This window comes from Aquila chrysaetos, chromosome 9, assembly GCF_900496995.4.
Source record: "Aquila chrysaetos chrysaetos chromosome 9, bAquChr1.4, whole genome shotgun sequence".
NCBI lineage: Eukaryota > Metazoa > Chordata > Aves > Accipitriformes > Accipitridae > Aquila > Aquila chrysaetos.
Genome location: NC_044012.1, coordinates 29,775,456 through 30,034,310, shown reverse-complemented (window position 1 = coordinate 30,034,310; position 258,855 = coordinate 29,775,456). Strand labels below are relative to the sequence as shown.

The 258,855-nt window shown below is 51.0% G+C and overlaps 10 protein-coding genes across 32 annotated transcripts; 5 read left to right on the top strand and 5 right to left on the bottom strand.

Annotated features, from left to right (window-relative positions):
- Positions 1–39,436: 39,436 nt before the first annotated feature.
- FAM222A (family with sequence similarity 222 member A) lies at positions 39,437–71,474 on the top strand. Of its 3 annotated transcripts, XM_030025104.1 has the most exons (4): positions 39,441–39,531; positions 39,878–40,697; positions 56,770–56,900; positions 68,924–71,474. In XM_030025104.1, exons 2-4 carry the CDS (start codon positions 40,498–40,500, stop codon positions 70,138–70,140), a joined length of 1,548 nt encoding a protein of 515 aa, XP_029880964.1. In that variant the 5' UTR covers positions 39,441–39,531; positions 39,878–40,497; the 3' UTR covers positions 70,141–71,474. The 3 variants fall into 3 exon arrangements, with proteins under 3 accessions (XP_029880965.1, XP_029880964.1, XP_040982004.1); XM_030025105.1 differs by lacking the exon at positions 39,878–40,697 and having other exon boundaries at positions 39,437–39,531; XM_041126070.1 differs by lacking the exons at positions 39,441–39,531; positions 39,878–40,697 and adding an exon at positions 40,725–42,186.
- A 4,669-nt stretch (positions 71,475–76,143) lies between these two features.
- Positions 76,144–85,705, bottom strand: TRPV4 (transient receptor potential cation channel subfamily V member 4). 4 transcript variants are annotated; one of them, XM_030025078.1, is made up of 16 exons: positions 85,634–85,705; positions 82,398–82,854; positions 81,156–81,328; positions 80,774–80,926; positions 80,378–80,518; positions 79,978–80,276; positions 79,312–79,491; positions 79,074–79,232; positions 78,855–78,947; positions 78,586–78,659; positions 78,310–78,475; positions 78,021–78,087; positions 77,458–77,774; positions 77,189–77,316; positions 76,839–76,960; positions 76,144–76,672 (listed from the first exon to the last, which is right to left on the bottom strand). In XM_030025078.1, exons 2-16 carry the CDS (start codon positions 82,772–82,774, stop codon positions 76,530–76,532), a joined length of 2,592 nt encoding a protein of 863 aa, XP_029880938.1. In that variant the 5' UTR covers positions 82,775–82,854; positions 85,634–85,705; the 3' UTR covers positions 76,144–76,529. The 4 variants fall into 4 exon arrangements, with proteins under 4 accessions (XP_029880938.1, XP_029880941.1, XP_029880939.1 ...); XM_030025081.1 differs by lacking the exon at positions 85,634–85,705 and adding an exon at positions 85,202–85,411; XM_030025079.1 differs by lacking the exon at positions 85,634–85,705 and adding an exon at positions 83,049–83,281.
- A 780-nt stretch (positions 85,706–86,485) lies between these two features.
- Positions 86,486–89,723, bottom strand: LOC115345768 (glycolipid transfer protein). The gene is made up of 5 exons (XM_030025131.2): positions 89,504–89,723; positions 88,596–88,657; positions 88,135–88,268; positions 87,666–87,816; positions 86,486–87,359 (listed from the first exon to the last, which is right to left on the bottom strand). Exons 1-5 carry the CDS (start codon positions 89,604–89,606, stop codon positions 87,177–87,179), a joined length of 633 nt encoding a protein of 210 aa, XP_029880991.1. The 5' UTR covers positions 89,607–89,723; the 3' UTR covers positions 86,486–87,176.
- Positions 89,724–90,979: 1,256 nt separating this feature from the next.
- Positions 90,980–97,935, top strand: LOC115345761 (trichoplein keratin filament binding). 3 transcript variants are annotated; one of them, XM_030025107.2, is made up of 12 exons: positions 90,980–91,206; positions 91,286–91,490; positions 91,808–91,864; positions 92,420–92,488; positions 93,328–93,501; positions 94,001–94,113; positions 94,438–94,504; positions 94,794–94,966; positions 95,921–96,002; positions 96,237–96,404; positions 96,475–96,624; positions 97,271–97,935. In XM_030025107.2, the coding sequence occupies exons 1-12, from the start codon at positions 91,022–91,024 to the stop codon at positions 97,301–97,303; spliced, it is 1,476 nt and encodes a 491-aa protein (XP_029880967.1). In that variant the 5' UTR covers positions 90,980–91,021; the 3' UTR covers positions 97,304–97,935. The 3 variants fall into 3 exon arrangements, with proteins under 3 accessions (XP_029880967.1, XP_029880969.1, XP_029880968.1); XM_030025108.2 differs by having other exon boundaries at positions 90,981–91,206; positions 96,237–96,398; positions 96,481–96,624; XM_030025109.2 differs by lacking the exon at positions 91,808–91,864.
- A 279-nt stretch (positions 97,936–98,214) lies between these two features.
- Positions 98,215–133,190, bottom strand: GIT2 (GIT ArfGAP 2). Of its 9 annotated transcripts, none has more exons than XM_030025084.2 (21): positions 133,029–133,190; positions 128,322–128,455; positions 127,657–127,769; positions 126,804–126,909; positions 126,351–126,437; positions 126,075–126,205; positions 124,839–124,933; positions 123,966–124,011; positions 123,459–123,464; positions 122,351–122,402; positions 120,226–120,298; positions 119,796–119,893; positions 119,380–119,491; positions 118,208–118,350; positions 117,264–117,413; positions 113,787–114,035; positions 112,291–112,380; positions 107,407–107,489; positions 107,084–107,266; positions 101,921–101,984; positions 98,215–101,046 (listed from the first exon to the last, which is right to left on the bottom strand). In XM_030025084.2, the coding sequence occupies exons 1-21, from the start codon at positions 133,078–133,080 to the stop codon at positions 100,834–100,836; spliced, it is 2,280 nt and encodes a 759-aa protein (XP_029880944.1). In that variant the 5' UTR covers positions 133,081–133,190; the 3' UTR covers positions 98,215–100,833. The 9 variants fall into 9 exon arrangements, with proteins under 9 accessions (XP_029880944.1, XP_029880945.1, XP_029880953.1 ...); XM_030025085.2 differs by having other exon boundaries at positions 122,351–122,399; XM_030025093.2 differs by lacking the exon at positions 123,459–123,464 and adding an exon at positions 105,229–105,354.
- Positions 133,191–133,326: 136 nt separating this feature from the next.
- ANKRD13A (ankyrin repeat domain 13A) lies at positions 133,327–148,774 on the top strand. Of its 5 annotated transcripts, none has more exons than XM_041126068.1 (16): positions 133,327–133,445; positions 134,366–134,473; positions 136,812–136,944; positions 137,079–137,203; positions 137,645–137,690; positions 138,377–138,520; positions 138,952–139,147; positions 140,240–140,306; positions 141,751–141,832; positions 142,579–142,637; positions 143,561–143,697; positions 144,074–144,231; positions 144,716–144,829; positions 145,578–145,729; positions 145,966–146,030; positions 146,843–148,774. In XM_041126068.1, exons 2-16 carry the CDS (start codon positions 134,375–134,377, stop codon positions 147,039–147,041), a joined length of 1,776 nt encoding a protein of 591 aa, XP_040982002.1. In that variant the 5' UTR covers positions 133,327–133,445; positions 134,366–134,374; the 3' UTR covers positions 147,042–148,774. The 5 variants fall into 5 exon arrangements, with proteins under 5 accessions (XP_040982002.1, XP_040982003.1, XP_029880960.1 ...); XM_041126069.1 differs by lacking the exon at positions 133,327–133,445 and adding an exon at positions 133,469–133,871; XM_030025102.2 differs by lacking the exon at positions 133,327–133,445 and adding an exon at positions 135,736–135,799 and having other exon boundaries at positions 133,939–134,473.
- A 1,354-nt stretch (positions 148,775–150,128) lies between these two features.
- Positions 150,129–152,235, bottom strand: C9H12orf76 (chromosome 9 C12orf76 homolog). The gene is made up of 2 exons (XM_041126074.1): positions 152,047–152,235; positions 150,129–151,894 (listed from the first exon to the last, which is right to left on the bottom strand). Exons 1-2 carry the CDS (start codon positions 152,153–152,155, stop codon positions 151,809–151,811), a joined length of 195 nt encoding a protein of 64 aa, XP_040982008.1. The 5' UTR covers positions 152,156–152,235; the 3' UTR covers positions 150,129–151,808.
- Positions 152,236–152,956: 721 nt separating this feature from the next.
- On the bottom strand, positions 152,957–161,212 carry LOC115345757 (sodium-dependent serotonin transporter-like). The gene is made up of 12 exons (XM_030025099.1): positions 161,125–161,212; positions 159,331–159,465; positions 158,957–159,176; positions 158,537–158,675; positions 158,092–158,226; positions 157,315–157,418; positions 156,492–157,053; positions 156,017–156,148; positions 155,769–155,868; positions 155,450–155,550; positions 154,165–154,332; positions 152,957–153,667 (listed from the first exon to the last, which is right to left on the bottom strand). The coding sequence occupies exons 1-12, from the start codon at positions 161,210–161,212 to the stop codon at positions 153,587–153,589; spliced, it is 1,965 nt and encodes a 654-aa protein (XP_029880959.1). The 3' UTR covers positions 152,957–153,586.
- Positions 161,213–169,206: 7,994 nt separating this feature from the next.
- Positions 169,207–218,883, top strand: SGSM1 (small G protein signaling modulator 1). Of its 4 annotated transcripts, XM_030025074.1 has the most exons (26): positions 169,207–169,311; positions 169,399–169,442; positions 182,778–182,853; positions 191,497–191,659; positions 192,493–192,645; positions 193,208–193,275; positions 193,801–193,946; positions 194,416–194,547; positions 195,117–195,241; positions 197,249–197,316; positions 197,764–197,927; positions 198,456–198,585; positions 200,243–200,422; positions 201,530–201,668; positions 202,048–202,112; positions 202,513–202,658; positions 203,304–203,432; positions 203,920–204,102; positions 206,522–206,593; positions 207,408–207,992; positions 208,196–208,320; positions 209,669–209,751; positions 210,117–210,226; positions 210,518–210,614; positions 211,035–211,202; positions 211,725–218,883. In XM_030025074.1, the coding sequence occupies exons 1-26, from the start codon at positions 169,293–169,295 to the stop codon at positions 211,811–211,813; spliced, it is 3,459 nt and encodes a 1,152-aa protein (XP_029880934.1). In that variant the 5' UTR covers positions 169,207–169,292; the 3' UTR covers positions 211,814–218,883. The 4 variants fall into 4 exon arrangements, 3 of the variants coding, with proteins under 3 accessions (XP_029880934.1, XP_029880932.1, XP_029880931.1); XM_030025072.1 differs by lacking the exon at positions 200,243–200,422 and having other exon boundaries at positions 197,767–197,927; XM_030025071.1 differs by lacking the exon at positions 200,243–200,422.
- A 9,740-nt stretch (positions 218,884–228,623) lies between these two features.
- On the top strand, positions 228,624–257,397 carry LOC115345749 (uncharacterized protein KIAA1671-like). Its single transcript, XM_030025075.2, has 5 exons — positions 228,624–228,971; positions 250,556–250,691; positions 251,178–252,837; positions 254,039–254,132; positions 255,966–257,397. The coding sequence occupies exons 3-5, from the start codon at positions 251,231–251,233 to the stop codon at positions 257,391–257,393; spliced, it is 3,129 nt and encodes a 1,042-aa protein (XP_029880935.1). The 5' UTR covers positions 228,624–228,971; positions 250,556–250,691; positions 251,178–251,230; the 3' UTR covers positions 257,394–257,397.
- The last annotated feature ends 1,458 nt before the right edge of the window (positions 257,398–258,855 follow it).

Below are 258,855 nucleotides of genomic sequence, written 5' to 3'. Positions count from 1 at the left end.
CTGGCCACATCACAAACACACAAGTGCTTTCCCGTCTGCGCTGCCCTGTCTCCTCTCTCCGGTCTCGTTTTACGGATGTGCAGCGGAGCAGCGATTGCTGCTGAAGGATTAGCCTGGTAATTTGGCTAATTTTTCTTGAGCTTCATTTTTCACATTATGAGCTTTGCAGAAAGACTAACGATCTTGGGTTTGCCTCTAATAGCCAGCACAGGAATGGGGAGGGGAAGCTGTGCTTCATCCTTTTGCAAAAAAAAAAAAAAGGATGCATCGGGGAGCGTGCCAGCTGCCTGGCCAGGGTGGCATGGGCGAGCATGGGGCTGCAGGCCGGCAGCGCCGGGGATGACGGGGGGCTTTCCTCTGCAGTGGGACTCGGCAATAGCTGGGGGACACTGGTGTTTCTTGCCAGCAAGAAGAAAAACACTTCGTATTAAAAAAACCTTTCAAAACCCTTCCTTTTCCTTCACTGCCTGTGGATGCTATCAGTGCACGGGGCAGCATCACCGCTGCGGTGTCTGCAGAGAGTGGGCAGCACTGGGGTGTCTCAGACCACGCCGTTCGGTGCCTGTCAGGGCCCAGTGGGTGCTGCCCATCCCCTGCCAGGCACAGATGGTTTTTTGTTTGTTTTTTTTTTTTTTCTTTTTTTCCAAATCCATGTCAGCAGTGGCTTCTTTCTGCTCCGGTGAATAGATGCTGAAGAGGCAGTGACATTATCTGAGGTAATGGAGAGAACAGAAAAAGGGTCAGTGAGAGAGAGGAAATGTCAGTGCGCAGCCACAGGGAAGGGGGCTGCTCGGGACCCTCGGGGCTCCCTGCCGCTCCCGGGGTCCCTCCTGGGGCCAGGGTGGGGATTGGGGCCACGGACCCCCCCCACACAGCTGGCAGGGCTCAACGCTGTGCGTTGCGTGCTTGGCTCTGCACAGGGAGCCTGGAGGACTCGGGGCATCTGGGGGTTCCCCCTGGGGCTGGGGGTGCCCCAGCTGGGTGCTGCCCCATGCCCTCAGCAGCTACCGGACGAGCTCGGACCTCCCCGGCACCATTTCAAGGGTGATTTGCAGATCTTGCATCTGCCCCTGCAGAAGGGCTCCCCTTGCCCTCTGCCACCCCAGCACCGGGGATTTGGGGGCTCCCTCCTTCCCAGGGTCTGTCCGGGGCTCGGCACCGAGCATGCGGGGCGTCCAGCTGGGCCCCGGCGAGGCAAGCGCCCGCGGGGAGCCCGTCCCCCCCGTCTCTCCCTTCTCTCTCCCCACCCGGCACGCTGAAGGTTTTGAAAGTTAAGTATTACCGTCTGCTTTGTTGTTGCCTAACTACGACAGACAAATTGAGAACTAGTTGTCAAAATGTCAGTGCACAACAAATCAACATTCAAAATGAGTCTCAGCGCTATGTGGTGTATAATTAAAAAAAAATCCTTTTTAGAAATTTCAGCAAGCGTTGGCTCCGCTTTATATTTGTCTGTGTGATTAATAAAGGCAGCTAATTTTCAGACTTTAAAAACAGCTAGAAAATAGCTCCTAATTACATATTAGGTTCCAAGCGGCCCCCGCTGAGCGAGGCTGGTATTGGTGGGCCAGAGAATTTGGCAGGGGCTTAATTACATTCTGAGCATCATCTAATTTTAGTTAAATGTAATGTAATCAGCAGCAGATGTCTGAAATAAAATATGAATTATGAATATGATGAAATTTCATTCTTGAATAAAAAAGTAATTTGCTATTTAGTTCATTAAAGTCGCAGAGGTTTATTAGGGAGCAGGTATACGGTGCGGCTGGGTTGTGTGTTAAAATGATATTTCAGAGAGAGTAGGAAATTGCATTAAAGGTGCTAAAATATTCCGCCAGGACGATGTGCCGGTTGGGAATTAACATTTACAAAAATAACAGAGCCCCTGGGCTGCCGCCAGCCCCCGCTGCCGACAATTGGCTCCAGAGCTTCTCATTTACGCAAGGTGACATCCTGCGTCCCAGGATGGTCCCTGGGACCCGCTCCTGCTGTCCTGCCCCAGGTATCCTGGGGCGCATTCAGGCTTGCTGCCCTGATGAGCTCAGCCGTTTTCCCCTTTGTTTGGGGGAGGAGGCTCTGGTGGGGATGAGAGCCCCTGGTGTGTCCCCAGTGCAGGCATCCCCCTGCCACGCTGGTGCGGGGCCATCGAGTCAGGCTCCGCACGCCTTTTTCCAGCTTGGCCAGGAGAGCGAAGCATCAATTTGCCCGTTGGCTCCGGGGCCGCCGCGGCAGATCCCCGTGGGACGCCGTCGCCTGGACGTCTCTCCCCGCAGCATCCTCTGCAGTTTCAGCTCTGAAGTTTAAATTGCTTTTCTCTATTCCTTGGTGGCCCGGACTGACAGATAAGCATCTTCTGGAGACGGAGAAAGATGGTGTGTTCATTATTTCCTTGTATTACAGATGCTGTCATTTTAATCCCTCCTGGATGCCGGGAGAAAGGCTGCGGCTGGGCACCGGCTTAGAGTCCTGCCCGCTTCCCACATGTGGTCTCCAAAGAAAACCCCACGGCCAATTCCTCCTGCATGCAGCAGTCAAGCACGGAGGAAAGCCCTGCTCACCGCAGCACGCCGACAGCAGCAGGCAGCATCCCTGACTGCCGGGTCCTGGCGGTCCCGGCGTGCTCGCCACAGGCGATGCTCGGTGGTGAGCACCGGTCCTGGTGCCGGCGCGGGCGCTTGCGGCACAGCCGGGCTGCCACACTCACTCGCGTGGGTTAGCAGTCCTCCCTCTTCTATTCATCAAGGGCATGACAGCTAAAATTCATTTGAAGATGAAGAAAGTGCCGGCTAATCCTTTCTGTGAGACAGTGATAGACTAGCGGCTCGGGAAGAATTGCACAGCAGTAATGAAATTAGGCTAAAACTGCTGGCGGATAGCAGATAATTGCCCTTGTCTGTCACGAGGAATAACATCTCCCAAATCCAACACAATGATTGTTAAAGTTGCAGGAATTTATTTTATTTTATTTATTTTATCTGTTTGGGTTTGGCTTTCCAAAGGCCTTTCCCGGAAGAAAAAAACCCATGAGCGGGAGCTGCGTGCTTGCCTCCCACCTTCCTTGGGCACGTCTGCCACCTCCACCGCTGCAACTTGTTAGCCTTGATGAAGCAGGCGCACACGCACCATCGCCGTGACGCCGAGGACGCCCCAACACAGGACCCTGCTGGGGGGCTGTTCCCGGGGAGCAGGAGATGAACCATCCGGCACGCTGTGTTGCCGCTCGGCGCCGGCGCCGGCACCGTGGCTTTGCAGGCACGGGGAGTCGGTGGCGGTGCTGCTGCCGGTCCATCCCCAGCTCCGGCTGGCCTTGCCGGCAGGACCCAATGCTTTCCAGGGGGGATCCGTCCCCCAATGCCAGGGTCCTACCTGGCCCTGCCTGGCCCAGCAGGACCCGGCTGCACGGTGCCAGCCCTGGTGCTGGGGTGGGTGCCGGTGCCGGTGTGGCCATGCAAGACCCAGCACCACATGAGGGCTGACCACCAGCCATTTATTTTGTAATTTATGGGGGGCGGAAGGCAGCACAGCGCGGGTGAGTGAGTGCACTGGCCGGCGACTGCGATGTTTTATACGCGAGGGCTGGCACGGGTAATTTACTGCGGACGGCAATAACATATTTCACTTTCCGTCTCCCAGATGAAGATTACTTGTGTTTGAAAGTGCCTGAACACACACTCAATTCTGCTTAAACGCTCGCAGCCAGCCGAGCGCGGATCATCCCCAGCGGCATGGCCGGCTCAGCCCTGCGATGGGGTGGCACAGGGATGAGGACAGGGACAGAGATGGGGACAGGCTGGACCGTAGTCCGTGCACCCATTTGAGATGCCTGTGGCACTGGGGAAACCCACCTGCAAGCACCCAGCGCGGCGGCTAGGTATATTCAATGCGCCTTCCCTGACATTTAATCCGGCTGGGCGAGGAGCTCTGTGGCATTTCCAAGAGGGGCTCGGGAAAGGTCAGGAGGTGGAAAAGCTTGACAGGGTCGGTGCTCTCACCTCGCCCCGCAGCTCCTCCTGATCCCCCCGGGCAGCTGCGGCACAGACATCACATCAGCTGAATATCGGCTGCCAATGACCGGCACGCTGGGAAGTGACGCGTGCTGTCCCGGGGATGCCTAAGCCACCTGAGGAATGGGTCAGCACGTACAGAGGGGGGGTTCACGTCTGCGCCTCTGAAAACATCCCTGCGAGAGGTGGGGTGCAGAGGGCAGGAGCTCGGGCTGCGGCTGGAGGTGGGAGCAGGGAGCTCCTGTGCCTGGTGCCACGGGAGCAGAGCCGGCTGGCAGCTTGGCAAGTGCTCGGTGGAGGTGTAAAGTGCTCTGTCCCTGATGCTGCAATTAGGCAGGAACAGCTATAATGCTCGTTCTCCGTCTGTTTTTTTTTTTAATTAGCAGGACTAACATCCAGCCGGGTGCAGAGGATGAGGGGCTCAGAGCAACTGGGGGGACCTGTGGCAGGGCCACGCTGCTGGGGCCGTGGGACTGTGCAGATCCCGGCTGCCCCCAGCCCACCGCCATGGCTCAGCTTTGCTCGGTGGCAGCCTGGTTTGGGCACAATGCTGCCGGCACGGGGCTGGGACCGGTGCTGCTAGGGAGCAAAGGGAGCCAGCACGGCTGCTCGGACGCGGCTGTGGGCATCCTCCCATGTGGGGGATGCTCCAATGAAGACTAAAAGAGTAACGCTTGCTCCATGGGCTTTTTAAACCCTGCTTCTCTCTCTCCTCCTGATGTTGACCCTGTTCATCGCCTCCTCCCTTCATGGTGTGCACATCTGCCAGCAAAACATCTGGCAGCTCCCCGGGTGAGGAGAGGTGTGCTGTGCCCCAAAATAACGAGGAGCAGATGATGCTCGCTTCAGCCTCCAAAAGCAAAACGTAGGTTGTGGTGCCGATGCTGAGGTGTGAGCAGAGGGGATGGGGAGCCTGCGCGGGGCCAGACCCCATCCAGCTCCCGCTGCCCTTGCCAACGGCCCCAGGCAGGCTCCGGCTGTGAGCAGAGCTGAGGTGTTGGTGCTGGGACCCCCAAGGCTGCGCCAGCCTTGCTGAGCCCCCCCCAGCACCCCCGGACCCCACAGAGAGGGATGCCGGGACCAGGGCTGCGGTGCTCTGCACACTGGCCTGGGAGCTGCCGCTGCTCCTGCCAGCGCCGGCGCGTCTCTCCAGCGCTCCCCGGCACCATGCTTCCGTTAATGGATGCTAATGTGTCACGCAGCCCATTTGTCTTCATTTGGTGCCAGCCAGCGACACGCGGGGATGCAGCCAGGGCTGGGCACGCAGCCCTGCCGCCCGCCCCACACCACTCCCGGCACGGCTCAGCCCGTCCCGGCACCAACACCAGGATGCTGGTGCTGGTGTGACTGGTGCAACCAAAACTGGCCGACGATGCCTGGCCCATTCCCATGTGTGCATCCCAGGGAGCATTCCCCAGTCACTTTGCAGGCGTGGGGCTGCCAGCCTGAGACCCTGGCAGGGCTGGGGGGACCTGCGGGTGAACCCCATCATCTGCCGCACAGCCTGCACCTCTCTGTGCCACAGTGCCTGCCGAGCCGCTGTCCCGGTGTCCCCATGCCAGCACCGGTGGGATTTCGGTCTGGGTCTAAGACGGGGAGTGGGGAACATCGAGCTCTTGTGGTTCTGGGCTCGTGGGATTAAATGGGAGCTGGGCATGGATTTTTGGGGCACGGCAAGGCTGGGATGGGATGAGGTGGCCCAGAGACTCCCGTCAGCTCCCTGCAGTCACCTGTGGTCACCCATGGCCAGCCTGTGCCTGAGGGGGACCACGATGCTGCCGCCGCATCCTGCCAGATTCCAGGATGGAGCCTCTCCACTGGAGCTGCTGGTGGGTAATTTCTGATTAAGGATTACTGTACCATCGGCTTCAGTTTGATTGCAGATGTTTTTAATTATATCGTATAAGATCGTATTATGTAATTGCATTTATCTGATTGAAGCCTTAATTGTAGGATTTCATAATGGTATGACTGGGTAAATATACCATTGCGTCTGTTGTCCCCCAATGAAAATTAGGTGCTTCATGTCTTTATTGCATTATCCTGGAGAGGAGTTTAAATTGGGAAGAAAGAAATTAGGAGAGAGAGAAGAAAGGAAAGATGAGTTTGTCCTCCCAGTCCCGGCGAGCGTGGTCCCCTTCCCGGCATGGGGACACACGGGATGTGCCACGCCACCCGGGATCTGCTCTCTGCCAGCTGGAGCTGCCCGCGGCTGCCGGAGCACCGGCTCCTGGCCAAGCATCGCCTCTGGCCGGGCATCCCTGCCCAGGGGCAGCTGGGGCGGGCAGAGCAGGAACCGCTGAACTGCCCTTCACCTCCGTGCTGAGGTGCAGCCGCCTGGGTTTCCTGCGGTGATTTTTTGCAAGATCGATGTTGCAATTATCATTTGGTTAACGGCGGCTAGTACAATACATTAAGGGCGATTACAATTAAAGAGCAGGAGGCTGGGGAGGCACTGGGCCATCGCCTCGCAAGGTGGAAGCTGCAATTACACCTGATGGAAGAACCCTGACACGTTCCCCGTTAGCAGGAGCATCCTCGGAGCACAGCCAGCCCTGGGGTCCATCGGCCTTTAATAAGCAGGTGAGGGAAGGCAGCCCAGTGCTGCCGAGGGGTGCCGGGGCCGGAGGGCAGCGGGTGCCGTTGTAACCGGGAGCACCGTCGCAGTCCCTGTGCACCTGCCCACTGCAGCCCTGCTTCCAGCTGTTTTTAAAAGAATCTTTTTTTTAAGGAGTGGAAAGATGCACTTATGCAAAATTAATATTTCCATTAATAACAGTGTGCAGCAAAATAATTGGAAAGCCCTCCACCTTAATTGCAGGCCACACGGTTCCCGAGGAAAGTGCTAACAAAGTGCTTGCGAGGGGCTCATTAGTGTGTGTGTGGGGGGGAAGTTGAAGGCTCTGAGCCCCGGCGCACTTGGTGCACCTCCCACCATCGGGGGGGTCCCGTGTCTTTGCGCCTCCCTGCAGCAATTAAAGGGAGGTTCAGGTTTTTGTCGGAGCCTTTTTTCCGGCCGTAATCCGCAACATGTGGTTTGCACGGAGCCTCCTGGCTAATGGGTTTAGGATTACGGGAATATGCACAAATCCAGCGTCTCGCTGTCACTCTGCTCGGCGCAGTAAGGTGATTTCATTAGGATTTAGGTTTAGAGAAAAGTCTCTCTCTCTCTCTCTCTCTCTCTCTCTTAATATTATTTTTATTCAATTACATCAGCAATTCATGAAACTTCAAAGACGTTTCATCAGCACAACCCAAATGCTGCCGGATTGCGCGCTTGAAAGAGGGGAAGAGAAAGAAAACATAAGCTGCTGCTTTAATGGAATTACTGAAAGGGGCTTTTTAATTAAAAACAAAGGTTGGGGATGAGGTCTATCCATAATTTAGTGCTGCTGGATGTAATATCTGCTGGTGGTTTAATTTTAATAAATGTATGTATTATTAACGGTGCGATCTATATTTTCCAAGCCAGAGGAAGGCCCAGCTGTCCCCGCAGGTACGGCCGTCAATATTTGTGCCAAGGGGCTGGGCGAGGGGATGCTCGGTGGCCGTGGGGCAGGGGACAGGGACAGGGATGCTCCCGGTGACCCCCTGCTGCCGCACCATGCGCTGGAGCCATCGCAACCCTAACGACTTAATTACCGGCTAGCACCGGCATGGATTATTTAGCGTGACTCCATCCCCTCTTTTTGATGATTTCCTCTTAATTAGCGTTTATTAATGAGATGTGACCTCGTCCGGCGTGCTGGTTCCTTGCCACCATCTGCCAGGAGGATGCCCATCCCGCCCCAGCGTGGGACAGGGATGTCCCTAAGGCCAAGGGCAGCCGGGCGGTGGCTGGGGAGGGGACGATGGCCGCAGCAGTCCAGCTCGCTGCCCGGATGCCGCTCTCACAGGGACGGCCATGGGTGGGGTCCTCATCCCTGCACCGCTGCGGTGGGGTAGCACCCGCCCCCCCCGCCATTCCCTCTGCCAGCCGACGCGTGCTAATAAAAACAAATTAACTTGTATAAGCATTAATTTTCCAGCATCCATCCATCCCGGCCTCATTACAATGGCGATCCCAGGAGCCGGGGGTTTGGGCATATTGTAATGAGGCGCATGCGGTAGTAAAAGTCCTTCTAATAGGATTTATTTACTGTAATTGTGATTCGAGGCACAGTGCCATCGCCCGGCGAGCCGGCGGGGCCAGGGAGGAAGGGGCATCGCCACCGCTCCGCAGTGATGCTGGCAAACTGCCGTAGCTGAGGCAGGGGGAAGGCTCCCAGGGAGATCTGGGGGGGACCGGGGGTCCCACCGGCCCTGGAGCATGGGGCAGGGGCTGTCCCTGCAGAGCCACCACCCCCTGTCCCTCATTCCAGCTGAGATTTCCCAGAGGACGAACACCGGCGCAGTGATGCCAAACTGAACAAGAGCCCAAATCGGTTGTTTTTTCCTCCCAGAAGCCGGGAGGGTGCTGCAAGGAGGGATGTGGGATGGAGGAAGAGCGGTGCTAACGAGGTGCTGATTGACTTCCCTGCAAGACGAAATATTGGGGCGCGGCAGCCGCTGCCTGAGCCCCGTTAAACCTCCCCAGCCCCATGGAGGGTATTTACATGAAGCTGCAGCCCCCCCCCCCCCGCCTTGTCCCCCCCACCCCCACTGCCACAGATTCATCCTGTCGGAGGGCGGCTCACCTGTGATTTCATTAAGGGAGAGGTGAAAGGGGAGAAATACAATTCGAATGAGATAATTAAAAACTCAGATTAGCAATTACAGGCGGCGCGGTGGGCTGCCGGCGGGCACCGCCAGGGGCTGCGGAGGGGAGCGCCTGTCCCACCGCCCCCGCCTGTCCCGCGCCTGCCGCCATCCTCACTGGGACCCGCCCCGGCACTCGCCATCGCAGCCGCTTGTCCCGTGCTGGTGGCCGGCGGCAGGGACTGCTCAGAGCCCCCCAAGGCCAGAGGGATGCTCCTCCACGCGCCCCTTCCCCAAGCACCCGGCCGGGAGCTGCCGGGCGGGTTGTGCCACCGTGCGTCGCTGGGGCAGGGGGTCACCCGTCGCATTTCAGGGTTTCCCGCCGGAGCCGGGCTGCAAGAGCCACTTTTGTGGCACGCGGCTCCCCCCCGGTGCCGTGCACGGCACCTCTCCGTCCTCCCGAGCAGAGGCAGCTCGGAGATTTGGGAGGCGAGAGCTGCTGCGTGGCCAGAGGGATGCTCGGGCGGTGCCGAGGCCACCGCTTTTGCGTGTGGTTTGGCTGCCCGGCACACGCGGCGCCGGCACATGCCGAGGAGCAAAGCCCAGACCTCACCGGGCCCGATCCCACCGCCGGGGCCCGCAGCGGCGTCTCCGCTCCCGCACCAGCATCTCCGTTCCCGCACCTGCACTCAGCCCGGGCACTTGTAATGCACTTCGGCTATCGGAGGTACCCAAACCTGCTCAGGAGTCCCCGGAGGAGGGAGAGGAGCCGGGAGAGCTTTTCTTTCGCTCGCACTTCGTTATTGTTGCTAAGGAAACCTCTTCCCGGGATCTCGCCTGGAACATGTCTGCCTCGGCGGGGCCACACATCCATCTCACCGAAACTGCCCTGAAAGCCGGAGCCGGCAGAGACAAAGGCCGGGATGGAGGCGGGAGGCTGCACGGGGGCCACCGCCGCGGCGGCAGCACCGTGGCCCTGCTTTGAACCACGGCCGGGCCCCGGCGGGGGCCCAGCTGCCACGGCCGGCTGGGCAGGGATGCACCATAGAGAAAAGTTGACAGGGATCGTTATAGAGGAAAAATAAATAAAAATAAAAATAAAAACATAAAAATAAAAATAAAAATCCCCTAACCACCCCCAGCTTCGGCTAGCAGCAGGACGAGGAGATTGCAGCCGTGTCCTCAGGCACATGGCTCCAAAGGCTGGCACGGCAGCAAGGGTGAGCGTGGCCACCGTGCTGGCCGTGGCAGCTCGTCCCCCTCTCGTTTCACCCCGTCACTAATTTCGGTCCCCGGCTTATGGAGGGGGCTGATGCTTACAGCTGTGGGGCGAGCACGGGGGCACAGCCCTGCCCCTGTGTCCCCCCTGCCCCCAGCTAATGCTTCCCACTGTAGCGAGACGAGTTCCCATCGTTAGGAATGGGCGACTCGTGCATTGATTTGTAGCTTCCTTTTGATGCAGCAAGAATTTATTCCTCGGGAAAGTGCTTTCTATAGCCTTCAAAGGATTATTGATGGTGTTGAACTTGCTCGCTGCCCTCTGAATTGCAATCGGCCCCCCAGTGTGGTACAGTACCCGTGGGGGGGAACCGGGGCACCCCGCTTTCGGCATAGCGATGCAGCCGGGCTCACCTGATGTAACGACTGCTGGGAACTGGCTGCTGGGCTTTGGGAAAACTATTAACGGGACCGGCATGACTGTTGTGCAAACCATCAGCAACGTGGTGGACCTGGCACCCATCAAACCCAGTGCCGCACCGGCACCAATATGAGCTTGCGGCACGCATGCCTCCGTCCCTTGTCATGCAGCTGGTTGCAGTCGTTCGTGCCACGGGCTCATCACACATCCCACACGTCTCTGCAAGACCCCCGTGGGCCGGGAGCAGCGTTCAAGCACAATTTCCAGGTGGGAGCTGCCGGGAACCACTGGTGCCCTGTGTGCCGCTGGCCCCCTGCCCCCTTCTCTGGGGATGCTCCCAGAGCCCTGGGGGTGCCTGGCCTCGGCAGGGTCCCATCTCCCCTCCTGCCCTCTGGCCGCAGGACTGGGTGGCCCCGGTAGAGCGAAGGCACCCATGGCAGTGCGAACCCCGAGCCCGGCGGATCGGGGCCACGGCAGCGCCCAGCGGCAGCACCCTGTCCTCCAAAGCCCTGCGCTGCGGAGGGGCCTTTTGTCTCACCCGTGCCAAGCCGCTATCTCCTCTTCTCCTCCTCTCTATTTTTTTCCCTGCATTCCTCATTAAAGAAGACTACAGATTTCCCAGCCTGTCTCCTGGTTTTATATTGAAAAGGCTAAATGATATGCTGACACCTTAATTATACCCCATTGTCACAATGTAGCATGGAAGTGGTGTGAGTGATATGAGAAGAAAGGGCTGCAGCGTGCGTGGCAGCTCCTTTGATTTGCAGTGGCAGGTTGGGAACGACACGAACGGGGGCTCGCGCCAGCATCACCCCCACGCGCGGCATCTGCAGCCCAACCGTCCCGCCGGCCGCCGGCATGCCCAGCCCCACCGCCAGTGATCTGGCATCACGTGTGCCTGAGGACAGGCGGATCTGGGAGATGGGGAGGGTGAGGGGTGGTGACACCGGCATGGGGACCCTTCCAAGGCTAAGTGATGTGACCAAGGCCAGGTAGCATGGGTGGCCCCAGCCCTCCTGGCCACCCTGCCCGTCCCCACTCCGTCCCCTGCCCCAGGCTGCTCTGCCGGCCAAGGGCACAGGAGGTTTCAGGCCGCAGCTGCCAGGAGAGGCGAGGCTCCCTCTTTGGCAGAGACTCCAGCCAGGCAGAAATGTGCCAATTAAGCAATTGCTCCTGATTAGCAGGGGCTGGGGGAATTCATCGTGCCGGGAGAGCATCACCCTTTGCTACGCACCGTGTTTTTACAATCAGCATCGTCCGAGCTGCGGCAGTGTGGGCACCCGGCCATCCCCACAGCCGGCGGCTCCGTGCCTGGTGCTGGCTTCCACCAACACCAAGGGACTGGCAGGTGGTGGTGGTGGCACACCGTGCCTGGCTAAAAATAACCCTCGCGCTCCCACCCTTCTCCTGGAAGTTGGGAGATGTTTAAATATCTCCAGTGCCTATCGTCACCACTGTCATGGGCTCAGTGGCTCTCCGGCTCATCCTGGGCTTGCCTTTGCCTTCTCAGCAGCCGCGTGCATCGCCTCGGGGGTCTTGGGGTCCTCGAGGCTGGGCCGGGGTGCAGACAGGGTCAGGCCATGCCTCAGCAGGTGCCAACATGTGCGGGACCCTCCAGCTCTGCGGGACCCCCAGAGGAGCAGCCTCCTGCCCCGGGGTGCCCTGGCCATACCCTGGGGGTTGTACTTACCCGGTGGGAGGGTGCAGGTGACACCCCTGTCCCCTGCGAGCTCTCGCTGCCCCCCTTCCCCACCACAACTGTGGGGATGGGCATGGCTTGCCACATCTCCCATGGTTTGGGCCACGCTTCCCCCTCCTCCTCCTCTTCCTCCTCCTTGCGCTGCTGCTCATCAGAAATCCATGCTCCCATTCACTGGGTTACACATTTAAAAAACCTCCACTCACCGGCCCCCATTGCTTTCCTGCCAGGTAGGGCGAGGGGACGGACAGCGTTCCCCAAGCGGCACGGTGCAGGGGTCCTGTGCTCTGCAGGGACAGCGGTGTCACCGGCACCCCCCCCCACTCCGGCCACCCCAAATACCCACTTTGCCACCCGGCAAAGCCAGCGGGCGCGGGCGCACGGGGCCAGGACAGCCTGCCGTCATGGTGAGAGCACCTGGCAGGGACGACGATGGTGGCAGCAGTGCCACGTGGGCAGCCCCGGTGGCATGCGGCCGGTCCCCTGTCCCGTCCCACATGCGCCGAGGCTGGGAAAGAGGAGAGGGAACAGCCACGAAATGTTTTCCATTAACAAAATGTTACCTTTTAAAATGACATGATGTGGGAACGAGACATCAAACAGCCAGACGGATTGCCCGACTGAGAGGCACTTTTCCATATGCATTCAGCAAATGCATTTGTTTTTGAAAATGAAGTCCCGGGGGAGCGCAGGCGCGGAGTGGGGAACTTGTTCAAACAATTGTAAATGCCTTTGTACGATAAACAGCGGAGTCAGCGTCGCAGAGCTGCTCACACTCTGACAGGGTAGCGTTGCAGAGCCGACGGGCGACGACACACAGCAGCGGCACGCTGGATCCCGGGCACCGCGAGGCTGGCGGCTTCCCCGGCGTGCCCCATGTCCCTGCCCCAAGTCCCAGCTCCCTGTCCTGCCCTGTATCCTAGCTCTGTGTCCTTGCCCCATGTCCCTGCCCCGTGTCCCAGCCCAGCAGACGTTAGTGGCTCAAGCCGGTCACTGCAGAGCAAAGGGGGAATATGGATCCCATCTCTATGTGCCACACTTGACCATGCCTTGCCATGCCACGCTGTGCCATGCTGTGCCATGTTGCTGGCACCCATGCCTTCCAGGGCAGTGGGTGCAAACTGGGGGAGCTTCAGGTGGGGACAGACCAGAGCCGCAGCTCCGAAGGAGCCAGGAGCCAATTTACATGCAAATGTCCTTATTAATCAAGGACAAGAGGAGGAATGAGCAGAAAATACCAAATGCAAGGGCAGAGAGTTTTTTTACACCGGATGCTTTTCAAAGTTGCTAATGAGGCATCAGCAGCTCTTTTCATAGCCAGATTATTTGCTGTCTGGATTCTCCAGCGATCCCGCCTCCTCCCGGGGCTGGGGCTGGGGCTGGGGCTCCCTCTGCTTCCCAGCATCACCCAGCCCAGCCGGGTGCCTCATCCCAGCATGTCCCCAGCCACAGCCTGGCTGAAACACCAGCGGTGGGAGGAAAACCAGAGCAGGGACACAACAGCACTGGTTGCAACGAGAATGATAAAAGCATCCAGTCGGTAGCGCCTGGGCCAAGACCGCAGCCCTTTGCCATGGCGTGTGGGGACGTCATCCCACTTGCTCTGTCCTGCCCTGGGGTCGCTGTCCCCAGCTGCCCTCCCCGAGGCTCAGCCACAACAAGCCGGCACAGAGGGATGTGCCCCTGTCTCCATCATTCTTACAAGATCGCTTCATCTTCTTCCACTGGCAAGAGGGCCCAGAAACCCTCCAGAAATGGCTTAGCCACTCAGAAAGACGCTGTCTTCATCTTCCATGTGTTTATCCTTGTGTCCCCATGCTGCCCAGCACAGGACGGGGACCCTGAGGGGGGATGTAGGGCTGAGCCACCTCTGCTCCTGCTGCGGCCACCCCACTCCAGGGGCTCTTCCCACTTGCCAGCAGCCTTGACCCGCTCCCACCGTGTTTATTCCAGCATGGGGCTTTGTCTGCTGCCCTTAATCTGATTTTGTGCAGTTCAGCGCAGGAACGCTGCCCTGCAAAGGGGAGCCTTGGGAGAGGAGGGGGAGAGCGAGCCGGGGGGGTGGTTTGAGGGGGGTCTTAGAGGCCCTGTTGCAGCGCCCGCCGGGGGGAAACATCAGTGGGTGCTTTGAGAAGGACCCCCGGGGCCATTTTCCCAATCTGGTTGACTTTCTTGGTTTCCACCCTGTGATAGAAGGATTGAGAAACTGGGAAGCAAAGCGGGATTACGGGGCAGCCATGCTCCCTGAGCCATCCCTGTGGTCCCCACAGCCCACTCATGTCCCACTGAGGAACCCCGACCAGCACGTCCCTGGTGGGTGACTATGAGCCTGGCCCTGCTCCCAGCCCCGGAGGGGGATCTGCCACCTGCGAAGGCAAGAAGGATGCTGGCACCCGGCACAGGGGCTGAAATGAGTCCCTCGATCTCCCTGACCCAGGGCTGCCACCAGCTCCCTGGGCAGTGGGACGCTCTGGGATGCCCAGAGCAGCAGGATGCTCAGGGACATTGAGGGCACCTGAGGCCAGAGCACCCACCTGGCAACTGCAGGACAGGAGGGATGGCACCGCATGCAGAGGCTGGTGTGGGTATGGGCAGCATGCCGGCAGGCTCTGCCTACGCTGGCGGTCCCATCCTTGCCATGCTAGGCCAGTCCCATGCTCAGGTGCCTGAGCAAACCCAGGAGCCGGGATTTCATAGCTAAAAAGCTGGCCCTGCTTCATGTCTATCAGCGGCTGCTTTTCCTGCCCAGCCCTGCTGCAAAGCAGAGCCAGAATTAAAAAATACTAATAAAACACAAAAGTAGTCAAAATAAAATAGACTTGTTACAATGAACCCAACCTGAACAAACAAACACTGCCATGATTCAATTAATGAAGCAGTTAAGCATATAATATTGTTAAGCAAAGCAAAACAGCCTTTTGATATGTTAATCATACTTGTGCCTGGCAAAAATCACTGAAAGCAAAGAAATCTGGGCCCCCACTTTGCGGGGGAGGTGGTGACACAGGGGCAGCAGCCGGCAGGCACGGGGAGCAGGGTTGGGCTCCCCGGAACACCAGCATTGCCCTGCAGCTGGGTGGCAGGATGGGGAAGGAGTGGGGTGGGAGGGGGCTGGCGGGGACCTGTGTGCCGCTGATCACCTTGGCATGTCAAACACGTTCCTGGTTTTATTTCAATTTCATTTAACCAAGGCAATTTCTAAGTAGCCCTGGGACTGTGGCTGGCAGCACCGGCTGCAGCCATTTCTCTTGAATTTTATACAAAATGTTCTCCCAGTGGGAAACAACCAATATCGGAGATCTTGGGCAAAACCTGCCCCTGGCTTCAGCCACAAAAATAAAATAAAACGGGAGGCATGCAGAGCAGTGGCAGGTGAGGTCCCCGAGATCGGCTGTGGGCTGGAGCATCAAGGGGCCATTTCAGCCTCTATGGGTCCTTTGGGTGAGCGCTGGAGCTGGCATCTCCCTGGGGCATTCCCACCTGTTCCTTCTCAGTCCCATCGGGAATCTCCGTCCGGAGAGTGGAAGAGAAGGCTGGTGAGACCGAGGGGCTGCATAGAGGGCAGGGACTGTCCCTCTCCCCAGGGAAAGCTGCTGCGGGCTCAGCCCTGTAGCAGACACCAGAGAAGCCACTGCCTGATCTCTGTGGGCGCAGTGACAAGGAGGGATGATCCCCCCTATTTAGCTCCTCCAGAAATGTGATTTATTTACACCCCCCTCAGAGGGATCTCGGCCCCAGCACCCACCACCCCATGGGAAGAGCTGGCAGCGTCCCCGGTCCCAGCAGCACCCGTGGGGACAGCGCCAGTGCCCCCCGGACCCAACCCCGGGGACAAGCGGTGCCCGGCGGGGTCCTGGGGATGGTGGCATCCCCCGGCCGCCCCGCGGCACAGTGTGACGGTTGGCCCCCAGCGTACACTGCGGCCCGCCGCAGATAGTGCCATAAATCACGGTGACACCTCCTCGGGGCAGGACGGGGGCGATGACAGGGACCATCCATCTGCGTGTCACCCGCGCTGAACTGCCGGGGCAGAAACGGGGGCGGGAGGGGGCGGCGGTGGCATCCACGGCAGCCCCTTGGCTGGCAGCACCGCAGGGTCGAGACCCTTGGGATGACGGAGGTGGGAGTGGGGGGTTTTCCCCCTGGAAGCAATGGGGAAGCTCCGCAGGCAGCAGCACGCCCAGGAGCCCAGGAGTGCTGGAGCCAGATCCTGGCCCAGGAGGCCCCGGGCATCGCTTGCTCCTGCTGTCGGAGCAGCAAAACAAAAAGGCTGCCAGGCGCCAGGCTGGAAAAATTGCCATCAGAGTTAACAGAAAGTTTATTCAAATCATTCTCACCGCAAATTGTCTCCGGAAATGAACTTGAAAGCTGTTCTGGAGTAATTCACTGGTTTAGCAGAAGCCAAAAGCATGGGTTAACGGGGCTCAAACGGATCCCATGGGAATCGTGAATCCCTCCGAGGGGGGCTGGTGGGTGCTGCTCAGCCATCACGACGCCTTCCCTTCACCCTCCCAGAGGCAGAAATTGAATAATTGATGTAATTTGAATAACGCTAGGATTCGTAACGATATTGAAATGTAAAGATAAAAAGGAATGTAATCAAAAGCTGATGGCAAACAGTTGTTACTATGCACTTGGGGCAGGCACGCCGCAAGGAGCATGCCAGTGACGGGCACGCCGAGAGCGGCGTTAATGAGCAGGAGAGGGGAGGCAGCACCGGAGTCAGGAATAAGATGCAACGTTTCCACCCGACTCAGCAGAGCCAGCACTGAAAGGGGGGAATTATTTAAATGCAAAATCATTATCATCCCAAATCGTATCCAGAGGAATTGATTGCTTTGCTCGGGCACTTGGCGGAGCGAGGGAGAGAGGCTCGACGCTGCGTTGGTCGCCCACCCCGTTCCTTGCCAACTGCCCCGGCCCTGCCACAGCCGCACTTATCCTGCCGTGGGGCGCCTCGGCAGAGCTGCACCTGTGGAGGGGTCCCTCGGCCGGCGGCAACCTGCTCCAGCCCTGGTGCGGGGCTCCACCGTGCCCCACAGCCACCCTGCCAGAGCCCGCAGCTGTGCCGCCGGCAGCCCCTCTTGCAGGTGCACTGCTCCTCTGCGGGGGTTGTCTTGTTCTGCAGATTTGGGGGGTTTGGGGCGGGGTTTTTTATGTTTTTTCTTTTTTTTTGATAAAACCCAGCAGCACACCTTGCTGACACCAAGGAGGAGAGGAACCTACCATGGCACCCATCACACCGCCGCAGCACCCACCACACTGCCACGGCTCCCATCACACTGCCGCAGCTCCCATCACACCACCACAGCTTCCACCACACCACCACAGCACCCATCACATCACCACAGCACCCATCACACCACCATGGCACCCATCACACCGCCATGGCACCAGTCACACTGCTACCTCCCAACACCCAGCTGACGCTGCCAGGGGCTGTTTTTTGAGAAGAAAACCGATTTTCCCTCTGTAGCACCGTGGCAGTGGCAGCCGAGCTCCTGCCCTGCATCGAACAAAGTTTGCTGAATAATTTCCCCTGTGAATTGCGCTGAGTTTCACAATAAATTCTTCCCAGGGTGTCTGCAAAGCTGATGCCCCCTGCTCCTGCTGCATCCCCAGGCCCCCCCGAAGATGCTCTCATGGAGCAGGTGGCAAAGGAGCAGCATCCCCTTGGAAAAAAAGCCAAGGCAGGATTTTCTCCCAGCTATAAGTATTTGCCCTCACATCCCTCTGTGCCCTTCTGCCCTGGCTGGGCTGAAGCTCCGGTGCCTCATGACAGCGGCGTGGGGCTGGAGCACACCCGGCTCAGTGGTGACAATGACAGTGTTGCTCCTGCTTACGGCTGCATTTAATCCCCCCGCGATAAATAACAGCACAAAAGACTTTCTGAAGTTCTCAAAGCCGCGTTTGCCGAGCAGCCTCCAGGCACTGTTTGTGAAGAGAGGTTATTAAATTGATTTTTTTTTTTTCCCCTTTACATGCCCAATGAACATTAAAATTAAAGTTCTGCTTAGTCTCCCCCTGGGGCAAGGAGGGGCCGTGGTTCAGCGGAGGTGTGCCCACGTGCCGGCACCACGCGTGGAAACCGGAGCAGCTCTGCCATGCTGGAAGGCTGATCCCAGCATCATCGTGGTGTGTGGGATGGAGATCGGTGTGGCTGGAGAGGGGGTACCTCGGTCCCGCATGCTGGGGGGGCTCCTGGGACCAGTGAGTGCCCAGGAGAGGGGACCGGGAGCATCACAGGCCGGGGCGGGGGGGGGGGGCGATGGATGCCAGGAGGAGGCACAGGTCCCAGTCTGGGATCAACCACCCCCAGTGCGTCCGGTGGCCTGAGCTGGTGCCAGGCTGGGCATCCCCACACACATCTGGCACTGGGACACGTTTGGGTGCTGCTCAGGGCAGGTTTTACAGCACCACGACTGTCGGCAAACCGGCTGGCTGTGCAGGGTAGTGAGGGGTATGGCAAGGAGGTGACAGCCCCCTCGTCCTGCCGGGGACAGGGTCCTGGGGCTTGGGCTCAGGGGGGTCAGGAAGAGGCTCCCCATGGCCCTCCCTTCCTCCGCCTCCTCAGCCCCATCACTTCTCCTCCCGCTCCAGCCCCAAGGACTGGAATCATTGCCTAATTTAGAAAAATGACGGGGAGACAGTTTTCCACTGACACAGTCACTACTGAAAATTTACTTCAAGGTTCATTGTTGGCAATGTCAAAAGTGATGAAAACCAATAAAAAGAACCAGCACAGCATGAATGTCTGGGTGACAGCGCACGGGGGGGGGGGCCGCCCCAGCCCCCTCGCCGCAGCCTGAGCCTGTACAGATAAAAGGTAATTGAAATGTTAGTTCCATTAATATTTCAGCGTGCCCCATATCTGACAGCCGCGCTCCTCACGCTCTCCCAAGCCCTGTCTCTTTAGCTCCCTGGCTGCTGGGGGAGGAGGTTTCCCACAGTCCCAGCCCAGCATGGGTGTCGGTGAGGCTGGGTGACACAGGGGGTGTCCCCAAGCGGCACTGGAGCGGGGTCCCCGGCACCGGCACGTGATGCTCATCGCCTCCCACAGTGCAGCTGGGCTCAGCCCTGGTCCTGCAAGAGCTTGGGGTCACCCCGGCATCGGCCCCGGTGTCGGCTTGGAAATGGGCAGTGTCACCCACCTTGTGTTGCACACCGGCATGTCACACACCGCACACGGTACACCGGCACCTTGCACACCGTGCAGTGGCACATCTCACACCGCACACTGGCACATCACACACCAGCACATCGCACATCGCACACCGTGCACCGGCACATTGCACACCGTGCCGACACCCCCCGCATCCGGCGGAGCTTTTCATCTCTCTCCGCGCCTGCCTCGCCGCATCCTCATCTATATCAAAGCATCAGGCAAATTAAATTGTTTGCAAAGTACTGTCTGCGCGTCTGTTTTATTCCTGCTTTGGGAAAACACGATGCTGCCGAGCCGCCACGGCTGTGCCATTTTGTTGAGTTTTCCCTGTAATGCCTGTTCAAAGCGTCGCCGCCGGCCCGACGCTCCCGCCTGCCTCCTGCCATCAGGCTAAGTGCTGCCGCGCCGCTGCCTGCCGCGAGCATCAAAGGCAATGTCTGATCCCCCCGTCCCCCCCAGCACACCCCTGACAGGGAACACGGGGAGGGCCTGGCTCAGGGACCCTGCTGGGGAATGGAGTTGGGGGTTTACGTGGTTCCCCTTCTGTTTGAAGGCCGGAGATGGGGAGGACGGGGGGGAGTGTGCGAGCGAGGCGTCCGCTCTGGGAGACAGAGCCGAGGGTCCCTCCTGGGTCCCAGGGGAGAGGGAGGAGGATGCTGTTTTGGGAGCCACAGGGTGTCGGTCAGCCCTGGTTTGGACACCCATAGGTGACACTGGCTGGTGTCACCCTGGCTGAGCCAGAGCAACTTGGAGATCCCGAAAGGGCCCCTCGGGATGCTGGTGGTCGTGCCCTCCCCAGACCCAGCTGCCATCACAGCCCAGGGTCTCACACCATCCTGGCCGCAAAAGCAAACAAACAAAATAAACTCTCTCCACCAGATTGCTTCCCATAAATCCTCCGCTCCCCGCCGTGCTCTGGAAAAAGCCCTTTTTCTTCTCCATTGACTGGCGGTGGCTGGAAACTGCTGCGTCCCAGAGCCCAGGCATGCAGCCACTCGCCCCAGCAGGGATGTTTGTCACTGTCCCGTGGAGCTGGGGCAGCAGCGGCAGGGAAAGGGCGGACGGCAAGTCACCTTTTATTGAATTTGAGCTCTTCCCCTGCTGTTTTTTCTCCCTTTCTCACTTTTATGGCAAAGAATTGGATTTAACTTGATTTTTTTTATCTGGCGGTGAAGCCAGCCTGCCTGCAGCGCTGCCATCCCAGCCCAGCAGCACCCAGGGTGGCCGCAGGGTGATGGGCAATGCCTGCATCCAGCCCTCGCCACGGCTCTTGCTGCGGGTACCTCCCCGCTGGGGGCTGGGGAGATTATTTGTGTTAGCAAAAAAGCAGATTAAAAGCCGAGAGAGCAATTCGTTGCTGCTGAATTGCTAACGCGCTGTGTGCAGCGGGATCTGCTGCAGTTGTCTTGGTCCTGAGCCACGGTAATTGTATTCTATGAAATATTTATTCATTTTCATTTCGATTTCATTTCCAACATGTATTTCCTATAAAATGATGGGGGGGGGAGGAATCGCCCTGGATGCATTTATCATCATCACAGGTTCCTTCCCAAACCTTCCCTGAAGTGGCACCGCTGGGCAGGACCACACAAGCTGCCAGATCGGGTTTTTCTAAAAACTTTAAATGCCATTTTTCATTCTGCCGGCAGCCCGTGGGGACCCGAGTGGTGCGGGACCCACTGGAGCTGGACTCCCAGCCCTCCTCCCCGGTCCCCGGGAATCGCATGGCACCAAGTGAAGTACCCCTGTGCACAGTAAAATACCCCTACGCATGATAAAATACCCCGATGTAGAGTAAAATATCCCCATGCACAGTAAAACATCCCTAGGCAGACTAAAATACCCCTATGCACAGTAAAATACACCTAAACCCGCTGCAGACCCTGGGCTCGCTGCCAGGGCACAGTGCCCGCGGGCATTTCGGACCCTGCGCCTGCACAGCATCACGGGGAGGCTGGCACCCGCCGGCCGCCACACGTGTCCACCCGCCCTCACGACTGTAAATTTAAGGTGATGACTGTATAATCTCTGTCACAATCTATGTAAAACTCTTACCCCAGTTATTATTTCCAGGCTGATCGTATACGCCATCTGATAAACAGTTGATTACTTCTCCTCCCAGCCCCGTGCCCAATTTGCATACAATAAATATCGCCCTCGGAAGCGTGCAGGGGAGAGCTGAACCTCGGCTCATGCTTTATTTATGAGAAATAAACACGAGATCAAGTTTGCATAATCAACACATATTTAATTTGTGAGCTCTTCCACTCGGGTCTCTGGCTGTAATCAGGCTCCGTGTGTGCGTCTGACAATCAGGTTGAAAATATCTTCATTAAGTGGCTGTCAGGTTTCAGAGCCAACGTTCAATTGCCGATGGCAAAACGCGTGGTGCCCAGCCGGGCTGCGAGTCCCGAAATGCTGCAGTGGGATGGGGCATGGCAAGGGAGCGCCACTCCCTCTCTTCTCACCAGTTTCACACATGGTTCCCGAGAAGTTCCCTTTACTGCCTGTAAAACGGATTTTTACTTTACTATAATTTGTCGATCTTAGCTTCCTTGTGCATGCTAATATATGCAAAAAAAACACTGGGGCTCCTATTAAAATGCCATGAAAATCTAATGAAATTAATGTTGGCAACAAATATTACCTAATGGAAGAGCCTCCGGGAAAAAAAAAAAGAGTGCAAATATATATTTGCACATATTTAAAGGACTCTGTCAAGTAGTTTAGCTTCACAGTTTAGATTTTATTAAAAAGGAGGGGGAGGAAGCACAGAGCATTTACCAAGCCCAACACGAGCGGAAAGGCTTTCATGAATTATACTTTTAATTTCAATGAAAACTGTTGCTAATATAATTGAGACCCTCTCAGCTGTGCTGGATGCTCAGGTAGAGGTGGGAGCTGAGCCGTGGAGGAGAGGTGAGCCGGGCACGCCGCATCACATCCAGCCAGCATCGTGTCCACCAAGCATCGCACCTGGCGAGCATCGAGCCCGGAGAACATCCTGGCCAGCGAGCATCAAGTCCAGCAAACAGCCTGTCCAGTGAGCATTGCATCCAGCAAGCATCCCATCTGCCATGCATTGCATCTGGGGAATGTCGCATCCAGTGACCATCCTGTCCGGAGAGCATCCCATCAAGCAAGCATCCTGTCCGGTGAGCATTGCGTCCGGCGAGCATCCCATCTGGTGAGCATCCCATCCGTCAGGCCTTGCATCTGGGCAGCACCCCATCCATCAAGTATCACATCCAGGGACAATTGCATCCAGGGAGCATCCCGCCTGGAGCAGCATGTCCGGCGAGCACCGCATCCAGTGAGCACCAGATCCTGTGCTGGGGGTGCAGGACAGGGCAGGAGCCAGGCCAGAGCTGGCAGCGACTGCTGACCTGTCACCGCGGCCATGTACCGCTCGTGGGGGATTTCAGCCTTGGCTTGGTCCCACGGCACAGCTGACGCTCTCCTCAGCCTCCTGTTCCGGGGGTTAACAGCCCGCAGTGAGGTGGCGTCCACCCAAAGCCCAGCCGAAGCAAGCTGGCCACTGCCCACCGCCGAGCCGGCCAGCGCGCACCGCTTTCAAACACTATCAATAATTCACTCTTGCTTCTAACCTTCGTGGCAGCACAGCCCGGCGCGGCAGCCGGCTTTGTGCTCAATTAGGTGGCAGAGCAGGGAAATTTGGCGCATCTGCCTTTTAGCATCCTCTTAGCCGAAGGGGCACCTTGCACAGCCTGAGCTGCATGTTAATTAATGGGCTCGGCTGGGTGCAGGGTGCTGGGTGCTGGGTGCCGGGTACCATGCTGCTCCCCCAGCCGCCGGCTGCTGCCAGCCACCCCAACATGGCTGCTCCGCCGCTCACCACAGGGACCAGCAGCACTGAAGCCTCCCTGGGGAGGGGACACCCAATTATATGTGTTTATTAACTTACGTGTTAATACTCTAAAGCCACCCGGCAATGACAGCTTATTATAAGCTTATCTCTCACAGAAGGCTACTCCTCGTCGGCAATTACAACAGCTGCTATTAATTCCTCTTTAAAGGAGCCCTGGCAGGTAATATCTGCCCCTAAATTTAAGATTTGCAAAAAACCCTAAGACCTTAGTGCAAATATTCCCATTAATTATTTTACATTTGGGTTTTGGTTTTTTTTTTTTCAATTTGCTGTAGACACAGTGCATTTCTCCTTCAGGCTCACCACCAGCTTTCAGACGGCTTTGAAAGTCTCCATGAAGACGTGTCCTTGCCAAAAACTCGGGGACGAACCCCATCCTGCCCCATGGAGGGGTGAGAGCTGCCCCCTCCTGGCACCCAGTGGGGTCCTGGGCAGGGGCTGTGCCTCGGAGGGGTGATGGGGACCCATCACTGATGGCCGAAAAACACCAGCTTGGCTGATGGATGTGAGTTTGGGGGGCCTGGATGATGCCCCCTCCTTGTCCCCATCACCGCGGCTCAACCCGCGGGACTCCGGGCATCTCCTCTGCCAGTGGGACAGGGCAGGAGGGGACAGTCCCTGTGGCACCCGTGCCCCACCGCATCGCCAATTGCTGCTCCACTGACTGCGGCGAGCGGTAATAATAGATTTTATGATCCATAAAAGCCATCTTTAATGCTTAAGAGCTTGTATCTGTGGTGTAATGGCATTAAAACGCTACTGGCGGGCAGCCATCCCGCCTGCCAAGGCGAGGGCCTGCCTGCCTGCCGGATTTTTCCCGCCGTGTTGCTATCTCACCCACAAAAACAGACCGAACACGACAAGAGGAAAATCTGTCGTGACGCCTCCGGTGTGGCATGGCCACTTGGCTGGTGGGATTGCGGCGGCTGAGCCCTGGCACACCCAAGACACATGTGCCGGGGACATGGTGCCACACCACCCTGGCACGGGGACAGCCAGCTACCAAGCCATGTCCCCAGGAAGGCACGCCGAGGGCTTCGATGCTGTCCTCGGTTCCGCACGGCAGTGCCACAGGGATGGAGATGGGACGAGGACGCCAGCACGGCCAGCCGACGGCTCGTGGCATGGCAGGGCATTGGGGTGCACAAGGGGCAGGGCTCCATCCCCCAGATTGTGCCTTGGGGGTCGGATAAACCCTGGGTTTGGGGTGGGAAAGAAATGCCACGTGAAATAAGGTTAAACTGGGCAAATGCACTTGGGCCACCCTGTCCCAGTCCCTGTGCCTGTCCCCATCCCCGTCCCCGCTGCTCCCTGGAAATTTGGAGGCTGATCCCTGCTCTCACCCCTCCTGCCCATCCATGATTAGCTTTCTCTTTAATCTCCCTAATCTCCATGACTTTTACCGCACTGATGCCCAGGCACAGCCCCGGCACCGGATGGCACAGCCACAGGAGCCCCGGTGAGCGGCTGGGGGCAGAAAAATATCAAATTTCCCAAACTGGATTTGCAGTCCTGGCTTCACATCCAGGAGGGAGCCAGGCATGCCCCGTTAAGCCGGAGACGCAAAAGCCATCTGGCAGCACCGACAGGCCAGTGCCTGCCCCTGCCCGGTGCTCGTGGCCATGCCGTGGCCACCACCATGGCCACGGCCATGGCCATGCGTACTGAGCTGGCCCGGGGCATGCTGCCCTGCAGAGAAAGCAAGCAAGCGGGGTGGCATTTAAGTGCCCAAAAGAAAACCGCGTGGGAGGGGGCCACTTCGACACCAGGGGCACGTGGACATTTGTACTGGAAAATAATCCAGAAAAAAAATTGTTTCAGGTCAAATGAACTCATCGTGTTTGCTCTGAAATGCGAATATTTGGGATTTCCTTTTTTTTTTTCCAAGTTAAGCCTTTGCAAAAGCCTTCCCATAGATGTGCATGTGTGTGTGTATATATATATATATATATAAAAATATGAAACTCTATTTTTATACTTATATAAAAAGGAAGTTTATTTTCAACCATCGGCATGTCCAGAAAAAAAAAGCAGCAGAATTTTACCTGGGAAGCATCCGGACGAAAAGCTTTGAGCCCCAGGAGCCATCCTCCCCCAGAGCCCAGCCCAGAGCCCCTTTGCCTCCCCCAGTCTCCCCTGGGCGGGGGTTCACTGTTCATTTTAAAAACCACTATCCCCCCTTTGCCCATCTCTCTTCCCAAGTCCAAAATAGCTCCAGCGATATCCGCTCGGCTTTTCCAGAAAGGATTGTTCAATATTTCTCTGCGAGCTGTGGGATGTCTGATGTTAGTGAGCACATTAAACAGGGGTATAAATTTGTAATGAGAGCCCTGAAATGAATGGTGCTTATCATTTATGGATGGAATAATTAAAGATACTGTACTTGGAGGTTTTACATGGTCCTGTAAATCGTCATCCATGGAAATAGGGGAATAAGTGGAATTGAAACAGCTTCAATCTGGGCAGTTGAGGCAGCCCCTCAGTGCGCCCAGGGCTGTGGGACCCTGGAGGATGCCACCACCAGCGGTGGCTGCGGGGACATCCCGTTCCCACCCATAGTCCCCCTTCTTGGCTCCCAGAGAGAGTGAGCCCAGGCTGTCAGGAATTTGGAGATTTAAGCTTTTTCAATGACTTTCCTGCCCTTAGAAATCACCCACTGGCACCAGCCCCAGAGCTCCCACCTGCTGCTTGGCCCCGGTGCGGGACTGTGCCATGCCAGGTATGGCATGGCAAGGCACAGCCCAGGGTGCTGCCGGCTGGCGGGTGCTGCTCTGCTCTGGGCATCCCAGGGCTTTTGGGGGGTTTCCTTGCAGGTGCCCCCCCAAGGTCCATGCACAGCCCAGCCACAGGCCATTCCCAGGCGCATGGGGCTGCAGGGGGGTCTGGACATGGGGCACCCTGTGCCATGGGGCAGTGGGTGAATGGGGGCACCCAGCCTACCCAAGCACCCCCATGACACCCCAGTGCACCCCAGAGGGCAGAGCCACCTCTCCCAACACTGCATCCACCGTCCTATTTTAACTCCGATCATCTAAAATACTGTAACTATGGCAACCGCTGCAGGTGAGACTCATTACAGTTAATCCTCTAATTACTAACTACCTCTTCAATCAGTTGTAATTACTTTGGGGACACAGTTAACCTCTCATTAGAAACGCATGGCCACGTTTTACCAAAAGCACAAACAGTGACATGCCTGGTAATTTAGCACCGCAGCACTCAAGGCCACTCTCCGTCTTTTATGCCGGCACAATCTCATCCCTGTCATTAACCAGGAATGGTTGTCATGACAATTAATCATTCAATCCCTCATCAGCAACTTTTGCCAAATGTCACCCTGCTCTTGATCAAATGAGAAGGGAAAATTAAATGAATCAATTCAGCACCCTGGCATTTGTGCCTATTTTTTGGGGGGAGGTGCTGGTGGGTAAGTTGGAGATCACCCAGCAGCCGGGCTGTCCCACTCTGCCCACATGCTGGAGGCCTGGGGCGCCTGTCCCGGGGCTGGGGGGCAGCCGGTGCCCTCCAAGGAGCCCCCCCCCAAGTCTGGGGATCACCCTGCACCCCTCAGGACTCCCTGACCTGACAGTTCAGCCCCTGGGGCCATCGGGCCATCGGCAGCCCCGGGCCATCACCAGCTCCTGCCATGGCCACCCAGATGTGCCATCCCCAGATGTGGTGTCCCCAGGTGTGCAGCAGTGGTGGCTCAGCCAGCCAGGTTAAGGCTGGTGACCTCCAGAGCAGAGCAGAGCGCCCGCTCCTCCGCCGTGCCCCAATTTTGCAAACAATCCTCTCTCCGATCATTTTCCTTTTAAACCTGTAATTAGCTGGAGTCATTTGCTGCATGCAAATCCCAGCCCTTAATTGCTGGCGCTAACCTTGAACAGCGCTGGGGCTCCCGGTGGCACAGCCCCAGCCCCAGCCCCAACCCCATAGCTGTGCCAGACCCCCCCTGTAGCCCCCAGCCCGGGCCTGGGGCTTGCATGGGGTCAGGGGGCTGCCGGGGCTCTTGGTCCCACAAAAAAGGTGTTGGGGGTCTCAGTGCTGGTGACGGGCTCAGCACCATCCTGCTGGCCCCTGGGAGAGGTCATGGAGCCCTGTGGTGAGGCACGAGCCCCCAAAAATATCCTGCCGTGATGTGGCACCACTCTGCTCGGGGCTTCATTTATAATTCCTGGGGGTTGATCCAGACCAGCCTGCTATAGGAAAAGCAGCGGGGTGCTTGCTCGGCTGCATGGACTCCAGGGAGATGGAGTTGGGTGTCGTGCATTGGGGTGGCCGGGCACCCGTGCGGCTATGCATTGGCGCAGCTGTGCACGGGCATGGCCAAATTTCAGGGCAAATCCAGATCAGTCCTGGGGGCTGTGTGCTGGCAGAGGGTGGCTGCTGGCACCCCAGGGCACCCCAAGGCCACGGCTCATCCCAGAGGGGTGTTGACCACCGTGGAGAGCGCGGCATAGTCTTTGGAGAGGGATGCACCCATGATCCGCAGAGCCCTGCGATGGGAGGGGAGGCTGCGGCAGGCTGGGCAGGGCTGAATCCATCCCCCAGCCATTGCCAGGGAAGGGAGAAGTTTCGCTGCGACTCAATTATAGCAGATTGTAAAATCACATTAGGAAAGTTGGCATTTAAAGCTTGATGCGTTTGGACAGTGTGTCTCTCCCCGGCTCGGGGAAATCGATTATCCGTCAGAGGGCCGAGCGGACTGGGGCATGCTGCTCGCACCACGCACACCGTGCACAACGCGTGCCTTCCACCAGCAACCGGGGCCAGGCAGACGGGGACCCCCGGCTGGGGCAGGAGCTGAGGCCAGGGCTGGGGGGTCCCCCGGGGCACCCGGCTCCAGCATCCCCCGGGGCAGGGCAGGGGAGGGGTGCCCGTCCCAGGGCAGGTGGATGCCCGTGTCCCCGTGCTGGAGAGCAGGGGGCCGGGGGGATCCCACGGGGCTGCTCCCATCCCCTCGCGGCGGTGAGCAGCACGGCTCAGCGCTTTTTTATTTAATAGCCTTGATTGTGAATTCCCGTCCTGTTTGCTCACACGTGCATGGCTCGGCTCACGCTCCCGCCCGGGAAAGCCCATCTGCTGCCAAAAACCCCCAGCACTGACACCGGCACCCACCTCCCTCGGTGCTGCCAGGTCCATGCCGGGGCCAGGACCATGCTCGCTCCCCAAACTGGGTGCGGGGTGGGTGACACCATTTAGCATCACCTCCTTGGGATGACATGGGAAGTGTCACTTTTTGCCTTAGACTCACTTCTTTCTGCTCCACGTCCCACCACTCTCCTGGCACCTCGATGCAGCCAGGATCCAGCCCTGGTGTGGTGCAGGTGGGGACACGTGGCTCCAGGGGACTTGCTGTTATATTGGGGTGTCCTCTGAGGGCCCCTCCAATGGGCCAAATTCCCCCTGGGCACAGGAAGAGTACTGGCCGCCTCCGGCACAGCTCCAGGCACAGTCGGCAATGCCAGGCTGTGCTGGGTTCCAGCGTCGCCCATCCCGCCCTGGCTGTCCCGGCTACCCAGTGAGCCCCTGATTAATTCCCTGAAACCTGCAGTGCGCAAATGAGTAATAATACCAGCAAACGCTAATTGGTGAGCTGCGTCCTGACAAATTGATTTGCTGGCACGATTGTGTGGCAGGGCTGTGTTAACATCACACACCCGGCCGGCCCTGTGCCCATCATGCAGGGGGGTCACGCTGGCCTGCCGGGCACAGATCTGGGAGCTGCAGGGTCCGACGGCTCCTTCCTTGCCCACTCCTGCCTGCACTGGGGTGGCCAGAGACTGTGGGTGAAGCCAGAGCAGCACCCAAAGCCCTGTGACTTTGCCCCGCTTGGGCTCAGGGGCTGCTGGTCTCCGGAGAGCACAAGTCTCCAACCATGGGAGCACCAGGCACGGGGGGAAGGAGCCTGGCTCCACGGATGCTCCAAGGGCTGCCGGTAACCAGCACCACCACGACGCTCCTGTGCCATTGGCTCACACCAGAAGAGACCCAGAGGGAGCCAGGATGGTGCAGCCAGGCTCAGTCTCAGCGCCTGAGGGGGGGATGAGTGGGGACAGTCCCTGCAGGGATGGGGACGGTCAGAGAGGGCATTGGGACAGGCAGTGGCTAAGATCCAACACCTCTCCTGAGCCCTGGATGACATTCCCTGGGATGGCAGCAAACCTCTCCAAATCTGCCCTTGCCCTCCAAGCTCCACACAGCAGGCAGAAGGAGCCTGGGGAGAAGCTCCAACACCCAGGCAATGGTGGGGCAGAACCAGCTCCTGCCTCCCTGCAGCTCTGCCTGAGCCCCTCCATCACGGGGCCGGGGTCCCTGCCCTCCTGGCAATGTCAGGAGAGGGACCACACTGGCCCCAGGTGGTTTTGGGGGGAGAGGGGCTGCCTGGAGCAGGGAGCCAGGGGGTTAGAGCAGGGATGGGACCCAATGGGAGCCACAGGACTGCATGGGGGGCACAGGCAGCCCCCAGCCCCCTGACCTCAGCAGGATCCAGGGAGGGGGCTCAAGTGGGATCGGCAAGGATGGAAACCTGGGAAGGAGCATCGGTCCCCACCACCCTAGCTTGCCCCGGCTCCGGCACCCATGCGGCTCGGCCAACCTCACCAGTGACTTGTTGCTGCCGAGCTCGGCAGGCAGGAGCTGGGTAGGAGCCCAGGGCTGTGCCGCTGCCGCTCGCTCTTGTCAATTCTTTATGGCGCTGCATCTTTAATAGCTTTACAGAGCCCATTTAATGTGCTCCGAGACATGAAGTGCTGTCTAATCAGCACATTTAGGAGAATTGCCCACATCCTGGTCTCGCTGCCATAAAACAGTGCCCACAGAAGCATCTGTAATTAATGCTTTTTTTCGCTCGCTCCCTCTCTCTCCCACTGAATCAATTTATAAAGCGCGGACTTCCTCTGCTCTGGAGCTTTTAGGCTGTTTTACTCCGGCATCCGAGGTGACTAGGCAGCGCTCGTCAATTAAGCAGCTGTGTATAATGGATGCTTCAGAGTAAAAAACACAGTCTGATTCCCAGAAATGATCAATGCGCATTTTTCTCACAAAAAACACAGGCTCACACGTACCCACTGGGCTCTGCTCACCCTCCTGGGGCTGAGCGAGGCCACCAAAAAGGAAAGGCGGCAGGGTTGGAAAAGAGCTCTTTTCTCCTGCCTTTGGAAGGGAAAAGATAAAATAGGCTGAGAATTAGGGACAGAGCTAATTACTGTCACCTGCCTGGGCAAGGACCTGCCTGGGCAAGGACCTGCCTGCTGTCACTTGGAGCGGGTGTGAGGTCCCTAGGGAAGGCACCAACCCCAAATTGGGGGTCCTGTGCTGGGGGGAGTGTGTCAATGTGGCCATGGAGGGTGGGTGGGAACGTGCCGGGACCCCCGGGGCATCCTATGTGGTATGGCCCCCAGCATCCTGGCTGGGGCTCTCCAGGAAAGTTTACAGGTTTTATTGCATGAGCCGGAGGTGGCTGCTAATTGGGAACAAGGAAATAAAAAGGGAGAGAAAGTGGGGCTGGGGGGGGGCTGGGCCAGCAGGGAAGGGCTAGCGGCCCCCACTGTGTCCCCCACTCCATTTTGGGAGACTTCAAAGCCTCCTGGCGCACAAAGGCAGCTGCCTTTACTCTTTGGCCATGCAGATCAAAGCCCCATGGCGGGGAGGACACCCACCAGTGCTCAGAAAGCTCAGCGATATGCGATGCCGCATGGCCCCCAGCCCCTCAAGCTCCCAGTGATGCCCAGCACCAGCCGCCATTGCCTCTTCCTCCCTATTCCCACCGCCATGGGATGCAACAGAAGCTGAGCCCTCCTGCACCCCATCCTGGCCATCAGCCTGCTGCAGGTGTCCCCATGTACCCCCAGCATCCTCCCTGCATCCCAGTGCCCGGCACCGGCTCTGGCTCCCTTCATGCCATGAGACCTGCTGCCCCAGGGATGGGGACAGAGGCAGCCCAAAGCAGGGCACTGAGCACCATCATATCCATGATGGCCGGTGCCACCATGGGGGCTCAGGAGTGGGAAGTCACCCCAGGGTGGCGGTACGGGGTCAGGAGCAGTTTCCCCCAAGCAAGGGCAGCCATGGGCTCCAGCAGTGCCACCGGCACCCAGCCCCGAGCCGCCCTGCCTGGTCCCCTCGGGTGGCGGTGGCTGATGGTAACCTGCTCCAAAATGGAAAACTTATAATGGTGTTTAAATTGTTTTTAAGCAAAGCCTAATTGGGACCATACACCTGGGCATCGTGCTAGTTTCCGAGCAATAATTGGCCTCTTAAAGTGGAGGGGGTGGTGTGGTCAGGCTGCAGCGAGCAGGATGCTGGGAGTGGGGTGCCGCCAGAGGTGGTGTGGTCAAGCCAATCCACTGGGCTCAGGAGCCCCCGGCTGGGAGCCCCGCCAGGCTCTCGGCTCCAGCAAGCTCGTATCAAGTTATCCTGGAACAAGAAGGCTCTTGCCTATGAGGGCTGTGGCTTTTCCATGAGGGATTTCAGGGCCAGTTCCACGTGGAGCCCTGCTCGGGGTCATGCAACACCTGATTTGCACAGTCTCGGCAGCACACAAAGGCGGAGCAGCGCCGGTGGTGACGGATGCGCTGGCTCGGTCACCGAGGCTTGGTTTCCTCCTCGCCAGCCTCATGTGGTGAGGATGGTCCCATGGCGGCAATCGCAGCCCGAGCTGGGCTGGGGATGTCTGATGCTGCTGGTTGGGGTCTCAGAGAAAAACAAGGTGCTGCAGAGAAGATGACTTTTGAAAAAAAACAGGAGAAAAATCCTGGTTTAAATCAGTTATCTGCCTTAGAGGCAATAGGCTTGGGAACGCCCTGCTGAGGACGTGGGCAGGTTTCGGTGCCAGGTAGCAGGGACAGCAAAGGAAGTGGAGCCCGAGGCTGGGACGGCACAGATGGATGGCAGAGCCACAGCACTGCTGGCCGAGACATCTGATTTCTCTTTCTCCTTGCAATGTTCCGGCCGATGGCCGTGATGAATCTTTTTATTTCTCTCCTGCAAAAATATCGATTTCAATCATTATCACTGTGCCTCCCCGGGGCTCTCGCAGGCTCGTGCCTGCGTCGTCCCGCCGAGACCCCGAGCGGGGCCAGGCAGCGTCCCACAGGGACAGGACAAGTGTTTTGGTACTGTGGCTCAGCGGTGCCCTCGGCATCCATGTCACATTATCCCTGGCACCCAGCGAGCCTGTGCCAAAGCAGGGACAGAACACCAATGGTCCAAACTGGAGCATCTTTGGGCAAGCATCTCTCCTGTGGGTGGGAGACAGGGTGCTGGGGAGGGGGCTGTGGGGTTGGGGACACCCCCCCAGCATGGCCATAGCTCCCCCATCCCTCCCACTAAGCGCTCCCAGCCAACAGAGATGGTTTCCCACTCCTTTCACTTTGTTTCCAACTTCACCCTAATAAATCCTCCTGGGAGCCGAAGACCCCTCACAAACATCATTGGGAAAATCCAGGGAGACAGCGAGGCCACGGATCAATCCTGGTCCTGCACTGCTCCTGCACCTGCCCCCGCTGACCTCTGCCGCAGCGGGGCCACTGGTGTCTCTGCCTCCCTCTGTCCTCGGCTCTGTGGCTGAACCGCTATAACCGTATTTACGGCCACGGGCTGGAATATATCATGCAGGGATGGAGCCGCTCGTACGCTCTATACATCTCCATTAATCTTCCCCGGGCACTGCGGGTCATTGGGTCCCACTCCTTGGGAAGGGACGCCCTGACGCCGGGGGGAGAAGGGGTCGCAACCCTGCCAGGGAGGAGATGCGGCAGGACGAGCAGAACCCGGTGCCGTGGCGGCTACGGTGCCAGGGCCAGGCTGGCCCGGGGTGACAGGCTGAGGGGTGGGCAGGGGGCTCCTGCCCATCACTTTGCCAGCATGGTTCTCGCCCGGCTGTGGCACGATGCTGCCTTGCCAGAGGTCACGGCTCAGCTGTAATACCTCCCAAAGCCTGAATGTGTTTGCCTGCGGCAGTCTGCCGAAAATTAATATGCAGAGTGGGGGGATCCTTCCCCCCGGTGCAGGTGCCACAGCAGGAGCCGTTTGAGTGAGGGGAACATAAACCTGAGCTGAGCGCGCCTGCCATGGGAGCGGTGCAGGAGACGATGCTCTTATCAGAGCAGCGACACCGACAACCGGGCTTTATACATTTTTAATAAATCATTTTAAATTCTTGACTGTCAGGAGGATTGAATCAGGTGCTTCCCTGGCTGAAAGGCTGAGGGGCTGTACCAGCTCTCCCAGCAGCCCAGCACTGCTGCCGATGGGGTGCACAGGGCCTCCCGTACCACCACGTGGCATCGCTTGGGGCCACCGGGCATTGCTCAGTGCTGTCGGCACCGGGCCATCCTGCCGCGGTGGGCTCGGGAATTGTTCACCTTCCTCTTCCCCCCCGGTCGGTGCCCTCCGCCATGCCGGGGCCACCAACAGCCCGGCAGAGCCATGCCGAGCCAGGAGCGGCACGGGGGAGAGGGGGAACTTGCTGAAACAAGCAAATTGCAATGATTCCCCTTTTCCAAATGTCAGCAGATTTGGAGGGGAAAGAAGCAAATAAGTTAAAGGTGAAGATCTCCCAGGAATCTCCAGCTCACTCCAATTTTGCTCCCAGAGCCCAGCTTCCAGTCCAGCTGCCCACAGACACGCACTCCCCCCGGGCTGCCCCCGTCGGCAGAGACCCCCCTGTAATCCAGGCTGACAGCACACGCCAGCACCGCTCCACAAATGCAATTAAGCATCGTAATCGAGTCGTTTGGGGGAGAAGGAAACTAGTTACAGAGCAACGGAAAGGAAATAATAAATCTGTGCAGGAGGGAGGTATGTAACACCGCACGCAAGGGATGGGGCAGAAGCAAACCCAGAAGCAGCATCACACCTGGCCCTGATCATCTCCTGTTTCCAGGATCCTGTCATTCACAAGGCCAAAAGGTTTTGGCCAAGGAGTCGGTGAATTCCCCTATGATGGAGCTCTGACCCTCTGCCAAAGGAGGAGGCACCCCGGGCTCCGTGGGTCTGTGCGGGCTCAAAGGTGCCCTGGGGACCATCAGGGAGGAGGTGAAGCCCACTGGAGAGGGGGACAGTACCCAGCTGGAGGTGGCCATGGCTGCCAACCCCTCTCTGGGAGCGATGCCTTTGCTGTTCTGCAATGGCCGGGGTGCTGCCCACCGTGGGTCCCCTCTGCAGCCGAAGCCTCGGGGACCCCCCGGACCCCCTGTCGGCTGTGCCCTCCCCCCAGCCCGGCAATGCTGCTGAGCACTCCTGCACAAAGAGGCTGCAAAACGGCCCCATGCCGGATATTAAATGTTCCCAGGTGAGATAAAACCAAATCACCTGTCAGTCAGCCCTGTATCTCTCGTGGCATCAGAGGCTCGTGACTAATAGGGCTAGAAAACGCACCGCAGGCTGGAATCTGCTCTTCCTTGTGCTCCCATCCCCGCTCACAAGGGCTTTCGCCCAAGCTTTTGAGTAAGGTTGAATTTTTCACAAAATACAAATGGGGAGGAAAGAAAAAGGCGTGGGATCTGCTCTGTCACTGGCAGGAGAGCAAGTGCGGGGACAACAGAGAGTGAGGACACTGTGACCCCAGGATGCTCCCTGGCCGCTGCTGGGATGCAGAGCTGGTGCGGGGTCATGTCGGGGCACCCTTGGGGCAGCTGCTTTGTCATGCCCTGGCCCCAGGAGTGCATGGGTGTTTCTTACACCTCCGTAGCATGAGTGCTGTGATGTCCCCTCGGTGCTTTTACAGGGTGGGAAGGGTGTGGGGGGCTCTCACAGGAAGCCTGACTCTGCTACTTGTCTCGGAGCTGGGAAGACCCTGGGGGAAGTCGCAGGAGCGATGATCCATCATGTGCCAGTGACCCGGACGGGGATATTTTTAAGCAGGGAATAAAAATAGACTCTGGCTGACAGTGAGCACTTGCTCACGGCATCGCTGCCAACGGGGCTGGGGGCTGTGCTGGGGGGGGGCAGGGTGCACCCCGGCCCCTCACACCCCAGCTGGCCCACCATGAGCTCTGCACAGTTATCCCGCTGCCATGGACAGTTGGTCCCAACTTGCTCTTAGGGTGGCCCTAGTGTCACCATCCGCACCCGGGGGACCATCGCCATGCCCAGGCAACCCCCCCCCCGCAAAACGCCGGGTTGTTTGTGCTGGGCTGCTGATGCCCCCATAGAAAACGCGCTGCCTAATGTATGGCTGCCTGTGAGATAATGCAGGCTGCCGCTGGCCCCAGGACCTGACTGAAACAGAGATTTGTTTCAGCTGAATAACTTGCTGAATCTATAAATAAACTGGGGGCTGGGGGAGGCAACCACAGAGCACAGGAGCTTCTGCCTTCCTGACCCCTGCAGCACCCAAGGCAGCTGGTCCCGAATATTGCCCAGCTCCACGCCTCCACCACCACCCATGGCAGTGTCACCCATGGCAGTGTCACCCACGGGGACAGCGAGGAGGATGCTCCTGCGACACTGCTACTTGCCCAAACGGGAGCTTTTTGTGGCCGGACCAGCCGCCTGCCCTCCGAGCCCTCCAGCTCTGGCTCTCCCAGGCTGGCCTTGGCACTAGGGGCACTTCTGGCCCCAGGGACCCTGGCAAGGGCCGTATGGGACCAGTTTCTCACCTCGGGCTTCCCAGTGGGCAAACTCTGCTTTCACAGTGGTGAGATTTGGGATCTAGGAGTGAACCCATGCACTGGTATAGGGCGAGGGGCAGCAGCTCCTCCACGCCGCTGCAGCAGCTCAGAGACCCCCACTCCTGCCTGCCCTCCTCCTCCTCCTCCCGCTTCACGCCTGGCTGCCCGTGGCTGTCTCACTCCACTCCCTGCTCTCTCCATTTGCTTTCCCAACAGATGTTGGTGTCTCTCCTCTAACGAGCATTTTAACGCCGGAATCTCTCTCGCCCCCTTGACTGGGAAGCAAAAAGCTTGACATCTCCCATCAGCATCAAAGTCACTCGCCCAAACACCCCGCACCCCACCACGGCTGCCGGCGCCGCGCTTCTTCCGCGCCCACAGCTTGGTGTTGCCGGAGTCACCGTGGCACGGTGCCGGCACCACCGCGAAGGTGCTCGCCGTGTTGATGTCCCCCATGTGCCCTGTCCTTGCCTGCATGGAGCCGCCTCTCCAGACCCCCCCATCCCAGCGGTGTCTCTTGGGGAGCCACATTTGGAAACAGCTGGGAGCTGGGGAAAACCTCCCGGGATTTGCCGTGGAATGGGGACCGGGGTTGTTAGCCGAAAACCAGCCACAGGAAGCACCCAGCTGCATGCCGACACCTTTGTTAGCACCAATAAACCCTCAGCCCAGCGGATGGGCATCCCCTCTGTCCCTCACCGTGCTGGGCTGTGCCGGGCTGTGCCCTGGTGATACTAATTATGGGCAGGAGCTGGCGGGGGGGCGAAGGCACCATCTCCCCGCCGTGTCCTTCAGCATCTCTTTGTGTCCCCGTTGCCAACACAGGAGGGCTGCGAGCAGGGCAGGAGGCAGCGATCCCAAATATTGATGCCGGCCCCGATCAATGCTATCTCCTTTTTCCATGCCTATGAGCTCATTGATTTTTTTTTGTTGTTACCTCTCTGTTTATGTAATGTCTGAACTTTGCACAACTGAACCGTTTAATGTGCAGAAAAGAGCCCTGTTGCCATGAAAACGGACCTGCAAATGACAGCACGAATGCGGAGATATCCCTGTTTTATTGGGCCATACTGAATGTATTTTAACCTTGATAAGTCAATAACTTTTCGTACAAAAGGAACGAAAGCAGCTACGGCTTTCAGAGCCTTGAATGCATTTAAAGCGGAGAGTAATGGCCCGGTTTTAATCCCCTGGAAATCTTTCTCATTCTGAGGGCCAGTCATTTCTAGAGCAGACTGACATTTTGGTCAAAGAATTACAGCGTGCATTTGTCAGGATGAGAGATGAAAACGCTCAGCACTCCGGATTGCTAGCGCCGGTCAAAAATAATGATATTAAATTAAAGGGACACCATCATCTTAAAGATCAGTGGTTACAGTCCCGTGTATCTCCGCTTTGCAAGGGCAATGGTGATCAGCCAGCATGGAAAACTTTGGGTGGGCTCCCCGGTGCCGCAAGGGAAGGACTTCCTCGCCGCCACCCCGGATCCAGCCGATGCATTATTTATTTGTGCTAAAGCAGATCGACTTTTAAAAATCTCTCTCCTCCAGCAGCGAAGGCTGCCCGCTTCCTTTTTGCAATTCAATCCCTCTGGATGTGGAAGCGGAGCCGGTCTCACTTTGCAGAGCTCATTCATTAGCAGATTAAGGCTCTCCTTGTGTTCCCAACATCGCTGGGTGAAATTTATGTTCCGGCAAAGTATTCACGGGTTCCCTGAATCACAAAAGTGCTTCTCCTCTGTAAAGTCTTAAAAAAAAAAAAAAAAAAAAAAAAAAAAGATGTAAATAGGGAGGCCAGAACTGCTTAATAGTATCTTCTTGAAGGCAGTGCAGAAACACCTATCTTTTGAAATTTGCTATTTCAAGATGGATCTCTTCCCCAGCAAAAATGCCATCACCCTTTCAAGTCCTTGTGAGTGACTTCAGGTGGTTAAAACATTTTCTGAGAAGAATGAGGGCTCCGTTTTTTTGTGCCAAATAAAAAGCAATCTTTCTTCCTGACTTACTAATAGCTTTGATTAAATTATCTTTGAAAAATCTAAGTGCTGTTCACAAATCTATAATGGTTTTATTCTTATCGCTGGCCTATATTGCAACACAGAAAGCAGATAAATAAGCTGCAGAGAACGTACAAAGCTGCACAAGAACCTGCCAGATATATGAGCTAAAAATGTTTGAACTGAAACAAATGAATAGTATGAATAGCCCTGCTCAAAGAGGGAATTTATTCAATATAATGTATTTTCATAGGGAGGATAATACGTATTATAATTACACAGAGGAATCGCTCTCCTGAAAGCATATCTAGCTATTATTTTAATTTCTCAACCTTCAGCGTTTGCTGGATCAGAAGTTGTGACTGGAGCACCTTCACATGTTTGGAGATACCGAGTCTCCTGAAACGGCTCCTGGGGTGCAGCTCTCCTCCCGCACACCCAAGGCCGCGGATGCCTGGGGAGCTGCCGGGGCTTCCCTGGACGAGGGAGATGGAAAGGCCCCGAGCAGAAGCCAAACCACCCCAAAACTCCTCAAAGCTCAGTGTGGCAAGGCAGGAGCCAGGGAGGGGGGAGACAGGCAGCCGGTGAGCCCCGGGGGCACACGCTGGGCTGCTTGGGGGCGCTAGGCAGTAGGGAGCTGCATGGGCTCCTCAGTGTCATTATGGGCAAGAGTGAATGGGCTGCTTCTCAGAGCCCTCTCTGTCCGCAGATGCTCACACTCTCACAGCCTATGGCAGGGGTACGCTGGATTTGGGGAAGGAGTAAAGGACTCCAGGAGCGGTGCTAATGAGGGCAGGCTCAGGCACGACCGCGCCCGCTCCGACTGTGCGATCCATGGGGGCTCAGCGGTGGCTATAGCCATCGCCATGCCGGTCACCAGCTCTCCGGGGAGTGCCAGCTGTCCGGTGGTGAGCTCCAGCCAAGGTTTCATCCCCTGTTTGCCGGAGCTGTGGCACCCCGGGGTGGGGGTGGGGCGGGGGGCGCCGCGGAGGAGCCATCCCCGTGCCCTCGAGGGCCCCCGGGGGAATCCGCGGCCCCGCCGAGCCCACCCCGCCGGGGGAAACCCTCCTCCGGCGCCGGGACTACAACTCCCATCAGGCCCCGCGGCGCCGAGCTCTGGGCACGGCGCGGCGGCCACGCGCGGTGCACGCCGGGAAACGCAGTCCCTCGTCTTACGCCTGCCTGAGCCTCCTGCCGGCGGCCGGTTCGAATTTTCCCGCGAAAGGGGCGCGTGTTGCCGGGGAGGCCCCGCCCCCTCCCCGCAGGACGCGCGGCGGCGTCCCCTTGGTAACGCGCCGGGGGCGGGGCCGAGCCGCGTGCGGCCGCCGGGCCCCGCGCGGGGCGCTCAGTGTCGCCGCAGCCGCGCACCGGGCGGGAGGCAGCACCGAGGGGCCGCGCCCCGCCGCCGCCGCCATGGAGCGCTGAGCCGCGGCCGCCCCCTGCCTGCCAACCCCCCCTTACCCCCCCCATCCCATCCCACCCCCCCGGCCGGCCGCCGCTGCTGCGCCACGGGCCGGCGGGCACCGATCGCCGCCGCACAAAGGAACCGGAGGAGCCGCGGTGTGATGCTCCCGGGGATCCCCGCGCCGCCTGAGCCCGTCTGCGCCGGGTTTATTTTATTTTAATTTTTTTTTTTTCCCCCGGATATTTTTCTCTTCTTCCCGCCCCGGGGGGGGGCAGAGCGCCGGGAGCCGCCGCACGCTGGCCGCGTACGGGGCGGGGCGGGCCGCCGGCGGGGCGCGGGGCCGGGCGGGCGCCGCCGCTGCTGCTGTGCGGCCCGGGGGGGGGCGGCCCGGCGCGCCCCGCACCGCAGCGGCCGGAGCCGGCCCGGATCCAGCTCTGACGGTAACGGGGGGCCGGCGGCGGCGGGCACCGGGGAGGGGGTTACCGGCGCGGGGAGGGGGGGGGGGGGTACGGGGAGGGAGAAAGGGGACACACACACCGGGGGGGCTCCGGTTCCCGGGGCGCATCAGGAGGAGGCGGCGCCGCCGCCGCAGCGCGGTGCCCGGCGGTGCCCGGCTCGCCCCGGCCGCGCAGCCGCGGGGAAGGCACGGTGGGCTCGGAGTCGCCGCCGCCGCCGGTTGGGGAACCGGCTCGGCCGTCGCTACCGGAGAGGAACGGGAACAACTTTTTTTTATATATATTTTATTTATTTATTTTTATGGCTTTTTGGGTCGCCTGACTCGTTAAGTGGAAATAAAATATCCACGGGTGCCTCCACGAGGAAAGCTGAGACACTTCCAGCGTGAGCCGTCCCTGAGCTGCTGTTGCTTTTTCTGCCGACCCCGGCTGCCCCTTTTCGCCTGGAAAAACACACACAAAAAAAAAAAAACAAAAAAGGTTTTTTCTCCTCCACCCGGAGCCGGCTGGGGAAGGGAGGCGGCGGGGAAGCGCCCGACCCCGCAGGGACACCAGAGCGGGTGGTGGCAGAGCCAGGACACCCGCAATGGACCCCGCGCTGGTGTGGATACTGCCGGTCACAAAGGCGAGGAGAGGAAAAAGGAACCACCCTGCGATGGTTTTATTTCAAAGCCCATCTCCCTGGCTGCCTCCCGCGGTGTCAGGTAGCTCTGCTGGAGGAGAACCGTCTGCGGGCAAAACGCATCTCCCGAAACGAGCTCCACTGCGGAGGGAGCATCCCTGTGGCATCTTCTGGACCGTCGGCCCTGGGAATACGATTCGCCGGGGACGAGGCGTCATGGTCCCTGAGAGCTCATGGGCAGCACGGCTGAGCATCCGCCCAGGCTGCAACCGGCTCCGACCGGGGACGAGCGGGCTGTGCCGCTTCTCCAGCTCGGTCCCCAATAGAAAATGAGGTGTTCCCGGTGCCAGCGGTGGTGGCTCAGCCCCAGCATCCAAATCCAGCTCCGGGGAGAGCCGTCACATCATGGGAGTTTAATGGCTGGAGAGGCAGGGCCTGGACGCAGAGAGCCAGCGGCGGCAGCTCGGCACGGCTCGCTGCAGGGCACCGCTGCACTGGGTGAAACCATGGCACGGCTCCGGCCCTGCAGGTTTATTTCCAAGGAGAGGCAGCAGCAAAGTTTTACAGCCGCGCTCGGTGTTTTCCGAGGGATGAATTTGCTTGGTATCGGGCAGCGGTGGTTTGTCTGTTTCTGGTTGTTGGGGCGCAGATGTCTCTGTAGGGAGTTTTTTTGATATATATATGTGTGTGTGTGTGTATATATGTGTGTGTGTATATATATATATATATATGTGCATCCTCCTGCTAGGGACGCTGTCGTTCAGAGGCTGCAGGCAGCTTGCCTGGGTGGGCGACGTGCTTTCGTGGAGGGCAGAGGGCTAAGGGTGCGTGGCTATGGGGGCAGAGCCACGTGGCCCCTCTCTCAATAAGGAGTGTCCCGCATCTCACTGAGGCTGATTTTGTGGCATTTGGCAGTTTTACGCCTTCCCGTGCCCCTGCTGTGGGGTTTTAGTGTCTGGCATGCCGGGAAGGTGCCGCTGCTCGCTGGTCCGGGTGCTTGCGCACGCCTGTGCCACTCAGCAGGATCCCGGCTGGCAAAGCCTTCGCACGTGGGCTCCAGTGCCAGGGGGTGAGGTGGGAAACATCCCTGCCAGAGAGCACCCGGCATCCCAGGCCCATGGGAGGGACTTTTCTTATTAAGAATCCTTAAAACTTTCAGGAGTGGATTTTCAGGTGCCGACAGCTGTGCTGGGGCAAGCCGTGGTGTGAGCCGTGTGGCGTTGGGTCAGGCTGCCTCGAAGCCGTAGCGGAAGGAGAGGGAAGCTCTCACTGCGGTGCCTTCCTCTGACCTTGTATGTAGAGCAGGGGAAGAGAAAGCCGTTCCCCGGCTGCAGGAGCCTGGCTTGTTTTCCTGGCTTTAGGAATGGTTTTCCTGCCGGCTGAGTGGGTCGGTACCGGTGGGGCACATTCTCTGTGCTGGAGCTGCGCCGGCTGTGAGATGGGCCTCGTTTCGGCTGACCAGATCATTAAAAATTGAAACATCTGGGTGTGAATATTTATCCCCAGGCTGGAGCAGAGAAGCCCAGGGAGGGAGGAGGTGGGGTGGCTGCTCCGGGCCATGCCCTAGGGGACAGAGCCCCTCCAGGGAGGCCACGTCACCTCATTTTTTAAGCCCCTCTGGTTATCTGGCTTATTTGAGCCTGAAACACGCATCCATCCCTGAGCAGGCAGCTGAGGAGCCTGTTCCCTCCTGGTGCTGTTTTTTAATTGCAGGTTGCTGCCTTGCTTGGGGAAGGACTCCGGCTCCCAGGGCCAAGGGTCTCCCGGGTCCCACGACCCCGCAGCGGTGGTCTGCACTGAGTAGGGTGCTCCGCGCCCACTGCCATCCGTGCGGGATTAGTGCTGGGCATTTGCACCCCTGCCAGGCAGCAGAGTTAATTTTTGCCCGAAGCGGGTTTCCTGCGTGGCCTGAACTTGCACAGGGAAAATCTACGGTGAAGCTGGGCAGCCCCGCTCCCCTCTCTGGCCTGATCCTGGCCCACCTGCGGCACAGGGAGCCACGGCCTCGTAAATATTCGGTGAGAGCCAGCCCACCCTGCCATCCTCCTGCTGTCGGGGTACCGAGGGCAGGGATGCGGGTCCCACCCCTGAGCGTGATGGGTGCCGGGGCGATGGGCTTGGTGCTGGGAGCCTCGTGGCCCCGTGGCTCCTTTTGGGGACAGAGCAGGTCGTCTTTTCCTGGCGGGATAAGGTTCCTTTGCTGGTGGTGTCTGATGCTCGGACGGGGGTGAGGCCGTGCGCGGTGACCCCGCCAAGGGTGGCTGGTGCTGCCCGCAGGGATGCTGCAGCTGGCGGGGTGGGCCGGGGGGGGGGGGCTGCACCTGCCGGGACCCCGCTCCCAGCCCCGCCGGCATCTGTGCCGCCGCATGTCCGTCTGCAGCGGGTGCATGCATGCAAAAATAAGACATTTCTTCTTTCTCTTCTGCCTGTGCATTCCTCAAAAAGCTAATATTCATGAAAGGTAATTCAATCAAACCGCGATGCCTATCAGCTAATGCAGCAAAGCTGGCGCAGGGGTGAGAATGGGAGCCAGGAACACAAAAGCCCTGTTTTATTACCTCCTGCTTGCCTGAGAATTGCTTTTCTCCCTCGAGTGAGCCGGCTAAAGCTGGCTTTATTATGTTAACCTATTTGCGTGTCAAGAGCTATTGTGCCTCTCTTTATCTGTGTTTGTATTTGCTCGATGCAGGGAATAAAAGGACGAGGCGAAAATGGATGGCTGGTCAGTGCTTTGCACTCTGGGGGCACTGATTGGTTGCTAAGTGATTTGCATCCCCGGTAATCGCTTTTATCTCGGAAGGATGTCGTGTATAATTATAAGCCTACTGACATCTTTTGAAATCTGCCTAATGGGTGTTTTTAATTTACATGGGAAGCAGGGGCTATTTGTGTTGCTCTGATTACAGGTTGTGCGAGTATATGGTTTAAAATATAGATATTTCCATAGACGTGGGGGACCGTGAGTGATAAGGCTGTGATTTTTGGCGAGTCCCTGCTCTCCCAGGGACAGGTGGAAGAGCAGAAGTCACCGTGCCTGAGTTTGGGGTTTAATCTCTTAGCCCACCGCGCAGCCTGGGCTGCTGCTGGACTGCGTGCTTGGCCCGTGCATCGGCTGTTCCTATAGCCAGCCCGTGAAATAAAACAAGAGGTGGGCGCCTGGCTGCTGCGAGCCAGACCCGACTGCGCTGGCTGTGGCTGTTTACCCCTAGGAGCTCCCCTCCGCAGCCTGGGACCAGGCATGGGGGGGCCCATGCCACTGAGCCCCCGCTCCGGGCATCCGCGCAAGCATGGGACTGATGGTGCTGATCCGGGCGGCACGGGGAGCTGGCTGTGCCAGCTTGGGGGAGCCTGGGCTCTGCGGTTCCCCACGCGGCCCTCCATGCAGAGGGTGCTTCGCTGGGCCGAGGGGTAAATATTTAACTGGTGCCCGGTGCTCCAGCTGAGCTCCGCCAAGTCGCGGTTCTCAGGAGCTGTGCAATCCTGCGTCTTTATTAGAGCTGCAGCTGGTGGGTTTGCACGGCCGCGGCGGAGCTGCTGTGTTCACATACGGCAAATAAAGCTCCTGATCACCTGCGGTCCCGCTGCCAGCCCTGGGCACGTGCACCTGGTGGGCTCCTGACTGCGAGGCGCACCGGAGCCTGCTGAGGTGTTAATGGGGTTTGGAGCGTGCTCCTGGTGTTGGGGGCATCGGCAGTGCCACGGGCACATCTCTCGGGCAGGCAGCGGGATGTGGGTGCTCCGAGACCGTCCCGGGGGTGGTTGGGCACGGAGGAGCCCTGGTACGCAAAGCAGTCTGGCAGGAGCATGGTGCCGTGGCAGCAGTGCGTTCGGCTTTCCTGCTTTCCACCTCCATGCTGGTAAATCATGGCAGTGCCTTAGGGGCTGCTGGGGAAGGGCAGAGGTCTGAGGTGGAGGTTGCAGTGAGACGAGGGGTGTTGGGGTCCCTCCTGGGACTGGGACATCTCTCAAACGCGCAGAGATCCTGACGTGAGGTTGGTCCTCATGATGGGCGCAGGGGCTGGGCTGGGTTGAGGGTGCAGGGCAGGTCCCAGGGGCAGGTTACCTGCATGGGCAGCTCAGGCCAGATGCCTTCCTCCTCCTCCTCCTCCTCCTCCTCCTCCTCTTTCAGGAAAGACAAAACTTGAGCTGCAAGCACACCCAAGCACGGGCCCCAGCTCCCTCTGGCCGCGTGCAAGGTGACCCCATCGATTTGCAGGGCTGCAGAGGTGGTTTCATGGCAAATGGCACCATGGGCAGCGCTGTGCTGTGCCATGCCGGCTGGGACGCTGGGCCAGTGGGAAACGCGAGGCCCGGGAAAAGTCAATACAGCGGGGCCAAGTACCGGACCCTGTGCCTCAGAGTGCTGCGCGCTCCTGCGTGGGCAGCCCCATCCCGTCCACCTCGTCCCGGCTGGCGGGCAGCACGGATGCCGCTATTTATGGCTGGCTGTAAACAAACTCCCAATGAAAGAAAGTTAATGACCTGAGACTGACGGGAGCCTGCTGGGAATTTTTATAGCCCCTGGGACTTCTTTCGCTAAAGAGAGAATACATCAGCGTTCTAACCCAAAACGGCAAGCCGTGCGGTGCAGGGGCCGGGGGACAGCCCCAGTGTGGGGAGGCATTTTGGAGAGCCTGGCCCTGGGCAAGGAGGGGGGTTTTGGTGGGGGGACCTAGCTCTCCACCCTGTCCCCATCGCCCTGCGTGGGACCGGGGTCCGCAGCCCCCTCCTTGCCCCGGCAAGGGGAGGCACGTCCCAGGGTCAGGGGCTCTCCAAGGCTTTGGCCATCTGCCTCTTGTAGGTCATCTCTGCCGTGCTCCAGGCTACAGCGAGGGCTGGCTTAGCGTCGCTGGTAACTGCACACTAATAAAGCCTTAATACCCTGCAGTGGGGAGATTTTGCTGTCAGAGATAAATATTCATATTGCTTTCGAATTCAGCCTTGGTAGCACAACAAGGGTGCTGGGGGGTATATGGGAACGGTGCAGTGTGGGGTGCTCTGCAGTCCCACTGGTGTTCCCTGCCCACTCCTGCCTGCCTGCCCGGCTGTCGTTTTTAATATTGCATCCTGGCTAATTGCAGTTTATGAATATTGGTGCTCTTGGGGGCCGGGATGGTGAGCATGGTGCAGGGTGCCCCGCTCGCTCCGCTCACCGCCTGCTCTCTTCGCCACTGTCTCGCACGCGCAGCCTCTGTCTGCACGCGACGCTTGATTTACCGAGAAGAGCTGGCAGTTAAACCTGACAAATTGAAGGCGGTTTTAAGTGGTTCAGGTTAATTAATAGTCAGGGAAGTATCAATTTTTTAAGGGATGCTCTTGGCTCGCAGGGAGAACTGGAGCTTGACTTTCTCTTTAGAAAGTAACACTGTCTGTGTGGGTCCTCCCGGGTGGGGGGATGGAACCGGGCTTGGTGCTGAGCTCGGTGGCATCGCTCTTTGGTTTCTGACCCACGGCCTTGTATTTCTGCTTAAATTTCTCACCCTGCGCTACTGGTGCTGAGGGAGGCACCGGGACGGGGAGGGATGGGGCCGTCCCACATGGCTGCGGTGCCAAAGCCGTGCTGCTTGTCTCGGTGCTCATTGGTCGTCCGGTTATCCCCTCACATTTTGCGATGATGGGCTCTGTGCCGTGGCAGCAGCACTGTAGTGTACAGCCATGCTGCTCTGGTAACTGGAGCACTTTGGTCATAGCCACCTGTAGCAGTGCAGCCAGGTGGCCACGGTGTCGTTGCTCCTGTGGGTGACCCACAGGTGAGCACCAGCATTAACGGGACCATTGGGCTCCATCCTGGGCTGGGACTGGGAGCTGACGTGGATGAACTGGAGCAGCATCCACTCCCCTCAGTTCATGCACACGTGACCCAGACACTCACATCTGCTCACATCTGCCAAGCTAGGGCCGTGGGAATGCTGCCCAGGGTTCAGATTTTAAAAAAATCATAATGAAAGAAGCTTAAACTTCCCTTTAAGAAGGAGAGGTAGAAAAGCAGCAGTGACCGGTCTCTGGGCACATGCAGCATAGAAAGCCTCCGAGCTGCGTATGATAAAGACCCGATGGTACAGGGACCCGAGCGGCATCTGCAGTGGTCTCGGTGCACCGGTGCCATGGGGAGTGGCAGAGGTGGGCACCTCCGGGCTCTTGCTCGGGGCCATGTCCCGGGCTGGGTCCCGAAGCAGCACAAAGCCTTCGCCGGGCCACGTGCTCCATCTTTCTCAGCACAGGCTGGGTTGTGGGTGGAAGTGGTGGTTTTTCAGCAGCCCTAATGCTTGGGAATATGAGAGATTAAGGTTAGTGACCATTTTTTAACTCAATAAAGGGGAAGACAAGCTGGAGTCTGCAGTCCAGAGATATAATTAGTTCGCAGCAGTGGTGCTTTCTTGATTTAGCTTCAGAGAGCAGAACAAGACAAGGATGTTATACCCAATTAGCAATAACATACAGTCTGAGCCTCGCTAGGTGAGATAACAAGCCATTTTTATAGCTCTTCTTTACGGACTTTTTTTTTTTTTTTTTTGGAAAGGGGGGGAAGGAGGAGAGGGACCGAGTCTTTATTTCTTTTCATCTGGGGACAATTATTAGTGAGCTCAGAAAGCCCAAAGCCGAGTCATAGGTTGGCCAACACAGATGATTAAAAAAAAGAAAAGCTGAAACAGTGTGGAGCTGGGCTGAGGCCGTCTGTCCTGGCAGGCTGCACGGTGGCCCTGGGGGAACCAGGGGGAGGCTGGGCGGGTGCCGGCTGTGTCCTGGCAAGGGCACGGGCAAGGGCCACCCACGCACCGTGGATGTGTCCTATCTGCTGCTGCGAGGGTTTTCGGCACGTGGACTGGCACCGCTGCTCGCTGCCCAGAGGGGCCCGGTGCGCGTGGGGTGGCCGTGTACCCCGGCGGGTGTGCCAGTCCCCCAGCAATGTCCCCCTGAGCTGTGTCCCCAGCGAGGTGACCCCCAGCCATGTCCTCTGCACAGCACCAGTCAGATGCCAGCTGCCCGCCGTCTGCCAGCGCCGGGTTCCTGCTTTATATTGCAGATCGATGGCCATTGATTTTTCCTCCCATGTAAACCTGGATGGGTTGGGGCTGTGGAGGGTTTTCGTGCACGTCTGGCTCTGGCTTTCGCGCAGCCACGGTCGGAGCATCCCATGCTGGTCTCCGCAGCCCGCCCACCCTCCCCTGCGCTTCTGGGCACTGGTGAAACTCAAGGACATCCAAAAAACCAGTCTTGTAAAAAGTCTAGAAAACTCAGGTTTCATTAATCATCTTTTAGCAATGGGCTCTGCTGTTTATGTGAGTTATTTGCCAGCTGCTCTCCCCTCTCCTTGCCTCCCGGGGCAGCACCTCCAGCCCCTCCTGCGGCACCCAGTGAGGACGTGACTGTGGGAGCTGGTGAGGCGCCCATGGGAGCAGGGTGGCCCAGTGCTTCCCTTAGGGCATGGCCAGTGTGGGACATCCCTGGGGAGACCCCTGCCCCAGAGGGGCTTCAGGGTGGGGGACATTCTCCCTCCTGATGTTCTGTGTCCCCTCCATAGCCACCTCTCTCCCATGGGCAGAGCCGGGGCAGGAGCTGCTCTCCCCCCTGGGAGGGTAGGGGGCTGCTGTCCCCTCCCCTGTCCTTTCCGTCCCCTTGCCAGAGAGTTTTACAGGTTGACGGGCAGCGTCCCACCCCCGGGGGGGCTCTGGCCACATGGGAACCCTCGAGTCCTTCCTGCCGCACCCCCAGCCCACCCTGGGGAGCATCTCCCCTTGCACACGCAGGGCTGATGGGGACAGCCCGGCTCTCATCCCCACCGGGAAAAGCTGCAGAGCCGCTCTCCGGACTATTAACGCCCCACAATGATCATCAGCTCTCGTCGTAATCATTAAGACTATTAGAAAGAAATGTTGGCTTGCAGCTAATGTCAGACTTTCCGTTCTGCTTTGCAAACGCGCACAATTAATGCCAATCAGCCGGGGGAGGCAGCCAGCTCGCAATCACGGCTGCTCCGGCGCGGCTGTCAGCTCTTGCCATCCCAGCTTGTACATTTTCATACAATTGCTATAAACATCTGAGGGAAACTCTGCGTTCTTCGGCAGGCGCGGGTATTGTTCTCTGTTCCTTTTAATTACTCGGCATTCAGCAGCTCATCCGGCCTCCGATCGGTGGGGGAAAGCAGGGCTTTGTAAAACAAATATATAAATCTTGAGAGATGCCTTATTTTCTCCATTCAGTGGCTGCATTAGGGTACCTACAGCTAAATAGGAGAAGCTGTTTAATTTTTCTTTGGCTTTTTCTTCTTTCCCCCCCCTCTGTGTTGCTTTCTCCCTGCGGGGACAGGGGCTGGTCCCTCTCCCCCAGGGAACCCCAAAAGCAGGGCGAGCTCGGGAGAAGGGGGGGAAGAGCCGGAATTACTTGACCGGATGGTGGTATAATCCTTGTTACAAAAGTACACATCAATTATAAGAATTCCTACAGTAATCTTAGAAATCTATCTTTTCTGCTGAACCAGCTCATTAAAGAGCACCATTCATTTCCATCTCTCTGGGTGAGAAGGGTTTAAATCCCCAGAGCTTTGTATTACAAAATAGACTTAGGGTGATGGACTCTCGTTAAATATTAAAGGAAAGAAGTTGATTTTTAAATTTTTTTTTTCCTTTTTTCCCCTCTTTTCCCCCAGACTGGTGGCGCAGACGAATCGTAACGTAAGGCGGCGAGGGTGGGGGGGCTGGGAGGGCTCCCGCTCTGAATAGCTTCCCCATCTGTCGGGGCGATGCGGGGCTACGCTCAGTGGGTGCCTTTGAGGACCCCACGCCTCCCCTTGCCCGGGCACCCCAGCCAGCGCTGGCGGAGGAGGGAGGGAGGTTTCCCTGGGCCGTCCTGGCAAGCCCCCGAGCCTGCGCCGGACCCGGCCGCCGGCACAGGCAGATCTTTTGTCCGCCGGCGGGGCAGTGGCCGGCCGCGGGACGAAGGACCGGCACAGAGCCCCTTTGTGTGCAGCTGCACCCTGAGGCGAGCAGGGGCAGCGGCGATGGAGCAGGGTGCGGGGATGGGGAGCAGCAGTGGGGATGGGGAGTTGGTACCCGGCGATGGGGAGCGGGATGCGGGGATGGGGAGCGGGACCTGGGGATGGAAAGTGGCGGCCGGCCGGAGTCGAGGGCGTCGCGGGGCGATGTGTGCGCTGCTGCGGAGGCTCTGTGCAAACACGTTAATTTGTTTTCTTTCTTGCCTCGCCTTTCAGGGTAATTGGTTGCATTTGAAGCCTTTGTGAAAGCCTTTGATTATAGTAATTTCAGCAGCGCGATCTACCCTGGATTCCTTCATCGGATTCTTTCACAGCTCAGGCGCTCGGGGCTGTAATTACCGAGCGGCGTGCGCCTGGCTGCCGCGCATGGTGCAGCCGGACGGGCGGCTGGCCGGCCTGGGCACCGTGGTGCTGCCGCAATAACTGCGGGAGCCCCAGGCCCCCTGTCGCTGCGGGGGGCAGGTGAGCCCTCGGGATGGGGCAGGAGGAGCCGTGCTGGCGAGCTTTGGTCTTTGCAGTGTCCAGTTTGTTGGGTCTCGGCTGGGGACGTGGGTGCTGCACACACCCGGGGGTTGGACACCCGTGCTGGGCTGGGCTCCTGGCTCCTGGGGGTCCAGGGTGCTTTCAGTTGCTGCTCTGGAGGTCTCCCTGGAGCCGCTTGGCTTTGCTGCCGGTTTGATCCCGTATGTCTGCTGGGGCTGGGACCAAATGCCTGTGAACATCCGGCTCTCGCTGCCGGGGACGATGGGCAGCTCGGTGGGCTCGGCCCCTCTCCCCCCTCCCCCCATCCATGTGCAGGACGGAGGCATGGCATGACCGTGTCGGATGAGCGAGGTTTCTCTTCGAGGGGCTGGGCAAAAGTCTATGTGTAGGCAGATCCTGCCCGCACAATGCGCGCCGGCCCTGCCGGGACACCGGTGCACGCAGCCAGGGTCGGGCTCTGCCAAAAACACCGAAGGCACCCGAGCGGGGCCCTGACCTTTGCTAACGGGGCCACTCCCCCTCTCCCCGCTCCTGGCATTCCGTTCCCAGTCCCACGTAATGACCTTCTCTGCAGTGGCGTGCCAGCGTCTGCCACTTCCAATTACCCACGCCTGCTCAGCGCCACAGCCTCTCCTCGCCCAGCGGCGGCACGGGGATTTCTTCCTCCCCGGCAGGATGGCAGCGGGTCAGGGGGACGTTACACCGGGGTCCCCCAACCTCCCGGTGCGGGGACCCTCAAGGACCCACTGGCGCTGCCCAGGGCTCCGTCTGCCCTGCCCCAGGGCACTGGAGACGCTTGGGTTTCCAGAATCATTATTAACCTGTTTGAGAGCCGTTCCCGCTCGCAGCTAAAATAGATCTTTAATCTCTGCCCAAAATAGCTCATTTGATGAGAGGCCTCCTTAAAGCTGACACATAAATTTAACCAGGCTGCCCGAGCCCTGCGTGAGGATGTCTGCAAATGCTCAACAGCACTCAAATTGTTTTTTTTTAATTCCATCATTACGGACACATCTGATACCTTATTTCTTCCATCGGGTCATTTGTACCGGTCGAGAGGCAATTTGCTCATGTCCTGTGCTCCGGGCTGTAGCAGCTGTGCCCCCGTCCCAGCCTCCCCGGCCCCACTGGCGAGCAAAAGGATATTTGGGGGTATTTTTTGATGTTGATTTTCTTGAACGGTCCGAGGAGTTTCTCCTTGGAGCCACTGTGGGAGCAGAAACCTCAGCTCTGGGTGGGATGGGAGAGACCTTTCCTTGTTGCTGCCTTAAGATACCAGCAGCGAGGGGATGCTCTGTCTGGGTTCCAGCGTGGGCTCGCAGCCCTCGCTGCCTGCACCGGTGCCGCTCCATCCCTGGCAGCGTGCCGTCACTGGTGAGCTCCATGCCATTCTGGTGTCACAGCAGCCCTGAAAAGGCACCATCCCGCTGGCAGTGGGGCAGCAAAATGTTTCCTCCATAAGTAAAGGCAGGCACTGGGGGAGTAGGAAATGGGGATGCTCACTGTGTCAGAGCAGCAGTTGCCCCCCAGGTTGGGGCTGAGATAGGGGTGCGGGCAGTGCCTGGCCCTGCCTGTCCCCGCATGCCTCGTGGTGTCCCCAGCGCTGGAGGGGACCGACCCATCCCCATGCAGGGTGCACTCGGGAGAGGCTTGTGCACCCACATCTCCATTGGGATATGCACCCTCTCCTCTGTGGGGTTTTCCCTGCAGGCTCCCTCTCCCAGGGTGGGGGATGATGGAGAAGTTGGGAGGCGACGGACCCCCTCCCGAGCGCAGAGCTGAGCAAGGTCCAGCCGCCAGGGTCGGACCCTCAAGCCGAGGGTGCAGTTTTGCTCAGTGCCGGCCGGGTCCTGGGATCACCCCGGGCACCTTCCCCGAGTCTCTGCAGGGCCCAGGCTGGGAGAAGCTGCTCAGCCAGTGCGGGTCGCTCCCTCAGCAGCCCCCGCTCCCCCACTACCCCAGCGAGATCCCGAGCGGCAAAATAATCACTTCCAGCATCATTATCCATCGCAAACCCCAGCTTCCAATTTTAATCAGAGGAGCTGGTGTTGCTTTAAGATCTGCGGGTTTTAAAGATCACAAGAGGGGTTAGAGAAAATTACCCTTGACTCTTACATGCTAATGTAATCTCTAACCAGATCTGCAGCACTGCAGCTAAAATTGCTTTTTAGATTAACATTTAATTATTAACAGGGCCCCCTGAAAGGCCTGGGGCTGGAGTGCGCGGAGGGGAGCGGATTAGCCGGGTGGGATGGAGCGGCGGCCAGGCAAGGGGAAGGTCGCGGCGCGGCCGGCGGCACCGCGCCGTGCTTTATTGCAGCCCTCGGCACGGCGGCGTCAAACTTTCTGCTTTATTTTATCTGGTGCTCCCCATGATTTACGGCGGGGTGACCTTTCCCGCGCTCGCCCGTTGCAGGACCGAGCTGCAGCGTCGCTCGCCGAGCGCCATGTCCCCTCCGCTGCCTTGACCAGGGGACCATAAATCTGCTGTTGGATGGGAGATGGGCACAAGCTGGCACGGCAGCTGCCTGCACTGCCGTGGTGCCAGGTGGCAGCACCAGCCAAAATCCTGCTCACTCCCCTCTGTGCGTGGAGGGGAAGCCTTCCTCCCCTGGCACCTCCTCATCCTCACAGGAGGGATGCCATCTGACGGGAAAACACTCTCTGGGGGGGACAGTGTCAGCAGCTGTGCCGGGGCTGCTTCGGGGGTAGCACCAATGTTACCAGGGCTGCGGGGAAGGGGAGCTCCCCAGTGGGACGGTGGGTTTCTCCTCCATCCCACCATGGAGGGACGAGGGATGGGGGTGTCCCCGGTCATGGCAGGTAGCCCCAGTACCACGGCAGGTGGATTTGTTGTACTCGGCACGCCGGGGACCAGCGAGGGCTTTTGCTTAATTTATCAGTGCTGCCGGCTTGCGAGGGTTGCTGCCAGCCTTGGCCTCGCTCCCACGCTGTCCGTCTGTCTGGCGCTGTCAGAAGCCTCTTGCGCCTCTCCGAGCTGGGGTGACCCGGTTACCTCCTGTCCTTGTGCCGAACCCAGCTCTGTCTTTTAATAGCCGGGGGGGGACACACGGTGGCATGACTCAAACAGCTTTGCAGCATCCCTCTTCCTGCCCCCCTTCCTCTCCCAGCCCCGAAAACTCCCTTTTTATGGGCTTGCACCCCAGGCCGCCCCGATAGCACCCAGGGAAGGATGCACACACAATGCACCGGAGCCAGGATGGTGATGGAGACCTTGGCCCTTGCTTTTCCCAGTGAGAGAGCTGCTCCTGCTCAACCTGCTGCCTGGGGCTGCCCCTGCCCTCCCCTCTCCTCTCGTGCTGCCAGGCCAGCGGCACAGACCCCGTTCAGGCTGAGACTTTTAAAGTTCCCTTTCCCCCCCTGCCACCGCTCCCCCCGTCACATTTTCTTTTATCTAAATCCTCGCCTGCGAAAGCCTCTATCGACAGCTGCGCTGGCCTTATCTCGCCGGAGGGACCTTCGCGGGGCTCTCGGAGGAGATAAGCCCGACTTATCAGCCGCTGATGTCAGAGGAGGTGCCAAACCCTCCCGTCACGGGGGTTTTAGACATAGAGGGTGTTGGGTTTTTTTTATTAAAGTCACAAAGACCTTGGGCTTATAAATAGTGTGATGTAGAGATAGGGCTTAAAAATTAGCTGGCCTGGGGTGGGGAGCGGGAAGGAGCGGGTTGGAGAGGGGCTGGGGAAGGATGGAGGGGGATAATGCCAGGGCTGGGGAGCGGTGCCGTGGGATGCAGGGTTGGGGCTCCTGGGGGACCCTGCTCCGGGTGTCCACAAGGGACCCTGCTTCGGATGTCCCCAAGGGACCCAGCTCCTGGCATTTCCAAGGGACCCCACTCCTGGCATCCCTGAGAGCGGGACACTCGCCACGTGCGACTGTGCCGGCTGTGCCGCTGACTGCATGGCGGCAGGGCCGTTGGTGCAGGCTGGGCAGAGGCCGTGCAGACTCGGGGCGGTTTGGCAAAACTGCTGAGTGTTGTCTTTCCTGCCATGAAAGAGCCAGAGCAGCTTGAACTAAATCGGATCCTGCTGATTGGAATTAGTTCAAATGCAGATGGAGCTAACTAAGCCGGCGCTAAGCGTTCGGACAGCCCAGCGCCCAATTCCCATCAGCTGATTCAGGGGCTTTTCTGAGCGGCATTAACGAAATGCCACCGCGGCACAGATGCCCATTGTGCCGGGCCGCCCACCCTCTCGCCTATGGGCACTTTAGGGGGTTGGGGGGTGCCCGGCAGGGTGCCGGGACGGAGGGACGGTGTTGCGGTGCATGCGGCACTGGGGCGCTCGTGGTTATGAAGCGTGCCCATGAAGGTGGGGAGAAGCGCAGCGTAGCTGTCGGAAAAATCATCTCCGCTATGTGATGCTGGGAGATGGGGGCAAAACTGGGGTCTGAATTAATCGGTGGCTTTATTTAGTTTGGCATGTGGCTGCCGTGGCTCTCCCGGCTGATGCCGATGATGCTCCTGCTGTGCACGGCTGAGGTCAGGACGTCTCCGGGAAGATGCTGGGCTGTGCGTGGGTGCGTGGTGGGGCCCGGAGAGCAGTGGTGGGGAAGAGCACCCGTGCCATCATGGGGGTGGCCCCAGGAGACCTGCATTGTGGGGTCCCCAGGGCCAAGGACACCAGCAGCCAACATACCCCCCCTTCCCTGGGGGCTTCCAGAGGGACTAGAGCTGCATCCTCGCCCTCACTCCTCTTGGCACCAGGGTTTGGTGCCCCACCAGCGGCCGCATCCTGCCCCACGGCAGCAGGTTGGCCTCTCCGCTCGCCCTGTGCCACCTCCTGCCTGGGTGCTCTCTCCTTGCTCTTGGCCCCCTCCTCCCCGGGGACCAGCAGGGACCCGACGCGCATCCGGCGGCGGCACCAAGCCGCCCGCGAAGCCCGTGTCTGGGGCACGGGGACAGGGACACGGGGCAGCGTCCCGTCGAGGAGCCGGACTCGCTGTAGGGGAGTAGGTGACGTCCACCCGCTAATCGGCCAGATGGTGACACCCGGCGGGACGCCGGCCCCGAGGTCACCGCGTAGGTGAGGCTCAGGTACGGCGGGAGCCGGTACCGGGTGCAGCCATCCCCCGCGTGGCCGTGGGTGCCCCGACCCGGGTCCACCCTGCGGGGACGGGGTCCACGCAGCAGCTCTCCGGCACGGATGCAGCCGCCGCCGAAGCCGGGCGGTGGGTGTGCGCCGGCGCGTGCCGGGGGAGCCGAGGCGCGCTGGGAGCGGGGCTGCGTAATGAACCCCGAGTCCCGGCGGGGAGAGGCGAGCTCCCTGGCAGTCAAGTGTGCTCAGCCTCTGAATAAGAAGCACTTCATTCTCTTTTCAAACTGTATAATTTCTGCCTGATTGTAATGGCATATTTTAAAATTACCAGAAATCGAAGCCAGAAAATGGATACGGCTGCTTTTACTGCGAGCTGCGTTAACAAAGGATATGTAATGCATGAAATAAAAACACCTCCCTGCCCCCCTCCTTTTTTTTTTTAAGACAGTAATAGGAGAAAATTGGTTTTGAAACTGAATAAAAGTCCCTTTCAGAGGAAATCATTTCTTTCAGGGTACCTTTGCTGAAAGTAAAATAGTGAATAATGAAAGGTGGTTACATGATTGTCTTTCATTTAGAGAGCGCGAGGACAGATGGAATCTGGGAGAAATGCACGATTGGAATAATTGCATGGTAACAAGGCGCTTGTTGTGAAATTAGTATCTTAAGAAAGTAGTGAAAAAGGCTTTTACTCATGAATACTTCATTATTAGGAGAAAACAGCACAATTTGGGTTCTCCAGACACCTGCTTGGTATTAGATGACTTACTCCTCCCCTCCTGCTCCTCACACCTTTTGCTAACGAGTCTCTCCCTTGCCCCCAGTTTGCAGCAGGGGGGACGGGGTGAGACCCCCAGCCCCCTCGGGCAGAGCCCGGCCACGGCACTGACACCCCGCATGGGTCCCACCGCCACCGCCAGCCGTCCAGCCCGGGGATGAGCCCAGAGCCTGGGACCCCCCTGCCCGGTGGAGGGGGGCATGGGGCGGGAGCGAGCGGCAAGCGCGCGGGTACCGACGTCTGTGTGCCCGCGGTGGCTGCGAAAGGGCGTTTCGAAGGGTGACATTTAAACCAGCGGAGCAAGGAGAGCCCCGGTCACAGCTCGGGGAGTGTCCACCCGTGCTTTGCTGCCCGGCGGGTGACGGTCACAGGCTCTGCCAGCGTGTGCCTGAGGCCACCGCACAGCTCCCCTGCATCCTGGCCCCGGCACCGCGTGCCAACGCCGGGGCGTGCAGGAAACGTCCCGTCTGCTGGGTGGCTGCAGGAGGAGATGGTTGCCCTGCGATGAAGTGATGTACCCAGCCCTGCCACCCAACCGTGCCACCCAGCCATCAGTAAATGTTCAGCCAGGAGAGCAATGGCTCAGAAGCTGCGACGCTGGAGGATGGGCACCGCTGCCTGCTTTTCTGCTGCTCCTGCCCACGTCTCCCTGCCCTTTCCGAGCCGGAATATCACTCCCCACGCCAGCCGGAGCAGTGGGAGGGTGTCAGCAGCAACTGGTTATAATTCATGCCCTCCACGGCGGCTCGTGAAGGATGTACAATTAGCAGAGCGGTGGCGGCGATGACTTTGGCCTGACCCCTCCAGCTTTTGTCGAGCAGATTTTGATGCCAGCTGGGAACTGGCGACAGATCCCAGGACCCCGAGCGGGATTTTAACGCCGTCTTTCCCCAGCCTTGGCCAGAGCCGGCAGGGTTGCTCTCTGCCGGGAGGCGCCGGCTGGCACACCGGCAGAGCAGTCTGGCGCTGCCAGGAGCGCGGTGCTGGAGGGATGCCCCAGCTCTGCCCCGTTCCTGGTGGGAAGGGCGGAAAGCTTTGCAAGAAGCGCAAATCATCCACTGAGACCTTCAGATTTATTTTATATACATTCATACTTATTTAAGGCTTTCCCAGTTATTTATGTATCTCCAAAGGAGCAAAGGGCTCTGAGCAGCGTGCATGCCCGTGGTCAGTGCTGGGAGGTCCTGCCTCCAGCTCCTCCACCCGGCAAGCAGCTGGGTGGGCAGGAGGGTGGCGGGCAGCAGGGCGGGCAGGTCCCCTCGCCTCACCGGCATGTCTCTTCTCTCGGCAGGGCACGGGCCGGCGGCGGGGGCGGCGCTGCCCGCCGGCAGACCCGGACCATGCTGGCCTGCCTGCAGAGGACCCAGAACCCCCCAGCCCAGCACCTCGCCTGCCCCAACAAGGCACTGGAGCCGCGCAAGTGTAAGTGCCTGGGGAGGGGGGGTGCGCGCCCGCTTTGATGCTGCTTCCCTTATTGAAAAAGACATTTATTTAACCGATAATTAAAAAGAGCAGGAGAAGCGGGGAGGAGGGAGGGAGGAAGGAGACAAGATAAGCAAATTAAATTGGGTTGCTCTGGTTGATAAGTCGAACTTCAGAAAATGTTGCAGAGCTGTCTGGGAGGCGCGGCGGCAGCAGAGGATGCTGCCGTCGTCTGCTCCGTGGCCCCCCAAACCTCCCCGGCCCTTCCCCCCCTAATTACTTTCCCCGTTTTGCTGCAGCTCGCCTTCCCCAGGAGCTGGCCTTTCAGATAAGCTGTAAACTAGTTACATTAAAATGGGATCCAAAAGGTCACTCCAGTAAAGCACCTGTCTCTCCCAGCCTTTGTCTCTCAATCCAAACCGTGATTAAATGTATATTTAATGAGCCTGCTTTAGGCAGGCGTGTTTGACCTCCCCGGCTGGGAAAGACGCATTAAGATTCTCAAGTGATGAATGTGTGTTTTAAAGAGGGGAGTGGATATTTTTCTGCTGGTCTCAGTTGGATTTTTAAACATTGCTGGCTGAAGACAAATCAGCTGCTAAAGCTCTGCTTGTTAGTCTGTGACAGCCCCCGGGCATTTGTTTAATGATCTGTATTTTCCCGGAGACGTTTTTTCCCCTCTACCTGGGTACCCCGACACAGCTGCGTGAGCCAGGCGCGGGGTTTGGGTGATGCTCGGCCACCCTGGGGACTCCCAGCATCGCTCCAGCGGGGCATGGGTCACACTGGCAGCCAGGAGGGTTATTTTTTTGGGTGAAGCTCCCCAAGCTCCAGCGCACCATCGCTGCAGGGAGCGAGGCACCCAGGCCGCAGGCAGGGTGATGGGCACCCACACGTCCCAGCATCGCAGGTGGGGAAGCACTTGCGTGTGCATCAGCGATCGCAGGGGCAGGCGGGATCGATGCCCCCTGAGCTGTTTGCCCCTGAGTACCCATTGGGGTGTCAGCTTTTGGGGGTCTCGGCGAGTCTGCAAAGCAGGTGGGTGCGTGCGTGGTCCCCCCGTGCGCTTGCGCTGCATCAGAGCTCGCGGTGCCGCTGGGGTCTCCTTCTTAGCGTCTGGAAGGAAAACGGATGTTGCTCTTGTAAAATTATTCCTAATCCGTCACGCCTGAGCAGCGCACGGCAGCGCAGGGCTGGCACGAGGGTCCGGCTCCCGGCACGCCTCGTTGCCGCCGGCTAATTAGCTCAGCTGTGCCCACACGGTCTGAGACCTGTGGGCAGGCTGAGCCTGGCAGGGTTTTCTGGAGACCAGAGGTGTTTGGCACTGGGCATCTTTGTGTCAAGCCCAGTGTGGTGTCTTCTGAGGTCAGGATATGCCCGCCCATCCCCGCTGCGTTCCCCGGTTGCAGCTCAGAGCCAGGGACCGTCTCGGCTCATAGGGATGCTGAGGAACAGCACCCCGGGGATGGGGCTCAGGAGCACCCTCCTGCTGGGGGGGGGGGGGGCTGGTGCTCCCCAGCATTTCCCGCCCCACCATAGACGATGCTAAAATGAGGTTTGGGGAGCAGGAGCCCGTACGTAGTGTCACCACGTGGCAAGGCACCCATCGGTGGGGAGAGCTGCTCTTGGGTGCAACCACCCACGTCCTCGGAGGGTCCCAGCCCCGGGGTGCTGGGGGGTCCCTGAGCCGTGCTGGTGGGAGGAGGGTGGGTTGCAGAGGTCTGACCCCAGGCCAGACCCTGGCAGGCACAGGGGACTGGGCTACCGGGGTTTTTGGCTGATCGTGCCCCATCCCTCGGGGCAGGACCTTGCTCACCCGAGTTCTCTGAGGCTTGTCCCCCAACCGGGGTGCATCCCCTGGGGCGGGCAGTGCATGGCGGCGGTGGCTGAGCTCCCCAGCCGGACCCCTGTGCCGCGCTCACTGCCGGCTGCCGCCAGCCAGGTCACCTTAATCAAAGTTTAGCTGCCCGTATGTTTCCACTCATTATGGGCAAATCCAGTGCATCTCGCTCCTCTCTACCTCCTGCTAGTGCAAATTAAATTGCAGGTGACATCCAGGGCCACGCATCTGGTTTGGAATACGATTTTCTCTTCTTTATTTATGGCACCTGCGGTAAGCGCGGCACAGAGGGGCCGGTGAGCCGGCACGCAGGGCCGAGCCTCCTGCCGCCTCCTAAATGCCTGCGTAGGTAATCGACAAAGATAGCGTTCTCTTAAAACGAGGCACAATTTAGAAGTGCCTCTGATTACTTAATTTGCTCCTGAGTATCTCAGTAATTATCTTTATGGGTCTTATTTCTGTCCTCTGGCATTGTTTCTGTCGATATTAAATGAGTCTGGCTCTCGGCACATTGGCCGTCTGGCCCAGCACCACTGTGAAATCCTATTATCCTGCCCGCGCTGCTGATTAATTTTTGTATTAATTTCACATAAAAGGTGAGCTGACTAATTTTCCTGCCCGTGCTGGGAGCTGACGGCCCTGGCGCCTTCACCCCCCGGTTCTGCCCCTTGGCTCTCCTGCTAATTACTGTCCCCCCGACTTGGTGCCCCATGCGCTGGCATGGCCGCATCCCAGCGGGCTCGGTGCGTCCCACAAAACCCATCCGGTTAAATGCTGTAGGTGACTTTGCCACGGTGCTCGCTGTTGCCAGCTCATGGCAGCAGCTGGTTTCCCTTGCCGGTAATCCCAGAGCTGCATCGCGGGCACCGGCCCAGCATGGCGGCATTGCATCCTCGAGGAGGATGCAGGAGGCAGCAGGAGGGTGCCCGGAGCCCTGCCAGCTCTGCCTGCGTCTGCCCACCTCCAGCCGAGGAGCAGGAGCCTGCGGAGAAGCAGCATCCTCAGGAAAATATCACGTCCAATTAACTCCAGCAGCCTGGTCCCTTTTGATTTTATTCTGCACGCATTACAGGAATCCTGAGCTTTATTTAAATTATAAATCAAATAATACCACTCTCAGCTTGGCCAAACTCTTTGCTGCTCTTGCTCTCTGCCGTAATGTAACGGTGGCTTATATTTAATTAAATGTTACTTTCTATGTGCCCTCTTCAGCCCGCACTGCTCTGCCATCAGCCTGGGGCTGTGCGTGCGGCTGGGGGCTGCAGGATGCATGCTCCTCTAAGGGGGTGGGATCCATATGGAGCTGGGAGTTACGGGGAGCTCCCCGAGCTCCCCCCGTGCTAACATCACGTTTCGCCATGTGAGCATCAGCCACCTCACTGCCTGCATCCTTCTGGCGGGGCTGGATCTGGAGCCCAGCCCCGCTGTGGCCTCGTGCTGGGGGTCCCGTGGGACCTCACACCTCGGGCCCCATGGGGATGGTGTAAGAAACAAGAAATGGCTCTTGGGGACTGGTGTGAGCCCTCCCAGGGCTCTGGCTGGGTTATTAAAACACTAATGAGGGGTGATGGCCGGGGCTCAGAGAGCAGCAAAGCGCCGGGGACCCGGCTCCAGGGTCACCCACAGCTCTCCCCACTCGCCCGTGGGGAGTCTCATCAGTGATAAAACTGTTTAATTGCATATGGGATAAAGCCCCGTTTAATGGCTTCTCGTTACCCAATTCTACTTATTCCAAGGGCATTTTCATTAAAGTAGCTGCAGCAAGGCTCTGCTTTTGTACACACCCATAAAATATCATTTTAATTTCATGAGGGGTTACACATGAGTGAAATAAGATTAATTCTTTCATTTTCAGTTTCTGGAAGGGATCGGTTAATGATGGTGCTGTGTATTTATATACGTGCCATAAAAAGGAGTTCAATTAACTGCCGTGCCCAAAATGTGCTGTTGACTTGCACTTTCCCTGCCAGGAAACGCTGCAAAACCACTTTTCGATCGGTCACGTGCGCGGTGGGAGATGGTTGGGTGCAGGGGGGCTGCTTGGCGCTGGGGCAGCCTCTCCGGGTGCAACCGTCTCCCACCAGGTCAGAGCCCTGGTCGTTGGGTGGGTTTCACTGGTAACGCCCCGGCACATGAGGGGGTTTTGGTTTGTGTCCAAACTTTCCAAGACTGCACTGATCTGTCGGCCGCGGAGCAGGTTCCTGGGCACCAGCAGGGCCATGCGGGGCTGCAGACCCGGGGACGGGGCATCCGCTCCCCGCAGCCTGCGCCGGGGGTGCCCACTCTGCTCCCCCTTGGCAGGGATGGGGTGCCGTGGACGCCAGCAGCCGTGCTCGGCATGCAAAGCTCGTGTCTTAAAATGAATCAAATACTAATTTACTGTCGATGATAGAGCAGAGGGGCTGGGGAGCGGCTGGGCTGAGCTGCGGGGCTGCCAGCTGCAGTGGTGTCCCTCCCGGTCCTGAGGTCCCCTCGGTGGCTGCGTGGTGGGACAGCATTGGGGCAGCATCATGGTGGTGTTGGGGTGGCATCTGGGTGTCATAAGGGTGGAATTGGGGCACTTTTGGGGTGACACTGGGGTAGCATCAGGATGGCCTTGGGACAGCATTGGGGTGGCACTGGGATGACATTGGGATAGTATCAGGATGGCATTGGGGTGGCATCAGGGTTTGCATTGGGATGGCATCAGGGTGGCATCGGAGCAGCAGTGGGGTGGCACCAGGGCATCCTTATGCCTGCGATGCTGCCCTCCCTGCGTGCCTCCCGCTCAGCGCCGTTTGCCTTTGCCGCGCCGGTGGACGCGGTGGCACGGTGCACGGCGGCGCGCGGCGCTAATACCTCGTGGAGGAGACAAATGGGAAGTGACACGTGTGTGTGTAGACGGGTATTTGTGGTGACGCTTTGACTGCAGATAATAAAGTGCTCGCCCTGAGGTGATCCAATTCAGCAGCCGCCTCAGCAGAGCAGCGCGCCGTCGAGGGGGAGAAGAAAGGGGAGGAAAAAAGGCCCGTCTGAAATGACATGTCAGCCTAAAAAGGGAACGTGTTAACGGATGAATATCTGGGGATGGCGAAGCCCGGCGCTTCCCTTTGTGCTTTGTCATGAATTTTGTTGTCTTTGCAGATTACGGCTCCTGCACGGCTGCCGCGCGGGGTTTGCCACCTACGGTTATTCAGATGGATTTCTCCCGCTATTATTTCTGTAGTTGGTTTTAATTTAAGCCCCCAAAGCCGGGGCGCGTTTGTCTCTCTGCTCCTCGTGCCCAGGATGCTCTGCCGGAGGATGCTTTTGTCCTGGCTCCACGCCGGGGGCTGGGATGCGGGAGGGTCCTGCAATGGGGGGGTTCTGCAATGGGGGGTTCTGCAATGGGGGGTCCTGCAGAGGGGACACAGCAATTTATGGGCGGCCGTGGTGGTGCTGAGGGTGCCGGTCATGGGTGGCTGCCATCCCTGCCGGGGTTGTGCTCGCAAGGGGCCGGGGACTGTGCCGGTGCGTGGGCCCCCCGCCGATACACCGTGGCGCGGTGGCCTCTGCACCACCCATCCTGGGGACACGGTCACCATAGAAACCACCGCACTTCACAGGGTGGGAAAGCCGGTGCAATGTGACAGCAGCCCAACCTGCCTGGTGCGGAGCGAGCGGCATGGTGGGGGGCAGCGCCGGCGGCCCCCTCTGCCCGGCTGCACCCCGAAAACAGCTTGGGGGACGTGTGGCACCCGCGCCGGCTGCCGCTGCTGCTCGCCGCAGGGCCAGGGGCTGCATGCCCCCATGCCCTCCCTGGGGTCACCCTGGGTCTGGGCAGGACAGCATCCCCCAGCGACCCCCCCCCCAGGCTCCACCTGGGACCCCCTGAGCTTTACCCTGCTCTTGGCAGGGGGTCGCCGGCTCCAGCACCCTGCTCCCTGGCCCCGGCTGTGCCATGCGGGCAGGGTCTGCCCTCCGGCCCTGCAGAGCGGGCAGGGGCGTCCTGCCAGGAGCTGCTGCCTGTGGGGCCGGGACGGCCGGTTCCTGCCCAGGCAGCTTTGCCACCTGGGGCTTGGACCCAATCTTCAAAGATTTTATTGATTTGTCAAATGTACAAGGTTTTGTTTGTTTTCTTCCAAGTGTTTTCTAAATATTGAGGTTTCTTCCAAGTGTTTTGCAAATATTTAGGGTTTAGCTCTTCCCAAATCTGCTCCTAGTGTTGCAGGCAGAGAAAAAGGGGATTTTTGATGCTTTTTGAAGCTTCAAAGACATTGGGATCTCCTTGCTGTGAGGGGAACAGGGAGCCTGGTCCCAAAGCCAGGGGATGAGATCTCGGCTCTTGCAGAGTTTAATTCATTTGGAGGCTGCAGCACTATTATTTTTTAATAAGAGCTATTGGCACGCCGGTCACTGACTGGCTCCTCAGGTCCCCCAGCGTCTCCTCCTGCCTCTGCCTGGCCCGCTCAGCATCGCTCCCCTTCCCACACCCTCCTGCCCCTGCACAATTAAAAATCCTGCCTAATTGCTGCCCTTTTGCCCCGCAGGCTTGGAGCAGGAGGGAAACACGAGCTCAGCACTGCAAAGACCAGAGCTTTCCTGTAAGAGGAGGAGGGCAGGATGGGGAGGGGTGGCGAGGGAGGGTGACGTCTGGCAGGGTGCTCGGGGCAGGGCAGGGTGTCCCCCAGGAAATGCCCCTTCCCAGGGTGAATGTGATGACGGGACCAGGACAGAGCAGCCGGGGCTTCGCGTTGAGGTTCGGAGCAGAAAACCTCGGCCGTTCCTCCGGAACCGTTGCCCGAGCAGCAGGCACGGCGCTGGCCGCTGCAGCTTGCCGAGCATCCCTGGCAAACCCGCCTGGGCACGCCTGAGCCCACCTGCGGTGCCGAGCCATGACCCTGCCCGGGCGCAGGATGCCGCTGCGGGGACAGACCTGACCGGAGCGGGGCTGCCAGCCGGGCACCTGGCATGTTGCGGCACAGGGAGGAAGAGCTGGCCTCGGCTCGGCCGTGCTGGCAGCGGGAAGCAGCCTGCCGCTCCGAAGGTCCCAGCACAGACAGACCGGATCCCCAGTGCCAGGCCGGTCCCGGTGGGTGGCTCTCGTCATCTCACCCTCCCTGGGATGGGGTTACCCCCGAAATGGGGTGTCTTACTGCTGGTTGCCCTTTGTGGCAGAGCAGCCGGGATGTGCCTGCGCTTTGACCAGGGTTGTGCTGTGGCAGGAGGAGCACGGCAGCCACGGCAGCCCTGGCAGCAGCTCTGCTCCTGTCTGAAAAAGGGGTGAAAAGCGTTTTCCTTTGGGGCTGCAGGGAACTGAGGCCCAAGCGAGGCGCCAGGTAGCTTCCAGCCACAGCTTCGCCTTCGGCAGCTTTATAAAGATTTACCTCTGAGATTACTTATTTCATTTGTTGCAAAATATTTTAGTGCTTTCGATGTGTAAAAATAAGGTTTGTCCCATCTTATCTCATCTCACGGAGGAGCAAAGGAATGGAGGGGAGGGAGTGAGGCAGTGCATGTCTTTCATGCCAGCTGTTAACTGGTTAGGTGCCATGTGCTGCTGCCACCGCATCCCCGCTCAGCTTGTCTCTGCTGAGTCCTTGCTCAGGGCTGCGGTGCTGCCGGTGCTGATCTCCGGGATGTACCCCCCTCCATGAACCCCAACATCCCGCTCACGGTCCCCTTCCAGAGTGGGACAGCCACCCAGGGAGCGCAGCGTCTCCTGCAGCATCATGGCCTGAAAATTAAAGCCATAAATTGCCGGTGCTTGCGCTCGCCTTCCTCCATGGAAGAGGGGGCCCAGCCAGGGATGCTGCGGCCAGCACCAGGCCAGGGGACACCCGGGGCAGCTGGGCTGTGGGACCAGCATGGAGCATCCTTCCTGGTGCCGAGTGTCCTTCCTGTCCTTCTTCATCCTGAGCATCCTTCCCGGTACTGAGCTTTCTTCCTGGTGCTGAGCATCCTTCCTGGTACCGAGCATCCTTCCTGGTGCTGAGCATCCTTCCTAGTACTGAGCATCCTTCCTGGTCACAAACATCCTTCCCAGTACCAAGCATCCTTCCCAGTGTCAAGCATCCTTCCTGATGATGAGCATCCTTCCCAGTGCTGAGCACCCTTCCTGGTGCTGAGCATCTTCCCTGATGTCGTTTTGATCCCACAACTGCTTTAACTGAGCAGACACTGATTGCCAGAGCCCCGATGCTGCCGGTCCTGTGCCATCACTGAGCTCCTCGGGTGCCAAATTGTTGCCTGACTGACAGCTGAGCAGCCCAGACAGGTCTATTATTTCTATGGGGCCCAGGCCCCGCGGGCCTGCAATTTAGGTCTGCGCTATTAACCCTGCCTTGTTCTCCACTTTGTAACCGCTTTAGTGCCTTTAAAAGTGTACAGTTAAAATCAGGGTTAATTAGGGGCCCGGCAGCTGGGCTTCATCGGCGCCCATTGTGTCCCAGCGGAGCCGGGGCCAGGGCCGGGGGTAATTGGGGACTGTTGTGGGTTTGTGTCGGCCGACTCCTGCGCCGCACAAGCCCCAGATCGTCGGCCTCCGGTTAGCCTTGGTCTCTCCTGCCGCAAGGAAGTCTTCAGTTAGCTTCCCTCCCCTCCTTTCTCCCCATCTTTTCTTCTTCCCCAGCCCTTGTGGGCTGTGGCTGCAGCCAGGCACAGTGTGGGGGACCCTGGGGATGCTGGGCGTGTGGGGGATGCCGGGGATGCGGGGGATGCGGGGGATGCAGGAGCTGCAGGGGATGCGGGGGATGCTGGGGTGCAGGCGATGTGGGGGATGCTGAGGATGCGTGGGACGCCGGCAGTGGGTGCACATGCCAGGGGAGGCTTTTGGAGGGTTTCTCAAGGCACCCCCGTCCCCCGTCCGCCCCTCATGCAGCTGCCCCCCATCCCTGTCGGACATTTTGCACAGACCTGGCTGCTCTGGGCATGGCTCCCCGACCCATAAACCAAGATTTATTCCGGATGGCGGCACCGGTGGGGTCTGGGATTTACATCTGTGTCTTGAACCAGGTTTGGTGGCCAATTTGCTAAAGTAAAAAGTTGTTTAGCTGGAGGCGTAATCTTATAAGCCTGTGCTGCCATTATAATGGCTTCTCGTTTCTGCCTGGCTTTCCAATAATGCTTTGAGCAGAAGCTCGGAGTAATATAAAAAGCCATCGGATTATTACTGCGGGCGATGCATTTTCCATTTACAGTAATAAAATACTGAAGAAACAAAACAATTTAAAATTCCAATAAAATTCAAACCAAATCTTTGGCTGCTGAGCAGATTCAATTATTTAGCTGTTATTGAGTGCAGGCTGGAAAAATAGAGCAGGTCAGGGAGGGAGGGGGAGCCCAGAGCTGGGAGTGTGCTGGCCGCATCCCGTGGGAATGCCAGTGAGGGAGGGAAGGAGCCAGGAGCTGGCGAAGCATCTTCTGGGAGAAGCGGCCATTGATGGGTGCCTGTCCCCAGGCTGGTGTGCTGCCGGCGGCTGGATTTGGTTTAGGGGTGGCGAGAGCCGGGGCTGCTTGTGGCGGCGAGCCCGGCTGAGCCTGCCCATGTGTCGGCAGCCGGCGGAGGTAAACCACACCGGCCAGGGGTCCACGGCACATCCCACCCGGTCCTGGCTTGATGGCTCCAATGGTTCAAGTTTAAGAGGAGGGGGGCAAAGCCAGCAGCAAGCGGCTGGTGTCAGGGCTGCCTGCGCCTGACGGGTGACGGCGGTGGTTCAGGAGAGTTTGCATCTCGCAGTAATTACAGCCCGTTAGAAAGCAGTAATTACTGCGGAGAGGGGGAGCGGCGGAGCCGCACAGCCGCCAGCGCGCCGGGAGCCGCCGGGAAATCGGTCGCTCTGTAATTTTCCTGGCGGGGGTTTGGTGTGTCACCCTGATATGTGACAACACACCGAATTGGTGGCTTGTCACATCCAACCCAGCTGGCACGAAGAGGCGACAAAGGCGGCTCCTGGCTTTCCCTAGGCCGGCTTGGGGTCGGCCACGGCCGTCCCCAGGCATGCGCTGGCACCGGGGCTCGCGGGTGGGATGCCCTTGGCCAAGCTCGGCTGACCCGAGCTGGCAGCTCTGCCTGTCCCGCAGCAGCGGGCAGCTCCAGGGAGGCTGCACAGACCATCCCAGAACTGTCACCCGCAGCCCCGGTGCTCAGGCACGGGGTTTTGGTGACTCGTGCCGGGGAGCCGCGGTGCCCACGGGCGATGCTGCCTCCCTCCCTCCAGCAATGGCCCCTTTTTTTTTATTATTTTTGCTGGGAAAGGAGTGTTTCCGTGGAAGGGGCTCATTAGGGATTCTGCAAGTGTCACCAGCTAATTAGTGTCATGTTAATTGAGTATTCACGATGCTGCCACCTCCAAGGACAGCAGTGCCGGCATGAAGGGGAATGCAGATGTGCACGGCTCGTGGTGCCAGTGGGCCGCGGTGCCAGGCAGCGTGTCGTGCCATGCCGTGCCACTGGGGTCCCACTCGCAGGCCCCTGTGCCCGCCGACTCACGAGGTGCCTGTGCCCAGCAGTGCCCAGCATGCACGCTCGTGTGCACCCGTGCAGCTCCCTGGCTGCTCTGCAGGTGCCACCCAGGCTCGGGAGCTTTACGGAGGTTGGACGGTCGATGCCCGGGATGTGCCCGGCGAGGCTGGCAGCATATCCCGGGATGTCACGTGCCTGCACGTGTCCCGCCGTAGGGAGCTGATGATGCCATGCCTCCTGTCTCCCAGCAGCTACACTAAATCCTACTCAGAGGCCCTGGTTTTAATTGGCTTAATATACTCGTTAATAACAATGTCTATTTAAGACACCTGTAAAAAGCCCATAACATTAGCTTAATGGGAGGAATGGCTGGTGAACGCTCTGCCGTTCTGCCTGTTAAATTACTGCTGCACTGCTCGGATGGAGAGGACGGAGAGCGGCCACAGCCTCGCTCCTATGTCTCCCTGAACATCACGCTGCTGCCCGGGGAGTGACATGGAGTGCTGCAGCTGCCAGTGCCCCAACCTCCCCCTGAATCCTGGTTTCAACGTTGTGCCTGGTTCCTCCAGGCATGCCTGTGCATGCAGGCAGGCGCGGGCACTGTGCCGGAGCATCTCTCAGAGCGGGATTGAGCCAGGCATTGCAGACCAATTTAATGACTTTGTTAGGTGTGCTGAATGCATCCAATGGCGCAGCTCTTTCGCAGTGACTTTGCCACCCAGCCCACAGTGGCATTGGGAATTGCTGGTCCCGGTGGCATCTGGAGCAAAGTGGTCCCCAGCGTCCCTGTGGGGATGCCGGGTGCCTGCAGTCCCCTTCCCCGGGGTGCTGTGGGGCTGCGCTGCCTGGGAGCCTCCAAAATTGCCCTGGGAGGGCTGGGGCTCCTTGTTGGGGGGGGTGCCAGCCCCAAACCCCCCCGATTTGACCATCTCTCCCTTACAAAACCTGGCTCCGGGCAGACGCCAGGGCTGGCGTTCCCAGAGTGCTGCAGGTGTCCATCCCCTGGCAGGGCTGGGGGTTTTGGGACCAGCTCAGGAGCAAACATTGTCCCCAGTGTGCTGGTGTGTATGTGCATGTGCCTCTGTGTGTGTGTGTGTGTGTGTGTGGAGATTTTAAACACCTAATTTATTCCATCTATTAGATAGATTTTGTAGATTTAATCATTTTCACAGTTGGTGGCTCATTGGATACTCAAGATAAACTCCAAATGAAAGTATAATGGGTACGACAAATGAGTTTTCACACCAGAATGGCAGAAACTTGCCTGGGAAAGAGTTTGAAAGGAACAAAAATATATACATATATAATTTTTTTTCTGCAGTGGCTTTTGCTGACTCCAGTAGGTTACCACAGTTAATTTCACCAGTTTTGTTCATCTGTAAAATTGCATAAAAGTGACATTTTTGTGCTCATTATAGGAACTGCTGATTTATGGCTGGTAAATGCAATGCTTTTCCATTTTTGGTGAAGTTCTCGTAGCAGCGCAAAGCACCCATGAAATTGCTTGTATAATGTAGTTTAAATCCAATCTCGGAGAAAGATTCCCCCGTTGGGTAAAGTGACATTTCCATTCTCCACACTGAGTTTATTTTAGGCCACTTACAAGTGACTCCGTCAGCGGGAGGGGGCAGGTTGGTGCCGTGACCTGGTTTCTGCCGGCAGCAGGTGGGAGCCGGGGCGGGGGGGAGGCGCTGGGTGCCGGGGCACCGGGTCCCCCTCCTCCCAGCGGCACCGGATTCACCCTACGCTTTGCTCCCGCAGGCGAGACGGCGGCACCCATGCATTCCCCGCGCTACCCCAGCCCTGCCGAGCTGGACGCCTACGCACAGAAGGTGGCCAACAGCCCGCTGACCATCAAGATCTTCCCCACCAACATCAGGGTCCCCCAGCACAAGCACCTTAACCGGACGGTCAATGGCTACGACACCACGGGGCAGCGCTACAGCCCCTATCCCCTGCACGCCGGCGGCTACCAGGGTCTCCTGGCCATCGTCAAAGCCTCCGGTAAAAGTGTGGTGAAGAACTCGGAGGGGAAGCGGACTAAGCTCTCTCCCGCCCAGGTCGGCGTCGCTCCCTACCCCGTGTCAAGCACTTTAGCTCAAGGTCCCTCCTGCGCCGGGCAGCTGAGCTACCACGGCGGCCAGAAGCAGCTGGAGGGTCCCGTGCCCCCCAACGTGACGGTGGCGGCCTCCGTGCTGCCGCTGGCGGGCAGGAGCCTGGCCCTGCCGCCGTCCAACCTGCCCTCCATCCAGAGCATCATCTACCAGATCAATCAGCAGTGTCAGGCGCAGGGCGCCCAGCCGGGCTGCCCTGCCGTCGTGGCCGCCAACCCCAGCCCGGCCAAGCACGGCGCCTTCCCCGGCGCCGCCGCATACGCCGGCGCCGTCCTGCCGGAGTGCCGCAAGGGCACCGAGCTGGCGCTGGGCTCCAACCCGGCCGCGGCCCTGGGACCCAAGGCGGGCGTCTACCCCGAGGGCATGGACTACCTGGTCTGGCAGCAGAAGCAGCAGCAGCAGCACCTGCGAATGTACAGCGGGGGCAGCGGCGGCGGGGGGGCCCTCAGCAAGTCCCCCGAGACGTGCGCAGGGGCTTCGCGCCCCTACGCCCTGAGCGGCGCGGCCGAGAAGGTGAGCTCGTCCCCCTTGAACTGCATGCACGGCAACTTCTCGGTGGGGCAGTACTTCGCCCCTCCCTGGAACAGCATCTTGGTGACCCCCAACAGCGACTGTTACAACCCGCCGGAGCTGGGGGCCGGGCCCCGCGAGCTGGGGGTGCCCCCCGCCGAGGGGCTGCCCAGCAAGACGCTCTGCAATACCTCCATCCTCAGCAGCAGCCTCCAGTCCCTGGAGTATCTCATCAACGACATCCACCCGCCCTGCATCAAGGAGCAGATGCTGGGCAAGGGCTACGAGACCGTGTCTGTGCCAAGGCTCTTGGACCACCAGCACGCCCACATCCGCCTGCCCGTCTACAGATAAGGAACCGATGCTGCTTTTCCCAAACCCAGGGGCGAGGACTTTGGCGCGAGCCGTGCTCCCCGCCGGCACCGTGCGGGTACCGGACCGTGGCAGCGAGGAGGGCGGGGGGACGGGGAGGGGGACATGGGGTCGGCTGCCAAAAGGGCTCCCGGGACACTGGCGTTTCACTGGGGTCCCCAGACTGGATACACCCGCAACCCGCCGGAAGCCGAGGACGAAGGACCGCTTGTCTATATAGCTCAGAAATCATTTTATCTCCACGAATGTGAACAGGGAATCGCTACGAGTTGCTGCTATCCAGGGAGAGGAGGCTCCGCTCCGGGCGCCCGGCCGGATCCGTGCGGGGCAGAGCCCTGTGCCGCGGCCGGCCGAGAGGCTCACTGGCAGCCGGTGCCAGCCCGGCAGCCAGCCGGTGCGCGGTGGCCGCAGGGAGCTCGCGCCTGACCTGTAGCTGAAGTCCGTAACTTGCACTGCTTTGATTAAAGCTAATAATTGGGGACAGTCTGGAGGCTATTTAAGAAAAACACTTGAAAACTTGAACAGATTTTTTTTTTAATTTTTTTTTTTTTTTAGTTGACTAGGCTGTACATCTACGTGTTGGCTGCTACAGAGTCTCCTCCCGCCCCTCTTCCTCCTCCTCCTCCTCCTCTTCTCGCCCGGCCCCACGTTGGCCACCGGCTCCTATTCCCACTCAACCGGGAGGTTTGGTGGCCCCATGCCAGGCACCCAGCAGGACCCCCGGCCCCTCTCCCTTCCCGTGGCACCCCCAGGAACCTGCCCGGGTCTCACATTTCCAGGCTGTTTTTTTTTTTTTTTTTTTCTCCCCTTATTGTCAGTTCTACCTTGGTTCTGGGTTAGAGGCGACCATGGTTCCTGGGGCGCTGACATCCCTCCTTTTTTCTCTTTTTTTTTTTAAAAAAACAGTTCCAAAATGCTCATTACAGTCTGTTATTCACTATGTGTAATTCTGTGTTTAATAGATTTATTCATTTAAAAAAGGCTCCGCACCACAAAATACAAAGTGTTTTGATGTTTAAAGGAAAAAAAAAGAAAAATTCCCTGATGAAACCCAAGGTGATTGTGCTCGGAAAAGAGGTACTGTATCCCTGAAAGGCCTGTTCAAGCACTAAGTGCATTTACAAATCTCTGAGAATGTTTTTTTTTTATACTAAAATTGACCATTATATTCTACTGTGAGAAGTGCTGGCTGCACTATATTGTTTTAAAAATGAGAGAAAACAAATGAAAAAAAAAAAAAACCAAAAAAACACAAAACCCGCAAGCCGTGTGTCCGGATGGTGTTTTTCCCAAAGTAAAACCAGGATATCGCTGGACATGTGCTCTGGAGTCTCTTTGCTTTGCTGTGGCCACCCCTGGGCTCCCCTCCACCCCAGCTGGGACCCCCCCAGCCCCTCGCTCCCTGCCTTCCTCCCGCAGATTTTTAGGGCACGGAGGAGCACCTATAAATAACCTGCTAACAACGCTGAGCCATTAATCCGGCGTGGCACCACCAAAGGGTGGCCGGGCGAGGTGGGCGCACGTGGGCCAAATCCCCCGGGATTAGGGCTGCGGCCCTGCGTGCACCCGCGGGATGCTCGCCTCTCGCAGCCCCGAGGGCCCGGTGATGGGTGCCGGGGGTCAGGTACCGCATCCCCGTCCCAGGACCTGCAGCTGGCACCGGTGCAGTGATGGCATCTCCCCTGCCATCCATCGTCTGCGGCGAGTTTGCCACCGATTTTCCCCCCAGTAGCAGGGTTCCTGGTGCCGGGGCAGGATGGGGGGGTCTCCGGCAACCCCGCTCGGGCTGGGAGGGGGCTGATCTCCCCTAACCCTGACCACCCCCCTGCTCTGCCCCGGCAGCAGCTTCCTGGCCCGAACAAAGAGCCGGTTGCATTAGGATAATAGTATTAAATCCCAAATAGCTCTGGGCGAAGGGCACGTCTCCCCGGCCCCCGCGTCCCGCGGCGGTGACATATGGCGTGCCGTTATCCTGGCCGGGGAGGGGGCTGAGGGCGGCGGGGGGCTCTGCTGCCCGCTCGCACCCCTGCCCACAGCTGCCTGTGACCCCCAGCATGGCTGCGAGGGCATGGACAGCGATTGCTTTATTTTCCACTTATCCACCTGCAGAATTCAGATCATTTTTCAACCGGTTCCTGCCCACCCTTGCCCTATGGCCATCGCTGGCTGCGGGACCGGTCCCTGGCAGAAACCCACGGCAGGTTGCAGGTGCAGTGCTGCCCATGGCCAGGCATCCGGCAGCGTGGAGAGGCCACGACCCACCAGCCTGAGCTGCGCGTGGTGGGGGGGGCATCCAAAACACACCATGGCCGTGGATGTGAACTGGGGGCAGAGGGCTGGTTTGTCAGGGGCAAAGCTTTATTATTATTATTTTTTGCTCTTTTGCTGCTCTCCCCCCAGGTCTGCCAGGGAGGAGAACAGGGATGGGGGGACAGGGATGGGGACAGGGACACAGCCGTGCAGCCACGTGCCCGGAGCTGCCCTGCGGCCACAGCTGCACCCGGGGAGCATGGCTCCATTTGTCTCATTTGCTCTCTTGCCATAACCATGGTGCGCATGGTTCTGCCGATATTTATGGCATGCCAGGAGAGGACCGCTCTGTCACGAGCAGTGAGCAGCATGACAGCCCATCCAGGGAACAAAGAGAAATTGGGACAAAAGGAAATTTTCACAGAGGTTAATGTTACTGGGGGGGGGGGGGTGGGATGCCATTGCCTGTCTACACATTAAAATTAGATCGGCTGGAGGAAGATATTTGCTTAGATCTTTGTCATTAAAAAGATGCCACATCAAAAGAAACGTGAGGCTGAAGCACAGCAGTGCTGGTGGGTCCCTCTGTGCTGGGCACAGGGTGGCGGTGCCAGCTGCAGCCCCTCTGTGGGGCTCCCCCCTGCATTGGGGGCTACCAAAGTGGGGGGATCCTACTGAGGCCAGGGCTGCCTGGTGCAAGGAGCCTCGCTGGGGGCCCCAGGAGAAACTTTGCTCCATTACCGGTGCTCCTTGGAGGGGGGGGGGGATTCATTAGCGCTGCCTCCATCATATTTCCCACATTGCCATAAATCAGGGCGAGCGGCTGGGAGCGACGGCACGATCCATCTTGCCGGTCTCAAAGTCATTACATTTCATTAGGAGGTGTGCGGGGTTTTTATTATTTAGCAGGTTAATTCTCCCCTCAGATAGCTCCCTCTTGGAGGAGGATTTCACTGCACACGGGAGGACTTCAAATGCATAATCCAAAATAAATGGGTCCCTCCTTGGTGGGCACCTGCCTCCATCCAGGGCTGCCACAATGCCAGCTCCGGCGGGCGCAGGTGAGCCCCCGGGGACCCGACACGCGTGTGGACACCAGCTGGAGATGGGGCAAGGACCCCCGAGATGCATCCCAGCACTCAGGACAAAGCCACCACCCCCCATAGGCATCCCACACCCCTGCAGAGTGCAGCACCCCTCGAGCGCTGCAGGAACGCAGCGGGGAGAAATGATCCCATTTCTGGTCTGCAAATATCTTCCTATTAAAATAATAATAATAATAATAATAATAATAATAATAATAATAATAATAATAATAATAATAATAATTTCTAAGGCAGGTGTGCATGAGGCTGATATTAAACTTAGCGGCCACCTTTGCTGCTTGAGAGTGAGGAGAAGAGACAGGCAGTATAAATTGCATGGCTGCAAAAAGACTTAAAAAACCCCATCTCTCATTTTGATTGATATTAGCTTCACAAATTAAGCTTTAGATTTATCTAAAAATAAATTTGCTTCCGCGCTCCGCATTCTGGATGACAAGTGCTTTTCTCTTCCTTTTGTTGGGTTTGTCATTGCTGGCAGGGCGGTGGGGGGGCGGGAGGGGGCAGCGCCAAAGCACCCCCAGCCCACCAGCCCCCCAGGATGCCCACCACCTCCATGGTCATGCCTGAAGGCAGAGGGTGCAATAGCTCAGGGCTTAGCAGAGCAGGGTATAAAAGGGCCAAATGCAAGTCCTGCAGCCCCAAAGGTGGCAGAGGCATCTCATGCCAGGATGTCACCATCGTGGCTGTGGTATCCCCATCCCCACCGAGCCACCATGGGGTCTAGCCTGATGGCACAGGGTGCTGGGGCACGCCGATGTCCGCCTTTCCTGCCTCCCAACCACTTTACACCCTGCTCACGTGCGGCCCCTCAGCTTTGGGACATTAGAATTTGCACAGGAGGGAAAAAAATTGGTTTATTACCAGTTACGGTGGAAAATCCCATCTCCGGCGCTGTAGCTGGGGGCAGCCGCGGCACAGAGCCCACCTCTGGCACACTGGGCAGCCAAGCCCCGTGCCGGGGCTCGCCCAGCTGCTCCGCACTGCCCGGCCAGTGCTGGCCGCTGTGTACCCGGTGGGGCCTGGCCGCCCGGCTGGGCAAAAGCAAAGTTTATCATTTTCAAATAACAGCTGGCGTGAAAGCAGGAGCCGGCTCAGGTCCTCATTTGATTATGCAGCGTGAGCCGAGAGCTGAAACCTCAGCCTCTCCTAAGCAGTGATAATGAAACTTATTCATTCCCTCACCCTGGGGAAATACTTAAACCACAATATGAGAGATATATGTAAATCACATTTAAACGGAGACAGTGCAGTTAAAGCTAACGGTGAGTAATCAAGTTTGAAGAAGTGTCCCCTTTTCTGCTATATCATTTGCTTAGCGAGCTGGGCTGCCTCCAAGGCCCTGGCCAGTGTCCCTGCCACCAAGTCACTGTGCCACCCCAATCAGTCCTTCAGACCTACACAATGCCCAGCTGCAAAAGGAAACTTGCAGATGGCTGCGAGGGGAGATGAGCAGAAAAGGAGCAACACGGTTAAAGAGGCACGATGGGATGGGATGGGGATTGGAGGGGATGGGATGGGGATTGGAGGGGAGGGGATGGGGATTGGAGGGGAGGGGATGGGATGGGGATTGGAGGGGAGGGGATGGGGAAAGGGATGGGATGGGGATGGGGATGGGGATGGGGAGCATCCTGCCCAGGCAGTACTGCCTGTCCCACTGCTCATCCTGCCGGGAGTTCATCCTGCACCAGCCGGGCAGCCCCCAGCCCCCCCGCTTCACCCCCATTCCCTGCCCGACAGCAGGACATCGCAAGGGCAGCCAGCAGGAGCAGGACACCGGCCTCATCCCGCGGACTCGCATCCCGCAGGCTCGTCCCCACCCGAGGACAGGGCGAGGGGTGCGCAGGGACACCGGGGCGGGTGCCCAGCTCGGCCGCAGACCCTCGGTTCGCCCCCGGTTCGGCTGCCCCCGGTCCGGCTGCCCCCAGCCCGGGGCTGCCCAGCCCCACAGCCTGCCCGGCCGGCCGTGGGGCAGGAGCCCGGCGGGGCCCGGCCCCGGGCTCCCTCCTGCCTGCCGGGGCCGGATCCGGCATTGCGCGGTGTGTGGTGCCCTCCAGTGGAACAGCGGCCCCGACGGGATGCAGTCGGGCATCGCCGACCCTGCGCCGTGGGCCCTGCACCGCAGCTCTGCACCGCAGCCATCTAGCATAGCTGTGCACTGCAGCTGTGCATCATACCCACGTACTGCAGCCATGCAACGGCAGCTGTGCGCTGCTGGCCACGCACCTCCGGATGAGCGCAGGGCTGCCAGGGCCGGGCTCTCCCATCTCCCAGGCAGAGCAGCCAAGGCCAGGAGGGTGACACTGGGTGCTGCAGCCAGCCACGACCCCATCCGCTGCTCGGTGCGGCCCTGCCCATCTGCAGGCACATGGTGCTCTGCCCAGCGTCCCGTGGGCTTCTGCCCACTCCGTACCATCACAGTGCCCTGCCAGGTTGGCAGCAGGCTCCAGGTGGCACAGGGCACCACGGGAGGGTCCGTCTGCAGAGGAGCGTGAGCTCAGTGTGTTGGGTGGCCTTCCACCATGGCACAGGGAGCAGCAAGCTCCTGCCTCCCTCCCAGAGACCTGCCTGCAGCGACGCTCTCCCAGCTGGAATCAGTCAATGCCAGGAGGAGGCAGCGGCGGCAGGCCAGTCTTTATTGCTAAATAAATAGTCATATAAATCTTGTGCAAAAACATGTAGCAAAAACCATTGGCCTTTGTGGGTGGAGGGGGCCATGCTCCCTGCACCCTGCCCGCGGCAGAGGTTCCCAGCCTGGCACAGCCAACAGCCCCAGTGTGGCAAAGCGAAGCGGCAGCACTGGAGCTCATCTGAGTGAGCCGGAGACCACCAGGGCAGAGCCAGGACCCCCCATCCAGGCTGGACACCCACCAGGACAACAGCTGCTGGAGGGACAGAGGCTGCATGAATCCCTGAGGAGCAGACAAGCACCGTCCAGCCTAGTCCTTGATCCTGCTGGCTGTGCCGGGGCCGTGCCGGGGGCCCGGGCAGAGTCCATCGGCTCCCAGCACCGCTTTGCTAGAGCGGGGAGCTCGGGGCCTGGCCATGCCGCCGCTCCCGCGTCTCCACCGTCCCCATGGTCCCCAGCGGCACCACCACCTCCTCCGGCTGGCAGCTCTTGTTGAGCTCCACCACGCGTGGCACCACCGTCGACCAGCGATCTGCAGAGATGGCAGGAATTTGTCAGAGTCAGGAGCCTGTGGCTGCTCCCACCTTGCTGGTCAGCCCTGTGCCACCCAGGCCCCAAAGCAAATCTGCTCTTGGGGCTCATCAGAGGCTGCAATCAGCATCCCAAGGGATGCTCCCAGCCCACAGCACCATGCCTACCTCTCCGCAGCCGGCCCACGGTGTGGGAGAAGCCATAGTACTGGTACGTGTCGCTCTTGCCCGGGTCCTCGCTGATGATGCCCAGGTTCTGGTTCCAGTGGGACCAGTTCACCTCGTCCACCCTGCAGGGACGGTCAGACCCGGAAGGGCTGCATGGAGCGGCTGGGTGCCAGAGCATCAGCTCCTGCATCCCTGCGCCATCCCGCCACCAGTAATGCCACCTGGCTCCAGATTAGTACAAACTACCCAGCAAACAAAAGCACGGCACCATCACCCCAAAATGCTGCTCGCTGCAGTGGGAGAGGCTCAGCTGCTCCTGGTCCCCAGCTCCCGAGGGTGCCTGCCTTTACCTGAAGCACCAGCGGCGGTCAGGTGTCCCATCGGTGCCCTTCCCCACAGTGACCATCTCCCCCGAGCGGAAGGCTCTCCGCAGGAACACAGGAAAGGAGCGTTCGATGTCCAGGATGGTGGTGGCCCACTGCCGGGGACATCAGGGACCCCTCAGCCGCTTGGGAATGCTGGCATGGGAGTCCCTTGCCCAGGTGGTGCTGCTTTGATGGAACTTGGGGTGCTGCAGTGCTGCAGCCCCTCCCTGGCACAGGCAGCCCCGGGGTGGTACCTGCAGCTTCCAGATGTGCTTGCTCTCCTTGGAGACTTGGCCCACGGTCTCACCCATGAGAGCGATGAGCATGTTGAGGAGGAGCACAAAGGTGAGGATGATGTAGGTGACGAGGAGGATGATGAAGACACCAGGGTACTTGGCACTCTCAAGCATCTCCAGGTCACCCATGCCAATGGTGAGCTTAAAGAGGTCGAGCAGGAAGGTGCTGAAGGTCTGGCTGTCCCGGCAGGAGGGGTAGGTGGGCACCGTGCAGTTGGACTGCTCCTCGCCACAGGACTCACTGCTGGGACACGGGTTGAGGAGGGACACCAGAGCTGCGGGAGGAGGGACAGGGATGGCAAGTCCGTGGAGGCAGCAGCAAGGATGGGGTTCACAAGAGGCCCCCACACAGCTCCACGCTGGCCGAGCCCCTCTCCACCACAGGAGGAGGCAAAGGCTGAGCCTGCAGATGAACAGGATGGAGCAGGGGCTCTGCAGACCCCTGCCCTGCCATGCTGTGCCATGCCGTGCCGCAGGGCTTGTCCTTCCCCTGAGCCCCAGCTTGCCAGCCAGGCGCCTACCTGACGCATAGCCGATCATGAAGAGCAAGTAGACCAGGAGGAAGCGGAAAAGGTCTTTGAAGAGGATCTGCAAGTGATGGAGAGTGGGGTGAGAAATGCTCGACCACAGTGCCCAGCTGTGTGCCCAGGCACCATGGCCGAGCCGTGCCGCAGAGATGGTCGGGCTGAGAGCAGGGCATTGGTGAACCACAAGAAACCCTAAAGAAAGCATGGAGGACCCTCCTTTTGGGCCACACATCCATAGGAGAACCAGCCCTGCTGGGGAAGAAGACCCCTGACCCCACCAGACCTTCTGGATCATGATGCTGTAGGTCCCCGTCAGCTTGAGCCCCCGGGTGAAGTACAGCGCATTCATCCAGCCCAGGACCAGCGCGAAGACCATGACGGCCAGGTACGCCTCGATGCCGCCCAGGTACAGCCCTGCCGTGACGATCACCAGCACCGAGTAGATGAAGCTGGAGGAGAGCTGGGGTCAGACCCTGCACCCACAGCCATCGTCGGCTACTGCCCCTTGCAAGCCCGGGGGTGCTGTGGCTCGGGGAGGCCCCAGGGGTTCCCCACGTACTAGAGCAGCTGGAAGGAGCCATCTATGAAGAAGGAGTTCACGCCTGGGCACTTCTTCATGAACAGATCTTTGATCTGGAGGAAAGAGGGAGAGGTTGGGGGGGGTCAGGGGAGCAAGCCCCTTCGCGGCAGGGTCCCGGTGTCCTGGGGGCATCGCGGCAGGGGCTGATGCCTCAGGACACGGGGCTGTCGCCCTCGAGTCACTCCTTGCATGGAGACCAGGAGGGCTCGGCCATCCCATGGGAGGACCCCCCGCCTCCCCACACTGACATTTGTGAAGAAGAAGAGGATGCCGGTGAGAAGGGTGATGATCTCCCCAGCCAGGCGCAGGTAGTCAACAGTGGTGATGTACGGGTAGGGGGGCTGCGGGGAAAGGACAGAGCTGAGCTGCTCCACTGTGGCAGGGCTGCTTGGGGCAGAGACCCGGCAAACCCCCCCTGCCAGGAGTTGCTGGCCCATGGGGCTGTGCCACGGTGACACGGGACTCACGGGGCCTTCCATGGGGCGGTAGTAGGCGACAAGGGTGAAGATGACCATGGCGCAGAGGTAGGAGACCACGCTGATGTAGAAGGAGACAGCCCCGAACTTGCGCCACTTGTCACGCAGCAGCTCGTTGATGGGCTCCACGGCCAACATCTCATGGCGGTTCTGGTGGGACACGGGCGCTGTCAGCGGGGACCCAGCCCCATGGTCCTCCCGGTCCCCCACTCCCCCAGTCCCTGCGCACCTCAATCTTGCTGTTGTAGACAAGGATCTCCAGCACGGACACCTCCTCCCCGCAGGTGTCCAGTGAGGAGAGGTCGTAGAGGGAGGAGTAGACGGGGCCGTACGCCCAGTCCTTAAACTTCCGCGAGAGGTGCCGGGCGTCCTCGTCCGTGATCTCCCGTCGGATGATGTGCTGGAAGATCTACCGGAGGGAGGACCACTCGCCCGTGGGCAAACCCGCATCTGGCCCCCGCCTGCTCGGGACACCCTTCCCTCCTCCCACCCCACTCTAGGCAGCTCCCCTTCCACTGCTGCACACCCCAACCCACCCCCCTGCACCCCACGGGGGCCTGAGGTGCTCCTGGAGTGCAGGGACACCGTCGCAGCAGGCAGGCAGCCCCCCAGGATGCTGCAGCTTTTGCATTTTTAACGACCCCCCTGCCCACACCACTGGAGGACGAGGGCAAGTCAAGGGAAAAGACAGGATGTACCGAGAGCCTGGGGTTAATTAGGGAAAGGTTAATTAGCCAGGTTAATAGGCTGCACATGCAGGTTTCTAGCATCATCTGCAGAGGGAAGCCGTGCTGCTCACTGCTGTCGGGGACGTGCACCGAGTGCGACAGGGCTCAGCCAAGAGCTGACGGGGGCGGCGTGGCAGACGGATTGCAGCTCGGGGGGGTCACCATACCCCAATCTTGCCGGTCTTGGCAGCCATCATGAGGGGGGAGAGGCCATCGTTGTTGAGCAGCGCCTCCAGGTTGGTGTCGGGGAAGAGCTTGGCACACTTGACGAGGAGCAGGTCGTACATCTTGGTGACGAACTTGGTGTTCTCGCGGGTGTTGTCGGCAATAGCGACCAGGGCGTGCAGCACGGTATTGCCACGAGAGTCCTGGCGCCGCAGGTCCGCCTGCTTGTGCCCGTTCTCCGTCAGGTAGTGCACGATGTGGGGCTGGTTGGTGCAGGCGGCCAGCGAGAGGGGCAGCTCGCCTGCAGGGACAGCACGCTGTCGGGACTCAGCCTGCCGCCGGGGCATCCCTGGGGTGCAGGCGGTGCCCCCCGAGCAACCCACCGGCTCCCTCCCCACTCACCAAAGTAGAAGTAGCCGCCCTCGTCCTTGGGCTGGAAGAAGCGGCCGCGGGCCTGGGCATGCACATCTGCTCCCTTCTCCACCAGCAGCTCCACGTAGTGCTTGCAGCGGCGCTCGATGGCGATGTGCAGGGCTGTCTGACCTGCACCGCCGGTACCTGTCAGCCCCCCGTCTCACCCCGTGACTTCCCCCAGGTCTCTGGCCTTCCCAGGGTACCTGCTGCTGCAGTCGCCAAGCCCCCCTGGAGCTCCTCAGCCTCCCTAGGGTCCTCGCTGCTTTGGTCCCCAACCTGCCAGCACCCTCCATCCTCCCCAGGGTCCCTGCTGCTCCGGTCCCCAAACCTCCCTGGGGTCCTCCATGCCCGGGCAGGTCTAGCAGCACCCCCGTGCCCCCCTACCTCGGTAGTAGACATCCCTGAAGGGTGAGTTGATGAACTCCCGCATGTTGCCCGTCTTCTCGGCGATGTCAAGGAGGAGGGGGATGGTGTCATTCCTGCCCCCGCTCAGGTTGAGCAGCGCCTTGGGCAGGCAGGTCTTCCCCGTGGAGGGCTCTGGGAGCAGAGGGTCCTGAGGGGGGGCCAGGGCGAGCCCACCAGGCTATGGGGGTGCCCAGCCCTGCACCCCTGCACTCCCTGGTCAAATCCCCAGCTCCTCCCGGGCGCCGCACATTGCAGCCTCCCCGTGCCAGGGCTATGCATCACCATTCCTGAGGGGACACGGGGACCACTGGTGGCATGGCGCAGCCCCAGTCCCAGAGCAGAACCAGCTCCAGGTGCTCACCTCGAAACTCCTCATCGGTCAGGCGCTTCTTGTGGGTGAGGAGGAAGGAGAGGAGCCCATCCAGGCCAGCCGGGGACCCCCGGGAGACAATGTCGAAAAGGATGGGTCTGTTGAAGACCTTGAGGACGGGGGGCGGGTTGGGAGCCGGCGCCTTCATGCCCGGCGCCTGCTTCCTGCAGGAGAAGCGCCAGCACTGGGGTCCAGAGCCGCTGCCTCAGTTTCCCACCCATGCAATGAGCTTGAGGGTGCTTAGCTGCCACGGAAGGGCATAGGCAGCTGGGGGCACCCCCCAGCCAGGGTCACCCACGGGGCCGGGGCAGCCTCCCCACCCACAGCAGCCCAGTTCTCCCAGCATCCCACCTCCCAGTATTGCCCACAGGGGCTGGTGGGCATCTTGCCAGCTCCCAGCCGGGTGCTGCAATATTTTGGGCCCCAACCGTGTCCCTCCCAGCAGGCACGGGCCTCGGGTTCAGTCACGCTCCAGCGCCGTGGGCAAAGCCAGACCGGTCGGAGCAGTCGGCGGCAGCGGGACAACCGGCCAGCTCCGGGCACCGGGAATGGCGGGGGAGGAGGATGGATGGCAGTTGCCCCAGCCAGGGGTCTCTGGGGCAGGGGACACGTGGGGCATCCTGGCCCCCTCCACCCACCTGCATCCCTGGCCACTCGAGGGACCTAGCCAGGCTGCACCCCTGGGGTGAGGACAGTGGCGGGGGGACACGGCGGCCGCCCCAGGTGCCCAGCACAGAGGGGCATTGTGTGCCCAGCCGCGGGCTGCCCCCCCCCCCGGCTCCGGTTTCCTGGCGCGGGGAGGGTGGAGGCCCTCCTGAAAAGCCCTTTCATGCCGGGGAGCCAGACGTCCGCACCGGCCAGGGGAGCGGCTGGGCGCACAGAGCCTCTTTCACGGCACCGGCAAAGGGGGAAGGGGAGCCACGCTCTCGGCCCCACAGCACAGCGGGGCTGCAGACCCACGCTGTGGAGTGGCACAGGGCACCGTGGCATGGCACGGGGCAGCGTGGCGCAGCCCAGCGCTGCCACTGGGCCTGGCTGGGAGCTGCTCTCTGTGTATGGCACCCCCTGCCCAAAGCACCCCAAAGGACCACCCAGAGAGCCACGAGGGGTCTGTCCCCATCCCCAGCTGCTGAGCATCCCCATACCCGTCATGTTGCACCCAGCGTGCCCGGGGTGCCCCCCACCCCATCACTCCCTGCCAGCACCGGGGTGCACGGGCATCGCCGTACTCACTCCGCAACCCTCCTGCGCCAGCGCTTGTTCTCGCTGGGGTGGTGGCGGTAGGTGCCATAGTCAAAGAGGGAGTCCATGGGGGCTTTCTTGGGTGCGGGGACCACAGCCGACTCATAGATGGTAGCCTCCAGCAGCTCCATGGGCTTCGGGGCGCCTTTCCGGAAAGCCCCGTGGAATTTCATGCGGAGGTTTTGCTTTCCATCCCCAGTGCCGGGGGGGCCCCGGGCTGCCTCAGCAGAGGATGGGGTGTCCTCGCTCTCGAACAGGTTGGCCAGCGAGGAGAGAGGAAAGGAGTCATTCTGGAGAGAACCGTCATCCCCCGGCCCCTCACCGGCATCACTGCCAGCAGCGCGTGGGGGGTCTTCGGCATCTGCCATGCTCCCTGGCCAGGGGGACAGGCACGAGCAGCCTGCCTGCGCGGCTGCAACCCCCAGCTCTTTCCACGAGAGCGGGAGACCTGGCAGAGGAAAACCCAATGTCATCCCCAAATAACCCCTGTCCCTCCCCATCCTCTCCCACGGGGCACCGTGCCCCGACGTGGGAGCAGATCCCACACCGACCCCGGCAGCTGTTGGGGCCAGCGAGACCCCCTGCAGCCCAGGGTCTCCCAGCTGCTCCTGCCTGCCCTGACTCTCCTCAGTGCCCACCTACCCAGCCGTGGGGACCCCTCACCTCTGCAGAGGCCCCACCGGCTGTGGTGCTGCCGGCTTCAAAGCGCAGCTGTAATGGGCAAGGGCGAGCCCGGCCCCGCTGCCTCTCCCCACTGCGGTCAGCTTGGGTGCAGCCCAGGACAGGGCACAGAGCAGACCCTGTGTGCTCCGATCTGCCGCCCAAGGAAAGAAAACATTCCTGGGATACACCCCGCTTCCCAGAGAAGCGCCCAGAGGCAGCGAGGAGCTGCCGCCGCAGCGGGGCTGGGAGCAGGGCTGGGAGCAGAGCCGGGGCTGGTCCTCGATGCCCCACCACTCCCGCAGCCTTGGGGGGCTCAGTGGGATCTGGCTGTGGGAGCCGGCGGTGCCGGCACGGCCACACTGGGCACCGGGAAGGGGATGGACGCAGCATGGGGAGGTCGCAGCCTGTGGGTGCTGCCTGGCGGGAGCAGTGGTTAGGACAAGAAATTATGGGTTTAGGTTACCCAGAGGAAACGGGGCTGCAGGAGAGCCACGCTACCAGCACGGACAGCAAAGGATTGCACCATGGCACGGGAACCGCCGCGCCCTGCCTGCCAGGTCCCTCTGGGCAGGCGGTGCTGGCAGGGGCACGGACAGGCAGGTGAGTGACCCTGGGTTGTCCCCCAGCCCCGCTTTCCAGCAAAACACACCCACAAAACACAGCAGTGTTAAGGCTCAGCCCAGCTCCTGCCTCGGGGGAGCTCAGCCCTCCCTGCGGGTCCCGGGACAGAAAAAGCAGCCGGGAAACGTATCATTTGCTGCTGGGCTGCAGCTTTGTACAACGAGCCATAATGGCAGGCTGGGCCCTCCCGGGACGGGCAGGGATCTCTGTCGGATAACGTGCTTCTAATTAGGCAGCGTGTCCCACAGCTGCCCATGGCAGCCCCACGGCGGTGGCCCACGATGCTCCCAGGGACATGGGGGGGATGAGGGCTGCAAACGGCCCCGAAATCGTGCAGCAGTGGGGGGATCCCAGGCAGCAGTCCCCTCCTCCCTGCTGCCCTGGGGGACACCCAGCAGGGACAGTGCAGCCCCGGGAGACACAGGGCGAGCCGCAGAGCCGACACGGTTTCTCCTCTTTGCTGACTTTCCTGCCATCGCCCTCTCTGCAAGAAATTCCACAAGCACCTGCCAAAGCCCGCAGGTCCCACACCCCGACTCCAGGCAAATACGGGCCCTTGCACGGCCATGTTTGTCCTTGGACAACAGAGAAGAGGGGATTGCCAAGCACGCTGACCCTGCGGGCTGCGCAAGGCGACGGAGCGCCGGACCCCTCTGAGCTGCGTTGGGAATCCCAGCCCCAGACAGGCACAGCTTTAGGGAAAAGCCCAAACATGGTGCGGGCTGTCACATGCGGCTGGAGCCCAGGGCAGAGCCAGGGAGCCACCGGCACAGGACATGGTTCCCTGTAGGAAGCAGCTGAGGACATTGGCCGGGGGACTCGGCCGGGCAGCAGGCAGCCCCGGGGATGCCCAGGGAGACACGGGGCAGAAGTGAGGGGACAAGTGGAAAGGGCGGGTGGGGCCAGGAGCCGGCGCTGCCGCCAGGGACCGGGGCAGGAAGCTCACGTCGGAAACGACGGGCTCGCTGGCTGGTGCCGTCAGTCTGGGCGCTCCCACGGGTCCAGCTGCTGCCAGGAAAGGTGCTGTCAATGGGGTTTTATTTGGCTTGTTCGTTATTTGGGTTTTTTATTTTTCAGACTTCCTCACCCCATGGAATAAATGAGTCGGCGCAGCTCACCACACGCTGAGGCATGGCTCTGGCTCTCCCACCCAACGCAAACCCTCCCGCCCGCTCCCCCACGTGTGATCCCACCTCTCCCCAGCTTTCCACCAAGTTACCTCCCAGCCAGACCAGTATCCCCAGTTAGTCTCCCACTCCAGCCCACCGTGGGGGCACGGACACCGGCACCAACACCGGGATGTGCAGGGGCATGCCCTGGGCGGGTGGCAGGGAGGATACCCCATTAGCAGGTGGTTAAAGTGTTCCTCAAACTAAAGCGCGAAGGGCTCTGGGTAAGAATGAATCACTGAAACCACATTGCAGTGTTCATGTCCAGCCCCGGTGGAAACGCTCATCCGGAGTGAACCAGCCACCTTCCAAAATAAACCGCACCGCCAGGACCGCGCTCACCTGGGCGAGAGCCGTGAACTCACCGTGGTCCAAGGGATGACTTTCAGAGCCGTTGGTGACCCCCTCTTCAAAGCTCCCGGTGGGAACGCACCCAGCCCCTCACCCTCGGAGCAGTGAGAGCCCAAATTGGCCTGACAGGTCAGGACCCCACAGTGCCAGGGGGTCTGCACCTGCCTGGCCTACCTCGGCCTGCAGCCCTGCCCTTGCCCCGGGGGTTCCATCCTGCCCCACTCCCCGTGTCCCACCCCGGGGCTCCATCCTGCCCCGGTCTCCCTGTCCTACCCCGGGGCTCCATCCTGCCCCGGTCCCCGTGTCCCGCCCCGGTACCTGCGTCCCGGCCCCCGCCACGGTCGTGCCGCCCCCCGTTTTTGCGGGACCCCACGTCCCGTCCCCCCCCCCCCCCCGGCTGCCCGCTCCGCTCCCGGCCCGTACCGCGGCACGTCCCGCGAAGGGTCCCGCAGGCTCCGGCGCCGGGGAGTCGCCGCGGGGCCCGTCCCGGAGAACGGCCCCTCCCCGGTCCGGCACCGGGGGCGGGAGGCACCGGGACCCGCCTGCGGGAGCGGCCCCCGCCCGCCCCCTGCGCTCCGCTCCGCTCCTGCCGGCACCCGGGCACCGGCACGGCCCGGAGCAGCCCCGGAAACCCCTCCCCGAAACAGCCCCCCCCACCAGGAAGAGCCCCCCCAAACACCCTCCTTGAAACACCCTCCCTGAAGCAGCCCCCCCCCCCTCAGGAACAACCTCAAAACGCTCTCCCAAAACAGCCCCCCCAGGAACAGCCCCCCAGAACAACCTCCCTGAAACAGACCCTCCAGGAACAGCCCCCCGAAACACCCTCCCCAAAACACCCTCCCCAGAACAACATCCCTGAAACAGCCCCCCCCAGCAACAGTCCCCCAAAACAGCCTCCCTGAAACAGCCCCCCAGGAACAACCTCAAAACACTCTCCCCAAAACAGCCCCCCCAGGAACAGGCCCCCGAAAGACCCTCCCCAAAACAGCCCCCTGAAACACCATCCCTAAAACACCCTCCCTGAAACAGCCCCCCCCAGGAACAGCCTCAAAACACCCTTCCCAAAACACCCCCCTACCAGGAACAGCCCCGACAGAGTCTCCCCAAAACAATCCCTCCCCAAAACAAGCCCCCCAGAACAACCTCCCTGAAACAGCCCCCACAGGGAAGAGCCCCCAAAACTCTCCTGAAAACAGCCCCCCCAGGAAAAGCCCCCCAAATCTCCCTCCCTGAAACAGCCCCCCAGGAACAAGCCCCGAAACAGCTGCCCAGGCCGAGGTTACCATGAGTTTTTATTAAACTTTGCTTCCCTGCCCCGCCAACATGGGGCTCGGCAGCACTGTAAGGCGGTCGGTGAACAAGGCAACATGTGCTCCCACAAACACCGTGTCAGGACAGTCCCCCGGCTTCGGCTGGTGCGGTCGTCCCAGCAGAGGGGACATGCTCCCATGGAGGCGCTGGAGGAACTGGGGGTCACTGGGGAAAATCATCAGCTCCTCTGCCACGGGCACCGTTGGCATCATTCGGAAAGTTTCTCACTCGGGTGCCGATAGGGCGCCCGTCAGCATGCAGCAGGTACCAGGCGCAGCGCAGCTGAGGGTGCAGCAGTGCAGTCCAAGAGTCAAGGCAGCATCAGTGGGACGCTGCCGCCAGCCGCGCTTCATTCCCCATACCGCAGTAGACACGAACCCGGTGGTTAGGACTAGAAACACTTGTTTTTCCTCTTTAGTACAAAAGCTTGAGAAATCCTACGATAACATGGGGTACAATTGTTTTATTGCCATATTCTCAATAGAAAATGAATTTTTTTTTTTTTTTTTTTTTTAAGAAAACAGGTTATCCACTGCAGATCCAGAGGAGAATCAAAGTCGCCTGACAGCCCGGAGCAGCCCTGGCCGCCTCAGTGATTAAGACACAGGTAGCACCCATCACACCTTATTTCAGCCCTGCCAGTCCCGTGCAAGCCTTAGGCTTTGTAGCTCAGCTCGGCGTTCATCTTTGTGTACATCTCATAAATCGCATCCAGGATGGGAGTGACCCTCGAGAGAAACTGATGAATCTTCTCTATGCTTTCCTCCTCTTTGACGTCTTTACCCTTCTCTAATGCCTTCAGCAAATCCGATTTGTACGGAAGAGCATAGACTGAGCCCTGTAAAACAGGGGAAGAAGCTGTAAGGCTCCCACAAACTCAAAGCCCTCCCCATTCCACATGCAGGACCCTGGTTTGGGTTGTTCCTGTGCACCTCTGAGCGCTCAGGAACAACCTTGGGGATGGTGGCTGGAGAAGCCACCCTCAGAGAAGCAGGGATGTGCAGAGAGGGTCCCCTGGAAATACTGCTCAAAATAGATCAGCAGCTTCCCATGTTTCCAAGCCTTTGTTCCTCTAAAGCACATCACTTCTCGGGGCAACTAACGGAGCAATTGGGCTTTCCTCTATGGAGACGGGAACGCTCACCATGAACAGCTTCTGCAGCATCCAGCCGTGGTATTTCTTCAGCGCGATCTCGTAAGCCTTCATGGCATTCACCCGGATGAGGTTCGGATGCTCCTCATCCCGCTCACCGTCGGAGATGCTCTGCAGCAACACCAGCATGAACTTCAGGCCCCTGTGAGAAGAGAGGAGGTGATGGGGGGGTGGGGAAGGGGATGCTGCTTGCCAGCCTCCTGCAAAGCACCCCCCAAGCCTGCTGCATATCCAGGCTCCTCCCAAAAACCCACAGCCCTGGCAGCACACCCCCCTCGCAGAGCTGATGCCTGCCCCTGCGTATTCCTGCTCCCCAAAATGCAGCACCCCGTGCTATCCCAGCAAGACCCAGCCCGAAGGGACCAGCCAGATCCACGCTCTCCGCAGCAGGCTCTGGCCAGCGTTCAACGAGCTCCCCACGTGCTGGGACACAGCCCGGAGCACCAACACCATGAGTCACCTTTTCAACCACATCAGTGCCAGCGTCGCGCCCGTCTTGGGCCAGGCTGAGCCGTGCATCTCCTTCTCCACCTCCAGGATGTTCTGCAGCGTTTTGAACTTGGCAGGGTTGGAGTCGTAAACCGCCCGGATTTTCTGAGGGTAGAGAAGGCAGGGTTGGCTCCCGGGAGCTGCCGGGTAGAGCGGCAGCGGGTGGCACCGGACAGCAGCCAGGCTGGAGCTTACGGCTGTGGCATGGGGAAAACGTGGTGCCTGCAGCGAGCACCGTGGCCACTAAACGGTGCTTTCGCCAGGGAACCCCATTAACAAACACACGCGACTGAGACGAGCTGCTGCTGAGCCCGAAAGCCCCCATGGGAAGAAAAGCCCTTTTAAAGGCCTCCCGGTCTTGCCTCTCCAATCCCACAGCATCTCTGCCTGGGGGTTCACCCCCGCCCCGAGCCCTCCTGCATCCCTTCCTACCTTGATATTTCCAGTCAGGTCTGCTTTGACTGGCGAGTAGACGATGGGAGTCCCCAGGCAATCTGTGGAAACATGGAGAGAGGCCTATTAGTCTTTAGGGGACACAGGAGACACGGCAAAGTCCCGAGCCGTAAACAACAAGTTTCACCTTAACCGCAGCCAAGACACCGACCGAGACACGCACCAGCAAAGGGCTCTTCAGGCTTCGCACATGGCCCCGCCAGCGACCCTCCAACCCCCCGGCTCCAGGACGCGGCCCCGATGTGATGGTCCGGAGTGACACGACGGACACAAGACCCTCTCTGCCCGTGTCCTGCCCGGTTGAGCCCTGCCACGCCGCCATCACACAATAGCTGACATTGTGGATGGCAGCGGGATGGCGCAGACGTCGTGGCACGAGGGCGGCTGGGACGGCATGCACCCACGGTCCCGGCAGCGCCTGCTCCGTCCCTGACACGGGGTGAGAGGTGGCGGGTGGGATCCGTAGGCCAGCCGGGAGCTGCCCACCCTGGAGCGATGCCTCCGGCCGGGGTGTACCAGGGGAAGGCATCCGGGCCCTGGCGTCGGGATGTTTCCCAACGGGGGTTGCTCAGCGGGTTTGACAGGACCGTGATGCAACCCCGGTCCCGCCAGGCTGCTTCCCCGGGAGGGCACGAGGCACCGGGGGGGGGGGGGGGGGGGGGGGAGCAGCCGGGCCCGGGGCTGAGCACTGACCGGGGCTCCAGGACCGGGGATGGGGGGACGACCCAGAACCGGGGGACCCCTAGGACTGGGGTGGGGCTACCCGGACCGGCGGCACCCGAGGCCCTCTGCCCGCAGACGGTCACAGCCGGGCGCGGCGGCGGGGCCGGTACCGGGCTGGGCCCTGCCGCAGCTCCCGCCCTCGCAGACGGCCGGACCAGGCTCACCGAAAAAGGGCGGCAGGTGCGCCACAGCCTCCAGGAAGGGCAGCGTCTCGATCTGCTTATCGGCCGGCAGCGGCTTGAACTCGTGCTCCAGCAGCAGCGCCATGGCCTGGCCCGGCCCGGCCCGGCCCGGCCCTCACCGCTCCGCACCGGGACCCGCACCGGGACCCGCACCGGGACCGGCCCCACCGCCCGACCTGGCAGCGCGCTTCCGCCGCGCCCCGCCCCCGCCGCTCCGACCAATGACCGTGCACCGCCCACCCGCCCCACCGCCAATCGGGGCGTGGCGGCGGGCCTAGAGGGGCGGTGGGGACGGTGTTGAGGGGCGGGGCTTTGCTCCCCTCACAGCCTCCTCAGCCCCCTCGCCCCGGCCCGGCCGATTTGGGCGTCCGCCTGCCCTCACCTCACCCCGGTTCATCCCCCGCTCCGGGCCTCACGGGCGCCTGCAGGCCCTGCCCCGGTAGCGGCGGGGCGGGGGGGTGAAATCGGATCTTCCCCCACCGCCGTTCGTTCCTCCCCTGGCCAGGTGCAGCATTCCTGGCTGGTGGTCGTTAATTATTTAGGGGAGATAAATTTTTCATCGGGAGCAGATGGTTTGGTTAGCGGGGCCTTGGCCTGCGCTGGGAAAACAACCCAAAGCCGAACGTGGGAGTGATTAATTAGTGATTAATTTTAAAGGACACTGAGCTCTGTCCAGGCTGGGTGAGCTCGCCCTCCCCACAGTGGGAGAGGGAATTTACCCATGACAGAGCCCCAGATCTGGTGTTTTTACCAGCTATTCTGGAAAAACAGGTCATGGGGCGATACCAGTCTTCGGCTCACATGGAAGGTGCCGGCACAAGGCCGAGGCTGGGACCCGCGTGTCACCGGCGGTGGCACATGCGGGGGGGGCCTCTGGCTGCCACCTCCGCCAAGCCAGTGCCGGCTGTACCCACAACCGGTGTCCCTGGGTGCTCGGCACATGCTGGGTCAGCCAGGAGCCTGCCCGGTAGGGGTTTGGCACAGGACGAGCTTCTGCAGGCGGTGCCAGGCTGGTGCTGCTGAGGCTTCCAGAAACGGGAACCTTTAACCCACCTGAGATATTTACAGCGCAAAAAAGACTTGAACTGCCGCTGGGAGCTTTAAACCAGCACAACACGTGCCAGCACCGGCCCAGCTGCCCCCACAAACCACCCCCCCAGCTCAGCGAACCAATTCTTCACGTCCCGCCACCAGCCGGGCCTCGGACAGGGCATGGAGGTAACGTGGCAGCAGTAGCTGTTCCACCGGGCCGGCTCGCCCCGGGGTGTGAGCCTGCGGGGAGCTTGCCTTTCGCCTTTTCTCTTCTGCCTTTCCCTTTTGCCTTTTCCCTTTCCCTCTCGCCTTTTGCCTCTTGCCTTTCCCTCTTTTCCCCCTTCCTTTCCCCCTTTCCCGTGAAGCTCCTCCCGGCCTGTCCCTCGCCGGCTCCCGTAGAGGCCGCCGGCGTTGCCGTGGCGCCGGGCAGCGGCCGTTGCGGGGGCGGGAGGAGGCGGCGGGCGGGTGATGGCGCTGTGGCGGGCGGCCCGGGGCCCGGCCCGGGCCCCGGAGCGCTGGGCCGCCGAGCGGCGGCGGGAGCTGGAGGCGCGGAGCCGGCAGCAGTGGGAGCGGGCCAGCCGCTCCTTCGCCCGGGCCGCCATTTGCTGCTCCAGGCAGGCGCGGTGGAGCGCGCCGCGGGCCCCGCCGCCCAGGTAGGGGCCGGGCCTCGGGGCGGGGATGGGGGTGGCCGGGCGCCGGGGGGCTTCCGCTGACCCGCCGGCTATATCGCAGCCCGGCGGCGGTGCGACGGGAGGCGGAGGAAGCGGCGGAGCGGCTGGAGCAGCGGCGGGCGCGGCTGCGGCGGCTGCTCGGCGAGGAGCGGGAGGCGCTGGCGGCGGAGCTGCGGGAGCTGCGGCGGGAGCGCGGGCCGGAGCCCGCCGGGATGCGGCGGCGGAGCCAGGAGCTGCGAGCCGGCCGGGAGGAGCGGAGGAGGAAGGTGAGGGGGCGGCGGCGGCGGGGCCTCCCGCGGCCCCGGCCCCTGGCGGTCCGGGCAGGCGGGGCGCCGGGAGAGGCCCCGCAGCCCCGGGGTTCGTTCCCCACCTCTCCCGGTGAAGGAGCGTTCGTTCGGCCCTCCCGGCCCCTACCGCCGCTCCCTCGCTGTGGGCGCGCGAACGGGACTTGCTGGGGGCCGGAGAGACGTGCCCCAGGCTGCGGTTTTCAGCGCTCGGTGTCCTTAACTAATGGCTGCCTTGGGAGGGCTGAGTGCCTTGGGTCCTTCTGTGCTCTGACATCATGCCACTCTCCTGTCTCCAGGTTGCTGAGCAGCTGCTCTATGAGCACTGGAAGAAAAACAACGCTGAGCTCCGGGAGGTGATGCTACTTGCTTTGTTAGTCCCTGCTGCCTTGCAGTTTTTAACTCAGAAGCTGTTGTGTATCTGCTGTTGTCATTCACCTTGAATCACAGCAATCGTCCTAAGTTCTGATAAGCAAAAGGCAAAGAAGTAAAATGGCTCAACTGTGTAAGAAGTCCCTCCAAAGCTGGTATTTTTCAAAAAGAGTCAGAAATCTCTTCTGACTCAGAGCAGATTTTCAGTTCCCATGATGTAAATACCTCACGTGCTTTTTAAAGCTGTACCTGCCGAGTGCGTGGCGCTTCCTTATTCTTTACTCCACCAACCTGCCGCTCTAGCCGCCACAGCCCTGGTTTCAGTGTCACTGTAGTGTTTCCCAGAACTGGCATGTGACATTGACCCTCAGCTGGGACCTGGTGGGCAGCGAGGACACCCAAACGAGCCCACCACTGCAGAGGCAGATCCTGCTGGGACTTTAGGGCTACAGCTGGGCCAGATGGTGCTCCAGAGAGTCCAGTAGACCCTGGGGGACGGGGGAGCCACTGCCGCTAATGGTATCTGTTGTCATCTACAGGTGGAGTCGGAGCTGCACAGGAAGCACGTGATGGAGGCTTGGGGTGATCAGCTAATGCAAAAAAACAAGGTACGCTGCAGTAGCCCTGGTGTTACTGGTCACTAGGGCAGACTCCTGAAGCACATGAGCAGGTGGGAGTGTGACACTGTGTGCCTTTTGACCTGGCTGGCAGACAGCCCGCTTCCTGTACAGGCAGGGCTCGGGTGTGGAAGGAATAGGAGTTGGCTCTTTGTTCGGTTTCTCACACCAGTCTCGTACCAAAAATAACGACTGAGGTTGCTGCGCTGGTTCCTGTAGCGATGGCGAGTTCTGGTGTCTGCAGAATGACAGGAGCTGCTAACAGGAAGGATGCTTTTAATGAAGAGCCATCGTTCCTGTCTAACAAGTACATGCTATCCGTCTCTCAGAAAATCCAGTGCTATCTGCTGAATGGATCTGTTGCAGGATTCAGTGTGGCACTGGGCGTTCATCTAACAGTGACCTGCAGTGCAGAGCCAGTGCAAAGCTGCAAGAGCTCCGTATTTGAATACGAACCTACCAGATATGGGAATACAGTGATTTTGATGTGAAAGAATAATAAAGGCCTTCAAATACAGGTGTTAGAGTTAACTAAAACAATAATCTAGGTTGTAATAGGAAAATCTGAGTGTATTTGTGAGACCGCCTGTGCTTTGCACCAGACCTGTGCAGAGTCCTGTGAAGGACGGGTATAGACTGATAACCATTTTTGGGCAGTGATCAGCAGATAGTTTGGCTTTGTCCTTGTGTTCCTTCCTAGTGTATTTTGTTCCATATTTTCCCAGTAGGTGTCAGTTTGCAGGAGTTTGATTTGTGGATTTCCTGAGCCCAAGGCTGGGTTTTTGGGTTAGTCTAACCTTAAATGCCATGTTTTCTTTTGGCTTGGAAAGCAAGAAGCAGCTGAACTTGAAGAGAAAAAACGTTACGAAAACGAATATGAAATTGCGCGAAGGGACGCACTGGAAAGAATGAGACAGGAGGAAGAGAAGCGTCAGCTGGAAGAGAAGAAGCAAGCGGAGGCGTTGCTTCAACAAATAGAAGAACTGAAATTACAGGAGACAGAGGTAATCTTTAGTTTCTCCTCATTTGAGAAGGAAATTCATTGTTTCTTGTGGAAATAAAGCAACACTGACCTGACCTCTCCCCTCCAGGTTTCCACTAGATTAAATCTGGAACAAAGTTAGCTGTGACGCAATTTCTGTGTAGCAATGTAGACCTCTCCCCTGAACACTGGCATACTGACTGCATTCCGGTAGCTTTTGTTTGCTTCTCTTGAAATGTGAGCACCTTTTTGTGCTGCACCAGATGAGAAACAGGTCTGTAGAAACTTCTAAGTGTGACAGGTTCAGGTCAAAGGCTTTGGCAGCTGGAGCTCCTCACAGTGTCTCTGGAGCTGTGAGCCCCTGAGCCACAAATGAAATGAACATGGAATATTTACTGCAGTGAGAATTTTGACCACTTGCAGAGGAGCAGAATGGGGTACAAACTCCAGTACAAAGGCTCTCTCTGGGATGTCCTAGCTCTCTGACGTACCATTTCTTGGTGGTTGTTTTTCCTGTTCAGGCAACAAAGCTGAAAAAAGAACAAGAGAATTTATTAAAGCAGCAGTGGGAGCTGGAGGACTTGGAAGAAGAAAGGAAACAAATGGAAGAGCACCGGAAGAAGAAAGAGCTTGGGTATGAGATCAAGTGTAGCTCATTTCAGCAGGGCTTCGACAGAATCTGTTCCTACATCCACAATAGTACGTGTGGCACGAGGGGATATTTCAGATAGTGGTGGGTTTTTAAGTATTTGGTTTTTGACAGAAGCGGCCAGAACAGCGAACAAGCAAATGCATTGGTGCCGTTACTTCTTTTTGTTCACATTTGCAGTAGCAGGTACCCCTGTTGTCTGCAAGTTACGTTGTCATAGGTGTACCTTCTTGAGTGCTGGTGTATAATAACATAGGGCTTTAGAGTCAGTTTGAATGTGTTCTTTTTTTTTTTTTTTCCCTCCTTCAGTCGCTTTTTGAGGCATCAGTGCGATATCCAGTTAAAGAGACGAGCCCAGCAGATACAAGAGGAGCTGGTAAGAGGAAGTACCCCTTGATTTATATGTTACAGATATTGTGTGCTGAAGAAACTTGTTCTTTGTGTTTCATTTATGTGTCTGCCTCTGATGTCTACAGATAATTAATTAGGAAGCCCCTTCCAGCTTGTGAACAGGGCTGGAGTGCAAAGAGTCATGGGGAAGCCAGCAGACCGAGTGTCTCGCTGAGCACACCCTTGACACTAGTCACCAATAATTTGTAGGGAATAGCCCTGCACACAGGCTGGAAGCCTGTTGGATAGTTCTTAATCTTGTGGTTTTTCTCAAGGAGATAGACAGGCAAATCTTATTAGCCCTCCTCGAGAAAGAAGATGAGGATCAGCGCCGCCAGTCCGCGCGACGAGAACGAGCTGTTGTGGATGTTGCCTGGATGAAACATGTCATTGAGGAACAGCTCCAGTTAGAAAAGGAGAGGGAGGCAGAGCTGCAGGCTATTTTTAGGTGAGTCTGCTCACCTCTGAACGTCATCTAAAGAGACCGTATATGCTGAATGTTCCTGCCCGGTTGGCAGAGCTCCATTCGTGTTTGTTAAATAGGCTTTGAGAGCGGATGTTAGAAAGTGGTGTCTGGTTGGCCTTGCAGTTGTAGAAGCGCTGCAGTTGAAGTGAGCCCTGCCCCTTTGTTCCGTGTGCCGAGTACCGTGCTAGGCGGTCAGCGTGCCAGCACAGACAGAGCCAAAGCTTTTCTGCCAGGACAGAATCAAAAGCTGAGGCTGTTTTTCAGCTACCTCAGCCCAAGACCTAGTCCTTAATTTCTGTTACATTAACTCTAATGCAACAGCTTTAATAACAAAAAAAAAAAGGTAGTAATGCAGAGATGGCAAGAATTACCTTTTAGTTATAAGTACATTGTAACCAACTTTCAATGATTCTGCATTACCGCTGTGGAGGGGCTTAGTGACTCCAAAACCTGCGTATTATTTCCTTGTGTATCTCAGAGCTTGTAGATAAAAGCTGCCTCAGGTTCCACGTTCAGGTTCACCTTTTGCTCTCCCCAGCACAGAGAGCATCTTCACTGGTGACAGGACAGTGCGTGCTACCATCAAATTTTAGTTAAAGGTTTTGTTGCAGAGGGAAGATTTGCAAAATCTTCAGCTTTTCCAGCAATACCCTTAACTACCCACCCCTGTGCCTGGGGCAGACGGGCGCATACAAGAAGTCCTGCTACAGGCCAGTGTTCCCTTCAGCCTGTTACCTCCTGCTGCTCAGTGACAGAGATCAGAGTGGTTCTCTGAAATAGGCACAGGTGGGGTGGGCACGCTAGCTGCCTGGGAACAAATGTGAAGAGAAACCTGAGTGCTCCTCTAAAGCACTTGTTTATGCCCATAGAGTATGTAGGTGGGGTTTTTTAACTGTCAGTAGTAACCTTAGAGATAATTCTTTCTTTCTCCTTTAGAGAAGAAGCTAAAAAAATGTGGGAGAAGAGGGAAGAAGAATGGGAAAGAGAGAAGGTGGCCAGAGATCGCCTGATGAATGAGGTGATGACCTTTTCTGATGAAGTGTCTCTCCTGGTTCGATGAAGCCATTGTTCCAGCTGTGACCCTCCACCCTCCGGGGGGTTACAGCCTTTACTACCCAGGGCAGAATTTTTCTGCTTGTCCGATACATTTTCTGAGAACTGTTTAACCATCTGCACCAGAATTTCCCCAGTTCTGCTTCAAAGGCTGGCCCCCTTGACTTACCTTCTCCCTTAATCCTCTCACTTCATGAAGGTCCTTGCAGGCAGACAGCGCCAGATCCAAGAGAAGATGGAGTTAAACAGACGAGCCCAAGAAGAGTCTATAAAGTATCGAGAGCAGCTGATTAAAGAACTCGAAGAGGCAAAAGAACTGACTAGGCAAGAGAAGGAGCAGGAGGAGGAACTGAAGGCGCAGGTACAGCACGCTTTCCAGATACATGCCCAGCTGCTGAAGGTGCCCAATCTTGCCCTAACAGCCCCATCTTCTCTGTGCCCAGCTGACAGCGTGCTGCTTGCAAGAACGGGAGGAGCAGCAGTGCCAGAGGGAGGAGGAGGAAGAGGAGAGATCAGCCCAGCAGCGCTGTGAGGAATTGGTGCGGCAGGAGGCCAAGCGCATGGCTGAGCAAGGGTATTGCAGCAGGGTAGGTAGCAGCACGAAGGGGAAGCCTGTACACATGGGTCGTTGTTTCTAATCTGCACCTTGGTTGCCACACAGCACCAGGGCAGAACACCGGGCCTGTTCCTCTTTCTAACAGAGGTCTGTAGTTCTCTCTTATAAATTGCCTCTTTTTTTTTTTTTTTTTTTTTGCTGATATTGATGCTTTGAGTCCCCATTTTAAAACAACTTCTGAGGCAGACTTGTTGCTACTGCCTCAAATGTTACTCTAATTATTTTTAGCATTACCAGCTGCATTAACACAGTTAGTACAGCGCACCTCAGCTGCTCAATGTCTTTCCGTCTTCTGTTGTGCTTTGCCTAGCTCTAAAAACGAAGCTGAATTTGAGTAACCCTACCGAAACCGTATGCCTGGCAGATCGTATTTTTCATACTGAACTGTGAGGTACTCTGGAAAGTAACTCACCTCTGTCATTTATTAGACAGTAGCTACTAAAGTCAGAGAAAGCCAGAAGGAGGTGTTAGTGCCTTAAAAGTATCAACTCTTAAAACATTACTGATGCTTTTTCTTGGAGGATATGCTGTACTCTCCAACGTACCTCCTTTGCACGCGCAGAAAATTAATTCTAGAGCCCATGACATAGTTACGGTCTTTGTTTTGACCCTCTTAGCTCTACAGTTACCCAAAAGCAGCATGGACCTGAGGATTCCTGGCCTTTGCACCTGAGGAATGAGCACCAAATGCAGCTGCAGACTACAGAAAGCAAATTTTGAAGCGTCAAGCTTCAAACGCTTTTCAGCGTTTAACTCCTGAAATGACAGTGGCTTTGGAATAGCCTACAATGACACACAGACTCAACGTAGTAGCTTTCTGAAAATACTTAGCTGTGGCTTAGCTGAACACAAGAGCAAATTCCTACTGGCTTCAAGAATGTGGAGGTGCGAGCATCCTTGGCGGATGGAACTGCTTCACGTTCAGGGATTGTGATGACCTATTTCAGTATGTGCTACATTGGGGTTGCACAGCCAACAAGGGGGCCCTTTGGACCTGAACCGTAAAAGAATTGGTGCCTCCTGCGGAACGGGAACTGTGAACCACTATGTGCTGCGTTTGCTCTTTAGGTGTCAGACTCCCACCTCTGAGCAGCAGGATGTGCGCCCAGAGGCCCAGCTGGCTTTTAGGAGTTAATTCCTAACACATACTGCAAATCGGTAAGATAGATAACATGTACTGCGGCAGTAATTCCTAACACGTCCCGTTCCTCTCCAGAAGGTGCTGAAGACTTCATTAAATGTTGCTCTTCGTTTCATAAATAATGAATAACTGCAACCTGAACAACTGTTTGTTTCTTTACATGAGCAAACTACTCCAACAACAGGAGGGGAGTTTTAGTTGATTATTGCACTTGATTCCTTACTATTACTGTCAGCAACTGCAGCTTAAAATATCAGTCCACGCACTTCAGCTAGTGTGGCACCTTCCGCTCTTGTCACAGGGCTGTTACCAAGATGGGTGCCACCTCAGCACTGCAGGCTTTACTCAACCATAGAAACCTTCTCCAGGATCTTTTCTTTACAAAACCAGCAGTCAAATAACCGTAACAAGTTCGCACACTGAAAGGGTTTTAGCATTTTATAGTAATACTGTAAACAAAAGATTAAGTCAAAATATTGTACAGATAGAACAACACTGATAAATACAAGTTTTGGAAAAAGGCAAAAAAATTTTTACTTTCCTATGCAGCATTTTGTAAAGAAAGAGCAACTTTGTTTATAGGGGAAAAAAAGGAGATCTAGTCATAAAACCAAAAAAACCATCTTTGTTATTTCAGGTATTATGCTGTATGATCCGAGGACTAATCTACATCATACTACTTTTTAGCTCCACTGTTGGTTTTGAACCACTGTGCCTGTTTGTGAAGAGAGCTGATGCAGGTCATCAGCATATGCTCAGATCACTTCTGTTTTACTGGGGATGCCAGAAAAGGGCCACTCTTGCATCACAGGCACCGTTGTTCTGGAGCGATGACAGTGTGACCATAACCAACCTAGAACAAACCTTTGTTCGGAGATGGGGGAATTGACCAGAAATGCTGTTGAAGTGACAAAGCAGGAAATCAGTTACAGGTTGGCCATGGTTTTATAGCTAGGCCTTCCAACAAGCTAAATGGTTGATTTTAGAAAATCTGGAGCTAGCGTAGCTGGAACAAGGGCGTGCAGTTATCAAAGCATCCGCTTGTTTTTGCACAGAGGCAAGTTTAAACAACTGGTAACTTACAAGCTAACTCAGCATTACCCTGCTTTGGAAATGGGGTAAGAAAGATATGTTAAAGAAAAGCATACAATGGCATCCTGAGAGATTTAAAAATACCATCTGCTGCCTTTCAATGATGCCAATTTAAGGAAAAGTTCCTAGAAGATTATCAATGTATTTAATTGCCAGTAGCAAAATTTTGAAGTAGGTTTTACAAATGTCTTCTGCAGTTCTAATCCCAGCCTGTCTGCATTCCCATGAGTTGAGAGACAGTTCTGGAATTCCAAAGTGCAGAAAGGAACTAAAAAACCCCATGAAGAACATTAATTTACTGGGTTGTCATCTACTCTCCATTCCTTCCCTCCCATAAACTTGTGCTACTTTAGAAAGGGAGTTAATTACAACATACAAGAATTGAACAGTCTTATGGCACTTAGTGTTTATATACACATACAAACACACTATGATTTGAAAAGGAACCAACTACTGAACTTCAGTTCGTTTGTTCACCTAAATATGGCAGTTTTTCCACCAGAAAGCCTTTAAGAGTTTGTAGTTTTGGCAGACCCATTTGTGGAACAGCAGACAGCCATTTCCGACTCAAAGGTTTCTGTGAAAACTGTCTAAATGTTCACCTCAACTGCTGCCACGTGACAGCCACTGCAGTTCCCCAACTTCACTCTTAACTACAAGACCACTTGAAGCGGCCGCCCGCTGAACTGCCACGGCCAGCTCCTTGAAAATGACAACACGCTTCCAAATGGGGGACAGGTGGAGGCAAATATTAGTGATTTCCCCCCCCCCACCATGGAATTTAGAGTCCCCAGAAAACTCTCACTTTTGAAATTATGGACGGACACATATTTTTGGAAGTTTTGTGAACCGTTATGAATGAAAAAACGTGACAGACACTGACATTTGCTACCCATCTACCCTCCTGACAGGCAGCCTAACGTGGGTTACTCCATATGTAGCTTGTGAAAGATTTGCAAAAAACTTACTAGATACAAGAAATCTTTTCACATTTGGATATGTTGAGGTACAGAGGTTATATGCTATGGCAGACACAGCTGCTTTTGCACTGGCACTCTTCTAACCTCCTTTTTTTTTTTTAATCACAGAAATCTTTAGTGAAATTGCATCTTGAGTTACTGAGCAATGCTGCTGCAAACAAGATGGTGCCTTAAAGATGACAGTAAAATTCTGGAGGAAACTTAAGAATGAATTATTAAATCAGAAACGAAGGATAATATTTTAACCACTAATGCCCTAAAGTAACATCAAACATATATATTAATGGCATAGTGACAACTAAAAGAAGTAACTATTAAGTTTCAAATTCCTTCCAAAACAGATAAAGTGACAAAGACCTTGTATAGTTACATGTAATAAGCTTGGATGCCCACAACTACTATTGTTTTAGCAGACTAAAAACATATTATTGCACAACAGTTGATATGGGAACAGATAATATTTGGCTTGTGCTCCATTATCAGGACTACAGCCTTCTTCCTGCTGATTAGCAGTTATGGTTCTGGAGCCTTCAGAGCCTGTTTCGCTGCAGGTTTCTCAGTCAGTGGCATCACGGCACGTGAGGCTCCAGGACGGACAGACCAGAGGCAAGATTCTGCCCTCTGATACGTGCAGCTGACTTCAGTGGGAGTTTCGCAAGCAATATCTGAAAGCAGAACGTGGCCCCAAGGAAACATCTAGCAAGAGCTTGATACGAGGCTGGTATGCGGTACTGGCTCAACAGCTATTTGCAACATGCTATTATCTGTAACTAAACTGGCAACACAGGCACAAAATAAGGCAGTGGGTTAAATTAATCATAAAATTGTTAGAAAACATGCAAAAATAATACTGAGTTTTAAAAAAAGTTTCTTGCCCCTTTAGTTTTTCTCATAAAAATTTGAATAGTTCCACACCTATATTTGAAATCCAACCTTTAAAAAACAAGACTAAAAAGCCAAGTGTGACTCAGTTGTTGTTCTCTTTGGTTGTGATGGTAACCAGCTGTTTAGCAGCCTTAGCGATGTCGTAGGCACACTGGATAACTTGCTGTGTGACCAGCTGGATGTCTGTCGTAGGGCACGTCTCCACAGGAAGGGTTTTTTTGCACTCGGATTGGAGTCTGTAGGCACTAGATGTCAGCAGACGTAAAGAAGTCCTTACCAGTTCAGATTTGGGTTTCTGGGAGAGGAAAGTAGAAGTTGAAGTTGACAGAACAACAAAACCATTTCAGGATCACTTTTAATTAGCCAGTAGTGTTCTTTAATACAAAACTTCTGCTGCTAGGGCCCTGCTTTCTGCACAGACTTCTCTGTGCTGTAGTAGATGTTGTAAGCCATCACTGCTGCAGAGACATGGGGTAGGGGCGGGTGAAACATGTCCCTGGAATTTCTCCTCTCTCATCTTGGGGAGGTTTCAAACTGCTGCCAGGCAGTACACAGGGAACACTGTTTTCATGCTCTCATTTAGGAAGTTACTCATACAAATTTTCTAGTGCCCGTTTACTGCTACCCAGCCCACGTCCTGGCTGACATCAGAGTAGAGCATGTACAAGACAATCAGTTTCAGGCAGGCACAACAACAGTAGATTTTCCTTGCAGTTTTACAGAGGTAGATAAGACATTACAAAAACTCAATCATGGAGATTTCACTCCCTAAACTTGCTGTGAAGAAACAGATCGCTTTGGTAGATAGGTAACAGATCCAAACATACCTGCAAGTAAGGAATCCAAGCAATGGCACTCAAATGGAAACTTGGGGATGATGACTCTAGCAAAATTCCTGTATAACCACATGACTTCTCAAGCAAGTAGCCACCAGTTTTGGAGGAACTGTGTGCAATTCTTAGAGTTTTAAGTTTAAGAGCAAAATTAAAGGCCTGGATTCATACGTTAGCCCTTCCCAATTGGCATGCTAATAAATACAAAGGATGCAAGATGTGACAAAACTGGCTAGTCATTTCTCCCTACATTCGGCTTTTAGTTTTCATTTACTGAAAGGAAATCTACTAACGAGGAATGAGGCCAAAAACATTTTAATGCTGGAAGGTACTTACTTTTGGGAACAAGGCTGCCATTTCTGTTACTGCCACATGTATTCTCTCGGAGCATGGTATATAGCTGCACAAAGATGCAATGTATTATTCATTATGTAAAGACTCCTCTTTGATTTCACTAGTCAGTGGCTATTATTCTGAAAACAACTGAGTAACAAAAACCCCGTATATAATCTAAAAGTATCTTTGTAGGCTGCACTGAAGTCAACTGAAGTAGCTAGAGCAACACACAATATGGTGACTCTTAGTGTCTCCTCAGCATTCCCCAGCACACTGCAGCACAAGTTTGTATATAACTATGTGACTTCAGAAAAAGCAAGAACTTAACCAATAGTACAAAATTATTTCTTAAGTTTTCATTATTCTTCAATCAAAGGCTGTTTGAAGGAATAACTGTCCACACCTATTATACCAAACATTGTCACTAAAAGTCTCAATTTGTATGCAATTATGGAAACATGTCTATGAATATTAACTGCACATTAATTTATACGCTCACATTTCCTAACCTCCCCCTCCTGCCTGACTACTCAAATGCTAGAATTTGTCTCCAAATTGTACAGAAAATTGCTAAGCTCGTTTTCTCTTTGGTGTATGCACAACGACATATTGTTACGTGTGGGAGAGCATGCCCAAGCAAACTGGTTCATGTAAGCCAGGCACAAAGTAAAGTAAGATTCTGCAGCTTGAAAATATTTAAACAAAATCTGGTGATACAGAGATGCTTTGGAAAAACAGCAACTTTTTTTGCTCAGTGCAGTGTCGACAATCAAAAACGGATTTAAAAAAACCCACTTTGTGTGTGGAATCTGAGTAAGTTTAACTTGCTGCCATTTTAGGGAACTCTCTATCCATTTGTTTTCAAAGAACTTTTTCTCCATAAGGCAATAGACTGTAAAACCAGATTACTAAAAGTTTTTAAACTGCTAAGGATCTAAGCAGCTAAAAATATCCAGTAATCTCTGAAGAAAAGTTACAAAAACCCGAAGGTGTTTTAATTGATTTTATGTTTCAGAGTTGAATTTTGGCCATCCAAACTCTTAAAAATAATCTGACAGCCAAGTGTTGATATTTATAGGACTGTCTTGTCTGCACCTCTGAAGCAATGCAATTTTCCTGCACTTCTTTTCCATGTGTTAAGTTACAAAGTAGAAGCCTTTAAAAAACCACTTTGTACTTAAGTTACCAAAATACAGTAAACCCAAAAAACTGTATTCAAAACACTTGGCAGCAAGACCTGAGGTCTGACCTCCCTAAGCTTTTAACCCATGGGTTCTCAGCTACTCTGAGCGATCTCTGTAACAAATACGTGCCTCTCTGGGTCCGCAGCGGGGCTGGAAGCTTTAGTTTGTTGCAGAGATGCACGCTGAGGACACACCTTGATTCCAAGGAGATTCATTTCCATCCTTCTATCAGTTCATTCTCAGTTGAAGCCAGGAATGCAGCACTATGCATGCATTTCCCCTTTCTCAGTTTCAAAAACTGGAAGGTTAGACACCTGAGAATGGGGTATGCCAAACTTCCAGTACCGAATTCATACCTTGCTTTTTTGGTAAAGTTTAACTAAAACATCACATGAAGGTAGCTTAAGAACACCAAGATGCCTTCTCAGATTGATTTATACACAGTAAACGGACAACACACAATTCTGATACAGCAGCTTATAGATACATATATCTTCAAACTACCAACTACTTTCACAGTGTGTCAGTTTTAGGCTAAATATTCATAATTCTGTTGAGTAAGCTAATAAAATAAAGGCAGATTCCATTAGTCTTCAGATTTCACTTCTGATTTATATACACCAAATGAAAAGTGGTCTGTTCAAAATAGATTTTAAAACTATTGCCATAAGCTGCTGTGAAGCGCTGTGTTAGCGTGGTTTGTCAAAAGTCTAATTTCAGAAGACTTGTTTTTGTGCTTCAAAGGCTCAATGTTAGCATAAGTTAGTTAGCACAATTCAATCTTAAGCAAGAGAATCCCCAAAATCACAAAGCAACAGCATTCAAGAAAAATATTCAGCGTCTGTAGATTATGGTAGATCATTGCCCTTTCAAGCAAAAGAAAAAACCAAACCCAAAACCCCAACCCCCCCAGTCATTACTTATGCAGTCATCTTGCAATACCAAAGGTGCAAAAACAGGTCACTTGCAAATGAACTGAGAAAGAAGCAACACACTGGGGTCATTCTGGCAATGCAGGAAAATTGCTTTAAAAAGGAGTATTTCCATATGTCTCAAATCACATGAGTTCTTCCAAATAAACTAAAAGTGGAGAGAAGTTTCCAAGTTCACTGTAATTCCCATTCTGCTATTGAGTTAACAATTAATTTGCTCCCTGCAAGCCACACCGAACAGCACCTCACCTCACTAAAAAGCCAGTTTGCTGATTAAACCCTTCACTAACAAGGCAGAGAAAGCACTAGGAATAACTTGAAAGAAAGAGACCAAGACTAACAACACATATTTCATAATATGTTCTCTAGTTTAGCTGCAAAGTTTACAGCATATCTTGGAGGAATGGCTTTATTTTATAAACACTCACTGTAAGCTCATGAAACAAGCTGACACATTTGTTGAGTTTATGCACTTTCCAGTAAGACATCAGGAAGATATTCAAGTAGTGACAGCTTGGAAAAAAGAATCCATCATTAGCAGTAACTTGTGGTAACCTCTTCCTCCAACCTTGGTATTTGTCACTGGCAGTAACACCTGGGGCTAGAACTTGGGAAGTTCTGTTTTAAAGAACACCTCACTCAAATTTCCTTTTTATTTTAGGCATTAATAAACAATATTTTGGTCAGGTTGGAAGATACTGTATAAACACACATCTTTTTTTTCATTGATTCAAGATACAAATTATCTCATTTGACACACCAGCTGTATAAACAGTTGAGGGCCTAAGCTGTCAGGTGTGAAAGTTGCATGCTGGGAACCGTGAAACTTCTGCTACTTTTGCGACAGTGCACAGAAGCAGCAACCACATGTTGTGCTGTTAGTTGTCATAATTTATCATCTCAATGAACAATAAACAGAACAGAGACAGGAGAATCTTTTACACTAGAGACAGTTACACTTCCAGGCTGTGATTCTGTTCCCAATTAAATCACTACCGGGAGCTTCGACTGAATGGGTAATATCACAGGTTCACAACTCTCTGTACTAGCTATCTGCAGTTTCATTACCATCTGAAGCATTTCATGCATAGCCTTCAACGACCCCTGTGCAGGTGGTGCGTGAGGGAAAGAGGCAGCAGAGAGAAAGAGAAAGGACACTGTGCCTGGGAGGCAGGGACAGAGGCCAGAGTACCAGGAGGCAGGACTGGGCTGCTGGATGGTCAGAGGCTGCAGGGGAGCTCTCTCAGCCCAGGGAACTGGCGTGCTGAAGCAGCCGAGGCTATGTCTGAGCTTGAGCGTGCCTGCACGCTCTAATGGTCTACTCGGCCAGTTGAGCACAGGAAAAGGAACAGAAGAAAGCAAGGGGAAAAAAAAAAAAAAAAAAAGGAAGAAGGTGTTTCATTAATAGATTATATTCTTGCATCATTTTATTACTCTCTCATTATCTATGCTGCACGTGATTTTCGTCTACAAGGTTCCCAGCACTAGCTTGGAAGATGTATTATTATATCCCAAAGTATCTCCTTTTGTTAAGGAAACATTCCCCTATTGCAAGAAGACAATGCTGGAACAAGCCTACTCCATCTCCTGCATGCCCCAGGCTGTGCAGTTCTCAGCCCGCTGAGACAAAGCCAGGGAATAGGAAAAGAAAGAACAGCAGCTTCATAGTTCAGTGTTTTGCAAGATTATACTCATGTAACTACTGGCACACACCCCACTCCACAAAGAGAAAACAAAAAAGTACATAACAGGTTGTTTAACAACCTATTCAATTTAACAGTGAAAGCCAGGTAGGCTGCATTGTTTCTTTAAATGATTTTTTAAAAAATATAATTCAAATACCGTAAACTCTGATATTCATAAAAAACAAACTCATGTAAAGCTTCTCTTACTGTTGCTTCTCTGTGAGAAACAAGCAACAAGGGATTGCAGCGGAAAAGGTTACGGACAAGGGCAACGAGCTCAGCGCAAACACGTTAGAACTCACTATTCAGCGTGAGAAGGAGAGGCTGCACGCTGTCCTTTCTAAAAATAGGAAAGTAAGAGAAGGAAAAAACACAGAACAAAAGTGGCCCCGTTGTTGTGCACTTCTCTCAGCAAGGCAGGAAGTGAGGGTTTAACATAAATTGCCAGCCGCTTCTCACAGGCGAAGACAGGCACAGAACTTGGGAGGGGAGGCAGAACGTGAAACCTGCCAGTCTGCAAAGTTCAGGTCTTCTGGAGAGCAAGGCTGTACCAGACCTAAAGCGTGTTCATACCTGGGAAGATTTAGAAGGCTGTGAATAAGAGCTACAAGAGCTGTGCAGTAACACCACCTGATGATCAGTCAAGGGCAGTATCACTTTTACTCACTTAGGCCTATTGTGGAAATTAATTGTTCAGTTGGGACAGAATTTCCAGAGGGAGCTGAAGCTGCGCGCTACCTGATGTACTGATCAACAGTCTCCTGCTTACTCAGCTAGGTCTGTGTCTAAACCCTATAGTTCAAAACAGCTTTTGCTGGTATGTTATCTGTACTAATATTTCAGTAGGAAAGTCAAATTGCCTTTGCAATTTTTTCCTGAAACAAGACTTGGAGTTACTATCACACTTCTGCGGGGTGTCCTTACCTAAGGACGCAGAGGTCCGAAGATCTAAGAGAAACGCCAAGTTCCCTGCAACACGTTTGATTTGTATCCAAAACACCATTCATTTTGCAGCAGGACTTGACAAGCGCTTTGCTCCCCAGCGCTCCCCATCCCCGTGCCAGTTGTGGGCAGGGCAGGCAGGTGGCAGGCAGCACTGCAGCCAGAACTCACTCGCAGGGGGCTGTGCCAGCTTTTTGGGGGAGTGCGTGTTCCCACCGCTTGTGCTGGTCGCTCATCCCCACTCATCTTGGTGCACTAGGTCCAGTGGACCAGGAAACGCCACAGACCTACACGTTTTGTAGGTGTGAAATCTGCATCTCCAGTGTAAACACGGGGTGGTGGCTGTACTTCTGAAAACACCTGAAGAATCTCCTTCATTTTCTCACAAACTCTGGAGCTTTTCTGGCACTCACACCTTACCTGTCATGCTTGTTCTCTTGTGCTGCTCGCAGCAGCTCCTGAATATTCTTAGTGATCTGCTCAGTTTTCCGAATCACATCTTCTGTGCTGGGCAAACTGGAGCTGGGGGCTGTGTCAGCATCTTCAGGGATGGATCCCTCCCCCTGCCAAAGGACGCTCCTTTGCCGGCCCTTCCTGCCTGACCTGCAAAGGAACAAAGCAGAGGTTGGCCCTGTGGGACCAAACTGGCTGCTTCACACAACTCCCCATCTTCCAACAGCGCAGAGCTGTGCTGTCAGCTCTGCGTCACCGCAGCGTCAGCTCTGCGTCACCACGGCACTTACCCCGTCTCCTCCAGCTCCAGAGGGGTGGTGGGGTTATCGTAGTCGCTCTCAGACACGCTGCTCTGCTTCTCCAGCTTTGAAGCCTGCAACCAACACAGTTCTATTTCAGCGTTGTGCAGGAAAGAAGAGGCCCGAGCTGTGCCAGCGCCGTGTCCTGCGTACGCGGGCTTCCTCTTTAGCACAACAGCCCCTGCACCAGACGCTGCCCTGGAGCCCAGTGTGTCCCCACGCCCTGCGCTGGGCTCCTGCTGCCAGTGGGTAGCCGAGGCCTTGGGTGATGCTGGCACAGCACAGCCACGCCAGACCCAAAGTGGGGCTGCGGGAAGGCCACAGCACGGCATCCTTCCCCTGCTGCTGAAACTGCCACGTGGGCACGCAGGGGGACGCCCAGAGGGGAGCAGAGGCCAAACGCAGAGGGCAGGACCACCAGGGAGAAAGAGGCCAGACCAAGAGCAGGAGGCCCACAGCAGACTGGAGGCCAGACACAGCATGGGAGGCTGAACACAGAGTGGAAACCAAACTGAGCATGGGAGGCTGAATAGAGAACTGAGGCCCAATACAACGTGTGAGGCCGAACCAAGTGTAGAAGGCCCATGGCAGAGTAGGAGGCTGGACAGAGTGTGGGAAGCTCATGACAAGAGTAGAGGCCAAATCAAGCATGGGGGTCTGACCACAGAGAAGAGGCTGACCCGGGCATGGGAAGCCCACCGTAGAATGGGAGACCAAAATGAGGGTAGAGGACTGTTACAATGGGAAAGCCAAAATAAAGACAGGAGACCGAAATGATGGTGGGAGGCCCATCGCAGAGTGGAGGCCAAACTGCGGGTGGAAGACCAAAGGGCACGTAGAAAGCCGAACCAATGAGACTTGGAGCTGACTGGAGGCTGAAACGGGGGCGGGAGGCCGAAACGGGGAGAGTCAAAGCCCATTGCAAATTGGAGGCTGAAAGTGGGGTGGGAGGACAAAACAGGGAGAGTTGAGTCCCACTGAACACTTGAGACCAATACAAGGTTGGGAGGCCAAATAAGTGAGAGTTGTGGCCCATAGGAGTGCATAGGATGAAACAAGGGGGAGAGGCCTAACCATCAGGAGTAGAGAGCCGCTGAGTAACGGGTGTCAAAAGGAGGGTGGGATGCCAATTCCAAAGTGGAAGCCAAAATGAGGGCAGGAGGTACACAAGGAAGCGGAGGCTGGACCAAGCGTTGCAGGCCCATTGCCAAGCAGGAGGCTGATCCAACTGAGAAGCTGAACCCAGGGTGAAGGCTGAATGAAGAGCGGGATACCAAAATGAGCTTGGAGGCCAAATCTACAGCAGAGGCCGAACCCAGAGCGAAGGCCTGCAGCTGAGTGGGAGGCCAAACCGAGAGCAGGAGGCACACAGTGGAGTGGGGGCTGAACTGAGCCTGAGACTCTGACCTCAGAATGGAGGTCTGCCACAGAGTAGGAGGCCAAACCTAGACTGGGAGGTACACGAGGAAGGTGAGGTCAAACCTAGAGTGGGATGACCATGACAAAGAGAAGGCCAAAGACAGAGTTGGAGGCTGAACCAAGCGTGGGAGGCCCAGCTGCTGAGTGCTGCTCCAGAGGGTAGAGGCCCAGAGGCCCAGTATTTTCCCCTTTCCCCTTCATGTGGCATTCCCTTGGGAGATACACAGTGACTGTGTCCACACCGGGAACCGGAGTGCCGCCCATTCACTGCCTCTGAACACATGCGCTTCTTCCCAGGTGCAGTGGCAGAATGCTCACCACCTCCTAACCCTATACAGACCAGCTCTGCAACTCCCAGTAAAGCATCCAATCCATGGGCAAGGATGATGCTCCATTTTTTTTTTCTTCCCTAAACTCCTTTTCAACTTATGGTTTTTTTACTCTCTCAGAAGGCTGCCAACACAAATAAGCATACTTACACTATGACAGCTCAAGAGTGCTCTCTCTGCAGATCCTAACATACAGCAAGAGTTTCAAATCAGACTTTCAGATAGAGAGCTAGGCTCCCTTCTCTGACCTAGTTTAGCCTTCTTGGATATTTTATGCCCAGACAATACAACATCCTGGAGGGTTATGCTATGAATATACCTACTGTCAGGCTGATCTCTGCAGTTCACATTAATTTGCAGTTTGAAGTCCCTGAGGCACACTCCCATCCTCAGCCAGGCCCCAGGATCACCACACGTCCACCTACTCCAGTCTTAAAAATTGCAAAACTCATCCATCAGAAGTGCCTACTACAGCTCATCCATTTGCAAGTATGCCACATCAGTGTCACTCTACATACATATCAGCCTCTGCATCAGCTCCTGCCTTAGTCACAGACCCTGCTCATGTAATAGGGTCCTTTGCAATCCCTGCTGAAGAACCAGCCTTCAAGCTTTACAGAAGCTCTTAAGTCAAGATGAAGGAATCTCAGGTGTTAAGACTGTAAGGGACACCTTCAATTTGCATCCCGGATCCATACACTTAGGAAATAATATTTCTACCTCGAGGACAAACCAAAAATGTGACTAGGAACTGGTTTTCATTGCTTAAGATCCAGGACGTTTGTTAAGCACTCATCTAATGTTAAAACCAACAATTCTTAACTCTGAAGCACCTGGAGTAGGAACACTTTCCATCCACTTTAAAGTTACTCTGCACAGAAGGAAAAAACAAGCAGTTTTTGAAAGCTCACTTCTCAGGATAGCTAGTAAAGATCAATTCTAAAAGTGACACATATTTTGAAGATACGAAACTACTATATGTAGGGTCTGACCCTTCCCCTCTCCCAGATGTACAAAGGAGAACAGTACGATTAGTGGCAAAGCTCTACACTATGGTCAGAAATACAAACAGACAACAATGAATCACAAGAATAGGATATTATGGAATCAGTAATACAGTATAGTAATGGAATAAGTGTACAACAAAAACTAACAAACAAAACCTCTGCAAGTTTCTAGTATTACACAGTACTGATATCAGCTGCAGCCAAACCTAGATTCACACTTGACCAAGCAGGATATTTCCTCCTAAGTTTTATCATCTAGCCCTACTTGCAAATCTACTATTTTCCTGACTGATGTGTCCAAACACTGTACAGTCAAAATAAAATGGGGACACAAGAATTTAAAAAGCAGATTCTGTATCCCAGCAGGAAGAGGCCAGAGTATGACCAGTCAACATCTAAACCCACAAACTTGTCTTTTTTGAAAAATTTAGTATTATATAGTAAAATTTGATTAGAGACACTGCAATGCTTGCCCAAGAAACGGAATGAGACAGTACTGATTTCATTATATTAACCACACAGAAATAGCAGTGCAAGAACAGAGAACTTTTCTTGAAAGATCCTTTCAAAATCAGTTAAGTCTTACAAAGAAATACTTCTCTCCCAAGTTTACTCTCAGAAAGCCTTGTTCTAACACAGAAATAAGCAAAGCCGAAGTCTTGAATATGTGATACAACAAAATGGGTATAAGCTACTCATTATTTCCTACGAAATGAGACACAGACATCTAAAAACAGTCCAAAGGACCTTGTATCAATATCTGCCTCAAAGTTAAAGAGGTTTAGTCAGAGTGAGACCTCAAAATGTAATCAACTCATTCTGATGATGGAGGGTACTTTCTGCAGGCAGTGCAAGCTGGTAGCTCAGGCTGGCCAAACAGCAGCACAAAAGCTATGGGTGTTCATCTTCAGCATTCATTAGTCTGTGACACATTAAGATGTACCTGCTCAGGGTCCATTACCTCAGTCACAGCCCCTTCACAGCCAAAAATGGATGTTATTCTAGAGCTGCAAATGCAACGTGCTTTTCCCTTTTTTTGAACATGTAACTTGCCATTAGTTCAAGGATCCTAAATAAAACACAGTCTAAAAAGAAGCTGTCACAGACTAGTCTATCAAACTGTTTGCCTTGCTAAATGTGTCCTTTTGCAAGGTGGCATTTTTTTGCTCACTTCTAGCAGGTGAATTTGAATAAGACTAAATTTAAGGTGACCCACTACAAAAAGAGAACAGTGTTTAAAAAAAGTTTAAGAAGCTGGACAAGGCTTCTTCAAATAGCTAATAGCTCACCTATCAGGCCACAGCAAAGACAGTGTCTTTGGAATAACATAAGCTTATAGAATGCATTTAACGTTTCTTGGTAACGTTGCAATTTTTTCGCCTAGAGTCAGTACTGTAGCTAACAACCCTAAGAACAAAGCTTTGTAGATACTGATGGAACACCAATATAAGCTTCCTTTATACACTCTCAGTGTCTTTAATCTTGCCCTGAAAGGAGTCTTGCTAAAAAAAAATTCCCATGCCCATTCAGTCTTTCACCTATCAAGGTCAGCAGAAGGCAGGCTAGCTGATACTAAATGTATCGGTGGGCAATATGAATGGCCATCTGTTTGGATGCTTAAAGAACTCACTTCAAACAAACTAATGAACATCTGTAAGATAAACAGTCAATCAGTACCAATTTGGTTTGGTGCAAACTGACAGCCCTCAAAGAAAGCAGGCTTTAAAGCTAGGACCCAGTGAGCTTCAAATGCCTCATGCAATGCATCTTAGTCAGTAGGAAGAGTTATATATTGGCTTATGAAATAACAGTGAGTGCCTGCCAAATTACTTTCCAAACAGCAACCAACCTGTCTTCTGGCTGTTTTCAGTGTTACGCAGTCGAACAAGTGATCTGGAGTAACTGTGCATGGTGTTAAATGCTAAAGATTTTAGCCGTTGTGAAGTTAGAGAGAGGCAAGTATCCACAGCATGTGGCAGAAGAAACGGAAAGTGATGAAATACTGCTTCATGCAAGCATGAAGGCTAGTCAGCATAAACGCGGAGAAGACAGAGGCATAATGGCTTCTAGGGAGACTGCCACCTCCTCCAGGTAAAAGACCAATTGGGAAGGTACTTAACCCTTCGTGTGCTTTCATCCCTTGACCAGGAAAGCGTGGAGGGGAAGGAAGGTAGAGATGAAGAGGAGGTCACAAACGCACTCCTCCCGATCTAAAAATGGGAAAGAGAAAAACACTCGGGAAAACCAAAAACAAAACACAAATAAATTCTTAACTGAAATAAAGGAACATTCTTAAAACCATGGAGATGACATAAAGCAAGAATGATTTTGAGAATTTGGCTAAGCCTGAGTGGACTTAATTCTTTCAAAATACAATTGACTTCATGTTAATTCTAATATTGATATTCCAGAGGTGCTAAATTCCATAGAGAATAAAATACATTCACCACAATACCACATAACTAACTCCATGTAACGAATCAATGCTTCAGAACCGCTACTTCTATCCAAATTTCAAACCAAGTGACCAAAGGACCTATACAAAGCACTGTCATAGTTTGCAAACATTGCCACATACAGAAGAATTCTGACATTTCTTGCTGCCAGAACTGCCTTTATATCAACATGCCAATATAATTTAAAATGATCCAGATTTCATAGTTTAAAGTTCTTATTAATTTAATTGAAGGCAGGGAAAAACCCAGCATACAAATTTCTCTGCTGATTCCCTGGTGCACTCAACTGTCTTCTTCGGAATGTGCATGGAACATTTGCCCTCCCTCATGCCAGGCAAAAGAACCCATTAACTCCCAAATATATTTTAAAAGGCTTAATTGTTTATCTGGAAGGAAATACAAGATAGTGCCACCAACAGGGAAACATATTGAAACAAATCCACAAGTGTTAAATACGTGCCTAAAAAAATACCATCCTGTATTCCTGCCCACAGGGCAATCTTAAAAAGATGCAGTAAAAATTAACTTTAATAAGCACTAGTGTGTGTTGGGTCACTTATCTGAAGTGTGAACACATCAGTGCAAAATTCTTGTGGCTTAATACAGAACTCCCTCTCCACTATTAGCACATCATACAGGAATATACTAAACCAGAAGAATTTGTTCAACTAACAGATCTAAACCATCTTCAGCCTCCAGTTCCAAACTCAGAATAAGAAATTGGTGGCCTAGTGAAAATTTAGCTTCAAGTTTATTTTATCTTTGAAAGGTGGTTCTGAAGTTCCACAAATTAGCACATGCCTGTGTATCTCAAGAAAGAAATCCATGAACTTTACCTACCTTCTTGGAATACTATTGCCACCCCCCCTCCTGGTTTTCAAACAGCCACACACTGATATTTGGCATATATACTGTGATTAAAAGAAACAGCTGAGCAGAAGCCAAAAACTCCGTTTACATATTCCACAATTGTTATAGCTTTTACTTTTCAAAACATCGAGCTCCTGCAGACATGTTAATACAGCAAACATTAACAATTCTTACAGTTCAAATTCACTCTGAAGCTGACAGTTGAGCAGCTTTGGTAAATGAGCATAGTTGGAATAGACAGAAAAGCTGAACATAAGAAGAAATGCAGAAGCATCAGCAGTTCTACTTACATGTGGAGGGAAAGGCTGCAGTCTCGTTATGCTTTCTTCTGGGTATGTGACCTCTCCCATGGGGAGGTAGGGTTTCTGACCTGATCCAGTCTCATACATGGACATGGGTCTGCTACCCCGTGCAGATGGTCGCCGCTTTAAAGAAGAATTGTTGGCAGGGTCTGTGTATTCAGAACCAGTTTGGACCTGATATATATTGGTTGTAGCCTGTCTTCTGAGGTTGGTATTTTCACTCTGTAGCGTTTGAAGCTGAAAGAAATGTTTAGCAGTGGGACTTTGTTTTTCTAATAGCAAGCGTCAAAAGCAAACTGACTATACAATATACGCTTGTCAGCTCTACTAGTAAATCCAGTTACTAGTAGCTAGGGTTTGATTTCTTTTTCCAAAATCTACTTGACTTGCTTAGTATAAGCATAGAAGCATCTATGTTCCAGATCTGGAAATATATATGTGCTGATTTCCAGCACTTTTTGCTCAGATGCAAACTGAATTAGATCTTAAAATTGCCTGTTGTAGTTAAAAAACACACAATCCATTTCTTCCAGACTGGCTGTACTGGCACACGAATCGTGTAATATAATGAGGTTGTGGGGGGAAGGACTGCCAACAAAACAGTTTTTCAAGCAAAGTGATCCATTTCAGCAGTCAATACAAGAACTTAAAAGAGGACTTTAACATAAGGCCCATGAAATCTGAAGATGCCAGCACTACAGCACAGACACCAGAGGCAGCGCAAAGAAAACTAAAGCTTGCTCTGCAAAGCAAGAAGAGAGTTTAGCTTATGAAAATTAAGTATCAGCTACTGCTTTCTGAAGAAGCCAACAAGAAATAATTTTAAAGCTTTTTATTATTATGTATTTGATAGATAGTAAAAATGCAACAATTCTGATTTTTTTTTGTGGAGTTACTCAGAGTAAGTTTGCTATATTAACACATCATAAAGAAAAGATGTAGAAAAAGTCAGCATCAGCAATTCTCTAACGATAATCGAGTATAGTATTTCAAACAGCTGATGGCCTTTTAAACAGGAAATTGCATATTTACTACTTGCATTTACTTTGCATCATATGAACCTTCAAGAGCATTCTCTCTCTATCAAAAAAATCCTATTTTGCCTGGAGCACTTCCCAGAACCCTAAATCGAACATGCAGACTTCTACCAAGGTAACTCATGCCTTTTCTCCCCACTTTCTGTGTGCTCTGTAGTAAGATGCATCAAGTCTTAAGATTTGAGGATCACCCAGGAGCCAAGCTGCCCCCTTAAAAGTTTGACATTAGAGGCAATTAAATATGTCAACTTTATAGCCTCCTTCTTCCAAACTTCTTCCACATTGTATAAATGTGCTTTTGGTGCAGTTTTAGCCAACAGCTAATGTAAATTCAGGCCAAACTCCTAACCACCTATAAGCACCTAAAAAAAAATCCACAGGCATAAAAAAAAATAACTTTTTCCATTGGAATGCCCATTAAAGTAACAGAACTATTTTCACTTTTGTTTAGGAAGAATCTACTCTGAAGTAGCATTCATCAAGTACAGCTTTGCCTCTTTTAATTAGCTTCTTTTGCTTAGTAATTGCCATGCAAAAGATTAGATACACAGTTGGCTAATAAGGTGATATATAAAGTGGATAGATTTTTTTAGTTTATGACCTTCTAAGCCCTTGCTTAGAAAACAAAAAACAACAACAAAAAAGAAACTCCTGAATGACATCTACTGCATTGGAATTGCTGAAGTAGTACAAATATATTGGTGTCATGCCACAAATAACCCAGCAGAGAATTCCCATATTGTAGTGAAGTTCCCAGTAGCTTAGAGCCAAGACAGCTGTTATCCCTTCCTCCCATGCTGCATTCTGCACTGGCGCACAGCTCTATCGATTCTTCACCAATCCAAAGCCATTAAACATGAAGTTAAAGAAGCCCCATAGCTATATACATCATCAGACATAAAATTAGTGCAACTGATCTCCAAGGTGAGTGAGCCCTGGCTATGCCGTCTTTCAAAACAAGTTCAACTGCAGCACAGCAATGATCTCTCTTCTGCTACACCACATAAATATACTAAAGTCTCATTAATTCCTATGCCCTAAAGATTTTTTTTTTTTACCCTAAATAGACTTCATCTAGTTAAAGAAACTCAGTGTAAGTGAAAAGTTAATTCAATTGATGCAGAGAAGTGCTTAACCAGTACAAGCTGCTAAAAGACCACAGAAACACCCTGAGATCTCTTAGGTTCCTCTCAGTATTCACCATTCCAACAGATTTGAAAGGCTGAACACAGTTGTAACAGAAGGATGGCACTTAACACACAAAGGTATTTGAATCCACTGAATTAGCTAGGCTTCAGATGCTAGCTCAACAATTCCCACCACTCTCCAAAGCATCAGCCTCTTTGCCCCAAAACAAGAGGGAAAATCTCTCAGCACAGGTTCACCTCTGCAGAAGCACAGCTTGAACACCTTTCTCTACAGGGAGAGAGCACTTCTGCAGCACATACTGTAAGTCTTGCAGTATTGTAATTATTTGGAAAAGAGGATTTTTAACACTAGGCAAAGAATTAATTTGAGGAAGCAGCCAGCCTTTTCTAGGCTAGTGTGACACACAGGATAGTGAACTCAATACAGATATAAATTCTCTACCCTGCAAAAATCTCAATTTACCAGAACACTAGCAAAGCATTCAACAAATTGTTGATTTGTTTATATAAGATTAGAAGGCCTGACTTCCAAACTGGGTTTTAGGAGCTTTAAATTCAGGATTTTAGCAAAAAATGTTCAGTTTTCTGTTTGCATAAGACTACCTATACATAGTAACTCACATTGTAAATGAGATACCTCTACCTTATCCTTGTCTAGACAAAACCCACATTGAAGGTTTAAAGCAGTAATCGAGTTTACCACTATATCCTTTATGTGCTATTTCCCACAGATTCAAACGCAAGCAAACAAATAAATCTTGGCCTCCTGGTATACGAGAACTTTATATGGTATTGCCACATTTCAGATTATTTTCTACTGCCAAACTGGATTGGGATTTTAATTTCCCTTCATTCCAGCTAGGCTTATTAATGGAAAAAACCCCAGCATATTTACCAGAAAAGTGCAATTTCATTATATAGATATGTACACACACATAAGGTGTGTGCTAGCACTTACTTCCTCATTGTTGAAAACTGCTTATCTTGAAGCAAGACAGCAAAAACATACAAGACTTGTAACAACTGTCTTGTCACTTGGAAAACTTATGTCCAGGTGAACTAAGCAGATCATAATCTCCACAAAAAAAAAAAAACATTCAAAGCATGTGCTGCAAACATACATTTATAATCTCATATCCGATGCCAAGGCAACTCCATTTTAAAATAAGTATTCTCACTATCCTAATATTGGGTTATTGCATCTTCAGTTTCAGCAGTTTTATTCTGGTCAACTTAAAATACAGCAAGAGATGAAGGGGTTACACTATTGTGCCTGTTACCTTTTTCTGCATGATTCTCAGCTCATCACTCAAGTTGATGTTCACTTTCATTAACTGCTGAATCTTTACCTCCGAAGCCACCAGTGCATTTTTAACTTGCATGTATTCTTGGGCTGTCACTGGTCCATCTGATAAGTCTGAATCCAGGCTCTATAACCAGTAAGAGAACAATACTTAGACCATTGAGAAACAGATTACCAAAAGAAAACAAGACAATGAGATTTCAACAGCTTTTCAATGTACTTACTTTAAAGGAATCATGGTTCAAATTAAGTTCAAATTAATAAGATCCATTAAAATAATTTTAGTGTAATATACAAGAAATTTGATGTCAATCAACTCTTAGCTCCTCTATGCACAAAAACATTTGTCTCAGCATTTCAGTGACACTGTTTCACAAGGATTTTTTTAAAATATGCAATAAGGAACTGGAAAGTCATAAAAGAGATTACTACATATCCAGTGTGCATATTACCAGGGAAGATTCAACTAGAAGTACTAGGTTTACTGCCCCTCTTTCACCATGCTGCATTATTTTCAGGAACGGTTTAAAACACTCTAATCACTATTGGTCTCCTGTAAATATTTCTTCAGTAGGAAGCAGTTTGTGAAATACCATGGAATCACTGATTAAGAGTGTTTTGGTAGATCCAATTATTTCATCCATGCAATTAGATCTATATCTTCACTCCAGACATGCACAGTGGCACACATTACTTTTCTAGAGGAGCATTTTATTTACAATGAAAATTCCTGAAATCAGAACACGTAATTTTGTTAAAGTTCATAGACTGAGAGATGATTCTGAAATGAATTTGAAAATTAATTAGAATATTCATTTTCTGATTGTTTACGCATGTTAAATCCCCTCACAAGGGGCAAGACTGACTGCAGATTACCTATATGAATAAAATTTGGTGTGTGTGTAAATATTGCAAACCTACCTTCTGTCTGTTTGATTTAGCTGCATTTGTTTCCAGATCTGTGTCTTCATCTGAAGCAACGCTGTCATAATCAGGCTGGTCATTATCCTGACTTTCACTACTATGTTGATTGCTGATTGATTTGAGTATCAGCTCCACATTTTCTGCGATCAACATACACCATTTAAAAACATACTAGTCAATTTGGAGAAGAAAGAGAAGTGCATAATTTAAAGTAATTTAAAAAATAAATAAATCAGAAAATATTTCCATCCAGAGAGACAATACAAGAGATGCCATAATAAAGTACCATTTGACAAGCCCAGTTCAAAAAAATTAATTTAGATCCACCTAATAGGTATGGATTATTACTGTCCAAAACGTCAAAGTTTTATGGTTTTGTCTTTTAATTTCTTCTAAGTGTTTAGGCAAGTTAAAACAAGTGGTGAGAAACATGCTTTAACAACTTACTAAAATTTACATAAGGGGAAAAAAAAACCCCAATAGACTACACTGGACAAATGGATGTCAACATTCAAATGAAAAATATAGAGGAAAAATTAAAAGTTAGAATAGATTTTTTGTATTTTCTCTCCAGAGGGAAAACTAGTGTTCAAATCTTGTTCCATACCATCAAGGCTGGAACTATGGCTCTGTCTAGTTGTTGGCATAGGTATTTGTATTCTTTGGTATCTATCATACTCAGTAAATACAGAAAGTAAACATTTTTAGGTGAATTAGCAATAAGCTCAAGAGCATCTAAATTACAGCAAAGTCCTGCATGTATACAGCAGCCAGGACAGCCAGCATCTAAAACACTGACATTATCCTAGCTGCCTATCAAAAGAAGTACCGCTCTAAAACTGTACAGGAGCATTCTGGAAAATTTACCAAGTTATCATAAAAGTCACACCCAACATAAAAAGATGTTCCTGAATTGCACAAATTCCACTTGATTTAATTGTATTACAAATACCAACCTTAACAGACAAATCTCCTGTATTTGGGCATTATTTTGGTGGCCTAATGCATGTTGTCAATGGCCTGCTATCCACATGATTTGTACTTTTCATTTATAAAAAGAGTATAAATCTCTTTCTTCATTCATATAGTACTTCTGAATGAGGCTATGGTATCAATTAAACTACTGAAGAACTGCATACAGAAGAGTTGACAACCAAAAGTATACTCACCTTTTGAACCAGTGAGAGGATTCCCCTGTTGTCTTCTTTTGGCATCACTTAAAATATCTATAACTAGCGTAGCAAATTCATGGGCATTAAATCGAGCCAGTTTCTGTCTTCCCTAAATTACAGAATAACGCAGAAAAAAAAAGTATATCGTATATTAGACGAACAGCAGAGTTCCCAGGTAAAACTAAGACTATAGCACTTGCAGTGAGTTGCTTGTTCAATTACATTTATTGCAAAAAGTGTGATTTAAGTTATCAAGCTGCACGCTCCAGGGCAGGGGAAATGTGAAGCTATTTTAACCTCTTTACAAGTAGATGCAACTCTTCTACAGTAATGAAGTACAGTAAAACAGTATTACTTAGAATACCTGGCCTATTAAATAAAAATAGTTTTACAGTATTAAGAAGATTGCATACCTGATTCCTGGTTGAGGAATATTCAGGATTTACGGGAAGAAAAGGGACCACTGTGGTCTCTGTCACAAGAGTACTATGATTCTGAGTAGCAAGCCAGACTGCTCAGGGAAGAAAAAAAAAAAAAGAAGAAAAAAAAAAAGAGGGAATAACCTTCCTGTACTATTTGACAGTGTTCCTCATCAAAGAATAAAACACATACACAATCAATTCAAAGGAAGGCTTTTTTCCCTAGAGGGTTCTCTACTTCATAAAAACACAATTTTTTTTCAACTAACATCACCTTCAGACAATGCAAGATAAAGAAACTACTATTATCAGCAGTTACGGAATACAAAAGTAATTCAAACAGAACATATGCTTGCAGTAGTATCTTGTACATAATGTAACAATTCAAATTTATTTTATACATATTTCAGAAAGCCTCATTCACCTGCATCTGTTTCCCTCCTGTCAACTTCATCATACACATCCATGGCAAGTTCTTCAAATAAGTGGTTGCTTAGCTAAGGGTAGAAGAGAATAATTACAGCTTGAAAAGAAATGAAACCTAATAAGACCTCTATAACATAGAAAATGTAAGAGCACAACTCTACTCTCGCTTGGCTGCTCTTCAGCCTATACAGTTGCTTGTTCCTCAGCCTGCATAGTAAAGTAATCCATTAAGCAGATATATACGACTGCCTGATTGCTAGATACAGAGACAAAAATACTGTTCTACACTTTTCCTTTACTGGTTAATGGATTTTTCTCCTCTCCTATCTGATCAAAAACACCTCGTGTATTTGGGGTGAAGCAGACCTACTCTGAGAATTAGGTATCCGAATGCCACTATAGATTTGGGCTTAACTGAACAGTGAAGACTAAGAAAACGTTTGCATGTTTCAAACTCTGCTGCTACAGTGGATGGTTCAAGAGAGATACTTGCATTATAAAGAAGTGAGCTGTCAGATGATCAGACATACAATTAAGATGTCACAGGGCTTTGTGGATATTTCACTTACTGAAGTACAGTGCATTAACATTAGTAATGGGTAGACTTGATAACTAACTGACTGTGTAAGCAAGCCTGAATAGATGGCTCATCTTCCTTCTCTAGTACAAGCTGTACTAAAAAGGGTGAAAAACCTAACAGTTTCTAGGGTGATTAGCAGGAAAACCAGCCCTGCTTTTTCCAGAGTTTGAGTCCTATTCTTAACCAAAGAGCAAGTGCCATCATTCTTGAACCCAGATAAAGCCAGTATGTTTACTTGTGTACTGGGTGTGGCTGGGGTGGAATTAACTTTCTTCATAGTAGCCCGCATGATGCTTGCTGTGTTTTGAATTTGTGGCTAAAGCAGTGTAGATAACACTACCTAGTTTTGGGTGCCGCTGAACAGTGCTTGCACAACATCAAGGCATTCTCTTTTTTCCCCCCACTCTGCCCACCCCACCACCCAGCAGCAAGTAGGCTCAGTCAGGGTAGGCATGAAGCTGGGAGGAGACCCAGCCAGGACAGCTAACGTGAATCCGCCATAGGGATATTCCATACCATACCATGGCATGCTCAGCAATAAAATCTGGGGTAGAGGAAGAGATAGTTTGTTTTTTGGCTTCCAAGATGGCTTTTCAGAGACTAGCTTGGCAGTCTGTAGTAGTCTGCCTGTGGGAGGTGCTGAGTGATTTCATTTGCTTCACTTGTTTTTCTTCTCTTCACCTATTAAACTGCCTTTATCTCAACCTATGAGTTTTCTCGCTTTTGCTCTTCCTATGCTCTCCCCAGTCATGCTGGGGTGGACTGTGTTGGTGCTGGGCTGCTGGCCAGGGTCAACCCACCATAACTTGCAAAAATACAATGCAGGAATCCATCTACTTCTAGCTAGCGATGCACTTAAAGTAGCCACTAACAGCATGTTAACAGCAGAAAGCCAATTCTAAAGTAGGATTCATATTTGGTTTGTATTGATTGCTATCTGAATACCAGTTCTACACAGCCTGGCTTGCTTAGCTGGAATTTTCATGACCACTAGCATTACCTTTAGAGAAAAATGGACACTGTTGAACAGAAGAGTATCACCAGGATTGTTCCTCCCCCAACTGCAAGATTTTTATCCTTTGATACAATTTGCTTCAGCCAAAAGCTTTAAGTAGAGGGAAAACATAACCCCACTCTAACTTGTACAATGATTTGGTTACCAACACTTTAAGTGAGCTGGCATTACTATCAACTAATTAGTGGCCAGTAATGGACTATTCTGGCTTTGCAGAAAGTTAAAGGCAAAGTAACATTTAACATAGAGATTTATACAAAATACATGAGAGCAAGACAAACAACAAAATTTAAGGTTCTGAACTGGGGAGACAGACCTAGAGATACTACTCCAAACAAGACCAACATCTCCATAATGGATTTGTCATCATCTCTGCTCCTCCATTTCTGCCTATTTTCATGTTCTTCTCCAGACTTTTAACTTGCTACAGAGTTGACATTTATTTATGCAGGAATTAATAGCAGCTGAAACGAGCTTGAAAGATGAAATGCAGAGTTTGCCACGTCTAGACAAAGAAGTTTTACTTACAGACTGAAGCTTCTTCTTAGCTGCTTTTGCAAGTTCTGATAAATCTAGACTGCTATGGAAACAAAAAGTGATCATTACATCTACAGCATTTAATAGCTTGTTTAAACACAAATTCTATGTTTCGATAATTCAATTATTAAAATGTCACTTTTACTTGAAAGTCCTTGATCTTTTAGTATTTTTAATACAGTTTTTAACACATTGATCTTACTAATATTACTAATACACCAATTAGTATATTGCCAAGCTTTTCTGAACAACAATCTTACATTTAAAACAAAAGAATCCCAAAAATCCTTTGGAATGTGAATACCCACATTTGCATAGCTCAAAGAAGCAGTCAAGTTGTAGTGCAACAAAATGCTTTCTGTAAAGAATCAAAACAATATGATCATTCTGACCAAAACTCAAGTCCACATAAAACACACAGGATTTGTTCCACTGGACTGTGCAGGAGGTAGGTGACCATCAGGCTGGCAAATGGCTACATCAATAGGGCCTTGCTTAAAATTATTCTGTACTGATTAGTAAATCTCTTCCACTAGTTTCCAGCTTTCAACATGAGGCACAAGATGAAAATTGTGCAGTTCAACAGAATTTATTCTAAAAGCCACAGATCAGGAAGCTGACAAATTTTGAGTCCGTATTTGTATCACCCAAGAGAAGACTCCTCTGACCTAAAAGGATGGAAAGGCTCAAATAAAACTGCTGTATGATTAACTGACATCACAGAGAGTTTGTGTAAGCAGTCACCTAGACAAGGGGGGAAAAAAAAAAAAAGACCATCAGAGGACATCAGGCAGAGGCAGGACAGTCAGGTTGTACTGCAGGCTCTGCAATCTGAGCAGCATCTTTGAACAAGTAATTTTCTCTGCATGTCAACTTCCTTCTCTGTGTAATGAGGCAAATGGTACTTACTGTGCTCTGCAAAATATTTTGCACTGAAAATACACAGTACTTTATCCAATAGCTAAACACAGCATATCTAAAAAAATTACAGATGTTAACACTAAGTATTTTACCAACTATTACATAGTTTCTATAATTATTTTATTACAGGTTTTCATAGAAATTTTGCAAGCAATAAGTTGAACAGTAGTTTACTTACAGCCGTCTTATTTCCAATTGCATAGCAATAAAAGAAAAATAGGGACTTATGATTAATACTTGATGTTTTATACAAATATGATTTAATTGACCGTAGCCAAAAGTTAAAAGCACTCAGATGATCAAAAGTACAAATATTTTCAGAGAAAAATGCAGCTTTCTTGCAAGTATTAGTTTCAAAATGCTGTGCCAGGAAACTAACTCAACTGTTCCTTACATTATTTACAAAAATCTGTTTCCCAGGAATCCCCATGTGCGTTCCCTTAATACAGTTGTCTCACCTTCCCCCTGCATTTTAACAAATACAGTAAAGTTCTATAATTTTCTGATACTGCTTAAATGACAATATTCTTTCTAGGGAAAAAAAGCTTGCAAGATTGATAAAGGCACACACTAAAAAGTTAGAACAACAACAAGCTTAAAAGTTGTTTCAGAAAGGAAAGGAAACTTAGTTATTAGGTTTTTTTATTTTGATGTTTTCAGACATGCCGTGGAATCAGCAACTTACCTGTCTGCCATCTGAGGTATAACAAAGTGCTGTCCATTTTTATGCTCTAGAGTTGAAAACAAATTGCACTTTAATACGTTGTTACTAGAATACAGTTTTCAATGTTGTCAGGATATACAGCTTGTATTCAGCGTTACTAAAAGACAGAGTAATGAGAAACCCAAGAATATATGCAACAGGCAAACATAGAATCATTTATCTTGCATGTAATTACTCAATTTCCAATTACAGGAATCTAGCAAGTCTTCAAAGAAGGTTCCTACCACAATTTCCTGGTGTTATCAAAGATTCCAATTAAGGCTTATCAACTGTATTAAAATTCCATTAAAAAAAAAGTTCTAATATAGGTGACTTTATGGTACCTAATGGCTAAAAACTTTTAAGTGTGCTTGTGTTCAAAAGGTACCCGCTTAATTGAATACTCCCCTGCTTTTGCATTTCAATGAGAAGAAACTACTCAGACTGAGTTTCTACAATATCTCCTGGAGACTATTCAACATTCACAAAATCTGTATTTTCCCTGCAATTCATTCCTTGAAGTTAAACAGTACTCATCTGATCTTATACATAGGTTTCTCCACACTTTCAGGGGTATTCCATTTGCAGAACATATTTGTGGAAAAACAGAAAGGAACTTAATTTTTAATTTAGGTATACTTAAAATCCTGCAGTTTTATCTGAATTTTAAATGCATTATCACTAATCTTACATTCATACTTTCTTCAGTTCTTCCTGTATAAATTCATGTAATGTTAGAATATTTGAAAAGCATATAAAAAGTGTAGTAACACTGACACTAACATTATATACCATAGTTTGAACTGTCCTATAATTAATACTGAAAGATCTTGGAGCGTAGTTTTTTCTACTTACCTGGTTTCCTGCCACAGAGATAGAAAGCTAACCTGTCTGTCAGTTCATACTGAATTTCCACCAGGCGCTCTGCCAGCTCATGATGCCCACCTTGCCTGGTTTACACACACACACAAAGTTAAATTAGTTACTCATTTCGAGACATAGAAAAAATTAAAAAATGGTCAGAGAAACAGCTTTAGTTTAGCCACTCTTCAACAACACACATGTTTGAGTGTATCAACACAGCACAGACTAACAGCAGGATTTTCAACAGTATGTTCCAGTGGGCAAAAAAAAACCTAGATAAACTTTTACGAACTTCCCAAATGAGTCAGTCAAAACTCTGAAAACCTTTGCCTACTGCTTTGCTGTAGAAAAAACAAACAGGTTATATAGGCTATTTTGAATACATTATTTACAATTTTCTAGATGGTTCATGAGGTCATGCAGCAAACTCACCCAACTTCACATTTGACTACTAACATTGAGAAATGGAAATATTCTGGCATATTGTCTTCTGCAACCAAGTGAACTTACACAGTCGTCAGATTCCATTCATGGCCTCAATTCAAAAGGAATCAGAGCAATGAGGATGCTTCATTTACACAAATGTGCAGCTTCTAGTTGATCAGTAATGTCCAATTTTGCATATAAACACAAAAAAATCTTCAATGCTGTGCTGCAAATCTTGCAGTGCCTCATTACTGCCCAACTAATCAGCAGAGACATTCATGTTTAATCTTTCTTGACATGAATATTGTCTGCCCTTCAGAAACCTAGAGCCCTTCTAAAGGTAGGCTTTCCTTAGGGTGCAGTTCTGCGACTGGATGCACCTAACAGTTCACTGCCACTAAAAAGCCTGGTTCTACTCCCTGCTCCCTGACCCATCTGTGCAGTCCAGCCCTTTCTTTCCTACAGCCATTCCCTAGTTAATCTGCACTCCTGGAGTCTACTCAGCTTGCTGAGCTTGCAGAAACTCTCCTCCTCAGATTACTTTTCTGTGAGCTGCTAGATTGGCACAGCCTGTTTCATTGGGATCACAACTGTTGTCTCAAGCATCCACGAGAATACAGGCTATGAAATTATGAAAATGCTTATTTATACTCTTTATGCATTTGCTCTTTCTGGAAGGAGTACCTACTAGCATTTAACAGTCAAATTATTTTCAGGACAGAAACATATCTAAGTAGGTTCATCATGTGATTTAGGAACATCAGTCAATATATGAGCATCACATATGTCAGAGCCTTATACCTTGCATAGTCAACTGGAGTTTTTCCATTGGAATCTTGCGTGCCAGGATCAGCACCATAAACGGCTAGTAATTCTGCTTGTAAAGTCTGTCCTGCCTTAGCAGCAACATGGAGTGGGGTGTTTCCTTTCTCCTACAAGTTTTTAAGAAAAACATCTACTTAATCAACAGGTCTGAGTAGAAGATTGAAATATAATGTGTATCAGCTGAAATCAGTATAAATACTATGAACTGTAAGAATTGATTGTATATCAAAATAATGAAAAAAGTGTTCATACAGGATGAAAGAAGTTGGCTTGAGCTCCTAAGGAGAGTAATCGCAAACACGTCTCCAGATTCCCTGTCCTTACACTGGAATGGAGTTGCTGAAAAAGAAGCGGGATTGTACTTAATACAGCAGCAATAACTGTGATTCAGCATTTGTTTTTTCAGCCATGCTTTCAGAAACAGGTATGCAAGAATTCTTGCTACAGCTGTTTTGTGTAAACATTTTTCTCCAGGTTAACCTAAATTGATGCCTCTTAACCATCCACATCTCCAGTATCCACATATATATCACCAAAAAAAAGTGGCTTCAAGTTGAAGTCAAGCTGTATTTGTTTATGTAATAGTGCTGAAGAACAGCAATAGTTATCTCAAGTCAAAAGCAACCAATTTAATTCAGTCAGATGTCACTATTCTGTTACACAAAAGTTGTAGTTTCTGCAGGCTGCCAGAAAAAACATACTAACCTTACTAAGATCTTTGGCAGTAACACTGTCATCTTCACGGCATGGCAAGCGATGAACAAATGCTAACATTTGATATTTAGCTCTAATGAATTCTGCTTTATTGGGACTGTAAAGAGAAACCCAAGCAACAGAAGGGAAAGAAAATAAATATTAGTGCTTTCACAATAATACAGATGCTCTAGAAAAAGGAAAATTCACAAGTGAAGATTGCATTAGACTTTGCATGCTACTAGTAGCAAAGTTAGACACGGAAAAATATTTTCATTAACAAAACAACACAGTGTAGACTGCCTAACTATACAGAGCATACTTTTGTTACAAACATCAAAATATCTGCAGACTGTAGGATGTAGTGTATATTTCTTAGAAGTAAACATTGAACTTAATTATGCCAATTTAAGACCTATACTTACTCTATGCATTTATTTACATTTTAAAATGAAGCACCATATTCATGACAGAAATCTCTCTATTTTTAATTCATCAACCAAACTCATTCTCATTAGCAGCATTCAGTTAACTGAAGCACGTGGCATGAGAATTAAAAGTCATTTGAGTCAAGTACAAGTAAAGGTTCTCACTACTCAAAGCTAGAGGTCAGGAATCCATAGTTCAGAGAATTCAACCAATGTATTCCCATTTTTGCAATAATTAAAAAAAAAAATCAATCATTGGAAATTTTTTAAAAAATAAAAAAGGTAAAAAGTGAGTGAACAACTGACTACTTTACTCCTGTTCTCTTCTGGCAACAAAATATACACAGGTTCCCACAGACACCTTGCTGTCTCTGTTACTGCTGAATAAAATAATCACGCTTCTACAAAAACAAAAAATTCTGTAATTTTCCACTTACTGCACTTTATCCTGTGGGCTAGCTTTGCGCCTTCCGCTCATAACAGAGGCAGGGTCCAGCAACGAATGTTCCCATATGGAGTTAGCACCATTATTATACAGTGTTTCAACCATCTGAAATCCAAAATGTATACAACCAGGCAGTAAAGAGATTTTGCTGCTAGCTGCACAGACTATCAAATATCTGTAATTATTTTCAACCAGACAGCAAGCCAACAGAGATTCATATTCTGTGTGCCAGCATCCATAACGTACTGGGGTATCAGAACCAGGCACATGCCTAGGAGGTTATGATGTGGAATGTAATAAGAACCCCCTTAAAATTCTCTACTCTTCCCAACAGCTGCTCTACTGAAGAGGGGCTTGCTATAGACTGAAAATTTAGGTTGAAGCAGATGCATTGCAGAAGTCTGAAAGAAGAGTTGAAGGTGACCTTCCAAAACAAAGGTATCAAATTAAAAAAGGCATAAAAGGCATAGACAATTCTGATTTTAGTGGTCCATCATAGCAAAACAAGAGAAATAAAAGCAGACTAACTTAGAAAAAGAAAGCTTAAAAGGACCAGCCCCTCTCAAACAAAAACTTAGTGATTTAAATTCCATAAAAAGTGTTAAAAAAATTAATTTATCTAGTTTTAATGAAGGAAGACACAGTTTTACTTTCTACCTGCAGCAGTGTTGGAGGCCATGGTGTATGCTTGAGATGTCTCACTTGAGATATATGACGCCCCAAACTTCGATGAACACTGCAACACTCATCACAGATCAGAATCCCTCTGTTTATAGATGCCCAACATGGATCTGAAAAAGAATACATTAATTACAACACAGAAGGCAATATGACCTTGTATTTCAAACACAGAGTCTAAAATGAGGAGCCCTGCCTTCTAACCTTAGCTTTACTGCTTAGCCATTGTATGAGCTTGTGAATGTTACAACCTTGCTGAGCCTCTGGATGCTGAGGAAATAACAGCCCTTGCACTTGCTGGGGAGGTAGGAGTCCTAGGACAGCAAGGAGACCTGCTGTGGAAACTCTGAAGCAAGCCCCACTGTTTGCAGTTCTTCCTATGAAAATACTTTCTTTGCAAGTGTAACAGGACACTAAATTTATTACCTTCTTGAAGTGCTTACCTGTCATTTAGTGGAGTCCTACAGAAATATTTCTAACAATAGTACCTACCTTCTCTTCTGAAAAACTCAAAAGTCTATAAATAAAAAGTGGTAATAGCAATCATGCTTTTTCACATACTACTCAGTCTTCAGTTCTATATTAGTGCAATTTTTTTTAATTTCCACATTAAATAATAAAAACACTCAAGAGTGTCAGAGTAAAAAAAAAAAGCAAGATATGTATGTGTCAAGGTAAACACTCAGTAAAATCAAAAACTGTCAAGCAAATTAACTTCAACTCTGAACAGATCCAAATTAAAACCATCTTATAAGCAAACCAGAAAGACAACTGATGGAAGGTGAAGTAGTAAATAATATATACTAGCTATTATGTAGCTTCAAACATCAAAAAGTATAAAACTGAGGAGTATTACATCAGATTGCAACTGAATATATGCAAAACAGGACATTAAACTGAGGTCCCTCTGCCACTCCTAGCTCAGTCTTCAGAAGAAACTCCAGTTTTCTGTCAGTGACACATGAAACTCAACGTGCCAAGAACCCTGCAGTAACAGGCAACTGAGTAGCAAGACAGATCTTCAGATCTAGCACATCCCAGGAGAAAGAAAAAGGAATTCAAGATTCGCTTTTGTTTTGGAAAATTCTTCTTAATTTCAAATCCAGAGATCAGTTTGAGGCCAAATAAGTGAGTACAACACAAGGCTGGTATCTGATGTGAGAACTTCTGCATGCTGTCAGAACACATCTAAGCAATTGTGCATCATAAAAAAGTCTTCTCTGACCCATGCAATAAACTTAGTGAATCCCTGAAACATGAGATCTGATCACAGTTGTGGTTTTTAAGCAGAGTTGATGTATGTGTGCTGAAGGCAATGTAGGCAAACCTGTTCGAACCACAGGCCATGAGGGATGGGAGCATCTATTCACAGATGATAACTATCACAGCCCAGAGCCAAATTAAAGCATATGTTTTAGAAAAAAAAACCTAACCTAATTTAAAAAACAAATTAATAACAAGCACGCAACCTCCTTATTAAATCATTCCATTATTTTAACAACTTTCACCTCTAAGTAGGAAAAAAATAACAATGAAATGAGACGCATTAGCACTAACCTAATGACCCAAGACTAGAGGCAGCCTTCCAGATTAACGAGTCTAGTCCCTTTTCATTACAGACAACCTTATCACATACTCATTCATAAACTAATAGGATTCTTCTGAAAGCCATTACGTTTCTTGTTTCAATCACTAGTTACAGGCTGCCGTGAGCCTCACTCTGTTTTGACTAAGAGTCATCATCAGTTTTTTTTTCTTTATATCCACCTCAATACCTAATTTAACTGGCTCCAAACAATTGCCGTTTAGCCATGATAAAGTCAGCTACTGTTTATTGGGTCATTTCATAGCAGAAACAGGGGTTTAAAATTCTTCTGAAGAAAAAAGCTGAGACCTTGCTTATAATTTCAGCTTGTACATTCTACTTAAAAGAAATCACATTGATGAAAGAGTCCACGTTTACGTAGAATCTGTCAAAAACTGGCACCCTTGGAAATGTGGATGGTGTGATCCAAAACCAATGACAATAAAAGAAAAACAAAAGGAAAGACAACAGATGGATTCGGCAAGGGAACTGAAAAGTTCAGCACAATGGGCAAAGAGAAAGCTCTTTGCTCCTAGTGAGTGTTAGGGAGGCCAGAGAGAGGACTGACAGTGGCTCAGGCCTCAGTTTAGGAGCCTAAATGATACGGAACACAGCGGATTTGACAGCGTGCCTGGTGGAAAGTGGACTAATCAAAAAGCAGTCAGAAGTTGAGCACTGCAACCCGTTTTCTGAGTCACGCTTGTTTAACTGAAAGAGTTTTTTCAATGAAACTGCACAACTATTTGTAGCCCCTCAATTCAATTAATACCTGGCTTAGTACCGTGTACTTCTTCCCAAGTAACAGGTGGGGATAGGAAAGGGAGAAGGAACACAGTGTTACACAGTCAGAAGAAACAGAGTGCGAGCTGTCAGGTTATGGGAAAATTGGTATTTCAGGTTTAAATTTAATTTATTGAAGTGTCTGTGCTGGAATTTATTTCAATCATTTTTAAAAGAGATCCAATTACGAACACAATCAAAATATGCTTAAGCTGATACCAAAATACAACAGGGGAGAAGCTAGAAAGATAGGTCAAATCTGTTTTCAGGAACATGGCAGAGTGATTCAAAACAGGAAGCGTGTGATGAACACAAGCCTGAACTGTGAGTTTGAAAAGCGAACTCCTGCCTGAGAATAGGAAGTGTACCAGAAAAGTACACGTAAGATCACCTCATGTAAGAGAAAACTATTCATACTTTGCCAAAGAAACAAAGTGTATATCAATGAAGTTCAAGGGGCAACTACTGATTATTACAGCAGTCAGGCATTCTGTACTTGCTACACCTGATCTGGGTGAAAAGGCTGCAGTCCCCCCCAGGTGTCCTGACACAGCTGCACACGTAGCAGCTCCGTACCACCCCTCGGACAAACTGTCTCTGGTTTAAGTAAAAGAAGGGTTTGATTTTATTTTTTTTAATTTAAGAAAGGGTTAAATTAAGACTTCTTCATATATATGAGTAACCCAGCAAATTTCTTCACCAAGACCAAGTAAATATCTGACAATGCTATAACATCATGACACAACAAAATAAAAGGCCGGCTTACAAGATTACCGTAGTAGTGATTCTGACACACTGCATAGTCCTGACGAGCTTAACGAATACGAACACAATAACACAACTTTATCTCAGAGTCGTAACACCACTGACATTTAAAAGCATAGATATGCTATCTTGTATAAGATAGGGACAACTGCCTACGTAAGATACGCACGCTCTATTTATTGTGAAAACAAAATTATATGAAGATAAAAGTAACTCCCTGGGAGTTAAGTTGGGATTTTTTAATTTTTCTTTTTAAACAGAAGTCCCATTTTATAAAAGTTGTTATCCCCTCTCTCACAACATATCTTCTGGCCATTCAAATGTTATCTACATTACAGTGTTTTAATTAATTTCAGTATCTGCATAAGTACTTATATTGGAAGAACCAGCACAGAACACAAACAACAAAACCAACATAACTCTGGGAAGGAAAGACAATAAATACATACAGTTATTAAAAAAAAAGTGAACTGGACAGTTTTAAACATAAGAACAGCAAAACCACAGATGGTCAGAAAAGGAGATGCAACCGACTTTCTAAAAACAAGATTTGTTTCAATAAACTCCCAAACTTATCTGCAGTGTAAGGCAGACAACATGCATGTCAGCACAGAACCTATGCTGCTCACTGAACATTTCCAATCCGAGTCTATCAGACAGCTCAGAACACCAGTTCTTTGGAAGTCTGGGGTACCTACACCCAACCCACACTGTGGGGCCAGTCACACACCTAACAAGTCTAAATTTCACTTCCCCCTGACCCTCAGAATAAGGGAGGTCTCCAAAGCCAGTCCCACTCTCATCTTCCCAAGTCCCCCGAAATCGCCACTGTCCCTTTCATTTCCAGCCTACACCCTCCTCCCACCTTTTAGCTCCCTGACTAGAAGACTTCTTTGAGTAAGCCTTCCTCCTTCCGAAGCTGAGAAGTTTCAGAATTACTTGTACCCAGAGCGTGGTCGCTGCCCACGGCCCGTTCGTTCCCCGAAGCTCTGGCCCCTCAACGCGGACCCGGGGCTGACCCGAGAGGGCAGCGGGGAGACACAGCCGGGCTCCTAGGGCGACCTGTACGTACGCTTTTAAACTAAAATTACAGCGAACCGAAGAGAGGGTTGGGCGCACCACCGCTCGCTACGAAAACGGGTCCTTCAGAAAAAGGCCGATAGGGACAAAACCGCTAAAAACGCCTCCAAACCCAGCAAAACCGGCTCCCCGCCGACGAGGGGCCGCTACAAGGCGGTGACACCCCCCGGCACAGCGCCGGCAGCACCGCCTTCCCCCCGCCCCGGGCAGCCGGGGCCGCTCCCGGGGGGCGGCCCGCTGACAGGAGCCCCCCCCCCCCCCCCCCGGGGTACCCGACTCGGCGGCCGCGGCCGCGGCGGAGCCCCTGCGCAGCCCGCCCCTCACGGCCGCCACCTGCCCGCGCCCCCTCAGCGCCTGAGGCGAGGCGGGGCGGGGGGGGGGCGGGAAACGCCGCTGCCCGGTCTGAGGAGAGGGGGATGGGCTCGCCCGGCCGCTGGGGTGCCTTCGCCTCGGCCCCGGCCGCCGGCGGTGCCTACCCTGGGCGCTGCAGTCGGCGCAGACCTCGCTGCTCCTCAGGCGCTTCGACATGGTGCGCGGCGGCGGGACCGGGCGCTTCCTGCCGCGCTAACGGGTCCCCGCCGCCAGCCCCCGCCAGGCGGCCGAGCCGAGGCGGCAGCGCGCAGGCGCACGGTAACGCCACCCGCTCCGCCACCGGCGCTATTCACCAAGCTGCGTACGCCAGCGCCGGGCTGCGTTCCGCAGGACAACGGCGGGTGGTGCGAGGCGGGTCCGGGCCGCCATGTTCGCTCCTGGCAAAAGGGCGGGAGTCAGCCTGGGCGAGGCTGTGGCCGCGGCGGCGTCGGCCACGTTTGTCCCTGGCAGACGCTTGCCTCGGGCTGCGCTCTGGCTTCACAGAAGCGTTGCGCTTCTGCGGGGAAGCGTAGAGACCTCCCATAAGTGGCTGCGCCGGCCTGCTCGCTGTCCCCTCCCGACTAGGGCACAGGGGGAGCTGGGAGAAACGAGGTTTCGGGCGCCTGGCCCCGCAGGCTGGCGGAAGAGGCTGCTCTCCATCAAGCCCTGCCCTCACCCACCATGGCGGCGGCGGCGGCGGCAGAGCGGGCGAAACCAATGCTCGGTGGAGGGAGGGGAGAGCAGCCAGAGCTAAGTGCCTCGTCCGGCCCAACGCCGCGCTGCCGGCTTCCCCCCCTCCCTCCGCGTGGAGGGCGATGGGGTAGCTCGCGGGAGGGGCGCTCCATCTGCCCGCCCGCGCGGGGGCAGGGTGGGCGGAGAGCAGCAACTTCCTCTTTCCGTGGGCTCGCCGGTGGCGGCAGGCTGAGGGGCTCTGAGGGGGAGCGCCCCCCCGCACCTGCCGCGCTGTGGTCCGTCCCGGCCGCTGCCCTGGAGAGACAGGAAGGAGGGGGGCGGGGCGGGGCGAGGCGGAGGTCGGGGGCAGCCGGGGGTGTGAGGCTGGGGGGCGGCCAGGAGCAGGGGAGACCCTCAGGAGCGAAGGGGCCGAGGGGAGCAGGAGGCCCTCGGAGTGTGGGGCTGTGGGTGGGCTGGCAGGGGACTCCCCCGAGTGTGGGGCTGAGGGGGGTACCAGGAGCAGAGAAGACTCTCTGTAGCGTGGGGTTGAGGGGGGGTGCCCAAGAGCAGGGGACCCCCAAGAGTGGGATTTTGCATGGGGCACCCCTTGGAGCGGGGTGAAGGGTTTGTAGGGGGTTGTGGCCCAGTGTTCCCCACCACCACCTGGGGCAGGTGGGTGCCAGGAGAGAGGAGAAGCTTAAGGGGTGAGGGCTTGAGTATTCTGGGGTGTCCAAAGTAAAGAGAGGGGGGAACAGTGAGGGTAGGCACCCTGCTTCCCCAGCTCCTGCAGGTGTGTGGCATGATGAGTTCCCCTGGCAGGGCCAGCAGCACGTTTCCTCTGCACGTCCTGGTCTGGAATAATGACTACAGGCGCCTGGACGAGGAGCTACAGGACAAGGTAACTGGGACACCCAGGCGATAGAGGGGCTGTTGTGGGGCTGTTGGCCCCAAAAGAGCTTGTGGCATGGTACAGGGCTTGGTGCCCCTCGCTTACTGCCTTTCTAGAGAGAAGTAACCTGGATGGTACTGCCAGGTCTGTTTGCTGGGCTTGTGGGATTGCTGCGCTTCTTTCTCTTTACCTATTTATTTGTGGTTGCGGGAGTGATGTAAGAAGGCATAGGAGTATACTTTTTGTTATGTAAGATGTTGAACATTGACTGTAAAGCTGTGCTCAGAGCATTCGAATGTGGGTTGCAGAGTAGCTCTTTAGAAAGTATTAGGAGTCACTGAAACAGATCAGGAAGAGCAGATGTGATGGACGTTAATTTTTTTTCTGTGCCAGAAAAGCAATAAATACTGCTTACCTTAATGGGCAGTCAACATGCAGAAAAGGTGGCTGCTGCTGCCCAAGATTAAACCAGCCTTTAGCTTGCTGAGGACCAGCACTTACAGCTTTGTTGCTGTCCAAGACTGTGGGGGCAGCATTTTTATACTGGCTGGAATGTTTTCAGCATCTCTGGTAAAAAAATGGATCATTGTTTCATGCTGTGGAGTAGAAAAATACAAAGCTGTTCCCTCTCTGTGATGGTTAAGCGAGAAATGGTAATGACGTAAGGAAATGGTCTGAAAAGCTGCAGCAGAGCTCAAGCAGCAAACATCCTTCTTGCTGAGATGCTGTGTAAAAGCTCTGACATTTGCTAGTGTGGAGTATAGTTTGCAGAAGCAGAGCATATTAATTACATTATACCTGACACCACAAGTATATGAGCCAAAGATCAGCTGTGCCACCTCCTGACTAGTGGCTATTATCTGCAATTCTAACAGTACACCACGATTTACTAATGCTTGCATAGAGCATGCTCCTGTCCTATTTTTAGGAGAATCTTTGGAATGCAGTTACTTTTTATCTAATTCATGTGATCTTATTCCTTAACAAAATCTTTGACCTTACTGGCACGTTGCTTCTCTGTATTTATTTCTGTTTCAATAAAGTTCTCGCCTGTGAAAGTTTGCCATTAAATAAGATCGTTCTGCTTCTTGTTAGTCTGAGACTGCAGTTCACACCCATGAAGTGCTGCTTCCTACCTCAAATGCTTTATACTGTAAGGAAACAAGCAACATGTTAAGGTGGAATATGTCTGTCTCTTACTTCCTTTATCTGCTTTTAAATAACTTATTTTTTTAAAGTATTCCAAAGATATGTTTCCTCCTGCTTCCCAGGGATAAGCTTCTTGCTGTTGGAGGGTGCGTGAGGGAATGAAAAGACACTAGCCAGCTGCACTTGGTATGGCAAATGACAGGTAGAATGTGTGGTTACCGGTTAACAGCAGCAAAGACAATTGGGAGGGACGCCTTAGAGTCCTTTACCTGTTGGTGCAGTAGGCACTGGAGCTGTAGGAAGTGGGGAAACAAATTAATTGGTATTCCACCACAGAAGTGAAAAGGGAATGCTTTAAAATGAAGTTTTCCTTACTCTGTGTGTGATCTTTCCAACTTAATGCTGTCAGATAACCGTGTTAACTTGCATAATAACTTTCCTTTCTTATTCTGCTATTGACTTTCCACTTTTCCTTTAGTTATAGATGCTCTTCTGTTTCAAATCTCTAAGCTAATAGTGAAAAATATGTAAGGTATGAGTATGTTGTGCTTGCATGTTTTGGATATTTATGCCTGTGTAGTTTTTTCTTTTTTTTTTTTTTAGTGACTTGTACAAAATGCACTCACTCTTCATTGTGCTGTGTGTGTCAGTCAAATGGATGCTTTGTAAAATACCATTTGCTTCTATACTTTCAAAAAGTGCTATACAAAATTGGTGTTGTATGCCCTGTTACTTTTTTTTTTCCTCCTCCCCATTATGTTGTATAATGTTAAATGCTCTATTGGTCTCTCAGGCTGTTGACTGGCCATGGTGCAATGCACACGGACTAGAAGTCCCATCTTCTCCTGAAAGAGACCCCTTCTGAAGGGAGATAGAAGGGGAAATAATTATTGAAAAAGAAACGAGAAGCATTAACAAGAACTCAGTCATGTCTTACAGTGATACCGGTTCTTACCATGTCGGTTTTATAGGCCCTGTTCTGCTTCTCCTTTTATTTCAGTGGGGAAGGGCAGGACAGTAGTGCTTGAAAACTGAGTCAGCTGTGCACCACAGGCTGATACGTGGGAACACCTAGGGAATATTGACCCCTGGATTACCACTGACAAGCTTTGTTTATATAAACTCTTCTCAGTGTGCTCTGATTAGTTGCATTTGATAGGACAGCTTCAGCATTATTTTTCTCTCGGATACTCAACAGGATGTTGATCAGCGTGATCCACGAGGCCGGACCTTGTTGCACCTTGCTGTTTCCTTGGGTTATATAGAATCTGCCAAAGTCCTTCTTCAGCACAAGGCAGATGTAACTAAAGAGAATGCACAGGGATGGACAGGTAAAGATAATTTGGAAAACAGAAGTCATGTGTTAATACTTTTCAGTTGCAGATGCTGTATTTTGACTGCTTTTATATTATGTATTTTGCTCAGAAAGCAAATTGAAACTGCCTTGTGTCTGGATTTCTTTCAGTTTTACATGAGGCTGTCAGTACAGGAGATCCAGAGATGGTACAAATGATTCTGCAGCATCGGGACTACCAGCAGACCTCTATGACACTTGGAGGAGTTCCTGAATTACTCCAAAAGATTAATGAGGTAATTATTTAGTTTAAACCTCTTACTCCAGACTGCAATTCTCATTCAAGTACTTCAGTTAAGTAAACTGGAATCAGATGGGCAATTGTGTTCTTCATTTCAACTTGCATATTCCCTAGCGTGGTGGGAGATGGAGACTTTTTCCTTGACTTGACTTTGAAATCCTTAGTCATGAACTCCAACACTGGACGCTGAATCTTGAAGGTGTTACTGCTCCTATAGTAAAATAAGGAAGAATAGCTCATCAGAAAGCAGTAGTGGTAGGCCAATGACTTTTATGTTTGTTAGTTTCAATTTCGTTTTTTTAACATTCATTTATCGTGTCTTGAGTTCTGTTCTTTTTTTGCTTTCCTTTATCTAAAACGTTCACGAGAAATGCTGTACTGAATGTTAGAATAAAACTATTTCATGAGGTATTCATAAAGTATTTTCCTTCTCCAGACTCCTGACTTTTATGTGGAAATGAAATGGGAGTTCACTAGCTGGGGTAAGAATCCTGGTCACTGCTACCTCTTCTAAACTGTAGACAAAGGGACTTGCTTATGTAAAAATGTCACGACGGATATGCAGACAAATATCTGCTCCCCAGAATACTTACCTCTTCACCTCTCAGAATAACCTCTTATATTTTTGTTGCACAGTTATGCTTTGTTTCCTGTATATTTGGTTTATTTGTTGGGTTTTGTTTGTTTTTTTTTTTTAATGGAGAGTGTAGCCATTGTTAGAATTGCTGAAGACTTCTTGGGATTTTGTTTACCTTAGTTGATGACTAAGACAGTGATATATATCTCATACATAGATGCACAGACTACTTGGGAACTACCTCCTTTTCTTCTAAAGGAATGAATGCTAGGCCTTAGAGTTGACTTAATTTTCCAAACAGCTAACTATTAGATTGCTAAGAGGTAGGGTTTATGCCATTTCACATCTTTTAGTCTGAACTAATGTCTTCTTCCTTTTCATGTTCATCTTTAAATTAAAGTTGGTGGGTTTTGTCCCTAGGCTGATTGTTCTTAAAGCTAAAGATGAGTATCTCACCTCCTCTGGAATAATGATCGTAGTACTGCGCAATCCTGTGTCAGGGATATAGCTTCTGCTTGAGTTCAGACTTCCTGTGCGCTTAGTCTCTTGAATATTTTCTATTTACATTTTTCTCTTTTTTTTTTTTTATAGTCCCACTGGTTTCTAGAGTTTGTCCAAGTGATGTCTGCCGCATCTGGAAAAGTGGTGCCAAGCTGCGTGTTGATATCACCTTACTAGGCTTTGAAAATATGAGCTGGGAGAGAGGAAGGCGTAGTTTAATTTTCAAGGGAGAAGGTAAATATTTTATCATGGCTGTACCATTGATCACCAAATACTACGAGAGCCACAATGAGAAATCCCAATTTTGCACAAAAAGACCTGTTGAGGCTGAGTACTAAATTTTATAAAAGTTTTATACATACATTCTGTGACTGTCTCCTAGAGATACTGTTTTGTGGTTTAACGTAATGGCTTAATATCTTTCCTTTGAGTAAATCTGAGGTCAAAATTTGGTAATAGGGCTAAAATTTGACTTCAGTCTTTTACTTAGTTTTCCCCCTTCTGTTCTCCTGGCCCCCGAATAATTTTAGATACAGTTCAAATTTGATCTCAGCTGAGCGCAAAATACAGTGAATTAGCATCCACCCTGATTTGACATACAGTTTTTCATTTTGGAATACTGTTGCGAAGTTTTTTTTTAGACTAAGGTGTACCATTTCCAACAGATACTGGAGGTTGGGCAGAACTAATTGAGATCAATCATGATGATAAGTTTGTTACAACGGAGCGTTTTGAGATTTCCCAACACATGAAGCGTTTGACATTGGGATCTATGACACCAAAAAGAAAAGATGTGGAAAGACGCCTTACATCTCCAATTATTAATACGTGCCTTGATACAAAAAATATTGCTTTTGAAAGGTAAGATACAAAGTTTCTCTTAACAAATACACACTTCAAGATTATGGATGGTCATACCTGCAATAAAGCTTTAAAGACAAACTCTCAAAAGCCCTGGTAATAAAAACTTTTAGGGCTAGATCTGAAATCACTTTAAACTTCACACACCAGTAGGTGAAGAAATTTGACTTGGTTAGCTTGCCACTATTGCTTGGCAAAAAGTTTCCAGTTGAAAGAACTGATTTGCAGGAAACTTCCAGTTTATCATATTAGTGAGATCCACGTTAATGTCCAATTACAAGTTTGCATTTCACCCAAATCTTTATGTATAGTGCTGAAACTAATGGGCAAGAACTTGGCGTCTTGTAGCTAAGTAAGTCAAATCTTACATTAATGCTTTAAATAAAAATACGTGTATAGTGTGTCTTTCCACAGACACACATTTGTCTTCCTTGTTTACTACACGTGTTTATCTAGGAATCTGTCAGCTTGGTTCAAACAATCCTTTTTATGAAGCTCCTTTTGGAGTGCTCTGTGAATGCAGTAAACTACCCCTATGATCATACAAAACAAGTGTTTTCAAAGCGAGCTGTATAATTCCAGCATCTTTCTCCTGAATATTTAGTACCCTTTCAAAGCTGCCCAGAACTAGTCCCTGTGATGTTCACTGAGCCTTAGTAACTGCAGCATCTACACATCCAGAAAATAAGATTTCTTAGAATTATTCCTACTATCCAGTTCCCCAAATTGCAGTGACAGGTTACTTTTGAAATTAAACTGTGTGTTAAAAGCTGCCATGCCCAGGCTGTTGGACAAAATAATTCGGTAAGTTTTTAGGCTGTCTTCTGTGGCTCAGGTATCCACATCTCAATCTAAAATCTCTGTCTGAGCCTTTGCACTTTGGCCATGGACTGAATAAGAACAGAAACAGTGTGACTTCCTCGGCCCTCCTGTGATTGGTGTGGGTGAGGACAGATTGACCTGTGCTTTTGTCTGGGGTTAATAATCAAAGAAGCTATCAAATGTTGTTTCAAAACAATTTTAGAAAAAACGGGCTGGGGATTGTGTAGAAATGCAACTGTATAGATGCTTGTGGTGTTCACTTTTTGTCAGAACCACATCTGGATTCTGGGTATGGAGGACAGAAAAAGCAGAAGGCGTAAATGGTTATGAAGCAAAGGTAAAGCCCATTCTATTCTATTAAGAGGTCTTATAGCTAACTGAAGTCTGGTTGTGTTTTGCCTTTATTTCCTAAATATTTCAGGTCTTAAAAACTTCCAATCGAGAGCTTTATTGTGTTGCCAGCAGAACTGGGCAGGAGTGAGGAGCTTCAGGGCTGCCAAGCTTGTGGGAGGGATGGGGCCTGTACGCAGGAACATCAGCAGGGGCTTTAGGGGAGAGGGAGGATCAAAGCATTTCAGGAGAAGAGGGGCAAAAGATTCAGCATAACTGCTAGAACTCCCTTCCATCCAAAAACTGGAGTTTAACTCATTCTTGAATAGTCATTCTTTCACTGTCTAAAAAATGAGGAACCCGTTGGTGAAGTGCCTTGAGCACTCTCTAGTAACAGTATTGCTGGGAAATAACAGCCTCCTGCTGCCATGAATTACATCATGAATTCAAGTAATAAGAGACTGCTGGTAAATTAAAGACCCTGACCATGCTCGTGAGTCATACAGTTGCTCAGATTTGTTCCATGTGACACTGTTTTTGTCTTCCATTTCACTTTGGTGAAATATTTTTGAAGATGGCTTTACAGCCTTACCGTGTTAGGAATTTAAGTTAAGAATCAAAAGAATTAACTTCCCTGATTCATAAGTCTGTGTTTACTCCAGGTTTTGGAATTTGTGCAATAAATCACATCTTGTAATTTCATTTAACAGAAGAATAAATGCTGAATAGCTTTCGACTTTTATATGAAGGCTTTTCCTGGTAAGACTGCAGGACTATTCAGTTGGACATGGGGTTCATTAGTGTTCCTGCAGAATTAAACTATCACTAAATTTCATTTGGAAGGTCTTACGAGTGACCTCTGTTTAGGAATAGCGTTATCTGACTTTTCCTCCCCGTTGTCTCTTAAAATCTCTGCCCAGGTGGGGATTCTTTCCAGCAGGCTTGGAAATGTCTGTCTAGTCTTGAGGTTGGTTTGGTTAGTTATGAAAGCATATTTAAAAGTGTAAATGTGCATTCCAGGAACTTGGTTGAAAGGCTGACTTCTGTTGTCATCAAAGCTGATGACCAAACTCCTTTGCCATTCTTTTGGCACAGGATGCTTGCGAGATTAATGCTGTCTGGAGAGAATATGATGTATGATTTGCAGGGTTTCTTATTTTATCAACTTGCCCAGCAGGTGGCATGTAGATTCAGCCTTAGCATAGGTCTGTCAAGATTATATTATGTAGAATTTCCATTATACCAAAGCGAATAGAAAAATCGAAGTGCAGCATTTCCTGTTGATCACCTGTATGTTAAAAATTAAGATCTTTGTCCATGAGAGGCAGATCCATGCTGATTTATTCTGTCTTTAGATTTGTGTACATGGTGTTTTACTAGAGAGAACTCTTTTTTTTTTAACCTGTGATGCTTTTTGGTTTTTGTCCTTGTACTTTTTTTTTTTTTTAAAGGTATACATTGCAAACAATGTGAATGTGGTCACAAAAATCAGAACGGAACATTTAACAGAAGAGGAGAAGAAAAGATATAAAGGTAGTTTTCCTATAGGATAACTGGAAATAAGTAGAACCTTTTGGCTCTCTGATGCCTTCTCTGCGTGACTGCAGAAGAACTGGGCAGGTAGACAAGGGAAATACTTTTCTTGCTGACTTCACCCTGCTTTACTTTCACATGTTGTGTGTCTGAGGTCGCTCATTACTTGACTCCTAACCTACAAATGAACCAGTATTTATCCTAGCTGTATTTAGAGGAAAGAAGAGCCCTTCAAAACTGTTGAAAGTTTATTGAAAGTTAAAAGGCTGCACTTTTCCATGCTTTTTCCTGTTCTGGAATGTATTCATGCCTTTATTTCGCTTTGGCCATGATTACAAGATTCATGTAGGCTTTGTTTGCTTGGACTTTTTGTTTTGTTTTGGTCCACTAATTTTTTTTCTAGTATCTAAACTAGAGTAAAGGGTGACCAGCCAGTAACTTCGTATGGAAACACTGCCCTTCATTGGCCTACCCTGGGGGCCCGGGAGGAGAGGCACTGTGAATAATAAAGCTATCTCCTAATTATAGAAACCACTGAAAAATCTTTGCCTCTATTCTTTGTATTGTACCAGTTTTATACTGTCAGCTTTAGGTCCTGGGCTTGCCTGGTATAGCTTACAGAAAGTATTAACAGCTTACTTCACTTTGGGTTAGAAGCCTTGCTTTTTATCCTGGTGTGTATGTAAATTTTACTGCTAATTAATAGTAATAGATTTTTTTGTTTTTTTCCCTCCTGTTATCTGAAGCTGACAGGAACCCTCTGGAATCATTTCTGGGTACAGTGGAGCATGAGTATGGTGCGCAGGTGGGTGTCTTTGACATTGAAACAGGTCACTGCAGTGCAGAGATCTGTGCCGGTAGGAATTCTAGGTGTGTGGAATTGCCTCTTGTTTCCTTCGTTTGGCAGCAATTTTGATGATGAGTTTTAAATTTTCCCTGAGAATGTTTTTGTTTTTAAGTGCTCAAATGTTCTGTATGAATAGCAGGTACCTCCTTCTGAACGCTCATGAAAAAGACATAGAATCCGTTAGCACAGCAAGAGCTGGGTTGTGAGCAGAGGCAGTAAATCTGAGCAAGCACAGATCTTAGCGGCAACCCACCAGTAATCTGGGAAGACATGTCCACAGACCTGCAGGAACCTCAGCTGGGAGATGGTGCTAGCATAGCGATCATCAGGCAAAGATATGATGAGAGGATGAAGTGACATGTTAGCACGCTGCTCTTCAGCAACTCGGAGGAAAACCATATATCCTCTGCTGTTCTGAAATGTGTTGATAATGATTTCAATATGGCTTTAGAAACTCCCTTGCATCTGTATATACTTAAGTACAGTAGATAATAAATTTGCCAACTGCTGGCTCTGTATCAGGATGGTGTTGCAGATCTTGCACAGATCTAGAGATTTTTGTTTCAAATACCTCATCAAAGTTTTGCCTTTAATAAAGGATTTGGAGCCTAATAATGCTGTAGCTCGTGTGTGCATTTCTGGTTGGTTTCTAGGTTTAAAGTATTTAAGTAGATTTTTCCTGTCTCTAAAACACTTGGAGATTTTTAACCTCAGTAGAAAGCAGTCTAAATATGTGTGCTTGTATTTATGGCTATGTCTTGCTGGTGTCTAAAATAGAGAGTGAGTTACTTCACAAGAGGTAACTTAAAAGTTTCTTGTAGTAGCCACTGTGTATTTGTTCCATACTTTCCCCACCACCCCTCCCTTCTCTTTCCTTATAGAGTACAACCAAGACAACAGAGTATGCTGCAAGTAACAATCCTACTGCTATTACTCTGGAGGAATACTTTGACCCAGAATTTGATTTGAAAGGTAGAGACATAGGAAGACCGAAAGAAGTCACCATTCGAACGCAGAAGTGAGAAATAAAATTTTAACTATTTCTAGTTTGTCTATTCCCAGTCATCTAATCTCTGGAAACCATTTTTACAAATACCCAGTGTGGTTTTCCCCCAGCTGTCAAAATTAATCAAAAGAGAGATCTTGAAGTATTCAGCTATAGTCTAATTCTTCTTCCACTAAGTCAAAGAAAATGTTTGGACTAGTGCTGTAGCTTGTTAGTAACCTCCTGTGCTTTGCCTTTGGTCTGACCAGGAATATGGTTTTGTTCCTCAGAGCAGTAACTGTTCTGACTCTTTGAAATATATGAAGCAGGTGACAATGCTGTGTGTTTTGCTTTGCATCTATTCCTAAACTGTAAACTTAGGATGGTTTTATGCAACTTTCTCTTTAAGATTTAAAGCAACCTTGTGGATGAGTGAAGAGTTTCCCTTGTCTCTTATGGAACAAGTCACTCCAATCATTGATCTGATGGCCAGAACTAGTGCTCATTTTGCCAGACTTAGGGATTTCATCACTCTGGAATTTCCACCAGGATTTCCTGTCAAAATTGGTAATATTTAGCAATCTTTATTGTAGCATCTTCTTCATTTACACTCTTTCTATTGGTTTTGCAGCATATATTTACAAAAACCATGTTAGTTTTTTTACTAATCATCTCACTGATATCTAGAGCTGAGAACCCAGACATACATTGTCTTGTACATCTGGGGTCATTGAATCCAAATTCTGAATGACCAGTACAGAAGTATAATTTTAAAGACAGTATCATTTCAGTAAGAATGAGCTGTTGCTAGCCCTTTCGTCTTAGCTTCAATGCCTTAGATTTGGCAAATTTTATTGTAAGAGCTTTAGAGAGACAGTGAGAATGAGTAAGGGCAACTTCTTGGTGAAGTGAGTTACTATATACTTTGTCATTATGGGATGCTGCTTGTGGAATATATTCAATAAATGTGTATGGGTTTGATGTGGCTGTAGATGTGGAAGTGAATGAAAGAGTTCTCTTTTTGACAGAAATCTTGTACTCCTTCTTGCAGAAATTCCCCTATTCCATGTGCTGAATGCCCGAATTACATTTGAAAATGTCAATGGCTGCAGGACGGCTGACAAAACATCATCACAAATGGTTGGAGGTGCACAGTGTGATTCAGGTAAGGAGTGGAAAGATGCAGTGATCGCACCTGTTTACATTTTTGTCAGTGTAATGCACAGAAGAGAGAAATGGGTTAACTGCAGAGAATGAAACATTCACAGGTGAGAGGAAGCTGCAAGGTATTAGAGCTGATCTGGGGTGTGTGATACTGATCATACAGAACCATTCTGCCCCTTCCATGCCTGCCAGACTGACTAAACTGAGCTCTAACAAGTTTTCCCAAGTATTTTGAGGTCTAAATTCTGGTGCAAGCTATTGCTATGGGAAGTGGAATACAAAATTGCTGTAAGTGACAGCTAAGTCTGCATGCCCTTTCAGAAAAGAGTGGATTACGTTTGAGCAGAAAGCTTATGACTGCATATATCCAGTGATACTCTGTCCTATGAGCTGTTGCAGACCAGTTCATTAGGAATAACCTCAGAAAAGCCACTGTGGTATTTCTCTTTTGCAACCTTTTTTTTTTCCCCATCTGGTTTTGTCAGAGTTCAGCCACCTTAGCGCTCTGCTGCACACTGGTTTTATTTGTATGACTTGCCAGCATCCTAAAGAAAGACCCTGCATTCTGTCTTACTGCTGTGCTTGTTTGCCACAGCAGTCTTTCAGAGCCTGTTGGTATATTTAGCCAGGTGGTTTATCTGAATTTTTGGAGTGAACTTAATCATGCATAAACATTCTTCAGAATTTTTTAATTCACAACTTGTAAAAATATACTATGTCATGTTTGTAAGTATATTTGGCTTCTTTAGGTGCTAATTTTGAGGTTGACCAGTCAGTGTTTGAGATCCCCAAATCTTACCACATCCAAGATGACGGTAGGAACATACACGTGCAGGATGAAGATAACGAGATCATGCAGTTTGCTATTCAGCAGAGTTTGTTGGAATCCGGTGGAAATCAAGTAAGTGTACTGTAATCTGTGCAGTGCAGATCTGACAGTTTTGATAAGGACTATGCAGTGATAGCTGCATCTCTGAATTAAACCAATGTAGGACCTATTTTTCTAAGAACCTCAGAAGAGAAAAATACAATAATGTATTTCAGAAGAAATAAGAGTGATTTAAGAGTTACCTTTCAGTGAGTTGCACTGCAGATCTGTTAACTGCTGTGGAATTGTCTGTCTTTCCCCATTTCTAGGAAGTGGGGGTGCATTCCAATGGAGCAGTTGCGTATTCACAGGACTTCAATATACAGTATCAGAGGTAACTAATTTTTTTCACATCAAGCCCTGCAGTGACGGAGCAAAAATACTTCCAACAGTAGCATGAAGCAATTTTGCAGGTTTTTTTGTGTATGTAGGTAGCAGATGCAGAGAACTCGAGGTCTCCTTTCTTGTGCTGCTTCTAACTTTTACTTTTCCAAGAAGCAAGGATTCTAAACTAGGCCTCCCTGGCTTATATAGTAGAGCTCTTTAGCTCGGCTGTGGGACTGGTCTGCGCACGTGACAGATTCTTTACCCAACAAATAAACACAGTCCTTCTGTTCTGCTCTTAAAAACTGTGAATTTGGTCCCTCTGGGTTGAATGTTTGTTTATTAGATGCTGCACACTTCAGGGTAGCTCTTCTTTCTTTTCAAAATCATTATATAATCCTTAAAAACTTAGCAACATATAGTTAATGGACCCTTGAGAATATGGTCTGGTATCTGTGGGGTCTTCCTGCAGTTAAGTGCAAAGAAATCTTTGTGCGCACAAAGAACTGCATCCTTTTCATTCTTTTGTACATGGAAAATCACGTTACCTTTGAACCAGGTGAGAATGCTTTTAGAAGCCCATTGAAAATGTAACTGTTAGTACATATGAAAGATTCTGAGGAACCTTCAAAGAACAGGTTTTACACTGGGAGTTTTATGGATGTTAGAACAATTGCTCTCTTATACTGAAAACTGCTTTCTGCTCTCTGGGGAGAGATTTTCAGGTTTGCAGTTAGAAAACAGTTGCTAGGAAGGATTGTTGCAGGAAATGTGAAATAGGCTATGTTCCTCTTACTTCTTGAAGTTCTTTTTCTCCTTCAGGGCACTGCAGGAGAGCTATCTAACAAGCTCAGGTAACTCACACTGCAGCACCCCTAGTGAACCTTCCAGTTTTGAAAAAGACTTGCAGCTTGCCATGGAGTTGTCTGTCCGAGAGCAGGAGGAACGGGAGAAGCAACGTCGTGAAGAGGAAGATGCAGAGCTTCAGCAAGTTTTACAGCTTTCTCTTGTGGAAAAATAACTGCTTAGCCATCTTCTGAAATAAGGATGACCAAATCTGCATAAAACTGAAGGCTTTCAGAGCTATCAGTCTGAAGACCACTCCTGGATTGCTTAAGTAAACATTTCACCTGCCTTCTAAGTTGGCATCATCAGCTACAAAAAGCTGATTTATTTTTGTTTGAGGGAGTTTCAGATCACGGGACTCTGCATTTGGCTCCCCAACCATGTGGTCTTAGCTTTGAAGGAAAAGTTTTTATCTAAACGTATTTATTGAAGAGCAGATAGAAATTTTGCTTAGCATCAGGATATAGGATTGCAGTAAAGCTTGAAAACTTGATTTATGGGGAATTCAGGAGGGAAACGTCATTACTTACCAAAGAAATACTCATCTGCTTAGTCATTTCTGAATAATCCAAAGCCATTGTCTGTTTTTTCCAGTCATTACATGGAAGAGTATCTATATGCATATACACACATAGGGTAGTGCTTCATGCTGACAGATGTTTTCTGTTAGTTTTGTTTATTTGTGATTATCTCTTCTCTAGTTACTGATATTTTATCATGTGCTCCTGCTTAAGAGGGATAATTTTATACTTGAACAGCTAATCCAAGCTCAAGATTAAACTAGTGCTTTCTGAAAAAGGACAAGTAGCCAGTAGAATTTTAGATCCTAAAATGGGACCATCTGTCTAGTAAAGTAGCAGTTTCTGCTGTGATTCAAAACCAGCTAGTTCCCATAGTCAGAGGGCAGCAAGAAAATAAGTGATAGATACAGGTGCTTCTTTGCGATCACTTGGTGTGTGTGCATGAGTGCGTGCCTGTGTGCGGGTGCTAAATTCAAATAGAAAAAAAATCAGGTGAAATTTTAATGTATACTTACTGAAAGATAAGTTTTAATTCTGTCATCTGAAAGGGAAACGTGTGTTGCTTTTTAAAATTCAAATGCTCATCCTTCATGTGAATACATATATTTTTTTATCTGAATATTTTTATTGATTTTAAAACAAGCCAATATGACTACACTCATAAAAATGGTATTGTAACAATTTGCAAGTATGTTTTAACTAGCTTTCCTCAGGTCTTTCGTCATACAATATATTTGTAGCTATTTTATCTGCACTTCTGTCGGTGTTTACAGTACTTACACTGTGACTCTCAAGTGCACTCCACAAGTATGCAATGTATATCCACGGGAAAGCCTTACAGTAGTTAAAAGTGAGCAATATTCCTCTGTTGTGGCTGGCAGAAGCATGAAGATCCTCTGGTACCTATGGTCTGATCTTGCTACCTAATCCTGCACTTGTTCCTTGGGCAAAACAGGGCAGTTCTGTGTGACCAACTATTAACCAGTATAAAATCACTATAACATGGACTTGATCATAACCAGTGAGGTGGTTGGTAACTTGGAATCCTATTTTAAACCAATAATCCATTGTTCTACATAGCAAATGATTAAAATTCCTTCAGTGTACGCTAGAACTGGTATATCTGCACTGTTTTTGTTTAATGATACAGCTTGCATCCCTAAATAGCTTATTTGGTGTTTGCAGGAATGTTGACTTTCTTGCACAGTGGCAGTGGTCTATGTCAGAATTGCATCTTTCTTTGAAAAGGGGATTACTGGGACTTTCACAGTTGAAAAAAAGGGAATAAGCCTTGCATTAAGCTCTGGACGAAGTTCTGAGGTAGGAGATGAAACTGTGGGTTTTTCCTCCAGCGGAAATAAAGAGTGCTGTTGCCTTTATAAAACCATCTGTCTGCCACTGTGGATTTTTTTTCTATTAAGCATTTCAAAGGTTACGTGGCGGGGGAAATATCTTTTTTTTTAAAGCTGTCTTGTTCTGTTTTTTATATTGTAAACTAAAGAATATTGAGCAGTTTCAATTCAAGTTTTGTTATGTTCCTGCTTCTTAGTCTGGGACTGTAAAAAAAATCTGTGGTGAGTTTTTGGGTTGTTTTGTTTGGGGGTTTGTTTTGGTTTTTTTTTTGCTTTCTGTGACATTTGCATCATTTCATCTAAACTAGAAGGCCCAGCTTCCCTCAAGCAAGTGCTCCTTTTTTTTAAACCCTAGCTTACATCTTACACTATGTGGATAAAAAGTATCCTCTGCTCCTCTGTGTGTGCTGGAAGAAAAAACAAAAGATACTGCACAATGTTACACTACACACACGATTGTGTTTTTCTAAGGTGGTAACTTTAATAATTATCCTTATCTGCCTTTTTGTTGCATTTTTGTACATTAAAGGTGACATTATCATCTATCAAGGATAGTTCTGGTTTACTCTGAAATCCCTGGAAACATTTTTCTGACATTTTCAGCTAACCTGTGAGTCTCCCTGTTCTGAAAACAGGGATCAGTACAATACAGACAGTTTTAAGGCAATGAAAGGCAGGGTGGTGGTAGGACTTCAGTGCTCTGCATTAGTTTCTGTGTGTACCTTCTTGTAACAGCAGCAAAGGGGTGCATAGTACATGTAATACTAATGCTGAGACTGCTATATAAAAGCTGAGTCCACCTTCTCTTTCCAAGGAAGTTTGAGGCTTATGTAGGAAGGGAGAAGCTCAGATTTACAAATAGCTGTAGTTTGTTCTAAAACTATAACTAGCTTTTAAAATTCTTTAAATTGATGCTGTTTCCACAGTGTCACTGCTGTTTGTTCCTGAAAGTGAGGCTAAGCAGGGGAGTTTTTTTTGCGCTTTTGGACTATTTTTTCAAGTAGGTGGGCTGTGTACAACAATAATCCGTGATGTGCTTAATTTGGAAATCCTTACGCTGCTTTGGCTGACTTCAGATTCAAAATAGTCTTCATAACTGAGTTAACTGAACTTTTCCTGTTAATGTCTGCTGGGGACTGCACTACGGTTGTAGGGTGAGCTTTCATTTTGAGTTTACTGTTAACAGTTCCTTGCTAATTAACATTCATGAAAACAGGGGCTTCACCCAGCTGTTAATATCACACTGCTGTCCTGCCCCTGTTCCCTTGCCATTGAAAAGGGGTAAGAACTGTAAGATTATCGGAGGTGGGAAATGGGACTGCCTCATCCCTTCATACAGCTGACTTAATAACAAACAGAACATCCATGAATAAATAAGAGAGTCCTGGGTTGTTTACTTAGCTTTTTATTTGTACAAAGGGACATAGCAGGGAGTGAAGAATGAACGCAAACAAGAATGCTGCTCCCGGGAACTCAGAGCTGCAGCTGCAAGCTACAGCATCCACCCCCCTGTGAACAGCACACAGCTACAGGCCAAGTTTTACATCAGATGAAGGGCTGAGAAAAATCAGTGGTACAGGGCCAGTGATCAAAAAGAAAAGGACCAGAAAGCAATAGAAGAGTGTTACCTTGCTTCCTCACTTCTGTTTCACTTAGATTAGCAACTAGATCTGTTCTAGGCCAGCCTCCTACTGTCACTTTACTAATAGAGCAGCAGCAAAGAAAATCCCCCATTGCAATGAGAGTGGTCAGCATCCTTTAAAACAGAGTGAACAGAAAACATGTCAGATGCAGCATAACATTTTAGAGAATGAGTCAACACAATTGTTCTAGAAGTTAAGTTTTAAAACACTAAATAAATTACTAGCCAAAACACCCCTATGTTAAATACCAAAGTAATACTTAATAAGCAAAATCCAGTTACTACTCATAGCAGTGCAAAACAAAATAGCAGCATTCATATGCAAGTGTGATTTCAGTGTAAACCCTTGAATTCATTACTGAAAATGCATAGAACAGGTCTGTCCGGAGCTTAAACACAACAAACTTCCAGAGAGCCTGAGCCCAGCAGTCTCGAGCATCTGCCTGGCTTGCAGACTTTTGGAGGCTCCCGTTTCCAGTAGGACAGTCACCTGCTCAGGAGCACAAATCCACCTGCAAGGAGAGGAGTGCTCAGCACAAGCTGGAAACCCTCACCCACTCCCCAGTTTGGAACAGGTTCAGCATGGCAGTTTTGGTGCAAGGCTTCTTGGGGGTATTCACCTAAGAGTTAAAGCAAATAACATGAGGAATGACAAGCCTGTCCCTGAACAGCTACACCAGATCTGTTCATGCTTCAGTATTTCTGCTCAGAGGTAAGCACATACCAGACCCCTGCAGCTGCGGTAGGTGGCTGAGCTTTTGCCTTTGGACTGTATTTGAAGGCTGCACTACAAACCCTCAAGACTCAAGATTCAAGCAAGGAACCAAATTAATCAGAAAGCAAAACTAGATGTGGTGTAATCAAGTGCGCGGGCCTGCTTGTCAGACGGCGATGTTGGTAGTCTGGCTTGGTTCTTGTGCCGACCCAGAGGTTTGGTTCCCCAGGCACTGATCGGAATGGGCATCACGGCCGGTCGAGCTCCCCACAGCCTCCCCAGGCTCCGGGTACACACACACACACACCAGGGATGCTCTTGAGCGCATCGTGTCAGATCAGCCTCGCTGAAACACTGCGTTTTGGGAGGAAGGTGTGTTGCTACAGACCCTGCTCAAACCCAACCCGGTTTGCTGCGGAAGCATTCCCGGGAGGTCCAGGGGTCAAGTTTGTGGAGGACTGGGGTGTGATTTCCAGCACCCGGCCATACTGTCATCGAAAGTGACGTCATGATGGAGCCACCGATGTCGCATGGATGGAGAGCCGTTCCCGATGGAGCCACGCGATGTTGCGTGGATGAAGAGCTGTGCACGCAACATTGGGGCGTCCCCAGTCGTGGGCAGGGGAGGCGGTGGGACGGCTGGGTGCCAGGCAGGAGAACCAGGCGGGACCGGCAGCGCTTCTCCACGACGGACCCGCCGGGTCCCGCTCGGTTACCGCCGCCGGACCGGCTTGTAGACGCAGACGGCCATGAGGATGATGGTGAGCAGCAGGGCGCTGAGGATGCTGCCCAGCAGCACTGCGGGAGGAGGGAGGAAGGCAGGTTAGGATTTGAACGCGCCCCCCACGACACTTCCCCCAAATCAGCTTTAAAAAAAAACAAACAACAAAACAAAACAAAACCCACCGAAAAACAAGCAGAAAGGTGCCCGCCGCCCTGCCGCTCCTTACCCAGGTTCTGCTTCTGCAGCACGGCGTACGGCCGGCTGCGCTCCGCCGGGCCCGGGGCTAGCAGGGCCAGCGCCGCCAGCGCCCAGCCCCGCACCGCCGCCAGCACCATCGCCGAGAGACCGACAGACAGACAGACTGACCGGCGGCCCCACCACCCCCCGGCCTTTGTGCGCCCGGCCCGGCCCTTCCTCTTCCTGCCGCCCCGCCCCCCCGGCAGGGCCCGCCCCCCCGGGTCAGCCATCCGCGGGGGGGACCCAGGTGCCCGCCCCGGGAGGGGTCCCTCCACCCCTGTGCTCCCCCCCAATCCCGTGTCCCTCCCCCAGCCCCGTGCCCCCCCCCCAGCCCCATGTGCTCCCCTAGCCCCATGACCCCCCCCAGCACTGTCGTCCCCCCCAACCCAGTGTCCCTCCCCCAGCCCCATGTGCATCCCCCAGCCCCGTGCCCCCCCCAGCTCTCGGCTGCGCTCCCCTGTTGTGTTCTGCATCACCCCGAAGGAGAGTGGGAGCCGCCGAGAGGGGACAGTGAGGGGTCATTGCCGTAGACGAGCACACGGCTGAGATGCCGGCTGGGAGCTGCTGCTTTGCCTGCGCCGAGGTGAACGTGGGTGCTGGAAAGTGTTTCACGGGCCCAGTAAGCGCTGAGAAATGGTGAGGCCGCGTTGGAAGTGATGTGACGTTTCTGGGAAGCCGCGACAGACGGCAGGTGGCTGGTTCACACCAGCGCCGGGGCTGCTTCACCCTGACCCCAATATTTTTTTGTAAAACAAGATCTATGGAGGTCTTTTCTTCTTCAGATGCCAGAGAGCGCCACTTCTCTCGCAGCCGATCCTCCTGGCTCAGCAGAGCTCCCGCATGGCAGGGCCAGAGCCGGGACGAGGCAGCAGGAGGGACCAACCTGCCCTGCTGCAGCAGCGCGGTCCCGGGAGCGACCCGAGGGGCCACACAGTTTCTCTACTGGACTTCTTTCTGCTCTTTGCAACAGAACAAGGTATTCGGGTGTCAGGACAGCGGCAGCCCCCGCCCCCCACCTCCCCCAGCCCAGCCCTGTGCTCTCAGCAGCACCACGGTGCTTCGTGAACGCAGCACGGCGAGCTCCGGCTCCTCTCCCTCCTCTGATCTAACAACTGATATCAGCTTTATTTTCCACATCACTCACGGCACAGCTAAAGGCATGCACTGCTCACGCCAAGCAGGTTTGCACAGCAAGGTCGCCAGCATCTCTAAGCGAGGCGTGTTCACGGCTTGTACCGTCAGACCGCCATCTCTCTGCAGCAGCACTCGCAGCTGCACCTCCGTCTTCGCGGGGAGTCGGGGTTCACCTCCAAACCGGAGGAGTTTGGCCCCTTTGCTTCCAGCCCACGGGACTCAGCGGTGGATCCCGTTCTCCCTGCTGTGGATCAGAGGTTTTTCCTGCCCGCAGCGAGAACGGGGTCCGGTTTGCCAGCACGTGCTGGTGGTGCCGCTTCCGCTGAGATGCCAGGACACGACGGGAGCTGGCGGCCGGGGAGCTGCCGCAAGCATGTGCAGCCTCTGAGGGAGGGCTACAGGACAGGTGACATGCACACTGTGTCTGCTCGGGGGTCTCGTGTTGTTTTCTCCGGCCAAATGCAGACGGCGAGGCGCTGGAGGGTGTAAGCAGGCAGGAAAAAAAGGTAATGGGTTTCCTTCCCGCACCAGGGCCTGGTGCCACGAGCAGGGCTGCCTGCCCTGACGTGCCAAAGCCATCCCCGCCGAGATCTTGCTCGCTGCGGGGCCGTGGCCGTGTCAGCCTGCAGCAGACTGCAGTGGGCAGGAGGTGTCCTGAGAGGACGGGTGACAGCTGGGGACGGTCTCCTGCCTCCAGGCCCATTGTGGATGTAGCCCCGCTGCCTCCTGGCCCAGCCAAAATCACAGCTTCAGAAATATGATTTAAAATGATCAGGCCATCAGCCATGCTCTTCTGAGCCCTTTTCCAGGCAGCTGTCCAGGCGTGATTTAATTGCCACGTGTACGAAGATGGTCAGGTGGCATCAACCATCTGTCCAGCTCCCCAGCCCTGGTCTTGGGCTGACCCAAGTGGGGGTCCCTGCCCACCCCCAGCCCGCACACGGGCCGCCGGGTCGCCCACCCCGCTCCTCACCTGCTTGAGAGACCCTGGTGTCCAGATGAGCTTGTACACCATGTAGAAGGGGATGCAGATGAAGGACGATGCTTCTATGAGGTACCCCACTGAGATGCTCCACTCGGGGTACTGGTAGTCGAAGAGCGACAGAGGTGGCTGGTCCAAGAGGGAGCTGATAACTATGAACTGTAACGAAGGAAGCGGAGGTCGTTCGGGAAGGATGCTCATGGGGCCAGGCTATGGCAGGACACGCCCCGCTGCCTGTCACAAGCAGCACAGGGCTGTACAGCCCACAAAACCCATGCGCACACAACATGGGTGGCCAGAAAAGCTCTTTTGGGATGGCCGAGCATCCCTGGCAGGTGAGCCCATTGGTTCCCCATGGAGAGCCGATCAGCTGTGACATCTCCCCAGCCCCGGCACTGACCCAGCTCATCCTGAGGTTAACACCGCCCGCGTCCCACTGCCACCGCTGCTTTCCTAACTGTGAAAGGCCAGCGTGGACGTTGCAGTGACATTTCCCAGACTGTCAGCCCGCGCTAGTCGTGGGCTGGGAGGTCTTCGTCTAACAAACCCCACAGAGCCGGTGGCCTGCGAAGGCTGCACGTCCCCATGCTGAAATGAAATCATTTGCTGTCTGCTTTGATTATAATACTTCTCTCTTAATAACCTGGGCAAAGCGCTTAGAGCTGTAATTAATCCTCACAAGGCCTCTTCTCCTGCAGATCCAGTGAGATTAGACCCCTGTGCCTCTGCAGACGGCAGCCTTTGAAGTGCTGGGGGAGCTGGCATTTCAAAGGGGACAGATCCAGCCCGGCGCGCAGCACCACAGTGCCATCAGAGACGCAGCCGTGGCTGGCCATGCCAGCACGAGCGTGGGACGCCACAGACCGGGAGGATGAAACAAGGCTGCATTTGCGCCCATGTGAGCACCCAGCTGCCGGCTCCCAGCTTTGCCTGGAGCTGCAGAAGAGGCTGGAAAATGTACGCCCAGCTCGCTTTTGTGGTGAAACCCACTGTCCCAGGGGCTGCAGGCAGCTTGTCATTGCCCATGGCTGGAGCAGCAGCATAGGGAGCCAGCAGGGAGAGCTGGCATGAGGTCCTACAGCCCCGGCCAGGACCCTGGTCCACCCTCTTGGCAGCTTGTTCACCCCATGCGAGCGAGAGGGGAGTAATCAGCAGCACAGGTGCCCAGGGAGCTGGGCAGCAGCAGCAGCAGCTGGCAAGGGAAGAGCAGCTCCCCTGCGGGGTGTTCAGAGGGAGGCTGACGACCTGGTCTTTATTTCGGGTTGTAGATACTCACCGCCAACAAGGCAGGGCTGACGGCGACCCAGCACACCTTCCAGAACATCCCCGGGGTGAAGCCCAGCATGGCTTTCACATCGTGGGAGAACCTCTGTATCCCTGCCGGAGGAGAAAGCCGTCACGGCCCCAGAGACCCGTGGAGGATGTGGGTACAGGGACGTGGACACGATGCCCTCCATGCCCCATCCCAGCCTTGCCAGGAGTCATCACATACGTGCTTCTTCCCCCAAACCCCCTGGCATTTACTCAGGTGCCTAAGGTTAAATACCCCTGTAGGTGTCTGTGGGATGTTTTTCATAACAGAGGCAGTTTCTTACCATAAAACCAGGAGACAGCTATTGTTTCCAGTAGCACCACCGCCAGGATTGAGCAGCCAGCACCAAACTCCTCCAGCAGCTTCACCACATAGGCTCCCCCCTGGAACAGCACAACAGAGGGGAGGGTGGCTGCAGACCCCGTGGGGATGAGGAGCAGGTCTTCAGCAAAGTCCTGTGCCAGGGGTTGTTGGAGAAACGAGTAGGTATGTGGTGGGGACGGGAGTGGAGTGGTGCCTAGTGGTACTCACGTAGGTGAGGGTGCTCAGGGAGCCCAGGAAACAGACTGTGATGAGGCCGAGGACGAAGAGCTCCCGTCGCCCGGCCAGGACCTGAGGGTACTCGTCCATCACGGCCGTGATCACAGCCTCCAAGCCCCCAAACTGCAAAGGAAATGCCAGCATGAGGCAGATAAAGGAGTTGTGGGGCCAGTCCCATTCTTGGAGAAAACCTGCTCCCCGCAAGCTCCCCTCTGCCCTTGAGCAGAGTGGTGACATCCCATCTTATCCCCTCCCTCCAGGGTGACTGTCCCCTCCGACGGGCTTTGGGGGAGGCCAGCTCAGACCCACTGGAGGCGATGGTGCAGTGCTCCCTCCATCCCCACTCTCAGAGGGCTCGGGCAGGCAGCCCTCCTTCCCGAGGCCAGAGCTCCCCTTGTCACCCTGCTATTCCCCGTGCGACACAGCCAGCCATTCCCAGTCCCTCGCGCTCAATGGAGTTCCCTACCGTGCTGTCCAGCCCCAGTGTTATCATCATCAGGAAGAATATGATGGCAAAGTAGGTGGATCCCACCATGTTGGCAATTGCTTCAGGGTAGGTGATAAAAAGGAGGCTCGGCCCTAGGAAGGGACACTGGTTTGGTTTGCTGTTCCCCAGCTGCTCTGGCACAGCCCTGGGTGCTGGCAGCGGTGGGAATGCGCGTGGGGAAGGTGCCCCAAAGCCAGAGCAGCTGTGCCTGGCCCTGGCTGAGGTACAGGGGCCAGACACCTCGCTGCCCTCCCCTCCTGGGAACTGCTCCCAAGCACAAGCCCCTGCGCCCTGGCAGACCCCAGGGCCGGCCATCACCCCATCCCCCCTCAGCCGCGATGGGCACACAGAGCCCAAGGGCAGCTGGTCAGCGCCGGGCCAGGACGGGGCAGTCGTGCTGGAGGGAGGTGAACCTTTGTCTCTCGCGACATCCTCCACCTCCACGTCCCTCATCTCAGCCATGTAGCCCAGCACGGTGAAGATGACGAAGCCTGAGAGGAAGCTGGTGAGGCAGTTCACGGTGCTGGTGACGAGCGCGTCCCTGGAAAGCAGAAAGCAGGGAGATGTGTCCTGCAGCAGAACCCCCCCTCCAGTTCAGCTGTCACCCCAGCCTGGCTGCTCTGGTCACCTGTACTCCCACCGGTTCCCTCTCCTGGCCCCGCATACCAAAACCATCAGTAAAATGGGGAAAGATGCTCAGCCTGCAGCCGCAGGGTGCAGGAGCTGTCTGGATGTGGCTCCGCTGCAGCCATGCCCAGTGCAGCCCCTGTACCCACCAGGACCCATGGCTGTGGGAGCTCACCGGTAGCAGTTGTTGTGGAAATGGTTGTAACTGGCCAAAGCAAGGAGGACACCGAATCCAGGGCCCAAGGAGAAGAAAATCTGTGCAGCAGCATCAACCCAAACCTGGCAGGAGAAGCAACAGGCAGGCTGGAGAATGGGCAAGGCAGGAGGTCTTTGGGGCTGGGAGGTGCCCCACGGCATGCCCACCCCATGGCATGCCCACCCCATGGCACAGGAATGGGGTCTGTGTTGGCACATGCTGCCAAACCTCCCCTTTTGCCTGCCTCATCCCCCTATGAGATGTCCTGGGAGCAGGGGATCTGCCGTGGGACAGAGGGAGCTCATTTCCACCCTGAGATCCTGCAGCAGCAGAATTAAGCAATGGCATCTGTGCTTACCCATGCCCGGAGTGGGAACGAAGTCGAGGGGAGCCCCGAGGCCCCCGTGCCCAGGTTCAGTGCCAGCAGTGCAGCGCTGATTACCTTTAATGAGAATTCTCAAGTGCTGCCTGGTAATTACCCACAGGAAGCCTATTGTCAGGCAGGGGGGAGAACATGGCACAAACAAAACCCAGCAGCAATGAGATGGGTGATTCAATTATAGATTTACATTTCCAAGAGCCTGTCCAGGGTGCCTTGTTTCTGCAGGAACAAGGGCCCCATCGCATTGCGGCTCCAGCAGTGGGACCAGACGCGGGCAGGGGTGGGTGTGCATCCCGGGGAGGGGGTCTGGGTGCTGCCGTCCCTGGGGTGGGGGGCAGCCAGAGCCGGGGCAGCACATCCTGCTGCGCACTCACCGCGGTGCTCAGGAGCTTGCCCCAGTCCGGGCGCAGGTAGAAGATGACCCCCCTCCAGGCGCCGGGCAGGGTGGCCCCCCGGACCAGCAGGACAAGGAGGACGACATAGGGCAGCGTGGCCGTCACCCACACCACCTGGAGAGAGGCAGCTGTCAGCCCACGGCACTGGCAGGGCTGCTCCACCGAGCACCCAAACCGCCTGTGTCGGGCACGGCCGGCTTGCTTGTGCCTGCCTGGGGGGCCCGAGGGGTAGGGGTGTGGGGAGGAGGCAATATCCCGTGTTTAAGCAGCCAGGGGAGATGCAAGACCTCACCAGGGCTCGGTCCGTCCTGCCTGGGCCTGGCCATAGAGGGGATGCTGCGTGCCAGGCTGCGAGGTCCCATGTGCCCATGGCTCCGGCGTTTCTGTGCCTGGGCAGGACTGGTGCTGGAGCCCTCTTTCTTACCTTCCCGGAGGTTTTCACCCCTTTCCACAGGCTGAAGTAGACAATGGTAAAGATGAGGAAGAGGCAGAGGAGCAGCTGCCAGCGGATGCCCCCCACGTCATACAGACCCCCAGACTTCTGGATCTCCAGGACCTTCCTCCTGCAGGCAGGGACCCCCGTGGCCGGGGAGGGTGTCTCAGGCTGGCACGGTGCTGCTGGCTCTGCCCTTGCAGGCAGCCGGGCAGCAGGCTCAGCCCTGGGCAGGCAGTCCCACGCTCACCTCTCCCCCAGCCAAGAACGGGGACGATGAGCTCCCCAAGAGCATCCCTGCATCAGAGCCTGCTTCCAGGCACCCCGGTCCTGCTCCCCGCACAGCAGACCCGAGTGCCTCCATGGGAATGTCCCCCAGCTTAAACACACCATGCACACATGTGCACTTACGTATAAAACTCTTCAGCGGGGGACCTGGAGAAGTTGGTCCAGGTCACGTTGCTTCTCCCGAAGTAGTTGGTGCAGGCCGGTGTGTTCCAGGGGTTGTCGCAGCTCGCCCAGGGCAGGGTGCCCGAGAAGGACGAGTAGAAGTAGTAGAGAGCCCAGGCGATGATGGTGTTGTAGTAGAAGGAGACGTACAGGCCAATGATACAAATAGCAAAGCCGATGCCTGGGGAAAGAGGGGGCCAGACTCAGCAGCCCACATGGGTCCGGCCCTCTCCCCATCCCCTGGAACGTGGCTGCGGGGACCTGCACGGCCCTGCTCACCAACACTGCATGGCCCCAAGTCCGCAGTGGTGGCCTGGGGCTGTGGGGGCTCTTACCTTTAAAGATGGGGCAGATGCGCTTCCAGATGGGGATGGCACCCGTCCTGTGGAACTGCCCCAGGGCCAGCTCCATGTAGAAGAGGGGCACCCCTCCGAAAACAGCCATCAGTGTGTACGGGATGAGAAAGGCTCCTGTGGGGCGAGGAGCAGAGCAGCGGTGACCACCACGGCCCTGCGCCAGCTGGCAAGAACAGGCAGGCTGCGGGTTGGGGGCTGCCACTGCCGTCCCTCCCAGAGCTGCAGAGATGTGTCACAGAGGAGCATGGATGAGGGGTTTGGGCGTGTGTTTGTAAGATGCTTTGCAAATTATCTGTTCAGAGGGGCTCATGGGTGTCAGGACCTCGGTTGGTGCACCAGCTTTCCGGGCTGCTGTGTCAGTCCCCACTGGCATCCCAGCCTTCACCGGGGAGGGATCGTTTGGCTGGGATGGTACAAAGAGCAATACAAACCATAAGGGTGCAGAGGACAGGGCACCAAGCACCTCCCAGATCTAGAAGAATTTTGGAGAAAATCCCGCTGAATATGCACGGTCACCCCAAGACACAAATAATTAATGCTGTAATCTGCATTATTCATAACAATGTCATCTTTACCAGGGCTACACTTGTACCCCATGGAGGTTTTGGAACTGGAGCTGCTTTCTGCGCTTGTCAGAATAGCCCTGCTGGGATTAGTTAATTTAACCCCCACGGCTCCTCTCTCCGAGAGCCCTCCACGTGCTCCACCCTCAACCCCTCAAGGGTTTCTCTTCTAGGAACATCTCCAGCTGATGGGTGAGCCCACCTTGAGCCCGGATCAGCACTCCCGCTCTGCGTGGACCATGGCTGTCCTTTCCAAGAGCTGCTGTTTGAACTCCTCACCCTCCTGTGTGGCGGGGCGAGGAAAACATCTGCCTGAACCACATCAATGAAGAACGGCTAAAGTTTGCTCCCAGTCCCGTAGGAGTAAATCACAAATAACTGCACTTCAGTGTGGGCACCTGGGATCCATGTTTTAGCCTTGAGTATGGTACTAATTATCTCCTTCTAATTTTCCCAAGCAGTAGAGGACGTTACCCAAACGCTGACTTTGGCAATTAAATCCACTGTGCATTTGCAAACAGCACAAAATTTTCATTCCTCATTTTTAATTTCCATGCAAGGGTTTTTTTCTACCCTGCTCTATTTAAAGCAATTCATTTAAATGTCATTTACTAAGGTTTTTTCCTTCATGGAGCTTTTGTATCTTAACTTTCTGTTGATCGCTCACAGGATTGAACACCCCGAGCCCTGTGCGGCACGGGGCTGAGCATCCCGGGGAGCTGGGGCTGCTCTGTGGGGTCCAGCACTGCCGGCGGCATGGCTGGGATCTGTGGCAGGCGGCTGGGATGCTTGTGAGGATTATTTTAAAACATGAGCCATCAGAAAGGGTTGCTTAAGTCACAAGATCTTAAAGGGTATGAACCTCCCACCCCCGATTTACAGATTCTTAATCTTTTTATGCAGTTTGGACCATGCTAATTTTCTCTTTGTGACCCTAGAGCTGCTAACGCACCTCTAACCATGCCGGGGAAGGAGTGAGTGACACCGGGGAAGGAGCGAATGGAGTAGGATTTTGAATGAAGAAAGACACAAAAAAGAAAAAAGACAGGTGTCAGGAGAAGTTGGGTCAGTCTCTAAACGGCCCTGTCCAGAGAGGAGCAGCTAGAGACAAAGAAAGAAAAGAAACAGCGAGTTTTTCAGCATTGGAAAGATGAAAAACAGATTTCTTTTCTCCAAAAGAAGACTTAAATAATCCTAGTGGTGTCCTTACCCCCTCCGTTTTGGTAGCAGATGTAAGGGAACCGCCAGACGTTGCCCAGATCGACGGCGAATCCGATGACCGAGAGAAGGAAATCCATTTTTTTGCTCCACTTGTCCCTGGGGTGGCTTTGGGGCCCCGGGGGCACGGGGCTGGCCGTGGGACCCAGGTGGGGGGCTGTGACTTGCCGGGGAGGGCTGGCGGTGGGTGCCGGGCAGGACTGCTCTGCCATCCTGCCGCCCTGGTAAATCCTGCAGGATTCAGGCTGAGTAACTTGGGGAAGGGAAGGATTTTTCTGTTGCTGATGACAGATCCAGGGAGGGGAGGGTCAGGCTGACTGCGCTTCCCCACCTCCCGCTGGAAACCCACAGCACCGAGAGCAGCCGGCAGAGAAACCCATCCTCTGATCAAAGGCAGGAGCGGGGGAGAGCAGTTTTCTGAGCGCAGGGCTGAGGACCAGCCTCACCGCATGGGTTTCTGTCCCCTATGCTCCCTGGGTCTGCACCTGGGTGGGTGCAGTTTGGGGCTGGGGTGGGGTTGGTGAAACGGAACCATATTTGCACACAGAGGTGGTGGTCCTTCCTCCTAACAAATAGATATTTCTTTCTCCTTGGTGTATTTTGCAATTACCGCTCTGCGAATGATGACACCAGACCCACCAAAGGCAGATGACCGCTCATTCTTGCAGGGGAAGCAAGTGGGGCCTGGAAATTTCCCCCCGGCCGGGAGGCAAGTGCAGGGCACAAACCCAACCAGCACTCACCGGGAGCCCACCAGACCCTCGTGGGCCGGGGGCATGTCTGTGCACTGCCAGGAGCCAGCACCACTGGCACAGAGCTGCCCGGTTTAAGTCATCCCACATCGCCCTGTCTGTCCTCATGGACTTGCTGGGTCTTTCTGTAGCGCAGGGGTGTGAGTTGTTGCCACTCAGAAGTGAAGTAATTTTTGCAGCTCAGATATGATCAGGGAGGGGATGGCAGTGTACCGAAAGCCATTGCTCTCTTCAATTTGACAGTTTAACAGCAAATTTCATTGCAAATGAAATGTGCCTGTGAAGGCTTACAGCTGGGGAAGGTCCCTGCATCTCACCCCTGTGGGAACATATTTAGCTAACGGTCACAAGAGCATTCCAGACGCCTTTAGAAGGCCTTGAACAGAATAAACAAGAAGACAAAAAAAGAACGATACCACTTAGAAGAACACAGGTGCGCATTCCACGATAAAGGGAACTTGGCACAAAGAACCTCAATTCAGCAGTTTATCTTGACCAATTAGACTGAGACAAGTTTCGCATGTTTTAGTTAGTATAACCAATTATGTCTTATGTTTATGCGCGTGTACAGTGTTGGTATAACCAATTATTAAGTGTAACTAGGCGCGTGGACAGTGCATGAATAACGTGTGTAACCAATAGTATAATAGCTAAACGCATGTACGGATGTAACCAATGTATAAAATGATGTCTGATGCTCTAGTAAAGGGTCTTCAACTATGATCATATGGATCTGTCGTTGAGTCCACGATTATGCTCCCGCACACCCCCAGCTGCGACACAGGGGCTGCTGCTGAGCGAGCCTTTGCCGGGAGCCACCAGGTGCTCCCAGAGCTCCAGGATGCTCCAGCACCAGCATTTGCAGGCACCCTCATCTGTAATTAAAAGAAACTACAGAAGAGATCAAACCGGGAGCTGCGGTTCTTAGGGCCACAGTTAGCAGGTTGCTGTGACGACGTGACGCAGCCGCCCGGCGTCTGCCCAGTACGGGAAACCTCTGGACACTGTTAATCCTTCAGGCACACGCATGGAGACCTGTTAGAAACGTCCAGTTAAAAACACTTTTTTTTTTCCTTTTGGTGTGTCTGGTCCTGGCTGCCTGGGCTGTTGGATGGGAGCAGCTCAGGGGGCTGATGCCAGTGCCCGGTCGGACGTCCCAGTGCTCTGGGTGGCGGCGGCAAGGCGGGCAGGAGAGATTGTGCCTCGGTGGGTTTAGTCCAGGCTGCGGTGGCACAGTCACCCCGGGGCTCTGCCAGGGGACATCAGCCCACCAGCTCCTCGCCTGCACAGCATGAGCATGAGAGTCCTGGGAACAGGATTTCTTTTGTCTTAACCAGCTATCCCTCCTTGCCCTCCTGCATTTGGCTGCCTCCCCCCACCTTGCTGTGTACCCCCAGGTGTTCCCTGACCCGGAGCAGGGACCCCAGCAGTGGACGGCCAAACTGGGGTGCCCAGCCCGGAGCCGCCCCCTCCCAGTGGGCAGTGATGGGTGATGGATCTGCTCTTGCCACCTGCCTGCAGCCTGCGCTCGGCACAGCTTCTCCCTCTCTGCTTGTGAAATCATCGTTCGTTTTAACACCTCTCATTTGAAAATGCAACAATTTTCTGCTTGGGGGTATACGAGGAGGGACTGGTTACAGCTCTTTGCACGTGCTTTTCTCTGAGCCAAGGGGTTTAGTTGGAGGGTGTCATGCTGATTCCACGTACTGGTCCCTGCACTGGGTGGGGAGCGAGTGGAGGTTGGGGGGTTCCCGTCACATCCAGGCAGAGCCCCCCTGCTCCGTGAGCCCGGATGCACGTGGCCTTGCCGGGCTTTGCCGGTGCGGCTCTCTGCTGAGCTGAGGCCTGGCACACAGGTAAGGGACGATTAATCTCCTGCGGGTTTATGTGGGATTTGTGTCACTCCTGGGGCCTCGCAAAGCCGTGAATTTCAGTTGCAGGCCTTGTAATACGGGTGCAGGCACAGCCGTCGGAAATTAGAGACAAGGCTGTACTCAACTGCTGGGGCTGCAGGGGCCTGGCAGAGGGGCTACAGTTGTCCCTTGCTTAGGGATGAAGGGGAGAAATCCCTGCTGCTGGTCTGATCTGTCTGAGGAGGCTGCTGGGGGGAGCAAGGTTTAATCCCCCCCGACCGAGGACCATTTTAAGAGCATAAATGGCAGAACAGAGACAGCTGGTGCCATAGCAACTGTAAAAAAACAATAGCTCTTTCTCTGTAGCTGACCCTTCTTTTCTCTGGGTAGTTTACATGGAATGGCTTGGTGTGCCGAGTATGGAGACCCTCCTGCACCCCGGCCCTGCTCCCTGCTCAGGAAGCCTCAGCAGATGGGCTCAGAGACTCTCCCAGCCCAGACGGGAGGAGCTGGCTACGCTGGTGGGGGCGTGAGAGGTGGTCTGCGGTGGTCTGCACTGGTCTGCGGTGGTCTGCGGTGGTCTGTGGGGAGCAGGTCCCGCCCCAGCATCCCCCAGTGTGGGGTGACGGGCTGACACCACTTCCTGGGTGTGAAGCAGCAGCTGTTCAAACACTGGCATCTTTTTAAAACTAAGCTACTTGCTCTCCTGAAGAGCCTCTCCTTTTCTGCACGTTGATCTTTTAAATTTTATGAGGTGGGCTTTGTACTTGCACCTTGGGCAGATCTGGGCATGCAGAAACGGCACTAGCCAGGCACGGCTATAGCTATTCCCAGAATAGCTCCAAACCAGAGCTGGATGGTGGTTTTGCAACACAGGGATGTGCAGCCTGCACCTCGCTGTCTGAAATCTCCCTATGCCAAGGCACCGACCGGTATCAGTTTCCCAGCACGCCAATGCTGCTCCGCTCCAGCCAAGCCGATGTGCCGCGCCGTCGGTTCGATGCCGCTGCTGCCGTTCCAGCAGCTACCATCCCTGACAGATCGCCCCCCCGGGGTCCTCACTGGCGAATGAGCCGCAAATGCACCCAGCGTTCCCATCCCGCTCCCCCAGCTCCCACCTTCTCCTTGGGTGCCCGATTGCCCACTCACGCCGCTGCCCACTGCCTCTCCACTCTGCCCTGCTGATAGGGCTGCCTCTTCCCCAGCATTGGGTCAGGGATGCTGCTGTCAAGTCAATGAGGAAAGAGCTTTGAAATCTCAATTTATTTTTTTTAGAAGCTGCAAGCTGGAAAAGCCATTGCAGGTTCTCAGGGCTGCTGGAGAGGGGAGGAAGGCAGAGGGAGAGGTGTCTTTGGGAGATGGTTTTCATTGCAAGGAGTTGCACTCCCCAGACTCAGCTCCGGTGTCTTGGGACCCTGCAAGCAACCAAGCTCCCAGCGGGATCACGGCTCGGTGACCCTCTGGAGAGTTGAGTTTTCCCCAGAGTTTTGTTTATTCTGGTCATAGTTTTCCAGCCCCTGTGTAAGGGGCTGTGTGTGTTGCTCCAGCCCAGCCCATCAGCTGTACCGCGCGGGGCTCTGTATGCTCATCAGTCACATGCCAGACAGGGGTGTTTTCTGGGTAAAATGTTATTTTGCCAATTGTAGCTAAATATTTTTGTCCATCCTCTGACATTCGATTAGAAGCATTTCGGAGGAGGCTATGGAGACTACGTAGCATTTGAAATAATACACAGCTGAAGTCAGGAGTGCTGGATCTGAGCATTTACTTTGGCCCATGACGAGGAAGGAGCAGCCGGCAGGCAGCTATGACAGGGGTCTCTGCCTTTGCTTTACTGCAGCTCATGCTCTGAAAGCAGCTGGTCCCCTGTGCATCAGCCATCATGCTGTCTAAATACCTGCAACGTCGTGGTCAGATGTATTCCGTGTGCTCCCTTCATCAGTTTACTTTTGCTTTTTCTGGTTATTTTCTTTACTCAAAGCACAAATCACTTTAGATTTAAAATGTAGAGTTTTAATCTAGCTCAAATCAGATTTAAATTTGAATTTCCATCGAGTTAGAAGTTATTTCTAAACAGTACGATTATTTGATTAGCAGATTGCTTTTATCCTACCTGCTCCATCCATGCAATGAAATGCAGAGGAGTGAATTGTGGTCTTAACTATCCTGTTTAAGCCGCAGAGGCAGCAGTGGGAAGTTTAATTTAATTAGCATGATACTCAGAGATGTAACTTAATCACATTAAGTATAGCTCAATGTGCTCTCATTTAAGCTCTCCAGACTTCAGAAAACAGGGGCCAATCATCTCCCACCCATCTTTAATCCAGGAAGAAGCAGAATTTTCCAAGGAAAAGGAACCAGCAAGGCTTATGAAGAGCTTGTCCCTGTGCTTGTTTAAGCTAATTTCTCCCCAAAGGAAGGTCATAAATTAGTAATAGCTCCCACCCCCTGTATAGCACCGTTGCTCCTGGGGAGAAAGCAGCCGGGCAGATCATGTGTTGTCCCTCTCAAATGGCCTAAGCATTGCCTTGCTTGGTACATGGTCCCACAGCAGTGCCGGCACCACCAAACCACCTGAACCTCGCTAGGTTCGTTTGGCGCATGGATGCTTCCCACCCCGTATTAGTTAGCCTGGAGTATTGCAGAGAGATTGACAGGCCTGAAGATTGTACAAAACCAGCACGGTTCATTAACAGGAATCGAAATGATCTTCTTGCTCCTCAGGGCTTCCTTCTGCCAGTGCTGTGCATTTGAGTCAAGCTCACCAGGTGGTCATCGCTCCCCCGAGCTCGGCAGAGCCCAGGAGGACTGTGGGTCCCCTTGGCATCACCCCTCAGCAGCATCCTGCCGGCACAGGCACAGGGGGAACCAGGCAGCACTCCTCAGAGCACAAACGCTATGACAGAGCTGCCAAGGTGTTCTGGGTGCCGTAAAAGTTGCTTGGGTTCATCTTGGCCCTTAAAATAAGTGGGGTTGGTTTGTTGGGAAAAGTCCTAAAAGAGTTGTTTTGGCTCAGGTTGGACAGACTCATTTTCCTGATTGAGGTGCTAACTGAAAAATTCCTGCCAGTCGAGAGGCAGGTCAATGTCTCCAACATCATTTTCACAACAGCAAAAGTGAGAAACGGGCAGGAGAAACTCGCCTGCCTGTCCAAGGCCAAGTTCAAATCTTTGTCAGGCAGCCCAGGCTCTCTTGGCTGGCAGATGCTGTTGGTTTAAGTCAGACAGTCTCATCCTGGGCTGGAGAAGCTTTACAGAGACCAGAGCCGTGCAAGGTGCTGTGTGTGACATGTCCGTGCTGTGCCCTGGCTCCTCGGGAACCTGGCACCTTTTCTGTTTCGACATTGGCATGCACGCAGAGCCACAGCTCTACGCTGTCCCAGCGACAGCTCAGTGTCAGGGGAGCGAGTAGGCTGTCTCTGACCCTGGTAATTGGATTGATATCTGATGGTGCTCCTACATGGTGTTTTATGAGGCCATGATGCCTTCATTATGATTGTTTATTAGCCTGTCTTAATTGCCCATTCAAGACTGTAGGACCCACGGTCATCAATAAATGATAGGCAGGGTTGCAGAGCAGCAGAGCTCAGTAGGAGCTGTGTGGGCTGACTGTGAGCACAACCTGAGTGTGCTGTGTGGGTCTCAGCTGGCTGTGTGGGTCTCAGGTCAGACCTGAGAAGCCCTAGTCTCCTGCCTCTTAGCACCTTTGGTCCTTCTCCTCCCGCAGCCCTTTTGGAGGAAGGGGACCCCATCTGCAGGGCTCTCCACAGCCAGACTCCCGGTGCAGGCTGCTAGGCAGATGCAATGGTGACACCTGGTGAGACCGGGCAGCCGGGCTCACTGCCTCAGAGGTCCACAGCTGCTGGTCATGGGGAGCAGAGCCGCAGCCATATGGACAAACCAGGGGCGCAATCCCCAACCGTGGCACACCAAGTCCTGTGTCACTCACGGGGGGCCCAGCCTGAGGCCAGGGGTGATTCCCCAGGCTGAGATCGGAATCCTGAGGGTCAACACTCAGTGACTGCAGAAGAGAGTTGTGACTCCCATCAGCGGCACCCAGAGCTGCCCAGGCTAGATTCCCACAGATCCCAGAATCTTTCTGGGATCCGTCTGGATCAGCAATCACTTACCCCTAAGCAAGCTGGCCTTGTTGCTGCAGTTCAGTAACATTTGCGCTGCCACCACCTCTGTTAACAGGGTACTTAGCAAGCAAATAAACGGGGAAAAGCAAATAGCATACAAGGAAATAGGTTTTCTCTACAATGCATATGGCACAGGTATTCTCCTGGCCCCTGTGCCAGAGATGAAGTACAGAAAGGGCCAAATTCTGGTTAATCCTGAGTCCAGAGCTCCCTCCTGTTCTCCTGGCAGACAAATGCCCAGGTGGCAGAGGGGAGCCACTGGGATGGATGGTCCCCGCTGTCTTCAGGGCCACCGAGCACCAGCACAGAGCGAAAGGCAGCCGCTCGGATGCAGCCCAGCTGCTGGTATGGCAGAGGAGCCGTGCCCGGGGCTGCGGGGGCTGGCGGGTCACTGGGGGGGGGCTGGGAATTTCTAACGGGACAGGATCGAGTGCCCGGATCAAGTCCCTTTCCCGAGAGATGGCAGCGAGGGCCAGCTGTGGCTGCGGCGGTGACCGGCGGCCGCGTGCCGGCGTGGAGCGTGGCCGGGCGCCGCTGACCCTCGCTCTAATGCGGTTTGTAGTTATTGGAAACTGGACTGCAAAGGAGCCGGGATCCTGTTTCTATGGAAATGTCCTGGAACAGCAAACGAGGGAACAGAAAAACAGAAGAGACGTTAATGGCAGCTGCTCGGCAGGCCTTTCTCTGAAGGGGTTTGTGATTTTGACAGGAGGCACCTCGGGTCTCCCGTGAAGGGGTCCCCTCAGCCTGTTATTGCCTTCCCGGCGTGGAAGAGCCCCCGGGATGGTGCCTGGATGGCGCGTGGCTGTGAGGACGGTGTCACTTCGCACCTCCCAGTAACTCCCGGAGCTCCCAACCCCCCACACCACCCCAAAGCACCCCCCCCCCCCGGGGGGGACACACGGAGGGCTCGCCCCGGCTGCGGCCTGCGCCCCCCCCCCCCCCCTCCCGGTATCACCCAGCCCCGCGGGTCGCCATCCCCGGGGCACCTCAGGGCACCTTGGCCTCAGGTCGGGGGGTGCCGGGGCTTGGCTTTGGGGGGGGGTCGGGGTGGTGTCCCAGTTGGGGGGGTGTGCCTGGTACCGGTGAGCCCCTGGGAGCTGGGCTCCCGCTTGCGGTCCCCGCTGAGGGGCCGGGCCTAGTTGGGGTCGTCGTGTGCCCCCCGAGTGCCAAGGCCCGGTTGAGGCCCCCCCCCGAGTTGGGGTCCGTCCCCCGTCCACCCCCCGAGGGCCGCTCGTTGCCGGGGTTGCCCGTGCCCCGGCGGCGCGAGCGCGGATTGGCGGCGGCGGCGGCGGCCCCACCCCGGCGGGCGCGGGTGGGCGGTGCGGGCCCGGTGGGCCCGGCCCGGCCTGGCCCCGCGGAGGGGCCCCGCCGTCAGTCTGCTGCCGGCGCTGCGGAGAGGAGGAGGGTGGCCATGGCGGCGGCCCCGGCGGGTAGGGCGGGCGGTGGGGCCGGGGGCGCTGGGCGGCGGGACCGGGACCGGGCTCGGGCTAACGGGCCTCTCCCCCTTCTCCCCACAGAGGCGGAGACCCGGCAGCGGCTGCTGCGAACCGTCAAGAAGGAGGTGGGTGCGGGACCGCGGCGGCCCCCGTCCCCGTCCCCCCCCCCCCCCGGTTCCCGGTCACGGCTCGGTGACCCTCCCCGGCCCACGGTGATGGGCGTCTGAGGCGGGACCCTCCCCAGAGGGGAGCCCCGGCCCCGGGCTCGTCTGCCCGCAGTATCCCGCTGGCTCCTGCCTCTGTTGCTGCAGCGAATTTAACAGCCCCCCCCCCCCCCCCAAAAAAAGCCCCCCAACCCTGAGCAGGGCTACGGGTCGGAGCGTGAGCCCACCCCGGGCGGTGTGGGCTCCAGCCGCCGGGCGAACCTGGGCAGGTGGAGGAGCATCCCTCCGCAGCAGCACCGGCGAATTTCGGCACCCCAGTGTCCTGTATCTTTTGAAAATCAGCTTTCCCTGGTGGCGGAGCCACTCTCACAAGTTGTGATTTTCCGCAGGGAAAAAGGGGCGACTCCCGGTGCTGCTCACCTTGGGAGCTGAGATGGGACGAACCCCTCGTTGCAGCAGAGTGTTTTTTGGGGGGGTGAGAGGCAGCCAGGTGTTGGAGGGCCAGCCAGCCAAGAAAATGGGGAACCTGCACATGTGTGTTTGTGTGTCCAGTGCAAATCGATGGCATTTTACATCCGGTCTCCCTTCTTGGACATCTTTAACTCTCTGTTAGTTTATACTGTGTGTTATGCTGAGCTGCCTCAAGCTCCTCCTGTCTGTGCAGAGCTTAGTGCTTATAATGTGTGTAGCATTAACACAGTGAGCTGACGGTAGATCTAGACAGGGAGCTGAGAGTCCCACTGCTTCTGCCACGTAGTTCGTGTGTTGCTTGTGTGGGGAGGTGGGCTGCGTGGGCCAGCGGGGCCGGCTGAGCCACCCATCTATGGCTGCCGAGTCTGAAGTGGCTGAATGTCGTGGGACCCACTGCAGGGGAACCTGGACTTGCTCTGCCATGTGGTGGAGCGCTAGATTGCCGGGAGCTGTTGTCCTCTCCTGCCTGTGGTCTGTCCCTGCAGGTCACCTCCCCTGGGATTTTGGAGGGTGTGATGCGTGGTGTTTTGTTTCCGGTCTTAAGGGCATCTTGATATCCAGCTTACAGGCTCCAGGAAGTGGAACATCCCTGCTGGAGACACTGCTTGGAGTAGGGTAAAGAAGACCCGTGGGTGGTAGGTCTGGGGAGGGTGACAGCGCAGTGTGTTTGGCTGTTCATCCAGACCACTTCCCACCTTTAATCCTGTGCTGGGTGTGGTGGTAAGGAATACTACTTGTTGCCTTGGCAACAGCTATTAAACCAGAAAAAGGGTATGACATTTATTTAGCATTGTGGATAAAGCTGACATCTCATTATTACTGTCTGTCTGCGACTCCTCCTGAGTGGAGAGAGACAAAACAGCAGGCTGCGTGTTGACTGCCGCTGCAGGTTGGGAGGCGAGGATTGCCCATCGGTGTGCTGGTTAAACCACTCAGCCAGCAGACGGGAGCTTCCTTCTGGAGATCACTGTGGCCTCTGCAGGCTGTCACCGCACCCAAGCATCTTCCGTGCTGGCATACAGTACCAGGCTTCTGTCCCTTTGCTCTCCTTCCAGGGGCTGTGTGCTTGTAGAAAGTGCAGCTTGTGTCTAGGGGAGGAGAGCTGAGGGTTGTGACATGCCCTTCTGCTGGCTTTTTGTAAAATAAACGTAGTGTACGAGGGTTTGGTGAACGCAAGTAAAGATTGAAGGAGAGAGGTAGTGTACGGGGAAAGCCCTTCTGCCCTGGTGAAATGCCACCAGCCAATGCATCATGGTGCCACGACATAGGTGTTTGACACAGTCTGGTATCTCTCCAGCAGTCCTTTAGCAAGGGCAGTGCTGACGCAGAGCCGAGATTTTTTTCTGGTGGTCTCATCACTCTGGGCTCTGCCTCAGGACATTGGTGTGGATGTGGGTTCTTTGCCTGCACAGGCACTTTCCTTCAGGTTTCTCCCAGCTCAGTGCCTGCTGGAAGTAGTGAGACGTGGTAGGGACCTTGGTCCAGCGAGGTGGGGCTGCCTGTGCACAGCCACACAGGTAGGGGAATTCCATGTCAGACCCATGTTCTGCCCTTTCTCCACCTGGGCTTTGCTCTGTTAGGATTTAAAAAAACCTGGGGAAACACGATCCTGTCGGTTATGTAGTTAATTATTTAGCAACATCCCTGAAATTGGGAGCTGGTGGGGCATTCTTTTGCCTGTTGCTCCCTGCTCACTAGGCCCATTTTGCTCATGCTTTTGTTTTTAATTCCTCTCCTAGACTGACTTCAGGTTAAGTTGGGAGCTTGTAGAGACTCCCAAGGAGTGGTAGAAATGGCCAACTGCAGAAGTCTCTCTCTTCCCACCCCCCACCCTCCCCACCCCCATCCTGGAATTTTTACCTTTCACAAAACTGCATATTTTCATTTCATTAGACCATGTCTGGTTTTTCTTCAGCCATGGCTCTGTGTGATCTGCTGGGGTCCTCAAGTGCAGGTGAACACCACTGAGACTGGCGATGGCCATGGATCGTACTTGGGAAGCCACACCACATCTGTCATTCTAGTGTGATAACTGAATGAATAAAATATTGTGAAGACGAGGTCTGATTAGAGAAGGTAGAGAAACAGTAAATTGACATTACCCAAAGCACCGCAGTGAGCAACTGGACTTTGATATTTGGTTGTTGCCGTGGTTAATGCACTTTTATTTTTAAGTAGTGCTGTTCTGCAGTAGATTTACAGGCTGAAATGAGTTGTGCTACCACCGTCTTTTTCCTCTCCCTCCCTGTCCCCCCCATATAGTCATAATAAATCAAACTAATCCTGAAAGCTGCAAAGTTGACTGTTTGTCAGCGGACTGCAAGGGAAGGAGTGGAAGTATGACTTTCTGAGGAATCCTGTTTCCTGTTATGTGGGATAAGAAGCATAACCAAATCTTCTCTGATTTTTTTTTTTTTTTAGAGTTTTTATCAGATGCAATGAGGCTTCTTTAAAAACCAAAGCCTGAAATATCCAGGTTTAAAAAGGTGTTGGATTTTCAACTAAAAATATTCTTCTTGCAACCCATGCCCCTCCCCTTCTTTTGCAGGTTTCATTTTTAATAGAAGAGAATCCTGTGGTATGTTTTTGACTACCTCTAGGTAATTGCAGTGCATACAAGAATAGGTGGGGAAGCAGGTGTTACCTGTGAAACACAGGCTGTACTACACTGTGCCTGGAAAATTAGTTGTGTGAAAAGCTGAATGGAATATGAAAGTAAACAGTTGTCTTGCTTATTCTTCTGCACAAACTTAGTTTATATTTAACCTGCCACTCAGTGAGTAGCTTTAAGTCTTTTACTCGTCAATAACTGCTGTGCCTGTATTGAACATTTTGCTGCCTGTTCTTAGAATTTTTTAAAAAACTGTTGTTGACTGACCAAAGCCTGCTCGCTTGTCGATGTCCCACGGTCTTCTGTCGGATATATTTTTTATTTTTTTAATAGCTTGAATGGTTGTCACTATGGAGCTATTTGACTAATTCCATCATCATATATCATAGGGACAACAGTCAGTCTCTCTTCCTCCCACCCTTTAAATGATGTGCCCCTGCTACGCAGCCATATTGTCTAGTTTGTGGCTAAGTAACACAGAATGACTGGTAAGAGCAATATTTTTGCAGCTTGGGTTTGTTTTTCTGGAGCGTGTATGTATGCCTGTGGTTCCAAAATATCAGATTGCGGGTGTCAATGCCAGCTATTTCATTCTGGATTGGTAGAAAATTGTAAATTAATTTAATGTTATTAGGATTTGAAAAATTAATGTTGATAGCTTTAAATGTTCTCAAGGCCAATTTAAAAAAAAAAGGCCTTTGTGTAGCTGTCAAAACTGTTCAGGCAAAATGAAGATGAGGATGATAAGCTGCATGTTTGTAATGAAAGCTGCTATTTGCAGAGGGACTTTCTGATGCCTCTCAAGCACCCAGGTCAGCCTTTTTCAAATGTTCCTATATCAAAAGTAAACAGACAGCTTTAATGCAGCATTTCTCGATTGCCTGCATCGACCTCTTCTGAAAAGAGTATTACTAATCACTGGGGACCATTTTCTCTCTTTTTGAAGATAAAAGCAGTGGTGTGCAGAAGTGCTCTCATACTCCAGAACCCCCTGGCTTGATCTCTCATACCCAGAAAAGGTTTTGTGCTGCTTTCCTCCTTCCTTCATCTTCCTTCTCAGCATACAGGGAGATGAGATCTGTATGCCAGAGGAGCCTCCTTCCTCCCCACCCAGCTTCTCCTCTCTGCTGCCAAAATGTCATCCTCTTCTCCTTGTGGCGTCCTGGCTGTCGCCATGGAAATACCTGTTTTTGCACAGATTCAGGACTTCAAAGCAATTCGGGGCTGGAAGTTGCACTTGGTTTCAGTGCGAGTAGTGTCAGTCTTTGCCACGTTTGTTAATTGAATCCAAAACGCTTGTCAGCGTAACATTTAGCACCTTGGAAAACAGAAGCTTTGTGGTTTGATGGGTGCAGAACAAAACAGGGTAAAGCTTTGAGATCAGGCATTGAAAACAGAGAAATGACTAAAGTTTTTCCTGAAATGTTGCAGTGTCTTTATTGAGCATCTTACAGCTAGCAGTACCAGCAGTGCCAACAGATGGCATGGAAATTTGTGTTTGACAAGCACAACAGGAATAGAACCAGCTATAACATGATCTTAAGTGATCTTAAATTAGTGTTGTATGTATGGATTTTTGGCCAAAAGTTGATGCCCTATGAAGAAAGTCTGGTGCAAAATACTGTCCGCAAATATACATCACTGGGATCATTCCTGTTTCCCCCAAGGTACAATGTTGCATTATGGACCCTTCTATTTAATGTCTTCTTTTCCAGCAAACTGTCCAAATATTCAGAGTTAATGCATATAACCACCTTCTTCCTCCTTACCCCCGCAAGGAGGCTCAGCCCAGTTCCCAGCTGTGAGTACACATGGTTCCTGTGGAAAGTCTGAAAATCCCACGTGTCATGCAGATGATACCTCAGCTGCAGAAGGTGCTATGTTTTATTTAGTAAGCGATGATAAATAATTAAATAAGACTTTTATAAAAGCCAAAGGTCTCAGTTGGTAGGATTGTGATAAATGTTTCTGTGGCAGCAAGAATATGGAGCTGCCAAACGGCTTTAAAGGCAAGTGCATGTAAAGTGCATGGTGCCATTGGAGCTGTCCCTGTGCTGTCCTCCCGTGAGGAGGCCGTGTTCTCGGTGGTCCATTGAAATGGCTGGCGAGAGTCCTTGAAGTCTCTTGTGTAAATAGTGCATGTACTCTGAAGCTGGCAGTGTTTTAACTGATTGGAGCACAATTAATTGGAATTACTTAGTGGTCAGCTAGTAAACTTAGGTAAGTGGCAGAGCTTGGCTGCAACTTGTGATGGTGCTGGAAAAGTCTGTCTGGCACCTGCTTTTGGAATAATCAGGGCGTTTGTTGCTGGAAAGATAAGAAACTGTATCTTGCAACACTGAGTTTGATAATGTGAATTTTATAAACAAGTCTGCCAAAAAAGGATGCTGTAGCAACAAGGCAGGCAATAGGCAGACATTTCATTTTCAAATGAGAAGATAAATCTGGTTTGTGAAAGGTATTGGACTGAGAAGCTCCACTTTAGCTGAAAAAGTGGCTTTTAGCTGCAGCGCAGGTGGTGTGATTGAATGTACTGGTTTTTCTATCCACCATCCCCAGCGTGCTGTGCCCCACAGAGATTTCTGTGGGCACTGGAGTAGACAGTCCAGAAGTAGAGGACTTGGGGTTTGGGGTAATGTCTTTGTGTCCTAGAGCTGAACAGAGATGCTGCACTTGCTTTGCCTTGGGACACTGAACCACCTTTGGTACAAGCCAACCTAAGAGCTGGAGACAAAAACCAGCCTCGTGTTTCTGCGGGGAAACGTTAACTGGGTGACCTGGTGGCAAAGCCCTGCAGTGTGACTGCTGGAGCTGTGGGGCAAGGGAATCATGTTTGTCCTTGCAAATACGAACATGCCTAGGACTGTCCTAATATTGCATCTGCTTCACTAAGTGATCCTTTAGCATTTTATAACACCTGAGAAACGATAATACTGTAGTGCTACGTGGACAAGTCTTGCACAGTGTATGGGAAACTGTTTCCTGTGGAGCTTAACCAGAGCTTATTCCTGGAAAGAGACCTTGATTCAGAGAAGCAATTAAAGAAATGCTCAGATTACATCAAGGAGTGCCCACGTGGACTTGTTGCACCAAAACTGACACGTAAAATGGGATTTTTAAGTGCTAGAATTAACTTCCAACATGTAGTCAAAGCAGCACTTAAAGACTGCAATGAGAATGAGAAAACACCAGCTCATAAAAGAATTTGAAAAGCGGACATACAAAAGCAAACCAAGTTTAAAGCCTATATCATCAGTGTGGGGTTGGGGGGGGTGTGTCTGGGTTTTTTTTGTTTGTTTGTTTAGTTTTGGTTTTTTTTAACATATAGAAGAGCAGATTAAACAAGTTCATGGGAAAGAAATGCACTGAGATTTAGTGAAGAGACTTGAATGACAAGCAGCAGTTGTAGATCCAGAAGACAGTGCTTGTTTGTGCTGGATGCTTATTGGGATGCTCTTTCTTGGGATAGGAGTCATCTTCCTGCAGTCTGTTAAAAAGAGATGGGAAGGGGGAGGGATTTCCAAGGCTGCTCCTGTATCTGCTGGGTTTTTTCAGAGCTGTTGCAGTGCTTCTGGTGAGCAGACTAGTTTTGTCTGGCACCATGATGGTTGGTGCTTGGTTGCCCTCCTAGGCAAGGTGGAGACTGAGAAGATACAGGCAGTGCAGGTTCCTGGCTCTGGTGTTGCATCATCTCATCCCACCCAAATCCTTGACATCCCATGCAGAGGTGGATGTTCAGAGGTAGCAGAAGACATCTTAATTTCCACTATATTTTTTACTGTAAGTCTTTTGTTTTCAGGATGCAGGTTACATGAACATTCAGCAGAAGGTCTTACAGTTTCTGACCAAACCAGATTGATAGCAGTTTCTAAAGCAAAGACCAACTCAATCACTGGAGGCTTTTATTGTATTGTAGCTTTTACTTATATGAAGTGACTCTCTTTGTGGAAAGTCTCACTACAAGGGCTGAAACCAGACCTGGTTCTGTTCTCCCATTGCTCTGGCCCTACATGCTTCAGTGTCTGGCTGCTTTGCCCCTTTGGAGGGGGACAAAGGAGTCTGAGCACCCGGCTGTTGGCCTCACTGCTCGGTTACCTGTGTGTCTCCGTACCAGAGACCATCTGCCAGGGTCCTGTCTTGGGGACCCATGAGGCTGGGTCTAGCAAACAGGCCCATGCCTGGGAGTGTCACCGCAGCCGTATTGCACAGAGCTTGCTGCTCTGCAGCCCTTTTGGCAAAGTGACCAAGCTTCACCTTGAAACAGGACTCGGAAAAGGATCAAGCTGGGCACTCTGTTTGCATCTGGCTTGCTATAAACAATTCCACAGAGTTACGAGCATGGCCAAATATATGGGAGATGCTGCGCTTCAATACAGATGCCTTAATAACCAGCGAAAGGCTTTGCGAGAAGCGTGGCAGAGGACATTGTGACTGTAAGCATCTGGAATACAGGTAGTATGGTGACTTGCCTGGAAACATCCAGTCAGGTAAAACAGAGTTGTGAGTCAATATTGCCTTAGACTAATTAAACCCAGAGTTATTGGTTTGCTCCTGATCTCTGCACCTCGGTGGTTATTGTAACTGCTGTAATATTTGGCTTGCTCCACCAATGTAAATGACAGCTGGGACTGGGTACGGTTATGAAGCTCTGTTATGGGAAAGTTGGACTTTCAGATGAAGCGTAACCCTGGGAATTTTGCAGCAGAGAGATCTAAGCCTGTATCTCTCATTGGGGTCTGGGGACTGTTGGATAGGTAAGGTTTTGTTTTCATTTATTTTTGAAGCGGGGGTGGGGGGAAGCAGTGTGTCAAACAAAATTTTAATAGCAATGTTTTGGCTGCGATGGAGCTGGCCAGGCCCAGGGGAGCCAAAGGAGAGGCTGAGACCTCTGGGATCCGGAGCCTCACTGGAGGTATGGGGGTGCAAGCTCAAATCCCTGGTCTGAAGTGGGTGTGCTGGGATTCCTGATGGCCCCAATTCATGGCATAACCCAAGGACTCTTCTCATTTCCTGTGGCTCTTGGATCCAGGTTTGGAGAAGGGACAAAGAGGAAAAAAAATTGTTTTCCTTATTCAGACATGCACATGAAACAAAGAAGGACTAGCTCACTTGTTCACAAGTCAGTGAGTCAGACAGTAATGTCGAGACTAGCCTGTTGTTTGTTGTATTTTTGGAACTGCAATTGATGCTGTTGGGTTTGTGTGGACACCTTGTTGTGGGGTGTCCCTGTGACCCTGCTCTCCCAGACCAGGGGGTGACTTGTCCTGTGCTCACAGCTGGAGCCAGGAGAAGTGTTTTTATTTTTGTGGAATATTTTATGATATTCCTCTTGAGTTTACCTACAGCTGAATTATTAGTTGCTGTTTTAATTTCCTTTCTAATAAAAGAAGAGCAAACATCTCATTTTCCTTAGACTGGCTTTAGATAAAGAGTGGGCAGCTTCATTTGTTGAGATTGTTCTGGCTACAATATGAAAATTAGCATTAAAATGCTGGAATGCAGCATATTTAGAGGCTGTTCAAGTCTTCTCTATGGAGTGAGCCAAACATGGGTTAGCAGGCGTTCTCCATCCCCGCAGTGTCACAAACCCACTTCGCTTTCAGGAGAGGATCCGGGAGCACTGTGGCGGATGGCTGCTGTTGCACTGTTTGTGGTTCCAGCTGGCTGTGGGGGGGCTGGGGTCCGGGTGGGAGAGTCCTTCGGGATCTGCAGGCAACAGCATAGGAGACCTGTCGAGAGTTTTGGGGTTCTCTGGATTGGAGCTGTCCTACAGATAGATGCCAGCCATGTCCATTTATGGGCAAATGTAAGATTGTTTTGTTTGAAAACTTTCTCCATATAACACTTGTTTTCTGTTATGAGACTGTATCTATCTGTCTGGCCCCTACCTATTGGGGCTTTGTAGTTGTATAGCTGCTCCAGTTCTGCTCTAGCACTTCATGTCGGGTGAGTGCCCTTGTTGCAATGCCCTTTCCACTTCTGTTTCTTTAGATATCTTTGATTTATTTTGTTTAGTGTGATAACCTCAGTCAGTACAGTGCTTTTTTTTTTTTTTTTTCTTGTAATGAGTAATTTTCCACTAAACTGTGTCTCTTGGAAGGTTTTTTTTGTGTGCCTTGAGACTGCAGGTTGTTTGTGCTGTGTTGGCACCAAGATGCCCAGTCAGAGCCGGAGTCCCACTGTGCTGGTTGCTCCACAGGCACTGGATAAGCAGATGGTCCGTGCCCCACAGAAGCCAGTCCTGTGGTAGGTGTGACTGCGGGCGTTGCGTCAGAGCAGTGAGATGACGGCTTGGACGAAAGGTGGCTGACAAATATTTGAATATACTGCTTAAATTTGTATACGTTCCTAATTTAATCAGAAGTTGGTAACTATGTAGCTATGTGCATTGATGCTCAAATGTATTTTGAGGGGATTAAAATACGGGCAATACCAGTGTTGCTGTGAGAGTACATTTTATATCTGTGTGTTCATCGTTTTCTAGTAATTAGTTGGATATGTGAGAGAGAAGTGCCCATGACCCGCTGACGGAGGAAGCTCAGCCCGGCCAGGTGAGGGCCATAAGCCATTTGGACGAAGACAGCTCAACCTGCTGGGAGAGCCTAATTTTGGGGAATCCCTGAGGGCCCCAAGGCGTGCATTGCTGGACCTTTCTGCCAGGGCTGCAACAAGGGCCTGATTGGTGATGGTTCTTGGGCTGATCAGGGTTTCAAAAGCAGGCATTGGCATGTTTTTGTTGGACATTTGTAATGTTGGGTGGACAAAAAGGAGGAACTCTGTTTTGGTGTGCACCTGGGCACTGGTTGCTGCTGGACAATAAGTGTGTGCTGTTTCCTGTCTCTAATTCACCACTGCAGCCTGGGTCAAGGGATGGGTCTTGCTATAATGCAGCAAATGGAAGAGGGGGACTCCTTTCCTGTTGCTGGGACTTGCTCTGTCCCTGTTTCTGTTTCATAGTGGTCCTTCTGTTGTTAAAGTTTAAAATAAAACACTGCTGGAGCTGTGAAGCCTGAGGATTGCAGCTGCCCCCTTCCGTGGTGCTCAGCATATGGCAACAGTACAAGGGGTAAAACTATGCGTGGGGTGTAATGAAATGAAGGGCTTGCTAACCTCACCTGGCCTTGCCTTGCAGGAAGGTGCCCTGATAGGGGACAGCTGCAGTTTTGGGCCACTTGCCACAATAAAGCACTGAGGTAGAAGAGGGAGATTTTTTTTGTGGGTCTCTGGAAGTGGAGACCTCTGCGCCTGGGGTGTTCCTGCAGCTGGAGTCGCTGCTCTGAGTGAAGAGTTGGGATGTAGGAGCTGCAGGAGCTGTATTGTGCTGTGCCAAGGTGAATTTCCAGCACTCTGAGCCACCTCCAGTCCCAAGATCCATCTCAGTGATGTTCCCTGCTGCGAGTTCCTGACTCATTGTCAGCTCATCTGAGTGCTGGGATACAGGTGAAATCACTGTGCAAGTCCTGCTCCCGCCGAGTTCACAAGCAGGCTCTGTTAGTCACCCAGCAAGTTGGAGCAGAGCGGCGCTGGAAGCTGACCTGATTGTTTTGATATGCAGAGATGCTTTTGGCTTTAGATATGACTTTTTTTGTTAATCCATATTCGTAAAAGGATTTCCTTTATTGAGCTGTCAGCTGTGCCTGAATGACCTTGATTAAATCTTTCAAAGGAGTTTAATTCCCCAAATGATGCCATTAAAGGTCTCTTATACATATAAGGTTTGCTCGGTCAAGTCTTGACCTGCTGTTTTTTCCTCCTCCCAGTGCCTTTAGAGAGAACATCTTGATAAGCAGAGCCTCTCTTACACCCACATCTCAGCACTCTGAACCCTTTCCCCTGCGTTTTCTGAAACTAAAGAGTGAAAAGCAAGATGTTATAGAGGCACTAGAAGATGAGATCCAGGCATGCTGGCAGCTCTGCATTTAAAAAGAAGAACAGGTAGGAACTGAACATTTAAGGGCCAAACATTCAGCTGGACTTTTGCTGATTTCGGCAGGATTAGGCAGGGTGACAGCTGGGGATGGAAGTCACCGGTGCTCCAAGCAGGGTAGGGCAGCCTGGCTGTAAGAGGCACAGCACCTCGGGAGCAGGACAGCTGGGGTCTGCCTGGAAAGGCTGCAGTGTTGACATCAGGGCTGTGGGGTGATGGGGGGGACAGGCAGAGGGATAGCAGATCCTATGGTCTGCTGGTATGAGCTGGCAGAGCTTTGCCAGTGAGGCTGTGGTGGGCATGGTGTCGAGGAAGCAGTGTGGCTGGAGAATGGCAGCTGGCAGAGCTATGGTGGTTCATGGGGCCATCAGTCTAGGGCTGCCTACTTCATTAATAACACCTACTTCTCCAGCACTTTCTGAGCAAGGCTCAAACCTCCCTGAGCACTAAACTCCACATCTCTTGTGTGCAGCTCCTTCATCCTACAGAAGTGTGGGGGCAAATGGAGATGATGTTGCTTCAGAGCCGAGGCAGCTCTCAGCTGCTCTGTGTTCCCTGCTCTGCTCTGCCCTGATCGCAGGACCATATTCCCCCACATAATCCAGCTTTAAGGGCATTTCATGCAGAATCCCACCCTGAAAGTCAGAGCACCCTGAGCAGTATTCCCCCAACTTGTGGGCACTGGGAGAAGTCATCTCTGTTGAGTACAGTAGCTGAACCGTTACTGTTTAGGAGCGGCATGTGTTCGGATGCTCCTTTCACCGTCCTCCTTGTAGACAATAACTGAGTTCAGCACATCAGCAAGGTAGCTCCCAGGAGCGCTGGGAGACACAGCGGGAGGACAGCGTACTTCCAACAGGAGACATTCAGCAAGGCATGGGACAGTCTGCTGGCAACCTGTGTTGGAAGCTGGTCATTGGAAATAGGCAGTCAAGGCACTTAAAAAAAAAATCCTCTCCTTTGATAAGCGACTCAAGTTTGCAACCTGCAGTTGCTGTGTAGGGTTGGAACAAAGCTCGGCCTAGCCCAGTTTTCTAGCTCCAAAATACCAAGCAAACAACGCAGTGTGCATGGGAAGGCGGGCTGGAGAGCTGAGAGCTGGCTCAGGTACATCTGTTGAGGCTGCAGGTACTGTGAGCAATGCTCTGTGTCCAAAGGGTGAGGGCGAGCCCTGCAGAATAATCCTGTTCTGTTGGAGCTGCTAAAGCTGAGCCATGGGGAACCAGTCTCATAGCAGCGTGTTGTACCTGCTGGCTCTGAGGGCATGTGTAACAGACAGCTTTAAGTTCATTAGCACTTCTTTACAGGGTGACCCTGCCATATCTCCGAAACCGGTCTGAGAGGTCTGTATGCTACAAAAGGGATGCTCTCAGTGGGAGAGGGAAAGCTGGGCCGTGTCAGTGCTGGCAGCAACAGGTACTAGTGGAAGAGCAGCAGTGCTTGGGGTACTTGGATTTCTTGCTTTGGTAGTCCTTGACTCCTTAGGCTCCTCTGAGCTACTGCTGTGGAGTAGCTAGGCAGTCCTGGGAGCTTCTCCAAAGCTGGAATCTGTCCTCTGCAGCCTGCTTACCTGGCAGGTCTGACCTCCCATCTTGTGTATGCAAAAATTATGCTCCTAATTTATGTGGGTTCCTATTTATTTTCTTCCCCTAATCGTGCCCCTGATGTGCAACCTACACGACAGCTTCCTTTGATTAATTGCACTGAAATGAGTGCCAGTAATGTGTCATGAGCAGTACAGACTCAGTCACTTGGAGGGCAGGGCTGATTGCATTGCTATGCAAATAGCATTCCTGGGCACATTTGGTGCCAGGTGTTCATTGACTTTGGCATCGACAGATAGCTACAGTCATTTGGGACAGCTATGTCACATGAAATTTGTCAAATCCCCAGAAAATGAAAGAACATAACAATACTGTAAAAGCACTGAATATGAGATTTGGTTACCTTTATTAAGAAGTCTTTTATCTAAATGGTGCTTGATTCCCACAGTTAATTCTCTGCTCATAGTTTTCTTACTTTGAAGTTTCTCAAAAACAAAACAACCCTTTTTTTTTTATACCTGACTTTTTGAAATAGCTGGTGATGCTCAACAAGCAAAGATGCAGTGATACTCTGTGAGACCTGTTGTGCTGTTTGAGGGAGTTAGAGAACTCGGAGAGCAGAAGAGGTTTCCTTATAGACACGAAGCAAGCAGAGCACCTCATGCCGACTCCATCGCGGGTCTCCTCACTCTGGTCTATGGTTGAAATTCAACATTTTCTCTAACTAGGCCTCTGTTCAACAGGTGAAGCAGATCATGGAGGAGGCGGTGACAAGGAAGTTTGTGCATGAGGACAGCAGCCACATCATCTCCTTCTGTGGTGAGTTTCTGGTGGCGACATGTTGACATGAATTGGGGGGCTGGAGCACCCTCTTCATGTTGACCCTTCCCTGCCTGGTGCAGGGACTGTGGTAGGCACGCTCCAGCTCTGGGGCTGGGGAGGTGGTTAGTGCCTGAGGATGAGTTGTTCTGGCAATGGTCTGAGTCCCTGAGGCCTTTGCTCTGGGCTTGAAATATATTGAGGTGTGTCAAAAGAGGGAGGGATGTTGGCAGTGTATACAGTCACTTAAGAAATACTAGAAATAATCTCTTAATTCCCTTGAGAATTGATGCAACAGAAAGTCTGTCAAGTCCAAATATTTCTTTGCTATTACGGAATAGGAATTTATGGAAGGGAGTCTTCAGTCTGCCTGAGTGCAGGAGCAGAGAGGCTGAAGGCTGCTAAAGAATTTTAAATGGAGTTTATGGAAGATCTGCTGTGATATTGTGCTGGTTTCCGGCTTGTTTTCTGGCAGCTGTGCTTTTCACTTAACCTGCTTTTTTCACCTATTTTTTTTCTACTGGTGTGACAATTTTGTAAATGTGGAAGTGTTTCAGAATGGATCCATCAAAATCTTGGAAAAGCTTTTTTTTAAAAACCTCCCTGAAGAGCTGTTGGACTGTGTGTGCCATACATGCTGGGGGGACTCTGGGCAAGAACTGTGGAGCAGGAAAGGACGAGTGTTTGTATCTCGGAGGTAGTGTGGAGCAGGAGAGAGCAGCCTTGTTCCTGGTGGCACGTGTCACAAGTTTGAGGTCAGGTCTCAGCACCCTGCCTGGTGCAGAGCTCGGCAGGCCAGCGCATCCCGGGAGGAGCATTCAGGGCAGCCCGCCAGCTCCCGTGGAGCAGCACGGTTTGTGGCAGCCCAAACTGCGACTGTGATGCAGTAACGTGCGGTGTGGCTGGCAAGCTTGCTTGGCAGCAGTGCCCAGGCTCCTCTCAGAAGCTGCACTGCACGAGAGAAGGTTTCTGGGGGCTGGACCAGCCCACGGAGTGGTGCTAATGGCCCAACATGTTGGCTCTCCACCTCTTTTCTGACAGATGAAAACAGAATTTTGCCCTTTAATAAGATCACTGCTGATCATCAGGGGAGACTTTGCAATCAAGGTGGTAAAATGAGATTATTTCTATTCTTTTGGCCCTTTTGTGCACCTTTGGTCACCTGTTCAAACTGGAGAATAAGCGTCTGCCTGGACAATGCCCAGGTAAAACAGCTTTTTCCGCAGCTTCAGCTGTCCAATTCGCCAAGTGCTACCAGGGTCAGTGTTTGCAAAAGTACGGAGACCTGGCTGGTGGACTGGGGGGTGTTTGAATTTCAAACCTAGGCAGAAACCAATTAGTCTTACTGTGTTGTTAACAGGGCAAGCACTTCAGGCTGTTGGATCGGTGAGGTGGTTGTAGCCCTGACTGTGGAACAGGCCCTTTGTGCTAGGTGCTGCATGGATAAGAAAATTCCTTGGCCCCTTGGGTGTACAGGTGGGATGGAGCTGGAGCCAGATGGGGGCTTCAAGGAAACAAAGGGACACCATTAATCAGAGATGTGAGCTGTGATTTCTGTGCCCTGGCAGCTCTGTCAGTCTCAAGTGTTTACCCACTCACCCAGAGCTCGAGAGCATGCTTTGGCAAGGTGCCTGGTGCCCTCCATCTGCCTCTATCTCCTCACTAGCAGCTGTCTGAGAGTAGGATACTGGTTTTGGGAGACACCAGTGACCACTATGGAAGAAGAGCAAGTCCCTTGCTGTCCTGCAGCTTGGTAGTAGGCTTGCACAATGGTGGTTTTCCGAGGTGCCTTAGTTTTTGAATCTGTTTATAGCCCCTTCCCTTGGCAGTGTTATATGGAGCAGCAGTCAGCTTTGCAATGGACCGTTCTGCCAGACTCCTGCCAGACGCAGTGGTTCTCCCTCCAGGTACTGCTCTTGGGGGGATGTGGATGCAAAAGCTGTCGCTGCTGGTCACTGACAGCACTGGGCAAATGATGGAGGTAGTTTGCTGAAGGTGGGTTGCTGCGGGCTAGTGATTCTGATGTATCTTACCCTGTTGTGCCTCTCCTCTTGCACGTGTGAGATGAAGCTCCATCCACCAAAATCAGTGGAATTTCCCTCCTTGGGATGCTCCCTGAATTTTGCAAGAAAAGGTTCCTACGCTGGACCCCTGATGGAAGTGCTTGGAGTTCCCTCTGCCCGCTGACGCCCAGGGCAGGTTGTCTTGTCCTACAGCGCAGCGTCTGTCCCTGCTTGGAAGGGGCTTTTGGGGAGTGCGGCGTGCGTGCCTGTGCCCCTGGCATGGGTAGAGGTTTCATCTGCAAGGTGGGTGCTGCCCTTCCTCCTGGCTCAGTCTGATCTCACACACTCACTGGCCGTGCACCGCTGCGGAGGAAGCTGTGCCTCCCCTGTGGTTTAGCAGGCTGCGGTGCTTGCCCGCTGCCCTCTCCGTTTCACACATTTCTGCTGAGAAGACAGACAGAGGAGGCATCATTGTAGCTCTGCTGGAAGAAGCTGTGCTCCCTCTCGGCCCACTCACCAATTCTGCAGCCCTGGCGCCTGTGCTATCCCCCACGTGCCGGCTCTCCCTGCTCCCGGCTGCCGTGGTAGTGTCTATGGTAACGTGCAGAGCGATGGCTGAGCAGGCAGGCTGCAACACTGGTGGCTGCAGAGCCGGAGACTGGGCCCAGCGCTGCCATGTTGTGGAGGTGGTGTTGTGGGCTCCCTTGGCCTGAGCCTTCCCAATAGCCACGGCCTTCCTGCTTGTCGTGGTCCTGGAGGTCTGTGTGGAATCCCTGGGGACACTGCTGTGCAGAGCTTGGCCTCTGGAACATGCCTGGCTGGTCCTGGAGCAGGTCTCCGGCACCTCCTTGTCCCTTGCTGCCATGCAGTGGTGAACCCCTGAGACCAGGGGCCTTCCCAGGCCAGCAGTTGCCTCTGCAGAGCACTTAGATGGCAGAAGCAATCTGTACTCCTTTCTGCAGGGCACAGAGCTGCTGACAAACCTTCCCTGCTTTCTGCAGAGAAGCTGTGTTAAGGGAAGGAGGCTGGCTGTCCCCTGCAAGCAGTTTCTTTAAAGGGCAAACCAAGAAACTTCCCTGTCATCCTGTGGCTCAGCCGTGGGACTGAAGGTGCCAGGGAACCTCTCTGCTGCTCTGCTCTGACACCACAAGCCCTGGCTTCCTGGTAAGGGGGGTGGCAGCCTGTTCCCGTTTGCAGCCTGATCTGCTTGCTGTGCCTGTCGCTCTCAGCAGAGATGTTTGCTGAGTTAGTCAGCTGCGCTTCCAGCACGCCCAGGCTGGGGCCATGTGGCTGCTGCTGAGCAAATGCAGCAGACAGCGTGCAGAGGGTGAGCGGCACTCCTCAATTTACAGATAGCTGAAGGGCAGCTTGCTAATTTGGAGGCTGGGAAGAAAATGACAGAAGTTGGTAAAAACTAGCTTTTGAAGAAGTTGCTCCAAGAAGGCTCGTGCAGCACTGTCGCCACTGAATAAAGCTGTAGCATCCACAGATACAGGCACAAAAAAGAAAGAGAAGGGAGCTGTGAGGAGGTCTCCTTTTCTGCTTTGGAGAGCAAAGAGGCTGCCTTCTTCCTTTTCTCCTGGGCCTTCGCATAAAAGACATGCAGATGCTTGTTTCAGGCCTGTGTGCCTTTATACGCTGTCGACCGAATGGCATCGAAAGAGCAGAACAGACTTCAAGGTGTGACTCATTCTCTGCTTTTCTGTGCAGCACGAGGCTTCGCAGCCTGGAATTATTTATAGCCTCCTGCGACACAGAGCTGAGGCATCCAGGCACGAATGATGCTGCTGCACTTTCACTGGCTTCTGGCGTCTACACCTTCTGGTCTGTCTGCTGTTGCGCTCTCATTTGAATATGTGCACCTTCCTCAGTGTTGTGGCTATCCATGAGCCGGGTGAGCTCATAAATAACCTGTTTTCCTGACAAGCAGAGCATGCTGCTGCAAGCCTGGCTCTGGGTAGGCAGAGCTGCCCTTTTCTCTGGGGAGAGCTGCCTTCCTCGCAGAGCCCTCCTCATTGAGCCCTCCTCATCCTCTGTGTAGCCAGCGTACCGCAAACCCCTTCTGATGAAACCAGTGGTCTGGCAGAAAAGGGCAGCTGCCCCCAGCTGCCCTGTTTTGCCTGCAAGGGAAGGGTTTGAAGCAGACAAACGCGAGTTGGCATCTGTCACGTTCACGCTGCCCTGGGAGGCTGATGGAGAGCTGGCGGCAGGGCTGGGGGCCTGCATGAGCCAAGGGGCTTGTTCTGCACATCAGTGCTGAGACTGCCTTCGTTCTCAACCCCTGAGTGGTTTGAATTGTGCCAGGCCAGAGCACTCTCAGGATCTCAGAAATATCTTTAGTCTTTTGCCAGGAATCAAAACTCCCACCTTATCTGGGTGTAGCTGTGGAGACCCTGCACCGTGTGTCTCTGCTGTAGATTATATCCTTAGGGATGGGGAGAGTCTCTTCACAGCATCTGTTTGCAGTGGTGACAGTAGGCAACTTATGATCTGGGCTTTAAAAAATCATAAGGTTAAAAAAGAAACTACCATTACCCCTGCATTTAGCGTGGACAAGGTGCTCTTAGTTTGTATGCTCAAGCCTCTGAGCCCTTGGGAGAGCACAGGGAGGGTTTTTCCTATGGAGACTGCGCATTTGTGTGTGGTTTTGCCAGCAGGAGTAGTGTTTTGGAGAGGTTCAAGCTACAGTTTTGAGGACAGATGCTGATGACTTGCGTGCTGGGAGGCTTTTCAGCAGTCTGGGTTTTCTCCCGTGTGCTGCTCCCTAGCTGGCAGGGAGGTGTGATGCACTGGCCGTGACGTGAGCAAAGCGATCTGCTGCTCTTCTGCGCGAGCATGAGTTCCCTCACTCGTCTGCTGGAAATTCAGAGTGGAACCGATGGCACATCGAGCATCTGGTGCCCAACAGAAGTTGTCTGTCGGGGTGCTGTGAGCTGCGGTGGCCCCTCGGCTGGGCTGCTTCGCACAGCCCTGTGCTTGCCCGGGTGGGGTGCCATCTCCTGGCTCAGTACCGTCTGGCAGTCCAGGGGCCAGCAGAGGAAGACGGTGCCTTGTTTGCTAAGGCATGTTGGTGGGCAGCAGAGGCAGACCTCATCTGCCTGCCCTAGGCTTGCTTGTGTGACTTTTCTCTCTGGCGTACGAGGGGCTTTTTGGGCTCATTGTCTTGCTGGCCTCCTGCTACCATGTGCAGCTGGCAGAAAACTGGGCCCTGATAAGTTGCTGTTGGGCAGCATACATTGATTTGGCAGCTGATGGCCTGGCAGAGCTGGGAGTGCCACAAACCCAGTGCTGCTCTTGCACCATGTCCAGCAGCTCCGGTGCCCAGGTGTACCAGGTGAGCGTTGGAGCCCAGCCAGGCTAGCTCTTGCTGCAAAGAGCTGGAGATGGCTGCCTGAGAACCGTGAAATCCCCAAAAATACAAGTTGGAGAAGAGGGTGATGGTGCCCTGCCTAGTGCTGGCAGCAGACACTGGGGCTGAAGTCCAGCTCCATCGGTAGAGTGCTGGCATGGGCAGTGTGGTCCCACAGAGATCTCGCCCTCGGTTCAGTCTCAGTGGAGAGGGGGTACTTGTCCCCAGGTTTTGAAGGTGCTGCTGTGATTTCTTGTTCAGCTGTATGTTGGCATAACCTTACATTCCCAAAACAAAGCTGTGGCTTTTCTGCTTGCAATTCCACTCCAGCTAGCTCCTGGCCTCACTTGACTGGGGTTGACTCCACTGTGGGAGCTTAGCAGCGGAGATCTGCCTGAGCTTTTGGGATATGCCTGCTCCATGACTGGACACTGTAAAATGGGCATGACTGGATGCAGTCTCAGGCAGGTAGGGTTGTTTGTGTCTGTCACTTGTATTTCAGCCTTGGAGCACAGAACAAATGAATGAAGGGATATGGGATGGGATGAGTTGAGTGTGTGAGGGAGGGGTGGGTCTTCTCGCATTTGGTCCCAAAGCCATGAAGCAGTCTGGTCTTACTTTGCAGCTGCAAATAATCCTCTGGGACAGGTATGAAGACCCATCGTGCATGGGCCATGCTATTTGCAGCATGTCTGGGCTTCAGGAGGGTTAGTGTAGGGCTTTGTTTAAAAACTAGGTATCCATCCAGTGGCTCTGAATGGCTGGTATTGGGTGAGCAGGACTCGGCTGGCCCAAATGTGTTGCTTTTCTGCTGTTAGCACAGGACATGTCTCGCAGCACCTCAGATGCTGCACACCCGCCCTGCCTGCTTGGTGGTGAACTTGGGCATAGCACTAAGAAAGGCAGAGCTAATGAGAGTCTCTCTCAGCCCTGGGAGCTGATGTTGATGGGTCTGCATGAAATATCTTTTAAAATGTCTCCATAGAGTTGTTCAGCTGTAGGAAAAAAATGGCTTTCCAAGCGAGAGGCGAATCGGCATCTGCTGGGCCGCTGCAGGGCAGGCTCAGCGCAGCTGGCTCTGCAGCGTTGGGTTCCTGGGGAAGGAGGGGTGCCAGTGTGCCAGAAAGCTTGTTGTCAGACACAGATCAATAGCCTGTAGAACTGTGGGTCCGTGTAATTTTCCAGTGCTTTGATCAGCCTGTTTAATAAGTCTGTGTTTGACACTAGACATCCATCCTGAGCCCTCCCAGGGGACTCTGGCAAACAGATTGCCAGTGGAGCCTGTACGTGTGCACATCTTTCTGTCTCCCATTGTCAGCAGAGCTGGCTCCCCGCTTGCTGCGTGCCTGGGCAGGGAGCCTGGCAGGAGAGGGCAGGCAGCTGGTGCTTTCTGGGCACTCACTATGGTTTGGTGAGTGCCTGACGCTGCCTTTTGGCAGAGCCCAGTGCAGGGAGTTAGGCGAAGCCCTGCACGGGGACTTAACTGCTGAGTACTAGCTGCCAGGAGCCAACTGAGTCACCACCGAGCTGGGAGGGTCTCCGAAGACAGACTGAGCTGCTGGCATTGCCTGTGGTTTATCCCCAGGTTCTCTATTGCATTTAGGTTTTTCAGGAAAACGTTTGCGTGGACAGTGAGATTTTTTGTGAAAAAATTGCGCCGTTTCCTCTGCTGCTTTAGAAGTCCTCAGTGTACCTGTCTCTCACTCCTGAGCTTTCTCTTTCTCGCTTGGACCATCCCAGCACAGGGGGACAGGGGGCGAAATCTCCTGTTCCATCCCTCAGTCTGGGCCAAAGGGAAAACTTCAGGGAGTTGTTTGGTTTCTCTATGATCCGCAAGAAACCTGCGAGGAGAATGTCAGCCTGTTTGTCTGCATAGCCAAGCAATTATCCTACCTGGAGAAGATGCAGCACACTTGCTTGTTAGTTGTTGCATGTCTGATGAGGACATTTTCCTGAAGGCCAGGTGGGGATGTTCTCTGCCTTAAAATATATTGTCTGAGAAGTTTTACATCCCATCGTTCCATCTAGTCCATTGGTTAATGATGGTGGCTGGACTGATCAGTACACTGGAGAGAAAGGAGAGGGACTCGTGTGCTGAGCTTGCAGAGGGATCCCAAGTCTGGTGTGCTGTTGGCAGTGCCCTCCCCAATGACACTGCAGAAGCCTGCTCTCTGTCCCAGGGGCTTGGCTGAGGCTGCTGGCCCCATAGACAGTCTGGTCACCTGAAATGGCTTCAGGTCCCTTTAACCAAGGGAGCAGAGCCAGATGTATCACTGTGTGGTGTACAGCCACCCTTAGCTCCAAGCTGTTAAACTACAGATAAACTGTTTACTCCCACAGGCTTAACCTGAGTGACTCTGTATGAGCAGGCTGTTGGCAGCTCCTGATCCATGCGATTACTGCCACGCCATGAGCTGGTCACTACTCTGCTGGGAAAATCACCGCTCTGCTAACAGCGATCGTGCTGGCACAGACCTGGAAGCAGGATGCAACCTCCGTGCATGCTGAGATTTCCCTGCGTTAGCATTGATTTGTTTGCATTCAGAGTATCATGTAGTGGAGCTGGATCCTGACACTTTCAGAACAAAGGGCTGTGAGCAAAGCGGTCCAAGTCCTTTCTCCCGCTCTGTTTTTATGAATGAGCAAAGTGCCCTGATAAATCCTAATCCAGGCTGCTAGCTTGGCACGTCAGCGCAGACTGCTCACTGTTGGTGGCACAGAGGTACCATCTCTGTGGTCCAAAAGCTGCACGTTCCCATTTTATCACCAGTCTAGTAAGGTCTCTTTAGGCTGTCGGTTGGTCAGATAAGTCAGTCCAAGGCAACTTATTCTGCCTGACCGGTCCCTCTCAGGTGATTTCAGGGAGACCCTGGATCTACTTTAGCAGGCTCAAGTTAACTTTCCTTTGAAGTTCTTACATCTTGGCACACCCACAGTTCATGTTTACTTCCATCAAGCTAGTCGTTTTGTTCAGATTAGCTGAACTTCTAATAGACTTCACCAGACTCGATTTTTCTTCTGTTTTGCAAAACTAATATTGTACCTCTACACAGTCAACACAACTGATGACTCTGCAGTCAGAAAAGCCGTACCACTGTCTGCTGCTTTGGGTCAAAAGACATCTGTGTTCCCTAATCTCTCTGCCTAGGCAGAAGTAGAACATGGCGCTGGTTTCCTCTTGGGAAACATTTCTGATGTGGAGTCAGGTCATGGATGCAGCAGAAGACCGTCTGTTGTGATGTGAGCTCCGAGTTCGCCTGCTGCTTCAGTAACAGCTTTGCTTTGTTGCAGCTGCTGTGGAAGCCTGTGTGTTGTACGGCTTGAAGCGGAGGGCAGCAGGATTCCTGCGCAGCAACAAGATAGCAGCTCTGTTTATGAAGGTGGGAAAGAGCTTTGCTCTGGCAGAGGAGCTTTGCAAGAAAGTGCAAGACCTGGAGCAGCTCATTGAGAATGCGTAAGGCACCAGCATTGCTATTATCCCACAGGTCACTCGTGTTTTGGTGTGGGTCTGTAGTTTGGGTATGGCTGTGGATCGCAATGCCCAACTTGAGCCTCTACAGAAGGAATTGCTTTTTCAGTGGAGCAGAGTCCTGTCCTGGGCTTTTGATATCTTGACTGAACTGGTTGCTCTTCTAGGAGACTGTGAGTCGTGATTGTGGTTTAAGCTAGGATGGACAAGTTCTTACTTCCTCTGCCCCTTGTCTCATGCTTCAGGGACAGCTAAGCGTGTTTGCTCCTGAACTGTCAACAGTTTATGGACCAGTGCACTAAGCCAACTGGAACCAAACTTGGTTTGCCTCAATGTGCAGGGCTTGAACCTGCATTAATTCAACTCCTGTTTGAGAGTGGCTTACTCATCCTTGGACAGGAACCAGGGAGATGGATGGAGCAGCTACCTGGGGGCAGGAGTCTTTATGTTGTCCTAAGATAAGCTGCTTTGCTTGTGAACTGGTGTCCTCAGGCACCAGTGGAAAAGGTGTGTGGGTTGGAGGACTCTGCTGAGGCAGAGGCTTGTTTTAGGGTGCCTTTACAGTGGGAAACTGATTTAGTGAATTCATTTTTCAAATGTAGATGTGTGCCTTCTGGAGTAGGGGGTGGAACAGATGAAGGCAGCAGTCTCCAGAGCCCTGTCCCCATGTGGTTCCCTGGGCATCCCCCAGCCACCACAGTCAGCACCACTGAAACCCTGGCCTCATGGCCCCACAAGGTGCCATGAGTGCCCTGGGCTCCTGCAGTGCTCAGTGATGAGCCAGTGATGTTGTTGTCTTTTGCCTTGTACCTCTAAAGACGAAATCAAGTCCAGGGCATTCCGGAGAATGTGCGTAAGATGCCGAAGCTGCCCAGCTTGTCTCCTCAAGCCATCAAGCACCTCTGGATCCGCACAGCCCTCTTTGAAAAGGTCTTGGATAAAATTGTGCATTACTTGGTAGAAAACAGCAGGTGAGTGCTGGCACAGGCCAACCATTTGCCCGTCCCAACTCACTGCCAGCATCTGCCCCTTTCGATGGTGCTGGAGGTGTTCCTAGCTGAGCTGTGTCCAAGTGGGCCAGAGAAGTCCCTGCATGGGACAGGCAAGCTATGTCACTCTGTGCCTATCATGGGGACTCTGACTGATTCCCTGCTGCTGGTGGCCACCATACACTCCCTAAAATAAAGACAGGCCACACTTGCTCTGCTGACGGCTGGGTTGTCAGGGACTGCATTGTCCTTGTCCTTGTCTTCTGGAAACTGCATGCTGAGGTGTCCTGTCCTGGTGAGGTGTCATCTACAGTCCTGGGGATGCTTTGTTAGGAGATGGTGATGCTTGCAATGTGCTGCAGGAGGGCATCAATTTCCCAGGAATTTCACGGCTAGCAGAAACAGCCTGTTAAGGGCTTCTTGCCCTTTCACCATCAAGGAGCAATACAGAAAGAGAAGGGCATTTAAACTACTGTCTCTATCATTTTGTAGCCCCAAGGGGTTGAAATACTACAGCATTCTGCTTTCTTTTATTTTTTTCTAGTAAGTACTATGAGAAAGAAGCTCTCCTGATGGATCCTGTGGATGGGCCAATTCTTGCATCTTTATTGGGTAACACTTTCCTCTTACCCTACTTTGATAGCTTGCTTTCCAAACCTGTGTTCCCAGCTCTGTGATCCGGGATGTGAAATGCAGTTGTTTCCTAGGAAGAACTTCAGAAAACTTAATAACCCTGGACAGGTAGCCCTGTGGCTGCTGAGCAGTGCGTACAGGTGGACAGTTGCAAGGCTGAGCTTGAGGGTTTCCCTTCCTTGCACAGGCTTCAATAATGCTGATGGGCATAAACCAGGGCTGAAGCCAGGGTCTGGGAAGCAGTGCAGTGCTGCAACACAGGGCTCAGTATGGACGTGACCAGTCAGGCAGTGGGTTATTGCTCACTGCCAGGGCCAGCTGACCCCTCTGAATTATTTGCCGCTGTTACACAATGCAGCAATATGTGGTGAGCCGGGTGCTTGCTGCCTGCTGTCCTACCACCCCTGCTCTGAGGTGCTGGGCTCTGGGGATCTGAGAGGTGACCACAGTCATTGGAACAACACCAATGACTTCCTTGTGTTTACAATTTTCTTCTCTGCGCAGTGGGGCCCTGTGCACTAGAATACACAAAGATGAAGACTGCTGACCACTTCTGGACAGACCCCTCAGCTGATGAGCTGGTTCAGAGGCACCGGATCCACAGCTCGCACTGTCGCCAGGACTCGCCCACCAAGCGCCCGGCGCTCTGCGTGAGTCGGGGGACAGCCAGGCTGGGAGTGTGACAGCCCCTCACAGTGCTCCTCCTGGGGTGCACAGGCAGCGCTCACCAGGGCTTGAGGCTCCATCTGCTTGAAAAGTGCAGTTACTTGAAGTCTTCAAGACAGAAATGCTGGGAACAAGGGCTGGGGAGACTGCAGGACCCATGCGGCACTGCGTCGTGGGGTCTCTGCCTTTTGAGAACTTCATGTGTGAACGAAAAGCAAAGGCAGCTGAAGTCTGCCCTGTTTATTGCAAACAAAGCACACTCCTGGGACTTCTCTAAGTACAGAACTGAGCTTGGCCAGAGCCAGGAATCCTCTTAGAGAGCACAGGGGCAAAGATTTCTAGTAGTGACTTTCTTAAGTGTATAAGTGAGGAGGGAATGAGCTTTCAAGAGAAGCTTTTTGAAAGCAAGAGGCATCTGTGCTGACCTCACGTTTGTAGGTGGATCTCTTCCAGATTCAGAAAAGGCATTCGAGTGGCAGTATGGATGACCGGCCATCGCTGTCTGCCAGGGACTACGTGGAGTCGCTGCACCAGAATTCCCGAGCCACACTCCTCTATGGCAAGAACAATGTCCTGGTGCAGCCAGTAAGTACCTGCTGGGGCATCTGGGCTTTAAAATGCCGCTCTGCTCCCTGCTGGGTAATTCTGTCCCAAGTTGCTCTTTGATGGAGAAAAGCACAGGCTCATTTTTAATCTGGGAAGGCAGTGACTGGTGGTATGGATCCTCCCAGTGGAATGGAAGAGCTCTGCTTCTGCCTGAGTAGAAACAAGCTCCTCTCCCTGCCCTCTCTTGACCAGAGGCCACAAAACGCCTCCTTCTGTCCCTTCCTGCTTACTGTAGTCAAATAAATGAAGTGCAAACTGCTTAGGTGGAGCTGTTAAGTTTGCCTCAGCTGGGCAGCTGCTCTCGGCCCTTCTCCAAGCTGGTGAGGTGTCCTGTTGTCTCTGCTGGGAGGTTTTGCAGGGCTACTGTAGGTTTCTCACCGTTGGTGAGTGGATGGGCTCAGGGGCAGCAGGCAGGGCTGTGTTATGGTCCAGGACTGTGCTCCAGGGCATGGCTCAGCCTCTGGTAGCCTGAGGTGGTGCTTCATGCTTCTGGCATCTTCCAGCCTGCTCTCACCAGCTCACTCTCTCTCTGTGTTTCTCTTCTCAAGCGAGATGACATGGAGGCGATCCCGGGATATCTGTCCCTTCACCAGACTGCTGACATCATGGCGCTGAAGTGGACTCCCAACCAGCTGATGAACGGCTCTGTGGGCGATCTGGACTACGAGAGGAGGTGACTGGCTCCGAGTGTGCCCTAGCATGGGGCAGAGGGGAGGCAAATGTTCTCCTGGTTCAGAGTTTGGATCTGGTGTCCAAGGCCATCAGTGAGTGACTGCAGAGCAAAACAATCATCCTGGAGTCAGTAACAGGGGAAGGGTTGGGGAAGGAGGCCTGAGGTGGTGGGAGAGGTGGGCTGCAGGAGATAGTGTGAGATGCTGTGCTATTGCCCATCTCTGCTGGGAAGTGTTCAGCAAGGGAACTGGGGGGTGCTTGGTCTGAAAGATGCAAAGTGGCTTCATTTATTGCCCTCAGAGATTTTCTCAGGAGAATGCCCTCTCTACACCCTACACAGTGCTTTCAGGTTTATTGTGATTATTTTAATCTGGGGAACTGAGAAGCTCATAAACACGGGAAGAGTATTGGCAGAGAGAGGGAACATGAGCAGTTCCCAGATAATCATACCTGGGTAACAGAGTGTGTGCTGTTTTGGTGCAGTCTGCAGCAGACCCTGCGTGCAGGTATTCAAAGTCGCTTGGATTTAACACAGTCCTTGGAGCTTGTTCCTCCACGCGGCCTGAAGTCTGCTTAGTTTGCTTGACAAGGTGTATGGCCATGCCCTTTTGCCTGGGATTGCCTTATGGACTGCTGGCGTTTCTCTTGATATGTGCAATCCTTTTAACAAACTACAGAATCATGCCAGGTCCCAATTTGCCTGAGAAATGAAACAAAGCAAACAAAATCCCTTTCCACCAGCTAACGCTCCAGGAAAGCTGGAGTGTTTAGGACACTGATTCTTTGACCTAGGGTAAAGATCTTCTTCAGCAAAACTTGTTCTCAGTTTTGTTTATTTGCAGTTGTAGTTTTTGGGGGTTTGTTTACCTGTGTTCTTTTCATCTCCTTTCTTCTTGGCCCTTGGGCCATTCCATTATGCCTGGTACCCTCCCCCTAAAATGCTATTTTCATCTCTACACTACTTTTCTGAGTTCTTGACTTGGGCATCAGCCTAAGCTCTAAAACTTCCCAGTGTCAAGACGTGACCAAGGAAGAGAGGAGTCAGATGACAAAGTAAGTATGAATCTTCAAGGAATCTCTCTCACGCACCCCTTCCCGTCCTTAACTGTCTTCATAAGCCATTTTATCAGGCCTTTATTTTAAGTGTTATTTTTGTGAAGTGGCAGATGATGCTGCTCAAAATCTGGAAATTCGCTTTGTTGAAAAGAAGTAGGATGTTATTAAATGCTGACACCCTCAGAGAGCAGTGCTTTTGCTAGGCTCTCCACAGAAAGGAAACCCTGCGTGAGGCCACATGTCTCCTGGAGACACCCCCTTCCCTGACTTCCTCCTGGCATCTCTCTGGCCTTCTGCCCTGCCTGGTGACCAGAAGCCCTCCAGCATTTTCTAGATTTGCTCAGTCACCTTGAGGTGCCGTTGCTAAGGGAGCGCAGTTCTCGAACAGAAGCAACTGAGACTAAATCTATTTTCAGCTTTGAAAAAACCCACAAGTTACAAGGGTTTATTTCCCCCTCCCTTGGGGACAGGAGCTCAGCAGAGCAGCAGCCCAGGCTTGGACTGCACTGTGTGTTCCCTTGGGGCTCTGGGGCTGCTCCTACCAGGTTCATGGTGTTCTCCTAGCACCGCAGCAGGGCAGGGAGTCCTTTCCGTGGTGCCCAGAGGCGAGTGCTCAGCTCTGCAGGGCTCCACATCCCTGGCAATTGCCAGGATCCACGGGCACATTGTCCGTATCTGGGAACAACGTGAGGATAGAGAAACAGCCCGGGGCAGGTGGCACTGGACTTGCCCTGATTGAGTTGTAGTGGCTGGGACAGTTACTGGTTCTGGAGGGATGTTGTCACTTGCTTAGGCTGGCTTCATGGCAGTTGCACTGCTGCTGGGACCTCATCCTTTCTGCAGCTTCCCCTGGTGCCAGGATAGCTGGAGGCAGGATCTGGAGCTGATGTGAATAGAAGCAGAGCCTTTTGCATCCCTGAAGCTCACGACTTCCCCTCTTTCTCTGTTCCAGCGTGTACTGGGACTATGCCATGACTATTCGCCTGGAGGAGATCGTCTATTTGCACTGTCACCAGCAAGGTAAGGCCAGAGTGGGGGGCTGCTGGAGGGTGTTATCACCCTGACATTTGCTTCATTACATCTTTGGGGAGTGCCCCTATGGGGATATTCTGATTCAGCTCCAGGGCAAATGTCCAGAGCTCTGGATGGTCACTACTATGTAAGTCCTTCTAGGAAAACCTTTAAACAACTCCTGGCTGTAGTGCTTGGCTGGGGAGTGCTCCCTGCAGAGCAATGCTCTGTGGTTTTCAAGGGTGTGATCTCCCAGGCAAGCCTTCTCCAGAGCCCCAGACTTGTAATGGACTTAGACAAGAACCCAAACAAGGAAAAAGGTCTTTTCTTTTTTTTTTTTTTCTATACCAGAAAGACAATTCCCCGAGTTTTCTTTCCTGCCCTCTGCATTTTTGACTGGTAATGTTTCCCACGTTCATGTCTGTGTCTTCTCTCTGTTGTCACTATTGCTAATAGTAGACAGTGGTGGAACTGTTGTCTTGGTGAGCCAGGATGGGATTCAGAGACCCCCGCTGCGGTTCCCCAGAGGAGGGCACTTACTGCAGTTCCTGTCCTGCCTGGAGAATGGCCTCCTGCCCCATGGGCAGCTGGATCCACCCCTCTGGTCTCAGCGGGGAAAGGTAAGCACCCCAACATTGGGCTTGTTCCTGAGCCCACAGCACTGCGGGTTCTTGCAGGTGTTCCCTTGTGGAGTATCTCAGAGCAGAGACGATGGGGAGGACTCTCTGCCTGATGTTAGTGGCTGCTGTATTTTAAACAATCCTCCTCCCTAAACTAAGAACCAAGATGGGCTTGAAACATGGCAGCTTGGTTTAGCTTGTGGCCTTGACAAGCTAAACAGACCCTTCTGGGCAAATCAGGAGGGAGGTGGTATGGGAGTGCTGGCCATGAGGCAGGTTTGGTTCTCATGGACCTGGCTGTGCTGCATGGGTTATACATACCCTGTGCACAAACAGGGTTATATATTCACCACGTAATTGAAAGCTTAATCCAATGGCTGCTCCAGCACAGGGAACGTGCGAATGTCATCTGGGCTGAGGAAGCATCTGTTCTTGTTAGGCAGGAGTTTGGCAAGTGAGGCAGCGACCACGCTGGCCTGCGTGGTCAGGCGTGGGGTGGCTTGTGAAGAGCGGGTTTTGTTCACCTAGGGGAAGGTGTTTCCCAAGCTGAGGAAGCGAAGTCCCCAGGGCTCCTCCGAGTCTGCATCCGACAAGGAAGATGATGAAGCCACAGATTACGTTTTCAGAATAATCTACCCAGGGATGCAGTCTGAATTTGGTGAGTACATTGGCAGGGAGCGTTTCAGGTGGGTTATCACGGGGTGTATGAGCAGCCAGGGACGCAGCCTTGACAGGCACGTGGCAATTCGCACCAGGAAATGGTTCCAGAGAAATGGGCTTTGCTTGTAACAGTACTGCCTTTTATTCAATGTCATGTGTGGGTTGGGTTTTTTTTGTTTTGTTTAACCTTTCACTAGCTATTGAGTCCTTCATTTCTGCAGCTTCACAACAGGCCACGACTGCCTTAATGGTTGGAAAAAAAATTCTTGTGCATAATTTCAGTAGTAAGGTTCACTTTGGTCGTGTTTCTTAGGGGTCACTTCTCACCATCACAAGCCTCCAGGACTGATTCTTCTCTTGCTGTCACCAGGCCAACTCAGCAAGTGCTGCATTAAATCCAGCTATGTTCCTTCAGCATTGCTTCTGCAGCACAAAGAAGAGGTTACTGCACCCTTCTCTGTGTACTGCCAGGCTTGAGCCATGTGTCTTCGCTCCCTAGCTCACAGGGCAAAGGAGAGGATGCTGATGGATTCACCAAACCAGAAATCTCTCTTAATGCCTGGTTGTGAATGCTTTGAACAATGTGGTTGGCTGAAGTCAGTGTATGTTTGTCCTCACTCTTCTGTGGGATAGTAAGAACAATTTTTTTGACATCTGGGAACATCGTAGATGACCTGGAGTACTGTCTTCGGCTCTGGGGCCCCCAACATAAGAAAGACATGGACCTGCTCAAGCAGGTCCAGGGGAGGGCCACGAAGGTGATCAGAGGGCTGGAGCACCTCTCCCATGAAGACAGACTGAGAGAGTTGGGGTTGTTCAGCCTGGAGAAGAGAAGGCTCCAGGCAGACCTTAGAGCAGCCTTCCAGTACTTAAAGGGGCCTACAGGAAAGCCAGAGAGGGACTTTTTACAAGGGCATGTAGTGATAGGACAAGGGGTAATGGTTTTAAACTGAAAGAGGGTAGATTTAGATAAGATATTAGGAAAAAATTCCGTACTGTGAGGGTGGTGAGGCACTGGAACAGGTTGCCCAGAGAGGTTGTGGATGCCCCATCCCTGGAAGTGTTCAAGGCCAGGTTGGATGGGGCTTTGAGCAACCTGGTCTAGTGGAAGGTGTCCCTGCCCATGGCAGGGGGGTTGGAACTAGATGACCTCTAAGGCCCCTTCCAACCCACACCATTGTATGATTCTGTGATAAGGGGGAAACCCAAGAGTGTAATAGAAGACTCATGGAGTGCTTTTAAAAAGCTATGAAACTCGATCAAAACTTGTTCCTATATTCTTGAGGCTAGAAGGGGGCAATCACATCTCCTGTGACTCCTTCATAAGATCCGTTAAGATTATACTTAGTTCTTCCTGCCTTTAGCTGACTAACACAATTCAGTGAGTCAGATAAAAATCTGATTGAGGCTAAAACAGCAGATAGAGATGCTCCTTTCTGTAGCTTCCTTTTGATCTACCCCTTAAAATTCCATGCTGGGGGCCAAATTTTCTGTGAAATGAATTGCTGCAATCTCCTCAGCTGGCATCATCAAAGTCTGTGTGGTTCCTGTGGACCTGCCCAGAGGGGGGCTGAACTGCATCAGTTCTTTCTTCTCTACAGATTCTTCCTTTCTCCCTTTTCATTTGTGCCCTTGTCCTCTCTCTGTGTCTCTAGTTACCATTAACGGTAATTTTCATCCATTCCTTGTGTCTGTGATCTCCATCGCTGCTGTGAGAGGGAAGATCACGAGGACTCCAGCTGCAAGCAAGATGGTGGTGATTCCTAAATGGTTTCTGAGTGTCCCCATCACGTCCCGACCTCCCCTTGCCGCTCTGAGGGCCACTCAGCATTGGTGTAATGCGGCTGTCGTTTGTCTCTGGTTCTTCTGCTTGCCTGTGTTATCACTTGACAATTCCTGCAGAGGTGTCCCCTGTTACTGCTGACTGTCACTGACCCATCAGCACCTGCTCAATATGAGGGAAATAGGAATATTTCAACATTTTTCTTGCTAGTATCAATATCACAAGCAGGGAGAGTCAGTGAGACCAAGAGCAAGTGAGGAAGCCTGCTCCCAGCTGGAAGCTGGAATTTCTACCACGATTTAATTTCCAAGGAGCAGCAGATAGAATTATTCTCCATTAATCTTTTTCTGTATCCCGTAGTTCACCTTCATCATCATGGCCTTTTCCTAGGGAGGCCCAAGACTGAAGGGCAGGGGCCATTCCAGGCCAGGCAGCAGCCAAGCTGCTCAGCGTCGGGGCTGCTCGGCTCTCAGGGCTGCACGTTCCCCTTGCACTGGCCCTGCGCCTGGCCAGTTTGCGGGGCGGTACCTGAGCAGGATCCGAGGCCATTGCAGTAACACTTCCGAGTTTAAGCAGGGATTTAGCAAGTGACAACATGAAGAGCTACTTGCTCCTGCTGTCCCTCTCAACCTCTTCATCAAAGTCTTTATCTCCTGTCTTGTGACTTGGATGCTCCCTTCTTTCCCTGAATCTTGGCTGGGATCCTTATGTCGGAGAGATGGGGGCTTTTCCCTTCCGGTGATCCACTCTTCCTGGAGCAACAGTTGATTTCAGTCATGTTTTTTCTCATCTGTCTGACAGTCTGCTGCAGCCCCTTTTCTCGAGTCTCTCTGGGTTGGGCTTTTGTTTTCTGCATTGGTTGGCACGCAGCAGTTTAAGATTAGCTTGCTGAAGGCACTGTAGTTAATTAGCAGATGGTTTTCTTTCACTCTTTCTCATCAATGCTCTTTGTTTCCTTTCCTTTCTCCTGAGCTCACCAGTGCTGGTGCTGTGATTACCTGGTGTGGGTCCTCCCTGGTTGCTGGAGTCTCCTTGGGAAGAGTGTGGGATGCTGCATTTGCTGATCAAAGCTCTCATCTCTGTTGACGCCCCCGGGCTCACCTGACTCCAGGGGCAGTGCCAGACAGTAGCTGATGCTCCCCTCTCTGCCCTCTTACAGTGCCCCAGGACCTGGTGGACACACCGGGTGCTGGCCTGCCTCCCATGTGGCAACCCAGCACTCGCAAGTCCTCCTGCTCCTCCTGCTCTCAGAGTGGCTCCTCTGATGGTGGGCCATCCAACGGCTGCAGCCACGAAAGGTATGACGGCTCTACTGCTGCTTGCTTTGAGAAATACAGGTAAAATAAAACAAAGGTTACAAGTGAAAGTCCAGCTGAATGGCTCAAATAGAGCAATTATGGTGCAAGTGATGTCTCCAGCCTCACACTCAGCTCGGTTGTCTAACGACCATTTGCCAGTGGAATGTGTTCAGGCTGAAGTGAGGCTTGTCCCCTCATCTGGGACATCTCAGCTGCTCTGTGGCCATGTCCTGGCAGCAAGAATTGCCACTCTCAAGCTGAGCAGAGGTCCTGTGGTGAACCTCTGAAGGCAAAGCTGGCACAGTCAGATCAAAGCAGGGGCTGAGGGAATGCGTTGGAGCATTTCCTCTCCTCACATCCAATATGTTTTTATTGGCAGAGCTCCGCTGAAACTCCTGTGTGACAATATGAAGTACCAAATCCTCTCCCGGGCCTTCTATGGCTGTGAGTACTTGTCACATCCATGATGCCTTGAGATGTGTGATGGGCAAGGAATAAGGTTCTGGGCTCTGGGCTAGGAGTGGTGCTGAGGCAGTAGGGCAGTGGCCAAGGGTACTGGGACCAGTCTGTTGCATGCAGGGCCCTATTTACACATGCTCAGGATTGGGAGCAAACATCTGAACTCTGATCCTCGGACTTCAAGCCCAGCGAGCAGCAGTGCTGGTGGTACAACACGATGAGATACTGACCTGTCGTCCCAGTAGACTCCCTGCTTTGCTGCTTAGGCTGGATGTGGCTTCAGAGGGTCTCCTTCAGGGACCAGATTCACCAGAGCTTCCTCCTGCACTTCATCCTCATGGCTCCCTGAGTTCCTTGGCTGAATGTTTGCTTCTGCCTGATGCAGGGCTGGCCTATTGCAGACACCTCTCCACGGTGCGAACCCACCTATCTGCACTGGTTCACCACAACATCGTGTCTCCTGATGTGCCCTGCAATGCCAGCTCGGGACTGACTGTGGACATATGGCAGAGATACCTGCAGGACAGCACGGTAGGGCCAAGACCCTTGGGACATGCCAGTTGTGGTGGGCTTGAGATGTCCAGGGCAGCGTCACTTAAGTGGTCATAGCATGGTAAGGTAAAGCAAATTGAGAAGTTCACCAAGAAGAGAAGTCACACAGCCTACCCCAGGCTGCAGATAGCCTGGGGCTCCTAATCCTCGACACGTGGAAGCTGGGGAATGAAGGCTGCTCCTTTTAGCACGCTTCTGTTCAGAGCCTGTCTGCAGCAGTGTCTGTCACCCTGAGTACTGTTGTCTTGAGGGGGGTCCCAGCATGCTGTTACAGCAGGATAGCTGGAGAGCTGTGACCACTGAGTGCTGCAGTCCTGACGTGCTGCCAGGGCTCAGAGGCACAGCAGTGACCTTGAGTGACTTTGGGCCACTTTCTGGCTGTGGTGAGAACAGTGTTTCCCAAAATGTCCGTCCGCAGGGGCCTCTGGCTGCGCTTAAGTCCAAGTGGAGATCTGAGAGAGCATCTGCAATGAATGGGCAGCGAGTTTGCAGGTGGTCAGCATCTGGGTAGCACTCTGGGTGCTGAAAGGCAGCATGGCTGGGCTGGGGTTGCCCTTGCATCTGGCAGCTGATGGGCTGTGGTCCTGGCTGCGTCTGTGTGCTGACTCAGAGCTATTCCCACAGAGTTACGAGGACCAGGAGCTGCTGCGGCTGATCTACTATGGCGGGATCCAGCACGAGATCAGGAAGGCTGTCTGGCCCTTCCTTTTGGGCCATTATCAGTTTGGGATGACGGAGGCAGAAAGGAAAGAGGTTGGTATGGGCGTGCTGCCAGCTCAGCAGCCTGCTGTATTGCGTTGATGTGTCCTGGATATTTCACAGCTTGAAGTGTCTATGCCAGCCGGAGTCCACCCTGTGAACCCCACTGGGTGTCGTGTCCCCTTTGTACTGCGGCTGTAGATAGGAGGTGGGAGAAAGACTCAGATAAGCAGGAATTGATAGGACCAAGCTCGATGCTCCCCTGTGCAGCTGCTGGCTGCTTATGTTCAGTGCCCTGCACACCTCTGCAAGGCAGGCAGGAGATGGATGGTCATTTTTCTATCCTAATTTTTGCAAGGTTTTGTGAGTCAGGCTCTGGCTGGCACTGTGTAGGAGATGGGTGACTTTGTCCCATCTAGCCAGAGTTGATACGAGCATGCATTTCTCTGTGCAGGGCTGTTTGGGGGATGCAGGAGGTGCTGGTTTCTGGGCTGTTCAGGGGACACCCGTTCAAAGACCCTCTGTCTCTTAAACGCTGCAGGCTGACGACCAGATCCGCACCTGCTATGAGCACACCATGGCAGAGTGGCTGGGCTGCGAGGCCATCGTCCGGCAGCGGGAGAAGGAGTCACACGCAGCAGCTCTGGCCAAATGCTCCTCCGGGGCCAGTCTGGATTCCCACATTCAGAGGATGATGCACAGGGACTCGACGATCAGCAATGAGGTGAGGGTGGGGGGGTTTAGGGAGGACTGTGCCCAGCTCGACTCCGTGTTGGCCTGTGCTACAGGGAGGGATGGAGACGCAGCTCTTGCTCACCCTCCTTCCCTGACCTCTGCCTGCCTCTGTGCCTCGTGGCTCACTGTAATCCGCGCAAGTTAGGATTGGAGCGTTCTTACCTGTTTTCTTTCGTCTGGTCGTCCAGAATGTTTAGAAATAGGGAGCGGGCATCTCCTGCAGTACAACCCCAGTTTCCATACTGTGTGGTACTGCACTGACTGAGAGGTTTTGGTCTGCAGCCTGAGTGATGTATTGGAGGTCTAACAAACTGGCTTTGGTTCTTGCAGCCACAGTATCCGCAGTGGCACTTAACAGCTCTGCATCTGTGACCCTGGGTAGGGGTGCTGGGCACAGAGGGCCTGACAGACGGGGGCAGCTGGGAGAGGGCAGGGGGTCCTGGCAGAGGGCAGCAGGTCAGCCAGGACACCAGAATTCATTTGTGGAGCTGCGTGTCCAAATCAAGACGCTCTCACCAGTCCTGTGAAATTTTCCTTGTGGGTATTTCTGGAGAACAAGTATTCGCTACCTGGTTTGCACTCAGGTACAAACTGGTGCACATCAGGATTAGCTCCATGGAAGTCAGTGTTGAAGTAGGGGGAGGGAGGAGGACCATGTTTCTGGCACTGAGGGGCTGTGAAACAGGTCAGTTGGTGGCTTGGCTCCCTCTTCCATCAGCTGCTCAGCACAGAAGCAGCCTGGGCCGCTGCCTGTCGGCAGGAGGAGCAGGGTGGCTCTAGGACTGGCTGTGAAGGAGCCTCCAGGGCTCGGGGCAGCCTCGGTACACCATGCCATCGTGGGACAGATCTGGGACAGAGCTGGGCCCTGGCACACAGCTCCACAGGACTGGCTTTTAGCAGTGCAGCGAGGAGTTAGATCCACAGCCCAAACCAAAGGGTGTGGAGGGAAAAGCCTGTTAAAGGAAAGGCAGTCCTGGGAACAGAGTCCAGGGAGTGTTTCTGTGTGGGTTTTGTCCTTGGAGAACAGCACGACAGAGCAAGTGGTGCTGGGTTATCTGACCTTGCACTGCCACACCGGAGGTGAATGGAGGCCAAACCAAAAAGAGCTGGTAGGTGCAGCACTGGAGGCTTCATCTGGTTTCCTCTGGGGAGTTTGTGTGGGTGCTTTTGGAAAGAGATGAGCTCAGCCCCGACTATGCAGGCTACGTGTGTGTACAGAGAGGGAGAGATGCAGGGAAGGCAAGTCTGAACCAGGGTCTGTGTGAAAGAGCTGGATGACAGAGGTCTCGCAGGGGATGAGCGGAGGTGGGCTGCATGGTCGGTGTTGCTGAAGCCCCAGGAATCATTCCACATCATCGCTGTGGTTCTTTTGTATCCATGCCTGCCTGTTCTGGGAACATGCCCTGGGAGGGGAGCTGGCAGAGTCAATACATGCAAAGGTTTACCCTTTTCCCATCTCATCCTGAAATTTCCTGTTATAAAATGCTTCCATGGTAATGGAGGAAAACTGTCGCCCTTCCTCTATCCATCAGAGCCCTGCCCAGCAAACACCCACAATACTAGGGTGGGGACAACTCCTGCTGCTGTTCTGAAAGTGCTGTGTTTTCTTAAAACCCTATTGTTTGTGTGTGATGTCATTGCAATGCTCTGTACATCCCAACTTGGGTGCAGTGTGAGCAGCTGCAGGCTCCTGTGCTACAACAAGCCCCTGGCCCAGGGGTGACTCAGATAACACGGAGAACTTGCTCTTTAGTGAAGACTTGTTCAGAGGGAATCCACAAGGCAGAGCTCTGAACTGGTTGCTGCAAAGCCCGATGCTTCCTTCTGTGCTTGAACTGGAAGCCAGAAAAAGGTGCTGTTGACTTTTAGAGGGACTGCCTTGACTGAGTCTGGCTTGAAACATCAATATTTGTCCTTTAAGAAAAGGAAAAAAAACATTCATATGCTTGGAGGGATTGTTTTATAGCCTGTGACTTCATCGTTTATGTAAACTAAGATGGGGTGAGCTGCGTTGCTGCCAAATTAGGACAGAGATTTGTAGAAATTTGCACTCCAGGGAGACAGCGTGACCTCTCTGAAGGCCAGAAGAGAGCAGTTTCTTTCAGACCCAAACATACTGTGTTTGAACAACTGGATTGGCCTGGGACTTTGTTTTTTGTCATCTTCTCCTGCAGTAAATGTCAGTGGCAGGCTGAGGCAGGATGCTATGCTGTGTGACAAATCTGCACGGCAGAGTTGATGTGATGTGAACATCTTTCATGGGTCAAATATGAGAGTTTATTGGATGCCTTTTCTGCTTGTTCTTTACATGCAGATGTGCCCACCTCTGATAGTGTGGCATGAGCCTCCCCCCACTCCAAACACCATGCTCTTTGCCTTTTCACTGGCCATTTCCCTCTCTCTTTCAGTCTTCGCAGAGCTGCAGCTCTGGCCAACAGAATCATGCTCGGTTGCAGAGCGACTCCAGCTCCAGCACGCAGGTGAGCAGCAGCGCTTTGTCCCCTCTTGCTCGTTCAGACACCAGCCACCCAACAGCATACGGCTCCCTGCCCTGGCTTGGGCTGATCACTAATCAATAACTGTAATGATTTCTGGCAAACAGAAGCAGTAGCTGGAGGAGGTAAATGACTTGCAAACCTGCCTCTGGAGCCACTAAGGTCAGAACTGTGCACTGCTTGGTGGTGTTTAATATTCACCAGCCTGGTCTGCCCAGGCTCAAAGGGCCAACCCCTGTGTGGCCTTCACACTTGAGGGCCCTTGGCTGCTCCGTATGTTAGTGACCATGTGTTTAACCAACCTGTTTAAATGACATTCTGCCCAATATATTATGCTAAGTAAAGCGTAGTCCTTTGGAGCAGGGACTGTGGGCTCCGAGTTGCGCAAATAACTGAGCACTGACCTGCCAAATCCAGGCAGGGGAACCTAAAGGCTGAGGACTGTGCCCAGAAATTCCTCCAAGAGTCTAGTTAAAATGGGACAGAGAGCTAGATGCTCAGGCTGAAGTTGTCTCTGGCTATAATGAAGATGTAGAGCCACAGCCAGGCAGAGCACTAGTAAGTTAAAATGCCCTCAAGTCCTCTGAGCTTTCTTCCACTGGTTGCTTGTATAAGCCCTGCACATATAGACCAGATCTTCCTCCCTCCCCGCTGTTGGGAACATGGGCGTTATGTCCCTAAGAGCTGCAGTTAAACCACTGAATGCAGCTCTTGGGGACACAATGCCTGTGTTCTCAACAGTTTGCTGAATGCAGGGGGTTTGCTCGCTCTCACATGGCACTCTGCTCGTGCTTTGCAGGTGTTTGAATCTGTTGATGAAGTGGAACAGACTGAAGCAGATGCTCAGCTGGAAGATGGCAAACAAAGCAAGATCCCTAACGGGACAGTTCCCAATGGCATGTGTTCCCCTGATTCTGGCCACCCCTCTTCCCAGAACTTCTCCATCGCCTCGGGATTCTCGGAGCGCAGCTTCAGCAATGAGGACAGTGCCCTGGAAACCAACAAATCCTCAGCTAGCTCTCAGGGAAAGGTCGGTGGGTCTGACATGCTAGGTCCACAGGACCTGGATGGTGCCCAGCAGGAGAAGAAGCTGCAGGGCCAGGACAGCCTGGAAGGTGAATTTCCCACTGGTGGAAGCGTGGACTTTGTTCCCGTGGGTGAGAGCTCGGCAAGGGTCCTGCGTGATCGTGACATTGTGGCCCTGACCGTGGTAGAGAGCTGGGCAGACAGTGAAGCTGAAAAGCAAAGCTTGGTGGAGAGTGAAGATAATCTCTCTGAGGAGCCAGAGATGGAGAGTTTGTACCCGCAGCTGGATTCTCTGGCTGTAGCTGATCTGGCCAACAGTGAAGTGTCTGCTGTCTCCTCGACCGGTGTCACCTACTCTGTAAGTATGGACTTGTTCACCGAATGGTTTTCTTCCTGGGTGCCTCACTATTTACCTGCATTTGCCCTGTGCTAATCCTGCAGGTGGGTGTACAGGGGCTCTCCACCTTTCACCCAAACTCTGCCCTGTCACTCCGTTGCCCTTGCAACTTTCTTTTTGGTTTCTATTTAAAAACAAATCGGCTTTGCTGTTGTTTTGGACAGCCAGAGCTACTGGACATGTACACGGTGAACCTGCACCGCATTGAGAAGGACGTGCAGCGGTGTGATCGCAACTACTGGTACTTCACCCCTGCCAACCTGGAAAAACTCCGCAACATCATGTGCAGGTGGGAGCTGCAGGGGTCAGGGTGGGGGCCTGCCAGCCCTCCATGTGATGGGAGCAGGCTCCTGATGCTGGTGGCTGGTTTTCCTGAATTCACCTCGAGGCTGCAGCCTCAAACTTTGTTCTGGTTACTGAGTCTTGCCTCCTTGATTTCCTCCCCAAATCCCCTCATCGTCCCAGAACTGGGGCCACAGGTCCAAGGACCTCACGGTTACCAGACCGAGGAGCCCAGCCGTCCTGCCTTGTGCTGCTCTGCCCCGTGACTGCCGTGTGTCTGGGTTGTTGGCCAACGCAGAGGGCTCCCTGGGGCTGCCCAGGCATGCTGCCCCGTGGTTTGAACTCAGTGCAGCCCACCTGCTCTCTGGAATATGTCTGGAAAATGTTTTAATGAGGATCAGCCTGCAGAGCTGCAGTGCTAATGAGGAAGTGCCTGAAGCGACCGAGTAGTTAATGCCTACCCAAGAACCCAGGAGACAGCAATACCTGGGTGCGTTTCTGATTCTCTTTGCTTAGTCCCTGTGACTAAGAGGTTGCTGTGTGACATTCACGGACTCAGATGAGCTCCAGCTCAGCAGTTGCGGCTGCTTCAGGGCAGCGAAGGCTAAAATATTATTACTCATCTTGCAAATATGAGGAGAAGGTGCTATTTCATTAGAGCTGTCACTTTATCTAACAGCCAGAGTTGGAGAACTCTGCTGAGATGAGACCTACAATACAGCAGATTTTGGAAAACTAGTGGGCAGGATGGAAAAGATTATTCCGTTGTGCCAGCAGTGGATCTGAGTCCTCTCTGAACACATTTTGACTCACTACCAAATATGGGAAGATATCTCTGCAGGGCTGGTTGCTTCCTGGGAGACTGGGTCCAGTGAGGCGAAGCAGGCAATATCATGCAGAGAGCGCCAAGAGGATGAATTGAGGGGGAAGGGTGAGAATGAGAGATAAATTAACAAACTCTATCAGTCTCTGCCCTTTGACCAACCACCTTCCCCTTGCTGTGCAAAAGCAAAAATTATTTCACTTTTCCTTGCACTGATTGCCATGCAATGGCCATGGCATAGCCCTGGATCAACATTGCAGGGTGTTGATCCAGGGCTGTGCCATGCATGGCTTACCTGCAAGTCACCATGGGAACTTAATCATTTACAGGCAGGCTGCAGAGGAATGGAGCACAGGTGTAACAGAATAAACAGGTCTGATTTGCCCTGCCTGCCACTGTGCATTGGTGGCAGCATGTACGAAACGCCAGCATCCCAGGAACAGAGGCAGGCAGGCCAAGCGAGGTGGCAGGCTGTGGCACTCGTGTGGCATGGGAAAGACTCACGGGCCACCTTTCTTGCTCTCTCACACAGCTACATCTGGCAGCACATTGAGATTGGCTATGTGCAGGGGATGTGTGACCTGCTAGCCCCTCTCCTGGTCATCCTGGATGATGGTGAGTGGGTGCTCTGCTGTGTTGTCCCCACACCTTTGTGGGAGTGTATGGGGGGGATCTGCTGGGCTGGTGGTGGCCCTTTGCAGTGGGAGGGTCCCGTGCTCAGAGGTGTGGAGCAGCTGGTGGCAGGATCCCATTTGTACTTGATGCTGTCTGACTCCTGGGAGCTCAACCTGGGGACAGCGTGTACTTTTTGCAGCATGAGCTGTCTTTCTGAGGCCAGTCCCTGCTGTGTGCCCCTGACACTGTGTGCGGAGCAGGGAGGGATATTCCTGCTGTGGGTGGATAGCGGGGTGTGTTGATGCGGGTGCAGATGCAGCAGTGTCTGTGCAACCAAGCAGTGGCTGTCTCTATTCCCTGCACAGAGGCTCTGGCTTTCAGTTGTTTCACCGAGCTTATGAAGAGGATGAATCAGAACTTCCCCCACGGAGGAGCCATGGACACCCACTTTGCCAACATGAGATCTCTGATCCAGGTGGGGGAGTCCTGGCACAGGGTCGGCAGCCTCTCAAACCAGAAGGGGAAAGCCGTTCTTGGGATGGGGATCTCAGAGGGGCTGAGAGGAGCTTTCAGTGGTGGGAAGCAGGAGGAGAGAGAGAGGCTGTAAAGACAGCCTGGGAGTAACGTGTGCCAGGATTGCAAAGGAGGGAGAAGCTGGGAGGAAGATGGTGCGGTAGGAGAGCAGTGGGAATGGAGGAAGGCAGACAGAGGAATGGCTGGTGCCTCTGGTGTGCGCTGCTGAGTTTCCTTTTGCTTTTCTTGGCAGATTCTGGACTCTGAGCTCTTCGAGCTGATGCACCAGAATGGTGATTACACTCATTTCTACTTCTGCTACCGATGGTTTCTCCTGGACTTCAAGAGAGGTGTGTGCTGGGAGGGAGGCAGCTAAGACCAGAAAATGGGTAGAGAAGGCAAGGTCTGCCAAGCTTCCATGCTTCTCAACACACTCCGCAACTTCAGTTGTTTGAACTTAACTTTTTACCATGTGTTCCTGTTTTGCTTTTCCCTGGTAGATTTGCGGCTGACTTTTCTGTCTTGATACAGAACCTGTTGTTCCAGAGCTGCTGGTGAACCTCCACCGGGTTTGTGTCCTGAAGCCTGTGCCACCTGCTGCAGGCCAGAATATTTGTCTCTACTTACTTATTGCTTCCAACTGGAACAGGTTCTTGTGAGAAGAAACCACCCAGCATGTCTTCCCAGTGCTGCCGTTAACTCTGTGAGTCAGGATGATTGTAAACCCGTGGCTGGTGTAGTAACTGCTGGGCTTTTTTCTCTGTTAACAGAGCTGGTGTATGATGATGTGTTTGCCGTCTGGGAGACCATCTGGGCAGCTGCGCATGTTTCCTCTGCACACTATGTGCTCTTCATAGCCCTGGCTTTGGTGGAAATGTACCGGGACATAATCTTGGAGAACAACATGGATTTTACAGACATCATCAAGTTTTTCAACGGTACAGCTTGTGTTCTCTTGGGCTGAATTTGTGGCAGCTGCTCAGATGTAGGCAACACATGTCTGTCTGACTATAGAGAGTCATATCTGGGCTATACTGGTAAATGTTTAAAATAAACAGAGCAGTGTATGGTTGTGCGATGCTGATACTTGGAATGCGATGGTAAAGAGACCCCTTGCCCCTGAACAGTCAGGCTCTGAGGGGTTCTGGTGTGGTGCCTGGGGGAAGCCACCCTGCCACCCTGGCAACAGCCCACCTTGCCGTGCTTGAAGGGAGCTGTGAGCGTAAGTTGTGCTTCCTGCTGGCTGTAATCATCCCAAGATGATTTGGTTAATGATGGCTCTTCAGAGTAAGGCATCTCTGTGATGGATAGTACCTGGGAACTTGGGCAGGAGTTTGCAGCTTCAGCTCCCTCCTGGAGCTCAGCTGAGAACCACAGAGCTGTGAGGCTGGGGTTTCTCCTCGAGATGCCAAGCTGCTCGGGTCTAGCCTCTTTGTGGGTTCCTTCTGTCTGTGTTCCAGAAATGGCTGAGCGGCACAACACCAAGCAGATCCTGAAGCTGGCTCGGGACCTTGTCTATAAAGTCCAGACTCTGATCGAGAACAAATGAAGGACATGGGGAAGACGAGGCATCCAGACAAAGAGTCGGGACTCCCCTTCAATGCTTCCTCCCCTTCTCCTTTTTCTCGAAGTGCCACACCTGTGAAAATAAGGTAGTTGGACACATGCTGCTGTCTAAACTGGAAGTACCCTTAGCTCTCCAAGTGCTGTGTTCAGTGTTAGGTCCAGGGGCCCCGGCTCAGATCTTCGCAGCCTTCTTCAGTGACTTAACCAAAGATCTGTACAATTGCATTTTATTGCTAAGGACTTGCTTTGGAAGCAGGACCCAGGCAGTTGCTTCCTCGCCTTGCTGCAGCAGAAGGTCAGCGAGTGTGGTTACCACCACAACTGCCGAGGCAGTTGCCAGCATCCCAGGTCAGAGCTCGGGGTCTGGGAGGGCAGAGCTGCCAGCCCTCCTCGGGGCTGACTCAGGCTCAACAGCCTTTGTTGCAAGGAAATAAAGCTGCTTCCTTGGACAGCCGTTACCCTGTGGCACGGGGAAGCCAGCCAGCCCTGCAAGCCTGGGCAATAGAGGGATGCTGCTAGTACTCAGTTTCTTACTAATATTACGAGGTTCTGCCAGTAATGGAGAGGGACTTTGATCACAGAAATTCCTCTTCTTTTGGTCTTGTCCCTTGATGCATAGCATCCCCTTTAGTATTTTTTTAGGGCTCTGTTCTCTCCCTGGGATTTTGACATTGTTTGTTATTACAATATCTGAGCACACGAGAGTTTCAGCTCTGGATGGATTTTCAGAAGAGCTCCAAATTCAGCATTGGGTTTTTCTTTCAAAATCCAGCTTCTGTAATGCTCTCTGAACACTGGAAAATCTGGTCCTAACCTCCTCTGGGAACTCTAGACTTGAGGTTTTCTTACCTGCCTTACTCTAGCTGCTTGTGTTAGGAGTCTGGTCTCCCTATCGTTCCTCTGCAACCCTGTTAGGGGAGAGCTCCTCGGAAGGCAAGTCAGAGCTCCCGACTTCGGTGACTGTCCTGACTTTCCCTCTGAAGGTGCCTTCCTCTATTAATTAAAAGACCAGCTGCTCAAACCTAGACAGTGCAAACAATCCCCTTGGTGCCTGCAGGTTTTCTGTGTGCTTCTGGGGCTGGCTGCAAAGCCCCCTAAGTCCACTGAAAGTCTCCAGTTAGGTCTTGGTGGGCTTCTTTCACATGCCTGTGAAGAGGAAAATAACCCAAGGTCCCTGAGTGGTCTTTGCTTTTGGAAGATGCACTTCTGTGGCCACTTTTCCTGCAGTGGCTCTCCAGTGTTGCAGCCCCTGGAGCACACTGCATGAAGTGCCTCTCCAGCACTACCAGCGTGAGAGCTCAGCTGCTGTGTCATGCTAAGGCTGCGCTACGGAGGGTTTGGATTCATTTTTCAACTCAGGTAAAAACAATAAAGGAAAAGGAGAGGTATAGGTTATTGGTAGGTCTAGTTCAGCCAGGGAGGGCTTTGTCATGGCCACAGAAGGCTGCCTTGAATGTGTGCTTTCAGCAGCCAGGAAGATGCTGGCTTGTAGCTCTCTATAAGGGTACTTTCTCTCAAGTTTTGCTGCAAAAATTTGTGTTCCCCCTCCATGCAATGTGTGATGTGTGTGTGCTCTCCTCCTCCCCTCTGCAAGATAAGGCCCTGCTCTTCTCTTGCTGTTGGAGTGCTGCTCACCAGAAGGGAAAAGGGGCCCTTCCCTTCTTCTGTGGAACATCTGTCTGTGCTGACTGTGTTTTGTATTTACTTGTGGCATGTGTCAGATGTTGCTTGCAGAAAAAAGACAGATGTAAATCAGCAGAAAAGAAGACTGCTGCTTCAGAAAAGTTCTGCAGAGTGTGGTGAAGCGGTTTGCAGTTTCTGAGCAAATCAGCTAGTCTTTCTGCAGTACTGGGACATAGAGGTTGCAGCTAGAAAAACAAGGGAACAGTAGTGAATCCCGAACCCTTTGGGGAAAAGGACTGCAGCAGGGGGTGAGAGCAATGGGGAGCCTTTCATTTCTCATAATCCCAACAAGCAAATATGTACCACCAATCTAGGAAATTCTTTGAGGCAATTTTCTGCATTAAATCTCCAAAGAGTGCTTGGTCTGTAGTAGCACAGGAAACAAAAGCATTTGAGCTTCAAATCTGCCGGTTCCTGTGTGAATCTTTCATCTTTCCCCAAAGCAGACCAAAAAACTTGTGCCCTCCCTGCCAGGCTGTTCCTGTTCCCTCTGGGTCCTAGGACAGGTAATAGTCTGCCTGCATCACATTCTCCAAAGGGGAAGTGCTCTGTCCTCCCCTTTCTGAAGGATAAGAACCAACAGGTCAACTTAAATACAGTCTTATCAAGCAATGTCGCTGACACTTTATCTTTTAAGCTTCTGTTTTTCTTTCCTTGGTTTTTAAGCAAAAACAGCCAAGAAATTCTGCACAATATTTGCTGTCTGTATTAACTGAGAGTGTCTTTGGGCTGCTCAATAGCAGTGTTTTTTGAATAACTTCTGGGGGAAAAAGGTATTTATTTATTGATTGTACATTACTGTGTGTCCTTGTATACTGAAGTATGTGAGTGTGCATTGTTATGCAAATGGAGATATATCTTTTCAATGTTCTTTACAATATCTTGTAAATGTTTACCAGAAAATTGTGTCTATATATAATATATATATATATATACAGTATAGAGAGAATATATGTGAATTAAGTGAGTTATTTTTTGAGGGGTGGGGAGAAGAAATCTTTTGCTTCTAAGAACTGTGTGGTTTCTATAGCACCTATTCCATGATGTGCCAATCTGTCGCTGTCCCTGTACTGTGAGAATTGTTCTGGTACGGCAACAGGAAGCTCAGAGCAGAACCACCATCATGACCTCAGCTTGGCTTGATTTTAGTTTGGCCTTTAAAACTGGAAAAAAAGAAAAAAAGGAGGAGAAAACCATAATAATAAAAAAAGCTTTGTTCCAGCTATGGCGCTGAGTCGAGTCCACAGGAGCAGACCCCTGCTCAAGCTGTGCAGGGTTTTGTGCCTGCCCTGGGATTGGCTTGGGTAAGAACAGTTGCAGAGTTGAGGCTTGGTTGTGGGTTGCAAAGAAATGGGATAGTCCAAAGAATATGGTATGTCATTTAAATTAGGACTAAAGTCATTCTCCTTTGCAGTTGGTCGTCCGTTTTGTTAGGAAGGGAGTATCACATGACCCATACAGAGTACTCGCAGAGCTGATCCGCTCTCCTAACTAGTGCTCATCCAGACTAGCCTTGCCAAAGGCAGCGCCCCCCACGCGCTGCTCTACTCTGATTCGTACAAAAGCCAGTGAAGACCGTCTGCTCCCGAATACTCCTGTGAGACCTCGAGTCTGAACTTGGAGGTCCAGCTTTGTGTTCCTATGCAGATCTGAGACAGGACACGTGAACAGTTTCCAGGCCCTGCGCTGGTGGACGGTGCTGTTCCCCGGCTGCCCATCCTGCCAGACCCTCGCCGTGCTGCCAGCACAGGAGCGGGCAGGACAGCAACTGCGGGAGGTCAGGAATAGGCTGTGTGCGATAGTCCCTGTTCTCTGCCGTTCCACAGCCCCTGTCCACATGTGGTCCCAGCTCGGTTTTGAGCATCTCATCAGAAGCTGCAGTGAGTAGCAGCCGTGCTCCTTGCTGATCCCTCCAGGGCAGCTGCTGTATGACCGGCAGGTTTATGTGCTTGTGGAGACCCAGAGTGAAACACCACCAGGAGTCTGGAGCTCAATATCTATTCGATGGTTAAAAGCTACTAAAATTTAAGCAAAGGTTTTTGTTGTGCTGCTGTTCGCAGGCCTTCTCCTGCCTGGTTCTGCCCCCTTTGCTAGATTGCCCTGAGTTAAAAGCATTATTGTGAGTTTCCAACAGCATGAATCCTCATGGCCCTGCGAGACGGCACAGATCTCTCCCAGCTGTGCAGCCAGATGATCGCCTGTTTACCGTGGAGGGAGAAGCCCGTCGCAGGGGAACGCTTGCCCATATACAGTAATCTTGTCTGGCTCCTTGGGGGAGAGGAATGTCTCATCCCAGCAGCTCTGTGCAGCTGAAATCCACCCTGTGCAATGGCATTACAAGCCAGGGACTATCTTTAGCCTGCTGCTGTTCGCTCTGTGGGATCAGGGGCTCGAGCCACTGTGCCTTCTGACTTGAGACTGCTGCATGCTTCCTCTGGGTGCAGTGAGGTTTGCATCCCACTTGCCCCCAGCTGGCGTTCTCTGCTCCAAGTTGCTCCAGAGCAGAGCCTGAGTGAAGGACGGACTCTACGGGCTGAGCTGTTCAACTCGTGTTGCACCCGCACTGAGCATCTGCAGAGGTGTGGGGTTTTTGCTTTATCTTTTGTTAAAGCTGCTCAGCTTGCAGATAATCTCGGTATGTTTAAATACAGTGAATGTTTGTGTCCTGGCCCTGTGTTCCCCCAAGGGAGTTACTAATGGATTCTCTTTCTGCATTTGAGCTTTCTGCTGATGCAACCTACCAAATAACTCTTGGTACCCATCTCTTTTAGTGTTACTCATGTAAACACTTTAGAAGTTGTCTTTGTTCCTAAATGTGTGATTTTTATAGGAGTTTTTTTTGTACTGTGTTGAGTCCCTGAATTGCTTTGCTATTAACATTTTTCATGAAGACTGAGAGGGTTTTTTGCATGGGAGCTTCTTGTTGCCACCCTGTTCTGCGCTCATCCAGCCTCTTACATTTTGAACATCCCTTAAAATATCCAAATATACATTTTATTGTAACTAGAACCAGCAGTACAAATGCAGGTATCCGCAACCATCGTCACTGATAAGTAAAAAACAGATCAAGAGAAGTGACTATTCATGATGTGGTAGCTTGGAATCGCACTTCTGCTGGGAACCCATCCCTGGGCAAGCTGAGCCCATCCCTAAATCCCACCTTGGAGACACAGGCCTTCTGGCAGGCTGTTGGCAAAGAGCAATTTATGGGAGGAGATTCTTCTTGTTCTTTCTTCTTTATTTATTTGTTTACTTATTTTAATCTGGCTGGCTAGTTTTCCTTCCTTTCCCCATTCATTTTGAGTAGCTGGCTAATTCTCTGCACTGGGAGCCACTGTGGCAAACAGTCCTCAAAATAGGTATAGGACCAGTTTCAGGATTCTCATTGCATAAGTTTGCTTTTAAAAATACCTTGTACTATCTTGAATTGCTGCTCTCTACCGTGTCATTGCTGTTCAGCTAGTGGTAGCCTCTGAGCCCATTCATCAGTGGGGCCAAAATGATTGTCATTTCGTCAAAACATCTGTCAAATATTTTTCACTCAGTTTGGGAATTTTCACGAGTACCAAACAGTTCTGGGCACATTTTCAGCATTTTACTCTCTCATGAGCACAAATTGATAGTGAAAGAGCACAACTTAACAGATGAAGTGACAATTTTCTAGCAATATGGAAGGGTTGTAACTTTCACCAGAACCAGTTTTCAGAAATTATTACAAAAGTCTTCAGATACCCTGAAGTAGATAAAATGCCACTTACTATTGCCTACTATTTCGGCACTCTGATGATCTTCAGTCAAGGTCATTATCCTTGTTGCCTGCCCTGAAGTAAACACGTATCGCTGATTAAGGCACCTGAGGTCTTTGTGGTCCCCAGTCACACCACATTTATGTTTTATGGTGGCAGCGTGGGCCAAAGTTAAGGCTGTTTTGGTGCCATAGCTGTGTGTTTCTACAGCTTAGAGTGTCTGGATTTCTTCTAAACTTTGTCGGAATCCTGAATTTCCTGGAGAATGTATGTTGTTGGAATAGCCATAGCAGTCTTTTAATATGTGTCTAATTTTAGATTAGTGACAAGCATATTCAACCTTAAATTCCCATTTCGTAGTTTAATAACTTCCTAACTTCCATTTTTTAAATTGATTTTGCACACGGAGAGTGAGCAGGGAGCCCAGAGACGGAGCTGCAGGTGACAGCCTCTGGTCCATGGCTGGGTGCGATGGCTCCTGAGCTGCTGGCGCGTGGAGGGTCCGTGGCCCTATCGGCTCTGGAGCCAGTCCAGCACACAGAGCCATGTCTGGAGCAGGCGGGTTGTGTCCCAGCCTCCGCCCCACCAGACAGGTCTGCTGCTGTCCTCAGCAGAGACTCTCAGGTCTTCTGGAGATGTCACCACTTTCCTCTGCCCAGCAAGAGCAGCCGTCTCCTGTGCCCTTGGTGGGGGAGAGAGCTTCTGAGGAGCTTGGCATGTGGCAGGGGATGGGCATTAATTGCTGCTTGAAGTGGGAGATGGTTAGGAGGATGGCCACTTTTCATCAACTTTTTTGTAAGGGGTTAAAAGCACCTTTTTTTTTTTTTTTTTTTTTAAATCGATGCTAAAATTTAAACTATGCACAAGATCTCAAAAAGTACATGGAAGTTTTAAGAATCGGTGTCGCTTCACTGATAGGGAGGTAAAGAATTGAAAATCCTAATACTGGATACTGAGATACTAAAAATTTCATTTTTATGACTACATAAGAAGATCTACTTAAATTCTCAGAAATTCTGTCTCTTCTTGGAGAGTAATTCCCAGGAGCCAGGGAAGGAGAAAGCTGTTTTTCACAAACAGAATTAATGAAAACCTTTGTTGAAAAATCCAACTCACATGTAACCTTAGACCCACGATTGTCACTTCCCTATCCCTAGTGCTAAGGTGTGTTCTGGAGAGCTTGGCAGGGTGAGCAGGTGACGCTGGGCTGTCACCCTGCTGCAGCCGTCATGGAGATGACGGGTACCATCCCAAACTCTGTGGGACACGGGATTACCTCTCAACAGCAGGGTTATGAATGTATCTGATGTACTGGCATTAGACTTTTATGTTGCCCTACACTGAATTGCTGCTTTTCTATGTTGGATGCCATTTTGGTCTCTGGGAGTTGCTCTATCCGAGCTTAATGAGCACTATAGCTTTTAATATATTTGTAGAAGTGCTGCTAATGTTCTTAGATTATTTGAATTCCACACTGTGGTATAATATCTGTTTTATATTATTTTATCCATGCTTTTGGTTTTTTATGTAAACTGTTCCTTATTGTTGTTCAGAAAGAAAAATTAAAGCTCTATTCTCTATGGTTAATGTATTTTCAAATCAATAAAATTCTGGTTGTTCTTTACGGCTGCAGAGTCCCTGGTAAGACAGCAAACGTGGACTACCCCGAAAAGGCAGCGCTGACGCAGCTTCAGAAATGCTGCTTCCGAGAGCACTGGGGGTTATCTGTGCTGCGCCCAAAAATGCTTTTGTCTCTGGGGGAGCAGTGGAGGATGCTCAGGTGCTTTTACCCTTGTTTTGAGGACAGACTTCTGCTTCCCTCCTCAGAATACCCACTCCTTGTTGCTAGAAAAACTGCTACTCATTTTTAATGAGCACTCAAAGCCACAGCAAAACAACTGGGCTGGTATCAACTTTGGTCTGGAAAAATCTTCTCTCATTGCTGAATGCATGTTGGTAAATGCTCACTGGTGCCATTAATGAAACAGTAATTCCAGTGAAGTTAATCTGCACCAAGCTATTTTTGTGCTCTCTAAGCTGCTGACAAGGAATTTTTCCAAGTAAGAATCGGTGCGTGGCCTGAGATCTTCTAGAGCAGAATCTTTCAGTTGCCCTTCTCCCACTTCCAGCACTTCTATAGTGGGGAACACACTTCTATTTTCTGAAAGTTGCAGATAGCTCTGTGCAGCGCTGTGGCTCCTGGTCGGTTTATTTTGTGCTCCGTGGCAGCTTCTCTTATTTCCTCGCAGCGCTGGTGAGGGGAAGGCCTGAGATCTAATGGTGCCTCTTGGGTACAAGTGAATCGGGGAGGAGATCGTCCCGGGGCTGGCAGAGGCGTGCTGGTTTCATCCCCGCTGGTTGCTGCGGAACTGAGGCGTGCGCAGCCCTGCAGGCAGCAGCTGCAGCTGGGGTAAGGGCAGCTCGACTGGAGACCTGCCTGCATTTCGGCAGAGGTCCCTCAGCACCCGGAGTCCGGAGCGAGAGAAGGCAACAAGGGTCCTGGGCTGCAGGCTGGCTTGTGCAGGGGAGTCCAGGCATGGTCGTAGGGAGCGGGATGGGGAATGGCTGAGGAGAGTGTTTGAGATGCCTGGCTGCCTGCTGCAGTTTGGCAGAGCTCTGGGTCTCTCTGTCCATGTGGGTGATACCAGGCTCCCCATGGTGCTGGGGGTTGTGTGTGTCTTGCCCAGGCGTCTCCTTTCCAAAATAACTCCAAAGAGAATGCCACGGCTGCCGGGAGCCGCACGTGAGCAGGGCCAGATGCTCCTCAGCATCCCGTTAGTCCCAGCCTCTGGCAGGGCAGATGGTCTGGGGCAGAGCTGCTGCTCCTTCAGCCCCAGGGGAATGGCCGGAGGCTCCTGGTTCTGCCTTCAGCCCCCCAGTCATGCTGGCGTGACCAGCTGCACCGTGGTCATCCGTGCTCCCATCCCAGCACACAGGGCTGCAGTCTGCTCCACTTGCTCGCCAGCCGAGTGACTCGTCTGGGGCCAGGGCGAAGTTTTACCAAGACGCTGAGAATCACAGCGCGTGGGATGGGGGAGCTGAAACGAGCTGGGCCCAAGGGGGAGGCAGGAGTGCTGTGCTAATGAACTGGAGGGGTTGGAGAAGTGCTGGGGCAGGCCCCCACCATGGTGCTGGGCCAGCACATGTTCTGCCACAGCCTAGCCCTGCTCCACGGCTGGGGACCCGGGGCACGGAGCGAGCGGCAGTGTGGCTGGCTGGAGGGTGGGCAGGGGTTGCAGTGGGCAGGGGGAACTGGGGGTTGTAACCAGGCTGGGGAGATGCAACCCGGCGCTGGGAACCTGCAGCCTTCTGCATCCTACTGCCCTGAGCTCGCCGGGGGTGGCTCTTCCCCACGATTGCCCTTTCTCAAACTCAGACCCCGCGGCAGCTCCACAAGTGTCGAGTCCCGTTCCCGGAGCCGGTCCTTTGCTCCGCAGGAGGTGGAGAACAGATTAGCTCTGCAGAGCCGAGGGCTGGGTCCCGGGGTCCCGGAGGGATGGAGGCAGCTAGGTGAGAAGCACGCACCCCAGGATTCCCAGCAGCCAGAGCGATGATGTTAGAACCGCATTTTTGAGGAGATTTGTATTTTCCCATCAGTCCCAGCTTCCAGAGCCCTCCTTTGCTCTTGCCAAGTCCCTCCTCTCCCAGGGACACCGCTGTCACCTCTCCTCCCTTTTGCACTTCTCCCCTCTTGCCCTGTCGCAGTGCTTGTTTTGATCTGCGTCGTGGTCCTCACTCTCCCCGATTGCATCTCTCGGCCTCCTCAGTCCAGGCAGTGCGTGGCTTTGCTGCCTGACCCTGTCCCTCCCCGGGGCAGACGCTGTGTGCGGCCAGGCACTGACCGCAACGTCCTTGCCTCTGCTGCCCGTTGCTCTCAGCCTGCTGATGCTGTCACCGCCGTCCTTCCTCTTGCTGTATCCCCCCTGGTAGTGCGGAGAATTTAAACTGATGACTGTTAAGGTAAAATAGAGCACTGAAAGATGGGGAAAAAGGCTGTCAATCACCAGGGAATGGCCGGGCCAGATCCTTGGCTGCTGGGTGAAGGGAGTGAATGGCACCAAGATACAGCTGATGGAAAGATGGCAGAGCGGCCCCACGCAAGGACAGCTCCTGGCCATGGGGCAGCCCAGAGCTGGAACGTGATGGTGATTTTTTATATCTGCTTGTGATCCTCTGCTAACACAGACCGGGTGTGCAGAAGGCAAGGGAGTGCTCTCTGTAATAGTGCGTAAAATGACCTTGGACTTGATCTTATTAGCTTGCCTTGATATTTCTTGGAACTATCTCTAGACCTTTAAACTGGTAGCAATATGACAGGCTGCAGTGCCTTTCTCGCTGCGGGTAAGCGGGTAACAGGAGTGACAAGTTTTTCATTAAAAAATGCAAGGAGGATGAGAGGAGAGCGGGAGGACAAGCCGCTCATGGGTCCCTGCCTGTGCTCAGGGCCAGCACTTGTCATCCCTGCAGACTCCAGAAGGTCTTTGGGTGCTTGCAGAGGTTTCCAGTGCTCCCTGGGGAGGGTGTTGTACATGGGAGCGGGGAAGAAGTGAACCTTGACCTCGGGAGTGCTTGGTGCCATCAGCCACCTTTTAATGATGTTGTGCTTGTCAGTTCCTGCGCTCACGCTGGGAAGGCAGAACAGATTTGCATCAGCCTGAATGTCATGTTTTAAACAGCACCAACCAAGTTTAAATGCATTTCTAAAAACGGGGTAGGAGTGAAAGCAAGATTGGATGCTAGCTCCAGATTCCTGCCTCTACATACTTATGAGAAGAGGCTTAATTAAATAAAACCTGGTATTTAATTAATCCTTAATATGTTTGCTTCTTGGGGCATGTTTGCTCTAATGGCACAGCACCAGTTTTTAGTGCAGGCTAATTGATTGCCAGGGAGCTCACAGTTAAAAACTTCAAAAGGGGGATGAAGGCACTCCCCAAATACGCATAGTTTGCAAAATGTCAGGGTGGGATTCAACCAGCCCTTGCAAATGTGTTAATTACCTGATATTAATTGGCAATCTAATCACTAGAGGCCTGGTCCCCAACGTGCAAAAGCAGAAATGCTCTGCATTCATGGTGTGGAAAGAATGGCAAAAATCCTGCTCTTTAGATGGAGGAAAGTAAATGATCCTAAAAGTGAATTTCATTAATTTTTAACTCGGGATACTTTCTCACAAAAGCAGATATCCTGAGGTTGTGCTTTGAAGAGCACTTACATTGGTACAGCCACTGAAATTTCCATCAGAATTGCCACCTCCATGCAGCGGAGGAGACAACAGCCTGCAAAGCAGCTCCTGAACGGGTAGCCACTTCTATCCAGTGCAGGAAGAAGAACTGTTCCCGATGTCGTGCACCAGGCTGCAAACAAGAGCACTTCAGGAGATGCTTCATCATCAGCTGGTGTCGGAGGGTGGCAGCTGCTCTGAGGGCAGGAGGAATGGTGGCAGCCCCAGTATTTTCTGTGGTCCATTTTGATCCCCTGCTGCATGAGTCTGAGCCCTTAGGCTGCCTGTGCGAATGCAGCAACTGCAGCTGACAAACCAGTTTTACGTGGCACATGCCCAGAGCAGCCCAAGGTGGTGGCTGTGTCTGATGGGGGGTGAGGGGCAGCCGAGGGGCTGTGTTGGTAAGTCTGGCAGCGTGGCTGCCAGCTCTTGTCCTAACACACCCTCCCTGCAACGTTGCGGCACATGGCAGCTGCGCAGCACCTCAGCCGTGGCTGCAGCGGCCGGGAGGGATCAGGTGTATTTATAGCACGTTGTTAACATGCATGAATGAACATGTTAAATCTCAGCACAAAGTACTTCTAGTCTAGACACCTACTTCTGCTAAGGTCTACTCTGTCCTGTTAACACCTCTAGATACGTCTGACTTGTTAAGGTGTTCTAACACGTATTTCAGAGATGCCTGTTTTCTAAGGAAAATAAAGCCAGTATACAAAGGCTTACCCACAACTGGGTGTAACAATACCTGGGCAAATCCTCTGGAGAGCCCCATTTTGCACCAGTACAGCATGGTTTGCCCAGGCACCACTAACTTACCCTGATGCCGGGGTAAGGGAGGTTGTGGATGCCCCATCCCTGGAAGTGTTCAAGGCCAGGTTGGATGGGGCTTTGAGCAACCTGGTCTAGTGGAAGGTGTCCCTGCCCATGGCAGGGAGGTTGGAACTAGATGATCTTTAAGGTCCCTGCCAACCCGAACCATTCTATGATCTACCTCACAGCCATGAAAAACAAGCTCAGATACAGGAGACAAAAGAGCAGGGATGTGTTAAGCTGTTTGTTAAGCACAGGGAGGTAGAGCATTTCCTGGAGCATTTCTCAGAAAGTGAAAGCATTTCTGCAACACTTTTAGCAGCTGCTAAATGACATGTAAGTGTTCACGGTATTTATCAGAAAGCTCTCAACTATGATAATGCACAAATTGAGATCATCCATTCTGGTTTAGACAGAAGTCTTCAGGGAGAAGATTTCAGACAGAAGATTTCAGGGAGGCTGTTTGGGAGCAAGATGCTGTCGTCACTGTGAGGGGTCTCAGGGTTCAGCACATGGTCTCTGCTTTAGTGACTGAGCTGGCCTTTGGGTGGACAAGCTTATTGGAGCTTTTATTAGTTCAGCAAATGGAACAAAGATACTCGCCTTTATCACTTTGACTAACAATGTGTTGTTGTTGGCTGAGTTACAGGAGTGAGAGCTGAAATCTGAGTCACTCTTCTGCTTGGGAAAACAAAAACAGACTCCCAGGAAATCTGCTTTCCTTTGTTCTCCCCACAAGTCCCCCCACGTCTGACCATGTGCCGTTTGCTGATAGCACAGGGCGGGCCTCCGACTGGGATGGGTGCTGTGTCCTCACCCAAATCAGTGGAGGCAAAACCGCCAGAGATTATATAATCAGCAAAAATTCCACACCCACTGATTTTTCACTCTGATGCAATCAAACCTCCACTACAGTGCAATCTAACAACTCCTTCCTACTGAGGAGCATTATACACACAAATTTGATGCTCAATTATCCTTGTTTTTTTGACAAGGATTTCTGGCTACAGCTGCTTTCAGCAGCCTAGGTTTGACGACCTCTGCCTTGATGAATTTCTCCTTTTGGAGGAAGAAGTATTTTGTGGATACTGAAAGTATAATGCTGAGGCACCGTGCACCTGCCTGAGGGGTGCTGTCCTTTCCAGGCCTGCAGCCAGGGCTGCTCAGCACCCCGGCAGAGCTCAACCTTCGCAAGGGCACGGATGACAGTCAAAGTGATCCGACTGACATTGGACTGTGTGTTTTACAGACTCTTTTCTTTAAATCAGGACTCTCTCCTGCGTTCCTTCTCCCAGCCCTGCTCCCGTTTAAGTCAGGGGTCAAACTTGGGGGCAGCAGAGGAAGCAATGGGGGGTCCCGTGGCCTGTGGGACTTTTATCAGGAAGGCTGTGCCAGGGCTGTGCCCTCCACTGTGCTCTGAGCCGGGCACTTGGTGCTCTCTGTGTAGCTCTGCACTGATTTTCATGGTGAATGAACAAGAAGAGGTGGGAAAGGAGCTTTTAAGAACCCCTGCTGTGGTGGTGATGGGGAGTAGGAGGATTTTCTGCTTTCCTTTTTTCAGATTATCTGTAGTCGGCAGTGGAGCACCTTCCTGCACTACTTAATGCCTGAGATGTGCAGGGAGCTCCTGGCTGGTTCCTCCTGGTGCCTTATCCTTCACCGATATTTTTGGCTTTCATGGGAGCACTTACTTCATGGAGAGTTGCAAGACAGGACACTGAAGTGCTTCACTGCTTAGGGCCAGGGCATTTCAAACCCACGTGGGCCTGAGAAGAGCAGATGCTTGTTCCCCAGATCCAGATGAAGTGTTTTTGCATACAACTCCACCTCTTCATAACAAGAGCAACTTGCTCAGCGGGAAGAGATGGATATTGTTAATGGCTGGAACAAAGGAGGGAATCTTGCCATTGCAGCCGATGAAGTCAGGCAGAGCCTGGCTGGCGTTATGGCAGAGGTGACGCAGGAGCAGACTTTTGTCCCCGCGGAGGCAGCAGGCCAGCTGCTGTTATGAAGCAGCAACGGTGTTAGCCTGGGATCTCCCCACTGGCTTCTGCGGCCTGACCTCAGGTTTGCAGAAGTGTAACACAGGGGTTTGGCAGTTGCTCCATGTGGCATATGCAATTAACCCATTTCTCCACTATAGGGCACTGACAGACTATGTGAGAGGAACCAGATCACTGGAGAAGCCCCGCTGGCGCACACAACATTTGCTGTTATTCACTGTTTTATGCAATTCTTAGTTTAATTCTGAAAAGGTCCCACCCTGGAAGTTAATTGTATGGTAGAGAGCAGAAACAGTGGCATTACCCATCTGAAAAGTGGAGCTGCTGGTAAACCGGTGCATCAGCCTGGCAGAGCCTTCTGTTGGTTTGATAGCATGGAATGTTTGTGTTTAAAAAATGGAAACTTCTCATAGATAAGGGGCCTGTCATTTTTTTCTGAGTATAAGCACTCCTTCACTGTATATTGCTTGCATATGATCGCACTGACGGTTCTGGTGAAATCATAAACCAAAGGGTCAAAGCTCAAATGTCTGTGTGAGATGGGTCTGGCAGTGTCTGTTTGCTATTGCCATCCACACCGCAGGGTGGAATTACAGCTCTAATTTATATACATGGGGTGATAGAACAGGACTGTGCATTTAACTCTGCCCCTAGATTGCAGTTAACTCTAGTCCAACAGTTGCTGATAAACGCAGTGGGAGAAAGGTTCACACGGTCTCAGGTGGGGAGAGAGCACCGGGGAAGAAACCCTTCCTGGAGCCAGGGCTGTGTGCCGCGCGTTGTCCTGCGCTTGCCCAAGGGAGCCACAGCAGTGGGGTGGTGGTGTGTGACAGTGGGGTGGCAGTTCTCCTGCCTGGTGCCGGAGCTGGGGTGCAAGGGCTGAGCATGACGGCCCGTGGGGTACCCGGCTCCCCGCAGCAGTACTGCAGGTCCCACGGTTCCCTGCTCTGTGCTGGACCCACGCTACAGACATGCTCTTTCCCACACGGTTGGGATGTCCCCAGGGCAACAGGGGCTGAGTGAGGGTGAGGATACGGCCCCTCCAGCTTTGCACTGGAGGCTCGTCGAGACCAGGCCTGCTCTGTGCCACTGCATCTACCCTGCAGCTCTGCAATCCCACAGGTGCAGCTGCTGCTTCTGGCTTGCCAGGGCTTGAAGCATAGAGAGTTTTTGTGGCTACTTTGAAGCTCCCAGGTCTCATTTCCCCGGGCATTTGCAAAGGCACACGCTGAGGTTCCTCCTCAGACAGTGGGAAACGAGGCAGCAGCTTCTTGGGAACGCGTCTGCTCTTCTTGAAGTTGTCCATTTGAATGCAGCCTCCCAGAGGCCATGTAGCCTCCAGAGCCTGGCTTGGCCAGTTCTCTCATCTCTGGCTGTGTCGCCGCATATAGGTGTTTTTGTGGAGGGTGCTGCCATTAGACCGGCTCCTGAATAACTGATCAGACGATTTCATTGTTTCACATTACTTGCTGAAAGCCCCATGTGCAAGAGAGCAGGGGTTCCCAAGCCATGAATGGAACAAGAACCACTTCAAAGAGGTGTAAGAAGCAGTAACACCCTCTTTGCAGAGACACTGATCCGAGCCATGGATCACACTCTCTTCTGTACGGGCACATACCATTTGCCAGCAACAGCCTGAGCTGCAGAGTGGGTGCTGGCACAGAGGTGACTCCTGCCAGGGAGGGGTGCTGGGGGGGATAGGTGGATGAGTGGATGGGTTATGTCTTGGTTTCTGGAAAAGAGAAAGGCAAATGAGTCATGGATTTGGGATCCCTTTGTGTTTGCGTGTGTGGTGAAGATAAAAGGATTGCTAAGGTGGGGAAAACACATATATTATCCTGATTTCGGAGCAAGAGGGGTCTGTGGGAAAGGGATCTTAATTTAAATGGGATGTGGGTGTATACAACAAGGGTGGAGACAGAGGAGGTGAGGCACGCTCGTTTATTCCTGCAGCTGTTGCAGAGCTGGATGCTTTTGCTGCTGAAACCCCATCCACGCACCTGCTAAGAGGCAGTGACTGTGCACCCGTATAGCTAAGGCATGCCAAGAAGCATCAGTCACCTCCCTTGTGCAGTTCGGGAACAGGTCACAAAGAGATCCATCAGCTTTATTTGCTCAGGACCCCCAATGTCTGCAAAAGAGGTGAGATTTGAACTGGCTCCCTCGAGGGCTGGTTAATGGCGGATTAGCAAGTTCCCCACTGACGGCGGGGACGTGGGACCTGCTTGCTGCCTGACCTCTCAAGGTCCTGCCAAGGGCTGGGCTGAGGATGTGGAGCTGCCTTCTCCCTTGTGCCACAGCATTAGCGCTCCTGGCCCGCCGCTGCAAGCTGGGCCCTCCTTTCTCTGCCGGCCGCAGCGTGGGCACTTCCCGCCGGCCATGAGTCATGAGCCTCCACACCGGCCCTGCCTCAGAAGCTGACTTTGGACTCCTCCGTCACACAAAACCACACCTTTCGTAAAAACGAAAAGCAGCATTTGGAGCACGTGAATTACTACAACCGTGGCACGTCCTTGGAGATGGCGGAGGGGCCGCCAAGGTGCCCATACGCACTTTCAGTGACTCAGGCGTCATTCCTCGGGGGGGGGGGGGGGGTGTCAGGCTGAGGAGAAATGCTCCCCACCTGAGGAGAACCGCTCCACAGCCTGAGGAGAAATGCTCCCCCTCTGAGGAGATGCACTCCCTGGACTGGGCTCCTATGCCTTCCAGGCTGCCATTTGAGCATGCTGCAAAGGCTGCGGCTGCTGCTCTGGCAGGGGTAGCGGGGAGGCTCTCACAGGGTCTGTGAGGTCCCTCACAGGGTCGCCGTGAACCACGGTTCATGCCTGAACCACGGTGGCAGAAAGCTCACCCGAAAGGGCCACCCCTGCCCGGGGAGTCGAACGCCTGCCGGCGGAGGGTGAGAGGCCCGGGGGCCGAGCTGCGGGAGGCTGGGCGAAGGGCCAGGGGGCTGCGCTGTTCTTAGGGGAGGAGGAAGGGCAGCAGCAGAGCGCTGCGACGTGCCGAGGGGTGGCTGCCCTCATCCGGGCCCTCTCCCTCCGGGGCCGGGGCGGGGGGAAGGATTGGCGCCGCGGGCCAGGGCCAGGGCCAGGGCCGGGACGCGAACCCGCACCCTCCACCCCTCCAGCGCCGCGCCCGGGGCCACGGGGGAGCAGGTGGAGGGGGCGGAGCCACCCGTGAAGGGCCGCCGGGCTGCGCGCGCGAGGCCCCGCCCACCCCGGCGGAGCCGCGCGGTCGCCATGGCAACAGAGGCGCTTCCCGCGGGGCCGGGCCGGGCTGCGCGCGCGCCGCGGCCGGCGGCTCCTGGCGCCGGGGCGAAGGGCCGGGCCCGCCCCGCGGCGCGACGGAGCCGGCGGCGACCGCAGCCCGGGACGCGGCGGGACCGGGGCGGGGCACCCCGGCGCGACCCTCCCTACCTCTCCCTCCCGCGGCCTTTCCGTTGCCCCCGGCAGCCCCTCGCCCCCGGGGATCGCGGGGGGGGCGGCCCCCGCTCCGCCCCGTCCCGCCCCGCCCCCGGGTGGGGGTGTCCGGCCGTACCCGGCCGCCGTTTACCTCAGCCGGGCAGGCCGCTGGGTTCCGCCGCAACGGAGAAGTTGCTAACTAAGTTTCAGCACGGCTGAACCAGCCCCCGTCCCGCCTCGGCTCCCCTGAGGCACGAGCCGGTACCTAGTCAGGGTAAGTGCCGGTGGTGGGCCCCCGGTGAGGGGCGCGGAACCGCGCTGGTGGCGGCGGGACAAAGGCGGCCCGGCCCGGTGAGGCACCGGGCGGGTCCGGTTCACTCACCCTGAGGGGAGCACCGCCCCGGGCTCCCCCCCCCCCCCCCCCCCCCCGCTTCCCCCCGGCCGGCTCTGAGGGCTTCGCACCGGGGAAGGGGGTTACGGATACCCGGCGATCCTAGGGACAAACTCGCCCAGGGCTCGGTATCCGTGGGGGTCTGGCACGGTGGTATCGGGATCGCCTCGCTGCTTGTTTTTCACTGCGTCAGAGCCAAGGGCGAGGGGAGAAGTTGGGTCCTCATGTGTGTGTGTGCTCCGAGTTAAAAAAGGAAAAAAAAAAAAGCCCTTCGTGCTTTTAATTTAGTGTCTGTGTGCGGTTATAGGTAGTTTTTCCTGGTGATTTGGATGGCTCGTGGGTATAATGTTCTGCTGGCGAGCACTGCAGATTAGAGCCTTATTTTGTAATCCAAGATGACTTTTGTAAGCACTGCAATTATCTGTTCCCCTCTGGATTAGTGATGATAATGTGCTTGGCATTCTTACATGTACAAATAAAGATGCTCCCCCCCCCGAAGAGTTTACAGCCATGCCGACTAGTGCTTGGGTTAACAGCAGTCTGGAGAAGGGACACGGGCATTTCAGAAGTGTGGTATGTGACTTTTTATGCCTTGGACTTTAGGAAGTGTATCTGCTCACTAGAGTTAGTTTTAAGTGCCAGCTTAAGGTCATCATGCTGGCTCTTTTTAATTGCGGATGCACATACCTTTGCTTGTTGGCATAACAGCCCATGCATGTGTAGATGTTTTTATTTTGGAAGCATGTCTGACGTTTGGGTGGGCAGTTTTGTATTGCTTTCTTGTGTTATGCAACTGATTTGTCCATTTTTCTCCCTAACTCCAAATGTAAGCGATTTAGGTGTGGATGGAGGGATGTGGAGTTCTGCTTATGGGTGGAAATAGCTGATCCAAAAGATCACATGGAGGTCAGTTTCCACTTCCCTGAATTTGCATGGAGTTCTGTGCTTAAATCTGGGAGGGAGCAAAATCGGGATTCTGAAGAGGTGAAGCTAATCTGCGAAACCCCTTTATTTCCTGTGTGGTGTTGCATCGAGTCGTCTAAAAAGCTTTGCCTTCTTGAGTTCGTTTGCGGCATTGTTACTGTTCTTGCCTTTTTCTGGTCTGAAGGTAGGAGATTAATCTTGTGGATTCAGGTAGTGACTTGACTTCTATTTCTGTGGCATAATCCATGTGATTTTGATTTGTGTGTAAGGAATGGGATTAAGGGAAACCACACTTGACAGATGGCAGAGCTCTTCTATACTATTATGAGATACCGTAACCTTTTATTATACCTACAGAGTTGATTCTTCAGAGTTTAGTAATATAATTCTATTCAAGATAAAGTATTGCGTGATAAAATACTGGTACTGCATTAAAGGAATTGCAGCATATAGCAATTGATATTTTGTCAAAACTGGTGCTTTATTCCATTGTGGTAATTGCAGGCAATTTTCATGGTAGGCTGAAGAGGTAAACTATGTTTCCAGGGTAACTGTGAAGTTGTTTAGTTGCTTCAGAGGTACTTTTTGCCAGAATTGAAGGTTGTTGGTATTTTCTTTTTCCTTGTCTCCCTTGCATAAATTAGAAGACTGTGCATCTTTTTAACGACCACATGAAAAAATTCTTTTTCTTTGTTTTCCTGTGCCATTTTTAGGGTGTGGTAGGGAAACAGACAATGTATGGCAGAAATGCTAATAAAGTTGCCTGGCAGCTTAATCAGGTAAAAACTTTTTCCAAAAAATTTTTCAAGAATTTATAAACTTTCTTTTTTTTTTTTTTTTTATTGGTAGGATTTCCTTCACTGTATGCTATGCCTTTTTATGTAAAAGTTCTCAAGGATATTTATTAGCAAGTAAATCTATAAAGCCTTTCTACTTTAGAATAATTAAAGAGGTAGGAACCCTATTTAAATAGAAGACATAGCCTGTAATTCACTTTTGATAGGTGTATAGTTTGTTGAAAATACACTGATAAACTTTAGTCTGTTCTCTTTCAGATGATGCTCTGAACTAATTCTAAGCTAAATGTTTCTTTTCCAATAAATGTAAGACAGAACAAAGTGACTCTAGAGTGTCACAGTATGGAAATTCCCTAAAAGATGTAAAAATCTAGGACTGTTTTCTAATTCAAATACTCGTGTTTGTCATTTTTTACTATCTCATTTTATATATAGTAGCAAACAAGGTGAACGTCACCAATCCAAGGTTTGTGCTCACGCTGCAGTTCTAGACACTGCCTATCTTATGGCTAGAGGAGAAAGGGCAGAGTACCCACCTACGTTTCTCCTCACCTGGGCTCTTAACTGACTAGATACCAGTGTATTAGGAAAATTTTAATGTCTGATGATTCAACAATTTATTACCTCTCATGATTGCCTTACGGAGAGCTATGTGTAGTGATGATTGTGTTGTTTGGTGGTTGTTTTTGGTTTTTTAATACTGTTTCCAAACGTGTAGCACTGTCATCTTGGATGCTAATTGAGCCTCTTGTGTGACTGCAGGCTCCTCTGACAGTAGTAATATGCTTCCTGGATACCTCATTTCTCCCAAAGGAAAAAAAAAACAAACCAGTTATGACTTGGAAATAGATTTTATTGAAGGAAAGAATTTGAGACTCTAAGACCTATGTTTGAAAAATTTGCCAGCCCTTACTGCTCTATGGACTGGAGGTAAAATTTAGACCACATGTGAAAGAAGGAAGGTCTGATCAGCCTGTCCCAGGTGGGAGGTAGATGGAGAGCTCGGGTATTCCACCTCCTGGGATTCTTTGCATGGCTCTGTGATTTTGCTTGGGTGTTGTCCTGGACTCTGCTCCATTCAGTGCTTCTGTTTCTCTGGCTACTAGATAATTTTGAAACCAGTCCTGTCACCTCCCTTCTCTTTCACATGTGCTTAGTTACTGTAAAGTAAAAAATGAGCTTGCTCTCCTTGGTGAAGAATGTGTCGCTGCATTTGCTGCCTAGTCCTTTCCTCGGGATTAGTCTTTGATCTTTGGTCATGGAGCTTTCTCTCTTCTGGTAGGTTTTCCAAGTATCCTCAGAATCAAGATGATAGAACTCCTGGTGATTTTTCTCTTGTCCTTGAGTTTTTAAATAGTGGTGAGAAAACTTCCTGTAGTCTTGAAAATTTCAGTATAGCAGTGCTTGTGGGGAATACTCTGCAGATCAGGGGCACAGGACTTGGGATCATACTTCAGAGGATTACTCTGAGCATGTCAGTTAGGGATATGGTACAGTTGTGGCTGCAGAAAACTATCTCTCTCATACCTTTGGCTGCTCATGTGTTTAAAAATTATATTGTTTTCTTACTGAGGAGTCTCATATATCAAGAATTTTCTCTAAGACTTGGTATGTTTTCTCGAATTGATATTCCACAGGAATTGATAACTTGGCACTGCTCACTAGCCAGGGGAAGTTTCCTTTGGCAAATGAGTTTGTCATGCTGAGTTGGGTGCTGTGTAGTAATTTAAAAATTTGACTAGTAAAAGGGGTGTGTGTGTGCATGCATGTCTAAATGCAAGTTTTGAATGTTCTGCATCCAGTTACATGTAATGTCACCGTTCTTATTTTCAAGCAATTTCTTCTTGCAGGATGTTTTTCTGCATGAGGATACGAATAATGCTAGTTGGAAGTCTTTCTTTCACAGATTGGTGAATTTACATGATGCTGTTGGTTGTAGGGAGGTATTTAATGTCTTAGCTTTTCTGCTAATTTATGTTATTAATTTATTTCTTAAGGCAGGCGCAGCCTTTTGGGGCTCCTTGCTTGATTGTTAAGTAGCGACAGCTTTTGGGAGGAAAGTACTATGTCTATTCAGTACTTTAAAGAGACTTTAATGGAATAGGAGATCATACTGTATTCAGTGGGCTGTTTGTAAAAGTGAGACTGAAGTAAACTACTTAATCCTGCAAGCCCAGGCATGAAGCTTGCAGTGATGCTGTGAGCACAATCTGTATCACTTCTTTGTGTTTGATGCACAAGGGTGACTAGAACCTGAGAATGTTGCAATGTTTTAGGTGTGTTTTTTGTTTTGTATGTAGGAAGCGCCCAAAGACAACATATGGAAAAAGCCACAAACTTTTTGCTTTTGCCTCAGAAATCTATTTCAATGAAGACTCCCTGGTTGCAGTAGTAGCAGTGTAAACCACCGCGTGCTTGTCTTGCGTTTGTAGCCAGAGACGGGAATAATAGTGTAAAGAGAGCTGTGGAATTCCCTCTGCAGCAAACTACTCTTGAATCCTAATCACAACCTTCTGAACAACCACAGACCAGGTAGATTTAACAGTTTAACTGAAAGGCATCATGCTTGATAAATTCTAGATGCACCTGCCCTCTGCAGCTGAACGTACAGACTTTTGCTAAAAAAAGTACAGTGATTTGCTGTTGGGTTGCCCATATACGTGCTTCCAGTGAGATGTGACTGTAAGGATCTGATTCTGAGGAGGTACTCTACTTGCTGGATTGAAAGAGGTGAAAAAAGTTGCTTTCTTTCCTTGATTGACTTTCAGTAAGTTTGAAGGGCATAGATAAACTTCTTTCTGAACTCTCAGTCCTTTCTCTTGAAACTGTGTTCTAGTAATACTTTAAAAAAAAAAAAAAGTAGTAACAAATGAAAAACATAGCAAGTCACCCCCAGAAGGCCACTCAAAGCAAACAGTGATTGAAGGGGTTTCATGCACAGTGGACTTTTCATATCTTAGGTTCTGTTAAGTGGCAGGAAAAACAAATTCTTAAGAAAACCTGGGTATTGAGTTTTGGCATAACACGCTAAATTTAGTATGATCACTATTCTATCTTTTTGCAGCTACTGATTAAAAAAAACCAGTAATGTTTCTCTTTTCTCATGACTGGATATCAATTTACGCTAGTATGACCTGAACATCTGATCAGAAAGGGATATGTAGGTCTACTGGATGACGATTTTCCTCAGGCCTAGGCTTAAATAATCTAGACTTTTAAGTAGACTTCCATAAACAGTTTAATCTTTAGATTCTTTTCTCAGATCAAGGTGGCTTATTTTCTTGCTTCTCACTGTCTTTGCTTTGTTCTGGAAATATGTAATGCTGGAACTTCTGCAGGCAAAAAAGCCTTCCAACAACTGTCCAAACTTTTTGGGGTTATTTTTCAATGCATCTGTATAAATAAGAGATTGTTAATACATATTTTCACAGTTCCTGAATACCTTACGATTACGTTGAAACAATGGGAGGTGAATTTTCTTTTTATACTCTTCATCTCTACAAAACATGCTTGAGGAGAGGAAATGAATTTTTTCTTAGGCTGGTTTGATTGTGGTGATGCAATTTGAGCAGTCTAGGACTACAGAGGGTTATTATCTGAAACATTGCTTGGTTTTGTTTTGAGTCGTGTCCCATGAACACGCACTTACTCATTGTGGGGGAAATCTAGGCTCCTTTAAAGCCGTTCATTAAAAGTTCTTATCAGAATTAAGTGCCAAAACTTTCAGGTTTGGGCTATAATAAAGCTGTTGCATGCCTGAAAGAAGACAAGTGTTGGTCTTGCAGCAGTGTGAGAACTGAAAGCTTCTTACTATTGTAGTAATTATGAGTCAGGATGGTCATTAGCCTGCTGAAACAAGTAGAAGATGATAACCAAACCTTCAGCAATTGAATTGTTATCTACACAGTTTTCACTTAGAGGGAAAAAGCGTGCCTGTGCGTTCCAGCAGTTTCTTCAAAGAGTGTATGTATGCAGCATATGAACGGCTCTAGCTTTGGTGTCATTTTTATTTGTCTTATTTTACAGAATTAGCGCAAGCTTTAATGTGGGGTAGTAGGAGTTTTAAGTCTTTTTTTCCAGGTCAAAATACCCCTTTAATTTGGTTGGGGGCTGGGGAGAGAATTGCCATGAGCCGAGTGGCCTCTTAACTCCAGCTACAGGCTTGACCCAGTTACAGTTCGGCAGCGAAGTCTGCAGAGATCTGGCATCACCGGGAAGCGCGTGTGCTCTTTGAGCTAGGCCAGCCCAGGAACAAACAACTTTAACTTTGCTGCAGAAGCAGCGCTTGGATGCAAATAAGATGGATGGCAAAAATAGGAGAAAAAGACATTAGATGCATTTTGTTGTTTACATCTAAAAGACATAGGTTTGGCACATTGGAGAAGAGGTGAAGAAGTGAAGATGTTAATGCTTTATTTTGTTAGCTTTTCTTTAATTCTAGTAGTTAAAAACAATTTTACCCTTTGTAGTTTCTAAGGGTCAAAAGCTGCTAGTATTTTAGTGAAATGTGTGAAAATATGAGCGTTTGTGTGTGCTTTTGCTGATGCAAACAGTGTTGTTGCCATACACATCAGCCCCTTCTGTTTAAATTTTCATAGTGACTTTTTTCTGGTCTTAGTATTGGTTAAATACATGCTTTCTGTGCCTTTGAACAAGTGATAGTAATAAATGTCAAGTTCTAAAACTTGTTGTTCCTACTGTTGTAAAACTAAGATGATCTTTATTTTACAGCGTTGATGAGAATTTGAAAGACATAAATAGGAATGGAATTTAAATTTGTCTTTATTATGTTCTTTTAATGACCTCAGACTTCAGCTTGGATTAAGTCTGGCCGCTTTTTCAATTCAGCCATAATATCAGTAACTCTTGCTAGGGAGCGAGTTGTGCCAAAATTTAAGAGGGATGTTTATCTGCTGCAAGTATGTTCAACCATACAAGGCTTTCAATGGACAAAGCTGTCTCATCCGTAACGAAAGCATTTGGCCCAGCAAAGCCATGATACATTTTAAACAGGGTTGGAATTTTTGGCCACCATAATTGTGTTTGATATTTCATGAGAACACTCAGAATTCTTCATTGAACAAAATGAGCACAGATGCCTTTCTAAAATGGGTATTTATGCTAAAGTTGTGCAGCTCAGCTGGCTTGTTCCTTTACTTAGAGACCTTACAAGAAATGTCATTTTTATTATTTGTTGTCAAACAGTGCTCTGACTGTATTGACACTACTAAATGTCAGATATTAGTATAATGTGCCCTTAGAATGTTTTAAGCAACATGATGGCTGCAGACTTACCTAAATATCATCCTATTCTTGCAGTACGCATGTACAAATGATACAGGGTTTTTCTTTTGCATGTTTGAGCCTGCAATAACAGTTATGTCCAAGAAAATAGATAGCTTGATTTATGCAAATAATATTAAGTATTTCTAAACCATGTTTGAATTTGTCTCTTGTAATTCTTACTAGTCATCATAATGTTCAGTTTACGTTCTTCATAAAATGAATATTAAAAAAAATATCACTGCAGCTCTCTGGTTACTGCTTGCAAAGGAGAGATTAAATGAATTGATTTGATTACAGTAGTGTTTCTATTACAACTTCAGATTTTTTGTTACTCTCCTAAGTACAATTTTATCTACTAGGAAAGAGATGCTCAGTTTTGCTACGTGGTTGTGTGAGGCTGCAGGAGAGGTTTCCGCATGTCTGACCTATTCTCACTAAACTTAACAGGGCAACGGATGTTTTCTTGACTTCTTCCTTAATATAGTTGAGTCACAGTACACATGGGAAAGACTCATCAATAGTTACAGATCAGCATTTCAAGAAGGTCAGGGAAACTGGTTTCTGCGTGGTGAGCATTATGTTAATTCAGTTGTTAAACATATTGGAATTGCGCTTCCTTTTGCTTCTGCAGTGCTTGCAGATTCCATCAGAGCCTTTGCTCTGCGCTTGGAGTACAGAGGGTTAGTTTTGGACAGGGAGACGCTTTCTTGTACGCTGTATTGTAATCACATGCAAGAAACGTGTCTGCAGATCTCAGTTTGAATTGAGTTCTTTGCATGAAGTACTTGCTTAAATAGTGTCACTGTCATGTTGGTGCTTATGCATGAAAATGAAATCTAAGGAGATGATACCATGATAGGAAGGTTGAAGCCTTGTTTAAAATGAAATACATATTTTCCTCTCCCGAAGGCACTTTTATATTGGGATAAAAGGCTAGGGTAGACTAGCAGCTGTAACGATTGAATTCATTGTTTATGTGCGTGCAAAAATGAAATGAGAGTATGTACCGAAGCAGATGTCTAACTTAGGCCCCGTTACTGACACCTCTTACAAACAATACTAAGCGTTTTCTCTCATATTTGGTCTTGAATACTAGGAATGTTGTATTAGTATTGTTTCCTAACCAGTATATGTAGTAACTTTAGAGATTATTTGTGATGCGTTAAAGCGTATGTGATACACGTGTAAAGTAATGATTACACAGTTTCATGTTTGTTGATATTGGACTGTTGCACACAATGTAAAAAGTAGTTAATTTTGAATCCAGTTTTTTTTGTACTGTAGATTTGTGGTTAACTGAGATGGTTTTTGCACAAGCTTGGTTCTGTAAGGAGCAGGTTAGTATGTTTTTCAAATTGTCTCAAAGTCTCGGCTCAGGTCCATTGAGTTCCTTTTTTTTTTTTTTTTTTAAATGTAACAGGTTTAATTCCAGATTAGTACACTTTCAAAATGCTGTCTTTATAGGTGCTGAAAGTGGTTACTTTGAGGTTAAAGATCTTGCCATCTTTTCTGTTTCAGCTTGGTTCTAGAAATGATTGTGCTCTTATATCTGTTACGTCCTTTCTAAAAACACTGGAAGGTTGAACTCGCTGCTATTGCTGCTGATGAATTAAAAGCATCATTATAGCTCGGGAAAGTTGGAGCCTTCCCACAAGTTCTCAGGGCAGGGTGACTTCTGCTTTCCTGGCTACCTCCTGCTCAGGGCTGCTGTAGTCTGGATTTTTCTTACTGCTTTAAAACCTTAATAAACTATGGCCTGCTCCATTTTCTGCTTATGTTGGCTCCTTCATATACTGTGAGGCAGCTCTGTTCTGGAGATCTGCATCTTGGCATCCTGTTAATTACACTGGTTCCACCAGGACTCAGTTGCTGATGGGAGCGTGGAAAAAGCCTGTGAATATGGGAGGGGCACCTAAACCCAGCATTTTGAGAACGTCTTCAGGAGTGTGGAGAAGGAGGTAATGAAGCAGATGACAGGTTAGTATCTGGAGAGCTTTAAAACTGCCAACAGCACATGTTGGAAGGCAAAGGAAGCCATTTGAACGCTTGGTGGTGTGGCAGCTTCCTGTTCAGCTGCTCCGGCCTGGGGGGTCAGTCCGAGTCCCTGGCATTGCTTTGAGTGTGACGGCCACTGCCAGTGCTTGATGGGCTCTGGTTGTGGAGCTGTCTGATGTGTTTGAGACCAGGGATAGTAACTGCTAATGAATCAGAGAGTCAATACCTGAACTGGTCTTCAAAGAGTAACTAGAGAATGTACTGTTGGCCAGATTCAATGGCTCCGCTCTCGATTACATCTGGAGAGTGTGCAGTTTTGGTCAGGTAGATCTCTTCTCCCATCCTGTGTATCTGTTTTTTGTTCACCCTGATTTTTATAACCTTGGCTCTTGAACCTGAAGACTTCTGGGGAGGGGAACTCACGTTGATCAGTGCGATTCCTGGGCTCCAAAATATGCCTGTGTCAGCTATTCGTTATTACCCTGCCTTAAAATGTAGGTGGTCTCTCTGTTGCTCCATGTATTCTTTGACAGTGTCTGCATTTTTTATTAAAGTGGTTTTATGTTACTCTTTTATCTTCATTTTGATGTGTTAGAGTGTTTGTGGCTTCTGTGCTTAAAACTCATCAGAAAGTTTAAAAAAACACTGTTCACTTGTGGTTAAAAATTAATTTCTATGCTAAAGCTTGTGAGTGTCGTTTAAGCAGCCACTTAACGCTTTCCTTCGCCTCCCCTCTATGCCCCTGCTAGCATGGTGTGCTGGACGTGGGGGTGTGTTCCACACAAGTGTTTGTTCACAGCTAGGCACTTCCAGGTTCTCAGTGCCTCCACGGTTTGGATTTCAGTGCTGTTTTTTTCATGCTTCTGCTATTATTTTCTTTTTCTTCCACCCCCCTCAAGAAAAATATTAACATTTTAAGTGTCTGAACTGTTGCCCTTCAATTAATAGGCAATTTTTCCCTTTCTGTGCTTTCTCAAGCATATAGGGAGATGGAGGGGATTGTTTTGTAGTCATAAAACTTCTAGATAGTGTGTTGACCAATAATGCATTATAGGCCTTGATTTCGCAGAATAACATCATGTTTCTGAAGAACAAGGGTAGTAAACGATGGGTAATGTGCATGTGCAGGCTTTGTGCTGTCAGAGTTCTTGGCTTAAACATGCTTTTGTTCAGAAACGGGAAGAAATACAGTGTCACTGCTTTGATTCGTCACAGCCATACACAAACCTCTGATGCTCTGTTCGATTTGTATCGCTTTGAAGGAAGAGGAAACACTTTTGTGGATTGCTGATAACAATAACCTGCTAGCAGGTACCAAGCTTACATACAAATTAGCAAAAACAGCCAGTGTCTCCAAAATGGATAGTTGCATTGGTGGGGGAAAAAAAACCTTAGACTATTTCCTGCATATGTGAAAAGCTAGATGTGACCACTGAAGGAAAAATGTGAGCCTTATCATCAAGGTAGCAGCAGGAGCTCCTCTGGCACATAAAACATTCTTGACATAGCAGCTTTTTTATGGGTATGCAGCTTGGGGCAGATTATTGACGCCTGACAGGAGTCAGAACCCTGCTGCAGTAACATATCCTGCCCAAATTAATGCTGTGTTGAGTATACAAGGAAGAGATCAAAGAGCTGTCTGAAAATTGTTAACAACCTGAGAGGCAAAAAGATTAATTTCGAAGTGTGTAATTGTTTTTCAGAGCAGGGGATGACATAAGGGATTTTGGCTCATAGAATGATAAATGCCACCAAGTATTTTGCTTTTATAACAATATTTTATTTGACTCAAAATACATCCACCCATCTCTTGCTAGTCTAGTAATTTTTTCAATATTTATGGGACATGGGAAATTGTAAATCTGATGGTCACGTCCATTTGAATTTGATTGAGTTTTAATGGCTCCATCTGTATACTGAAAGGCATAACTAGAGTAAAATTAATCCAGTTTAAGATTGTTAATAATTGGCTTGTTCAAAATTGGGTCATCTTTTATGTAAAGCATTTGAATTGCTGCTATAGGAGCAAGAGCTTGGGCAAAGGAGGATTTTATCGGATAACCGACCCTGCATCATAAAAAATGTGCTGGGTAAAACAGCTGAGACCCGTATTTTCCATCCTGTGTGGTGTTGGCCTACCAGAACTGGTGGTGAAGTTGGATTTTCAACGTGGGCAGGCTGTTGTTGAGTGCACTGGAAAATTTCCCCCAGAGTTGATGCCAATGACATGTAAACTCAAGTCCAATTTAATTTCTACTATTCCCTCCATTTTGCCTTAAATATTCCTGGGTTATGGGGACCACGCATAAAAAAGGGTCAGTCATAAAAACTCCTCTGTATTCACATGTCTGAGAGAGTCATGTTGGGATCTGCTCCTGCTGGTGCACAAAAGGAAGCTTGTCAGTGAAGCTGGGGTTTGTCTTGGCAGTGCCAGTCAGCCCTGTGCCTGCAGACCCCAGCGCTTGGGACAGAGGTGCTTCCCCCTTTCTAGGCAATTCAGTGTTATATGCGCTGCCACTGTTGTTATTTTCAGCTGTTAAGAATGTCGTTAGTCACAGTTTGCTAGATAGTGCCTACAGCTTTTTTTTAATGTTTGTACCCAGCATGCTCAGTTGCATCCTGTGGTAATTCTGAGCTGAATCTTGGAGAAGCAAAGCTTGGTGCAAGGCGTTGTTCTGGTGTCAGCACTTGGTGTCCCTGCTGGCAGTGCCTTTGAAAGCTGCTCTGTGGGACCACCTGCCTGCCTTGGCATGCGAATGGGGGGAAGCGAGAACTTGTGTTGTTTATTAATGCTAATTCTGTCAGCCTGTTGTCATGGTGTTTGTCTTTTCCAATGGTAACAGTGAGATGTCATTATTGTCCACTTCAGATAGGTGCTGCCATGGTGCAGCTTTGTGGCAAGCTTGTTCTTTAAGACAAAGGTGGCTACAACTTAGAGGAGCAGGCTTAGAAATTGTTCATTTGTTCATGGAACAGAATAATCCGTTCCTGGGAATCATCTGGTCCAACCCCCTGGTTAGAGCAGGGCCAGTTCACAGTGTCTTTCTCCCATTATGCTGCAGTTCATTTCTAGGGTAGTGCTTGCGACAAGTATTTTGGGCTTGAGTATGGTTGCTTGTTGACCAAGCTAGACTACATGCTTCTGTTATGACTAACAAATATTTGAAAGGTAGAATGGTGGACTGCATGGAGAAATTGCTGCTAGACGGTATTGGCTGTCTGTATTGAAAGAAAATGTGTAGTTAGGAGCAAAATCCAAAGCTGTTGGACACAGAGCTTCTTAGTGTATGTTTTTTTTTTAAGGAAGCAAGTGGAAAATCAGCCAGTGAAGACATCAAATGGTATAGCTGTAAGAGCTGAAGAAGAACATAAACATTCGTAACAAGATTAGGCAATGACAAATTTCTTTTTAGCTAGGTGAAAGCTTAGAAACAGCATAATCTATTAGAGCATCTTTGCTCTAAGTATTTTGTCTGTAGGTGGCATGTGCTATTCGTGAATGAGTCTTTTAGCTAGTGATTGTGCAGCTTCAGAATCTGTCCTTCAAGACAAGTACAGGTATAAAACTAATACAGTGTAAATCCTCTTTCTTTTTGCAGAAGCAAAGGAATCTTAATGCTTACACCTCAAATACAGATGTTAGTCATACCCCCGCCCTTGTATGTGTGCAGAACTGGGGCTGTGGTGGTTACACAGCTCTTCACCTTCTTGCAGCACTGAGCAGGTACTGGCCTGTACGTGGGTCTCTGCACCTCTGCTTCATTGCATAGAGGGATGATGTTCTCCCCGCTGCCTGGCAGGTCTGGCTCTGCTCCGCCCTGTGAGCAAACCGCATTTTCCCCAAAGACATTTTCCCAGGGTCAGTTCGAAGTCGCTGTTTAATAATTGTTGGCAGTGGCTGTATAGTGGCCTGAGACAGCTGGCTTTGAACCTTCGTGGTGAGAACAAATCCTGAGGATTAAAACAGGAGGAAAGCTGAGAAGATGCACACATACATATATACACACACATATTTAATATTTAGTCTGTCATGATTCTTTTTGGTCTTCTATCACATCACTGTTTCCTTTGTCCTCCATTTTTTGAGTTCAGGTTTTCTTCAGATGATTTAAACTGTTGAAGTGATCTAGCATGTTGAAGGTAGTGCTCTAAGGCCAGTAGCCTCAGGTTTTCTTAAAGTCTTGATGAAACTCCTTTGTTCTTTTCTCCATATGGCAATACCTTAATCCCTTTTTCAGCAATCAGATGAACATATAAAAGACATAGCATTTATAAATTAGTACTGGTGATTCCAAGTCAATCACAGAACAATGCGAGCTGGCTATACCTTCTGAAGGTGGTTTACTAGGCCAGGCTACAAATGCGTTTTCCAGCGCTGGAAATCCTGTTAGAATTTGAAGAGGAAGATCAGAGGATTATGGGCTTTGTCCTTTCTTACAGTCCCTTCTGACACAAAAGCACCTGCTGTGCATAAAGGCAAGCAGGAAATGTCTTCTCACATCACGCTATTTCTGTAATATAGTGACCTTCAGAAGCTCAGTTTCTATGAAATGATCTGTTCCCTCTGATTCCTTCCTGGGTGCAGAGGGTGATGTGTCAGGTTTATTTCTGAAGGCTTCATAGCCTTTGCTTGCAAGCAGTAGTTCTGTGAAGGCACTTGCCTATTTTTGTAACCAGTAGGTGGATTTTTTTTTTTTAATAAACCAAAGCCCACAGATCTGTTTGACTTGATACTTTGACTTGCATGCCACTTCGGGTCAGAAGCAGACCCATCTCTCATGAGTAATGGGAGTGTTGCACCTTTTCCAGTTCTCATTAGCTTTGCTTGTTTTCATGCTGGCTGGCAAGCTTCGCAAGGTGTTTCGCTGCAGAGATTTTCTGAGTAGTATTTTAACATTGCATTTGCTCCATGAATTAAATAGTTTCATTGTCAGTGTCCATGTAGTTTTCACCAGTGTTCTGGAAAGAAGCTGTCCCAATAATATCATTGCTGTTTATAAAGTCTGAAGGCAGTGAGCGAAACAGAAAATCCAGTGGTGATGCCTGTGTCCTGTCAGCTCTGAGATAAGAGACAGTTGTCCTTTGTCTTTCCTTTCTGCCAAGAGGACAAGAAGTATGCACAATTACAGTAAATATTTCCAGGTGTGGGTGGTCTCTAAGCTCCTTTTACTGTTGAAACATGGTAATGAACATGGTATTCTGTAGGGGAGTATCAAATGGAAGAATGCCAAAGGTTTGTTTTTTTTTTCAGTCCTGTATTTCTGTCTGTGCTGCAGACAGCTGGCTCATCCATCTCCTTACTCTCCTTCAGCTGCGTCCATGGTGTGCCTGCCAAATGAGAGCATTCACACTCAAAGCTGGAGCCTCTAGAGAAAATGCAGCCCTGCCTCACCTCTGTGGGCTTCAGCTAGAAAAGGATGGTCAAAAGTGCCGCCTGCTCGAGGTCAGAGGGATCAGTAGCTACTTGATGTATTTCTGAAACAATAATGAACCAAATTTCACATCTTGTAAAGCAAGGTCATGGAGACCATACACTCAAAGGAGGTATAAATAAATTAGTATGTGATTAATTTCATTGTATTTGTGATGTACAGTGTAAGAATACAAAAGCAATAGCTGGGGATTTAACGCTGTTCCTTTAGAATCTGTGCAGAAAAACTTATTCTAATAAAAATTTATTTTAAATATAGTTAAAAGTGAAGTTAAGCTTCCTGCAACAAGATGACCGTGGTGTTCCTACAAATTAACCAGGAGGAACCATTTATAATGATTCTGAAAATGTTTGAGGAGAAATTTTAGTTTCCAGTTAAAGTATCCACCCACTGTTGTGTCAGGGATGTAACCCCGCTGACCTTTGGGAACTGCCGATAGAATAGAGTTCTACCTGAAACAACTGAACATATTCGTTTAAGAGCCTTAGTTTGACTTCTTTTTCTGTTTTCAGTTCCATAGTCAATTTTTCTTGCTTGTAGCCAAACCTGATCATTAATATTTCATCTGGCATGCAACACAATTGTTTCTGGAATGTCTTTTTTTCATGCTAAACGGCATATAATGGGGGGGAGTTATTTGCAGGTCTTGTTTGTGGCTGAAATGCATTTATGAGGATGAAACCTAAAAGAATATTAACAGGAGTTGAAGCTGACCGCAAAAGCAAATGTTTGATGACGTAAGCAAACAAAATAGCGCTTTCTGAGGCTTGCTGGGAATACCAACCCTCTGCACAAACATGCTTTTAGCCTGACTTCAGCCTTATCCAGTAATTCGTGTTGTTCCTGCTCAATGTCATCCTCCGTTGGCAGAAATCAAGATTTTGCTTTTGTTCTCTATTTCAACTGCCAAAAGAATTGGATTTTCTGAAAATACCCACCCACTAATGAGCCGGGTGGAATCCCTCATGCAGAATGCTAGCTGGAAATAAAAGATGACTCACTCAGGAGGGTGAGGATTCACAGCATCTGCTACCAAAAAATGATGATTCACCAACATTTCAAAGCATTTTTCCTTTGGTTAGGGTTTGTTCTAGCTCGGTCTCACGAGACTTTTGAAACAAATTAGACCCTCTGTGAAACTTGGAAGGGAAAAGAGTTTACTCTGAAACTGTCAATGGGAGGGTTGTGGAGAATGAAATTATGGAAGAATGAGATGTAATGAGGTAGTTGTACAGGTCAGAGGAAATGCCTAACGTGCTCTTTCAGTCTGTGTGCTCTTGATGGATCTCTCTCTTAGAGAACACACTGGCAATGTGTACGAAGACGAAAAACCCTAAACAAGAGTCTGGTTTTGACAAAGTTTATCTTGACAGAGGAGTAGTTGTCCTTAATTGCTTGTAGAACAGTGGTAATTGCCCCCAAAACTCAAGAGTGCAGAAATTTTTGGAGGTCTTTTCAGTGCTAAAAACCCTGAAAATGGGTAATTGATAATAAATGTGATGGCCATGCAGGGGAAAGTATGGTCGCAGTTGATGTTTGGAAGGATCTGTTTTTGCTGGGAAGAATAATAGATTCTTCCTTTAAAACCATTTGGTGAAGAGCATTTTGTTGGGCAGGAAGGGTGATGGGCGCTATGTCCATCAGCGCTGCATGATGGAAACTGGGCTGCCTGAGGGGAAAGAGCAACAGAACAAGCAGGCTGATAATCCAGAATCCAACTAGACCTTTTTAAAGGGTGAAATTCTGAAACTGTTTTCTAGAAATAACTGGAGGCAAACTCCTCTAGTTCCTGGTCTGTTCCACCCCACTGCCTTTTGTTTCTCAACAGAGTGCAGACACGTTGCTGGACAGACAAGGACCAGGGGTGTTACTGCTCACTAGTGGTGACTGATTTTTTTAGATTAATCCTTAATAATTACTTTTTATATGTGATGCACATTGTTATGAAAACTCTATAGGACTGACAGCTGCAGAAGTAGACAATTACATATAATTTTTTTCACAAGTCATTCCCTCCAGACCGATCTTTGTCTCACAAATTCAAGGAGATTTGGAGGACGACTTCCCCTGCCCCACAGATGTCACAGCGCATTCCGTCTTAGTTATGGAGAGTTGCGTTTTGCTGTTGAATCCTATTTTAACATAAGTTAATGTGTTTTCCTGAATGCTTGTCTCGACTGTCCTGCTACATCAAGAAAGTAATCTTAGATTTATGTTGTCCATTACATGGACACGCAAGTGTATTTAACATCAAATTTTTGGTTTGCTATAAATGTTATGGCCTCTGTGGGGCCAGTTTGAATTACTGAAGCTACTTGCTTGTGGTGCTTTGTAATTTGTTACCCTTCTAACTGCCTTACCTTTGTAACGTGGATATTAAAATATAAGGTGTAAAGTTTTCACTCTAGTACTGAGGTGGCAGCTCATAATCAAAAGGATTGTTGAAAATACCTTTGTTCTTTAGTGCATGTCTAGATCTCAGTGAAGCTCTAACAAGTGATGATAGTTAGCAAATGTACTGGCAATAGCAATTAGAGATTTACAAGTGCTTGTAAATGCTGCTATTTATAGGATGGGCACTTTATGTAACAAAACACTAATCTTTCTCTGCAGTGGGAGAAAATGTCACAGTGGAGTATTTCATCTTTGTGATGGTACTGGACTATAATATCCGAAAGAACAGTACTTTATACTTTTTAAAAAAAAAACCATGAAAGGCTTCAGATAGGCTTGCACATGGGGAATGGAGAAAGAATATTTTAAATTTTGCAATGCTTTGGAATATTAGTATTAAAGATCTATGGAGATTTGCAGGTCATATCTGTCTTGTGAGATTTGGAATATGTATTTTTAGTTCTCAACCTGTTAATTTTGATTATTGAGAAGCAGAACAAGCGCCTTGTTCTACTGAACTTCTCACTGTGAGTCTGGGTAAAGATCATTTAAATGCATTGTATTACCTGTTCTTACTTTGTGAATAAATTTGTCCAGGGATATTTTTAAAAATTAGAGCCAGTAGGACAGTATTTTTGTTAATCTTTCTCTTTAAGAGACCCTGTATGTCCTCTTAAATACAACTGATGGATCCCATTTCAGTGAATGACGGTACTAATAATGCGAATCAGGCTTAAATCCAAGAATAGAAAAAGCCTTTTTTTCCCCTGAATTAGTTGCATCTACTTAGTTATGAAAGTTTCAGAAAAGGTTTTTCTTTCTCTTTGTGTTATTTTGGTTGTGCTATAGTAAATCTTATGTTCTTGAGAGTATTCACACACATGGTTGAGTTACTCTTTTCTTCATACGTGCACATTAAGTGATAGGATCTGCTCTGTTAATTCTTATTTAATCCAATCAGCAACTCTCCAAGTGTTGTAGGAAACAGCAGAAGGATGATTGCTTAGGATAACTGATACGAATTGCTGTAGACTGATGCCAATATGTGGTCAGTGAGGAAAGGGGAAAAAAAAAAAAAAAGAAAATTTTTTTTTTTTTTTTTTTAAAGACTGAAACACTTAAGACAGCAGGGAAGTCTTTTGTAGAAGGAATGAAAAAAATCTTACCTTGTTTTGTGTCTGTGCAGCATATATGGTCATTGCATTTGTTTTCAGTAGCACCTGTGGCTTGCTATAGCAATGAAAACCTGCCGGACAGATGAATATATAGTCATTGGCAAAGCTGTGTTTTCAGAAGGTGCTAATATATGTAGTTACAAAAATCTCTTCCTGTATTTACACACTAGGAGTAATTTTTTTATACTGGTAGCAGATTTGCTGGCAAAGTTGTGTCTAAAGAAGGAAAATCTTGTGTTTATTTGGTAGTTTTCTACTGGAGTATTCTTGGTATGAACAGAAACGGATATTCACTGTTGGAGCCATGCTTTCTGGTTGTTTTCAATTTTATAAACTATTTTTGGTGTGTGGGTTTTTTTTGTTTAGGTTTTTTTTTATAGCAGAGATATTTTTCTCTGTGGAATTTTTATGCTTTCCATCCTTACAAAAGACAGATGGACTTGTTTATCTGCTGTGAGGTTCAGGGACAGATTATAGATTATTTTGCTTTGTGTCATTTAAAACATTGTTATTTATGAGCAAGGAGGTTGGCAATAATCACGTGATTCATGGTGGAAAAATTATCTGCAGGCTGCTGCTCCTGTTGTCCTAATAGGCTTAAAGGAATTACCACTGATGTAAATAATAGTTCTGTGTGCTGCTGGTGGGCAAGGCAGGGCAGGCAAATGCTAAATATAAAGGGTGTGTTTTGGGTAAAGCGTTTCACTTATGATTTTTGCAAAAACAACACTGAAGTGAATAATCCATTTTGATTTCTAATGAGCAATGTTAATAATCTTTGTAAAGATAGATTGTTTAATTAAAAATCCAAGCAATACCTCAAGACATTAAGATTTTAAGACTCAGTTTGAGCCTGGAGTGGTGTTTGCATGTGCATCTGTAACACCCTGTAGTGGTTCAGCTTTGCCTAGGAAAAATCACAGTTGCAGTTGTTTTGAAGCTGAGGAAGAAGAGCAGCAGGCAAAGAGCCAGGCCTTCGTGTGCCATTCTTTTCATTAAAAGCAGGAAGAATTTCAAAATATATTTCAGTGCCATTTATAATTTCATTTGTGCATGCAGAATGCACCCCAGAACAGCCTAGGGGATCATGACTGAAGCTTAGGGAGCACAAAGAAAAGTAGTGCCCAGAAAAGGTGACAACGTGACTTGGGTGCTTTGCTGAATGGAGTGGGGACATGTAGAGGACGGTGTGGCGGCGTGGGACAGCGCAGCTGGTGTGGCCATGGCAGCATGTGCGACTTGGCTGACTGTCCCTCAACTGAGGCAGGTCAGGGAAGGGAAGAACATATGAGCTGACAATGAGGGATTTACAATTGTAATAGTACAATTACAGTGGTAATACTAAATATTAATAGTATCTAAAATTCTCGTGCGATTTAGTTTACAGCTGATTTTTTAAAATTCCCCAAAATTTTGTGCATTGCCAACTTGACTAGATAGTATTTTATTGCACATTTATCTAAACCAAGGTGTGTATTTCAAAACTAAGACACAATGTCTAGTGGATGTTATATGTGGCATTGATAACATGATTTGCCTTTATCAATTGTACAGCTTTTTGAAATTCTAGGAGCTTTATAATTTTCAAAATTGGGTGATATTTTTTCCCCCAAATATTTTGTTTTCCTTTTTTGAAAACTTGTCTGTTTTGGGCCACATATCAGTTGTAGGGTATCTGAGCAATAAGAACTTAAAACCTGAACACTGACTTCACTAGATCATGTAGAAAAAAATGGGATCCTGTAAAGCTGAAGTGTAGTGTAATAAAACTAAGGAACAAATATCATGAGAACGGGTAAATTGTGGTTTAGGAATGTTGGTTGGAGAAACGAGTTGTATGCTGTTAGCAAGGATTATGTCCTGCATTGTATACTCACTGCCTTGCGTTCCGTTGAGGATCAAGTTTTATTCCATTTAAGAAGCTCTGTACTCCCTCCTTCTTTTCCAAAGAAAAAGCACTACAGAATGATAGGAGCAAACATACTCTCAAATACTGCAAGACATGCTGTTTTTACAGCTTATTTTTTTGCTTTGTGGCATTTCCTGTTAGCATTGCCCTTATTTCAGCAAGTGTTACTATTTTACTTTTAGAGCGTAACTGCTTTTCACAAAACCTTTGCATCCTTGGAATGTGAGAGCATTTTAATCGGATTTTGATGATGTTTCTTAGAATAAGAAGTGGGAGAGGGAGGAAGATTTCATTAAGATCTGTGAGATTGTGGAAGGGACGGATTGATTCTGATAAGCTGATTGGGTTAGTGACCATTTTGGAAAGGAGAGGTCATGGACTCGAAGGGGACTAGCATAGTGTGGAAGTAGTTGAGGCAGAATTTCAAGTGGATTGAAAGATGAAAGGGAACAGGCAAGGTGAACAGAGGTCATTAGCCTGCCTGAGAGAGGAAGGCCTAAATGCAAGGGACAAAAATAAATCTCTGCAATTTATGGTGCCAGTGTGGTGTTAGTCTATTCAAGGGAAGCTGAAGGTGAAATAACCATTTTTCCAGACTGCAGACTCAGGAAGGCAATATTCTGGGTTTTTTTAATATTCATATGCAGGGGGCTCCATTTTCCACAGAATCTACAAATCGGCATATTAGTAAGGTAAATATGCACCAAAATAGATCAGGAGAGAGGAGTCCAAAGACTGCCCAAAAGTAGACAAGAGGGTAGCAGCACAAAATTGAGCCCCTGAGTGAAAGACTATGACATACAGTATGAATTTCCTAAAAATTAAGAGTATGACAGCTTTTAAAGGAAAAAAAAAAAAAAAGACGCATCTAACCTTACATAGCCACCTCCATCTGCTACAAAGTTTAAATATACTTTTTATTAGGAAAAATTCAGGTTACTTCTTGTTGCTGGTATTCTAATTACTGCTGGTTTTCCCTCATCTCTGCAGTAAGAATATAATTAAAGCCAAAGCTAATCTCCTGCCTTTGTTGGTGAGATACTGGAAAAACTGCTTTGTCATGGTAAAAGTCATATTTTGATTGAAAATCAGCTGTTTGAAGGTCAGCTTCTCAGGTAGCACTTCACATACTGTTGTCACAGGAGATTTACAATAGAAAGTAAATTGCAGTAATTGAGATTACAGTAATACAGAGTGCTCTGTTTAACCAGTGATTGACAACACTTGAATTTGCAAACAGTACTGTACTCACTGAAATGTGGTTTTAGCTATGTTCAAATTTGGTCTGTCTATTGTGCAGACCAAGTTATTTACCCTTCACCTTTCAGTTACACCTTTCAGGCTTTAGGTGATAATTTCTTCTTGATTATTTAATAACTGTCTGAAAAATAAACATTCTTTTGCTTTATACAGTTAAATCAGGTGACTTTATACTTCAAAATGGGAGCCAGCTTTTTTCCTTAAAATGCTCAGGATTTTTGTCTCATGTGGTATTACCTGTGTAGATCTGGGTACGTGCCACACTTGAATCTGAACGCTCTTTGTTTTTTTGCAGGAGAGGTCTGATCAGTGTTGCTGAAGTGATCACTTTCCCCTGTTCTGAATGTCATCTTGGTGACCGAGATCTTGTTTTCACTATGAGAAGTGAATCGGGTTGTACGGATTGGTTGCAGCAGAAAATGCAAATTATGGTAAGTGGTAGCAAAGCTTTTAGAGTTTTGTAGATTATGCGTTTATTTCCGTTGTTTAATTGTAGGCCTTAGCTAATAGATAACAAGTAACACTTTCAGTCACACCAATCTTGATATTTTTTGATAGTTTGAAAGTATGTACTCAATGAGTCCGGCCAGCTATTTATATTATAAAAAGGAGTTGATGTTTGTATGTTAACATTGAGATGTCTGCTTCAGAAAAGATGTTAATTTCTTTAAGTATCTGGGTTTTGTGATGTATTCTTTGGTTGTTAGGTGTAATCAATGAATAATGGTGTTTCTTGCTGCTTTTTGAGAGGAGGAGGAACAGTATGTCTTTCATTATATGATAGACTCTGTAAACAGCATATCCGAAAGGCACCTTAATCTGAGTTTAGCCACCTTGTGAATTTAAATTAGAATGATGTTATTTGATGTTCATGCTGACTCTACATCAATACTTGAATTTTCTTTCTTTTTTTGCAGATTCTTTTTCCTTGTTGGATTTTTTCAATTCTGTTGAATGCGTAATTAAAACTATGGCAACAAGAGTAGAAATAAATTCTACTTTGGCGTCTTTGACGACAGTACCTGACTTAAATGAAATCAGAAATGAGGATAAATCACAGCGTGTGTATGTAAGTGTGCTTTCAGATGCAAGTAACAAGACAAAGGAGGCTTCAGCATCACTAACTCTTGAAGAGAAGAACAAGTTTGGGAGTACTTTGAGATCTGCAACAATGCCGTCGCTAGGATCAAGGCCAAGACTTTTCCCAAAGCCTTTTTCTAAAGAGAAATCTTCAGATAGTTTTGCGAATGTAAAACCACCTATTCCAGCTTTCAGATCAAGTAGTCTTATTAGAAAGGCCACTGAAGAAACATCATCTGTTAAGGTATTAAGTGGAAATGTTCCTCCATTAGTAGATCAGAAAGTAATTGAAGATGAAAATAAGGCTGGCAGTGAAGTAGTCACAAACATGACCTTCTACACGGGTCCCAGTGCGAATACTGTCATTCTTTTTGAGACAGCAGGCACAGAGCAATCAAAGGTAAGCCTGGCCCAAGAAAAAAGGGCTGCTGATGACCACAGAGTATTTAGTACTATGCAAACAAAAGAGCTTCAGTGCAACATGAAGCAGGAGAAACCATCTCAGCTGTCTGAGACATCCAGGAATCCTGAAGGGTCTCTTCATAGGCAGGTATCGCTTTCCTCCAGTCTTAGACCAGTCTCTTGGAACTCCCTCAAAACTGGTGAAAAAAAAGATGTTTGTGAAGTTCATCCAGGGGAGAAAAACAATGATGATGCAAATAATATCTACAGTAAAGGTGATTTCTCTATTGATATACAGCAAAGGCCAAAACATAGACCAGTATCTGCTATTTTTCTGGAATCATTACGAGATCAAAAGCATCGCACTGTGGAAGCTTCTGAGGAAGAATCTTCTACAGAGAAATCCTGGGTTAGAAAACCAAGGCCTTTGTCCATGGACCTGACAGCTAAGTTTGAACATAAAGATCTTTCTTCTTGCAAGAAGACTTGTTCATCTCATGAAAGCAAGGAGAATGTATCAGTAATTTCTTTTACTGATGTTGACTGTCACGATCAGTCTGAAATGGGGCCAAAAACTGAAGAAACTGAGTTTCATAAAGGCAGTTCTTCTAAAACAAATTTGAAGTGCAGTAGTCAGGACATTGGCATCCTAAATAATGGAAAATACATATGGGAAACAAAGCTTAAATCTAAAAGTGAACAAATTGAGACAAAACCAGAAATAACGACTAGCTTGCACAGTTCTGAAAGAAGCCATGAAACCACTATTGAAAGCAGAACTAATAAAGGGGGGAAAAGACCAGATCAGAAGGAGACGTATATGTTTCTAGGCTGTGAAAGCCCTGCAGCTTCCTCAGAAAAAGAGAATAATGTCATAAGAGGTAGTGTTAAAAAACACATTAGTTTGTTTACTTCAGAAAATCCCAGTACCTCAATGGATACAGAGCTTCTCCCATCAGCTGCTGAGAAGGAAAACAGATGTGTTAACATCCAACAGAGAATCAAAGAACTGACAACAGAAAATACTGATGTTAAGCCAGGAAATCTACGCAGGTCACTTCAATCACGACCACTTTCTGCGGACTTAACAAAGATGTAGGTTGCAGAGAAATTCTATTTAATCCTCTTAACTTCATCACATTCAGTAAAACTTGCTCTCTCAGTACAATAACTGATCATTTTGGTTCTACTAAATGTAATTATTCTTTATACTGTTATTCTTGAGCCCCTTTCCCACCTTTTCCTGCCTCAAAAAAAAAAAGAAAACTTAATGAAATATGCCCTGACAACAGCTGCCAAAAAAAAATATGCTGTCAATATTGTTGCCTTTGCATGTTACTGTAACTGTATAACTATTATTAAAATTTCATGCATTTTGAAATCTTGAGGTGAGCATTGTAGACTTCAAGCTTATATATTTGTGAGAAAGCAAAAGAATGGTTACCATGTCTTTGACAGTGGTATAGAGTATCAGGTTTTCAGCCAGACAGGAATCTTATTTTGCTGTCGTATTAAAGCCTAAAGATCTATGATGTCTACCCTGCCTAAGGTGTGGCAATGAGCAGTGTTGTTAGAGTAATACAAGATCTGCTAATTTTTGCATGCAAAAAAAAAAAAAAAAACAAAAAACCAAACCTTGTCCCGTAAAAAGAGATTTAGTCCAAGGTAAAATGTATTCTCTCAGTACAAAGTTGGGTAATTGATTATTCAAAATCATAAAAATTTGTTTGTGACATGAATGAGAGAGCACTTTGTGCACTTTACAACACTATCTGAGGCCATAGTGCAGGGCCTGGTACTAGTCTGGATAGTTCATGTTCTGTATGTGATGACAAAGGAATAAGGAAAGAAGGATAACGGGTTTTGGTAGTGTAAAGGAAGTGTGCTTTGCATAATGAATGCAGCAGATGTTTGGCTAACAGGACCTGCTTTATGAACAGTGGAATAGTAGAATTTTTCAGCAAACCTTGGTCTTTTAACATTGTGATCAAAAAAAAAAGGAAAGAAATTTAACCGAGGCATGAGAGTGTTAGTGTCTCTTTCACTATACCTCTATGTATCTCTAAATCTTATACTATACAACAAGCTGCATAACTAACTGTTTTTTGGGAAACAACAATCCTTTGGTCTAGATAGAAATTATCCAATGCATTGTATTTCTTAAAGGAGAAACATCACTATTTCATAGTAAGTAACTGTATTTGGTGGTGTAATTCTATCAGTCTGCTTTGGTAGGAAGTGTACCTGCTAACCAACTAACTGGACTAAAAGAAGTAACGGAAGTCTTTTGTCTTAGGTTTTCAAGTCCGACGTCAAGCAGTGAAGCAAAGCCCGAGAAACCTGCTGAAACTAGAAACGACTCTATCAATGAAATGCAAGAAAATCAAAAAGTAAGAAAATGGCATCAGCTGATGTGGTCTCTAGCTGGGTTTGCATTTAGAAGGCAGAGAGCACTGTCCTGTGTCCTGTGTGTCTTTATCAATCAATGACTTTGATGGGTATTGAGAGTATTAAGAATTACATAATCCTAATAGGTTTACTTGTGTGAGTCTATCTTTAGGACATGCTGATAAAGTATGGGAGTATCATGTCTGTTGAGTTTTTAAAAGTTAAATATGCATGCTGTTAAATGCATGCAGTGGTATAGAGTGAAAAGTATTTTATATACTATTCTAAAGGGACTTTTAAAGCATGAAAACCCATAGTGAATCGACTATGGCTGTTGTGGTTTTGTGCAGTGATTATCCTTTATTTTCTCTAAGCATAGCATTAGTGTAGTGTATTTCTACATCTAAGTCACAACTCCTTATTAAATACAAGCTGTATGTTTCACATCAGTCTCCTAAATAACATTTAACTTGGAAGTTTTGACAATAAAGTATTATACAGAAAGTTCTGATTTGCTGTAAAAGCTGTTAGGTTGTCTTTGTTTCTAAGGTACAATTTGGTGTTGCAAGACATAACTTCTCTCCTGACACTTCTTAGTATCGGTGATTTAATGTAGTTTTAAGGGTATTTCTTGTGAGTTCTCATGGCTGTGCTTTTTTCCTGTCTAGGTTTAAGATAGGAATGTATGATAAGGAAACTAGCAGCTAGACACAAAGTTTCTGTAGTTTAATATCATTTTAAAGAAGGTCAATTTGTTTTAAAAAGAAAATCTTTCATTAATGGGAGTGCTGTTTTCAGAATCTGACAATGAAGTAGAATTAAAAAAATTCCTTTGAATTCCTAGAAGAATGTAGGTTACGTTTAAAAATCTTTATTTATAAATGTCTTTAGTGTTGATTTTCTGACATTCTTGAGCTTTTTTTTAAAGAGAATCTTAAATCAATTCCAAGTTTTAAATTTTGAAACTTGAAGATTGAACTCTTGTAGGACTGGGGAGTATTCTGTGATTCTGTTTATTATCTGCATGCTGTGCGTTTTCAACAAATGTTATTAAAAATAACAGCTTTCAGGATGCTAGTTGTATTTCCTGCAAGTAGATAATAGTAAAGAATTGGCAATAAATATTAATTCCTGCTTTCTCTTTTTACTTCAGGTCAGCCTTAACCTTCTTCTTAGCTGAGCAGCTCCAGCTGTGATATTTACTCAGATCCTCATGTTCCTTACAGTTACTGACCATGTAACTATTTAGTTAGTGAACAGCTATATTTGAAAGACAGTTTTGACAAAATACAGTGGTTTTGGTGTCTCCCAGGAGTTTAGACTTCTGAAGGTGGCTACATCCCTGTGGTGCTGTTCTATGCTTTGCTTTTGAACTTGAATTTCTGTAGGGCTTGCAGCATAAATGTTCATAAGTGTTTCTGTGGTAGCTGAGGTTATGAACCTTCTGCAGTTTTGTACTATTTTTGCCTGTGTTGCCTTCTCTGGAGTATGATGTGGGTATAAATTCATTGCAGATTAAAATGTCTTGTGAAATCTGAGCTCAGGAACTCAGAGTCATGCATCTCATGTATCAACACTTCATACATTTTTCCTTTTTTGTATTAAAAGTAAAAATCAAGCTATGAGATAATTTTGTTATAATCAAGTTTTGGGAGCTAGAGCTACACAGTTGCTTAGATTACCTTGGTCTCAATGGATTTTGTGTTCAGAGAACATGGATGTGTTTAACTTGTGCAGGCTGTGTTGCACAGAGTAGGTGCAAGTAAGTTTTAAAATAAACTTTATTACACATTTTTAAAATAAACTATCTTAACTGCTGGATTTTCTTGTTCCAGAGTAAGGAGATCAAGCTTGCATATGGCACAGATTTCACTGAAGCACATGCTACTGGGAACCCTTGGAAACCCCGGCAGATTTTAAAAATAACAAATAAATCTGATCAGGTAGAGAGGAAAGGAAGCTTCCTTGGAGATGGTCAGCATTTTTCTCAGCAAAGTGAAAATTCTGTCTCATTCACAAGCAACTTGGAAAAAAAATTAAAACCAACCACACTTGTGGAAAAGACCTACATTAAAACTGTCCGAGCCACCATGTTTGACCATAATGTTCAGAGGCATAACGTTGCTGCTGATCATCCTGGAACTGATTCTGCACTGAAAATGAGTAATGAGCTTGAGGCAAAGCATGATGTGGTGACTTCGGGGCACAACAGACGATCATGGATGGGAGGAGTGGAGGAAACCACTAGTGTAAAGAAGGAGTATGACAAGCAGTCTGATTCATCAAAACATATAACAGATGTAGAAAAAAGTGGAAAACCAGCTTGTTCAAATGAAGACAAGAAGATGACTCCAGGAATTCTCTTAGAAAAATCTTTGGTTGAGAAAAGTGAAAAAGCCACTCCTAAAAATGTAGAAGACTCTCTAATTTACCAAAGAATAGAGCCGAGATATGAAGTCTTTCAGGCGTGTGGTGAAAGAGCTCTTAGTGAAGCCATTACAATGGCTCCTGAAAAAAAGGCCATGACACTCAGAACTAGAAAATCATCTGTGAAAGAGAATAAAAATGATGAGGATATTTTACACACTGGTCAGTCAGCTAGGGCAAATAGTAAAACTCTCTACTTGAAAGAAGATAGCATTATTTCAGAAGCTAGAGACACAAAAGTTTTTACAAGCAAGTCTGTGTTGAGAGAACCTAATGATCTTTTCTCCAGTGAATGCACTTTACCTGAACAGAAGAAAGACTCTGATAAAACTGAAACTGATCCAGTATTAATAGCTGAGAAAATACCTTATTCTACAAACAAAAGTAAATGTTTGGGAATGAATGAAAAAGTAAACAAACTACATTCTGAAATTAAAAATGATAAGAGTGAAATCTCTTCCATGGATAAAACAGAGAGGTCTAATATGATGAAATGCTCTTCTGAGAAAAGGGGTTTTAGATCAGGTGGGGCAGACAGCTATGAATTCAGAACCAACTTTGATCGTGAAGTTATTTCAACAAGTGTAAATAAACATGGGGCCCAGTCTGCTTCAGTGCTTTCAAGTGGACAATTTTGTAAATGTTCCAGTAGCCACCATCCAGATACAAAAGTACTAACCATTAATAAAGAGGAATCTAGGGCCTTTGGTTTAAGGAAAAGTCTAGACTTAAATTGCAAAGAACAAGACTTTAACTTAGATAGTACAGCTCATGAAAACAGTGAAAAAATCAGAGTAATAGATCCAGAAGAAAAAGTAAGGAGAACCAGAAAGTAGTGTTTCTGACTTGAAGATTTCTGAAAGGTGGAGAAGGAGGACCTTGCCTCAGGATTCTATCAAGATGGAAGAAGTCGTCTGGCTCACTCCTGAAAATATCAAAAGGCTGAGTCGGACAGATTCATTGCAATTGAATGAAAGCTCAGTTAAAAAGAGAAGCAAAAAAAGCAAAGAAGGGCTGGAAGGGAATGAGGCAAACCAAACTGTTCTTGGCAGTCCTGATGATTATTTGAAAAATCAACGTTCTGCCTTTGAGCCAAAGGCAACTTACTTTGCAGTGACTTACCAGATTGCTGGTAACAAAAAAGAGAAAAGTTTTGTTGGTACTCCTAGTGCAAGTGAAACTAATAAAATTTCTAGCTCAAGTGAGGGAGCAGTAATTAATCTGGACCCTGTTTTTCCGGGAAGGTCCAAACCTTTATTGCAGCAATCAAATAAAAATTTCATGAGTACAACTTGTAGAGAAGACTCACGGGAAGTGCATATTAACAAGGATTGGGTCAAAGAAGGAGACAAAGATGACATCTTTTCCAAAAACATTGCATTTGGTAATTTTCATGTATCTAGGAAAGATAACCACCAGTATCGTGAAAGAGGTCTGGATCATTCTAAAGAGAAAATTATAGATGTTGATGCTTTCCTGTTAAAACAGGATCTGGAAAATACAGCTCAAACTGATCTCAAAAGTGGCAAAAGAAAAGTCTCCTCTTACCATGAACCCAGATCCCCCCTGCGTTTTGCACAGTTACATAAAGACAGTGAACTAGTCCCCCAGAAAAGGAATGAAAATAATTATGATTTACCTGGAAGGAAGGCTGAGGATGGTTACAGATCCCAAATTCTTGATATTGATGCACTTATGGCAGAATATAAAGAAGAATCAGTGAAGACCAGTAATGTTCAAGACAAGCTCTCTGGAGATCACAGCTCACTTAGTAGGGAGAAATCAAAGAACAAAAGAAGTGTGTCAGATAGGATGACTTCTTCCTATAGCTGGAAAGCGTGGAAGGGATCAGATCGCTGTTCTGTTAATAACAAACAAGGTGACTGTGCAGAAGAGTACTGCAGGCCAGAGGAATTAATTCTAAATGAAAAGAGCAAAGAGAAACTGGAATCATGTAGCCCTGAATTTGATAAACAAAAGTCCAAAGACAGAAAGTTCAGCCCTCCTTACTGGGGAAATCCTAGCAGCTTTCTTTCAGATAAGTTTGTAAATTCACCTGTGGAGTTCACTAGGAAGAAAACTTTCATCGTTGATGAGGATGAAGAAGTGAACTTAACTTCCAGGAATCAAAGTTCAAAATTTGTAATTGATAAGGTACAGCCTGTAAATGCAGTTGGTAAAGACCAAAAGTGGGAAGTTAGTTTTGCTTCCAAGTTGTCCATAAAGGCGGATGATGGCCTCTTACAGAAAAAGTTGGTCACAAAAGAACAGTTCTTGGAGGTGTCTCCAGAAGGTGAT

Bases quoted from the DNA above. Each gene is read 5' to 3' on its own strand.
- LOC115345761 (XM_030025107.2), top strand. From the start codon at position 91,022: ATGGCGCTGTGGCGGGCGGCCCGGGGCCCGGCCCGGGCCCCGGAGCGC. The intron at 93,502-94,000 runs GTAATCTTTAGT...TTTCCTGTTCAG, and splicing joins TGAAATTACAGGAGACAGAG to GCAACAAAGCTGAAAAAAGA. The intron at 94,114-94,437 runs GTATGAGATCAA...TCCCTCCTTCAG, and splicing joins CGGAAGAAGAAAGAGCTTGG to TCGCTTTTTGAGGCATCAGT.
- TRPV4 (XM_030025078.1), bottom strand. From the start codon at position 82,774: ATGGCAGATGCCGAAGACCCCCCACGCGCTGCTGGCAGTGATGCCGGT. The intron at 80,927-81,155 runs GTGAGCACCTGG...CTCTGCTCCCAG, and splicing joins GACCGATGAGGAGTTTCGAG to AGCCCTCCACGGGGAAGACC. The intron at 77,317-77,457 runs GTACCACCCCGG...TGTCCCCGGCAG, and splicing joins AGCACATCTGGAAGCTGCAG to TGGGCCACCACCATCCTGGA.
- LOC115345757 (XM_030025099.1), bottom strand. From the start codon at position 161,212: ATGGATTTCCTTCTCTCGGTCATCGGATTCGCCGTCGATCTGGGCAAC. The intron at 157,419-158,091 runs GTGAGTGCGCAG...TTCTCCTGCCAG, and splicing joins GCAAGCTCCTGAGCACCGCG to GTTTGGGTTGATGCTGCTGC. The intron at 155,551-155,768 runs GTAAGAAACTGC...CTCCTCCGGCAG, and splicing joins AGCTGTCTCCTGGTTTTATG to GGATACAGAGGTTCTCCCAC.
- ANKRD13A (XM_041126068.1), top strand. From the start codon at position 134,375: ATGATGAGTTCCCCTGGCAGGGCCAGCAGCACGTTTCCTCTGCACGTC. The intron at 140,307-141,750 runs GTAAAGCCCATT...TTTTTTTTAAAG, and splicing joins TAAATGGTTATGAAGCAAAG to GTATACATTGCAAACAATGT. The intron at 145,730-145,965 runs GTAAGTGTACTG...CCCCATTTCTAG, and splicing joins TGGAATCCGGTGGAAATCAA to GAAGTGGGGGTGCATTCCAA.
- SGSM1 (XM_030025074.1), top strand. The intron at 200,423-201,529 runs GTAATGCGGCTG...GCCCTCTTACAG, and splicing joins GAGGGCCACTCAGCATTGGT to TGCCCCAGGACCTGGTGGAC. The intron at 202,113-202,512 runs GTGAGTACTTGT...TGCCTGATGCAG, and splicing joins CTCCCGGGCCTTCTATGGCT to GGCTGGCCTATTGCAGACAC.
- FAM222A (XM_030025104.1), top strand. From the start codon at position 40,498: ATGAGGTGTTCCCGGTGCCAGCGGTGGTGGCTCAGCCCCAGCATCCAA. The intron at 40,698-56,769 runs GTTTATTTCCAA...TTCTCTCGGCAG, and splicing joins GCACGGCTCCGGCCCTGCAG to GGCACGGGCCGGCGGCGGGG. The intron at 56,901-68,923 runs GTAAGTGCCTGG...TTGCTCCCGCAG, and splicing joins GGCACTGGAGCCGCGCAAGT to GCGAGACGGCGGCACCCATG.
- GIT2 (XM_030025093.2), bottom strand. From the start codon at position 133,080: ATGTCGAAGCGCCTGAGGAGCAGCGAGGTCTGCGCCGACTGCAGCGCC. The intron at 120,299-122,350 runs GTAAGTAAAACT...TTCTACCCTTAG, and splicing joins CTAAGAAGAAGCTTCAGTCT to CTAAGCAACCACTTATTTGA. The intron at 107,267-107,406 runs GTAAGTGCCGTG...GTTCCTTTGCAG, and splicing joins CTGGAGCTGGAGGAGACGGG to GTCAGGCAGGAAGGGCCGGC.
- LOC115345768 (XM_030025131.2), bottom strand. From the start codon at position 89,606: ATGGCGCTGCTGCTGGAGCACGAGTTCAAGCCGCTGCCGGCCGATAAG. The intron at 88,269-88,595 runs GTAGGAAGGGAT...CTCTACCCTCAG, and splicing joins ACCTGACTGGAAATATCAAG to AAAATCCGGGCGGTTTACGA. The intron at 87,817-88,134 runs GTGACTCATGGT...CTCTTCTCACAG, and splicing joins GCACTGATGTGGTTGAAAAG to GGGCCTGAAGTTCATGCTGG.
- LOC115345749 (XM_030025075.2), top strand. From the start codon at position 251,231: ATGGCAACAAGAGTAGAAATAAATTCTACTTTGGCGTCTTTGACGACA. The intron at 252,838-254,038 runs GTAGGTTGCAGA...CTTTTGTCTTAG, and splicing joins TCTGCGGACTTAACAAAGAT to GTTTTCAAGTCCGACGTCAA. The intron at 254,133-255,965 runs GTAAGAAAATGG...TTCTTGTTCCAG, and splicing joins AAATGCAAGAAAATCAAAAA to AGTAAGGAGATCAAGCTTGC.
- C9H12orf76 (XM_041126074.1), bottom strand. From the start codon at position 152,155: ATGGTGCTGGCGGCGGTGCGGGGCTGGGCGCTGGCGGCGCTGGCCCTG. The intron at 151,895-152,046 runs GTAAGGAGCGGC...CTCCTCCCGCAG, and splicing joins GCTGCAGAAGCAGAACCTGG to TGCTGCTGGGCAGCATCCTC.